The following is a 284369-nucleotide window of genomic DNA, read 5'->3' as shown; positions in this document are numbered from 1 at the left end:
TTTCCCGCATTTGGGGAAATCGCAGGGGTCAGCACAGCCGGAGTGCAATGGCCGAGCCTCGCCCTGGGAGAACCACCTTCATGATCATGGTGTCTCCCCTGCCAGGTAAGTATGAGTTGGAAGCGTCACTCTAGCAGCCCCCGGTCAGGGGAACATCTCTTCCTGGTTATGGAGGGGCTTTCTGGGTGCTTGCTGGCTGGTCAACTAGCCTCAATCAGAGCTTTTCCACGCTCGTCGCCGCCGCCACTTTTGAACAGGAAACTGTCTGTACCTGGGGAGGAGGCCTCTGAAATGTCTTCATGGACGCCAGGGCTATCAGGCAGTCTTCCCAGGCGACACTGCAGCAGCAGCACATAAATTTGCATAGAGGAGGGGCGGAAATGAAGTGTTCAGACACACACACACACACACACACACACACACAATGCAGATTTCCTTCTGAGAAACGAGGCCTGCTGCGAAGGGATATGGAAGCATGCAGCATCGAAGAGATACATGGGATGGATCCAGGACAACAAGTGGGGAACAGCAGTGATGAATTATTGTAGAAGGCCGCAGAAACACCTGAGAAAAGAAACAGCAGGGAAATAAAGAAACACGGCAAAGTATGTTTTTGTTGCTGCTTGTTTTTCTTCTTTCTTCAAATCTATCTTTCAACCAGGAAAAATCAGGGGAAAGCGCGAACGCAGTCCCCCACTACCACAAATTATGCAGTCGAGTTTCCCGCATTTGGGGAAATCGCAGGGGTCAGCACAGCCGGAGTGCAATGGCCGAGCCTCGCCCTGGGAGAACCACCTTCATGATCATGGTGTCTCCCCTGCCAGGTAAGTATGAGTTGGAAGCGTCACTCTAGCAGCCCCCGGTCAGGGGAACATCTCTTCCTGGTTATGGAGGGGCTTTCTGGGTGCTTGCTGGCTGGTCAACTAGCCTCAATCAGAGCTTTTCCACGCTCGTCGCCGCCGCCACTTTTGAACAGGAAACTGTCTGTACCTGGGGAGGAGGCCTCTGAAATGTCTTCATGGACGCCAGGGCTATCAGGCAGTCTTCCCAGGCGACACTGCAGCAGCAGCACATAAATTTGCATAGAGGAGGGGCGGAAATGAAGTGTTCACACACACACACACACACACACACACACACACAATGCAGATTTCCTTCTGAGAAACGAGGCCTGCTGCGAAGGGATATGGAAGCATGCAGCATCGAAGAGATACATGGGATGGATCCAGGACAACAAGTGGGGAACAGCAGTGATGAATTATTGTAGAAGGCCGCAGAAACACCTGAGAAAAGAAACAGCAGGGAAATAAAGAAACACGGCAAAGTATGTTTTTGTTGCTGCTTGTTTTTCTTCTTTCTTCAAATCTATCTTTCAACCAGGAAAAATCAGGGGAAAGCGCGAACGCAGTCCCCCACTACCACAAATTATGCAGTCGAGTTTCCCGCATTTGGGGAAATCGCAGGGGTCAGCACAGCCGGAGTGCAATGGCCGAGCCTCGCCCTGGGAGAACCACCTTCATGATCATGGTGTCTCCCCTGCCAGGTAAGTATGAGTTGGAAGCGTCACTCTAGCAGCCCCCGGTCAGGGGAACATCTCTTCCTGGTTATGGAGGGGCTTTCTGGGTGCTTGCTGGCTGGTCAACTAGCCTCAATCAGAGCTTTTCCACGCTCGTCGCCGCCGCCACTTTTGAACAGGAAACTGTCTGTACCTGGGGAGGAGGCCTCTGAAATGTCTTCATGGACGCCAGGGCTATCAGGCAGTCTTCCCAGGCGACACTGCAGCAGCAGCACATAAATTTGCATAGAGGAGGGGCGGAAATGAAGTGTTCAGACACACACACACACACACACACACACACACAATGCAGATTTCCTTCTGAGAAACGAGGCCTGCTGCGAAGGGATATGGAAGCATGCAGCATCGAAGAGATACATGGGATGGATCCAGGACAACAAGTGGGGAACAGCAGTGATGAATTATTGTAGAAGGCCGCAGAAACACCTGAGAAAAGAAACAGCAGGGAAATAAAGAAACACGGCAAAGTATGTTTTTGTTGCTGCTTGTTTTTCTTCTTTCTTCAAATCTATCTTTCAACCAGGAAAAATCAGGGGAAAGCGCGAACGCAGTCCCCCACTACCACAAATTATGCAGTCGAGTTTCCCGCATTTGGGGAAATCGCAGGGGTCAGCACAGCCGGAGTGCAATGGCCGAGCCTCGCCCTGGGAGAACCACCTTCATGATCATGGTGTCTCCCCTGCCAGGTAAGTATGAGTTGGAAGCGTCACTCTAGCAGCCCCCGGTCAGGGGAACATCTCTTCCTGGTTATGGAGGGGCTTTCTGGGTGCTTGCTGGCTGGTCAACTAGCCTCAATCAGAGCTTTTCCACGCTCGTCGCCGCCGCCACTTTTGAACAGGAAACTGTCTGTACCTGGGGAGGAGGCCTCTGAAATGTCTTCATGGACGCCAGGGCTATCAGGCAGTCTTCCCAGGCGACACTGCAGCAGCAGCAGCACATAAATTTGCATAGAGGAGGGGCGGAAATGAAGTGTTCAGACACACACACACACACACACACACACACACAATGCAGATTTCCTTCTGAGAAACGAGGCCTGCTGCGAAGGGATATGGAAGCATGCAGCATCGAAGAGATACATGGGATGGATCCAGGACAACAAGTGGGGAACAGCAGTGATGAATTATTGTAGAAGGCCGCAGAAACACCTGAGAAAAGAAACAGCAGGGAAATAAAGAAACACGGCAAAGTATGTTTTTGTTGCTGCTTGTTTTTCTTCTTTCTTCAAATCTATCTTTCAACCAGGAAAAATCAGGGGAAAGCGCGAACGCAGTCCCCCACTACCACAAATTATGCAGTCGAGTTTCCCGCATTTGGGGAAATCGCAGGGGTCAGCACAGCCGGAGTGCAATGGCCGAGCCTCGCCCTGGGAGAACCACCTTCATGATCATGGTGTCTCCCCTGCCAGGTAAGTATGAGTTGGAAGCGTCACTCTAGCAGCCCCCGGTCAGGGGAACATCTCTTCCTGGTTATGGAGGGGCTTTCTGGGTGCTTGCTGGCTGGTCAACTAGCCTCAATCAGAGCTTTTCCACGCTCGTCGCCGCCGCCACTTTTGAACAGGAAACTGTCTGTACCTGGGGAGGAGGCCTCTGAAATGTCTTCATGGACGCCAGGGCTATCAGGCAGTCTTCCCAGGCGACACTGCAGCAGCAGCACATAAATTTGCATAGAGGAGGGGCGGAAATGAAGTGTTCACACACACACACACACACACACACACACACACAATGCAGATTTCCTTCTGAGAAACGAGGCCTGCTGCGAAGGGATATGGAAGCATGCAGCATCGAAGAGATACATGGGATGGATCCAGGACAACAAGTGGGGAACAGCAGTGATGAATTATTGTAGAAGGCCGCAGAAACACCTGAGAAAAGAAACAGCAGGGAAATAAAGAAACACGGCAAAGTATGTTTTTGTTGCTGCTTGTTTTTCTTCTTTCTTCAAATCTATCTTTCAACCAGGAAAAATCAGGGGAAAGCGCGAACGCAGTCCCCCACTACCACAAATTATGCAGTCGAGTTTCCCGCATTTGGGGAAATCGCAGGGGTCAGCACAGCCGGAGTGCAATGGCCGAGCCTCGCCCTGGGAGAACCACCTTCATGATCATGGTGTCTCCCCTGCCAGGTAAGTATGAGTTGGAAGCGTCACTCTAGCAGCCCCCGGTCAGGGGAACATCTCTTCCTGGTTATGGAGGGGCTTTCTGGGTGCTTGCTGGCTGGTCAACTAGCCTCAATCAGAGCTTTTCCACGCTCGTCGCCGCCGCCACTTTTGAACAGGAAACTGTCTGTACCTGGGGAGGAGGCCTCTGAAATGTCTTCATGGACGCCAGGGCTATCAGGCAGTCTTCCCAGGCGACACTGCAGCAGCAGCAGCACATAAATTTGCATAGAGGAGGGGCGGAAATGAAGTGTTCAGACACACACACACACACACACACACACACACAATGCAGATTTCCTTCTGAGAAACGAGGCCTGCTGCGAAGGGATATGGAAGCATGCAGCATCGAAGAGATACATGGGATGGATCCAGGACAACAAGTGGGGAACAGCAGTGATGAATTATTGTAGAAGGCCGCAGAAACACCTGAGAAAAGAAACAGCAGGGAAATAAAGAAACACGGCAAAGTATGTTTTTGTTGCTGCTTGTTTTTCTTCTTTCTTCAAATCTATCTTTCAACCAGGAAAAATCAGGGGAAAGCGCGAACGCAGTCCCCCACTACCACAAATTATGCAGTCGAGTTTCCCGCATTTGGGGAAATCGCAGGGGTCAGCACAGCCGGAGTGCAATGGCCGAGCCTCGCCCTGGGAGAACCACCTTCATGATCATGGTGTCTCCCCTGCCAGGTAAGTATGAGTTGGAAGCGTCACTCTAGCAGCCCCCGGTCAGGGGAACATCTCTTCCTGGTTATGGAGGGGCTTTCTGGGTGCTTGCTGGCTGGTCAACTAGCCTCAATCAGAGCTTTTCCACGCTCGTCGCCGCCGCCACTTTTGAACAGGAAACTGTCTGTACCTGGGGAGGAGGCCTCTGAAATGTCTTCATGGACGCCAGGGCTATCAGGCAGTCTTCCCAGGCGACACTGCAGCAGCAGCAGCACATAAATTTGCATAGAGGAGGGGCGGAAATGAAGTGTTCAGACACACACACACACACACACACACACACACAATGCAGATTTCCTTCTGAGAAACGAGGCCTGCTGCGAAGGGATATGGAAGCATGCAGCATCGAAGAGATACATGGGATGGATCCAGGACAACAAGTGGGGAACAGCAGTGATGAATTATTGTAGAAGGCCGCAGAAACACCTGAGAAAAGAAACAGCAGGGAAATAAAGAAACACGGCAAAGTATGTTTTTGTTGCTGCTTGTTTTTCTTCTTTCTTCAAATCTATCTTTCAACCAGGAAAAATCAGGGGAAAGCGCGAACGCAGTCCCCCACTACCACAAATTATGCAGTCGAGTTTCCCGCATTTGGGGAAATCGCAGGGGTCAGCACAGCCGGAGTGCAATGGCCGAGCCTCGCCCTGGGAGAACCACCTTCATGATCATGGTGTCTCCCCTGCCAGGTAAGTATGAGTTGGAAGCGTCACTCTAGCAGCCCCCGGTCAGGGGAACATCTCTTCCTGGTTATGGAGGGGCTTTCTGGGTGCTTGCTGGCTGGTCAACTAGCCTCAATCAGAGCTTTTCCACGCTCGTCGCCGCCGCCACTTTTGAACAGGAAACTGTCTGTACCTGGGGAGGAGGCCTCTGAAATGTCTTCATGGACGCCAGGGCTATCAGGCAGTCTTCCCAGGCGACACTGCAGCAGCAGCAGCACATAAATTTGCATAGAGGAGGGGCGGAAATGAAGTGTTCAGACACACACACACACACACACACACACACACACAATGCAGATTTCCTTCTGAGAAACGAGGCCTGCTGCGAAGGGATATGGAAGCATGCAGCATCGAAGAGATACATGGGATGGATCCAGGACAACAAGTGGGGAACAGCAGTGATGAATTATTGTAGAAGGCCGCAGAAACACCTGAGAAAAGAAACAGCAGGGAAATAAAGAAACACGGCAAAGTATGTTTTTGTTGCTGCTTGTTTTTCTTCTTTCTTCAAATCTATCTTTCAACCAGGAAAAATCAGGGGAAAGCGCGAACGCAGTCCCCCACTACCACAAATTATGCAGTCGAGTTTCCCGCATTTGGGGAAATCGCAGGGGTCAGCACAGCCGGAGTGCAATGGCCGAGCCTCGCCCTGGGAGAACCACCTTCATTTTTTTTTTTTTTTTTTTTTGAAAAGCCTATGGCGTGTGAACACACCCAAAAAACTCCACCCGGTGCAGAAAAAATGTGCACACACATAAAGAGTGTTCACAAAAACGTGCAGACGGGTGCAACGTCAAGTGGTCCTCCTGTGAAGAGGGACCCATAACCCTGATCCCCCGGGGCGTTAAGCTCCAGACGGGGACTGAGGTACTGTGGTCCGAGCAACCGAAGCCGACACGGACCCAACTTCCTCGGAGGGACTGCCGAAACAGAACCCTCCCAGTACTAGGTGGGGCTCCCCCGAAGGGAGACCCCATGAGAGCAGGCGAACTAAGCCAGAAGGCCATGTCCACCCACTCCCAAGACGTTCAGGGCTGGCCCGAGGACCCGCACCCTACTAATCACACAGTGACAAAACGTGCACAACAAAAAAAGACAAAAAAGTGACAAACACAGGCTTAAATAAAATAAAGTGGGGGAAGGGATAGTGGAGAGGAGAGTGAAAGAAGTGGCCATTGTGGTGAAACAATGACCAGGCCCTCCGGCCAGGAATAAAAAATTCCTCCGGTCCTAGCCAAAAGGCCCGGCCCAGGAGGCAGGTGCTAAAAAAAGCGTGTATCTGGTGCAGTGACCGTGGTATCCTTCAATCAATGTGTCCCTCACACACAGTGATCTTCAGATACCCCTGGACTGCCACTCCAGGGGCACATGCACCATAGGCTTTTCGTTCCATATCCGACCCCCCGACTGGCCAGTGCAGCCCTCCACCCCCGTCAGCTAGAGAGCCCTTCAAGGTTTTCTTGGGGAGAACTGCCGCTCCAGTTAGCAGCCTCCACCAATACTAGCCCCTCCAGACCCTCCGTCAACCCAGCGGATTTGCATGGTTCTACCCCGTCTTACCACAGGGCATTACCAGCTCCTCCAACCGGATCGCTGACAGGGATAGCACTTACACCAGCCAGCCAGAAGGCCAGACTAGAACTCGGCAAAAAGACCAAGACCAAGCGCAGTACCCATCCCCACCAGGAGCACCCTTCCAGATGGCTCAGACTCAACCATGGGCCGGCCCCCAGTATTCTGTCGGGCAGCACAGCGTAGTCCCTGCTGAAACCATCCTTCCAGGTGCAATGACGTCATTGGATTGCATCCACCCTCCCCATGTAGGAGGTGCTTCAGCGCTCCGCTGACAACTGATGAGGACAGATACCACACCCAGTCCTAGCCAAAAGGCCGAGAAGCGGCAGGGAAGACAACCACGATCAGCACAGCCTAGAGTGTGCAATAGCTGTGCCTCGCCCTGGGAGAACCGCCTTCATGATCATGGTGTCTCCCCTGCCAGGTAAGTATGAGTTGGAAGCGTCACTCTAGCAGCCCCCGGTCAGGGGAACATCTCTTCCTGGTTATGGAGGGGCTTTCTGGGTGCTTGCTGGCTGGTCAACTAGCCTCAATCAGAGCTTTTCCACGCTCGTCGCCGCCGCCACTTTTGAACAGGAAACTGTCTGTACCTGGGGAGGAGGCCTCTGAAATGTCTTCATGGACGCCAGGGCTATCAGGCAGTCTTCCCAGGCGACACTGCAGCAGCAGCACATAAATTTGCATAGAGGAGGGGCGGAAATGAAGTGTTCAGACACACACACACACACACACACACACACAATGCAGATTTCCTTCTGAGAAACGAGGCCTGCTGCGAAGGGATATGGAAGCATGCAGCATCGAAGAGATACATGGGATGGATCCAGGACAACAAGTGGGGAACAGCAGTGATGAATTATTGTAGAAGGCCGCAGAAACACCTGAGAAAAGAAACAGCAGGGAAATAAAGAAACACGGCAAAGTATGTTTTTGTTGCTGCTTGTTTTTCTTCTTTCTTCAAATCTATCTTTCAACCAGGAAAAATCAGGGGAAAGCGCGAACGCAGTCCCCCACTACCACAAATTATGCAGTCGAGTTTCCCGCATTTGGGGAAATCGCAGGGGTCAGCACAGCCGGAGTGCAATGGCCGAGCCTCGCCCTGGGAGAACCACCTTCATGATCATGGTGTCTCCCCTGCCAGGTAAGTATGAGTTGGAAGCGTCACTCTAGCAGCCCCCGGTCAGGGGAACATCTCTTCCTGGTTATGGAGGGGCTTTCTGGGTGCTTGCTGGCTGGTCAACTAGCCTCAATCAGAGCTTTTCCACGCTCGTCGCCGCCGCCACTTTTGAACAGGAAACTGTCTGTACCTGGGGAGGAGGCCTCTGAAATGTCTTCATGGACGCCAGGGCTATCAGGCAGTCTTCCCAGGCGACACTGCAGCAGCAGCAGCACATAAATTTGCATAGAGGAGGGGCGGAAATGAAGTGTTCAGACACACACACACACACACACACACACACAATGCAGATTTCCTTCTGAGAAACGAGGCCTGCTGCGAAGGGATATGGAAGCATGCAGCATCGAAGAGATACATGGGATGGATCCAGGACAACAAGTGGGGAACAGCAGTGATGAATTATTGTAGAAGGCCGCAGAAACACCTGAGAAAAGAAACAGCAGGGAAATAAAGAAACACGGCAAAGTATGTTTTTGTTGCTGCTTGTTTTTCTTCTTTCTTCAAATCTATCTTTCAACCAGGAAAAATCAGGGGAAAGCGCGAACGCAGTCCCCCACTACCACAAATTATGCAGTCGAGTTTCCCGCATTTGGGGAAATCGCAGGGGTCAGCACAGCCGGAGTGCAATGGCCGAGCCTCGCCCTGGGAGAACCACCTTCATGATCATGGTGTCTCCCCTGCCAGGTAAGTATGAGTTGGAAGCGTCACTCTAGCAGCCCCCGGTCAGGGGAACATCTCTTCCTGGTTATGGAGGGGCTTTCTGGGTGCTTGCTGGCTGGTCAACTAGCCTCAATCAGAGCTTTTCCACGCTCGTCGCCGCCGCCACTTTTGAACAGGAAACTGTCTGTACCTGGGGAGGAGGCCTCTGAAATGTCTTCATGGACGCCAGGGCTATCAGGCAGTCTTCCCAGGCGACACTGCAGCAGCAGCACATAAATTTGCATAGAGGAGGGGCGGAAATGAAGTGTTCAGACACACACACACACACACACACACACACAATGCAGATTTCCTTCTGAGAAACGAGGCCTGCTGCGAAGGGATATGGAAGCATGCAGCATCGAAGAGATACATGGGATGGATCCAGGACAACAAGTGGGGAACAGCAGTGATGAATTATTGTAGAAGGCCGCAGAAACACCTGAGAAAAGAAACAGCAGGGAAATAAAGAAACACGGCAAAGTATGTTTTTGTTGCTGCTTGTTTTTCTTCTTTCTTCAAATCTATCTTTCAACCAGGAAAAATCAGGGGAAAGCGCGAACGCAGTCCCCCACTACCACAAATTATGCAGTCGAGTTTCCCGCATTTGGGGAAATCGCAGGGGTCAGCACAGCCGGAGTGCAATGGCCGAGCCTCGCCCTGGGAGAACCACCTTCATGATCATGGTGTCTCCCCTGCCAGGTAAGTATGAGTTGGAAGCGTCACTCTAGCAGCCCCCGGTCAGGGGAACATCTCTTCCTGGTTATGGAGGGGCTTTCTGGGTGCTTGCTGGCTGGTCAACTAGCCTCAATCAGAGCTTTTCCACGCTCGTCGCCGCCGCCACTTTTGAACAGGAAACTGTCTGTACCTGGGGAGGAGGCCTCTGAAATGTCTTCATGGACGCCAGGGCTATCAGGCAGTCTTCCCAGGCGACACTGCAGCAGCAGCACATAAATTTGCATAGAGGAGGGGCGGAAATGAAGTGTTCAGACACACACACACACACACACACACACACAATGCAGATTTCCTTCTGAGAAACGAGGCCTGCTGCGAAGGGATATGGAAGCATGCAGCATCGAAGAGATACATGGGATGGATCCAGGACAACAAGTGGGGAACAGCAGTGATGAATTATTGTAGAAGGCCGCAGAAACACCTGAGAAAAGAAACAGCAGGGAAATAAAGAAACACGGCAAAGTATGTTTTTGTTGCTGCTTGTTTTTCTTCTTTCTTCAAATCTATCTTTCAACCAGGAAAAATCAGGGGAAAGCGCGAACGCAGTCCCCCACTACCACAAATTATGCAGTCGAGTTTCCCGCATTTGGGGAAATCGCAGGGGTCAGCACAGCCGGAGTGCAATGGCCGAGCCTCGCCCTGGGAGAACCACCTTCATGATCATGGTGTCTCCCCTGCCAGGTAAGTATGAGTTGGAAGCGTCACTCTAGCAGCCCCCGGTCAGGGGAACATCTCTTCCTGGTTATGGAGGGGCTTTCTGGGTGCTTGCTGGCTGGTCAACTAGCCTCAATCAGAGCTTTTCCACGCTCGTCGCCGCCGCCACTTTTGAACAGGAAACTGTCTGTACCTGGGGAGGAGGCCTCTGAAATGTCTTCATGGACGCCAGGGCTATCAGGCAGTCTTCCCAGGCGACACTGCAGCAGCAGCACATAAATTTGCATAGAGGAGGGGCGGAAATGAAGTGTTCACACACACACACACACACACACACACACACACAATGCAGATTTCCTTCTGAGAAACGAGGCCTGCTGCGAAGGGATATGGAAGCATGCAGCATCGAAGAGATACATGGGATGGATCCAGGACAACAAGTGGGGAACAGCAGTGATGAATTATTGTAGAAGGCCGCAGAAACACCTGAGAAAAGAAACAGCAGGGAAATAAAGAAACACGGCAAAGTATGTTTTTGTTGCTGCTTGTTTTTCTTCTTTCTTCAAATCTATCTTTCAACCAGGAAAAATCAGGGGAAAGCGCGAACGCAGTCCCCCACTACCACAAATTATGCAGTCGAGTTTCCCGCATTTGGGGAAATCGCAGGGGTCAGCACAGCCGGAGTGCAATGGCCGAGCCTCGCCCTGGGAGAACCACCTTCATGATCATGGTGTCTCCCCTGCCAGGTAAGTATGAGTTGGAAGCGTCACTCTAGCAGCCCCCGGTCAGGGGAACATCTCTTCCTGGTTATGGAGGGGCTTTCTGGGTGCTTGCTGGCTGGTCAACTAGCCTCAATCAGAGCTTTTCCACGCTCGTCGCCGCCGCCACTTTTGAACAGGAAACTGTCTGTACCTGGGGAGGAGGCCTCTGAAATGTCTTCATGGACGCCAGGGCTATCAGGCAGTCTTCCCAGGCGACACTGCAGCAGCAGCAGCACATAAATTTGCATAGAGGAGGGGCGGAAATGAAGTGTTCAGACACACACACACACACACACACACACACACAATGCAGATTTCCTTCTGAGAAACGAGGCCTGCTGCGAAGGGATATGGAAGCATGCAGCATCGAAGAGATACATGGGATGGATCCAGGACAACAAGTGGGGAACAGCAGTGATGAATTATTGTAGAAGGCCGCAGAAACACCTGAGAAAAGAAACAGCAGGGAAATAAAGAAACACGGCAAAGTATGTTTTTGTTGCTGCTTGTTTTTCTTCTTTCTTCAAATCTATCTTTCAACCAGGAAAAATCAGGGGAAAGCGCGAACGCAGTCCCCCACTACCACAAATTATGCAGTCGAGTTTCCCGCATTTGGGGAAATCGCAGGGGTCAGCACAGCCGGAGTGCAATGGCCGAGCCTCGCCCTGGGAGAACCACCTTCATGATCATGGTGTCTCCCCTGCCAGGTAAGTATGAGTTGGAAGCGTCACTCTAGCAGCCCCCGGTCAGGGGAACATCTCTTCCTGGTTATGGAGGGGCTTTCTGGGTGCTTGCTGGCTGGTCAACTAGCCTCAATCAGAGCTTTTCCACGCTCGTCGCCGCCGCCACTTTTGAACAGGAAACTGTCTGTACCTGGGGAGGAGGCCTCTGAAATGTCTTCATGGACGCCAGGGCTATCAGGCAGTCTTCCCAGGCGACACTGCAGCAGCAGCAGCACATAAATTTGCATAGAGGAGGGGCGGAAATGAAGTGTTCAGACACACACACACACACACACACACACACAATGCAGATTTCCTTCTGAGAAACAAGGCCTGCTGCGAAGGGATATGGAAGCATGCAGCATCGAAGAGATACATGGGATGGATCCAGGACAACAAGTGGGGAACAGCAGTGATGAATTATTGTAGAAGGCCGCAGAAACACCTGAGAAAAGAAACAGCAGGGAAATAAAGAAACACGGCAAAGTATGTTTTTGTTGCTGCTTGTTTTTCTTCTTTCTTCAAATCTATCTTTCAACCAGGAAAAATCAGGGGAAAGCGCGAACGCAGTCCCCCACTACCACAAATTATGCAGTCGAGTTTCCCGCATTTGGGGAAATCGCAGGGGTCAGCACAGCCGGAGTGCAATGGCCGAGCCTCGCCCTGGGAGAACCACCTTCATGATCATGGTGTCTCCCCTGCCAGGTAAGTATGAGTTGGAAGCGTCACTCTAGCAGCCCCCGGTCAGGGGAACATCTCTTCCTGGTTATGGAGGGGCTTTCTGGGTGCTTGCTGGCTGGTCAACTAGCCTCAATCAGAGCTTTTCCACGCTCGTCGCCGCCGCCACTTTTGAACAGGAAACTGTCTGTACCTGGGGAGGAGGCCTCTGAAATGTCTTCATGGACGCCAGGGCTATCAGGCAGTCTTCCCAGGCGACACTGCAGCAGCAGCACATAAATTTGCATAGAGGAGGGGCGGAAATGAAGTGTTCAGACACACACACACACACACACACACACACAATGCAGATTTCCTTCTGAGAAACGAGGCCTGCTGCGAAGGGATATGGAAGCATGCAGCATCGAAGAGATACATGGGATGGATCCAGGACAACAAGTGGGGAACAGCAGTGATGAATTATTGTAGAAGGCCGCAGAAACACCTGAGAAAAGAAACAGCAGGGAAATAAAGAAACACGGCAAAGTATGTTTTTGTTGCTGCTTGTTTTTCTTCTTTCTTCAAATCTATCTTTCAACCAGGAAAAATCAGGGGAAAGCGCGAACGCAGTCCCCCACTACCACAAATTATGCAGTCGAGTTTCCCGCATTTGGGGAAATCGCAGGGGTCAGCACAGCCGGAGTGCAATGGCCGAGCCTCGCCCTGGGAGAACCACCTTCATGATCATGGTGTCTCCCCTGCCAGGTAAGTATGAGTTGGAAGCGTCACTCTAGCAGCCCCCGGTCAGGGGAACATCTCTTCCTGGTTATGGAGGGGCTTTCTGGGTGCTTGCTGGCTGGTCAACTAGCCTCAATCAGAGCTTTTCCACGCTCGTCGCCGCCGCCACTTTTGAACAGGAAACTGTCTGTACCTGGGGAGGAGGCCTCTGAAATGTCTTCATGGACGCCAGGGCTATCAGGCAGTCTTCCCAGGCGACACTGCAGCAGCAGCAGCACATAAATTTGCATAGAGGAGGGGCGGAAATGAAGTGTTCAGACACACACACACACACACACACACACACAATGCAGATTTCCTTCTGAGAAACGAGGCCTGCTGCGAAGGGATATGGAAGCATGCAGCATCGAAGAGATACATGGGATGGATCCAGGACAACAAGTGGGGAACAGCAGTGATGAATTATTGTAGAAGGCCGCAGAAACACCTGAGAAAAGAAACAGCAGGGAAATAAAGAAACACGGCAAAGTATGTTTTTGTTGCTGCTTGTTTTTCTTCTTTCTTCAAATCTATCTTTCAACCAGGAAAAATCAGGGGAAAGCGCGAACGCAGTCCCCCACTACCACAAATTATGCAGTCGAGTTTCCCGCATTTGGGGAAATCGCAGGGGTCAGCACAGCCGGAGTGCAATGGCCGAGCCTCGCCCTGGGAGAACCACCTTCATGATCATGGTGTCTCCCCTGCCAGGTAAGTATGAGTTGGAAGCGTCACTCTAGCAGCCCCCGGTCAGGGGAACATCTCTTCCTGGTTATGGAGGGGCTTTCTGGGTGCTTGCTGGCTGGTCAACTAGCCTCAATCAGAGCTTTTCCACGCTCGTCGCCGCCGCCACTTTTGAACAGGAAACTGTCTGTACCTGGGGAGGAGGCCTCTGAAATGTCTTCATGGACGCCAGGGCTATCAGGCAGTCTTCCCAGGCGACACTGCAGCAGCAGCACATAAATTTGCATAGAGGAGGGGCGGAAATGAAGTGTTCAGACACACACACAATGCAGATTTCCTTCTGAGAAACGAGGCCTGCTGCGAAGGTATATGGAAGCATGCAGCATCGAACGAAGAGATACATGGGATGGATCCAGGACAACAAGTGGGGAACAGCAGTGCTGAATTATTGTAGAAGGCCGCAGAAACACCTGAGAAAAGAAAGAGCAGGGAAATAAAGAAACACGGCAAAGTATGTTTTTGTTGCTGCTTGTTTTTCTTCTTTCTTCAAATCTATCTTTTAACCAGGAATAATCAGGGGAAAGCGCGAACGCAGTCCCCCACTACCACAAATTATGCAGTCGAGTTTCCCGCATTTGGGGAAATCGCAGGGGTCAGCACAGCCGGAGTGCAATGGCCGAGCCTCGCCCTGGGAGAACCACCTTCATGATCATGGTGTCTCCCCTGCCAGGTAAGTATGAGTTGGAAGCGTCACTCTAGCAGCCCCCGGTCAGGGGAACATCTCTTCCTGGTTATGGAGGGGCTTTCTGGGTGCTTGCTGGCTGGTCAACTAGCCTCAATCAGAGCTATTCCACGCTCATTCATGGTCGTCGTCGCCGCCGCCACTTTTGAACAGGAAACTGTCTGTACCTGGGGAGGAGGCCTCTGAAATGTCTTCATGGACGCCAGGGCTATCAGGCAGTCTTCCCAGGCGACACTGCAGCAGCAGCAGCACATAAATTTGCATAGAGGAGGGGCGGAAATGAAGTGTTCAGACACACACACACACACAATGCAGATTTCCTTCTGAGAAACGAGGCCTGCTGCGAAGGTATATGGAAGCATGCAGCATCGAACGAAGAGATACATGGGATGGATCCAGGACAACAAGTGGGGAACAGCAGTGCTGAATTATTGTAGAAGGCCGCAGAAACACCTGAGAAAAGAAACAGCAGGGAAATAAAGAAACACGGCAAAGTATGTTTTTGTTGCTGCTTCTTTTCTTCTTCTTCAAATCTATCTTTTAACCAGGAATAATCAGGGGAAAGCGCGAACGCAGTCCCCCACTACCACAAATTATGCAGTCGAGTTTCCCGCATTTGGGGAAATCGCAGGGGTCAGCACAGCCGGAGTGCAATGGCCGAGCCTCGCCCTGGGAGAACCACCTTCATGATCATGGTGTCTCCCCTGCCAGGTAAGTATGAGTTGGAAGCGTCACTCTAGCAGCCCCCGGTCAGGGGAACATCTCTTCCTGGTTATGGAGGGGCTTTCTGGGTGCTTGCTGGCTGGTCAACTAGCCTCAATCAGAGCTTTTCCACGCTCATTCATGGTCGCCGCCGCCGCCACTTTTGAACAGGAAACTGTCTGTACCTGGGGAGGAGGCCTCTGAAATGTCTTCATGGACGCCAGGGCTATCAGGCAGTCTTCCCAGGCGACACTGCAGCAGCAGCAGCACCTAAATTTGCATAGAGGAGGGGCGGAAATGAAGTGTTCAGACACACACACACACAATGCAGATTTCCTTCTGAGAAACGAGGCCTGCTGCGAAGGGATATGGAAGCATGCAGCATCGAAGAGATACATGGGATGGATCCAGGACAACAAGTGGGGAACAGCAGTGCTGAATTATTGTAGAAGGCCGCAGAAACACCTGAGAAAAGAAACAGCAGGGAAATAAAGAAACACGGCAAAGTATGTTTTTGTTGCTGCTTGTTTTCTTCTTCTTCAAATCTATCTTTTATCCAGGAATAATCAGGGGAAAGCGCGAACGCAGTCCCCCACTACCACAAATTATGCAGTCGAGTTTCCCGCATTTGGGGAAATCGCAGGGGTCAGCACAGCCGGAGTGCAATGGCCGAGCCTCGCCCTGGGAGAACCACCTTCATGATCATGGTGTCTCCCCTGCCAGGTAAGTATGAGTTGGAAGCGTCACTCTAGCAGCCCCCGGTCAGGGGAACATCTCTTCCTGGTTATGGAGGGGCTTTCTGGGTGCTTGCTGGCTGGTCAACTAGCCTCAATCAGAGCTTTTCCACGCTCATTCATGGTCGCCGCCGCCGCCACTTTTGAACAGGAAACTGTCTGTACCTGGGGAGGAGGCCTCTGAAATGTCTTCATGGACGCCAGGGCTATCAGGCAGTCTTCCCAGGCGACACTGCAGCAGCAGCAGCACATAAATTTGCATAGAGGAGGGGCGGAAATGAAGTGTTCAGACACACACACACACACAATGCAGATTTCCTTCTGAGAAACGAGGCCTGCTGCGAAGGGATATGGAAGCATGCAGCATCGAAGAGATACATGGGATGGATCCAGGACAACAAGTGGGGAACAGCAGTGCTGAATTATTGTAGAAGGCCGCAGAAACACCTGAGAAAAGAAACAGCAGGGAAATAAAGAAACACGGCAAAGTATGTTTTTGTTGCTGCTTGTTTTCTTCTTCTTCAAATCTATCTTTTAACCAGGAATAATCAGGGGAAAGCGCGAACGCAGTCCCCCACTACCACAAATTATGCAGTCGAGTTTCCCGCATTTGGGGAAATCGCAGGGGTCAGCACAGCCGGAGTGCAATGGCCGAGCCTCGCCCTGGGAGAACCACCTTCATGATCATGGTGTCTCCCCTGCCAGGTAAGTATGAGTTGGAAGCGTCACTCTAGCAGCCCCCGGTCAGGGGAACATCTCTTCCTGGTTATGGAGGGGCTTTCTGGGTGCTTGCTGGCTGGTCAACTAGCCTCAATCAGAGCTTTTCCACGCTCATTCATGGTCGCCGCCGCCACTTTTGAACAGGAAACTGTCTGTACCTGGGGAGGAGGCCTCTGAAATGTCTTCATGGACGCCAGGGCTATCAGGCAGTCTTCCCAGGCGACACTGCAGCAGCAGCAGCACCTAAATTTGCATAGAGGAGGGGCGGAAATGAAGTGTTCAGACACACACACACACAATGCAGATTTCCTCCTTCTGAGAAACGAGGCCTGCTGCGAAGGGATATGGAAGCATGCAGCATCGAAGAGATACATGGGATGGATCCAGGACAACAAGTGGGGAACAGCAGTGCTGAATTATTGTAGAAGGCCGCAGAAACACGTGAGAAAAGAAACAGCAGGGAAATAAAGAAACATGGCAACGTATGTTTTTGTTGCTGCTTGTTTTTCTTCTTTCTTCAAATCTATCTTTTAACCAGGAATAATCAGGGGAAAGCGCGAACGCAGTCCCCCACTACCACAAATTATGCAGTCGAGTTTCCCGCATTTGGGGAAATCGCAGGGGTCAGCACAGCCGGAGTGCAATGGCCGAGCCTCGCCCTGGGAGAACCACCTTTTTTTTTTTTTTTTTTTTTTTTGAAAAGCCTATGGCGTGTGAACACACCCAAAAAACTCCACCCGGTGCAGAAAAAATGTGCACACACATAAAGAGTGTTCACAAAAACGTGCAGACGGGTGCAACGTCAAGTGGTCCTCCTGTGAAGAGGGACCCATAACCCTGATCCCCCGGGGCGTTAGGCTCCAGACGGGGACTGAGGTACTGTGGTCCGAGCAACCGAAGCCGACACGGACCCAACTTCCTCGGAGGGACTGCCGAAACAGAACCCTCCCAGTACTAGGTGGGGCTCCCCCGAAGGGAGACCCCATGAGAGCAGGCGAACTAAGCCAGAAGGCCATGTCCACCCACTCCCAAGACGTTCAGGGCTGGCCCGAGGACCCGCACCCTACTAATCACACAGTGACAAAACGTGCACAACAAAAAAAGACAAAAAAGTGACAAACACAGGCTTAAATAAAATAAAGTGGGGGAAGGGATTGTGGAGAGGAGAGTGAAAGAAGTGGCCATTGTGGTGAAACAATGACCAGGCCCTCCGGCCAGGAATAAAAAATTCCTCCGGTCCTAGCCAAAAGGCCCGGCCCAGGAGGCAGGTGCTAAAAAAAGCGTGTATCTGGTGCAGTGACCGTGGTATCCTTCAATCAATGTGTCCCTCACACACAGTGATCTTCAGATACCCCTGGACTGCCACTCCAGGGGCACATGCACCATAGGCTTTTCGTTCCATATCCGACCCCCCGACTGGCCAGTGCAGCCCTCCACCCCCGTCAGCTAGAGAGCCCTTCAAGGTTTTCTTGGGGAGAACTGCCGCTCCAGTTAGCAGCCTCCACCAATACTAGCCCCTCCAGACCCTCCGTCAACCCAGCGGATTTGCATGGCTCTGCCCTGTCCTACCACAGGGCATTACCAGCTCCTCCAACCGGATCGCCGACAGAGATAGCACTTACACCAGCCAGCCAGAAGGCCAGACTAGAACTCGGCAAAAAGACCAAGACCAAGCACAGCACCCATCCTCACCAGGAGCACCCTTCCAGATGGCTCAGACTCAACCATGGGCCGGCCCCCAGTATTCTGTCGGGCAGCACGGCGTAGTCCCTGCTGAAACCATCCTTCCAGGTGCAATGACGTCATTGGATTGCATCCACCCTCCCCATGTAGGAGGTGCTTCAGCGCTCCGCTGACAACTGATAAGGACAGATACCACACCCAGTCCCAGCCAAAAGGCCGAGAAGCGGCAGGGAAGACAACCACGATCAGCACGGCCTAGAGTGTGCAATGGCCGAGCCTCGCCCTGGGAGAACCACCTTTTTTTTTTTTTTTTTTTTTTTTTTTTGAAAAGCCTATGGCGTGTGAACACACCCAAAAAACTCCACCCGGTGCAGAAAAAATGTGCACACACATAAAGAGTGTTCACAAAAACGTGCAGACGGGTGCAACGTCAAGTGGTCCTCCTGTGAAGAGGGACCCATAACCCTGATCCCCCGGGGCGTTAGGCTCCAGACGGGGACTGAGGTACTGTGGTCCGAGCAACCGAAGCCGACACGGACCCAACTTCCTCGGAGGGACTGCCGAAACAGAACCCTCCCAGTACTAGGTGGGGCTCCCCCGAAGGGAGACCCCATGAGAGCAGGCGAACTAAGCCAGAAGGCCATGTCCACCCACTCCCAAGACGTTCAGGGCTGGCCCGAGGACCCGCACCCTACTAATCACACAGTGAGACAAAACGTGCACAACAAAAAAAGACAAAAAAGTGACAAACACAGGCTTAAATAAAATAAAGTGGGGGAAGGGATAGTGGAGAGGAGAGTGAAAGAAGTGGCCATTGTGGTGAAACAATGACCAGGCCCTCCGGCCAGGAATAAAAAATTCCTCCGGTCCTAGCCAAAAGGCCCGGCCCAGGAGGCAGGTGCTAAAAAAAGCGTGTATCTGGTGCAGTGACCGTGGTATCCTTCAATCAATGTGTCCCTCACACACAGTGATCTTCAGATACCCCTGGACTACCACTCCAGGGGCACATGCACCATAGGCTTTTCGTTCCATATCCGACCCCCCGACTGGCCAGTGCAGCCCTCCACCCCTGTCAGCTAGAGAGCCCTTCAAGGTTTTCTTGGGGAGAACTGCCGCTCCAGTTAGCAGCCTCCACCAATACTAGCCCCTCCAGACCCTCCGTCAACCCAGCGGATTTGCATGGCTCTGCCCTGTCCTACCACAGGGCATTACCAGCTCCTCCAACCGGATCGCCGACAGAGATAGCACTTACACCAGCCAGCCAGAAGGCCAGACTAGAACTCGGCAAAAAGACCAAGACCAAGCACAGCACCCATCCTCACCAGGAGCACCCTTCCAGATGGCTCAGACTCAACCATGGGCCGGCCCCCAGTATTCTGTCGGGCAGCACGGCGTAGTCCCTGCTGAAACCATCCTTCCAGGTGCAATGACATCATTGGATTGCATCCACCCTCCCCATGTAGGAGGTGCTTCAGCGCTCCGCTGACAACTGATAAGGACAGATACCACACCCAGTCCCAGCCAAAAGGCCGAGAAGCGGCAGGGAAGACAACCACGATCAGCACGGCCTAGAGTGTGCAATAGCCGTGCCTCGCCCTGGGAGAACCACCTTCATGATCATGGTGTCTCCCCTGCCAGGTAAGTATGAGTTGGAAGCGTCACTCTAGCAGCCCCCGGCCAGGGGAACATCTCTTCCTGATTATGGAGGGGCTTTCTGGGTGCTTGCTGGCTGGTCAACTAGCCTCAATCAGAGCTTTTCCACGCTCATTCATGGTCGCCGCCGCCGCCACTTTTGAACAGGAAACTGTCTGTACCTGGGGAGGAGGCCTCTGAAATGTCTTCATGGACGCCAGGGCTATCAGGCAGTCTTCCCAGGCGACACTGCAGCAGCAGCAGCACATAAATTTGCATAGAGGAGGGGCGGAAATGAAGTGTTCAGACACACACACACACAATGCAGATTTCCTTCTGAGAAACGAGGCCTGCTGCGAAGGGATATGGAAGCATGCAGCATCGAAGAGATACATGGGATGGATCCAGGACAACAAGTGGGGAACAGCAGTGCTGAATTATTGTAGAAGGCCGCAGAAACACCTGAGAAAAGAAACAGCAGGGAAATAAAGAAACATGGCAACGTATGTTTTTGTTGCTGCTTGTTTTTCTTCTTTCTTCAAATCTATCTTTTAACCAGGAATAATCAGGGGAAAGCGCGAACGCAGTCCCCCACTACCACAAATTATGCAGTCGAGTTTCCCGCATTTGGGGAAATCGCAGGGGTCAGCACAGCCGGAGTGCAATGGCCGAGCCTCGCCCTGGGAGAACCACCTTCATGATCATGGTGTCTCCCCTGCCAGGTAAGTATGAGTTGGAAGCGTCACTCTAGCAGCCCCCGGTCAGGGGAACATCTCTTCCTGGTTATGGAGGGGCTTTCTGGGTGCTTGCTGGCTGGTCAACTAGCCTCAATCAGAGCTTTTCCACGCTCATTCATGGTCGCCGCCGCCGCCACTTTTGAACAGGAAACTGTCTGTACCTGGGGAGGAGGCCTCTGAAATGTCTTCATGGACGCCAGGGCTATCAGGCAGTCTTCCCAGGCGACACTGCAGCAGCAGCAGCACCTAAATTTGCATAGAGGAGGGGCGGAAATGAAGTGTTCAGACACACACACACACAATGCAGATTTCCTTCTGAGAAACGAGGCCTGCTGCGAAGGGATATGGAAGCATGCAGCATCGAAGAGATACATGGGATGGATCCAGGACAACAAGTGGGGAACAGCAGTGCTGAATTATTGTAGAAGGCCGCAGAAACACCTGAGAAAAGAAACAGCAGGGAAATAAAGAAACACGGCAACGTATGTTTTTGTTGCTGCTTGTTTTTCTTCTTTCTTCAAATCTATCTTTTAACCAGGAATAATCAGGGGAAAGCGCGAACGCAGTCCCCCACTACCACAAATTATGCAGTCGAGTTTCCCGCATTTGGGGAAATCGCAGGGGTCAGCACAGCCGGAGTGCAATGGCCGAGCCTCGCCCTGGGAGAACCACCTTCATGATCATGGTGTCTCCCCTGCCAGGTAAGTATGAGTTGGAAGCGTCACTCTAGCAGCCCCCGGTCAGGGGAACATCTCTTCCTGGTTATGGAGGGGCTTTCTGGGTGCTTGCTGGCTGGTCAACTAGCCTCAATCAGAGCTATTCCACGCTCATTCATGGTCGCCGCCGCCGCCACTTTTGAACAGGAAACTGTCTGTACCTGGGGAGGAGGCCTCTGAAATGTCTTCATGGACGCCAGGGCTATCAGGCAGTCTTCCCAGGCGACACTGCAGCAGCAGCAGCACCTAAATTTGCATAGAGGAGGGGCGGAAATGAAGTGTTCAGACACACACACACACAATGCAGATTTCCTTCTGAGAAACGAGGCCTGCTGCGAAGGGATATGGAAGCATGCAGCATCGAAGAGATACATGGGATGGATCCAGGACAACAAGTGGGGAACAGCAGTGCTGAATTATTGTAGAAGGCCGCAGAAACACCTGAGAAAAGAAACAGCAGGGAAATAAAGAAACATGGCAACGTATGTTTTTGTTGCTGCTTGTTTTTCTTCTTTCTTCAAATCTATCTTTTAACCAGGAATAATCAGGGGAAAGCGCGAACGCAGTCCCCCACTACCACAAATTATGCAGTCGAGTTTCCCGCATTTGGGGAAATCGCAGGGGTCAGCACAGCCGGAGTGCAATGGCCGAGCCTCGCCCTGGGAGAACCACCTTCATGATCATGGTGTCTCCCCTGCCAGGTAAGTATGAGTTGGAAGCGTCACTCTAGCAGCCCCCGGCCAGGGGAACATCTCTTCCTGATTATGGAGGGGCTTTCTGGGTGCTTGCTGGCTGGTCAACTAGCCTCAATCAGAGCTTTTCCACGCTCATTCATGGTCGCCGCCGCCACTTTTGAACAGGAAACTGTCTGTACCTGGGGAGGAGGCCTCTGAAATGTCTTCATGGACGCCAGGGCTATCAGGCAGTCTTCCCAGGCGACACTGCAGCAGCAGCAGCACCTAAATTTGCATAGAGGAGGGGCGGAAATGAAGTGTTCAGACACACACACACACACAATGCAGATTTCCTTCTGAGAAACGAGGCCTGCTGCGAAGGGATATGGAAGCATGCAGCATCGAAGAGATACATGGGATGGATCCAGGACAACAAGTGGGGAACAGCAGTGCTGAATTATTGTAGAAGGCCGCAGAAACACCTGAGAAAAGAAACAGCAGGGAAATAAAGAAACACGGCAAAGTATGTTTTTGTTGCTGCTTGTTTTTCTTCTTTCTTCAAATCTATCTTTTAACCAGGAATAATCAGGGGAAAGCGCGAACGCAGTCCCCCACTACCACAAATTATGCAGTCGAGTTTCCCGCATTTGGGGAAATCGCAGGGGTCAGCACAGCCGGAGTGCAATGGCCGAGCCTCGCCCTGGGAGAACCACCTTCATGATCATGGTGTCTCCCCTGCCAGGTAAGTATGAGTTGGAAGCGTCACTCTAGCAGCCCCCGGTCAGGGGAACATCTCTTCCTGATTATGGAGGGGCTTTCTGGGTGCTTGCTGGCTGGTCAACTAGCCTCAATCAGAGCTTTTCCACGCTCATTCATGGTCGCCGCCGCCGCCACTTTTGAACAGGAAACTGTCTGTACCTGGGGAGGAGGCCTCTGAAATGTCTTCATGGACGCCAGGGCTATCAGGCAGTCTTCCCAGGCGACACTGCAGCAGCAGCAGCACCTAAATTTGCATAGAGGAGGGGCGGAAATGAAGTGTTCAGACACACACACACACAATGCAGATTTCCTTCTGAGAAACGAGGCCTGCTGCGAAGGGATATGGAAGCATGCAGCATCGAAGAGATACATGGGATGGATCCAGGACAACAAGTGGGGAACAGCAGTGCTGAATTATTGTAGAAGGCCGCAGAAACACCTGAGAAAAGAAACAGCAGGGAAATAAAGAAACATGGCAAAGTATGTTTTTGTTGCTGCTTGTTTTTCTTCTTTCTTCAAATCTATCTTTTAACCAGGAATAATCAGGGGAAAGCGCGAACGCAGTCCCCCACTACCACAAATTATGCAGTCGAGTTTCCCGCATTTGGGGAAATCGCAGGGGTCAGCACAGCCGGAGTGCAATGGCCGAGCCTCGCCCTGGGAGAACCACCTTCATGATCATGGTGTCTCCCCTGCCAGGTAAGTATGAGTTGGAAGCGTCACTCTAGCAGCCCCCGGCCAGGGGAACATCTCTTCCTGATTATGGAGGGGCTTTCTGGGTGCTTGCTGGCTGGTCAACTAGCCTCAATCAGAGCTTTTCCACGCTCATTCATGGTCGCCGCCGCCGCCACTTTTGAACAGGAAACTGTCTGTACCTGGGGAGGAGGCCTCTGAAATGTCTTCATGGACGCCAGGGCTATCAGGCAGTCTTCCCAGGCGACACTGCAGCAGCAGCAGCACCTAAATTTGCATAGAGGAGGGGCGGAAATGAAGTGTTCAGACACACACACACACACAATGCAGATTTCCTTCTGAGAAACGAGGCCTGCTGCGAAGGGATATGGAAGCATGCAGCATCGAAGAGATACATGGGATGGATCCAGGACAACAAGTGGGGAACAGCAGTGCTGAATTATTGTAGAAGGCCGCAGAAACACCTGAGAAAAGAAACAGCAGGGAAATAAAGAAACACGGCAAAGTATGTTTTTGTTGCTGCTTGTTTTTCTTCTTTCTTCAAATCTATCTTTTAACCAGGAATAATCAGGGGAAAGCGCGAACGCAGTCCCCCACTACCACAAATTATGCAGTCGAGTTTCCCGCATTTGGGGAAATCGCAGGGGTCAGCACAGCCGGAGTGCAATGGCCGAGCCTCGCCCTGGGAGAACCACCTTCATGATCATGGTGTCTCCCCTGCCAGGTAAGTATGAGTTGGAAGCGTCACTCTAGCAGCCCCCGGTCAGGGGAACATCTCTTCCTGATTATGGAGGGGCTTTCTGGGTGCTTGCTGGCTGGTCAACTAGCCTCAATCAGAGCTTTTCCACGCTCATTCATGGTCGCCGCCGCCGCCACTTTTGAACAGGAAACTGTCTGTACCTGGGGAGGAGGCCTCTGAAATGTCTTCATGGACGCCAGGGCTATCAGGCAGTCTTCCCAGGCGACACTGCAGCAGCAGCAGCACCTAAATTTGCATAGAGGAGGGGCGGAAATGAAGTGTTCAGACACACACACACACAATGCAGATTTCCTTCTGAGAAACGAGGCCTGCTGCGAAGGGATATGGAAGCATGCAGCATCGAAGAGATACATGGGATGGATCCAGGACAACAAGTGGGGAACAGCAGTGCTGAATTATTGTAGAAGGCCGCAGAAACACCTGAGAAAAGAAACAGCAGGGAAATAAAGAAACACGGCAAAGTATGTTTTTGTTGCTGCTTGTTTTTCTTCTTTCTTCAAATCTATCTTTTAACCAGGAATAATCAGGGGAAAGCGCGAACGCAGTCCCCCACTACCACAAATTATGCAGTCGAGTTTCCCGCATTTGGGGAAATCGCAGGGGTCAGCACAGCCGGAGTGCAATGGCCGAGCCTCGCCCTGGGAGAACCACCTTCATGATCATGGTGTCTCCCCTGCCAGGTAAGTATGAGTTGGAAGCGTCACTCTAGCAGCCCCCGGTCAGGGGAACATCTCTTCCTGGTTATGGAGGGGCTTTCTGGGTGCTTGCTGGCTGGTCAACTAGCCTCAATCAGAGCTTTTCCACGCTCATTCATGGTCGCCGCCGCCGCCACTTTTGAACAGGAAACTGTCTGTACCTGGGGAGGAGGCCTCTGAAATGTCTTCATGGACGCCAGGGCTATCAGGCAGTCTTCCCAGGCGACACTGCAGCAGCAGCAGCACCTAAATTTGCATAGAGGAGGGGCGGAAATGAAGTGTTCAGACACACACACACACAATGCAGATTTCCTTCTGAGAAACGAGGCCTGCTGCGAAGGGATATGGAAGCATGCAGCATCGAAGAGATACATGGGATGGATCCAGGACAACAAGTGGGGAACAGCAGTGCTGAATTATTGTAGAAGGCCGCAGAAACACCTGAGAAAAGAAACAGCAGGGAAATAAAGAAACATGGCAACGTATGTTTTTGTTGCTGCTTGTTTTTCTTCTTTCTTCAAATCTATCTTTTAACCAGGAATAATCAGGGGAAAGCGCGAACGCAGTCCCCCACTACCACAAATTATGCAGTCGAGTTTCCCGCATTTGGGGAAATCGCAGGGGTCAGCACAGCCGGAGTGCAATGGCCGAGCCTCGCCCTGGGAGAACCACCTTTTTTGAAAAGCCTATGGCGTGTGAACACACCCAAAAAAACTCCACCCGGTGCAGAAAAAATGTGCACACACATAAAGAGTGTTCACAAAAACGTGCAGACGGGTGCAACGTCAAGTGGTCCTCCTGTGAAGAGGGACCCATAACCCTGATCCCCCGGGGCGTTAGGCTCCAGACGGGGACTGAGGTACTGTGGTCCGAGCAACCGAAGCCGACACGGACCCAACTTCCTCGGAGGGACTGCCGAAACAGAACCCTCCCAGTACTAGGTGGGGCTCCCCCGAAGGGAGACCCCATGAGAGCAGGCGAACTAAGCCAGAAGGCCATGTCCACCCACTCCCAAGACGTTCAGGGCTGGCCCGAGGACCCGCACCCTACTAATCACACAGTGACAAAACGTGCACAACAAAAAAAGACAAAAAAAGTGACAAACACAGGCTTAAATAAAATAAAGTGGGGGAAGGGATAGTGGAGAGGAGAGTGAAAGAAGTGGCCATTGTGGTGAAACAATGACCAGGCCCTCCGGCCAGGAATAAAAAATTCCTCCGGTCCTAGCCAAAAGGCCCGGCCCAGGAGGCAGGTGCTAAAAAAAAGCGTGTATCTGGTGCAGTGACCGTGGTATCCTTCAATCAATGTGACCCTCACACACAGTGATCTTCAGATACCCCTGGACTGCCACTCCAGGGGCACATGCACCATAGGCTTTTCGTTCCATATCCGACCCCCCGACTGGCCAGTGCAGCCCTCCACCCCCGTCAGCTAGAGAGCCCTTCAAGGTTTTCTTGGGGAGAACTGCCGCTCCAGTTAGCAGCCTCCACCAATACTAGCCCCTCCAGACCCTCCGTCAACCCAGCGGATTTGCATGGTTCTACCCCGTCTTACCACAGGGCATTACCAGCTCCTCCAACCGGATCGCTGACAGGGATAGCACTTACACCAGCCAGCCAGAAGGCCAGACTAGAACTCGGCAAAAAGACCAAGACCAAGCGCAGCACCCATCCTCACCAGGAGCACCCTTTCAGATGGCTCAGACTCAACCATGGGCCGGCCCCCAGTATTCTGTCGGGCAGCACAGCGTAGTCCCTGCTGAAACCATCCTTCCAGGTGCAATGACGTCATTGGATTGCATCCACCCTCCCCATGTAGGAGGTGCTTCAGCGCTCCGCTGACAACTGATGAGGACAGATACCACACCCAGTCCTAGCCAAAAGGCCGAGAAGCGGCAGGGAAGACAACCACGATCAGCACAGCCTAGAGTGTGCAATAGCTGTGCCTCGCCCTGGGAGAACCGCCTTCATGATCATGGTGTCTCCCCTGCCAGGTAAGTATGAGTTGGAAGCGTCACTCTAGCAGCCCCCGGCCAGGGGAACATCTCTTCCTGATTATGGAGGGGCTTTCTGGGTGCTTGCTGGCTGGTCAACTAGCCTCAATCAGAGCTTTTCCACGCTCATTCATGGTCGCCGCCGCCGCCACTTTTGAACAGGAAACTGTCTGTACCTGGGGAGGAGGCCTCTGAAATGTCTTCATGGACGCCAGGGCTATCAGGCAGTCTTCCCAGGCGACACTGCAGCAGCAGCAGCACCTAAATTTGCATAGAGGAGGGGCGGAAATGAAGTGTTCAGACACACACACACACAATGCAGATTTCCTTCTGAGAAACGAGGCCTGCTGCGAAGGGATATGGAAGCATGCAGCATCGAAGAGATACATGGGATGGATCCAGGACAACAAGTGGGGAACAGCAGTGCTGAATTATTGTAGAAGGCCGCAGAAACACCTGAGAAAAGAAACAGCAGGGAAATAAAGAAACATGGCAACGTATGTTTTTGTTGCTGCTTGTTTTTCTTCTTTCTTCAAATCTATCTTTTAACCAGGAATAATCAGGGGAAAGCGCGAACGCAGTCCCCCACTACCACAAATTATGCAGTCGAGTTTCCCGCATTTGGGGAAATCGCAGGGGTCAGCACAGCCGGAGTGCAATGGCCGAGCCTCGCCCTGGGAGAACCACCTTCATGATCATGGTGTCTCCCCTGCCAGGTAAGTATGAGTTGGAAGCGTCACTCTAGCAGCCCCCGGCCAGGGGAACATCTCTTCCTGATTATGGAGGGGCTTTCTGGGTGCTTGCTGGCTGGTCAACTAGCCTCAATCAGAGCTTTTCCACGCTCATTCATGGTCGCCGCCGCCGCCACTTTTGAACAGGAAACTGTCTGTACCTGGGGAGGAGGCCTCTGAAATGTCTTCATGGACGCCAGGGCTATCAGGCAGTCTTCCCAGGCGACACTGCAGCAGCAGCAGCACCTAAATTTGCATAGAGGAGGGGCGGAAATGAAGTGTTCAGACACAATGCAGATTTCCTTCTGAGAAACGAGGCCTGCTGCGAAGGGATATGGAAGCATGCAGCATCGAAGAGATACATGGGATGGATCCAGGACAACAAGTGGGGAACAGCAGTGCTGAATTATTGTAGAAGGCCGCAGAAACACCTGAGAAAAGAAACAGCAGGGAAATAAAGAAACATGGCAACGTATGTTTTTGTTGCTGCTTGTTTTTCTTCTTTCTTCAAATCTATCTTTTAACCAGGAATAATCAGGGGAAAGCGCGAACGCAGTCCCCCACTACCACAAATTATGCAGTCGAGTTTCCCGCATTTGGGGAAATCGCAGGGGTCAGCACAGCCGGAGTGCAATGGCCGAGCCTCGCCCTGGGAGAACCACCTTCATTTTTTTTTTTTTTTTTTTTTTTTTTTTTTTTTTTTTTTTTTTTGAAAAGCCTATGGCGTGTGAACACACCCAAAAAAAAAACTCCACCCGGTGCAGAAAAAATGTGCACACACATAAAGAGTGTTCACAAAAACGTGCAGACGGGTGCAACGTCAAGTGGTCCTCCTGTGAAGAGGGACCCATAACCCTGATCCCCCGGGGCGTTAGGCTCCAGACGGGGACTGAGGTACTGTGGTCCGAGCAACCGAAGCCGACACGGACCCAACTTCCTCGGAGGGACTGCCGAAACAGAACCCTCCCAGTACTAGGTGGGGCTCCCCCGAAGGGAGACCCCATGAGAGCAGGCGAACTAAGCCAGAAGGCCATGTCCACCCACTCCCAAGACGTTCAGGGCTGGCCCGAGGACCCGCACCCTACTAATCACACAGTGAGACAAAACGTGCACAACAAAAAAAGACAAAAAAGTGACAAACACAGGCTTAAATAAAATAAAGTGGGGGAAGGGATAGTGGAGAGGAGAGTGAAAGAAGTGGCCATTGTGGTGAAACAATGACCAGGCCCTCCGGCCAGGAATAAAAAATTCCTCCGGTCCTAGCCAAAAGGCCCGGCCCAGGAGGCAGGTGCTAAAAAAAGCGTGTATCTGGTGCAGTGACCGTGGTATCCTTCAATCAATGTGTCCCTCACACACAGTGATCTTCAGATACCCCTGGACTGCCACTCCAGGGGCACATGCACCATAGGCTTTTCGTTCCATATCCGACCCCCCGACTGGCCAGTGCAGCCCTCCACCCCCGTCAGCTAGAGAGCCCTTCAAGGTTTTCTTGGGGAGAACTGCCGCTCCAGTTAGCAGCCTCCACCAATACTAGCCCCTCCAGACCCTCCGTCAACCCAGCGGATTTGCATGGCTCTACCCCGTCTTACCACAGGGCATTACCAGCTCCTCCAACCGGATCGCCGACAGGGATAGCACTTACACCAGCCAGCCAGAAGGCCAGACTAGAACTCGGCAAAAAGACCAAGACCAAGCGCAGTACCCATCCTCACCAGGAGCACCCTTCCAGATGGCTCAGACTCAACCATGGGCCGGCCCCCAGTATTCTGTCGGGCAGCACAGCGTAGTCCCTGCTGAAACCATCCTTCCAGGTGCAATGACGTCATTGGATTGCATCCACCCTCCCCATGTAGGAGGTGCTTCAGCGCTCCGCTGACAACTGATGAGGACAGATACCACACCCAGTCCTAGCCAAAAGGCCGAGAAGCGGCAGGGAAGACAACCACGATCAGCACAGCCTAGAGTGTGCAATGGCCGAGCCTCGCCCTGGGAGAACCACCTTCATGATCATGGTGTCTCCCCTGCCAGGTAAGTATGAGTTGGAAGCGTCACTCTAGCAGCCCCCGGCCAGGGGAACATCTCTTCCTGATTATGGAGGGGCTTTCTGGGTGCTTGCTGGCTGGTCAACTAGCCTCAATCAGAGCTTTTCCACGCTCATTCATGGTCGCCGCCGCCGCCACTTTTGAACAGGAAACTGTCTGTACCTGGGGAGGAGGCCTCTGAAATGTCTTCATGGACGCCAGGGCTATCAGGCAGTCTTCCCAGGCGACACTGCAGCAGCAGCAGCACCTAAATTTGCATAGAGGAGGGGCGGAAATGAAGTGTTCAGACACACACACACACACACAATGCAGATTTCCTTCTGAGAAACGAGGCCTGCTGCGAAGGGATATGGAAGCATGCAGCATCGAAGAGATACATGGGATGGATCCAGGACAACAAGTGGGGAACAGCAGTGCTGAATTATTGTAGAAGGCCGCAGAAACACCTGAGAAAAGAAACAGCAGGGAAATAAAGAAACATGGCAACGTATGTTTTTGTTGCTGCTTGTTTTTCTTCTTTCTTCAAATCTATCTTTTAACCAGGAATAATCAGGGGAAAGCGCGAACGCAGTCCCCCACTACCACAAATTATGCAGTCGAGTTTCCCGCATTTGGGGAAATCGCAGGGGTCAGCACAGCCGGAGTGCAATGGCCGAGCCTCGCCCTGGGAGAACCACCTTCATGATCATGGTGTCTCCCCTGCCAGGTAAGTATGAGTTGGAAGCGTCACTCTAGCAGCCCCCGGTCAGGGGAACATCTCTTCCTGGTTATGGAGGGGCTTTCTGGGTGCTTGCTGGCTGGTCAACTAGCCTCAATCAGAGCTTTTCCACGCTCATTCATGGTCGCCGCCGCCGCCACTTTTGAACAGGAAACTGTCTGTACCTGGGGAGGAGGCCTCTGAAATGTCTTCATGGACGCCAGGGCTATCAGGCAGTCTTCCCAGGCGACACTGCAGCAGCAGCAGCACCTAAATTTGCATAGAGGAGGGGCGGAAATGAAGTGTTCAGACACACACACACACAATGCAGATTTCCTTCTGAGAAACGAGGCCTGCTGCGAAGGGATATGGAAGCATGCAGCATCGAAGAGATACATGGGATGGATCCAGGACAACAAGTGGGGAACAGCAGTGCTGAATTATTGTAGAAGGCCGCAGAAACACCTGAGAAAAGAAACAGCAGGGAAATAAAGAAACATGGCAACGTATGTTTTTGTTGCTGCTTGTTTTTCTTCTTTCTTCAAATCTATCTTTTAACCAGGAATAATCAGGGGAAAGCGCGAACGCAGTCCCCCACTACCACAAATTATGCAGTCGAGTTTCCCGCATTTGGGGAAATCGCAGGGGTCAGCACAGCCGGAGTGCAATGGCCGAGCCTCGCCCTGGGAGAACCACCTTCATGATCATGGTGTCTCCCCTGCCAGGTAAGTATGAGTTGGAAGCGTCACTCTAGCAGCCCCCGGCCAGGGGAACATCTCTTCCTGATTATGGAGGGGCTTTCTGGGTGCTTGCTGGCTGGTCAACTAGCCTCAATCAGAGCTTTTCCACGCTCATTCATGGTCGCCGCCGCCGCCACTTTTGAACAGGAAACTGTCTGTACCTGGGGAGGAGGCCTCTGAAATGTCTTCATGGACGCCAGGGCTATCAGGCAGTCTTCCCAGGCGACACTGCAGCAGCAGCAGCACCTAAATTTGCATAGAGGAGGGGCGGAAATGAAGTGTTCAGACACACACACACACAATGCAGATTTCCTTCTGAGAAACGAGGCCTGCTGCGAAGGGATATGGAAGCATGCAGCATCGAAGAGATACATGGGATGGATCCAGGACAACAAGTGGGGAACAGCAGTGCTGAATTATTGTAGAAGGCCGCAGAAACACCTGAGAAAAGAAACAGCAGGGAAATAAAGAAACATGGCAACGTATGTTTTTGTTGCTGCTTGTTTTTCTTCTTTCTTCAAATCTATCTTTTAACCAGGAATAATCAGGGGAAAGCGCGAACGCAGTCCCCCACTACCACAAATTATGCAGTCGAGTTTCCCGCATTTGGGGAAATCGCAGGGGTCAGCACAGCCGGAGTGCAATGGCCGAGCCTCGCCCTGGGAGAACCACCTTCATGATCATGGTGTCTCCCCTGCCAGGTAAGTATGAGTTGGAAGCGTCACTCTAGCAGCCCCCGGCCAGGGGAACATCTCTTCCTGATTATGGAGGGGCTTTCTGGGTGCTTGCTGGCTGGTCAACTAGCCTCAATCAGAGCTTTTCCACGCTCATTCATGGTCGCCGCCGCCGCCACTTTTGAACAGGAAACTGTCTGTACCTGGGGAGGAGGCCTCTGAAATGTCTTCATGGACGCCAGGGCTATCAGGCAGTCTTCCCAGGCGACACTGCAGCAGCAGCAGCACCTAAATTTGCATAGAGGAGGGGCGGAAATGAAGTGTTCAGACACACACACACACAATGCAGATTTCCTTCTGAGAAACGAGGCCTGCTGCGAAGGGATATGGAAGCATGCAGCATCGAAGAGATACATGGGATGGATCCAGGACAACAAGTGGGGAACAGCAGTGCTGAATTATTGTAGAAGGCCGCAGAAACACCTGAGAAAAGAAACAGCAGGGAAATAAAGAAACATGGCAACGTATGTTTTTGTTGCTGCTTGTTTTTCTTCTTTCTTCAAATCTATCTTTTAACCAGGAATAATCAGGGGAAAGCGCGAACGCAGTCCCCCACTACCACAAATTATGCAGTCGAGTTTCCCGCATTTGGGGAAATCGCAGGGGTCAGCACAGCCGGAGTGCAATGGCCGAGCCTCGCCCTGGGAGAACCGCCTTTTTTTTTTTTTTTTTTTTTTTGAAAAGCCTATGGCGTGTGAACACACCCAAAAAAACTCCACCCGGTGCAGAAAAAATGTGCACACACATAAAGAGTGTTCACAAAAACGTGCAGACGGGTGCAACGTCAAGTGGTCCTCCTGTGAAGAGGGACCCATAACCCTGATCCCCCGGGGCGTTAGGCTCCAGACGGGGACTGAGGTACTGTGGTCCGAGCAACCGAAGCCGACACGGACCCAACTTCCTCGGAGGGACTGCCGAAACAGAACCCTCCCAGTACTAGGTGGGGCTCCCCCGAAGGGAGACCCCATGAGAGCAGGCGAACTAAGCCAGAAGGCCATGTCCACCCACTCCCAAGACGTTCAGGGCTGGCCCGAGGACCCGCACCCTACTAATCACACAGTGAGACAAAACGTGCACAACAAAAAAAGACAAAAAAGTGACAAACACAGGCTTAAATAAAATAAAGTGGGGGAAGGGATAGTGGAGAGGAGAGTGAAAGAAGTGGCCATTGTGGTGAAACAATGACCAGGCCCTCCGGCCAGGAATAAAAAATTCCTCCGGTCCTAGCCAAAAGGCCCGGCCCAGGAGGCAGGTGCTAAAAAAAGCGTGTATCTGGTGCAGTGACCGTGGTATCCTTCAATCAATGTGTCCCTCACACACAGTGATCTTCAGATACCCCTGGACTGCCACTCCAGGGGCACATGCACCATAGGCTTTTCGTTCCATATCCGACCCCCCGACTGGCCAGTGCAGCCCTCCACCCCCGTCAGCTAGAGAGCCCTTCAAGGTTTTCTTGGGGAGAACTGCCGCTCCAGTTAGCAGCCTCCACCAATACTAGCCCCTCCAGACCCTCCGTCAACCCAGCGGATTTGCATGGCTCTGCCCTGTCCTACCACAGGGCATTACCAGCTCCTCCAACCGGATCGCCGACAGAGATAGCACTTACACCAGCCAGCCAGAAGGCCAGACTAGAACTCGGCAAAAAGACCAAGACCAAGCACAGCACCCATCCTCACCAGGAACACCCTTCCAGATGGCTCAGACTCAACCATGGGCCGGCCCCCAGTATTCTGTCGGGCAGCACGGCGTAGTCCCTGCTGAAACCATCCTTCCAGGTGCAATGACGTCATTGGATTGCATCCACCCTCCCCATGTAGGAGGTGCTTCAGCGCTCCGCTGACAACTGATAAGGACAGATACCACACCCAGTCCCAGCCAAAAGGCCGAGAAGCGGCAGGGAAGACAACCACGATCAGCACGGCCTAGAGTGTGCAATAGCTGTGCCTCGCCCTGGGAGAACCACCTTCATGATCATGGTGTCTCCCCTGCCAGGTAAGTATGAGTTGGAAGCGTCACTCTAGCAGCCCCCGGCCAGGGGAACATCTCTTCCTGATTATGGAGGGGCTTTCTGGGTGCTTGCTGGCTGGTCAACTAGCCTCAATCAGAGCTTTTCCACGCTCATTCATGGTCGCCGCCGCCGCCACTTTTGAACAGGAAACTGTCTGTACCTGGGGAGGAGGCCTCTGAAATGTCTTCATGGACGCCAGGGCTATCAGGCAGTCTTCCCAGGCGACACTGCAGCAGCAGCAGCACCTAAATTTGCATAGAGGAGGGGCGGAAATGAAGTGTTCAGACACACACACACACAATGCAGATTTCCTTCTGAGAAACGAGGCCTGCTGCGAAGGGATATGGAAGCATGCAGCATCGAAGAGATACATGGGATGGATCCAGGACAACAAGTGGGGAACAGCAGTGCTGAATTATTGTAGAAGGCCGCAGAAACACCTGAGAAAAGAAACAGCAGGGAAATAAAGAAACATGGCAACGTATGTTTTTGTTGCTGCTTGTTTTTCTTCTTTCTTCAAATCTATCTTTTAACCAGGAATAATCAGGGGAAAGCGCGAACGCAGTCCCCCACTACCACAAATTATGCAGTCGAGTTTCCCGCATTTGGGGAAATCGCAGGGGTCAGCACAGCCGGAGTGCAATGGCCGAGCCTCGCCCTGGGAGAACCACCTTTTTTTGAAAAGCCTATGGCGTGTGAACACACCCAAAAAACTCCACCCGGTGCAGAAAAAATGTGCACACACATAAAGAGTGTTCACAAAAACGTGCAGACGGGTGCAACGTCAAGTGGTCCTCCTGTGAAGAGGGACCCATAACCCTGATCCCCCGGGGCGTTAGGCTCCAGACGGGGACTGAGGTACTGTGGTCCGAGCAACCGAAGCCGACACGGACCCAACTTCCTCGGAGGGACTGCCGAAACAGAACCCTCCCAGTACTAGGTGGGGCTCCCCCGAAGGGAGACCCCATGAGAGCAGGCGAACTAAGCCAGAAGGCCATGTCCACCCACTCCCAAGACGTTCAGGGCTGGCCCGAGGACCCGCACCCTACTAATCACACAGTGACAAAACGTGCACAACAAAAAAAGACAAAAAAGTGACAAACACAGGCTTAAATAAAATAAAGTGGGGGAAGGGATAGTGGAGAGGAGAGTGAAAGAAGTGGCCATTGTGGTGAAACAATGACCAGGCCCTCCGGCCAGGAATAAAAAATTCCTCCGGTCCTAGCCAAAAGGCCCGGCCCAGGAGGCAGGTGCTAAAAAAAGCGTGTATCTGGTGCAGTGACCGTGGTATCCTTCAATCAATGTGTCCCTCACACACAGTGATCTTCAGATACCCCTGGACTGCCACTCCAGGGGCACATGCACCATAGGCTTTTCGTTCCATATCCGACCCCCCGACTGGCCAGTGCAGCCCTCCACCCCCGTCAGCTAGAGAGCCCTTCAAGGTTTTCTTGGGGAGAACTGCCGCTCCAGTTAGCAGCCTCCACCAATACTAGCCCCTCCAGACCCTCCGTCAACCCAGCGGATTTGCATGGTTCTACCCCGTCTTACCACAGGGCATTACCAGCTCCTCCAACCGGATCGCTGACAGGGATAGCACTTACACCAGCCAGCCAGAAGGCCAGACTAGAACTCGGCAAAAAGACCAAGACCAAGCGCAGTACCCATCCCCACCAGGAGCACCCTTCCAGATGGCTCAGACTCAACCATGGGCCGGCCCCCAGTATTCTGTCGAGCAGCACAGCGTAGTCCCTGCTGAAACCATCCTTCCAGGTGCAATGACGTCATTGGATTGCATCCACCCTCCCCATGTAGGAGGTGCTTCAGCGCTCCGCTGACAACTGATGAGGACAGATACCACACCCAGTCCTAGCCAAAAGGCCGAGAAGCGGCAGGGAAGACAACCACGATCAGCACAGCCTAGAGTGTGCAATAGCTGTGCCTCGCCCTGGGAGAACCACCTTCATGATCATGGTGTCTCCCCTGCCAGGTAAGTATGAGTTGGAAGCGTCACTCTAGCAGCCCCCGGCCAGGGGAACATCTCTTCCTGATTATGGAGGGGCTTTCTGGGTGCTTGCTGGCTGGTCAACTAGCCTCAATCAGAGCTTTTCCACGCTCATTCATGGTCGCCGCCGCCGCCACTTTTGAACAGGAAACTGTCTGTACCTGGGGAGGAGGCCTCTGAAATGTCTTCATGGACGCCAGGGCTATCAGGCAGTCTTCCCAGGCGACACTGCAGCAGCAGCAGCACCTAAATTTGCATAGAGGAGGGGCGGAAATGAAGTGTTCAGACACACACACACACAATGCAGATTTCCTTCTGAGAAACGAGGCCTGCTGCGAAGGGATATGGAAGCATGCAGCATCGAAGAGATACATGGGATGGATCCAGGACAACAAGTGGGGAACAGCAGTGCTGAATTATTGTAGAAGGCCGCAGAAACACCTGAGAAAAGAAACAGCAGGGAAATAAAGAAACATGGCAACGTATGTTTTTGTTGCTGCTTGTTTTTCTTCTTTCTTCAAATCTATCTTTTAACCAGGAATAATCAGGGGAAAGCGCGAACGCAGTCCCCCACTACCACAAATTATGCAGTCGAGTTTCCCGCATTTGGGGAAATCGCAGGGGTCAGCACAGCCGGAGTGCAATGGCCGAGCCTCGCCCTGGGAGAACCACTTTTTTGAAAAGCCTATGGCGTGTGAACACACCCAAAAAACTCCACCCGGTGCAGAAAAAATGTGCACACACATAAAGAGTGTTCACAAAAACGTGCAGACGGGTGCAACGTCAAGTGGTCCTCCTGTGAAGAGGGACCCATAACCCTGATCCCCCGGGGCGTTAGGCTCCAGACGGGGACTGAGGTACTGTGGTCCGAGCAACCGAAGCCGACACGGACCCAACTTCCTCGGAGGGACTGCCGAAACAGAACCCTCCCAGTACTAGGTGGGGCTCCCCCGAAGGGAGACCCCATGAGAGCAGGCGAACTAAGCCAGAAGGCCATGTCCACCCACTCCCAAGACGTTCAGGGCTGGCCCGAGGACCCGCACCCTACTAATCACACAGTGAGACAAAACGTGCACAACAAAAAAAGACAAAAAAGTGACAAACACAGGCTTAAATAAAATAAAGTGGGGGAAGGGATAGTGGAGAGGAGAGTGAAAGAAGTGGCCATTGTGGTGAAACAATGACCAGGCCCTCCGGCCAGGAATAAAAAATTCCTCCGGTCCTAGCCAAAAGGCCCAGCCCAGGAGGCAGGTGCTAAAAAAAAGCGTGTATCTGGTGCAGTGACCGTGGTATCCTTCAATCAATGTGTCCCTCACACACAGTGATCTTCAGATACCCCTGGACTGCCACTCCAGGGGCACATGCACCATAGGCTTTTCGTTCCATATCCGACCCCCCGACTGGCCAGTGCAGCCCTCCACCCCCGTCAGCTAGAGAGCCCTTCAAGGTTTTCTTGGGGAGAACTGCCGCTCCAGTTAGCAGCCTCCACCAATACTAGCCCCTCCAGACCCTCCGTCAACCCAGCAGATTTGCATGGCTCTGCCCTGTCCTACCACAGGGCATTACCAGCTCCTCCAACCGGATCGCCGACAGAGATAGCACTTACACCAGCCAGCCAGAAGGCCAGACTAGAACTCGGCAAAAAGACCAAGACCAAGCACAGCACCCATCCTCACCAGGAGCACCCTTCCAGATGGCTCAGACTCAACCATGGGCCGGCCCCCAGTATTCTGTCGGGCAGCACGGCGTAGTCCCTGCTGAAACCATCCTTCCAGGTGCAATGACGTCATTGGATTGCATCCACCCTCCCCATGTAGGAGGTGCTTCAGCGCTCCGCTGACAACTGATAAGGACAGATACCACACCCAGTCCCAGCCAAAAGGCCGAGAAGCGGCAGGGAAGACAACCACGATCAGCACGGCCTAGAGTGTGCAATAGCCGTGCCTCGCCCTGGGAGAACCACCTTCATGATCATGGTGTCTCCCCTGCCAGGTAAGTATGAGTTGGAAGCGTCACTCTAGCAGCCCCCGGCCAGGGGAACATCTCTTCCTGATTATGGAGGGGCTTTCTGGGTGCTTGCTGGCTGGTCAACTAGCCTCAATCAGAGCTTTTCCACGCTCATTCATGGTCGCCGCCGCCGCCACTTTTGAACAGGAAACTGTCTGTACCTGGGGAGGAGGCCTCTGAAATGTCTTCATGGACGCCAGGGCTATCAGGCAGTCTTCCCAGGCGACACTGCAGCAGCAGCAGCACCTAAATTTGCATAGAGGAGGGGCGGAAATGAAGTGTTCAGACACACACACACACAATGCAGATTTCCTTCTGAGAAACGAGGCCTGCTGCGAAGGGATATGGAAGCATGCAGCATCGAAGAGATACATGGGATGGATCCAGGACAACAAGTGGGGAACAGCAGTGCTGAATTATTGTAGAAGGCCGCAGAAACACCTGAGAAAAGAAACAGCAGGGAAATAAAGAAACATGGCAACGTATGTTTTTGTTGCTGCTTGTTTTTTTTCTTTCTTCAAATCTATCTTTTAACCAGGAATAATCAGGGGAAAGCGCGAACGCAGTCCCCCACTACCACAAATTATGCAGTCGAGTTTCCCGCATTTGGGGAAATCGCAGGGGTCAGCACAGCCGGAGTGCAATGGCCGAGCCTCGCCCTGGGAGAACCACCTTCATGATCATGGTGTCTCCCCTGCCAGGTAAGTATGAGTTGGAAGCGTCACTCTAGCAGCCCCCGGCCAGGGGAACATCTCTTCCTGATTATGGAGGGGCTTTCTGGGTGCTTGCTGGCTGGTCAACTAGCCTCAATCAGAGCTTTTCCACGCTCATTCATGGTCGCCGCCGCCGCCACTTTTGAACAGGAAACTGTCTGTACCTGGGGAGGAGGCCTCTGAAATGTCTTCATGGACGCCAGGGCTATCAGGCAGTCTTCCCAGGCGACACTGCAGCAGCAGCAGCACCTAAATTTGCATAGAGGAGGGGCGGAAATGAAGTGTTCAGACACAATGCAGATTTCCTTCTGAGAAACGAGGCCTGCTGCGAAGGGATATGGAAGCATGCAGCATCGAAGAGATACATGGGATGGATCCAGGACAACAAGTGGGGAACAGCAGTGCTGAATTATTGTAGAAGGCCGCAGAAACACCTGAGAAAAGAAACAGCAGGGAAATAAAGAAACATGGCAACGTATGTTTTTGTTGCTGCTTGTTTTTCTTCTTTCTTCAAATCTATCTTTTAACCAGGAATAATCAGGGGAAAGCGCGAACGCAGTCCCCCACTACCACAAATTATGCAGTCGAGTTTCCCGCATTTGGGGAAATCGCAGGGGTCAGCACAGCCGGAGTGCAATGGCCGAGCCTCGCCCTGGGAGAACCACCTTCATGATCATGGTGTCTCCCCTGCCAGGTAAGTATGAGTTGGAAGCGTCACTCTAGCAGCCCCCGGCCAGGGGAACATCTCTTCCTGATTATGGAGGGGCTTTCTGGGTGCTTGCTGGCTGGTCAACTAGCCTCAATCAGAGCTTTTCCACGCTCATTCATGGTCGCCGCCGCCGCCACTTTTGAACAGGAAACTGTCTGTACCTGGGGAGGAGGCCTCTGAAATGTCTTCATGGACGCCAGGGCTATCAGGCAGTCTTCCCAGGCGACACTGCAGCAGCAGCAGCACCTAAATTTGCATAGAGGAGGGGCGGAAATGAAGTGTTCAGACACACACACACACAATGCAGATTTCCTTCTGAGAAACGAGGCCTGCTGCGAAGGGATATGGAAGCATGCAGCATCGAAGAGATACATGGGATGGATCCAGGACAACAAGTGGGGAACAGCAGTGCTGAATTATTGTAGAAGGCCGCAGAAACACCTGAGAAAAGAAACAGCAGGGAAATAAAGAAACATGGCAACGTATGTTTTTGTTGCTGCTTGTTTTTCTTCTTTCTTCAAATCTATCTTTTAACCAGGAATAATCAGGGGAAAGCGCGAACGCAGTCCCCCACTACCACAAATTATGCAGTCGAGTTTCCCGCATTTGGGGAAATCGCAGGGGTCAGCACAGCCGGAGTGCAATGGCCGAGCCTCGCCCTGGGAGAACCACTTTTTTGAAAAGCCTATGGCGTGTGAACACACCCAAAAAACTCCACCCGGTGCAGAAAAAATGTGCACACACATAAAGAGTGTTCACAAAAACGTGCAGACGGGTGCAACGTCAAGTGGTCCTCCTGTGAAGAGGGACCCATAACCCTGATCCCCCGGGGCGTTAGGCTCCAGACGGGGACTGAGGTACTGTGGTCCGAGCAACCGAAGCCGACACGGACCCAACTTCCTCGGAGGGACTGCCGAAACAGAACCCTCCCAGTACTAGGTGGGGCTCCCCCGAAGGGAGACCCCATGAGAGCAGGCGAACTAAGCCAGAAGGCCATGTCCACCCACTCCCAAGACGTTCAGGGCTGGCCCGAGGACCCGCACCCTACTAATCACACAGTGAGACAAAACGTGCACAACAAAAAAAGACAAAAAAGTGACAAACACAGGCTTAAATAAAATAAAGTGGGGGAAGGGATAGTGGAGAGGAGAGTGAAAGAAGTGGCCATTGTGGTGAAACAATGACCAGGCCCTCCGGCCAGGAATAAAAAATTCCTCCGGTCCTAGCCAAAAGGCCCAGCCCAGGAGGCAGGTGCTAAAAAAAAGCGTGTATCTGGTGCAGTGACCGTGGTATCCTTCAATCAATGTGTCCCTCACACACAGTGATCTTCAGATACCCCTGGACTGCCACTCCAGGGGCACATGCACCATAGGCTTTTCGTTCCATATCCGACCCCCCGACTGGCCAGTGCAGCCCTCCACCCCCGTCAGCTAGAGAGCCCTTCAAGGTTTTCTTGGGGAGAACTGCCGCTCCAGTTAGCAGCCTCCACCAATACTAGCCCCTCCAGACCCTCCGTCAACCCAGCAGATTTGCATGGCTCTGCCCTGTCCTACCACAGGGCATTACCAGCTCCTCCAACCGGATCGCCGACAGAGATAGCACTTACACCAGCCAGCCAGAAGGCCAGACTAGAACTCGGCAAAAAGACCAAGACCAAGCACAGCACCCATCCTCACCAGGAGCACCCTTCCAGATGGCTCAGACTCAACCATGGGCCGGCCCCCAGTATTCTGTCGGGCAGCACGGCGTAGTCCCTGCTGAAACCATCCTTCCAGGTGCAATGACATCATTGGATTGCATCCACCCTCCCCATGTAGGAGGTGCTTCAGCGCTCCGCTGACAACTGATAAGGACAGATACCACACCCAGTCCCAGCCAAAAGGCCGAGAAGCGGCAGGGAAGACAACCACGATCAGCACGGCCTAGAGTGTGCAATAGCCGTGCCTCGCCCTGGGAGAACCACCTTCATGATCATGGTGTCTCCCCTGCCAGGTAAGTATGAGTTGGAAGCGTCACTCTAGCAGCCCCCGGCCAGGGGAACATCTCTTCCTGATTATGGAGGGGCTTTCTGGGTGCTTGCTGGCTGGTCAACTAGCCTCAATCAGAGCTTTTCCACGCTCATTCATGGTCGCCGCCGCCGCCACTTTTGAACAGGAAACTGTCTGTACCTGGGGAGGAGGCCTCTGAAATGTCTTCATGGACGCCAGGGCTATCAGGCAGTCTTCCCAGGCGACACTGCAGCAGCAGCAGCACCTAAATTTGCATAGAGGAGGGGCGGAAATGAAGTGTTCAGACACACACACACACAATGCAGATTTCCTTCTGAGAAACGAGGCCTGCTGCGAAGGGATATGGAAGCATGCAGCATCGAAGAGATACATGGGATGGATCCAGGACAACAAGTGGGGAACAGCAGTGCTGAATTATTGTAGAAGGCCGCAGAAACACCTGAGAAAAGAAACAGCAGGGAAATAAAGAAACATGGCAACGTATGTTTTTGTTGCTGCTTGTTTTTTTTCTTTCTTCAAATCTATCTTTTAACCAGGAATAATCAGGGGAAAGCGCGAACGCAGTCCCCCACTACCACAAATTATGCAGTCGAGTTTCCCGCATTTGGGGAAATCGCAGGGGTCAGCACAGCCGGAGTGCAATGGCCGAGCCTCGCCCTGGGAGAACCACCTTCATGATCATGGTGTCTCCCCTGCCAGGTAAGTATGAGTTGGAAGCGTCACTCTAGCAGCCCCCGGCCAGGGGAACATCTCTTCCTGATTATGGAGGGGCTTTCTGGGTGCTTGCTGGCTGGTCAACTAGCCTCAATCAGAGCTTTTCCACGCTCATTCATGGTCGCCGCCGCCGCCACTTTTGAACAGGAAACTGTCTGTACCTGGGGAGGAGGCCTCTGAAATGTCTTCATGGACGCCAGGGCTATCAGGCAGTCTTCCCAGGCGACACTGCAGCAGCAGCAGCACCTAAATTTGCATAGAGGAGGGGCGGAAATGAAGTGTTCAGACACAATGCAGATTTCCTTCTGAGAAACGAGGCCTGCTGCGAAGGGATATGGAAGCATGCAGCATCGAAGAGATACATGGGATGGATCCAGGACAACAAGTGGGGAACAGCAGTGCTGAATTATTGTAGAAGGCCGCAGAAACACCTGAGAAAAGAAACAGCAGGGAAATAAAGAAACATGGCAACGTATGTTTTTGTTGCTGCTTGTTTTTCTTCTTTCTTCAAATCTATCTTTTAACCAGGAATAATCAGGGGAAAGCGCGAACGCAGTCCCCCACTACCACAAATTATGCAGTCGAGTTTCCCGCATTTGGGGAAATCGCAGGGGTCAGCACAGCCGGAGTGCAATGGCCGAGCCTCGCCCTGGGAGAACCACCTTCATGATCATGGTGTCTCCCCTGCCAGGTAAGTATGAGTTGGAAGCGTCACTCTAGCAGCCCCCGGCCAGGGGAACATCTCTTCCTGATTATGGAGGGGCTTTCTGGGTGCTTGCTGGCTGGTCAACTAGCCTCAATCAGAGCTTTTCCACGCTCATTCATGGTCGCCGCCGCCGCCACTTTTGAACAGGAAACTGTCTGTACCTGGGGAGGAGGCCTCTGAAATGTCTTCATGGACGCCAGGGCTATCAGGCAGTCTTCCCAGGCGACACTGCAGCAGCAGCAGCACCTAAATTTGCATAGAGGAGGGGCGGAAATGAAGTGTTCAGACACACACACACACAATGCAGATTTCCTTCTGAGAAACGAGGCCTGCTGCGAAGGGATATGGAAGCATGCAGCATCGAAGAGATACATGGGATGGATCCAGGACAACAAGTGGGGAACAGCAGTGCTGAATTATTGTAGAAGGCCGCAGAAACACCTGAGAAAAGAAACAGCAGGGAAATAAAGAAACATGGCAACGTATGTTTTTGTTGCTGCTTGTTTTTCTTCTTTCTTCAAATCTATCTTTTAACCAGGAATAATCAGGGGAAAGCGCGAACGCAGTCCCCCACTACCACAAATTATGCAGTCGAGTTTCCCGCATTTGGGGAAATCGCAGGGGTCAGCACAGCCGGAGTGCAATGGCCGAGCCTCGCCCTGGGAGAACCACCTTCATGATCATGGTGTCTCCCCTGCCAGGTAAGTATGAGTTGGAAGCGTCACTCTAGCAGCCCCCGGCCAGGGGAACATCTCTTCCTGATTATGGAGGGGCTTTCTGGGTGCTTGCTGGCTGGTCAACTAGCCTCAATCAGAGCTTTTCCACGCTCATTCATGGTCGCCGCCGCCGCCACTTTTGAACAGGAAACTGTCTGTACCTGGGGAGGAGGCCTCTGAAATGTCTTCATGGACGCCAGGGCTATCAGGCAGTCTTCCCAGGCGACACTGCAGCAGCAGCAGCAGCACCTAAATTTGCATAGAGGAGGGGCGGAAATGAAGTGTTCAGACACACACACAATGCAGATTTCCTTCTGAGAAACGAGGCCTGCTGCGAAGGGATATGGAAGCATGCAGCATCGAAGAGATACATGGGATGGATCCAGGACAACAAGTGGGGAACAGCAGTGCTGAATTATTGTAGAAGGCCGCAGAAACACCTGAGAAAAGAAACAGCAGGGAAATAAAGAAACATGGCAACGTATGTTTTTGTTGCTGCTTGTTTTTCTTCTTTCTTCAAATCTATCTTTTAACCAGGAATAATCAGGGGAAAGCGCGAACGCAGTCCCCCACTACCACAAATTATGCAGTCGAGTTTCCCGCATTTGGGGAAATCGCAGGGGTCAGCACAGCCGGAGTGCAATGGCCGAGCCTCGCCCTGGGAGAACCACCTTCATGATCATGGTGTCTCCCCTGCCAGGTAAGTATGAGTTGGAAGCGTCACTCTAGCAGCCCCCGGCCAGGGGAACATCTCTTCCTGGTTATGGAGGGGCTTTCTGGGTGCTTGCTGGCTGGTCAACTAGCCTCAATCAGAGCTTTTCCACGCTCATTCATGGTCGCCGCCGCCGCCACTTTTGAACAGGAAACTGTCTGTACCTGGGGAGGAGGCCTCTGAAATGTCTTCATGGACGCCAGGGCTATCAGGCAGTCTTCCCAGGCGACACTGCAGCAGCAGCAGCACCTAAATTTGCATAGAGGAGGGGCGGAAATGAAGTGTTCAGACACACACACACACAATGCAGATTTCCTTCTGAGAAACGAGGCCTGCTGCGAAGGGATATGGAAGCATGCAGCATCGAAGAGATACATGGGATGGATCCAGGACAACAAGTGGGGAACAGCAGTGCTGAATTATTGTAGAAGGCCGCAGAAACACCTGAGAAAAGAAACAGCAGGGAAATAAAGAAACATGGCAACGTATGTTTTTGTTGCTGCTTGTTTTTCTTCTTTCTTCAAATCTATCTTTTAACCAGGAATAATCAGGGGAAAGCGCAAACGCAGTCCCCCACTACCACAAATTATGCAGTCGAGTTTCCCGCATTTGGGGAAATCGCAGGGGTCAGCACAGCCGGAGTGCAATGGCCGAGCCTCGCCCTGGGAGAACCACTTTTTTGAAAAGCCTATGGCGTGTGAACACACCCAAAAAACTCCACCCGGTGCAGAAAAAATGTGCACACACATAAAGAGTGTTCACAAAAACGTGCAGACGGGTGCAACGTCAAGTGGTCCTCCTGTGAAGAGGGACCCATAACCCTGATCCCCCGGGGCGTTAGGCTCCAGACGGGGACTGAGGTACTGTGGTCCGAGCAACCGAAGCCGACACGGACCCAACTTCCTCGGAGGGACTGCCGAAACAGAACCCTCCCAGTACTAGGTGGGGCTCCCCCGAAGGGAGACCCCATGAGAGCAGGCGAACTAAGCCAGAAGGCCATGTCCACCCACTCCCAAGACGTTCAGGGCTGGCCCGAGGACCCGCACCCTACTAATCACACAGTGAGACAAAACGTGCACAACAAAAAAAGACAAAAAAGTGACAAACACAGGCTTAAATAAAATAAAGTGGGGGAAGGGATAGTGGAGAGGAGAGTGAAAGAAGTGGCCATTGTGGTGAAACAATGACCAGGCCCTCCGGCCAGGAATAAAAAATTCCTCCGGTCCTAGCCAAAAGGCCCAGCCCAGGAGGCAGGTGCTAAAAAAAAGCGTGTATCTGGTGCAGTGACCGTGGTATCCTTCAATCAATGTGTCCCTCACACACAGTGATCTTCAGATACCCCTGGACTGCCACTCCAGGGGCACATGCACCATAGGCTTTTCGTTCCATATCCGACCCCCCGACTGGCCAGTGCAGCCCTCCACCCCCGTCAGCTAGAGAGCCCTTCAAGGTTTTCTTGGGGAGAACTGCCGCTCCAGTTAGCAGCCTCCACCAATACTAGCCCCTCCAGACCCTCCGTCAACCCAGCAGATTTGCATGGCTCTGCCCTGTCCTACCACAGGGCATTACCAGCTCCTCCAACCGGATCGCCGACAGAGATAGCACTTACACCAGCCAGCCAGAAGGCCAGACTAGAACTCGGCAAAAAGACCAAGACCAAGCACAGCACCCATCCTCACCAGGAGCACCCTTCCAGATGGCTCAGACTCAACCATGGGCCGGCCCCCAGTATTCTGTCGGGCAGCACGGCGTAGTCCCTGCTGAAACCATCCTTCCAGGTGCAATGACATCATTGGATTGCATCCACCCTCCCCATGTAGGAGGTGCTTCAGCGCTCCGCTGACAACTGATAAGGACAGATACCACACCCAGTCCCAGCCAAAAGGCCGAGAAGCGGCAGGGAAGACAACCACGATCAGCACGGCCTAGAGTGTGCAATAGCCGTGCCTCGCCCTGGGAGAACCACCTTCATGATCATGGTGTCTCCCCTGCCAGGTAAGTATGAGTTGGAAGCGTCACTCTAGCAGCCCCCGGCCAGGGGAACATCTCTTCCTGATTATGGAGGGGCTTTCTGGGTGCTTGCTGGCTGGTCAACTAGCCTCAATCAGAGCTTTTCCACGCTCATTCATGGTCGCCGCCGCCGCCACTTTTGAACAGGAAACTGTCTGTACCTGGGGAGGAGGCCTCTGAAATGTCTTCATGGACGCCAGGGCTATCAGGCAGTCTTCCCAGGCGACACTGCAGCAGCAGCAGCACCTAAATTTGCATAGAGGAGGGGCGGAAATGAAGTGTTCAGACACACACACACACAATGCAGATTTCCTTCTGAGAAACGAGGCCTGCTGCGAAGGGATATGGAAGCATGCAGCATCGAAGAGATACATGGGATGGATCCAGGACAACAAGTGGGGAACAGCAGTGCTGAATTATTGTAGAAGGCCGCAGAAACACCTGAGAAAAGAAACAGCAGGGAAATAAAGAAACATGGCAACGTATGTTTTTGTTGCTGCTTGTTTTTCTTCTTTCTTCAAATCTATCTTTTAACCAGGAATAATCAGGGGAAAGCGCGAACGCAGTCCCCCACTACCACAAATTATGCAGTCGAGTTTCCCGCATTTGGGGAAATCGCAGGGGTCAGCACAGCCGGAGTGCAATGGCCGAGCCTCGCCCTGGGAGAACCACCTTCATTTTTTTTTTTTTTGAAAAGCCTATGGCGTGTGAACACACCCAAAAAACTCCACCCGGTGCAGAAAAAATGTGCACACACATAAAGAGTGTTCACAAAAACGTGCAGACGGGTGCAACGTCAAGTGGTCCTCCTGTGAAGAGGGACCCATAACCCTGATCCCCCGGGGCGTTAGGCTCCAGACGGGGACTGAGGTACTGTGGTCCGAGCAACCGAAGCCGACACGGACCCAACTTCCTCGGAGGGACTGCCGAAACAGAACCCTCCCAGTACTAGGTGGGGCTCCCCCGAAGGGAGACCCCATGAGAGCAGGCGAACTAAGCCAGAAGGCCATGTCCACCCACTCCCAAGACGTTCAGGGCTGGCCCGAGGACCCGCACCCTACTAATCACACAGTGACAAAACGTGCACAACAAAAAAAGACAAAAAAGTGACAAACACAGGCTTAAATAAAAAATAAAGTGGGGGAAGGGATAGTGGAGAGGAGAGTGAAAGAAGTGGCCATTGTGGTGAAACAATGACCAGGCCCTCCGGCCAGGAATAAAAAATTCCTCCGGTCCTAGCCAAAAGGCCCGGCCCAGGAGGCAGGTGCTAAAAAAAAGCGTGTATCTGGTGCAGTGACCGTGGTATCCTTCAATCAATGTGTCCCTCACACACAGTGATCTTCAGATACCCCTGGACTGCCACTCCAGGGGCACATGCACCATAGGCTTTTCGTTCCATATCCGACCCCCCGACTGGCCAGTGCAGCCCTCCACCCCCGTCAGCTAGAGAGCCCTTCAAGGTTTTCTTGGGGAGAACTGCCGCTCCAGTTAGCAGCCTCCACCAATACTAGCCCCTCCAGACCCTCCGTCAACCCAGCGGATTTGCATGGTTCTACCCCGTCTTACCACAGGGCATTACCAGCTCCTCCAACCGGATCGCCGACAGGGATAGCACTTACACCAGCCAGCCAGAAGGCCAGACTAGAACTCGGCAAAAAGACCAAGCGCAGTACCCATCCTCACCAGGAGCACCCTTCCAGATGGCTCAGACTCAACCATGGGCCGGCCCCCAGTATTCTGTCGGGCAGCACAGCGTAGTCCCTGCTGAAACCATCCTTCCAGGTGCAATGACATCATTGGATTGCATCCACCCTCCCCATGTAGGAGGTGCTTCAGCGCTCCGCTGACAACTGATAAGGACAGATACCACACCCAGTCCCAGCCAAAAGGCCGAGAAGCGGCAGGGAAGACAACCACGATCAGCACGGCCTAGAGTGTGCAATAGCCGTGCCTCGCCCTGGGAGAACCACCTTCATTTTTTTTTTTTTTTTTTTTTGAAAAGCCTATGGCGTGTGAACACACCCAAAAAAACTCCACCCGGTGCAGAAAAAATGTGCACACACATAAAGAGTGTTCACAAAAACGTGCAGACGGGTGCAACGTCAAGTGGTCCTCCTGTGAAGAGGGACCCATAACCCTGATCCCCCGGGGCGTTAGGCTCCAGACGGGGACTGAGGTACTGTGGTCCGAGCAACCGAAGCCGACACGGACCCAACTTCCTCGGAGGGACTGCCGAAACAGAACCCTCCCAGTACTAGGTGGGGCTCCCCCGAAGGGAGACCCCATGAGAGCAGGCGAACTAAGCCAGAAGGCCATGTCCACCCACTCCCAAGACGTTCAGGGCTGGCCCGAGGACCCGCACCCTACTAATCACACAGTGACAAAACGTGCACAACAAAAAAAGACAAAAAAGTGACAAACACAGGCTTAAATAAAATAAAGTGGGGGAAGGGATAGTGGAGAGGAGAGTGAAAGAAGTGGCCATTGTGGTGAAACAATGACCAGGCCCTCCGGCCAGGAATAAAAAATTCCTCCGGTCCTAGCCAAAAGGCCCGGCCCAGGAGGCAGGTGCTAAAAAAAGCGTGTATCTGGTGCAGTGACCGTGGTATCCTTCAATCAATGTGTCCCTCACACACAGTGATCTTCAGATACCCCTGGACTGCCACTCCAGGGGCACATGCACCATAGGCTTTTCGTTCCATATCCGACCCCCCGACTGGCCAGTGCAGCCCTCCACCCCCGTCAGCTAGAGAGCCCTTCAAGGTTTTCTTGGGGAGAACTGCCGCTCCAGTTCGCAGCCTCCACCAATACTAGCCCCTCCAGACCCTCCGTCAACCCAGCGGATTTGCATGGTTCTACCCCGTCTTACCACAGGGCATTACCAGCTCCTCCAACCGGATCGCCGACAGGGATAGCACTTACACCAGCCAGCCAGACGGCCAGACTAGAACTCGGCAAAAAGACCAAGACCAAGCGCAGTACCCATCCTCACCAGGAGCACCCTTCCAGATGGCTCAGACTCAACCATGGGCCGGCCCCCAGTATTCTGTCGGGCAGCACAGCGTAGTCCCTGCTGAAACCATCCTTCCAGGTGCAATGACGTCATTGGATTGCATCCACCCTCCCCATGTAGGAGGTGCTTCAGCGCTCCGCTGACAACTGATGAGGACAGATACCACACCCAGTCCTAGCCAAAAGGCCGAGAAGCGGCAGGGAAGACAACCACGATCAGCACAGCCTAGAGTGTGCAATAGCTGTGCCTCGCCCTGGGAGAACCACCTTTTTTTTTTTTTTTTTTTTTTTTTTAAAAGCCTATGGCGTGTGAACACACCCAAAAAACTCCACCCGGTGCAGAAAAAATGTGCACACACATAAAGAGTGTTCACAAAAACGTGCAGACGGGTGCAACGTCAAGTGGTCCTCCTGTGAAGAGGGACCCATAACCCTGATCCCCCGGGGCGTTAGGCTCCAGACGGGGACTGAGGTACTGTGGTCCGAGCAACCGAAGCCGACACGGACCCAACTTCCTCGGAGGGACTGCCGAAACAGAACCCTCCCAGTACTAGGTGGGGCTCCCCCGAAGGGAGACCCCATGAGAGCAGGCGAACTAAGCCAGAAGGCCATGTCCACCCACTCCCAAGACGTTCAGGGCTGGCCCGAGGACCCGCACCCTACTAATCACACAGTGACAAAACGTGCACAACAAAAAAAGACAAAAAAGTGACAAACACAGGCTTAAATAAAATAAAGTGGGGGAAGGGATAGTGGAGAGGAGAGTGAAAGAAGTGGCCATTGTGGTGAAACAATGACCAGGCCCTCCGGCCAGGAATAAAAAAATTCCTCCGGTCCTAGCCAACAGCGGCAGGGAAGACAACCACGATCAGCACAGCCTAGAGTGTGCAATAGCCGTGCCTCGCCCTGGGAGAACCACCTTCATGATCATGGTGTCTCCCCTGCCAGGTAAGTATGAGTTGGAAGCGTCACTCTAGCAGCCCCCGGCCAGGGGAACATCTCTTCCTGGTTATGGAGGGGCTTTCTGGGTGCTTGCTGGCTGGTCAACTAGCCTCAATCAGAGCTTTTCCACGCTCATTCATGGTCGCCGCCGCCGCCACTTTTGAACAGGAAACTGTCTGTACCTGGGGAGGAGGCCTCTGAAATGTCTTCATGGACGCCAGGGCTATCAGGCAGTCTTCCCAGGCGACACTGCAGCAGCAGCAGCACCTAAATTTGCATAGAGGAGGGGCGGAAATGAAGTGTTCAGACACACACACACACAATGCAGATTTCCTTCTGAGAAACGAGGCCTGCTGCGAAGGGATATGGAAGCATGCAGCATCGAAGAGATACATGGGATGGATCCAGGACAACAAGTGGGGAACAGCAGTGCTGAATTATTGTAGAAGGCCGCAGAAACACCTGAGAAAAGAAACAGCAGGGAAATAAAGAAACATGGCAACGTATGTTTTTGTTGCTGCTTGTTTTTCTTCTTTCTTCAAATCTATCTTTTAACCAGGAATAATCAGGGGAAAGCGCGAACGCAGTCCCCCACTACCACAAATTATGCAGTCGAGTTTCCCGCATTTGGGGAAATCGCAGGGGTCAGCACAGCCGGAGTGCAATGGCCGAGCCTCGCCCTGGGAGAACCTTTTTTTTTTATTTTTATTTTTTAAAAGCTTTATTTAAAACTTCACATATATACATAGTCACATTTCAAGAAATTTTTTTTTTACAAAGATTTGTACAATGCCATTTTACATACTTTTCCATATCGTTTTGCAAATCCAATTATAAACTGGCAAACCAACATTTCCATTTTGTATGTTTCCAGTTAAACTCTGCCTTTCCTTCTCCCATTTGTTTTTGATCCAGAAAAAAAAAAAATTCACATTTGGAAATTACAATTGTGCATGCCTTGCTAACCGGTATGACTTCTTTTTTAAAAACTAAAAGGTTACGGACGTCCCATAAAACTTCTTTTAATATGCAAAAGAAAATCCATGCCACCCTTGCTTTGTATTTATTCTTAATTTTCAGTGCCGTGATAAACAAAAAATAATCTAGACATGTCACCCCCGCTACTTCTGCCAGAAAAGGCTTAAAGTTATCCCTGACTTTGGACGCAAAATCACAATACCAGAACAAATGTTTAACCGTTTCTCTCCCCCCACAATCAGATCGAGGGCATTGCTCTGTTGCAGTAAGGTGTCTGGATTCCAAGAAATTTCTGGTTGGCTAACATTCGTGTAAGCCCATCCATACAATGTCCCACTGTCTTTTTGTGACCCCTTTTACCTGTGCCTTTTTACACACTAAACTGCTCTGGCTAGAGTTTAATCCCGATATAGGTGACACCAGTTCATCCCTTTTTAGCCAGTTCTTGATAAATTGTTTGTTCCCCATCTTCTCTCCTAGTTCATCCAAATGATTCACTTCTTTAAATTTCTTCAGAATTGAGTAAAATGGAGGGACCACTAGTGCATATGGTTTTGTTAGATCTTTTTGAACTAGTCCCCATTTAATGAACCACCAACCTGCTAAATACCTTATCATAATTGCTGTCCGATCACCCTCTTTCAACATTCTGATAATAAGGCACCAGTAGTGCAAGTGTATAAATTTCCTTATATTCGGGAAATCAAACCCACCATTAGCTTGTGTCAGCATTATTTTAGATCGGGATAATCGCTCCATGTTAGAGCCCCAAAAAAACAAGAAAATTTGTCTTGTAATCCTTTGTATCCACAAATCTGAAGGTGGAAACACTAGTGAGGTATACAGTAACAGGGGTAGTATAATTGCTTTCACAACTAAAGTTTTCCCAGACAGTGTAAGTTCTCTTAATTTCCATAGGTTCAGTTTCCTATTTATATTTGCAGACAAGTCCTTTAAACTCGTCTCACCTTTCAAATCCCTATCAAAGGTTAAGCCTAAAACCTTTGTGTAACGGCTACCCACTGGTGTGAGGGGTATCGGCCGTTGGAGACGTCCTTTTCCCTGGCAAGCTGCGATATGCAGGTACCGCCGGTATATCCCATCGAACGCCCTTCCAAGAAACGAGACGTGCTACGTTTGGAGGGTCAAGCAGACTGACTTTATTTGGCATATTTCACCTGCTTATATCTGGTTACAACTGTTACAAGAACAATGACAGTTTCCGCCCTCCCCTTTTCCCAGTAGGGGGCTTCAACACAGACCCCCTGAAACAATGACATCTCCTTGAATTAATCACTTGGCCAGTTTCTAGACGCTTCGGCACCTCACCCCACTTAACATTTCCTGGCCAGGCACATAGAATTCAATTAACCTTTAAAACAATTATCACTCACACATACTCCCCATCAGCATACACCTCACAGGGGGCTGTTTACCTGCACACAAAAGAAGAGTTCATTATCTATGCGAAGGGAACATTAGCATTCAACAATGAAAAGAAACTTGTCCAATTAACCCTTTGAGCTCAGAATACACTGTGGTACATCCACTTGTGACAAGCCATGCAGTTCCTTGTAGTCCTCCCTGCATGAAGATTATAACTGTCTCGGCAGCATGCATGTGTCCGTTACACTTTGTTTCCTTCACAAAAGGGATACCTTCCGTCTGGACTTCAACCTCCCTCCCCAGGCTACATAGACTGCTTTTACTCCAATTAACTGCCATTCCTGATGTTGAACAAAAGATTTTTACATGTAAATTGGCTCTATTCAGCTCTTGTTGTGTCTGTCCCAAGAAGACAAGGTCATCCATATAGGCCATGGCTTTAACCCTTTGTCCACCACCCCCTGGAATAAACATTCCTCTAAAGAGTTTGTCTTTCTGAACATTTTTCAATAACGGTTCAATAACACTTATAAACACCAAAGGGGACAGAGGACAGCCCTGTCTTACTCCCGATTTAATTATAAAGCTTTCACTTATTTTTCCATTAATGAGAATCTTACTTGTTATTCCCCTATAAAGACCTTTCATGACTGACAGGAGGTGTTCAGGGATACCCATCTTATGCATAACTTCAAAAAGAAAAGTGTGCGATACCGTATCAAACGCCTTCATCAGATCTATGCTTTCAATTACAATTGGCTGGTTATTTATTTGGGCGTAATAAATCAGGTCACGTAAGAGAATAAGGTTATCTGAGATCCTCCTGCCTGGTACAGCACATGTCTGATCAGGTCCTACCATGTCTTTCACTACCCCTCTAATGCGATTTGCAATTATTTTAGCAATCACCTTGTAATCTATGTTAAGCAGTGTTATTGGTCGCCAGTTTTTAAGATCTCTCTTGTCACCTTTTTTATATATTAGAGTGATGAAACCCTGCCTCATTGTATCCGAGATATTCCCAGTTAAAAAAATATAACGTACTAACTCCAGGATGTGATCTGCAATAAAACTCCAGGCTATCTTATAAAATTCAACAGGAAGACCATCTCCCCCTGGGGTTTTCCCCACCGCCATACTTCCCACAACTGCAAAGATTTCCTCTACTGTAACTGGACTAGACAAAAGTTCTATCCCTTCATGTGATACGTTTGACTCAAGAATAGAGCAGTACTCTGTAATTTCTTCAGTACTTCCACCCCTATGACCACAAAAAAGTTCTTTATAAAAATTTACAACTGCTGATACCATGGCTTCGCCCTTGACTTCCCCTTGTTCTGATGCTACTGATGTGAGTAAATCTTTTGTTTTAAAATTTTTCCTAAAAAAATATCTAGTACATTTTTCCCCTTCTTCCAAGTTCTGTATTTTTGCTTTGAAAATTATACTTTTGCCTCTCTCTGTAATCAATTGTTTTTTCTCTTTCCTCACTTGTGTCAGTTCTTCCTCCATATCATGGCCCATGCCCCTCAATCTAAGTAAAGTTTGAACCCTCAGATTAATGTTTTTCTCCTTCTCTCGTCTTTCTCTCGCCATTATAAAACTTTGAGTCTGAAAGAAATTTTTAATTTGTTTTTTACACCAGTCCCACCAGTTTAAAATATTAGAGAAGTCGCTTTTCCGTAGCACCCATTTAGAAAATCTAAACTCTAATTTTCTTATTACATTAGCGTCCTCTAGCATTTTAGAATTAAGTTTCCACAACCCTTTACCGTGGACAGCATCAGGATCTATTTGAAATTCCGCCCTTACTGCGTTATGATCAGAAAATATGTTTTCAACTACAGAGAAATCAACGAGTTTCAAATTCTTACTATACAAAACGTAATCAATCCTAGATTTACACCTTCCGCTATCTGCATAAAAAGTATACCTATTTTCCCCATCTTTCTCTGCTTCCCAAGCATCACGGTAGTGCAGATCTTCAATTATCTGTGTAAGTAGAGCGGAAGACTTATCCAACCTACTTTCACTTTGCCCTATTCGGTCCTGCAGATCTCTAATTGTATTAAAGTCCCCTGCAATAATTGTGTGCATTTTCCCAGGTATGTGCATCAATATTTCCTCTAAGAACTCAACTCTCTCCTTATTATCGGCAGGAGCATAAATGTTAAAAAGGCGTATTTTTGTACCCAAGAACTCTAGCATAACTTGTAAACATCTACCAGGAACAATAGTTGCATAAGATACCATTTTTACAGCTCTATTTTTTATCAGTACCCCCACTCCCTCATTCCTAGAAGCATAAGCAGGTGACCATACCGCCTCCCCACATGGCCACTCCTGCTCACTGGGATATCTCTTAATGGTACATTCTTGCAGACAAATTATATCAACTCTAAAACTTTATAGCTCATGCATTACTGCCGCTCTTCTAGTAGAGGAGCCAATGCTCCTAACATTAATAGAAGTAACCGTTAAACTCATTACAAGTATTAAAAAGAAAAGATATGATCGATTAATGCTACCATCCATCATTACATATCACCTCCATCCTCACTACCCCTCATGTGTATAACATTTTCAAAAGCAGTTACTTGATCAAACGCTACATAATCATTAACAGGCGACCCCGTGGCATCAGGGTCCCCGAAAGCTGACATAGGAGAGAGACCCCCCACAATGTCAGACAGGCCAGAAGGAGACTCAGGTTCCGTCCTAAGACGTTTGGATGCAGAACCTTCATCGTCTTCTAGTTGGTTCTTAGAACAAGAGTTCTGTGCACAAGGCAAGGAAGTGTTTGTTTCAGTCTCTTCTGCCTCCACTCTTTCCTCCCAACTCTGGCCATTGTTCTCTCCCTCTATCTCCATATGATTGACAGTGTCCACTGTAAAAATTACCTCTGAGTTCATTTCCTCTAAAGCTGAGTCTGCACTGGGATGTTCTAGTTGTATGTCCACTTGCTGGCTGGCTGGGAGGTTTCCTGGCTGCCCCTCACCAGTGCCAGACTGATTGTCTGTGCTCTGTAGAATACCAGATTCAGTCTCCCTGCTTTTCCTCCTGGCACTCATATTGAGTCTCTGTGGTTTTGGATCAGTGTACTCTCTTGCCAAAATCTCCTGGTCAGGTCCTCCAGTTACAAGCTTCTTCTGTATAGTGTCCGCACTCCTCCCAGGGGATTCCTCCTCTTGGTCTGCATTTACATCTTCAGAAGTTGCAGATTTCGGGATCTCCTCCACCCCAGCTTCCGGTAAAGTGGTTTCCATCTTCTCTTCATCTGACCGTACATTCAGTCCTCTCAACACCCCAGCGTACGAACGGGTAGCACTGGGGTTTTGTGGACATTTTCTGACCAGATGACCAGCCAATCCACAAAGATCACACACCTTACTTTTTGGGCAGCTTGCAACTGTGTGTCCGGGATTCCCACAGTTGCGGCAACAGGCTCCCTTTTCACAAGCATCTTTGGTATGTCCAAAGGTATGACAGGTACGGCAGTACGTTGGTTGGGTGGGGTAGAACAGGTATCCTCTATCACCTCCAATTGAAAACACAGGTGGAGGGTGACGAACGCCTCCAATAGCATCCGGATCTACTTTCAGACGAACACGGTAACGGATCTTACTATTCCAAACTCCAAATTTCCTATGTGTCAGCCGCTCCTCACCGTTGATGTGGGAGCAGTACCGAGATAGGAAAAACTTCAGCATTTTTGTATCCATAAAAGGGTTGTAGAGATGTACTGTCAGTGGGATCTCTCGAAGTTGGAAAAGTGGCTCCACCGTGATCCAGCAGAGTACAGGTAAGTGTTTCTTCTTCTTGCATTCCTCATAAACGTTCAAGCAGGTAGATTCCCATTGGAAAGAAACATCGTAGGTACCATTCTTGGCAAAATCTTGCACAGCGTAGATTTGATGTACATCCAGTTCCAAGGCTTTAATCAGGACTTCTTCCACCAGTATATCCGCATCCACATCCTTGATGTGAGCTGGTTCCACATGGAAACGAAGGGTTCTCTCCAATCCTTTCGCAGCCATCTTGGGTTCCTTATGTTGGTCCTGGCCCTGGGAGAACCACCTTCATGATCATGGTGTCTCCCCTGCCTGGGAGAACCACCTTCATGAACATGGTGTCTCCCCTGCCAGGTAAGTATGAGTTGGAAGCGTCACTCTAGCAGCCCCCGGTCAGGGGAACATCTCTTCCTGATTATGGAGGGGCTTTCTGGGTGCTTGCTGGCTGGTCAACTAGCCTCAATCAGAGCTTTTCCACGCTCGTCGCCGCCGCCACTTTTGAACAGGAAACTGTCTGTACCTGGGGAGGAGGCCTCTGAAATGTCTTCATGGACGCCAGGGCTATCAGGCAGTCTTCCCAGGCGACACTGCAGCAGCAGCAGCACATAAATTTGCATAGAGGAGGGGCGGAAATGAAGTGTTCAGACACACACACACACACACACACACACACAATGCAGATTTCCTTCTGAGAAACAAGGCCTGCTGCGAAGGGATATGGAAGCATGCAGCATCGAAGAGATACATGGGATGGATCCAGGACAACAAGTGGGGAACAGCAGTGCTGAATTATTGTAGAAGGCCGCAGAAACACCTGAGAAAAGAAACAGCAGGGAAATAAAGAAACACGGCAAAGTATGTTTTCGTTGCTGCTTGTTTTTCTTCTTTCTTCAAATCTATCTTTTAACCAAGAATAATCAGGGGAAAGCGCGAACGCAGTCCCCCACTACCACAAATTATGCAGTCGAGTTTCCCGCATTTGGGGAAATCGCAGGGGTCAGCACAGCCGGAGTGCAATGGCCGAGCCTCGCCCTGGGAGAACCACCTTCATTTTTTTTTTTGAAAAGCCTATGGCGTGTGAACACAAAAAACTCCACCCGGTGCAGAAAAAAATGTGCACACAGATAAAGAGCGTTCACAAAAACGTGCAGACGGGTGCAACGTCAAGTGGTCCTCTTGTGAAGAAGGGACCCAAAACCCTGATCCCCCGGAGCGTTAGGCTCCAGACAGGGACTGAGGTCCGAGTAACCGAAGCCGACACGGACCCAACTTCCAACTTCCTCGGAGGGACTGCCGAAACAGAACCCTCCCAGTACTAGGTGGGGCTCCCCCGAAGGGAGACACCATGAGAGCAGGCGAACTAAGCCAGAAGGCCATGTCCACCCACTCCCAAGACGTTCAGGGTTGGCCCGAGGACCGACACCCTACTTGTCACACAGTGAGACAAAACATGCACAAACAAAAAAATACAAAAAAGTGACAAACATAGGCAATAAATAAAATAAAGTGGGGGAAAGGGAGAGAGGAGAGGAGAGGAGAGGAGATTGTGGCATACAATGACCAGGCCCTCTGGCCAGGAATAAAAAATTCCTCCGGTCCTAGCCAAAAGGCCTGGCCCAGGAGGCAGGTGACCGTGGTATCTTTAAATCAAAGTGACCCCCACTCACAGTGATTCTCAGAAACACCTGGACTTTTTTTTTTTTTAAAAGCTTTATTTAACTTCACATATATACATAGTCACATTTCAAGAAAAAATTATTTACAAAGATTTGTACAATGCCATTTTACATACTTTTCCATATCGTTTTGCAAATCAAATTATAAACTGGCAAACCAACATTTCCATTTTGTATGTTTCCAGTTAAGCTCTGACTTTTCTTCTCCCATTTGTTTTTGATCCAAAAAAAAAAACAAATTCACATTTGGAAATTACAATTGTGCATGCCTTGCTAACCGGTATGACTTCTTTTTTAAAAACTAAAAGGTTACGGACGTCCCATAAAACTTCTTTTAGTATGCAAAAGAAAATCCATGCCATCCTTGCTTTGTACTTATTCTTAATTTTCAGTGCCGTGTTAAACAAAAAATAATCTAGACATGTCACCCCAGCTATTTCTGCCAGAAATGGCTTAAAGTTATCCCTGACTTTGGACGCAAAATCACAATACCAGAACAAATGTTTAACCGTTTCTCTCCCCCCACAATCAGATCGAGGGCATTGCTCTGTTGCAGTAAGGTGTCTGGATTCCAAGAAATTTCTGGTTGGCAAACATTCATGTAAGCCCATCTATACAATGTCCCACTGTCTTTTTGTGACCCCTTTTACCTGTGCCTTTTTCCACACTAAACTGCTTTGACTAGAGTTTAATCCCGATATAGGTGACACCAGATCATCCCTTCTTAGCCAGTTCTTGATAAATTCTTTGTTCCCCATCTTTTCTCCTAGTTCATCTAACTGATTTACTAATTAAAATTTCTTGAGAATTGAGTAAAATGGAGGGACCACTAGTGCATATGGTTTGGTTAGATCTTTTTGAACTAGTCCCCATTTAATGAACCACCAACCTGCTAAATATCTTAATATCATAATTGCTGTCCGATCACCCTCTTTCAACATTCTGATAATAAGGCACCAGTAGTGCAAATGTATAAAATTCCTTATATTCGGGAAATCAAACCCACCATTAGATTGTGTCAGCATTATTTTAGATCGGGATAAGCGCTCCATTTTAGAGCCCCAAAAAAATTAGTCTTGTAATTCTTTGTATCCACAAATCTGAAGGTGGAAACACTAGTGAGGTATACAGTAACAGGGGTAGTATAATTGCTTTTACAACTAAGGTTTTCCCAGACAGTGTAAGTTCTCTTAATTTCCATAGGTTCAGTTTCCTATTTATGTTAGCAGACAAGTCCTTTAACCACTTCCCGACCTCCTCATGTACATTTACGTCGGCAGAATGGCACGGACAGGCACATCAACGTACCTGTACGTGCCTGCCTAGACGTGGGTGGGGGGTCCGATCGGGACCCCCCCCCCGGTACATGCGGAGGTCAGGTCCGCTCGGGGAGCGATCCGGGACGACGGCGCGGCTATTTGTTTATAGCCGCTCCGTCGCGATCGCTCCCCGGAGCTGAAGAACGGGGAGAGCCGTATGTAAACACGGCTTCCCCGTGCTTCACTGTGGCGGCGCATCGATCGAGTGATCCCTTTTATAGGGAAGACTCGATCGATGGTGTCAGTCCTACAGCCACACCCCCCTACACTAGTAAACACATACACAGTGATCCCTAAATGTTACAGCGCCCCCTGTGTTTAACTCCCAAACTGCAACTGTCATTTTCACAATAAAGAATGCAATTTAAATGCATTTTTTGCTGTGAAAATGACAATGGTCCCAAAAATGTGTCAAAAATGTCCGAAGTGTCCGCTATAATGTCGCAGTCACGAAAAAAATCACTGATCTCCGCCATTACTAGTAAAAAAAATAAAAATGCAAAAAAACTATCCCCTATTTTGTAAACGCTATAAATTTTGCGCAAACCAACCGATAAACGATTATTGCGATTTTTTTACCAAAAATAGGTAGAAGAATACGTATCGGCCTAAACTGAGGGAAAAAAAAAATGTATATATGTTTTTGGGGGATATTTATTACAGCAAAAAGTAAAAAATATTGCATTTTTTTTAAATTGTCGCTCTATTTTTGTTTATAGCGCAAAAAATAAAAACCGCAGAGGTGATCAAATACCACCAAAAGAAAGCTCTATTTGTGGGGGAAAAAGGACGCCGTTTTTGTTTGGGAGCCACGTCGCACGACCGCGCAATTGTCTGTTAAAGCGACGCAGTCCCGAACTGTAAAAACCCCTTGGGTCTTTAGCCAGCATATTGGTCCGGGGCTTAAGTGGTTAAACTCGTCTCACCTTTCAAATCCCTGTCAAAGGTTAAGCCTAAAACCTTTGTTTCCTTCAAAAAAGGGATACCTTCTGTCTGGACTTCAACCTCCCTCCCCAGGCTACATAGACTGCTTTTACTCCAATTAACTGCCATTCCTGATGTTGAAAAAAGGATTTTGACATGTAAATTGGCTCTATTCAGCTCTTGTTGTGTCTGTCCCAAGAAGACAAGGTCATCCATATAGGCCATGGCTTTACTCCTTTGTCCACCACCCCCTAGAATAAACATTCCTCTAAAGAGTTTGTCTTTTTGAACATTTTTCAATAGCGGTTCAATAACACTTATAAACACCAAAGGGGACAGAGCACAGCCCTGTCTTACTCCCGATTTAATTATGAAGCTTTTACTTTTTTTACCATTAATGAGAATCTGACTTGTTATTCCACTATAAAGACCTTTCATCACTGACGGGAGGTTTGCAGGGATACCCATCTTATGCATAACTTCAAAAAGAAAAGTGTGCGATACTGTATCAAACGCCTTCATCAGATCTATACTTTCAATTACAATTGGCTGGTTATTTATTTGGGCGTAATAAATCAGGTCACGTAAGAGAATAAGGTTATCTGAGATCCTCCTGCCTGGTACAGCACAAGTCTGTTCAGGCCCTACCATGTCTTTCACTACCCCTCTAATGCGATTTGCAATTATTTTAGCAATCACCTTGTAATCTATGTTAAGCAGTGTTATTGGTCACCAGTTTTTAAGATCTCTTGTCACCTTTTTTATATATTAGAGTGATGAAACGCTGCCTCATTGTATCCGAGATATTCCCAGTTAAAAAAATATAACGTACTATTTCCAGGATGTGTTCTGCAATAAAACTCCAGGCTATCTTATAAAATTCAACAGGAAGACCATCTCCCCCTGGAGTTTTCCCCACCGCCATACTTCCCACAACTGCAAAGATTTCCTCTACTGTAACTGGACTAGACAAAAGTTCTATCCCTTCATGTGATACGTTTGACTCAAGAATAGAGCAGTACTCTGTAATTTCTTCAGTACTTCCACCCCTATGACCACAAAAAAGTTCCTTATAAAAATTTACAACTGTTGATACCATGGCTTCTCCCTTGAATTCCCCTTGTTCTGATGCGAGTAAATCTTTTGTTTTAAAAGTTTTCCTAAAAAAAATATCTAGTACATTTTTCCCCTTCTTCCAAGTTCTGTATTTTTGCTTTGAAAATTATACTTTTGCCTTTCTCTGTAATTAATTGTTATTTCTCTATCCTCACTCAGTTCTTCCTCCATATCATGGCCCATGCCCCTCAATCTAAGTAAAGTTTGAAGCCTCAGATTTATGTTTTTCTCCTTCTCTCACCATTATAAAACTTTGAGTCTGAAAGAATTTTTTAATTTGTTTTTTTACACCAGTTTAAAATATTAGAGTAGTCGCTTTTCCGTAGCACCCATTTAGAAAATCTAGACTCCAATTTTCTTATTACATTAGCGTCCTCTAGCATTTTGCAATTAAGTTTCCACAAACCTTTACCGTGGACAGCATCTGGATCTATTTGAAATTCCGCCCTTAATGCGTTATGATCAGAAAATATGTTTTCAACTAGAGAGAAATCAACGAGTTTCAAATTCTTACTATACAAAACGTAATCAATCCTAGATTTACGCCTTCCGCTATCTGCATAAAAAGTAAACCTTTTTTCCCCATCTTTCTCTGCTTCCCAAGCATCATGGTAGTGCAGATCTTCAATTATCTGTGTAAGTAGAGCGGAAGACTTACCCAACTTACTTTCACTTTGCCCTATTCGGTCCTGCAGATCTCTAATTGTATTAAAGTTCCCTGCAATAATTGTGTGCATTTTCCCAGGTAGGTGCATTGATATTTCCTCTAAGAACTCCACTCTCTCCTTATTATCGGCAGGAGCATAAATGTTAAAAACCCCTGGACTGCCACTCCAGGGGCACATGCACCATAGGCTTTTCGACCGGCCAGTGCAGCCCTCCATCTCTGCCAGCTAGAGAGCCCTTCAAGGTTTTCTTAGGGAGAACTGCCGCTCCAGTTAGCAGCCTCCACCAATACTAGCCCCTCCAGACCCTCTGTCAACCCAGCGGATTTGCATGGCCTTACCCCGTCAACTCTCAGGGCAGTACCAGCTCCTCCAACCGGATCGCTGACAGAGATAGCACTTACACCAGCCAGAAGGCCAGACCAGAACTCGGCAAAATAACCAAGACCAAGTGCAGCCATCCATCCTCACCAGGAGCACCCTTCCAGATGGCTCAGATTCGACCATTGGCCGGCCCCCAGTATCTGTCGGGCAGTTCGGCGTAGTCCCTGCTGAAACCACCCTTCCAGGTGCAATGACGTCATTGGATTGCATTCACCCTCCCAACGGAGGTGCTTCAGCGCTCCTCTGACAACTGATAAGAACAGATACTACACTTGATTCTAGCCAAAAGGCAGAGAAGCTGCAGGGAAGACATCACGATCAGCACAGCCAGAGTGCAATGGCCGAGCCTCGCCCTGGGAGAACCACCTTCATTTTTTAAAAGCTTTATTGATTCAATAAAAAAATATATATACACAGGTTCAACTGTTCAACTTTTCGAAACATTCAACAAGAAAACATCAATGCATTTGTAAATGAAACAGACTGTACACATCATGCAGTAGAATTCAAATTTTCAGGAATCATTTAAAAAAATTGTAACCCATTTTTCCTGACACCACAACTAACTACTGTTTGTATTTTTCATCCAGTAGAACGTTTAAACGCATTGCATGAAAACTCAAAGCTATACATTAATTTACGGTTACCTCATTGGAATTAAAGATGATTTTGTTCCTAAGTCTCCACAGTGTTTCTTTAAGGCAGTTTATTATCTTCCATAAAACAACAAATTTAGCCTGTGGTATATTCCATCATGCTCCGTACCTACCCATGTGATACCTACCCACGTGGGTAGGTACGGGAGCATGATGGGACTGTGATGCCTATATAAATCAGATGCAAGCCACGCACCCGTCATTGCAGCGAGAAGAGGCGACGTGTCAACATCGGGAGAAGGCAGAAGAAGAAGACGTCACAGCACAGAAGAAGAAGAAGACATCACAGCACGGAAGAAGAAGACTTTCAGCGCTGAAGGAGAAGGCACCGGACAGCGGGAGGAAGAACCGGGGTGCGCCGAGTCAACAGCGGAGAGCGGCGAACATAGAAGAAGACCCCCGGATAGCGGAGAAGACCCCCCCCGGATAGCGGAAGAAGCCCCCCCCCTGAGAAGCACACCACCCCCTGCGAAGACGTCAGAGGAAACCCGCCGGGGGGTGGGCGCTTTTATAAAAGCGACCCCCCCGGCGGTGGAAGAGAACCAGACGGCGGCGAAGAAGAGCGGCCCCCACCCGAAGACGTCAAAGAAGAAGCCCCCCCTGGTGAAAAGAGCTAAAGAAGACAGGGGGTGCCTCCGGAGCAGATTAATAAATTATTTTAAAAACCCTTTTGTCGTGTTTATTAACTTTAACATTTTTCCTCCAGGTGAATGGGTAGGGGTATGATGTACCCCATATCCATTCACTTAGGGTGGGGGGCCGGTATCTGGGGGCCCCCTTATTAAAGGGGGCTCCCAGATTCCGATAAGCCTCCCGCCCGCATACCCCGACAACCAACGGCCAGGGTTGTCGGGAAGGGGCCCTGTCCTCATCAACATGGGGACAGGGTGCTCTGGGGTGGGGGGGCCCCGCAGTGCGCCCCCCCTGCCCCAGGGCACCCAAACCCCCCATGTTGAGGGCATGCAGCCTGGTACGGCTCAGGAGGGGGGGGGGGCGCTCGTTTGTCCCCACTCCTTTCCTGGCCGGCCGGGTAGCGTGCTTTGGATACGGGTCTGGTATGGATTGTAGGGGGACCCCCTACGCCGTTTTTTCAGTGTAGGGGGGTCTCCTTACAACCCATACCAGACCTAAGCGCACGGTATGCTCCTGAGGGGGAACCCATGCCGGACTTTTATTTAAAATCCGGCGGGGACGTCCCCCCTCAGGATTCATAACAAACGCCGCACACGTGTAGAATTGGAGGGAATCCAAGTCGGATCTCCCGTCGCTTCTATGACGGCTGTGTCTCCATCGCGGCAAGCCAGCTCGGCGCTGGCTCCCGCGATGGGGCTCGTAGGTGGTCAATCTCGCCGAGAAAGGGAGCGAGATTGAAACAATATCCCGGTCACCTACTGTACCAAATACAATCCCTTATTAGATTGGTAATATGATGTATTCTACGCCCAGGGATACCGCACACCTGGTTACTGTGGATAATTTTATCTATCACCCCTTTCAACCTGCTTGCCAGGATTTTGGCGAAGATTTTGTAATCTAGGTTGAGAAGTGTGATAGGCCTCCAGTTCTTTAATTGGCTTTTATCGCCCTCTTTTGGCAGAAGTGTAATGACACCTTTCCTCCAAGAATGTGGCAGCTGTTTATGCAGAAAACATTTGTTGAATACATTTAGCAAGTCACTTTTCAAAATATCCCAGAACTGCAAGTAAAATTCAATAGGTAACCCATCCAGTCCAGGTATTTTACTTTTCTGAAAACTTGTTATGGTTTTTAAAAGTTCTTCTTCAGTTAAACACATATTTAGGGACTCTGCATCCTCTCTGTTTAGAACCATAGTTATGTCTTTGAGCGTGTCATTCAGGAAATCACTGTCAATGTGTTTGGTGTCATATAGGGATAGGTAAAAATTACAAACTTTTCCCATTATGCCACTCCTGGATTTTTCCCCTTCCATTTCTGTTATGATTTCCTTTGAAATGTGAATTTTCCTGAAGAAATACTTGGTACATTTTTTATTCTCTTCTACATGCTTTATGCGACTTTTAAAAATGACTGCCTTTGCTTTTTCCTCCAGGCATTTTTTAATACTCTCCATTGTTGTAGAAATGTTATCAGCTACATCACATCCTATTTCTTTGAGTTTATAGCTGGGTATTTAGGTTGTTAAAAAAAAACTTTTTTCTTTAGCCTTGCAAACCCCTAATTTAATGAAGAAACGTTTACTTCTCTCTTTTACTATATCCCACCATGTCAGATTATCACTAGCATGCAACTTTTCTGTCTGCCACTCTTTAAACAGTTTACTGAAATCCTTATACACTATATCATCTTGGAGCAAGGAGGTGTTTAATTTCCAAAAGCCTTTACCCACTTTTTGCTCAGCTGGGCTTGAGACCTTGAAAGTCACTACCTTGTGGTCTGAAATAACATTTTCTTTATGAACATAAGATAATGGCATTAAACATTTAGCTGCAAATATGAAGTAAATTCTTGAGCCAGCATCTCTACCTTGCCATGTAACCCTCTCAGTTAAGGGTGTATTATTATTGAGGGACATGAAAACATCTCTAAACTTGAAATCAGATAACATCCCTTTTAAAAGATTAGCTGATCTATCAGACGTTTTAGAACCTGGACCATATCTATCTGTACCATTTAAAGTACAATTAAAATCACCTGCTACAAGCGTTGGTTTAAACTTTGCCATAAAAAGGTTCAAATGTTAAAACAGTTCAATACGCTCCTTTTTGTCTGCAGATGCATATACATTGAGAAGGTCCCACTTAATACCATCAATAGAAACAGAAACAAACAAAACTCTTCCTGGCACAAGTTCTTGTATATGATGGATTTTTGCTGGCCCTTTAAAAAGAATAGAAGCTCCCGCACTTCTATTCTCATTGGAGCCTGACCACACAGAAGGGCCACGAGTCCAGTCTTTGGCAAAATTGTCATAATTTTGCATGTGTGGTATAGTACATTCTTGCAGGAAAAAGACAATCACATTAAAAGTCGCCAGCAGGTTAAACACAGTTATGCGTCTTAGCTGACTTTTTACTGAACGCACAATAAAATTTAAACCTGCTAAAACAGCCATGGTGACATACAGTAGAGATTCCTAAAACAGACTTACTCAGAAATCCATATTACCTCCTTAAGGATCCATTCCTATCACTTTAGACAACTGGAAGACTAAATCAGTGTTCAAGAAATCCTGCTTAGGAGATGCCAGGCCGATTGAAGTGATAGGAATCTCATCAGCTAGCAAGTGATTTCCTGCAGACATTGCATCCGCTGTGATGGGGCTGGACTCCATTTCCTCTGAATCCTTGCTGGTAGATGATTTCACAATTTCTGCCTATGACTTCTTATCAAGTTGTGTATCCATACGTTCTCCGGCTGGTGATCCCGTGCATAGTTTCTTGGCTTTTTTTCCAGCTTTTCCTGTGTCTTCATCCCCTCCAGGGGACTTCTCTTGCTTTCCTTCTCTGGATCTTCCTTGTTATCTTGTCATGTATTTTAAACGTTGATCCTTTCCCTTTGCTGCTTCCTGTTTAACATCCTCCTTTTTCTCCAAGACAGAGTTTTCCTTCTCTGTCACAGAAACCTGGTGTGATGCTGAAGTTTCTGCTGTGACAGTTTCTTCTGCTCCAGAAATGACATACATTAAGCCAGCTGTAGTACCTGCTGAGTGAACAGCAGGTGGCGCTGAAGCAGCAGCTGGATTTTCCCACTCAAACAAGTTTACCTCAGATGAATTCTCCTCAGATGAATTCTCCTCAGCTGAGTTCACCTCAGATGTTTTTACCTCATGTGATTTCACCTCAGAATTAGCTGCAGCAGCCTGGTTTGTTTCCTCTGTCTTGTTTCTATGAGGACAGTTTGAATAAATATGTCCAAGACGAAGACAAAAATTACATCTTTTAACTCCAGGGCATGTTAGAGTTAGAGTCACAATTCCTGCATCTATGCCTTTCTTTGCATACGTCAGCGGTGTGGCCATACATATGACATATGCGACAGAAACTGGCCATTCCATCAAAAAACAAATCGCCATTATGCTTTCCAATGCAGGGGGAAGAGTGTCTTTTTTAAATGAAACAAGATATTTCCTTTTTCCAGTCCACAATCCAAACCGATAAGGTAATTTTTCTACATAAAATTACTAAACACAGTCCAATAAGTTATGGTTGCCATGCTTCTGCAATTTCCTCACAAATTCCAGGCAGGTTTTCTTATTAATAAAAGGTGAAATCATAGACTCCTCTTACATGGTAATCCTGTAGTGCCAGAATCTTATCCGGTGTTAACTGGAACAGACCAAACAGCAAATCCTTGACAATATATGGCAGTCCTCTGTCTTCTCTTTTCTCAGCTTCAAAATTCCAGTCTATAGGAAAAAAAATTGGAAAAAAATTCAGTGCTGAAAAATATGTAAGAGTAAATAATGGTTGCAAGCCAGCACTCAAGGTAAATTCATATAAAATCCCTCAAGAAAAATAACAATAAAAGCAGTGCAGCGCAACCTAAAATGTAAATATAAACACTAATAAATAATGTCCATGAGAAGAAACAGTCCACAAGTGATTGTGAAAAGGCACAATGAAAATTATGGCATGCAATGTGGATCAAACGTGTCCAGAAATCCCTCCACCGCACACAGAGTGGCCTCTCACCTCACTGATTCGACCTATAATAGGTCACATGGCATGTAACTCATTCCCAGTATAACTACTTAGAACATCCAATCGATCAGCATACCAAAAGGTGTCGATCAAGGTCCTGAGCTTTGTCTCCAACATGCATATGAAACATAAATAAAGACAATCTAGTGCTCTCTGTATAAGGAGTGTTTAATTGTAAGTGTAGCACCCCCTTACTTTCAGTAAGGGGCGCTACGCTAAAAGTTAGTGGGAGAATGAGAGAGGTAAGTTGCTTTCATTCCTAATTGTGTTAAATTTGGCTGTCGCCAAATCTGGATTGATCTGTGTGCTAGACTGCGTTCCAGGGATGTGGTACCATCCCTGGCAGACAGGTGGCACAAGAGAGGTCCAGGCGGAGCCGCTTCTTCCCAGCAGCCAATGAGAGGAGTTGAGCCTCGCTGTGCATGCTGGGAGGGAGTATTTCTGTGGCAGAGGCCGTTGTTCTTGGTTCTTTGCGGGTTCCTGGTTCCAGGTGCGGCACCCACCTTCAGGGTGTGCGCACATCGCGGGCCCCACCGCTATGGCCTACCTGGCCTGGGGTCGCGCGCAATGCAGAGTTCCAGACTCTGGGCCCTCCTGGCCTGGAGCAACTGCAGCCACAAAGGGGCCCCAGTGACTGACTGGGTCCCCCTTCTACTGAGGAGATCCCAGGCTGTATGCCGTTCGGTGTGGGATCGGCTTTAGGAGAACCCGGAGGCAGGTTGTCCAAAAGGGCTTCAACGAACCATCGGGGATCTGGTGACCGGGACATTGACAGGTACACTTCAACTGTCAACCGGTGACCCTAGCACAAATTCACTGGGAGGATAAGCTCAACTATTTAGCTCATCCAAGTTGTAGGCCTGTGGCAGAGGCCCCATCAGAGCCAGGCCTGTGGCAGAGGCCTGCTCCTCCCAGCATCCTTAACCTCCCTGGCGGTATGATTCTTTCAGAAAAAAGGTGCTGAAAGCGGTACCATTATTTGCAAGAAAATTCGGCGTTTTATATTGTAGGCCTGTAATTTTTAGAAATAACTCACTTAAATCTGACCAAACAAGATTCTAATAGGCATCCCGGGTATGACATTTTTTTTAAAAACAAAATTATAAATTATAATATAATAAATAATTATAACAAATAATAATATAATTATAATAAAAATTATTTAATAATGTAATCAAATCAAAATCACTGAAATTTGCTCAGTTGCAGAATTGTTGCTGTCATTTTTTTTTTTTTTATGACGAATTTCCCCACAAATCGCTATCGCACAATTCTGCAAGTGATTATAATTTATTATCGCTGTTTTTTAGCTGCTCTAAAACTATTTTTGACATAAAGGGACACTTTTGGTTGCTATGGACAATCTACAGTTTGCAGGCAGAAAGAAAAAAGTTTTTATTATATAAAAGTACATGTAGGACACTGGGCAGACCACTAGGGACAAGGGGGGTGTGTGTTTTTTACATACAGTACTGTAATCTATAAGATTACAGTATACTGTATGTAATGTGTTTGTTTACGTTTTTGAATTTGGCACCGTTTTCTGCTCCCGTGCGTCGTAACGTCGCAGGGAACGGAGACACTCCCTGTGGATCCAGCGAGGCAAGCCCGAGTCTGACTCGGGGTTACCGCTCGCAGCATGAAAATCTAACCCCGAGTCAGACTCGGGAATACCGCCAGGCAGGTTAAAGTGACACTTCGGCTGCCAGGCCGGAGGCACTTTACCCACTCTGGCTAGAGTGGCGACGAGCTGTACTACTATTACTGAAAGCAGGATTGCTTTCTCTTTCATCCAAGCCTGATACCGCAAAGTTCTTTACTTCATCAACCTTTCCTGTCCTACCTCATGTTGGTCGTGTTGGGCCGTGAAATAAAGCATTCAGAAAACCTATTTCGGTGATTGGACATTCGTTTACTGCTCTACTCACAACCATCATCCCTAGACAACAATTAGGAGGTAACTTAATACGCCGATCCCAAATCAACCAGCGGCTCCTGAGGGGGTAGAGCTACACGTGGGGGCTCGTCCGGGATTTCGGCTGTTACCTCTGGCAACAAGAAGTGTGAGTACAAGATTTACTAAAGAGCGAAAAGAGTGTTGTGTTTTTAACTGTCCGGTAGCGAGGGAGTTAACCTCGAGAAGCTAAGCTTGGGCGTACGTGCAGCACAGCACGTGCCTGAAACGTGCCTGGACAAGTTCTTAAAGTGGGAGGAGTCACCCACCCCTGCATGAGACGTATAACAGAGTCTTCGCGCCATTTCAGCAGAACACCGCCCACCTGCAAGAGAAGGAGAACCACGTGGCGATGTTTGCCTTTTTGCAACTGGGTGTTGCCGTTCCACGGTTGAGGCCTCCAACTTCCTCACTGGGGGTCCTCAGCATATTTGCTCCGCCTGGGGTGCCTGTGACTGATACGGGCATCCGCTTGTCCACAGAGGGACAATTCGTGTTACTGTCCAGCGGAGGAACAGAGATGCAGGGCCTGTCCTGCCCTCGATGCAAGGAGCTGTCTATTAAGATCCAGCCTTTCGCCCGATGCCAGAGAGAGGGACATCCATGTCCACCTTGACTCTACCCTCGGCTGCCTCGCCACCACGCTCATTGGAGGTAAGCCCTGTGGACCACCCGGACCAAGAAGGTGACCCGTCCAGCGTGACCAGCTCAACGGACGTGACAAACACACAGGCCGAGACCACCTCGGAGACGATTGCTACTTCCACAGTGATCTCCGTGTGGTGTGCCTCTGTAGGAGCAAGACCTGCTCCAGCCGCCTGCAGCCGCGGTTGAGGCCTACGTTCCAGCCACTCCTGGCCGAATTGGCCAAAGGACCTCCCTGCATCCAAACCCTGCGGTTTCCTGCCGGTGGAGGAGTTAAACTCCTTGGATTTCGATTCGCTGTCGGATGATGGTGACCTCCATGATTCCATGTTTGAGCCTATGTTCCTGGAATCGCAGGGCTTTCGGAGGATCCCGTGCCGTCTACGGTACTCGGAGGAAGAAGCGCTCCGGCCGGAACACATCCCGTGGGTCCCAGCAACCGTCCGTGAACGTCCCGCAGCTAACCTGGGGAGTCGGTGTGTCAAATGTTGTCCCTGTTACACTCACTACCCCTGTGCCCCTTGTTGCTCCCATATTGAAAAAGGCACCGGACGCATTAGTGCTGCCGGGACGAGGAGACCCACGAAATCTGCCCAGTTTGGCCAGGCTGCAGCGCCTGGTAATCCAGAGGGTTGCTGCCAATCACGGGTATGAGTACCCATACGTACCACCTTCCCAGTTAAAGCAGATTGACCAGGAATGGGAAGCTTGGTGCCAGGAGGCTTAAAAGCACCCTGCATCTTAGTGGGCGCAGACCTAAGGCTCTCCTATTTAAATGTTAAATTCGAAGGCTGTCACTGTGACTGGAGCTGGGGCCGGCATATCTACAAAGACCGGGTCATGCTGAAGGCTCCTGGGAGAGAGGATCAGGTGTTTTCGGTCACCACGACCACAGCAAATGGTGACATTGTAATTTTGCCGGATCCTCGCTTTTACAAGTAGGTCAGATGTCAAGTTTGCCTGACCTACTTACCTTTCAGAAGTTTTGGACAAGGGTTTGCCCCATTAACGTTGTGTTTTTCTCCCTGTTTCCCCTTTCCCCCTGACCTCTCCGGATCCACATCAAGGCTTATGTGAAGAACTTCGGGGGGGTTGGGTTCAGTCAGTTAGAGGGGTTCCTTGCCAGCTTCTTCTCCACAGCAATACCGGAAGATTCAGTGAGAAAAGAAACGTTTTATCTTTTTACTTCCTTTTTGCTGCTATTTCTTTGCAATTGAACTTGAACTGCCGCAGTACCAGCGCACTGACCGCTAGGGGCAGTGTTCTGCAACATTCTATTGCAGGACAAAAATGTATATATGGTTTTATATTTTTTTCAACAGAGTAAAAGTCAAACTATGCTCAGCACCTAAACTCCCTGGGAGGAAAGGGAGATTTTGTGTTCTGACGGGAGCATGCAGTCGCACTTCTGACCTTGGAGAATTGTACAGGGAGTGCAGAATTATTAGGCAAATTAGTATTTTGACCACATCATCCTCTTTATGCATGTTGTCTTACTCCAAGCTGTATAGGCTCGAAAGCCTACTACCAATTAAGCATATTAGGTGATGTGCATCTCTGTAATGAGAAGGGGTGTGGTCTAATGACATCAACACCCTATATCAGGTGTGCATAATTATTAGGCAACTTCCTTTCCTTTGGCAAAAGGGGTCAAAAGAAGGACTTGACAGGCTCAGAAAAGTCAAAAATAGTGAGATATCTTGCAGAGAGATGCAGCACTCTTAAAATTGCAAAGCTTCTGAAGCGTGATCATCGAACAATCAAGCATTTCATTCAAAAAAGTCAACAGGGTCGCAAGAAGCATGTGGAAAAACCAAGGCGCAAAATAACAGCCCATGAACTGAGAAAAGTCAAGCGTGCAGCTGCCAAGATGCCACACCACCAGTTTGGCCGTATTTCAGAGCTGCAACATCACTGGAGTGCCCAAAAGCACAAGGTGTGCAATACTCAGAGACATGGCCAAGGTAAGAAATTCTGAAAGACGACCACCACTGAACAAGACACACAAGCTGAAACGTCAAGACTGGGCCAAGAAATATCCCAAGAATGATTTTTCTAAGGTTTTATGGACTGATGAAATGAGAGTGAGTCTTGATGGGCCAGATGGATGGGCCCGTGGCTGGATTGGTAAAGGGCAGAGAGCTCCAGTCCGACTCAGACGCCAGCAAGGTGGAGGTGGAGTACTGGTTTGGGCTGGTATCATCAAAGATGAGCTTGTGGGGCCTTTTCGGGTTGAGGATGGAGTCAAGCTCAACTCCCAGTCCTACTGCCAGTTTCTGGAAGACACCTTCTTCAAGCAGTGGTACAGGAAGAAGTCTGCATCCTTCAAGAAAAACATGATTTTCATGCAGGACAATGCTCCATCACACGCGTCCAAGTACTCCACAGCGTGGCTGGCAAGAAAGGGTATAAAATAAGAAAATCTAATGACATGGCCTCCTTGTTCACCTGATCTGAACCCCATTGAGAACCTGTGGTCCATCATCAAATGTGAGATTTACAAGGAGGGAAAACAGTACACCTCTCTGAACAGTGTCTGGGAGGCTGTGGTTGCTGCTGCACGCAATGTTGATGGTGAACAGATCAAAACACTGACAGAATCCATGGATGGCAGGCTTTTGAGTGTCCTTGCAAAGAAAGGTGGCTATATTGGTCACTGATTTGTTTTTGTTTTGTTTTTGAATGTCAGAAATGTATATTTGTGAATGTTGAGATGTTATATTGGTTTCACTGGTAAAAATAAATAATTGAAATGGGTATATATGTTTTTTTGTTAAGTTGCCTAATAATTATGCACAGTAATAGTCACCTGCACACACAGATATCCCCCTAAAATAGCTAAAACTAAAAACTACTTCCAAAAATATTCAGCTTTGATATTAATGAGTTTTTTGGGTTCATTGAGAACATGGTTGTTGTTCAATAATAAAATTAATCCTCAAAAATACAACTTGCCTAATAATTCTGCACTCCCTGTATATAGAAACGTTCTTAAAATATTAGGATGTATATTTTTGTATGCTCTCTTTTATATTTTTATGCATGTTCTGGACCCACCTACTATCAACACTGCGGAGAATGGGCAGCATAGATAGATAGGGCTGTGTATGTCATATGTTATTTAAATTGCCAATATTGTAATTTAATGTTTACAGTTGTGCTTTCTCCTCTTTTTCCTGCTTTTCTATACTGTTTAGCATGTATCAGGCTGGCATTCAGGCTTGAATTCCTTTGGACACTGGGGACAGTGTCGTTTCAAGTGGGGGGGAGTATGTAGCGCCCCCTTACTTTCAGTAAGGGGCGCTACGCTAAAGTTAGTGGGAGAATGAGAAAGGTAAGTTGCTCTCATTCCTAATTGTGTTAAATTTGGCTGTCGCCAAATCTGGATTGATCTGTGTGCTAGACTGCGTTCCAGGGATGCAATACCATCCCTGGCTGGCAGGTGGCACCAGAGAGGTCCAGGGGGAGCCACGTCTTCCCAGCAGCCAATGAGAGGAGTTAAGCCTTGCTGTGCATGCTGGGAGGGAGTATTTGTGCCGGAGGCCGATGTTCTTGGTTCTTCGCGGGTTCCTGGTGCGGCATCCACCTTTAGGGTGTGCGCACATTGCGGGCCCCATCGCTATGGCCTACCTGGCCTGGGGTCGCGCGCAACACAAAGTTCCAGACTCTGGGCCCTCCTGGCCTGGAGCAACTGAAGCCACAAAGGGGCCCCAGTGACTGACTGGGTCCCCCTTCTACTGAGGAGAGCCCAGGCTGTATGACGTTCGGTGGGGGATCGGCTTGAGGAGAACCCGGAGGCAGGTTGTCCAAAAGGGCTTGAACGAACCATCGGGACCTGGTGACCAGGACATTGACAGGTACACTTCAACTGTCAACCGGTGACCCTAGCACAAATTCACTGGGAGGATAAGCTCAACTATTTAGCTCATCCAAGTTCTAGGCCTGTGGCAGAGGCCCCATCAGAGCCAGGCCTGTGGCAGAAGCCTGCTCCTCCCAGCATCCTTAAAGTGACACTTCAGCTGCCAGGCTCGTGGCATGGGTCTGTCCAGAGGCACTTCACCCACTCTGGCTAGAGTGGCGACCAGCTGTACTACTATTACTGAAAGCAGGATTGCTTTCGCTTTCATCCAAGCCTGATACCGCAAAGTTCTTTACTTCATCAACCTTTCCTGTCCTACCTCATGTTGATGTTGGTCGTGTTGGGCCGTGAAATAAAGCATTCAGAAAACCTATTTCGGTGATTGGACATTCGTTTACTGCTCGACGCACAACCATCATCCCTAGACAACGATTAGAGGTAACTTAATACGCCAATCCCAAATCAACCAGCGGCTCCTGAGGGGGTAGCACTACATAAGATAAAACAAAACAATTGCAACAGCGATGGCTGACTCCCCACAGCTTCCCTCCACGCCACAGGAATGGCAGACTGTGGCTTCCCAATTTGTCCAGCGGTGTGACTTTCCGAACTGCGGTGGAGCAATAGATGGGAAACACGTCCGCATAGTGCCGCCACCCCGTTTGGGGTCCTACTATTTTAACTATAAAGGTTTTCATAGTATCGCGTTGATGGCGGTGGTGTCGGCACACTACGAATTTTTGTATGTGGACGTGGGGAAGAACAGACGGCTGTCTGATGGGGGAGTGTTCGCGCGGACTGAATAATACAAACTGGTGGTCTGGAACTGCCACCGGATGAAGACAATGTGGAAGGACTTCCGTTCGTTTTTTTAGCAGACAAAGCTTTTGGGCTTGGACCTCACCTCATGCGGTCTTTTCCCCAGAGGACCCTCACCTCAGAGAGGAGGGTGTTCAATTATCGGCTGGCCAGAGCCCGGAGGGTAGTCGAGAATGCCTTTGGGATACTCGCCAGCCGGTTCCGCCTGTTCCTGACAGAGATACACCTGGCGGAATATAAATTGAACACTGTTGTTTTTGCCTGCTGCATTTTGCACAATTTTCTACGCAGGCACTCCCAGGCGTACCTAACCAACATCGGTGCTGAGGCAGGACTACCCTCAGATACCCTTCCTGGTCTGGACACTGGTCGCGCTGGCTTGGCCACCCAATCTGCTTGTGAGGTACGCGACAAATATGTTGAGTACTTCATGGGTCGGGGGGCCATTGCTATGCCTGATCATATTTCTTTCTAATTTGGCCCCCAAAAGAAAGAAATATTCACAGAAATAATAAATAATTTGACCACTGGACTTTATACAGTTGTTTGTCATTATTGCTTTTTCTCTTTTTATCTGTCTTCCTGGTTCTCCAACTAACTAGTGCACTTTTAGTGCCAAATTTAGTTATCATGTTTTAGTAAATAACCACAATTGCACATTATTCACTCATCTACAAACTGGGTATTGAGCATAGAAAGAATAAAAGCCACTCATTTTTCAGATTTAGATGTAAAAAAAAATATTTGCAGCTTGTTCATTACTCACCAAATTTGGGTTTTTTTGATGAAAACATGCCTTTTTTTTTAATTTTTCACAATTTAGTAAGATTTTTTTTCCATATATATATATATATATATATATATATATATATATATATATATATATATATATTTTTGGAAAATATATCTTTATTTTTTTACTATATATTTTTAACTCAAATATATATATTTTGACTTTTTTTTTAATCAAATATATATATTTGTTATTTTTTTTTTCCAAATCAATTTTTTTTCTTTTTCTTTTTTTGATTATCTTTTTTTCTCTTTTTATTTTTCTTTGGTTGTTGATTTTCCAAATACTATTTTGGCATATTGTTTTTAAATTCGTAAAAAAGGTTTGGGGGGGGGGGCGGGGGTTCAGTCTTTGACACGGCCCATCATGTCGATTATATTTTTAAAATTCTGTTCAATGACTAACATCATTTGCCTCATATTGTCCATCTCTGTGCTGCACTCCATAATCTGCTGTATTATGATTTGTGCACTTGCACGTGAAAAGTGCGGAACACCATCTTCATCCCCTAAAAAAATATATTATATTTTGCAGGCCTATCTACATCTGTTTTGCCCTATAAAGCTGGGGTGACAGCTGCTCATTTCCACCCAACTTCTACAACTTCTCCTTCTTCGACAACTCCTCCTTCTTCAACAACTGCACCCTCATCTTCAACAACTCCTCCTTCAACAACTTCACCCTCATCTTCGCCAACTCCTCCTTCATCTTCCATAATTCCTCCATCTTCCATAAATCCAACTTCTTCTTCCTCAACTTCCCCTTCATCTTCCATAACTCCTCCTTCCAAAATGGCTTCTTCCTCCTCTCTTCCTTCCACCACTCCTTCCACATCCTCCACATGCCGAGATGCTCTTTTTTTGGCATGTCTGGCCCTCCCTGCCTCCTCAAAATGCTGTCGTCTTCTTTCCCCTAAATAACACAAAACAAAAGGTATACTCATCAGCACACAGATATTGGAGAGCAGAAATCGCACACATTGCTTAGAAGAGGCTTAACATTTTTATTGTTTTTTGTCTTCTTCCACCATGCCAAAAATCAATTTTTAGATGACTTATAGCCCAAGCTCTGATCCTGCCCCTTTTTAGCGAAGTGACACATGGATGTCCCTCCTAAAAAGTCTTCCTCGGAGCCCCTAAAAAAGCTTTTTTTTTTTTTTGGGGGGAGACACAGGTGCTCTTGATTCCAGATGTAAAAAGCAGCTGCTTATTATCACTGTTGAGAATGAATCCTGTTTGCCTTTAAAAGTTTATAATATTTTAGGACTAAAAAATCATCTTTTCAACAATGTTTACAAACGTTGTTTTTTGCCAGATAGCCATGTACAGGTGTGTTATTTCTGGAGCAACATCGGATTTGTGAGAAACGATGTGATGGTACGATGTTTACTATTACGATCGTTGAAAAAGATAGCTATTTTCCCAAAAAACATACAATTTCAACATGTGTTCAAAAGTCCAACCAGGCCAAGGAGGCAGATGTAGAAATATACATGACAAATTAATAAAGACAATTGACCCCAAAAAATAAAAAAGGACTTACTTTTCACGATCATCTTTAACTGATGTGGCTCCCGCAGTTTCAGGTCCGACCAACGTTTCCGGAGCTGTTCTTTTGATCTGGCGACACCAAACATCTCCTTAATTCTCCTCGCCACCTTGTCCATATTTTTCGCCTTTGTTTGTTATACTGTGGTGATTAGGCATCAAACATTAAAAACAAATACAATGTGTCATTTACAAAGGACACAAACTCCTTGGGGGGGGGGGGGGTTGATTTGGTGTGCCAACATGGTAAACAATAAAAAAAAAAAATAATAATAATATGTTGACATAACTTGACAAAAAAAAAATATATATACCAAGTACCAAAAAAAAAAAAAAAAAAATGGTGACATAACTTGAAACACAAAAAAAATAAAAAAATTAGAGAAGATCAACATTAACTAAAAATAACAAATATATACATGTGGAGGACCAAAAAAAAGATGCAACATCTGGCTAGCAAACATTTAAAACATATTACATCACAAGCAACAAATGTCACATTTCAGTATGGGACAACTCAGTCTAAATAGCATCAGCAAGAGAACAGGTTTATTCTAGCAAGAGAACGAAGAAAAAAACGAGGCAATAAACGACACACTAGATCTTTAAAAAAACGAATGTGCCATGTCCCAAACAAACGCGAGTTTTACGATACTCCTGGACTGCCACTCCAGGGGCACATGCACCATAGGCTTTTCCTTCCATATCCGACCCCCCGACCGGCCAGTGCAGCCCTCCACCCCTGCCAGATAGAGAGCCCTTCAAGGTTTTCTTGGGGAGAACTGCCGCTCCAGTTAGCAGCCTCCGCCAATACTAGCCCCTCCAAACCCTCCGTCAACCCGGCGGATTTGCATGGCCTTACTCCGTAGGGCAGTACCAGCTCCTCCTACCGGATCCCTGACAGAGATGGCACTTACACCAGCCAGCCAGAAGGCCAGACTAGAACTCGGCAAAAAGACCAAGACCAAGTGCAGCCACGTCCTCACCAGGAGCACCATTCAAGAGGGTATTGAATGGCACTGGGCTTTCAAATAATAAAAGAGGGTCTTGAATGTAACCCATGGCTAGCTAATGGAGGGTCCTCAGGGACAGGGTGATTGATTCCCAGGTTTTTTTTCCCGTTACCAGTCTGGCTGCTGTGTTCTGGACGACTTGTAGACGTGAAATTTGGTAGTTGAATCGGAATTGATGATTGTTCCAACTACTACTGCTGTGTCCTCTTCCCAGGATAAAGGGGATGAGTCTACGCAGCAGGTGGAGAAGGTAGCGAGATCTGCTGACTACTGATCCTATTTGTGCGTCCATAGTCATGTCTGAGTCAAAGATGACTCCGAGGCTTTTGACTTTAGTGCTTGGGGTGATGATTTGCCCAAGGATGGTGGGTGGTGTGCATGTTGTCCTAGAGTTTTTCTTTTGATTTGCATAGAGAAAGAGAAGTTCTGTTTTGGATCCATTAAGTTTGAGGGAGCTCTCCGTCATCCCATTATCAATCAATAAGAGGCAATTTTCTAGTGCGTGGTATTGGTCCTTTTTGTCGGTGATGCAAAAGTCAAGTTGAGTGTCATCAGCGTAGGAGTGATAGAGCAGGTCCATTTTGCTGATGATTTTGAGGCGTGGGCGGAGGTAGATATTGAAGAGCACGGGCGATAGGGGTGATCCTTGAGGGATTCCGCATGTAATTGCACGTGCTTCCAAAGTGAAAGCTCCTAGTTTCACTGTCTGGGATTTATTGTCTAGGAAGGATGCGAACCAGGGTAGATCAGAGTCCTGGCTGCCGATAGGAGTGACTCAGTGGGGGCTCCAGGCAATCGAGCGAGTGAGGTCTGGTGGTGTTGCTGGGCAGAATGGTCTCAGGGCGGCCCGGAGAAGTGTTGAGGCCGTGGCTGGGTGGACCAAGATGGCCGCAACTGCCGGAGCCGCGGTCTGTCCTAGCCCGGCAGGTGCAGCTTCGGGCGGTGCGCTGGCAGGCTGGGGGGACCTCCGAGGTGGAGACCACAAGGCAGGCCCGCTGGAAAAAAGTAAGCAAGTGGGATGGCAGGAGTTAGGCCGCAGCCGCGGTCTATCCTGCAGGCAGCTGCCGTAGCCAATAGACGTCCAGATGGCGGCTTTGGGTGGCAAGCTGCAGGCTGGGGGGGGCCCTGGGTCTATTGAGCTAGCAATAGCTAGCCAGGCAGTCCCGTTGTAGCACGGATTGCAGGAGCTCTGCACTCAGACGTCTGTTCAGATGGTAACGTCTTGTCAGCCAGGCAAAACAATGAAACATGCTCTTCTGTGCTCAGGAAAGAGTGAGTTCTCACATTATAGCAAATGTATCAGATAAAGGAGGAAAAAAAAACAAATACAACAGTTGTGAGCAGAAGCAGTCAAAAGGCACAAGTCCTGGTTTTTAACTCTTAAGTTCAAAATTCCACTTAAGTTCAGAAAATCCACATGCAAGCCACCATCAGCAATTATGCTTGCAAACCAAGGTTTTACTGTATAGGCTCCAGTAAAATGGTTGCTGAGCCCATTTCCTGATGACGCGCGCTCTAGCGTGAAATGCATTGAAAGTGAGGCTCTACACGCATAGACTTGAGTCCGGAACTCCCGTTCTACAGCTGAAACAAAACGCATGCTGAGCACCACAGAGCAATTCAACGGTGACGGATCGGCTTCTGCTTTTTCTCACAGCTGCATTTTTTAAATATCTGCTGTTTCTTGATCATACATCACGGGACACAGAACCTTAATTACTTAATGGGTTATGTAGTCACCACAGGAGATTGGACACTGGTTAACTCAATTGAAATTGAGTTCCTCCCCTATATAACCCCTCCCAAATGTAGAGTGCCTCAGTTTTTTTGCCAGTGTTTAAGGTGGTTGGTCACGTTCAACATGTGCTAAGAAGAAAAATGTTCATTTGATGGTCTGGCTGCGGGGACCTAGGAGCTATAATCGGATCCATACCTCGGGCCGATATCAAAAGCCTAAAATGGTTGGTACCCGGGCCTTGTGTAAAGAATTAACAAGGTTTGCCTGTAATGTCTCTCTGCGGAAGTCTGGGCTCTGGGATCCAGACTTTGGTGCACTAATACAACTGTGGCATGAAAAGTTTCTGGCAGAGTCTTCTACATGTCTAGGTATGAAGTTTCTCTAATGGAACCCTTGATAAACCTGAAGGTTGGCACAAACTGCCCCGCCGATATGGGTGAAAGCTGGAACTACTTTTAGTAGCTTTTCCTGCGGCCTGGATAATGTAAGAAGAGGATAATTTATTTTGTATTATCTTCTGTGAGTGGGCCCTGGCCTGGATTTGATGCGGTTCCAAACCTGCCAGTTTCTCGAGAGGGAAAGCCTGTCTCACCCTACTGTTAAGGGGAGACCAATAGGGTGGCCAGTACCTCTTGGGTATAATTAGGTAGAGAGCGAAAGAGGTGAAGGGATGAGTTTTTTTGGTTGAGCTCTCCCTAAGCTTCCGGAGCTCTTGGTCCTTCCTGGTGGGGAAGGGGGCCGTGACTGTCCGGGCCGTGGACCAGGGTCCATTCAAAAGCCTGTGGAGATAGTGCCCCTGGAGTGGCAGTCCAGGGGTGCCATACATTGCACTGAGTGTGTGAGGGACACTCAACGTGTGGCACCTTTTTGGTCACTAATCTCCACACACACTTTTTCACACCTGCCTCTAGGGCCGGGCCTTTTGGCTAGGACCAGAGGAATTTTTGTTTCCTGGCCGGAGGGCCGGCCAACGTATTGCATGTTGGTCACTTTCTACTCACCTCTCCCACCTTCCTTCTCCCCCACTTTCTATTTATTTACCCCGTTTGTCAAGTTTTGTCTTCTTTTTGTTTGGTGCACAGCACTTTTAGTGTGATTAGTAGGGTGCTGGTCCTCGGGCCTGCTCTGAAAGTCTTGGGAGTGGGTGGACATGGCCTTCTGGCTTAGTTCGCCTGCTCTCATGGGGTCTCCCTTTGGGGGAGCCTCACTGAGGAGGGTTCTGTTTCGGCAGTCCCTCTGAGGATGTTGGGTCCTTGTGGCTTCGGCTGCTTGGACCAAGATGGGTCCATATGGCTTCGGCTGTATGGGCCACAGTTACTCTTTTCCCTGTCAGGAGCCTAACGCCCTGGGGGATCAGAGCTGGGTCCTTTTCGGAGGACCATTTGACGATGCACCCGTCACAGTTTTTTGTTGCACCTCTTTATGTGTGTGCACATTTTTCCTGCACCGGGTGGAGTTTTTGGGTTGTGTTTTGCACGCCACAGGCTTTAAAAAAATAAAAAAAAGTATGTGTCCCTGGAGTGGCAGTCCAGGGGTGCTGGACAATTACTGTGAGTGAGGGTCACATTGATTTAAGGCACCGCGGTCACTGCACCAGAGCACGCTTTTTTGTTTTAGCACTTGCCTCCTGGGTTGGGCCTTTTGGCTGGGACCGGAGGATTTTTTTATTCCTGGCTGGAGAGCCTGGTCATTGTATCGCACAATGGCCACTTTCACTCTCCTCTTCACTATCCCGTTCTCCCCTTTATTTAATTTGTTCCTTTGTGTGTCACGTTTTTGTATTTTTATGTTTTGTACATGTTTTGCACAGTGTGGTGAGTAGGGTGCTGGTCCTCAGGCCTGCCCTGAAAGTCTTGGGAGGGGGTGGACATGGCCTTCTGGCTTAGTTTGCCCTCTCTCATGGGGTCTCCCTTTGGGGGAGCCTCACCGAGTACTTGGGTGGATCTGTTTCGGCAGACCCTTCAGAGAAAGGGGTCTGTCTGGCTTTGGCTGGATGGACCATAGTGTAAAGTACCCTTTTCACTGTCAGGAGCAAAATGCCCCAGGGGATTCAGTGTACCCGCTGCACTTTTTTGTTGTAACCTCTATGTTGTGCACATTTTTTTGGCACCGGGTGAAGTTTTTTGAGTGCGTTTCACATGCCATGGGCTTTCGATAGAGTGAGCTAATTTATGTGTATTTTAAGACTATAACACAACATTTTTGCATTTTTTTGTGGATAGTACCTTTGCTTACAGTAAGGACTAGGTCCCAGAGAAGAGGTGTAAGGACTGGTAATGAGGCATCAGAAGATCCCCGCTTATGACTAAGAAAACTGAGCTTGTCTGCAGTTTACCATCCCCCTCTGTCAGCCTGACAGCAGCCTCACAGGATGAGCCCGTCTGGTTTTGCAGCTTCTCCTATGGCAGCTCCTGTATACGTCACTGAGGACACTTTAAAAGTTGGTTTGGATGGCTTAGGAAGGAAGGATTGCTACTATTATCGCAACCTCCTTGAAAGATAGCATAAAACGGGGTAGATCCCCTTCATCTGCTCTGGCGCTCTCATCAGATGAGCCTTCTGAGAGTGAAAAATACCTCTCTGGAGATGAGGATCAGTTGTAGTCTGAGGACTTAGAGTATTCCTGCTACCTCTCAGTTGCTAAAGATGCAGGTGCAATAATATGCAGAGATGGTGCGTGCCACAGATTACCTCCTGTGGAAGCTTCTATGTCCTCTGTTTGTTCTTTTGGGACCTCGGAAGTCCCCGCAGGCTGCATGCTGTTTTCCAGTTCATCCCTTGCTGTATGAACTGATGTATGATGACTGGGTTCACCCGGATAAACTGTTTCTCCTCCTAAACAGTTTCACCTCCTGGTGATAAATAAATCTTTTGCCTTTTACTAAAGATTTTTGTGGGGGGGAACAACTGGGCCTCCTTACCTGGCAGGGGAGACACCATGATCATGAAGGTGGTTCTCCCAGGGCGAGGCACGGCTATTGCACACTCTAGGACGTGCTGATCGTGGTTGTCTTCCCTGCCGCTTCTCGGCCTTTTGGCTAGGATTGGGTGTGGTATCTGTCCTCATCAGTTGTCAGCGGAGCGCTGAAGCACCTCCATTGGGAGGGTGGATGCAATCCAATGACGTCATTGCACCTGGAAGGATGGTTTCAGCAGGGACTATGCTGTGCTGCCCGACAGAATACTGGGAGCCGGCCCATGGTTGAGTCTGAGCCATCTGGAAGGGTGCTCCTGGTGGGGATGGGTGCTGCGCTTGGTATAGGTCTTTTTGCCGAGTTCTAGTCTGGCCTTCTGGCTGGCTGGTGTAAGTGCTATCTCTGTCAGCGATCCGGTTGGAGGAGCTGGTAATGCCCTGTGGTACGACGGGGTAGAGCCATGCAAATCCGCTGGGTTGACGGAGGGTCTGGAGGGGCTAGTATTGGTGGAGGCTGTTATCTGAGTGGCAGTTCTCCCCAAGAAAACCTTGAAGGGCTCTCTAGCTGGCAGGGGTGGAGGGCTGCACTGGCCGGTCGGGGGGGTCGGATATGGAACGAAAAGCCTATGGTGCATGTGCCCCTTGAGTGGCAGTCCAGGGGTATCTGAAGATCACTGTGTGTGAGGGACACATTGATTTAAGATACCACGGTCACTGCACCAGATACACGCTTTTTTTTTAGCACCTGCCTCCTGGGCCGGGCCTTTTGGCTAGGACCGGAGGAATTTTTTATTCCTGGCCGGAGGGCCTGGTCATTGTTTCACCACAATGGCCACTTCTTTCACTCTCCTCTCCACTATCCCTTCCCCCACTTTATTTTATTTAAGCCTGTGTTTGTCACTTTTTTGTCTTTTTTTGTTGTGCACGTTTTGTCACTGTGTGATTAGTAGGGTGCGGGTCCTCGGGCCAGCCCTGAACGTCTTGGGAGTGGGTGGACATGGCCTTCTGGCTAAGTTCGCCTGCTCTCATGGGGTCTCCCTTCGGGGGAGCCCCACCTAGTACTGGGAGGGTTCTGTTTCGGCAGTCCCTCCGAGGAAGTTGGGTCCGTGTCGGCTTCGGTTGCTCGGACCACAGTACCTCAGTCCCCGTCTGGAGCCTAACGCCCCGGGGGATCAGGGTTTGGGTCCCTCTTCACAGGAGGACTACTTGACGTTCCAACCGTCTGCACGTTTTTGTGAACACTCTTTATGTGTGTGCACTTTTTTTCTGCACCGGGTGGAGTTTTTTGGGTGTGTTCACACGCCATAGGCTTTTCAAAAAAAAAAAAAAAAAAGTGTCACACATAGAGGGAGAGGAAATGAAGGTACAAGCAGATGGATTTTAATAAAACAAAATACAAAAAAACTCACATTTCAGTATTAAAAGCTTGCACATATCCCACGAGTAGCGAACTCGTATTGCCGTCCGTCGGATGCTAGAGTGTGTCCAGCGCTCCAATCCCAATTTGCTCCAATTGTCGCTCTTCTTTTGTTTATAGCGCAAAAAATAAAAACCGTAGAGGTGATCAAATACCACCAAAAGAAAGCTCTATTTGTGGGAAAAAAAGGGTGTCAATTTTGTTTGGGAGCCACGTCGCACGACCGCGCAATTGTCATTCAAAGTGTGACAGCGCTGAAAATTATACATTTTACCACATATACAGTTTAATCTAATGTCACGTTCTTTTGAACAATACATAATTAATTAATTATACATATTACCAGAATTATAACATTGGTGATATAAATATAAGCTAGTTAAACAACTAAACAAATGATAGGTAATTGATAGGGATTGGTTTGGGTATTGACTGATCTGAGGCGTGGGTGCAGGATGTTAATTTTCCACTACTACTCTATTAGTTTACAGCATTTACTTTATAAAATATCCTTTTCGTGATTGAGAGTGTGAAGTTGAAATTTTTTTGTTATAAAATCGTCACTCTCAATTTCTTTGAAAATATTTTTTGGCACGCTGTTTAAAAGTTTGCCTACCCCTGATCTAATGTATTAGATCTATTGTCCATTACTACTTCAGCATTCACAACACCAACATAACTCTTGGGCACCATCTATTGGAAAAGATAAGAAATCTCTTCAGTGCCATCTAATGGTCTAAGCAGCATATAATGTAAATTAATCAAAACCCATTTGCGCCACCTATTGGTCTACTTCTTTCCCTTTCCGTAAACAAAATATAAGCTCTTCCCTGCCATCTATTGGTCTAATATAATACTTAATTCTCAACCAAAAAATAAATAAAAATGTCTTCAGTGCTATCTATTGGACATATCGTGCTTTTGTGTTAAAACCAATGCAACGCATTGTGCATTTTATATGCATTTTGCATGTTTTCCTTCCTCATTAACCTGGGAAAATGGACAGGTGGCTTCAAGTGGCTTGAAAAACAATGCGTTTTTAATATGCTACCATTGACTACATGGAAAGTGCTTTTTAAAAAAAATCATTTACAGCAAGCAGGATTTTCCAAAAATGCAGTGCACTGCTTAAAAATACAGCGCATAGATTTTAAAGGGGACGTTTTCATACGCTTTTGATGCGTTGAGAAAAAAAGTGCACTTTAGCAAGCTACAAAACATACAGGTGTTACTGAATCCCTAGTGGTAAATTCATGGTGTCCATTTATTTATGCACTAGAATGCTGGTTAGAATTTGCACAATAGAGTTTAATGTAAGCACAGAATTAGATCTATGGTCCATTACTACTTCAGCATTTACAACACCAACATAACACTTTGGCTTCATCTATTGGTGTAGCATTACTTTGCATTAGGAAAAGATAAGAAATCTCTTCAGTGCCATCTATTGGTCTAAGCAGCACATATACTAAAAATATAACGTCAGCTTTTGGAAATTCATTGAAACTCATCGGCGCCACCTATTGGTACAATATAATACTTCACTCCCAACCAGAAGAAAAACGCCATCTATTGGACATTTACAATACACATTTCTGAACCCCACTAGAACTCTTGGGCGCCATCTATTGAACCTTTCTGAAGCATAAAAAGAGTATTCACAGCGCCATCTGTTGGTTTACCACTGCCTTTCTTTTTTCCAAAGCAACTGAGCACAATCTATTCTTGATAAAGGCATTCATCAGTATGTGGACTATTAAATACTTTCTTCAGCTCTGTGTATACAAAAGAGCATGGGGGAGCTCATGTCCATAATGGGGGTGGTAGTAACAAAGCCCCAAATGATACACAATGGCTCAAAAGTGATATGGTCCAGAAATATTTAGACAGAATAAAGGTGGATAAAGCACCTGGGCCTGATGGCCTCCACCCACGGATCCTAAAAGAATTGAGCTCTGTCATTTCAAAGCCACTGTATATAATTTTTAGGGACTCATTAATGACAGGAATAGTACCACTGGATTGGCGCAGGATGTAGTGCCCATATTTAAAAAGGGAACAAAGTCTTTCCCAAGTAACTATAGACCTGTTATTTTAACTTCTATAGCTGGGAAGATACTGGAGAGATTAATAAAAAAAAACACATGGATGAGTTCTTGCTGGAAAAAACTATTTAAAGCGGATGTGCCACTAAAAAACTATATTAAAAGCAAGCAGCTACAAATACTGCAGCTGCTGACTTTTAATATAAGGACACTTACCTGTCCTGGAGTCCAGCGGTGATCGCAGCAGATGACGAGCCGATCGCTCGTCACCCTGCTGCTCCCCCCTCCATCCACGGTGAGGGAACCAGGAAGTGAAGCGCTCCGGCTTCACTGCCCGGTTCCCTACGGCGCATGCGCGAGTCGCGCTGCGCCCGCCGATTGGCTCCCGCTGTGTGCTGGGAGCCGAGTGTTCCCAGCATACAACGGGGGGGGGGCGACGGGAAGCGGAGGAAAAACCTGTCCTTTGCCCGTATCGTAGGGCCGGAAGTGGGTGCAGATACCTGTCTGTAGACAGGTATCTGCACCCCTCTCCCCCCTGAAAGGTGTCAAATGTGACACCGGAGGGGGGGAGGGTTCCGATCAGCGGGACTCCACTTTAGAGTGGAGATCCGCTTTAAGCAACAGACAGCATGGATTCATGAAAGACAGAAGTTGTCAGACAAACCCGATTTATTTTTATGAAGAGGTAAGTATAACCTTGGACAGAGGCGTGGCAGTGGACGTGGTATACCTGGATTTCGCAAAAGCGTTTGATACAGTTCCGCACACACGGCTCATGTGTAAGGTAAAGTCTACAGGATTGGAAATATCAGTTTGTAAATGGATAGAAAACTGGCTAAAAGACAGAATTCAGAGATTAGTGGTTAATGATTCATACTCTGAATGGTCTAAGGTTATCAGTGGTGTACCCAAAGGACCCTTACTTTTCAATATCTTTATAAATGATATTGGATCTGAGATCAAAAGTAAAATTTCTGTCTTTGCAGATGACACCAAGCTATGCAGTGGAATATCGTCTTTACAGGATGTCGCCAATTTACAAGCTGACCTCAATGTCTAATTGGGCGACTATGTGGCAGATGAGGTTTAATGTTGATAAATGGAAAGTTATGCACTTGGGGGCTAAGAATATGCATGCATTATACCCTGATAGACCGCCTGGCTGTCCTAGGTGTCATTCCCCTGAGGGCACTTTCTTTCATATGTTCTGGACCTGCCCGTTGTTGGTGACGTATTGGGGGAGGTGTTTGAGTGTATCAATATGCATTTCATGTTATCTATCTCAGTATTGCCTGAGTTGGCCCTGCTTGGGATTCATGACGATGACCAGCGCCCTCGGTATACAAAGTTGCTTGTCTCTATGCTGCTTTTTTATGCCAAAAAAGAAATTCTTATGAAGTGGTCCTCTCCCTCGCCTCCCACGGTTGAGGCATGGGACTCCTCTGTGAATGCAATGTTGCCAAAGTATAAGCTGACTTATATTAAAGCGGGGGTTCACCCAAAAAAAAAAAAATTTAACATTAGATTGAGGCTAATTGTGGGAAGCACAATCGGGTGTTTTTTTTTAAATCAATGTAGTACATAACTTTTTAGAGAGAGATGTTCTCTGCAGGCGCCGTATAGAGCCGCACCGACGTTCGGCTTCTTTCGGCAACTTGTGACGCGCTGTATGCGACGGTCGGAAGCCTGTCGATCAAATAGAAACGCCCAGTCCCGAAGATCATACCCGGATCATACCCGGAAGCCGCGGAGAACATCTATCTCTAAAAAGGTATGTACTGCATTGATTTAAAAAAAAAAACACCCGATTTTGCTTCCCACAATTGCCTTAATCTAATGTTAAAAAATTTTTTTTCGGGTGAACCCCCGCTTTAATATGGGCTGCCCCCAGATATTTGACAGAGTTTGGCTCCCCTGGACACAATAATTTTAATTTATATTTTACTGGATGTGAGTTGCTTTCTTACTGTTTATTTTTCCTGACTGATGTGAGGGTTGGGTGGGACTGGTATTATGACTTGTGAATGGATTGTGGTGCGCACTGTCTCTTTGTTACTTTTATGTGCCTGTTTATATATTGCTTCTGACTGAGCTATATACATATGTTACTTGTATTTTGATGTCTTCTAAATAAAGACCAACCTCTTTGTTAAAAAAAAGAATATGCATGCATCATACATACTAGGAGTAGAAGAAGTGGGGGGATCTGTAGTGGAGAAGGATCTGGGGGTTTTGGTAGATCATAAGCTCAATAATGGCATGCAATGCCAAGCTGCGGTTTCCAAAGCGAGCAAAGTCCTTTCTTGTATTAAGAGAGGTATGGACTCCAGAGAGAGAGATATCATTTTACCCCTGTACAAATCATTAGTAAGACCTCATCTGGAATATGCAGTTCAGTTTTGGGCTCCAGTCCTCAAGAAGGATATTGGGGAACTGGAGAAAGTGCAGAGAAGGGCAACCAAACTGATAAGAGGCATGGAGGAGCTCAGCTATGAGGAACGATTAGAAGAACTGAATTTATTCACTCTTGAGAAGAGGAGATATAATCAACATGTACAAATATATAAGGGGTCCATATAGTGAACTTGGTGTTGAGTTATTCACTTTACTGTAAACACTGAGGACAAGGGGGCACTCTACGTCTAGAGGAAAAGAGATTTCACCTCCAAAACGGAAAGGTTTCTTCACAGTAAGAGCTGTGAAAATGTGGAATAGACTCCCTGCAGAGGTGGTTCTGGCCAGCTCAGTAAAGTGCTTTAAGAAAGGCCTGGATTATTTCCTAAATATACATAATATAACTGGGTACTAACATTTATAGGTAAAGTTGATCTGGGAAATATCCGATTGCCTCATGGGGGATAAGGAAGGAATTGTTTCCCCCTGCTGAAGCAAATTGGATCATGCTTTGCTGGGTTTTTAGCCTTCCTCTGGATCAACTGTGGGTATAAAATTGGGTATATATGCAATTGTACGATATTATTATTTTATTTCTTATGGTTGAACTTGATGGGCTTGTGTCTTCTTTCAACCTAACTATGTAACTATCTATAGTGTGGTCTCCAAAGTGCTGGTCGTTTTGATGGGGTGTGCGTGTCTGATGGGACCACAAATGTGTGTGGGCGGTTTTAATGGCTCTAATGGGGACACAAATATGGCGGGGAGGGGGCTGGATGGCCGTGCTAGTACCTCTGATGGGGACACAAATTTGTGTGTGTGTGTGTGTGTGTGTGTGTGTGGGGTGGGGGGGGGGGTGTGTGATTTTGATGGCTTTGTTAAGCACTATTGTTAAGCAATATCTATATTTTAAAAGACAACAATTATCAGGGCTGTAAAAATATCCCAAATAAAATGTAACTACTGCGTTCACTATTTTTATAGATTATTTTTTTGATTTACCATTTCTTTAGTTTTTTTACTCCTGTGCAATAACGTCGTTTTTTTTAACTATTTGCTTGCCATTTTCTATTTTATACATTTTGGATTTGGTTGGTGACAGCGGATGTCACTTCGCTATACACCGTTATACCCCATAATCTTGGCTTGCATGCGGTTTCTCACTATTTGAACAAAGATAGTGGCCTTGATTTTTTCTGTTGAAAAGCCTGTGGCGTGCAAAACACAACCCAAAAACTCCACCCGGTGCAGGGAAAAATGTGCACACACATAAAGAGTGACATCACAAAAAACTGTGACGGGTGCATACGTCAGTGGTCCTCCGAAGAGGACCCGTCTCTGATCCCCCGGGGCGTTAGGCTCCTGACAGGGAAAAGAGTTACTGTGGTCCATACAGCCGAAGCCAAATGGACCCATCTTGGTCCAAGCAGCCGAAGCCACAAGGACCCAACATCCTCGGAGGGACTGCCGAAACAGAACCCTCCTCGGTGAGGCTCCCCCGAAGGGAGACCCCATGAGAGCCGGTGAACCTAACCAGAAGGCCGAGTCCACCAACTCCCAAGACTTTCAGAGACCGGCCCGAGGACCAGCACCCTACTCGCCACACAAAGTGCCAAGCACCAAACAAAAAGAGTGACAAACAAAACAAACCTTGATACCATACAAATTGCCTTCATAATGGAACTTTTAGAGTTCGCAGCCATACACAACTATTTTTGGCATGACGGTAAATTTTACCAACAGAGTCGCGGAGTGGCTATGGGAGCGAAATATGCTCCCAGCCTCGCAAACTTATTTATGGCCCTATGGGAGGAGGATGTCGTCCGTGTTCAGTCTAGGCCCCAGATTTTGCTGTGGGCCAGATACATCGACCACATCCTCCTCCTATGGGAAGGTCCTGAAAATGACCTGTCCCAATTCATCGACTCATTAAACATCAATGGACGTGGGATTTTTTTGACATACGAGGCCAGTCAGATGCAGATTAGCTTCTTGGATCTACTCATTTCTGTCGAGGAGGGTTGTTTTGTAACTACCGCACATTTCAAGGCAACAGACAGGAATTTGTATATTTCCAAAGACAGCTGTCATTATTCTTCCTGGTTAGACTCCATTCCAAAGAGTCAATACCTTTGATTAAAAAGGAACTGCACTAAACAGTCCTCCTTTGTTAAGCAGGTCAGTATCCTAACAGAACGATTTGCTTCTAAGGGGTACTGCTGTGAAGCCCTGTCTAATACATTAGACCAAGTGGCGAACTTGGACAGAGTTGCATTACTGGAGGATAAACCTCGGAATGACTGTCAGGTTCAAATGTTCATTTGTCACTGATTTTTCATGCCAATATGCAGGTGTTAAATGCATTTTTTCAAAATACTGGCATATTCTAAAAAGTGACAGTGTCCTGAATGGACTACTACCTGAAAGACCTCAGGTGGTGTTCAGGGGACTTCCCTCTTTGAGAGATAAACTGGCCCCCAACATACAAAATCCTCCTAGGATCCCTTCAATGTTTTCATCAGGCCTAACAGGGTTCTTTAAGTGTGGTAGGTGCCAGAGCTGTGGCTTGAATGGGCGAACTACTAAGAGGACTACGGAGTTCAGTTCCAGCTGTACTCAGAAAAGGTTCAGCATTAAGCCTTTTATCACCTGTTCCACAGTGGGTGTTATTTATTTGTTAATGTGCCCGTGTGGTCTCCAATATGTGGGCAGGACTAAACGCCCCCTCCACATAAGACTAAACGAGCACATTGTGAATATACGGAGTGGCTTCACAGAGCACTCTGTGTCCAAGCATTATTTGCTTTGCTTTGATACACGCTTTTTTTAGCACCTGCCTCCTGGGCCGGGCCTTTTGGCTAGGACCGGAGGATTTTTTTATTCCTGGCCGGAGGGTCTGGTCATTATTTCACCACAATGGCCACTTCTTTCACTCTCCTCTCCACTATCCCTTCCCCCACTTTATTTTATTTAAGCCTGTGTTTGTCACTTTTTTGTCTTTTTTTGTTGTGCACGTTTTGTCACTGTGCGATTAGTAGGGTGCGGGTCCTCGGGCCAGCCCTGAACGTCTTGGGAGTGGGTGGGCATGGCCTTCTGGCTTAGTTCGCCTGCTCTCATGGGGTCTCCCTTCGGGGGAGCCCCACCTAGTACTGGGAGGGTTCTGTTTTGGCAGTCCCTCCGAGGAAGTTGGGTCCGTGTCGGCTTCGGTTGCTCGGACCACAGTACCTCAGTCCCCGTCTGGAGCGTAACGCCCCGGGGGATCAGGGTTTGGGTCCCTCTTCACAGGAGGACCACTTGACGTTGCACCCGTCTGCACGTTTTTGTGAACACTCTTTATGTGTGTGCACATTTTTTCTGCACCGGGTGGAGTTTTTTGGGTGTGTTCACACGCCATAGGCTTTTCAAAAAAAATAAATAAAAAAAAAATTATTTGCTTTGTCATAATAAGGACCCAAGAAACACGGTTTTCTTGGGTATCGATAAATTCATTGCGCATTGGAGGGGGAGTGACCTGGTGAGAAATATCTCCAGGTCAGAAATGGCCTGGATTCACAAAATTAAAATGTTATACCCCACATGGGCTGAACATTGAAGTAGATGTGAACTGCTTCATAGACAATTCATAATCTTTTCACCTGCTATATATGCCCTAGATTATTTGTTATGATTACCGGTTTCTAAGTATATATGTCATCAGATTCTGTATTTTCAGAACATAGCTGCATTTTTGGGTGTAGTGGCATTGATATTTTTTTACCATCTATTAATGCACTTCATTTGAATGAATATTGTTTTTAATGTTTTTTATTAGTAGTGACTGGAGATGGATCTGTCCAGCTGCACGTTTGAGCCTTTGGACACACATATTCCCCGGTTATTATTTTTGTATAGCCATAATTGGTCGTTTTATATATATACCATCTTTGCTTCCCAGCAGGGACGGTTTATTAGTATTATTTTTTATTTTTTCCCCTTATTGGTTAATAAAAAATTATTTTTCCCTTTTTCTGTTTTGGCTATGTGCGCTATAATAAAGCGCAATATAGTAATAGTAATGGATGGCCACGGGTGCGACATCTTTTTGTAAAGATCTCGGTGTAAGATTAGATGTTCCGCTCCATCGGGTGACATTGTACTGGCAGTCACCGGCGGTTTTCCATCAACCAAGATGGAGGACGTGCGTCTGGCGCCAGGTCCATCTCGGAGTTCAGCCACGCCTTCCTTTTTTCTTTTTTGTATTTAATGCGGTGATGTGAAGCGAAACGTTGGGAGACGGCGCTTTGACGTCACCGCGTTGCACATGTGAGGACCCCGGATATCCTGGGCACACGCTTCATACACAGACCGGCCGGCTGTGTTTTTATATGCCTATTGTTATTGGACTAATGTAAGTGCAATATTTCGCTTTTTGAATTAATTTTTTATGCAGTATTATGCTATGAGTCCCTTTTGATCTCTCTTCACATACGCTGGAGTATTAATTTGGGCTGCCAATTGAGAGAACCACCAGTGGATGGATGAGTGAGTCTGTTTCCCCAGTGGAGAGTGGATATCGTTGTTGCTGTTTTTTATTTGCTCTGTGGTAAGAGTCAGTTTTACCCGTTGGTGGAGGTCTCCTGTCTGTCAGTCATCACGACGCTGTGGATATATTCAACACTTTCTTTATCACTACATTTGGGACTGTGTCTATATACCTATTCAGTTCATTTGATTGGGTTTATTTCCCTCTTTTTCACTAATTATTTTGTGGACCACTTTTTGAGGCTTGATCTGTTATGATTATTTTGGTTCATGTTTTTTAGATTCGCACATAATTATTCACTTGGTATTATTCATATGCAATTTTCAATCACTTAGCGCGACTCCTTTTTTGTTTTATGTTGGTTTGATGTTATATAACATTTGAGACGCAGCTGTTGCACATTTACTTTGGTATGCGCAATATTTTTTCTGTTTTTTGTCATTTTATACATTACATGAAGAGTGCAGAGAACACATTGTTTTTTACGGCAGGGAATGTGTTTGGTTTAAATGACATGTATCTTTATATTGTATGTGTAATGCAAGTTATTAGCACTATATAAATCCTCATTATTATGCACTAGAATGCATCTCATTTCCTCTGAAAAAGAAAGAAAAAAAGGTAATATAACATAATCACATCATATGTTTACTGCTTAAAAATACAGCACATAGATATGAACAATTGCATATGATTTAAAGGGGACGATGTGCTTTTGACGCAATGAGAAGGTGTATTTTCGCAAGCACAAACATACAGGTGTGAATGGATCCCCAGTGGTAAATTCATGGTGTCCATTTATTTATGCACTAGAATGCTGGTTAGAATTGGCACAATTGAGTCTACTGTAAGCACAGAATTACATCTATTGTCCATTACTACTTTAGCAATCGCAACACCAACATAACTCTTGGGCACCATCTATTGGCGTAGCATTACTCTGCATTAGGGAAAGATAAGAAATCTCTTCAGTGCCATCTACTGGCCCAAGTAGCACATATACAAAAAATTCAAATTCAGCTTTAAGAAATTCATCAAAACTCATTGGCGCCACCTATTGGTATACTTCTTTCCCTTTCTGTAAACAAAAATAGAACTTATTCAGCGCCATCTATTGGTATAATATAATTATTCACTCTCAACAAGAAAAAAAAAGTCTTCAGCGCCATCTATTGGTCATTTACAATACACATTTTTGAACCCCCTAGAACTCTTTGGCGCCATCTATTGAACTTTTACTAACACACCTTTCTAAAGCCTAAAAAAGAATCTACAGCGCCATCTGTTGGTTTTATACCACATTTCTTTTTTTACAGAGCAACTACTGAGTGCCATCTATTGTATTGATAAAAGCTTTCCTCAGTATGCGAACCATCGATAGCGGGGTCTCCAAAGTGCTGAGCGTTCTGATGGGGAGGGTGTGTGTGTAGTGGGGTCTCCCAAGTGCTGGTTTTTCTGATGGGCACTTGTGTGTTTGTCTGATGGGAACACAAATGTGCGTGGGCGTTTTGATGGCTCTGATGGGGACACAAATATGGCAGAGTGGGGTCTCCAAAGTGCTGGTCGTTTTGATGGGGCGTGCGTGTCTGATGGGACCACAAATGTGTGTGGGGGTGTTAATGGCTCTGATGGGGACACAAATATGGCGGGGAGGGGGCTGGATGGCCGTGCTGGTACCTCCGATGGGGACACAAATTTGTGTGTGTGGGGGTGGGGGGGAGCGGGGTGATTTTGATGGCTTTGTTAAGCACATATCTATTTTTTTAAATACAACAATTATCAGGGCTGTAAAAATATCCCAAATAAAATTTAACTACTGCGTTCACTATTTTTATAGATTATTTTTTTGATTTACCATTTCTTTTTTTTTTTTTTTTTTTTTACTCCTGTGCAATAACGTCGTTTTTTTTAACTATTTGCGTGCCATTTTCTAATGTGTGTCCATTTTATACATTACATGAAGAGTGCAGAGAAGTCATTGTTTTTTTACGGCAGGGACTATGTTTGGTTTAAATGACATGTATCTTTTTATTGTATGTGTGATGCAAATTATTAGCACTATATAAATCCTCATTATTATGCACTAGAATGCATCTCATTTCCTCTGTAAAAGAAAGAAAAAAAAGCTAATATAACATAATCACATCATATGTTTACTGCTTAAAAATACAGCACATAGATATGAACAATTGCATATGATGTAATGGGGACCATGTGCTTTTGACGCAATGAGAAGGTGTATTTTCGCAAGCACAAACATACAGGTGTGAATGGATCCCTAGTGGTAAATTCATGGTGTCCATTTATTTATGCACTAGAATGCTGGTTAGAATTGGCACAATTGAGTCTAATGTAAGCACAGAATTAGATCTATTGTTCATTACTACTTTAGCAATCGCAACACCAACATAACTCTTGGGCACCATCTATTGGCGTAGCTTTACTCTGCATTAGGGAAAGATAAGAAATCTCTTCAGTGCCATCTACTGGCCCAAGTAGCACATATACAAAAAATTCAAATTCAGCTTTAAGAAATTCATCAAAACTCATTGGCGCCACCTATTGGTATACTTCTTTCCCTTTCTGTAAATAAAAATAGAACTTATTCAGCGCCATCTATTGGTCCAATATAATTATTCACTATCAACCAGAAAAAAAGTCTTCAGCGCCATCTATTGGTCATTTACAATACACATTTTTGAACCCCCTAGAACTCTTTGGCGCCATCTATTGAACTTTTACTAATACACCTTTCTAAAGCGCCATCTGTTGGTTTAATACCACATTTCTTTTTTACAGAGCAACTACTGAGCGCCATCTATTGTATTGATAAAAGCTTTCCTCAGTATGCGAACCATCTATAGCGGGGTCTCTCAAGTGCTGGTTATTCTGATGGGAACACAAATGTGCGTGGGCGTTTTGATGGCTCTGATGGGGACACAAATATGGCAGAGTGGGGTCTCCAAAGTGCTGGTCGTTTTGATGAGGTGTGCGTGTCTGATTTTTTTTTTTTTTTTTGAAAAGCCTATGGCGTGTGAACACACCCAAAAAACTCCACCCAGTGCAGAAAAAATGTGCACACACAAAGAGTGTTCACAAAAACGTGCAGACGGGTGCAACGTCAAGTGGTCCTCCTGTGAAGAGGGACCCAAACCCTGATCCCCCGGGGCGTTAGGCTCCAGACGGGGACTGAGGTACTGTGGTCCGAGCAACCGAAGCCGACACGGACCCAACTTCCTCGGAGGGACTGCCGAAACAGAACCCTCCCAGTACTAGGTGGGGCTCCCCCGAAGGGAGACCCCATGAGAGCAGGCGAACTAAGCCAGAAGGCCATGTCCACACACTCCCAAGACGTTCAGGGCTGGCCCGAGGACCCGCACCCTACTAATCACACAGTGACAAAACGTGCACAACAAAAAAAGACAAAAACGTGACAAACACAGGCTTAAATAAAATAAAGTGGGGGAAGGGATAGTGGAGAGGAGAGTGAAAGAAGTGGCCATTGTGGTGAAACAATGACCAGGCCCTCCGGCCAGGAATAAAAAATTCCTCCGGTCCTAGCCAAAAGGCCCGGCCCAGGAGGCAGGTGCTAAAAAAAAAGCGTGTATCTGGTGCAGTGACCGTGGTATCTTAAATCAATGTGTCCCTCACACACAGTGATCTTCAGATACCCCTGGACTGCCACTCCAGGGGCACATGCACCATAGGCTTTTCGTTCCATATCCGACCCCCCGACCGGCCAGTGCAGCCCTCCACCCCTGCCAGCTAGAGAGCCCTTCAAGGTTTTCTTGGGGAGAACTGCCGCTCAGGTAACAGCCTCCACCAATACTAGCCCCTCCAGACCCTCCGTCAACCCAGCGGATTTGCATGGCTCTACCCCGTCTTATCCCAGGGCATTACCAGCTCCTCCAACCGGATCGCTGACAGAGATAGCACTTACACCAGCCAGCCAGGAGGCCAGACTAGAACTCGGCAAAAAGACCAAGACCAAGCACAGCACCCATCCTCACCAGGAGCACCCTTCCAGATGGCTCAGACTCAACCATGGGCCGGCCCCCAGTATTCTGTCAGGCAGCACAGCGTAGTCCCTGCTGAAACCATCCTTCCAGGGTGTGCGTGTCTGATGGGACCACAAATGTGTGTGGGGGTTTTAATGGCTCTGATGGGGACACAAATATGGCGGGGAGGGGGCTGGATGGCCGTGCTGGTACCTCTGATGGGGACACAAATTTGGTGTGTGTGTGTGTGTGTGTGTGTGTGTGTGTGTGTGTGTGTGTGGGGGGGGGGGGGGGGGATTTTGATGGCTTTGTTACGCACATATCTATTTTTTTAAATACAACAAATATCAGGGCTGTAAAAATATCCCAAATGAAATTTAAACTACTGCTTTCACTATTTTTATAGATTATTTTTTTGATTTACCATTTCTTTTGTTTTTTTACTCCTGTGCAATAACGTCGTTTTTTTTAAACTATTTGCTTGCCATTTTCTAATGTGTGTCCATTTTATACATTACATGAAGAGTGCAGAGAAGACATTGTTTTTTACGGCAGGGAATGTGTTTGGTTTAAATGACATGTATCTTTATATTGTATGTGTGATGCAAATTATTAGCACTATATAAATCCTCATTATTATGCACTAGAATGCATCTAATTTCCTCTAAAAAATAAAGAAAAAACGGTAATATAACATAATTACATCATGTGATTATTCATAGCTATGAATAAGCACTGTATGAGAGTGTGAAACGCGTTAGACCTTTTTCCTGATTTTTTGCTGTGACATCCATGTTGTGACCAGTTTTTATTAAAAGGAACACATTTTTATTTTTGGAGTGCGGCCGTCCCGGTTCTTTCTTATACATTTTTGCATACTATTGCAGTGCCTACAACCAAGTGTTTGGACTCCAATTTGCTGTTCTCTGGGACCTCTGAGCGGTAAACTTTCTTTTATAATCACATCATATGTTTACTGCTTAAAAATACAGCACATAGATATGAACAATTGCATATGATTTAAAGGGGACGATGTGCTTTTGACGCAATGAGGTGTATTTTCACAAGCACAAACATACAGGTGTGAATGGATCCCTAGTGGTAAATTCATGGTGTCCCATTTATTTATGCAATAGAATGCTGGTTAGAATTGGCACAATTGAGTCTAATGTAGGCAAAGAATTAGATCTATTGTCCATTACTACTTTAGCAATCGCAACACCAACATAACTCTTGGGCACCATCTATTGGCGTAGCATTACTCTGCATTAGGGAAAGATAAGAAATCTCTGCAGTGCCATCTACTGGCCCAAGTAGCATATATACAAAAAAATCGAATTCAGCTTTAAGAAATTCAAACTCGTTGGCGCCACCTATTGGTATAGGTATTTTTTTAAATGACAAAATTTCCATTTTTTTTTTTTTTTGCATTTAAGTCTAAATATGAGATCTGAGGTCGTTTTGACACCAGATCTCATATTTAAGAGGAGATCTGAGGTCGTTTTGACACCAGATCTCATATTTAAGAGGACCTGTCATGCTTTTTTCTATTACAAGGGATGTTTACATTCCTTGTAATAGGAATAAAAGTGATACATTTTAATTTTATTTTTTATTTTCAGTGTAAAAAATTATATTTTTTTTAAAACGCCCCGTCGAGCTCGTGCGCAGAAGCGAACGCATACGCGAGTAGCGCCTGCATATGAAAACGGTGTTTAAACCACACAAGTGAGGTATCGCCGCGATCGTTAGAGCGACAGCAATAATTCTAGCTCTAGACCTACTCTGTAGCTCTAAAAATGCAACCTATAGAATTTTTTAAACGTCGCCTATCGAGATTTTTAAGGGTAAAATTTTGACGCCATGCCACGAGCGGGCGCAATTTTTAAGCGTGACATGTTGGGGATCATTTTACTCGGCGTACCATTATCTTTCACAATATATAAAAAAATTGGGCCAAATTTATTGTTGTCTTATTTTTTAATTAAAAAAAGTGAATTTTCTCCAAAAAAAAGTGCGCTTGTAAGACCGCTACGCAAATACGGTGTGACAAAGTATTGCAATGACCGCCATTTTATTCTCTAGGGTGTTGGAAAAAATATATAATGTTTGGGGGTTTTAAGTAATTTTCTAGCAAAAAAAAAATGTTTTAGTCTTGTAAACGCCGAATCTGAAAAACAGGCTTGGGGCTTAAGTGGTTAAACAAATTTATTCCCAAAAAATTGCATTTAAAAAGACTGCTGCGCAAATACAGTGCAACATTAAATATTGCAACAACCCTCTCTAGGGTCTCATCTAAAAATTATATATATATATATATATATATATATATATATATATATATATATATATATATATATATATATATATATATATATATATATATATATATATCTATATATGTGTGTGTGTGTGTGTGTGTGTGTGTGTGTGTGTGTGTGTGTGTGTTTGGGGGTTCTAAGTAATTTTCTAGCAAAACAAAAAAAAAAAAGATTTTAACTTGAAAAGAGCTGTCAGAAAAACGTTTGGGGTTTAAGTGGTTAAATATTTTTAATTTACATACAAAAGTCAATTCCTTTGATGTACAAGTCAATATGATACAATGTTTAGACTTAACATTCCACTGATAAAGAATGTTTTCAAAACTTGGCAGGCTGCCCAGACTTTGACTTTTGGCTGAGAGGAAATTCTTTGCATACCAAAGTGCAGAGAGAGAATTATTTTCATGTCAAAGATCATAAAAACCTGTGTCAAGATCGCAATCGCGATAACGATTCTTGACGATTAATCGTGCAGCTCTAGGCCACGTATGCAGATATTGGCCCTCCTGCTGCGATTCTTAAAATCGTCTGACACAGTAAGGCTTCTATTTTCTGGTCCTGGGCACTGTACCTGTCTTGCAGCATAGAAATGGCTGGCAAGGCCTCATCCAACCTCTGTTCCACAGATTCCATTCTAGCCCCTAGGTGATTAGTGTCTACTTTGAGCTGTGCTATGTCAGCTTTAAAGGCCCTCTCAACTCTGGCAGTGAATCTTTCCAGATCCTCTCACGTGGGAAGGGACCAGATATCGCGCCATATATCCCCATCTCTCAAGAAGTCCGCCATGTCAGGGCTCCGGTTTTGGGAGGTAGAGGATCCCGGGGAAGGTGGGGGAGTAGAGTCACTTACCAGTTCAGGAGAGGGGATCTGGGAGTCAGCGATACATTGCTGCTGGGCTGCAGCTTTTTGTGCGGTCTTGGATGCTTTAGTTCTCTTCTGCATCATTTTGGAAGCCTTGTGTCCCGGTCCGCCGGCCCCGCTAAAGAAAGCCTCCAGCTGTTCCTGTCTGGTCCCCTCCGTCCTAGACTGCTGGGAGAGTGCCCGCCGTCCCTGGGACATGGTTTCTGTCACTGTGGGGGCGAATCGACCCTCCGTGCTAATTAATAAGCGGCGGTGGACGAGGAGCTGAGGCAATGCATGTCCTCACTCCTCCATAGCCAAGCCACGCCCCCCAATATTAATTTAGAACGAAACGAACCGCATTTGCCTATCGGTGAGAGGAATAATGCCCCATCATTGGCATCAGTGGGAGGAATAGAGTGGCAGGAACTACACCCTACTGTTGCTGACTGTGGGAGGAATATTGCCCCAAGATCTGGATAAAAGCAAGAAAGAGCCGCATGTGGTTTCCAGGGCCTCAGTGTGGAGACCAGTGGTTCTTAACCTCAGTCCTCAAGTACCTCCAATGAATGGGCCATGTTTTCAGGTTTTCCTTTACTTTGCACAGCTGCTTTAAATCAATATAAATAACATGGTATTGATAAGAGCTATTTTATCTAAGGGAAGTTGGGGGTACGTGAGGACTGAGGTTGAGAACCACTGCTTTAGGACTATAAATACAAAATCTCGTATAACCTCCCACCACAAATTAAAATAATAGTCTGGCCACCATTCCCATCACCAAGCAGAAACGTTTGTGTGAGTTTTTCTTCCCACTGGTACCCAAACAATTGCAGCGTCAGTAAAATAATTTCTATAATTTTGTTTTTAAGAATTAGGTTTATTTTCACCACTAAAAACTGATTAGTACTTTTAGGAAAAACGGTGGCTCCTGTTTTAGTGTAATGGCAAAGCAGTATTTACAATGCTTTGTCTCAGCTTGAAACACCAACCTACGTTGTAAAATCTTTCCTTACCGATTTCCAGGCTGCAATGTGGAGGCGAGATGAAATATGTGTCTTTCCCTTCTTTGTAATCGGAGATGAGCAGTTCAGTCTGTGGTTTCACAATACATTCTTGGCCTCTTTTGTTCACCAAATATTTGTACAATTACAGGGAAGTGTAGTTTTTGAGTCTCAGTAAAAATGGTATAATGAGGTCAACAAATACTAAGAGCCCCTTCACACGATTGTGATGTGTTGGCACTTTAAACAGACACTATCACATTGCACATTTAGGACAGTGACAGTGCATTAAACAACAGGTTTTTCCTGACAAGATTCTCAGTCGTGTGTACGAGGCCTATCCCAAACAAAGACAAGGGACAGGCTGAATTTCCACTCCTTCACAACCATTGCAGAAGCCAATCTATTGTTCAAATTTAATTTACAACGGATGATAAGATCTGCTGGCAGAGTACAGATAGGGTTAATAATGATAAACAATACCTCCAAAGCCCCTTCTTTAACATAACATAACAGAGGAGAACTTTCATTTTGGAGTTTTCAGAAAAGCGCAAGCAAAATGTAAGCAGCAATTTATTACATTTTTTTTTTTTTTTTTGTGCTGTGTGAATGAGAACATGTAACAAATATAAAGAAGATGTTATCCCAATTTGTGGAAATACACTTTTCCCTGACGAGATTGTTGGCAAGAAACTCTTGCCGCCCGAGTGTACTGACTTTCATTTCAAAAGAACCCCGGTTCTCTTGAAAGGAAAGAACGCGGTGACGTCATTGTGTACGACAAGCATGCACTCGTCACATTCGATGCCGTTTCCGCCATCTTGCTTCACCCTACCTATGCCGTGGAAGCTACCGCGCATGCGTCCAAGTCATTTCGAGCATGTACGGGTTTCCACGGCGACAGGCAAGTATACACACTATCGGGTTTCTCGTCTGGAAACAGGCAAACGAGGATCTCAACGAGAAAAAAAAGAGAGCAGGTTCTCTTTTTTTCTCGTCGAGATTCTTGCCCGATTTCCAGACGAGAAACCTGAACGTCTTGGACACACAAATGGCTTTCTCGGGAAGAATCCGTTTTCTTGCTGTTTTTTGCCGAGGAAAACGGTCATGTGTATGAGGCCATAGACTTTGAAGTTGTTGTGGATTGGAGTTTGTCCAAAGGCCTGCTCCAAAGAAACCTCTAACTTTTTTTTTTAATTATTCTAGATATGTTGAGTGAATGAGAACATGTAACAAACATATATTAGAGTTTTCTGAAATATGACTGCAAAAAAGAAAACACACTTTAACCACTTCAGCCCCGGACCATTTTGCTGGTCAATGACCAGGCCACTTTTTGCGATTCGGCACTGCGTTGCTTTACCTGACTATTGCGCGGTCGTGCAACATGGCTCCCAAACAAAATTGGCGTCCTTTTTTCCCACAAATAGAGCTTTCTTTCGCTGGTATTTGATCACCTATGCAGGTTTTTATTTTTGCGCTATAAACAAAAATAGAGCGACAATTTAGAAAAAAAAAATATATTTTTTACTTTTTGCTATAATAAATATCCCCAAAAAACAGTTTAGGCCGATACGTATTCTTCTACATATTAACGTAAAAAAAAAAAAAAAGGGCAGGGGTTGACAAATTTGCTTGGAATCTAGGAGCCAGGTAAAAGTTAGGAGCCAGAAAACGCGGCCCGTCGAGCTTGCGCGCAGAAGCGAACACATACGTGAGCAGCGCCCACATATGTAAACGGTGTTCAAACCACACATGTGAGGTATCGCCGCGATTGGTAGAGCGAGAGCAATAATTCTAGCCCTAGACCTCCTTTGTAACTCAAAACATGCAACCTGTAGATTTTTTTTAAACGTCGCCTATGAAGATTTTAAAGGGTAAAAGTTTGTCGGCATTCCATGAGCGGACGCAATTTTGAAGCGTGACATGTTGGGTATGAATTTACTCGGCGTAACATTATCTTTCATAATATAAAAAAAAAAAATGGGGATAACTTTACTGTTGTCTTATTTTTTAATTAAAAAAAGTGTAATTTTTTCACCAAAAAAGTGCGCTTGTAAGACCGCTGCGCAAATACGGCGTGACAGAAAGTATTGCAACGATCGCCATTTTATTCTCTAGGGTGTTAGGATAAAAAATATATATAATGTTTGGGGGTTCTAATTAGAGGGAAGAAGATGGCAGTGAAAATAGTGAAAAACAACATTAGAATTGCTGTTTAACTTGTAATGCTTAACTTGTAATACCAACGGCCACCACCAGATGGCGCCAGCTCACATCTGGTGGTAATAGCTTGTAATACCAACGGCTCACCACCAGATGGCCCCAGCTCACCAAATTTTTTTTTTTTTTTATCCCCCTTCCAAGCCAAGTCGCCAGGACGCTATTTCTAGTCGCCATGGCGACCTGGCGCCCGGGATTTGTCGAGCCCTGGCTTAGGGGATAGATTTATGGCATTTTTATTAATATTTTTTTTTTTTTACTAGTAATGGCGGCGATTTTTATCGGTACTGCGACCTTATGGCGGACACTTCAGACACTTTTGACACAATTTTGGGACCATTGCCATTTTTATAGCGATCAGTGCTATAAAAATGCATTGATTACTGTAAAATTGTCAGGAAAGGGGTTAACACTAGGGGGCGATCAAGGGGTTAATTATGTTCCCTATAGTGTGATTTAACTGAAGGGGGCTGGGACTGACTAGGTGAAATTACAGATTTCCAGTGGCTGCAATGCAAAATTTGCGTCCTTTTTTTATTTTTATTTTTTTTTATTTACACAAATAGTGCTTTCTTTTGATGGTATTTAATCACTAGTTTATTTTGTGTGCTATAAATAAAAAAATAAAAAATAAAAAGAAATTTTGTGAAAAATTTGTTTCTGTCATAAAATTTAGCAAATCAGCCATTTTTCTTCATAAATTTGGGCCACAATTTATACTGCTACATATCTTTGGTAAAAATAACCCATATTAGTGTGTATTTTTTGGTCTTTGTGAAAGTTATAGAGTTTACAAACTATGGTGCCAATCCCTGAAAATGTATCAATCTGATCACACCTGAAGTACTGACGGCCTATCTCATTTCTTGAGATACTAACAAGTCAGAAAAGTACAAATACCCCCCAAATCACTCCTTTTTAGAAAGTAGACATTCCAAGGTATTAAAGTGGTTGTATACCCGTTGTCATTTTTTTTTTTTAAACCTGAAAAGCAAAAGCCATAATCAGCTGGTATGCACCGCATACTAGCCGATTATAAAATACTTACCTTGGAACAAGGTGAGAGGAACTTACCTGGTCCACGCCGAGGGAGATGTCATCTTTCCTCGGCGTGTCTTCCGGGGATCGCCGCTCCAGCGCTGATTGGCTGGAGCGGCGATGTCGTCACTCCCACGCATGCGCGCGGGAGACTTCTCTCCGGCAAGGTCCGGCGGCTGAGGGCCCTTTAGCTGAGGATCCCCGCTGCGCATGCACTGCTGCAGTCAGTGGCGCATTGCGGGGGGGAATATCTCCTAAACCTATAAGGTTTAGGAGATTTATTTTTTTTTTTTTGAAAAGCCTATGGCGTGTGAACACACCCAAAAAACTCCACCCGGTGCAGAAAAAATGTGCACACACATAAAGAGTGTTCACAAAAACGTGCAGACGGGTGCAACGTCAAGTGGTCCTCCTGTGAAGAGGGACCCAAACCCTGATCCCCCGGGGCGTTAGGCTCCAGACAGGGACTGAGGTACTGTGGTCCGAGCAACCGAAGCCGACAACACGGACCCAACTTCCTCGGAGGGACTGCCGAAACAGAACCCTCCCAGTACTAGGTGGGGCTCCCCCGAAGGGAGACCCCATGAGAGCAGGCGAACTAAGCCAGAAGGCCATGTCCACCCACTCCCAAGACGTTCAGGGCTGGCCCGAGGACCCGCACCCTACTAATCACACAGTGACAAAACGTGCACAACAAAAAAAGACAAAAAAGTGACAAACACAGGCTTAAATAAAATAAAGTGGGGGAAGGGATAGTGGAGAGGAGAGTGAAAGAAGTGGCCATTGTGGTGAAACAATGACCAGGCCCTCCGGCCAGGAATAAAAAATTCCTCCGGTCCTAGCCAAAAGGCCCGGCCCAGGAGGCAGGTGCTAAAAAAAGCGTGTATCTGGTGCAGTGACCGTGGTATCTTAAATCAATGTGTCCCTCACACACAGTGATCTTCAGATACCCCTGGACTGCCACTCCAGGGGCACATGCACCATAGGCTTTTCGTTCCATATCCGACCCCCCGACCGGCCAGTGCAGCCCTCCACCCCGGCCAGCCAACCCGGCGGATTTGCATGGTTCTACCCCGTCATATCCCAGGGCATTACCAGCTCCTCCTACCGGATCGCTGACAGAGATAGCACTTACACCAGCCAGCCAGAAGGCCAGACTAGAACTCGGCAAAAAGACCAAGACCAAAGCGCAGTACCCATCCTCACCAGGAGCAAGGCTGGGAGTTTACTTAGGAAATGACCGGACTGGTGGTGATGTGGATGACTGCATGGGTAAGGTTTAGGAGATATTCTTTATACCTACAGGTAAGCCTTATTAAAGTGGTAGTACAGAGAGTTTACTATCACTTTAAGTAAGTAGCATGGTGAGTTTTTTTTAAGTTGTACTTTTTTCCCACAATTCTTTGCAAAATTAGGATTGTTTTGTTTTTTTACAAAATTGTCATATTAACTGGTTATTTCTCTCACAGAGCATATGCATACAACAAATTACACCCCAAAATACATTCTGCTACTCCTCGTGAGTGAGACTTTTACACAGCCTGGCCACATACAAAGACCAAACATTGAAGTAGCACCTTCAGGGGTTCAACAAGCATAATTTGCACATCTCATTTCTCAACCACCTATTACACTTTTAAAGGCCCTGGAGCACCAGGACAATGGAATTGCCCACAAAATGACCCCATTTTGGAAAGCAAACACCCCAACGAATAATCTATGAGGCATAATGAGTCTTTTGAATGGTTATTTTTTTTCCAGAAGTTTTTGGAAAATTTGGAAAAATATGAAAACGCATATATTTCCAACACATAGCAAATACAGTACATAGCAAAAATGACACCCTCCTGAATATGGGGATATCACATGTGTAAGACTTTTACACAGCTTGGCCACATACAGAGGCCCAACATGCAAGTAGCACCATCAGGCGTTCTAGGAGCATACATTACATATATAATTTCCTGGCAACCTATCATTTTTGAAGGCCCTTCATATTTCTAACACATAGTATGTACATACCAAGAATTACAATCCAAAATAAATTATATTGCAGAAAGGGTAAAACAAAAAAGTATTACCTGTGCTTTTAGTAGTGTCCAAAGAGGAGAGCACTGGTCCAGGCAGCAGTCAGGGATGTGCTTAGCGACAGCAATAGTAATTATCCAGGCAGCAGGCAGGAATATTGTCTATGGTCAGCACAAGGATATTGTCAGCACAGCCAAAGCATTTGTCCACAGAAATTGTCCAGGCAGAGACAGCCAGCACAGCCATAATATTGGTCCTGGTATACTGTTACCTGCAGACACTTTTTATTGTATTGCTCTCCAGCCCTTCATAAAAATACTGCCTCTTGCTACAGCTAATTATTTGCATAGTCCAGGTAGCATCCTGTCAGCATCAGCAGCGAAGACCGCCAGACACGTAGCTACACAAGGGATCTGAGACAAAACAAAAGTATTTATCATTAAAGTGATATTTATTTACAGTGAACACACACCAATAAACACAGCAACCAGTGAAAACATAAACTACTCCAGCAGCGCGGGCCGGCAGTTACCGGCCCGCGCTGCATTCTGGGATTTGTAGGCAGAGGCAGGGCGCGCAGCATGTCAGGGGACGTTTTTTTTCCCCAGAGTGGAGGATGTCGGCAGCGGCCGCCGCCGATTGGCTGCTACAGGCCCGCTCTGCCTTCTGGGGATTGTAGGCAGAGGCGGGGCAGCACGTCGGGGCCAGGGACATTGGAACTTTCTTGTGCTGGGACTGGGAGATGGAACGGAGCCTGGAGCGCTCCGCTGGTGGCAGTGAATGACATTGGGCTGTACTGGTGGGCACTGACTTGGTAATGCACTGATGACATGGTAATGCACTGATTGGCACTGATGAGGAGATGCACTGGTGGGCACTGATGAGGAGATGCACTGGTGGGCACTGATGAGGAGATGCGCTGGTGAGATGCACTGATGAGGTGATGCACTGGTGAGATGATGCACTGGTGGGCACTGATGAGGTGATGTACTGGTGGGCACTGATGAGGTGATGCACTGGTGGGCACTGATGATGGGATGCACTGGTGGGCACTGATGGGATGCACTGGTGCATTGGTGGGCACTGATGAGGTGGCCCTGATGGACACTGATAGGCTGCACTGGTGGGCACTGATGTGGCACTGACAGGCTGCACTCCACCCTAAACAATTATCTTCTCTCCACCCTTGGTTTTTGGAGATGAGGGGAAAAAAATAATAAAAAAAAAAATATCGGCCGCAAAAATCGGCAACACATATCGGCCGCCCCAATTTCCAAATATCGGCATCTGCCAGAGAAAAACCCATATCGGTCTACCTCTAATGCACAGATATACACTGCGTAAAATGTGCAGTAACGCACTGATATATACTGCATAAATTGTGCAACAACGCACTGATATATATACTGCGCTAAACGTATAGTAGCGCACTAACATATACTGTGTTAGACGTGCAGTAATGCACTCAAAGATAATGCGTTAAATGTGCAGTAATGCACGGATATATACTGCATTAAATGTGCAGTAACGCAGATATATACTGTAGGAAACCTGTTATGACAAATTAAACTGACGCTAAAGTAAAAATAAATGGTCACACCACACTCACACTGAACTATCACTAGATTCACACTAAACTGATATTCTACACTGACAATAGAATCACACTATAGCACACTAACTCGCTAGTAGAACTGAACGGAGTCCTGTTCTATCTCTCTCCACAGCAATATTACAATGCTAATGGCCGCAACGGGGAAAATATTATTATAGTGTGGGACTAAGAGCAATGAGCCATGATTGGATAAAGTCATCATTACTTTCTCCAATCATGGCTCTGACAGTGCTCTGCGCCCCGATTTGGCAAGGCTTTCATTGCTTTAGCCAATCAGGGCTTCCAATGCACTGTGCAGAGGCGAAGTGCATTGTGGTCCTTCGGCAGGCCGAACACCCCGATAATTCGACAAGTGTGGGTAGCAGACATGTACTACGCTTTGTGCTTTTTTTAGTGCGACAAAATGCAATACAAAAACACACTGATAAAAATGCCCGACACTCCACAACCAAAATGATTGTGGAGTTACATTTGGGCGTTTATCATGTGTAGTTCAGCCATTCAATGGAAATTGCAAAAATGTGGCTTAGGTGTGTTTTTGGAGCTCAGTAGTAGGGATGAGCTCTGGGGGGTTTTGAAAACTCCACGTGCAGAGCATGCCAGGAAGTCTCCAACGCGCTGCGCTAATCACATGCAGTAAGACATTGTCCCGATGCGCGGCTGCAGAGATCGGGAAATGTCTCACTGCATGTGATTAGCACAGCGCAGTGCTGAACACGCCGGAGCTCATCCCTACTCAGTAGTAAAGTGTTTACAAAAGCCCCCGTGTGCATGAGGCCTAAAAGGTATCGGACTGGAAAAAGGTTGATAAACATGTGTCTGCTATATGTACCCAGGTGTAGGTGCATAAAGCAGGTCATAGAATGCATAGTGTACACCAGTGTATATAGTGTACACAGATCAGGTCATACAATGTATATATAGTGAACACAGGTGGCTATATATCAGGTAATACTATATATATATATATATATATACACACACACACACATTTGTACACTACATATATAGTGTACAAAGGTGTAAATATCCAGTCATACAATGTATATATAGTGTATACAGGTGTTAATATCTGTTCATACAATGTGTATATATATATATATATATATATATATATATATATATATACACACACACACACATATACACACACAGTCATGCAATGTATATATAGTGTATACAGGTGTATATATCCAGTCATACAATGTGTGTGTATATATATATATATAAAAAATATATACGGCCATGCAATGTATAGTGTATATATATATATCCGGTCATACAATGTATATATAGTGTACACGGGTATGTGAGGCCTAAAAGTTCCCTGACTGAAAACAACACGTGCCTTCCACATGTACCCAGGTGTAAACATAAATGAGATTGTACAATATGTATATAGTGTACACAGGTATATATATGGTCATATAATGTATATATAGTGTACACTGGTGTATATATCAGGTCATATGTGTAAGTGTATATAGTGTACACGGGTGTATATATCTGGTCATACAATATATATATATAGTGTATATATCTGTATATATCTGGTCATACAATGTATATAAAGTGTATACAGGTGTGTGAGGCCTAAATGTTCCCTGACTGAAAACAAAGTTAAGAAACACGTGTCTACCACATGGACCCAGGTTTAAACATAAATGAGATCGTACAATGTGTACACAGGTGTATATATATCCGGTCATATAATGTGTGTACAGCCCCCCTCCATCCTGTACACACTACACAGACTAAACACGGAGTAGATGACATACTCAGCTCTCCCTCCTGAGGGAACAATCCTCTGTGCGCCTCTCCTCCTCACTGTCCCGCCCTCCAGCCGCCCCCCACGGGAGGAATGAGATCTCCGGAGAGTTCGGCTCAGACTGAGGAAACTCTCTGCTCCCCGGTGACGTCACCCCGCTCTACGTCCTGGCTGCTGCTGGGGTCCGTGTAGTGTAGAGTGGTCGGCGAATGGCATTGTAGTAAGTGTGAGCGGACTTTAGACGGAGCTCAATGCTGTACACCGAGCAGACATGACCCCGGGTGTCACCTTCACCGCACTGTGTGTGCTGGGAGCCCTACTACACGTCCGAGCCGGTAAGCGCAACACTAACACTGTGCTCTGCTACCCAACAACTAACAGTGTGCACCCCCGCCCTCTCCAACAACTAACAGTGTGCACAACTCTGCTACTATACTTTTTTCCAACAACAACCAACAGTGAATCTGCTTCCTAACAACTAATAGCCTTTGCATCCTGTACCACCATAGTGTAGATTTACCTGTGTGTACAATCCAGACCTCAGTGTAACAGGACACTGGTGTCTGACTCATTTACTCTTTACTCAGATGTCTCCTCCATACGATCAGGTGTGTACATTGTATCTGTTTATATACTGAGTGATTACCGAGGATATTTTTTTTCTATTGAAAAGCCTGTGAAGTGCCATAATACAACCCAAAAAACTCCACCCGGTGCAGAAAAAATGCGCACACACATAAAGAGTGATACACAAAAAAAGTGCGACGGGTGCTAACGTCAAGTGGTCCTCTGTGAGAAGGACCCAACCCTGATCCCCCGGGGTGTTAGGTAATACAGTGGTCCGAGCAGCCAAAGCCGACACGGACCCAACTTCCTCGGAGGGTCTGCGGAAACAGAACCCTCCCAGGTGGGGCTCCACCGAAGGGAGACCCATGAGAGCAGGCGAACTAAGCCAGAAGGCCATGTCCACCCACTCCCAAGACGTTCAGGGCTGGCCCGAGGCCCGGCATTCTACTAATCACACACAAGGTGTACAAATGTGCACCAAACCAAAAAAAAAAACATAAAGTGACAAACACAGGGGTAAAATAAAAAAAAAAGTGGGGGAGAAGGAAGGTGGGAGAGTGAGTGGAAAGTGACCATCGTGCAATAAGTGATTACCGAGAATATGGTGCTTCTGATCTCTTTTGTAGCATTATCCTCATCAGCAGAGCTTTTTTTCTCAGAAAATAGGTGCAGGAACTCAACCACGAACCCCGTTCAGATTTCACAAACAGGAGGGTCTTAAAGGTGCATTAAATACCAGGATTGCATTACATAGAGAGTGCAGAGTTCAGGGGGTTACATACAGAGTGCAGAGCTGTCAATTGTAAACACAGAAACCAGACTTCTGTGTTTACAAGTGATTGTGGTGAGCAGGCACCAAAGGGTCTGAACCAGAGGTGGTGGAACTGAGTTCCCCCAAGTTCCCCCTGGAAAAAAAGCCCTGCTCATCAGTAATAATAATGAGAAGAGCAGTGATGGGGGATTATCAGTGACATGGGTTGCAGTATGGGGGATGAGATGTGTTCTGGATGAGCCTCCTCTGCTTTGTACACATCAGGGAGCATTTACTAAAGGCCAATGGACTGTTTACTTTGCATGGTCAGATGCTCTATTAGTAAATAGAGCATCACACCTGTTGCCCAGTTGAATGCTATTTTGACAGTATAATAACTTGAAATTATGACATGTAATTGAAATACTGCTTTCAGGGTAATGCGGCGTCATGCATGATGTGATGTTTCGGGGTACCTTACTCTGCACAACACATTGGGCATCATACCACAGGATGAATGTAATTTATTTGTATGCTTCGATCTGTATTGTTATGTAGTATATTTATGCGCTGTGTCGCAGTACAGAGTGGAATGTACCCTGTTGAAATATTTGTGTTTTGTATAGTTTCTTTGCAAAATAAAGTATACGTTTTTAACCAAAAATGAGTAAATGAGGCGAAGCTTCACTTTGCATAGAATACCCACTGACATGCAAGAAAAAAAACAGCATTTTTGCTTGCACATGATTGGATGTTGGAAATCAGCATGAAGCCTAAGGCACACAATTAAAAAATTAGATGAAATGATCCATATTCGAATTGTCCGATTTTCTTTTTAAAAACCTGAAAGAGCAAGTCTGTGTGCGAAATCAAAAACAAACAGTAACCAATAGGGGACTAGACATTGGGGCTGATTTACTAAAACTGGAGCGTGCAACATTTGGTATAGCTGTGCATGGTAGCCAATCAGCTTCTTACTTAATATTGTTCAATAAAGCTTTGTCAATAAAAAAAAAAAAAAAAACTGGAAGCTGATTGTTTTCTATTTTTTTTTTTTTGATTGTTTTCTCTGCAGAGCTGCACCAGATTTCACTCTCCAGTTTTAGTAAATCAACCCATAGACTGAAGTTGTATTCAGTTATATGAGTATTTTCATACCATATAATGGGATTAGTATGCCAAAAAAAAAAATCAATTGTTCCTCCGATTTTCTAATTGCATGTAATAGGCTTAACTTCCCCCAATATACTAAGCAGTATACTATACAGTAAAACCTTGGATTGCGAGCATAATTTGTTCTGGAAACGTGCTTGTAATCCAAAGCATTTGTATATCAAAGTGAATTTCCTCAGTAGAAATAATGGAAACTCAGGTCATTCATTCCATTTTTTTTCCTTTAAAAATGATTATAGTAATACAAAATAAAGTATAAAGTGTACTGTAAAAATAAAACAAACCTACACTTCAGGAGCTACAGGGTATAAAACTTCGAAGCAACTTCATGGAATGCCTGGGTAGTTGGATAGAAGTTGGATAGAAGTCATCTTAACTACTTGCTTACTGGGCACTTAACCTCCTGCCCAGACCAATTTTCAGCTTTCAGCACTCTCGCTCTTTGAATTTCGCGGTCATCCAACACTGTACCCACAAATAGAGCTTTCTTTTGGTGGTATTTGATCACCTCTGCGGTTTTTATTTTTTGTTAAAAAAAAATTAAAAAGACAGAATAAAAAAAAAAAATCAAAACTGTTTTATATTTTGCTATAAAATTTTGCAAACGGTTAATTTTTCTCCTTCATTGATATACGCTGATGAGGCTGCACTGATGGTCACGATGGGCTGCACTGATGGGCACTGAGGCGGCATTGGTGGGCACTGAGGTGACACAGGTGGCACTGATGGGTGGCAATGATGGGCACTGATTAGCACTGGTAGGTGAGACTGATAGGTGGCACTGACTGGCACCACTAGTAGGCATTGATAGGTGGCAGTGATGGGCACTGATGGCACGTTATTTTACTGGTGGGCACTGGCAGGCGGTATTGGTGGGCACTAATAAGGCTAATGTGCCTCTTCCACTTAGACAAGAGCCGGTGATCGGCTTTTTTTCCGGTCCGATATGATCCAGATATAAAAAAAATTCTGCCGGTGATTACCTAGACCTTATTTTTATCAGCCTAGGTTTTAATACACCTAGCTATACACTTTGGTGTGTACAAGTAAGTTCAGTCAGTGTATGTCAAGTTCTGGCTGGATATATTGTCACTAGTTAATGCGATATTTGCCTTAGGTATTTGTATATTCATTTATTGTTAGCTTATAGCGCTACTATTTTTTCTTTACACATTTTCTTGCATGGTTTCACATGTATATTGTGTTGCAGCTTAGTTTTTCATCAGTATTGTTTCAAAGTTTTCATTAGCGCAGTATTAACCCCCTTTTTTATACAGTTAGTTTTGCATTCCTGTGACGCAGTCCGCTGTCTGCTGACAGCACAGAGCCGGTCCAGGCTCAGGCAAGATCGCGACACTGGAGTCAGGATCTGCCCACATGACTGGATTGGCACCAGGCTCAGTCTCTCAACAAGCTTCTGAAAGCCTGAGCTGGCTGCTCCCTCCCCCTGCACAGCCCAGCGCTCCAGTGAGCAAGGAGGGAGCAGAGCAGACAGTGGCGACTGACAGTCACCAGCTCTCTGTTTGGGGAGCTGTGAGAACCGAGATCTGCAGTGTTTGATCGCTCAGTTCTCAGTGTTGGAGCTGATGCAGCATCCATCTAGGTAAGCATGAATCTGTAAAAACACCAAACCCCATAATTTTCTTTTAAAACTCTGGCTTCTTGGCTGCTGCTCTGCCTTGCTGAAGAATACAGAGCTCTGTTGCTGTCGGCTTCCTGCAGGGCTAAAGGGAAGAACTTATCCATGACTAAGCAGTATTGCCTGTCCCCTCTCTGTTCTCAGTGTTGCCTGTTATTTCCACCCCAAGTTGCTGCAGCAATGACAGGGGAGTTCTCGGCTTCTCTATCACCACCCATGCAGTCATCCACATCACCACCAGTCCGGTCATTTCCTCAGTAAACTCCCAGCCTTGCTCCTGGTGAGGATGGGTACTGCGCTTTGGTCTTGGTCTTTTTGCCGAGTTCTAGTCTGGCCTTCTGGCTGGCTGGTGTAAGTGCTATCTCTGTCAGCAATCCGGTAGGAGGAGCTGGTAATGCCCTGGGATATGACGGGGTAGAACCATGCAAATCCGCCGGGTTGGCTGGCAGGGGTGGAAGGCTGCACTGGCCGGTCGGGGGGTCGGATGAATGAATGAATGAAAAACTTATAAAGCGCGGCGCATGCGAACTGAATCGCTTCTGGGCGCTAGTTGTTCGTGTCTCATGACATCAAAAGAGCAGAGTTTTGAATTGTCTTCTGAAAGTCAGGTGGTTTTCCTCCAACCGAATGCTGGTTGGTAAAGCGTTCCATAGTCTAGGACCCTGAAAAGCAAACCTTCTTTCTCCTTTGGACTTGTATTTGGTTTTTGGTACCCTGACCAGATTTTGGTCGGTGGATCGCAGAACGCGATTCGAATTGTGAGGTTCTATCTTGTCGCAAAGATATTGCGGAGCCTTCCCATGGATGCACTTATGTGTCAGGCAGAGTGCTTTAAATGCAATTCTGTCTTTTACTGGCAGCCAGTGAAGGGTTCTCAACGAAGGTGAGATTGATTCCCATTTTTTTTCCCCAGTCACCAGTATGGCGGCCGTATTCTGAACGACTTGCAGACGGGAGATTTGGTACTTTGGGAGTCCGAGGTACAGGGCGTTAGCATAGTCCAGTCTGGAATTCACGATTGTTCCCACCACGACTGCTACGTCTTCTTTGGGGATAAATGGAATAAGTCTGCGTAGTAGGCGCAACAGATGGTGCGCTCCGCTGACTACTGACCCTATTTGTGCGTCCATTGTCATGAAGGTGTCGAAGATGACCCCGAGACTTTTGACTTTGGAGCTAGGGGTGATGATTTGGCCCAGAATGGGCGGGGGTGTCCAGGTTGTTGCCAGTTGACTCTTTCGGCTGGCGTGAAACATAAGGAGTTCTGTTTTTGAACTGTTGAGTTTAAGATAACTCTTAGTCATCCAGTTTTCTATCAAAGAGAGACATTTCTCTAAACTGAGATGATGATCCTTTTTGTTGCAGATGCGAAAATACAGTTGCGTATCGTCTGCATAAGAGTGATAGAGTAGTTCTTGGCTACTGATAATATCAAAGAGAGGGCGAAGATAGATGTTGAAAAGCACCGGTGACAGGGGGGATCCTTGGGGGACTCCACATGACACTGTGCGCTTTTCCGACGTGAAACAACCCAATTTAAAGCGGTTGTAAACCGCATATACAATTTTTTTTTTTTTTTTACCTGCAAGGCAAAATGCATAATCAGCTAGTATGCGCCGCATAATAGCTGATTATGAAATACTTACCTCAAAACGAGGTGAACAACACTTACCTGGTTCACGCCGAGCGAGATGTCATCTTGCTCCGGCGTGTCTTCCGGGTATCGCCGCTCCAGCGCTGTGATTGGCTGGAGCGGCGCCGCTCCAGCGCTGTGATTGGCTGGAGCGGCGATGACGTCACTCCCGCGCGTGCGCGCGGGAGATTTAAAATCGGCAAGGTCCGGCGGCTGCCGGATCTTCCGCCGTGGATCCCTCCTGCGCATGCGCCGCCCGCATTGCGAGGGGAATATCTCCTAAACCGTACAGGTTTAGGAGATATTCTTTTTACCTACAGGTAAGCCTTGTTATAGGCTTACCTGTAGGTAAAAGTGAAAAATTAAGGTTTACAACCGCTTTAACTGTTTGTGATCGGTTTTCAAGAAAGGAAGAAAACCATGGTAAATCACCTTCTGCGACTTCTGCTACCTTGGCTAGTCGCATCAGTAACAGTTTGTGGTCTACCGTGTCAAAGGCTGCGCTTAGGTCCAGCAGAACCAGGAGACAAGATTCTCCTTCGTCTGCGGCCTCGAGGGCATCGTCCCATATTTTGAGTAAGGCCGTTTCTGTCCCGTGTCCGGAACGAAAAGCCTATGGTGCATGTGCCCCTGGAGTGGCAGTCCAGGGGTATCTGAAGATCACTGTGTGTGAGGGACACATTGATTTAAGATACCACGGTCACTGCACCAGATACACGCTTTTTTTAGCACCTGCCTCCTGGGCCGGGCCTTTTGGCTAGGACCGGAGGAATTTTTTATTCCTGGCCGGAGGGCCTGGTCATTGTTTCACCACAATGGCCACTTCTTTCACTCTCCTCTCCACTATCCCTTCCCCCACTTTATTTTATTTAAGCCTGTGTTTGTCACTTTTTTATCTTTTTTTGTTGTGCACGTTTTGTCACTGTGTGATTAGTAGGGTGCGGGTCCTCGGGCCAGCCCTGAACGTCTTGGGAGTGGGTGGACATGGCCTTCTGGCTTAGTTTGCCTGCTCTCATGGGGTCTCCCTTCGGGGGAGCCCCACCTAGTACTGGGAGGGTTCTGTTTCGGCAGTCCCTCCGAGGAAGTTGGGTCCGTGTCGGCTTCGGGTGCTCGGACCACAGTACCTCAGTCCCCGTCTGGAGCCTAACGCCCCAGGGGATCAGGGTTTGGGTCCCTCTTCACAGGAGGACCACTTGACGTTGCACCCGTCTGCACGTTTTTGTGAACACTCTTTATGTGTGTGCACATTTTTTCTGCACCGGGTGGAGTTTTTTGGGTGTGTTCACACGCCATAGGCTTTTCAAAAAAAAAAAAAAAACTCCCAGCCTTTAATTCTACCAAGCAGCCGTAAAATTGACTTTGCAGTATTCATCAGCAATAAACATATGCAAAAACATTGGGAAACATTCTTTTTTTTTTTTTACTTTTTCCTGACTGTTGCTAAGGGGTGCCTTGTAATCTGCCTCTTCCTCTCCCTGGCATCATTTGCGTGTCATCATTTCCCAGGAGTCAGTGGGCAGCGCCGAGGGCTTTGTTGCTATAACAGGGCGGGCACTTCCGACGCCCGTTGTGATGGCAACTGGAGAAGTTTACAACGAATCGATACGGTCATACTGCGCATGCGCGAGAATGGGCGATGCATGCTGGTCACTCAGCTGCACCATATCCCAGAACATTATGCTTGTGGGCTTCACATGTCCACAAGCAATATGGGAATGGCAAGGAAGCAATGATATAAGTAATATTTTTTTTTTTATATATATTAAACCGGACATCGGTTTATTTTAAAAAGACGTGAGTGTTATATGTTAAAGGGTCACTAAAGGAAAAAAATTTTTTTGCTGAAATGACTGTTTACAGGGCATAGAGACATAATAGTTAACTGATTCCTTTTAAAAATGATTAAAAATTGATAAAAAAACAATCATATAATGTGCCTGCAGTGTAGTTTCGTTTTTGCTGTTGTTTGCTGGTTCTCTGATGTACAGAGAGCCACTAGAGGGCAGTCAGCCAATAGAGATCAGTGATACTTTGTCTAAAACTCCTCAGCACCAATCCAGTTTCGTTTTACACACAATAATCACATTAGTGACCACCGTGAGAAATCTCCCAGCACTGTGGTTATCAGGAAACAGGCAACCAGGAAGTGTCCAAAACAGAGAGGATTTACAGCAACATGAAAGCAAAAACGAACAATGAGGACATGAAACCAGGACTGCAGCAAGGTAAAGGAAGCTATTTAGCTAAAAAAAAAAATTCCTTTAGTGACCCTTTAATGTTTTGAACTTATCAAATGTTTAAAAAAAAAAAAATTAACATGTCATTGGAACGGTGCTTTAACTTTAAAACATCAGCATTCAATATAAGCTTACTTATCCTTCATGTGCTGCCTGTCTGCTGGCTATCTCTTTCCACAACTTCCTGGATTTCTTGCATGTTTTGCAGCTTCTTCTGTGCTGTTTATGTTCAGTTTACAAGTACTAAACATCCTATGGTACCTTGCTGCCTGCAAGCAGCGATTCCTGTGCTGCCCCCTTGAAATTCCTCCTCTCGGCACCTCTGTAGTTCAGAAGGCAGGCTCTGTGAAATGTTTGACACAGTGGTGCCTACTCGCATGGCATAGTAAATACATGTCACAGGATTCCGGGAAGTAAGGTGCATTTTACAACTGGATGGGGGCAGTGAAAACACGTGGTAGAGTTACATTTTTATTGCCCCCAACCCCCTAAAGTGGTTGTAAATATACCCAGTTAAGTGACTGGCCTCAGGTGATACACAGATATGAAACAAATCCTTCTATATAAGTTGTACCTGTTTATCTACAGTATTCTCTTTCCTACACTCTGCTAAATTATAAAGCTTATGTGAGACTTCAGAAAAGAAGGGGGTGGAGAGCTGAAGTTTTACTCTGCGGATAAGGAGAGCTCTGAGAGCTGATTGGAGGGAAGGGACACACCCACCCTCACGCAGCATTTTTAATGGTCTAGAGAAAACAACGTTTTTTTCGACCTGATTCTTGTCAAGCCTGCCTTGCCTACACACGTTTGTGAAAAAAAGAATGCTTGAGCAAAGCGCGGTGACGTACAACACGTACGACGGCACTATAAAGGGGAAGTACCATTCGGATGGCGCCACCCTTGGGGCTGCTTTTGCTGATTTCGTGTTAGTAAAAGTTTGGTGAGAGACGATTCGCTCTTTTCAGTCTTCGTGCTTTTCAGTCTGTTACAGCGTGACGAATGTGCTATCTCTCTAGTTTTACCAGAACGAGCGCTTCCGTCTCATAACTTGCTTCTGAGCATGCGTGTTTTTTCACGCCGTTCAAGCCTACACACGACCGTTTTTCACAACGTGAAAAACGACAACGTGAAAAAATAGAGCATGTTCTAAATTTTTAATGGCTGTTTTTCACGTCATGAAAAATGCTCTGGAGCCCACACACAATTGTTTTAATGACATTTAAAAAAAATGTAATTTTTCACGTCATGAAAAATGGTTGTGTGTACGTGGCATGAGGCTGCCAGTGCTCCATCCCCTGTCATCATTTTTCTGTTGGTGTCAGGAAAACTTGTCAGAGGGGATTCATGCTGATAGCAGAGAAACAAAGCAGCAGACAGAAATTACAGCTAATGCTTTAAATTGAGACCAGTACACACTCTTAAGCTTCATGTACACGGGATGTTGTTCAACCTCTCCTGAATGAATTGACTTGACAGCTAGAAAACAGTGTCTAAGCCGCGTTTACATGCCACGTTTGCGTCTAGGAGCATTTTAAAAAAAATGTCTGAAAACTAAACGCGAGTTACCGCGTTTGGCGCTTGAAATGCCTCTAAACACAGTTTCTGAATGCATTTTTTTAGGGTTCCAGAAAAAGCCTCTAAACTCAACTGCCTAGAAACAATTATAAATGATCCTGTGTACATGTACTGATAAGATAACATAGAGAAGAGTTCAGGAACAGTTGAAAAAAATGCCTAGCTGCTCTTAAACGCCCGTTTACCAGCAGCAGTGTATATGAGGCCTTATGTACTTTGATATGCTTTGTTTATATTTCATGTCTGAGGTTTACAACCACTTTTAAGCTGAAAAGTCAGACTGACAGGGTTTTATACTTGTTGCAATGCTTTGCTTCACCTTGCAGCAAAAAATTGACATCGCCAAGTTAATGGGGCAACACTGTGGCGGGGGCCTTTAAAGTTAAAAGAGGCCACAGCTGTTTGTTAAACACCCTAAAAAGTAATTCACTGTAGATTGTAGGGATCAACTGATTTATCGACGGCCGATAGTCACTTTTTTTTTTTTTTTTTAAGTATCGGGCACAAATGTACCCGATATTGCTTCAAGGGGTTTTACCGGGGTGATGCCTGCATACCTCCATGTTTCCCAAACCCCCCCCCCCCCCCCCCCTCTCAGCCGATGCTTCGTTCGGGTCTCGAGATCACTTCCGGATTACTGCTATCTTAAAGGCGGCAGTTTTAAAAAAAAAATATAAAGTATTCAAAAACTCTTGATTTTGACGTTTTGAATACTTTCAAGTGCACCCCAATCCCTCCATAAAGAGTACCTGTCACTGCCTAATACTGTCGCAAGGGATGTTTAAATTCCTTGTGACGGCAATAACTGATGGGGGGGGGGGGGGTGTAAAAATATATTTTCTCTTTTCGTCCATGGATGGACACGGCTCCTTTAAATCTTGACATTTGGGTTATGTTCCTGTTCATAGGAGAGGACTAGGCAGAACATGTTGGTTATCTAAAAACATGTAACTTTAAGAGAGTTGAACAGCCCCGCCCAGGGGCTGGTCCCTCCGGTCATAACCCCTCACCCTGCAGCATGCAGCCTCAGTTTTTTTCTGCCTAGCAGAGAAGGATGTGACTCCCTTTGGGCCCAGAGTCCTAATTCTTCTTTCTTTTATTTTTGTGATTCTTCTATCAACTGCTGGCTGGATGACAGGCTGGATATTATAGATCCTTGTAGTCTCCCAGTCCGGCCATTGAGCGTGAGCAGTCCTTAGCTATGCGTTGGGTCAGCCACGACATACCCCATGGCTCCAGGGGTGGCCGGTGGGCTTATGCCCCCTGTCCACTCACTCACAGTGGACTGGGCCGACAGCTACTCCGTACCATCGGTTGTGGGTCTGTCAGGGACGCGCCAGCAAGTCCTTGCAAGGACAGGTAAGTACGGTTCCTCCTGCCTCGACAGGATGGAACAGCTGGGCATTCCCGGGATTAAGCGGTTCTCCTGTCCTGTCCCTGTTGAAGTTTTTGCAGATGAAACCAGTCGGGTTCACTGGTCCTATCCATCTCCTTATTGCGCATTTTGTATGACAATTTTCCACTTTTATCCTTAGGATTTTTTTGGTTGATGTGGATTTGAATGTGGTAGTTTTTGGATTTCAGTGTTCATTTTTTGAAATGTTATCATAACATTTTAAGCATTTTTACACTATGAGGAGTTTTTTTTTCTTCTTTTTCCCCGTTTGGAGCTTATTTGCTTTAAGCATAGCTGAATACATTCATCGGAATTTTCAGAGTCAGAGTTTTGTATCTGGCCGCAGTCCTATCCAGACGCAGTTTGAGGTGAACCACGTCTAACGCAAGCAGTAAATTGGACTGTGACAGTGACCAGATAGGGCAATCGGCCCAATACGCATTGGTGACCCACCGCCGTAGGGTGTGATCGTGGGTCCACGCAATCCGGTAAGGGTATTTAATCTTTTCTGAGTTCCTGGGATCGCATCTTTGAGGGGAACCTTCCATGCTGACCTCATGAGGAATGTTTTACTATCACTTTTTACAGTGTATGGACACTTATTAGTAGTTTGAAGTGGACTGATCGTCTTGGGTTAACCCTTGAACTTCACAGGACTACTTATTACTTTATTGTATATGAACACTCAGTTACAGTTTACTTTATTTAGAGGGGAGTCCTTGTTTTGGACACTCTCCCTATCATTTCACAGTGTGTGTCATAGGTATTGTGATATAGCAATTTTAAGGGTGTCATTCCCCCTTTTTTTTTGACACAGCATTTTGCACTCACCTTTGGGGCGGGTTCTGTACTGGCGCTGCACTTTATCCACTTATTTAATTACAATATATCCTTTTGTTGTGTTGGCTGCCCACTTTTTTAGGATTAGCGCAATATATTTACTTTTTATGTTCTCCTGTCCTCCCTTTCCCCTCCTGGGCCCGCTGCGACCGGGGTGTACCTGTGGGGGGGCTCCGGGTCCCTGTGGGGGGACTGTGGAGCGCCGGGGTCTGATTTTTGTGAGGGGGGTCTGTCTCCTAGGAAAGTCCCTGCATGGCCTTCTCGTCCACATCGCGGGGGTCAGGCGCCATTTTTACCACGCCAACACCATTTTTTGTGTGCCTGCCTGTCTCAATTAAAAATACAATTTTGCCGTGGCCGCGCTGTGACGCAGGTCGGCATTGCGGGCAACCATTTTCTTGTGGTCCGCACCCTTTTATCTGAGGCATCTGTTGGCCATTTTGGAGTGTGTTTTGGCCTCTAGCTTTCTGAACGGCGCACAGCTCATTCTCCTCAGTCTTTTTCCTCACAGAGTTTTTCTCACACACACGCTGTGTATACAAGGAAGGAGGGCAGCAATGCTGATCGGTCTCCCTCTGGGTGGTGAGTCCCCTGAGTAACCCCCCCCCCCCGGTCGGTGCAGCAAGGAGGGTGGACTTCTTAAGTGTTTTTCACTTTGTCCCTGAGGGCTGACAGTGGGTGATAATGGAGTCAGTATCTGGCCTTTCTTCAGCAAACGGTGCCCCTGCAACTGCTGTTCCCATGGATATGCTGTCAGCAGTCCTGGAATCATTTGTTGCCAGGAAAGAAGCGGCGTGCGGGCTTAAGGGAGGTAAAAATCACCCCCCGCCATCTTCTGGGGAATGCTCAGCTTCGGGCCTGGCTGCGGCTCAGGACCCCCGTTCTGGTATGTCAGAGGATGCGGACCAGGACCTCCCTGGGGGGAGGACCCCTCGTCCGGGTCAGTGCAAGACAGGGCACTTGTGAGTGCTCTTATTGTTGCTGTGAGGGACTCTCTTAAGCTGGAAGATGATTTTGTACATTCGCCCTGACAAAGAGATCAGCTCAGTCTATCATTTTAATGATGGGTTTATTTTAACTGTGAGATACGGCATAGCAACAAAAAAATCCAAAAAACACATTTTAAAACAAAAGTTATAAAGGAGTGAAATAGGTATTTGATCCCTTATCAATCAGCAAGATTCCTAGTTCCCAGGTGTCTTCAATACAGGTAACAAGCTCAGATTAGGAGCACTCTCTTAAAGGATCACTAAAGGAAAATATTTTTTTAGCTAAATAGCTTCCTTTACCTTACTGCAGTACTGGTTTCATGTCCTCTTTGTTCGTTTTTGCTTTGAAGTAGCTGTAATTCTGCTCTGATCTCCACACTTCCTGCTTGTCTGGCTCCTTATGAAAAATCTCATGGCAGCTTTTCACTGTGGTCCAAGCTGTGTGTCTAAAACTCCTCAGAACCAATCAGATTCATTTTAAAAACAAAACACTGCCCTGGATTTGTTTGTTTTTGTTCTGTGTCTCTCTCTACTTCACAGAAACCTAAAACCAGTTTAAAAACGAAAGTGAAACTAGAGGCACATTATCTGATTGATTTTTAATCATTTTTAAAAGGAATCCGTTAACTTTTATGTCTCTATACCCTGTAAACAGTAATTTCAGCAAAAAAATGTTTTTCTTTTAGTGACCCTTTAAGGCTGGGTTCACACTATACGACAGCAATACGAATTTCATCCTACTTTGCTCTGCGACATCGGTCCTACATCCATCTGACTTTCATGAACAGGATACTACTTTGATCCGACTTTGTGGTAGTCTGACTTGTTCTTTGACCAATCAAAACAATCCCAGAATGAGATCAATTCCCTTTACTGCTGCTGTAATCGCATGTCGGATGTCAATAGTCGGATTATAAGGACAAGGCTCCTACTTTGGTCCGACTTCAATGATATTCAATGGGCTGAAGTAGGACCAAAGTAGTACAGGGAGCATTTTCGAAGTCGGACCAACTTATGTCACTGTGAACCCGGCCTTCGGCCGGGTTCACAGTGGTCCAACAAACACTCCGACATTGGGAGCTCATGTCGCATGACATGTGAAAATCAATGCTTTTCTATCAGAGCCGTCTTAACTGGTCCGACACAAGTCGGTCCGACTTTGAAAATGCTCCCTGTACTACTTTGGTCCGACTTTGATCCTACTTCAGCCCATTGAATATCATTGACGTCAGATGAAAGTAGGATCCTTGTTCTTACTATCTGACTTTTGACATCCGACATCTTGATCACAGCAGCAGTAAAAGGAATTTATCTCACACTGGGATTGTTTTGATTGGTCAAAGAACAAGTCAGACTATCACAAAGTCAGATCAAAGTAGTATCCTGTTCATTCAAGTCGGATGGATGTAGGACCGATGTCGCAGAGCAAAGTAGGATAAAAGTCGTACTACTGTCGTGTAGTATAGTGTGAACCCAGCCTAAAGCAGAGGTCCACCCGTTTAAAAAAAAAAAAAGCCAGCAGCTACAAATACTGCAGCTTCTGGCTTTTAAAAAATGGAAACTTACCTGTCCAGCGCGCCCGCGATGTCAGCAGAGGAGGCTGAGCAATCGCTCGGTCCTCGGCTGCTTCCGCCGCCATCCTCGGTGAGGGAATCGGGAAGTGAAGCCTTGCGGCTTCACTGTGCGATTCCCTACTGCGCATGCGCAAGGATCGTGAAGCGCCATCACGGGTCAAGACACGGGGGGGGGGGGGGGGTTTGACGTGACAAGGCTGGACTCCCGCTGGAGTCAGAACCCGGAAGCTGTGCAAATGCCTGTCTCAGACAGGTATCTGCACCCCCCCTCCCCCCGAAAGGTGCCAAATGTGACACCAGAGGCGGGGAGGGATCTGAAAAGCGGAGGTTCACATTTTGTGTGAACCTCCGCTTTAAGCAGAGTGCTCCTAATCGCAGCTTGTTACCTCCTATAAAAGACACCAGTCCACAGAAGAAATCAATCAGATTTAGGGGTGCAACGCATCACAGTTGATCCGTGATCCGAACGGGTCACCCCCTTCGGATCAGAACACACTGTGATCCGCGGATTGCCACGGCTCCGGAGCTAGGCCGAAGCTGCGGCCTTTCCTAATGTTACGGCGGCGGCTCCGGAGCTAGGCCAAAGCCGCAGCCTTTCCTAATGCTATGGCCGCGGCTTCTGCCTACCTCCGGAGCCGCGGCCATCTTGGTACACCCGGCGGCGGCCCTCCTCTGTTTACACCCACAGAGGAGGACCCCGCACTCGTGGGACACGCCGCTCGTCTGTCGGTACTAGCTAAGGGGGGGGTCACTGTCCTGAGAAGGGGGGGGTCACTGTCCTGAGAAGGGGGGGGGGTCACTGTCCTGAGAAGGGGGGGGTCACTGTCCTGAGAAGGGGGGGGTCACTGTCCTGAGGAGGGGGGGTGTCTGTACTAAGAGGAGGGGGGGTGTCTGTACTAAGAGGAGGGGGGGGTGTCTGTACTAAGAGGAGGGGGGGGGGTATCTGCACCGAGGGGGTACGATAGTTGGTGGGGGGGAGGAGATGTGGATATTACAGTGGGGAAGATTTTTTTTTTTTGCCGATCCGAAAAATGATCCGATCCGTGACTCCTGATCCGAACCGTGAGTTTTTTGATCCGTTGCACCCCTAATCAGATTCCAATCTCTCCACCATGGCCAAGACCAAAGAGCTGTCCAAGGATGTCAGGGACAAGATTGTAGACCTACTCAAGGATGGAATGGGCTACAAGACCATTACCAAGCAGATTGGTGAGAGGATGATCACAGTTGGTGTGATTGTTCCCAAATGGAAGAAACACAAAATAACTGTAAATCTCCCTTGGTCTGGGCCTCCATGTGAGATCTCACCTATGTACACACACTGTTGGTGGTAGATACTAGAGATCTATTTGGTATTGAAAGTTTGTCTGAGAAATTTGCAGCTTGGATCTATGGAGGTTTGATCAGAGTACTCAAAGTATATATGGCCAGTGGCTAGTGCAACCCAGCATACAACGCATGTTTGAGACATTACTTGGAGATGGACTGTCGTATGTAATTACTGGTTATAAAGTCAGCTATGTGACCTAAAATATCACTGCTCGCTATTCCATATTTGTTTGAAAAGTTTCTGAAACGTGTATATATATATTTTTTTCACGAACAGTAACATTGAATTGCACAATACAGGGGCACTTTAAATCATTCTAATTCTACAGTATACAATGGTGCAGTATTCCTATATATTCATTATTCTTAGATTGTAAGTTCTAAAGAGCAGGGCCCTCTAATTCCTACTGTATTGAATTCTATTGCAACTGTACTGTCTGCCCTAATGTTGTAAAGTGCCAACTGTTGGTGCTATATAAATTCTGTATGATAATTATTGGAAACGAGTGTGCTCAGACGTGACATGTCTATTGCATTGGTAAATATATGATTATCTGCAGACACTGGGGCTGGGGCTACTGAAGTTCCTCCATCATGTTGGGATAGTTATTATGTGCGGAGGAGTGTTCGGGATTAGAAAGCAGATGTCATTTACTACTTTAAATACCAACAGCTGAGACCCATTCACCCCCTTAAAATATACAGAAGTGCAGGTCTGCAATCCTTCATTTGCACTCAGCAACCTTAACCACTTAAGCCCCGGACCAATATGCTGCTAAATGCCCAAAGGCGTTTTTACAATTCGGCACTGTGTCGCTTTAACAGACAATTGCGCGGTCGTGCGACGTGGCACCCAAACAAAATTGACGTCGTTTTTTCCCCACAAATAGAGATTTCTTTTGGTGGTATTTGATCACCTCTGCGGTTTTTATTTTTTGCGATATAAACAAAAATAGAGCGACAATTTTGAGAAAAATTCAATATTTTTTACTTTTTGCTGTAATCCCCCAAAAATATATCTAAAACATTTTTTTCCTCAGTTTAGGCCGATACGTATTCTTCTACCTATTTTTGGTAAAAAAAATCGCAATAAGCGTTTATCGATTGCTTTGCGCAAAATTTATAGCGTTTACAAAATAGGGGATAGTTTTATTATTTATTTATTTTTTACTACTAATGGCGGCGATCATCGATTTTTTTTCGTGACTGCGGCATTATGGCGGACACTTCGGACAATTTTGACACATTTTTGGGACCATTGTCATTTTCACAGCAAATTTTTTTTTTTTATTTTTTTTTGAAAAGCCTATGGTGTGTGAACACACCCAAAAACTCCACCCGGTGCAGAAAAAATGTGCACACACATAAAGAGTGTTCACAAAAACGTGCAGACGGGTGCAACGTCAAGTGGTCCTCCTGTGAAGAGGGACCCAAACCCTGATCCCCCGGGGCGTTAGGCTCCAGACGGGGACTGAGGTACTGTGGTCCGAGCAACCGAAGCCAACACGGACCCAACTTCCTTGGAGGGACTGCCGAAACAGAACCCTCCCAGTACTAGGTGGGGCTCCCCCGAAGGGAGACCCCATGAGAGCAGGCGAACTAAGCCAGCAGGCCATGTCCACCCACTCCCAAGACGTTCAGGGCTGGCTCGAGGACCCGCACCCTACTAATCACACAGTGAAACAAAACGTGCACAACAAAAAAAAGACAAAAATGTGACAAACATAGGCTTAAATTAAATAAAGTAGGGGAAAGGGATAGTGAAGAGGCCAGGAATTAAAAATTCCTCCGGTCCTAGCCAAAAGGCCCGGCCCAGGAGGCAGGTGCTAAAAAAAGCGTGTATCTGGTGCAGTGACCGTGGTATCTTAAATCAATGTGTCCCTCACACACAGTGATCTTCAGATACCCCTGGATTTAAATTGCATTGTTTATTGTGAAAATGACAGTTGCAGTTTGGGAGTTAACCACAGGGGGCGCTGTAGGAGTTAGGGTTCACCTAGTGTGTGTTTACAACTGTAGGGGGTGTGGCTGTAGGACTGACGTCATCGATCGAGTCTCCCTATAAAAGGGATCACTTGATCGATGCAGCCGCAACACAGTGAAGCACGGGGAAGCCGTGTTTACATACGGCTCTCCCCGTTCTTCAGCTCCGGGGAGCGATCGCGATGGAGCGGCTATAAACGAATAGCCGCGCCGTCGTCCCGGATCGCTCCCCGCGGGAATCCGACCACCGCATGTAGCGGGGGGGGGTCCCGATTGGACCCGCGGGAAAGGCATAGACGTACATGTACGCCCATTTGCCTGTACGTGCCATTCTGTGGACGTACATATACATGCGGCGGTCGGCAAGTGGTTAAAGGGTCACTAAAGGAATTATTATTTTTTTTTTTTTTTTTTTTTAGCTAAATAGCTTCCTTTACCTTACTGCAGTCCTGGTTCCATGTCCTCATTGTTAGTTTTTGCTCTAATCCTTCTCTGTTCTGAACACTTCTTGGTTGTCTGTTTCCTGATGAAAAAGGTCATGGGAGCGTTCTCTCTGTGGTCACTAATCAAGGAGGTGTGATTACTGTGTGTCTAAAACCCCTCAACACCAATCCGTTTTGTTTTCCAAACACTCACTGCCCTGTATTGGCTCTGTGCAGCAGAGAAGCAGGAAACATGCAAAAACAAAACTGAAACTTTAGGTACATTATATGATTGATTTCTCACTGCTGTAAGGGACTCTCTTAAGCTGTATAGTGCAGCTGTGTTTCCGCCGAGGGCTCGGTCTTTTTTTTTGGATCTCACAAATCAGACCGCTCTGTGTAGGTTCTCTACTTCTTGCCCTTCTTTGATAATTTCTAAGATGCGGAATGAGAAAAGCCGCTGAGGTAGTCCCTCACCGCCTGGTGGTTCAGTGCCCTTTTGAGGAGAGCCCTTTCAGGGGATCCTCCGGGTGTCATGTATAGCTGACCACTCTCCCTATTACGGGAGTCCCCGCTTGTATGGATCTGGCTGTTAGAAGATCCGAGGTACTGGCCCTTGTCATGTTTACCATGCTGGGGTCCGTCTTGCGGCCTATTGTGGCTACTACTCTGGAGTCTCAGTCAATTTCTGAGTGAGCATTTTGCACCAGACAGTGGAGGAGCACCGTATCTGTACCAAAAATATTAGGCTAGCGGACCTGTTGGTCCAGGGCCTCATATAGGTCTGTGATGCTTCTTTGAATGCTGCGCCCTTGTTATCCAGGGCTTCTGTTTCAGAGATGGTACGCGGTGGTGTAGCGGTTAATTCCATTACTTGTCAGCAACAGTCATTGGTCCGACTTCCGGACACTGACACCAATCTAGCTGGAGCTTACTGTGTCTGCGTGGGTTTCCTCCGGGTACTCCGGTTTCCTCCCACCCTCCAAAGACATGTGTGCATACACTTCCATATTATACATACAAACTTTGTGTATGTATTATTACGGGGGCCGACAAGGGCTCAGCTGGGGGACAAAATTGTCCCTGGGTGCGTAAACGCCCTATGCAGTCGTCTTCCCTCCCTGCTCTAGGTGGGGGGGGGGGGGCGGCTTACAGGTTCACAATTCAGTGAATCTCCCTGCTCTCTGACTGATGGGTCTGCGAGGTGGGCTCTTCAGAGTCCTAGATGGGGTTTACGCCTATCCATAGAACAGAGTTCTTTTCTCGTTTATTCCTCGCCCGGCTTGTCGGTCTGCCTGAGAACAGCGTGGGACTTGTAAGTCCCGCAGGGACGCAGACATGCATGTCCCGTTTTGCATATGTCACAGAATTTTCTGTGCTCCGTGATGGGGGACAGTCCTGCATGGTGCAGTGGTAAGCCACCTGCACTTCGGTGCACAAGGTCATAGGATCGAATCCATTAGACCCACCATGGGGCTGCTACCTTGTGGCCCTCCCTCTTGATCTGGCGTTAGCACTGAGGAGGAGCTCGCAATTATCCTAACTTTGTTGGGACAGTGAGGTTTTGCCTCGTGGGCTTCTTGAACGACCTTCTTCTGAGGGCAGCTTCTGTCTCAGACCTAATGGAGCTGTTTATAGCCATTCAGACCCCCCGAAGTCTTGGGTGGGTGCTAAACATTTGGAGCCGGTCCTGAGTCCGACTCAAAGGGAGTGAAGGTCCTTCTTCCCCTGGAGAAATTGCAGACTCTTCAGTCTGCAGTGAGGGTATTAGCATCACGCTATCGGTCTTCTCTCCGGGTGCATGCTGGTCCGGGACCTGTGGGTAGCCTTCTTCGAGGCGGTACTGTATGCCCAGTTCCACACTTGGGCCTTCCAGGAAATACTGTCCAGGTGGTAAGAAATTTCTTGTCTCTGTAATCGCCAGATTCAGGTGCGCCACCTAGTCTGAGTCTTCTGAGTTGGGACGGAGATCCCCGGATCTTCGGCCCGGGAAGTTGTTCCTTCCTTCCAGTGGTCGTTGTTTACGACGGACGCAGGCCTCACGGATTGTGGGGACCCCTGGGGGGGTCCAGTCGGCCCAGAGTCGCTGGATTTGCATGGACCTACGGCCACAACTTCCTGAATGTGCCTGCTCTCTTCTGATCTTGGTGGCTACCCAGGGTTGGGCCTGGTTAGTACCTAGGTGGGAGGCCACCTGGGTGCTGTGGACCCTGTCTACCAATCTTTGTCCCACTATTTGGTTGATCAGGCGTTAATTCTCCTTGTGTTCGAGGCGGTTGCAAGGTACTAGCCAACAACGCCACGGCCGTGGCTTCGGTCTACCATGGGTATGCCAGCAGGCGGACTACTGGAGTCACCTGATGCTGGACCTGGGTGACTGTTTTTCTGTGCCCGGGGGTGTTTCGGCTCCCTTGCAGGAAGTGAGTCTCACAGGGCAGGCGAGATTATGGCTCAGCGGTAGACTGCCTGTCCTGCAGGCAGTTGCCTCTGGGTTCAAGCCCAGGAAGATCTGTGTCGTTACGTGGCCCGGGCTCACCTTGGGTTTTTTTCCACTCGTGGATCTCCTGGCCGCTCGTCTCCACCGCAAGGGTGTCGAAGTAGTGACCAGGTCTAGTGCTCTGGTACTGACGCGTAAGTTGCGCTGGTGACCCTGTGGGGGTCTGTATCGGCGGCCTTATACCGTTCCTCCATTTGTGTTTCTACCTCAGGTGCTCCATAGAGTGGAGGCTGAGGGGATCCCGATGTTCCTAATCACTCCAGATTGACATTGGCGTCCTTGGTACGCCGTTTTCGGGCGCTTCATAACGGAAGTACCCTGGCTGTCGCCAGGGCGAGAGGTCCTTCTGTCTCGAGGTTCCATACTTCCTTCTGTTGTACAGTCACTAACTTAGTCAATATGGCTATTGGTAGCCAGACTTGAGTCTGACAAGGTCATCTCAACCATGTTGAGGGCATGGTAGTCTTCTTCCAGGAGAATCTACAGTCACACCTGGCAGACCTACATCTCTTGGTGCAAAGAGATGAAGTGACGTCCACGGACGTATTCGATGGCCAGGGTCCTGCTGTTTTTTACAGCTTGGTGTGGATCTCAAATTACTTTTAACCACTTCCCGACCTCCTCATGTACATATACGTCAGCAGAATGGCACGGACAGGCACATGTACGTACCTGTACGTCCTCTGCTAGACGTGGGTGGGGGGTCCGATCGGGACCCCCCCCGTACATGCGGAGGTCGGGTCCGCTCGAGGAGCGATCCGGGACGACGGCTGCGGCTATTTGTTTATAGCCGCTCCGTCGCGATCGCTCCCCGGAGCTGCAGAACGGGGAGAGCCGTGTGTAAACACGGCTTCCCCGTGCTTCACTGTGTCGGCGCATCGATCGCGTCATTCCCTTTATAGGGAAGACACGATCGATGACGTCATTCCTACAGCCACACCCCCCTACACTAGTAAACACACACTAAGTAAACCCTAACTCCTACAGCGCCCCCTGCGGTTAACTCCCAAACTGCAACTGTCATTTTCACAATAAACAATGCAATTTAAATGCTTACCTGGCAGGGGAGACACCATGATCATGAAGGTGGTTCTCCCTGGGCGAGGCTCGGCTATTGCACACTCTAGGCCGTGCTGATCGTGGTTGTCTTCCCTGCCGCTTCTCGGCCTTTTGGCTGGGTCTGGGTGTGGTATCTGTCCTTATCAGTTGTCAGCGGAGCGCTGAAGCACCTCCTACATGGGGAGGGTGGATGCAATCCAATGACGTCATTGCACCTGGAAGGATGGTTTCAGCAGGGACTACGCTGTGCTGCCCGACAGAATACTGGGGGCCGGCCCATGGTTGAGTCTGAGCCATCTGGAAGGGTGCTTCTGGTGAGGATGGGTACTGCCCTTGGTCTTGGTCTTTTTGCCGAGTTCTAGTCTGGCCTTCTGGCTGGCTGGTGTAAGTGGTATCTCTGTCAGCGATCCGGTTGGAGGAGCTGGTAATGCCCTGGGATAAGACGGGGTAGAGCCATGCAAATCCGCTGGGTTGACGGAGGGTCTGGAGGGGCTAGTATTGGTGGAGGCTGTTACCTGAGCGGCAGTTCTCCCCAAGAAAACCTTGAAGGGCTCTCTAGCTGGCAGGGGTGGAGGGCTGCACTGGCCGGTTGGGGGGTCGGATATGGAACGAAAAGCCTATGGTGCATGTGCCCCTGGAGTGGCAGTCCAGGGGTATCTGAAGATCACTGTGTGTGAGGGACACATTGATTTAAGATACCACGGTCACTGCACCAGATACACGCTTTTTTTAGCACCTGCCTCCTGGGCCGGGCCTTTTGGCTAGGACCGGAGGAATTTTTTATTCCTGGCCGGAGGGCCTGGTCATTGTTTCACCACAATGGCCACTTCTTTCACTCTCCTCTCCACTATCCCTTCCCCCACTTTATTTTATTTAAGCCTGTGTTTGTCACTTTTTTGTCTTTTTTTGTTGTGCACGTTTTGTCACTGTGTGATTAGTAGGGTGCGGGTCCTCGGGCCAGCCCTGAACGTCTTGGGAGTGGGTGGACATGGCCTTCTGGCTTAGTTCGCCTGCTCTCATGGGGTCTCCCTTCGGGGGAGCCCCACCTAGTACTGGGAGGGTTCTGTTTCGGCAGTCCCTCCGAGGAAGTTGGGTCCGTGTTGGCTTCGGTTGCTCGGACCACAGTACCTCAGTCCCCGTCTGGAGCCTAACGCCCCGGGGGATCAGGGTTTGGGTCCCTCTTCACAGGAGGACCACTTGACGTTGCACCCGTCTGCACGTTTTTGTGAACACTCTTTATGTGTGTGCACATTTTTCCCTGTTCGTCTTTCAGGACAGGTACTGTAGAGAGACACAGGCTCCTCCCCTCACAGGAAACACCGCCTTCCAATTAAGAATTTAAGCCTCATCCTCCCTCAGCTCCTCAGTTTATGGTGTTTCCTCCGGAGGGGAGACACCGCTGGGGGCCAAGGGCCAGACAGCTGGGGAAGCTGAGGCCAGTTTTCCTGAGAGGGGGGACCTGTTCTCCCTGGGCTCAGGGCTATTTTTTAATGCATGGCGTCCTGGTTGACTGGGGAAGTCACTTACCCAGGACATCGCCGTGTAGCGTCCCGCGGACATTCCTGGGGTGGATTCAACCGCGGAGGCCTATTTACTAAACGCACAGGGGTGGCGCTGCAGGCGGGGTGCACGCTCCCTGTGAGATTTCACAGTCGGCCAGGAGCTGGGCCGGACCGGATGACGAGTGACGTCAGTTCCGGGGGGGGCGGGCACTTCCGCCGGATACGCGTCACTGGTCCCGGACGCTGCAGTGTGAAAAGGCCTGACGCTGGGCTGGTGCGGCCTCTCTCTTCTCAGCCGTAGGGTCGGCGTTTTGGCAGGCAGTCGCGACCACATTCCTCAGCGAGATGTCGGAAGCAGAGGCTTCCCGTGCACCTCCGGATGACGACAGCACCAGCCACTCTAAGGTAAGGAGAACCCTGGGGTGGTGTTCCCTTATCATTTTGTACAGCTTCACTGGTGATTTTTTTGTTTTTCTCTCTCCTGGTGGTCGGGGAGTTTGTTAGTGTAGTGTGTCTGGAACCCTGGTGGTGGTTGGTCCTAGAACACTCCTGGTGGTTACCTGTGTTATGCGCTGGTCTCTCTTTTAATCTAGCCTCCACTTTCTTCTGTGTTTTTCAGAAATCCACAGAAAAATCAGCCCACAGCAGGAAGAAATGCCCTTCCTGCAGATCTTCACTTAGTGAGAGTTGGAACAAAGCACTTTGCAGGAGATGTATTGAGGGGCTGGTTAAAGAAAGGGAGGCAGAGCAGGCATCTGAATTAGCAGCTTCTATGAAAGAGCTTTCTGGCACCTTTCAATCGTTTAAAGATATTTTTGCTAATTTTCAATTGCCCCAAAGCAGCCCTTCTGTAGCGCAACAGGTAATTCCACCGAATCCTGAGGTTCTTCCCTCTGGGAGTAGAGAGAAACCTGCGGATATCAGAGAGGATGCTGAGGAGGAGCAAGACAGTGCCGCTTCTAGCTCCCAAGAGGAGTCAGATAGTGAGAAGACAGAGGCAGGGTCCTCAAAGGTCTCTCGCTACAAGCTTTCCCTTGAAGAGGTGGAAGAGTTATTGGAAACTATCCACGCTACTTTAGGGATAGTTGAGGAGAAAAAGACACTGTCACTCCATGACCAGATGTACAGTGGTTTAGGAGAACAAAAGAAAAGGGTTTTTCCAGTCCATGAAGTACTGGTCAATGCCATCAAAAAAGAATGACAGGATCCAGAGAGGAAACCTTTCTTCTCAAACTCTTTGAAGAGGAGGTTTCCTTTTTCTGAAGAGGAGGCTTCAGTGTGGAACAAATCCCCCAAACTAGATGCCGCCTTTTCGCAGGTATCCCGACATACGGACTTGGCGTTTGAGGACATGGGGGTCCTTTCAGACCCCATGGACAGGCGGATGGATTCGCTATTAAAAAAGTCCTGGGATGCTTCCCAGGGGAACCGTAAGCCAGCTATGGCAGCAACAGTGGTGGCCCGTAATTTAGAGCATTGGCTCTTACAAATTAAGGCACATATTGAGGCCGGAACGCCAAAAGAGACTATACTTTCCTCTTTTCCAACTTTACTGAGTGGCGTACGATATGTAGCGGACGCCTCAGCAGAGTCAATCCGCATGTCTGCCAGATCTGCAGCTCTATCTAATTCTGCAAGAAGAGCTCTCTGGCTCAAGACATGGCAGGGGGATAGCGCCTCAAAGGTTAAATTGTGCGGGATCCCCCTTACAGGAGACTTATTATTTGGGCCAGGCTTGGAGGCTGTCTTAGATCGTACAGCCGACAAGAAGAAGGCTTTCCCCTTAAAGAAAAAATTTGGGGGACAGACAAAGAAAAAATTCTGGACCCAAAAGAAGGTGGAAGTCCCCAAACCTGAGGGAAAGAAAAAGTTTTGGGGACCAAAAGGGAAAGGCCGTGCCGGGGCACTTTTTCGTGCTCCTGAACAGCCCCAAAAACCTCAATGACGGAGTCAAGGTGGGAGGAAGGTTGGGGGCCTTTCTCCCACAATGGGAGACGATCACCAGCAACCAATTTGTGCTGGGGATCATAAGGAGAGGGTACAGACTAGAGTTCTCAAGTCCCCCCCCATCCAGACTCTTAGTCACCAATTTGCCCCAATGCAAAGAGAAATCTGTGGCTCTGATCTCCTCTCTTCAGGAGTTGGAGAATCAGGAGGTGGTAGTTCGGGTTCCATCGGAGGAGATAGGAAAGGGCTTCTACTCCCACATATTTGTGGTCCGCAAGCCTTCAGGGAAATTCAGGCTTATACTGAATTTAAAACCTCTAAACACCTCGGTCACGTACAAACGGTTTCGGATGGATTCCATCTATTCCGTGAGGACACTCCTCCTTCCGAACTGCTTCATGGCATCCATAGATTTAAAGGATGCCTACCTACACATCCCAATAGCGGAATGCCATCAGAGATTTCTCAGACTGGCCGTGAGGTCCAGAGAGGGGATGTTTCACCTGCAATTCAAAGCACTCCCCTTCGGGCTCTCCTCTTCCCCCCGCATATTCACCAAAGTGATGGTGGAGGTACTAGCCTTTCTACGTCTCAAGGGCATCCTGGTGGTAGCTTATCTGGACGATCTGCTATTTTTTGCAGACTCCCCGACACGGTTGTCCCAGGACCTCCAGGTTGCAAAGGGGATTCTGGAAAACCTAGGTTGGTTACTCAATCTGGAAAAATCCAGCCTGACACCCTCCCAAAGAGTCACTTTTCTGGGATATGTACTGGACTCAACCAGACAGATGACTTTTCTCCCAATAGAAAAAGTTCAGAAGGTGGACAACGTAATATCTCTTCTTCAGAGCAGTGGCCAGCTTCCGATAAGGAAAGTCATGTCAGCTCTGGGGTTATTAACCTCTTGTCTTCCTGCAGTGCAGTGGGCGGGTCTGCATTTCCGACCTCTACAACTGTTCATACTGAACATTTGGGACCACAAACAGGAATCCTTGGATTCCCTGATATCCATACCGGTTCACATCAAGAGGTCCCTTTGGTGGTGGAGGAAGGGGGCGAACCTTTTACAGGGCCTGGATTGGATCTCCCCGATCTCCAGAACAGTGACAACAGATGCCAGTGGCTCCGGTTGGGGAGCACACCTGGACTCCCTTCTGACACAGGGTCGCTGGGCAAAAGAGGACTCGCAAAAATCTTCGAATTGGAGAGAACTAAAAGCGATAGAGTTAGCCCTCAAAGCCTTTCAGAAGGAGCTGCAGGGACAGCATGTTCGAATCAGGACAGACAACTCCTCGGCAGTAGCTTATGTCAACAAGCAGGGGGGCACCAGGAGCAAGTCCTTATGGGATCTGACAAAATCTATTCTCATATGGGCGGAGGCCAATGTCTTGTCCCTCTCAGCCATACATCTGAAGGGAGAATTAAATCAAGTCGCAGACTTCCTCAGCAGGAAGAAACTGAGGGAGGGCGATTGGGTTCTGAATCAGGAAGTTTTCAGAGCGATCACTCAAAGATGGGGTCTTCCGGAGGTGGATTTATTCGCCTCAAGAGAAAATGCCAAAACTCGGCTCTTTTTTTCCCTAAACAGATGGGATGGAGCTCTGGCGGTGGACGCTCTGGCCCAAACCTGGAAGTTCTCCAGGTGTTATGCTTTCCCCCCTCCGGTTCTAATACCAGCAGTCCTGAGGAAACTGCAGGGGGAGAACACAACACTCATTCTCATCGCACCTCATTGGCCCAGGAGACCATGGTTCTCTATCCTAAAAAATCTATCGATAGAATCTCCTTGGATTCTACCAATTCGGGAGGATCTCCTTTTGCAGGGTCCAATCTGCTGCCCGCAGGTAGAGAGATGGAACCTGGCAGCCTGGCTTCTGAGGAAGAGCTGCTGAGGGGCAAAGGGTTTTCAGAACGCTTGGTTGAAACACTCCTAAGCTGTAGAAAGAAGGAGACGCAAGCCATTTACCAAAAAGTGTGGAAACGGTTTAACATCTGGTGTGCAGAAAGCTCATTCAGTGTCAAAAGCGCTGTGGCTGTTTTAGAATTTCTTCAAGCTGGAGCTGATAAAGGGTTGGCAACTAGCACGCTGAAGGGTCAGGTGTCAGCGCTAAGTGTATTTTTTGAAAAACAACTAGCATTTGACCCTTGGGTCTCTAGATTTTTTAAGGCTTTGAGTAGACGGAGACCTGTTAAAACCTCCAACTTCCCAGTTTGGGATCTCTCATTGGTTCTTCAAGCCTTTACAGTAGAACCATTTGAGCCTTTAGACAAATGTAGTTTAAAAGTGATCACTCTCAAAACAGTATTTTTAGTAGCGATCACTACTGCCAGGAGAGTGAGCGAACTCGAGGCCCTATCTATTAGGGTCCCCTTTTTTCAAGTTTTTCCGGATCGCATCATTTTTAAGACAGATCCGGCTTTTCTACCAAAGGTAGCTTCTAAGTTTCACAGAAGTCAAGAAATAACATTGCCTTCTTTTTGTTCAAATCCTGTGAGGGAACAGGAACACAAGTTTCACAACCTAGACGTTAGGAGGTGTGTCCTACAATACTTGGATTACACAAGTCAGTTCAGGAAAGCTGATTCACTATTTGTTTTGTTTTCTGGGTCCAAGAAAGGGTCTAGGGCTTCTAGACGCACGATAGCCAGGTGGTTAAGGGCAGCCATCGTTCTAGCCTATTCTTCTAGGGGAGTAGAGCCTCCACAGGGTATCAAGGCTCATTCCACCAGGGCAGTAGCAACTTCCCAAGCAGAGTGTGCTGGTGCTTCCCCGGAGCAGATCTGCAAGGCTGCAACATGGTCTAGTTTCTCAACGTTTGTAAAACATTACAGACTGGACCTACTTTCAACCAAAGACCAGGCTTTTGGACGCAAAGTACTGCAAGCAGTTGTCCCACCCTAGGGTAAGGTGCTCGCTTATCCTCTCTACAGTACCTGTCCTGAAAGACGAACAGGGAAAAACGGGGTTACTTACCGGTAACATCCCTTTTCCTGGAGTCTTTCAGGACAGCACTGGTACCCACCCTCTTTGTTGTAGGGGATATTATGGAAACTCATCAGACGAGGCCGTCAGGTAAGATGTAATTTTATACTTTTATGACGTGTTCTTGTGTCTCCCCAGCTGGCCGGAGGTACTCTGGAAAAAACTGAGGAGCTGAGGGAGGATGAGGCTTAAATTCTTAATTGGAAGGCGGTGTTTCCTGTGAGGGGAGGAGCCTGTGTCTCTCTACAGTACCTGTCCTGAAAGACTCCAGGAAAAGGGATGTTACCGGTAAGTAACCCCGTTTTTTCTGCACCGGGTGGAGTTTTTTGGGTGTGTTCACACGCCATAGGCTTTTAAAAAAAAAAAAAAAAATGGTGCATGTGCCCCTGGAGTGGCAGTCCAGGGGTATCTGAGAATCACTGTGTGTGAGGAACACTTTTATTTAAGGATACCACGGTCACTGCACCAGATACACGCTTTTTTTAGCACCTGCCTCCCGGGCCGGGCCTTTTGGCTAGGACCGGAGGAATTTTTTATTCCTGGCCGGAGGGCCTGGTCATTGTACACCACAATGACCACTTCTTCACTCTGCTCTCCACTATCCCTTCCCCCACTTTATTTTATTTATTGCCTATGTTTGTCACCTTTTTGTCTTTTTTTGTTGTGCACGTTATTTGTTCACTGTGAGATTAGTACGGTGCAGGTCCTCGGGCCAGCCCTGAGCGTCTTGGGTGTGGGTGGACATGGCCTTCTGGCTTAGTTCGCCTGCTCTCATGGGGTCTCCTTTCGGGGGAGCCCCACCTAATACTGGGAGGGTTCTGTTTTGGCAGACCCTCCAAGGAAGTTGGGTCCGTGTCGGCTTCGGCTGCTCAGACCACAGTACCTCAGTCCCCATCTGGAGCCTAACGGGTTTGGGTCCTTTTTCACAGGAGGACCACTTGACGTTGCACCCGTCTGCACTTTTTTGTCGCACCTCTTTGTGTGTGCACATTTTTAATGCACCAGGTGGAGTTTTTTGGGTGTGTTTTGCACGACATAGGCTTTTCAATAGAAAAAAAAATGTTCAACACAACGCGCGGTGAAAATTGATAATAGGTACATGAACTTGCTCTCAGTAGATATTCAGTGTATGTTCCTCCGGGATTGGTTCAGCTTTTCACCATTGATCATCCAGCTCTGGCTCCCCGATATCCCGCACCTTAATCTTGATAAAGTGGGTATTGGCCTTCATTCAGGAGTGACTAGGCAGAATGTGTTAACAACATCAGAGCTGAACAACCCCGCCCAGGGGCCGGTCCTACTGGCCATATCCCCTCAGCCTGCACTCAGCAGCTCAGTTTTTTTCTGCCTAGCTAAGGAGAAGACATGGCTACCTTCGGGCCCATAGGCCAGGAGGTTTATTTCAAATTTATTTTCTCTTATCGTCCATGGACGGACACAGCTCCTTAAATCTTGACAAGTGGGTTATGTTCCCTGTTTACAGGAGAGGACTAGGCAGAAACATGTTAAATAGTTAAATACATGTTACATTAACAGAGTTGAACAGCCCCGCCCAGGGGGCGGTCCCTCCAGACATAACCCTGCTCACTGCAGCTTGCAGCCTCAGTTTCGTTCTGCCTAGCAAGGAGAAGGACGTATGGCTCCCTTTGGGCCCAGCGCCCTGAGGAGAAATTTTATTTTATTTTACTTTTTCTTGAAAAATCTTCTTTCAACTGTCGGCTGTGAGACAGGCTGGATAATATAGATCCTTGTAGTCTACTCAGTCCGACCAGCAAGCGTGGGCACACCTTTGCAAAGAGGCTTGGTCTGCCACGCCATACCCCATGACTCCTGGGGGGGGCGGTGAGCTTTGCTCCGAGGTCCACATATGACTGGGCATGTGGTGTTGTCTCACTCACAGTGGACCGGGCTGACAGCTACCTCCATTTCGGTTGTAGATCTGTCAGGAATGTGTCAGCGAGTCCTCGCTTGGACGGGCAAGTACAGTCCCTCCTGCTTCGGTGGGTTGGTACGGCTGGGCATTCCTGGGGTTCGGGGGTCCCTTCTCCTCCCTTCCCTGCTCCTTTCCCTTGCTGCATTGCTAACATTGCCGCTGTCAGGGGGGGAGGGGGCCTTCCTGAGGGGACTGTGTTATCTGGCCTGTGTTTTTTCTTTTTTGTATTGGGCTTTCCTGTGAGGGATTTTTCACTGTTAAAGCGGGGGTTCACCCTTAGAGGGCACTTTTCCCCCTTAGATTCCTGCTCGTTTTTACTAGGGGAATCGGCTATTTATTTTAAAATATGTGCAGTACTTACCCGTTTACGAGATGCATCCTCTCCGTCGCTTCCGGGTATGGGCTTCGGGAATGGGCGTTCCTTCTTGATTGACAGGCTTCCGAGAGGCTTCCGACGGTCGCATCCATCGCGTCACGATTTTCCGAAAGAAGCCGAACGTCGGTGCGCAGGCGCAGTATAGAGCCGCACCGACGTTCGGCTTCTTTCGGCTACGAGTGACGCGATGGATGCGACCGTCGGAAGCCTCTCGGAAGGCGGTCAATCAAGAAGGAACGCCCGCTCCCGAAGACCCATACCCGGAAGCGACGGAAGAAGATGCAGCTCGAAAACGGGTAAGTACTGCACATATTTTAAAATAAATAGCCGATTCCCCTAGACCGAACGAGCAGGAAGCTAAGGGGAGACAATTTTTTTTTTTTTACAAATGGGTGAACTCCCGCTTTAAAAAGCCCTGTGATGAACACAGATGTTTATGATTATACTTCAGCAGACACTGACTGATTGGTGACACCTGTAACGGTTTTGCTTTTTATGCTGTATCTGTGTCTTATCCTTAAATAAAAAAGCCCTAGGAGGCTTTTCCTGTTTAAACACAGGTCCCTGCAGAAGTTACCTCACGGTTCTTTTCCTCTCACAGGCAGCGCTGGGCAGTCTCCTCCTGAGGGAGTCCCCTGGTTACCCCTGGTCAGTGCAGCAAGTAGGTGAGAGGCCCTGAATAGGGCTCTAGGAGCTTTTCTCTATTTGTATGGACAGGTGTGCATATTATAATACACACTATGTAAATATTGGAGTCAGTATCTGGGTCCTTCCCCACATGCTGGTGGTGGTGGCAGCAGGTGTTGGCACCTGGGATTCCCACAGAGTTTTTGTTAGTCCTGGACACGTTTGTGCCAGTGTGGGGGTGGACTGTGGGTGGGCGGTAAAAGAGTGCCCCCTTCCCCCGTTATCCCCTGGGGAATGCTCTGTTATGAAGCCATGGACCAGGTAACTAGTTAAAAAAAAAAAAAGCAGAATAAGGCATTTATGGGTGTGCTTTTTACTGCTGCAAGGGACTCTCGGTGCAGCTGGGTTTCCGCCGAGGGCTCGGTCTTTTTTGGATCACACAAATCAGACCGCTGTGTAGGTTTTTTCCTTCTGTGCCCTTCTTTGATAATTTCTGAGATGCGGAATGAGAAAAGCAGCTGAGGGCATTTGTAGTCCCTCACCGCCGGGCGGGAACCCCCGCTTGTACGGATCTGACTGATAGAAGATCCGAAGTACTGACCCGTTCCATGTTTACCATGCTGGGGTCTGGCTTGCGGCCTATTGTGGCCACTACACTGGGGTCTCAGTCGGCACTGGCGCCATTTTTTGGGAGGCTTTTCAATTACATTGAAAACTCCCATTGGCGCCCATTTTGTCGTAGTTGGAGTATCTAGTGTTGATCCAGACTCCTCGGTGGCAAAGGTCATTCTTCCCCCTGGAGAAATTGCAGACTCTTCAGTCTGCGGTGAAGGTATTGGCATCACGCAATCGGTCTTCTCTCCCGGTGCCTGCTGGTTCGGGGCCTGTGGGTAGCCTCCTTCAAGGCGGTACTGTATGCCCAGTTCCACACCCTGGTTTTCCAGGGGAAATACTGTCCAGGTGGTAAAAATCTCTCGTCTCTGAAATCATTAGATTCCTGTGCGCCACCTAGTCAGAGTCTCTCTAAATTGGTGACAGAGATCCCCAACTCTTCGGTCCGGGAAGTTGTTTCTTCCTTCCAGTGGTCGGTGTATACGACGGATGCTAGCTCACGGGTTGTGAACCTGGGGGGTTCACAAAACTGGACTTGCGTGGACCTACGGCCACACCTCCCTGAATGTGTCTGGTCTCTGTAGCTACCCAGGGTCGGGCCTGGCTAGTGCCTGGTGGGAGACCGCCTGGGAATACCAGGTGCTGTCTACTGTTCATTGTCCTACTATTTTAGGCGATCAGGCTATGCTTCTCCTTGTGGTCGACTGATCTGGTTTCAGCCGGACAACGCCACGGCTTCGGTCTACCATCAGGTATGCCGGCAGGCAGACTACTGGAGTCGACCAGATGCTGGTTTTATACCTATTTATGGTTTCCTATCAGTGCCTCGAAAGTCCCAACCAACACCCTCTTGACCTATGAGTATTTGTGCTAATCGGCCTCAAGCAGCCTTTAGTTAGTATTCAATTGGTCTCACTCTCTACAAAATAAATGGGATTACATTTTTTTTTTTTTTTTTTTAGTTTTATGCAACTTATGGCATCAACGAGTAACTGGGTTATTTCTGATTTGTTTGCACTCTGGACTGTGACATCTTTTAGACTGTCATTTTGCAACGCCATTATTTTGTACTGGTAAAATTTAAAAGAGAAACTTTTTTTAAGAAGAGCTTTAGGGATTGGTTTTGCACTAAAAATCTGATGGTTAAGAATATTTAAATGGTTTACATTAGTAATGAAGGCTAAGCATTTTTACCTTAATGCATTCACAGCATTGAGATAAAACAATGTCCAAGCACCCCCCCCCCCCCCCACAACTCATCCCATCTCCCCAGCCTCAAACACTTGCCTGCCTCCCTTGTCACCACCACTGGGTCTGGGACGATCTACACCATTCCTGAAATTATGAGTTGTAGACAATGAGGGTGGTGCTGTTATAGTCTCCTGCGTCTAAATAATACTGGATGCACACTGCTATACTCTCACTAGCAAGCTCTGCAATAAAAAAAATAGGTATATTTAGTTCACACATATTGCAATACATGTTTAAGCTGGCCAACTGCATCAAAGTAATCGATCTTTAGCCAGTCCTACTCTGCTCTGCCACCGCAAATGCTACTATACCAGGACTATCTGCGCCATTTCCCGAATTTCTGGGTTGTAGACAATGAGGGTAGAGATGCGGTCATTTTTCTGAAAGGAGGGAGGAGCAGGGGTGAGGCCACATGGAAAAAGGTGTTATGGTCAGATGAGACAAACATGTAATTATTTGGGCTCAACACCAAACGATATGTCTGGCAGCAGGGACTGGAACACTTGTAAGAATAGAAGGAAAATGGATGGGGCAAAATACCATAAAATTCTTGAGGAAAATCTGCTGCCCTCTGCCAGAAAGTTGACAATGGGAAGAAGGTTTACATTCCAACATGACGATGACCCACAGCAAAAATGACCACACAGTGGTTGAAGGAGAAAAAGGTGAATGTCTTTGCATGGCCTAGTTAGAGCCCAGACTCAAACCCAATTGAAAATCTGTGCAGTTGCTTGAAGACTGCAGTCCACAAATCTGTTTTTCCAACTTAGTGATTTTGTTTTTGAATACTTTTTTTTTATTTTTTTTTCTGGCATGTTGGTGTTTATCTTTCAATTGGATGTTATAAGGCACACTAGTAAATACAGCTGGATAAAACAAAAACTGTGTGTGTGTGTGTGTGTGTGTGTGTGTTTATGTATATATGTGTGTATGTATGTATGTATGTGTATATATATATATATATATATATATATATATATATATATATATATATATATATATATATAAATTTTTTTACCTCCAAAGTACAGCGCAACAAGTAAATACTAGTAATATGATCTTACTGTGCCAAATCACCAAAATACAATATTCCCCCAAATCTCCCGTGTGTGCAACAAACAACATCAACAATACATAAAATATGAATAAGCACTAAATGAATAAATAAATAATCGATATGAAACTCAGATTCTCAAAAACACAGTCCCCAATTGTCTTTATAAATGATGTGTTCTTATTGTGAGAACACATGCATCCATTTGCAAACATGCATGCTGTGCATATTCCAAAAAAAAATGTGTGTTCCACCACTACCTCTCAATAAAGCCTCTTACCTCTGTCTGACCTCCACAATGTAAGGTCAAACAGTACTTCCCCATGGTGTAGAAATAAAACAAACTTGACGTTTTTAATAACGGACAGAATGCACAGATCTTGATTCGTTCCTAGAGTTTTTTCCTAATGAGCTCTGGAACTCATCTGTGATTACAATGCTCCTGCAGCTTTTGTTTAATTTCTACTGAATCTTGAGCATGTGCCTCTGGTGTTCTTTGTATTTTGATTGACTGTCCATTTTCTCCTTCTTCATAGCTTCTTTTTATGGTGAAAGTTATGTTGAATTGAAGAAGGTGGAATCGTTCTCGAAGATATCTCTTCAGTTGCGGTTCCGAACCAGCAAGGCAGATGGGCTACTGTTTCTGGCAGCTGGGAAGAATGATTATTTTTTGGTTGGATTACATGTAGGTCGTGTACAGGTAAGTTTTATATAAACATCACAGATTTGATATTGCACCTTCCTTTCCACAATCTGTAGATTAGTGTTTCTGTGCACAATGCCCCATGCTTATGGTATATACTGTAAACCTACATTGCTTATTCACAATGCGCATGGCTGCTGTCATATCCGGCCAGCTCTGGTCCTTAACCACTTAACGCAGCTGCTGCCACAACCGAGGTATCTATCTCTTCTGTGGGCGGGCGTGTAAACGATAACGGCGGTCTCCGCGGCGGATTCGCCGCGAGATCGCCGTTATCGGTGGCGGGAGAGGGCCCCCCACCTCCCGCCGCTCTTCCGCGCCCTCCGCCGCTTACCGGAGCGACGGAGGAGATCGGATGCTGCTGGCTCTTCAGTGAGGACTCGAGTGAGGGCAAGATGGCCCCCACCCGTCCTCATAGCTTTGCTGGGCGGAAGTGACGTCAAAACGTCAGTCCCACCCAGCGTCTTTTATTTTGTTGTCATTTTTTTAAATGACAAATTTTCCTTTTTTTTTTTCTTGCATTTAAGTCTAAATATGAGATATGACCCCATATCTCATATTTAAGAGGACCTGTCATGCTTTTTTCTATTACAAGGGATGTTTACATTCCTTGTAATAGGAATAAAAGTGATATATATATATATATATATATATATATATATATATATATATATATATATATATATATATATATATATATATATATATATATATATATATATATATATATATATATATATATATATATATATATATATATATATATATATATATATATATATATATATATATATATATATATATATATATATATATATATATATATATATATAATTTTATTTATTATTTCAGTGTAAAAAATTATAAAATCAAGAATAATAAATAAGAAAACAAAAAAAAATTGTTTTAAAGCGCCCCGTCCCGACGAGCTCGCGCGCAGAAGCGAACGCATACGCGAGTAGCGCCCGCATATGAAAACTGTGTTCAAACCACACAAGTAAGGTATCGCCGCGATCGTTAGAGCGAGAGCAATAATTCTAGCTCTAGACCTACTCCTGTAGCTCAAAAAATGCAACCTATAGAATTTTTTAAACGTTGCCTATCGAGATTTGTATGGGTAAAAGTTTGACGCCACGAGCGGGCGCAATTTTTAAGCGTGACATGTTGGGTATCATTTTACTCGGCGGAACATTATCTTTCACAATATATAAAAAAATTGGGCCAAATTTATTGTGGTCTTATTTTTTAATTAAAAAAAGTGATTTTTTTCCAAAAAAAGTGCGCTTGTAAGACCGCTGCGCAAATACGGTGTGACAAAAAGTATTGCAATGACCACCATTTTATTCTCTAGGGTGTTAAAAAAAAAAAATATATATAATTTTTGGGGGCTTTAAGTAATTTTCTAGCAAAAAAAACAGTTTTAGTCTTGTAAACGCCGAATCTGAAAAACACCTTCTGTCCTTAAGTGGTTAAAGATCAGAAACCGATCAGAGTGGCTCCCAATCATGTAATCACAATGTCGGCCATGACAGCCATGACCTAGAGGTCTATTTATGAAGCAGTTTCACAAACATCCAGGTGCATGTGTTTTGATTCTCCACAAGTAAATGTTTTAAAAAAAAATGTGATTCTTTATTATTCCTTCTATCCACTCACACAGCTTACGCAGTCAGTTTTATTCACAGCATGTATTTTATTTCTTGTTACATTATTGATATTCACTGTCAGGCTCATTGACATGATAAAGAGAAGAGAAAATTAAGCCACTTAAAGTAAACTTTTTGCAAGGTTAAATGTTGATATTGCAAAAAAAATAAAAAATGCAAATAAAGCCAGATTATATCTAATATTTAGGGACAATAATCGAACATTTTGATGACAAAAAATTGTAAACTTGGTTATAATATCTCGTACAGCTTGGTGAACTGATATTTTACCATATTTTAAAGGGAACTTGTGGGCAAGCTATGAACATTGAAAAAAAGTGGTGGTTGTCACCGGCGCAAACGAATAGATTATGAATTGTATTATATTGGCCTGCTGCAGTACTGTGTAGACCTTCAAAGAGGTTTAGGTAAAAGAGCAGAAAAGTGTTGTTACTGCGCTGGTCTAAATATATGATGTCTCAAAATAATTAACCCCTTAAACTCAAAAGAGTAAAAAATACTCATATGTGATAATATAGTGCTGACTCCAGTACAGTGATGTACGTGATAGGTCACTATGAAAATAACAATAACCAGCTCTCGTGAACGTGTACACTTGCGTAATGCTGTGTGCCTCTACTGTGCCATGAAACTTAAAATGAATAAATAAATGACGATACCAAAAGATGTAAATGAAAAATCAATATCCAGCTCTCTAGAGCATGTACATTGTACGCAGTGCTATAAACAACTACTTTGCCTGCAAACAGATATAGATATAAATATAAAATATAAATAGATATGTAAATAAATAAATATATAAATATAAAGTGCAAAATCATAACATATGTGCAAAAAGTGTGTTTCAAAGTTCATGTGCATTCATATTGTAACACATCCCAAATGGCGTGGGTGAACACAACTTCACAGTTATAGTCCAAACAGGAGGTAATATGGTGATAAACCCTTGTCATATATCTCATGCATACAGGGTGCTGCTATTTCTTCCACCCGACAGAAATGAGTGCTACCACCACCACCTGCTGAAATGCAAACTCACCAGACCCCAGCTGGTAATAGGCCAAAAAACGTATTCCGTTATAGTCGATGGATATGTCCTCACAAGGTGTTCCTCAATGCCTCAAAAAAAAACAAGGGGCTCATCATGGTGTAGTACGTATAAAAGGTTTTGTTTATTTAAAAAATATAAAAACAAACTACTCACAAGGGAGGTGCTTTAAGACCAGCACCTGGTGTCTTTGGCAGTATCAGTCTTTAGACAGCCGCTCACCAGCTTGTCGTTCGGGTGCGTACCTGACTCCTGCTACACTTGTGGTCCCACAGGTCAAAATGCACCCTCTTGCGCTGTCCACCTAGCTTCTACGCATTTCGCAGATTTGCGTCTTCAGGAAAGCTGGTGGATGTTATTAGTGTTACTGTATTTATACCCTGTGCCTAATTGCATGCACTAGCGAAACCGAAAGTGGTTTCGCCGCCATCTTGGCTGTACCGGAAGTTCCCCGGCCGCCATCTTAGCTACTGTATGCTGGCCAGTAGTGCCTACAATCTTATGTTCATTACAAGGGACAAAGTGGGTATGTCTACTGGTGCGATTGCTGAGCGCCATCGCACCACAGTCCCCCAACCTTGCTGATGCAACACCGCCACCAATGTCACTAATTGCATGTAATAGCGAAACCGGAAGTGCTTTCACCGCCATCTTGGCTGTACCGGAAGTTCCCCGGCCGCCATCTTAGCTGCTGTATGCTGGCCAGTAGTACCTACGATCTTGTGCTCATTTCATGGGGCAAAGTGGGTATTTCTACTGGTGCGACTGCTACGCGCCATCGCGTCACAGTCCCCCCCCCCCTCGCTAACGCAACACCGCCGCCAATGTCACCCGTTTTCTTTGCCTCCCTTACTTCCAGTCTAAACCGGAAGTACGAAGGAACCGGATGTACTCGCGCCGCCATTTTGGTGTCTGGCATATGCTATGTGTGGTGTGGGATGTTTGGTTTCCTTGCTAATTTCACAGGAAGTGCCCAGTCGGCCATATTAGACCCTGTAGATAGCCCTCACTTGCTGTGTACGTCTGTGCCTGACGCTGCCATAGGCACCTTACAAATACACATCAACAATTCCTATATATTTCATTTCTTTAATGCCCTAAACTGTCAAACTACCTTAATGATGTAGTTTAAACTAAAATGCAGGGATTAATTAATTAAAAACATTGGGTCTATATTAGATAGACCATTTAGTATTTAGTGTTCCAATTTTTGCAATAAAGACACTATCATTAAAAATAAAATTACAAATTGAATTAAATTAATTCTATGGGTACATTAATATTCCGGAAGCGTATGAGTGATGTAGATTTGGAAGCCAGGTGTAACAGAAATGAGTGTAGATACATACTCAGATTAATTTGTATATATACCTATACTAGTAATCCTCCAAAAAACAATTAACATCTAGTTCTACATTCATCCCTTTTGGTTTGAGTGTATCCATTTTAAAAATCCATTCTGTTTCATTACGTGAGACTTCCCTGCGCATATTTAAATTTCTCCAGTTTTGTTCTATTTCATCAATGGCGTAAATTTTTAATTTACTAGGATCTTTATTGTGTTTTTGCCTAAAATGCAACGAAACACTGTGGTGAATGAACCCCTTTTTTATATTTCTAATATGCTCGCCCATGCGTATTGACAGTTTCCTAGTGGTTCTACCCACATACTGCAATCCACACTCGCACTCCAGCACGTAGGTGACATGTGTGCTGCTGCACGTGATGAGTTTCTCTATTTTGAATTATTTTTTGTTTGTGTGGGATTGGAAATGGCTGACCTTCCTAGGCCCTTTTGTGATGCGGCATGGTTTGCACTTCCCACATCTGTAAAAACCCTTCTGGTCAAAGAAGTAATTTTCTTGGGTGGATCCGGTACGTTTTTTACTAAGGATATGTCCTCACAAGGTGTTCCTCAATGCCTCAAAAAAACCAACGGGCTCATCATGGTGAAGTACGTATAAAAGGTTTTGTTTATTTAAAAAATATAAAAACAAACTACTCACAAGGGAGGTGCTTTATGACATCTTGATTGTGTGGGAGGGGAGCTATGAGCAATTGAAAGGCTTCATTGAGCATATCAATCACAATGACTATGGAATCAAATTTACCATCAACATCCAACCTGAAGTCATACAGTTTTTGGACTTGGAAATATTCAAAAATGAGAAAGAACTCCACACGAGAACACACTTCAAGGAAACGGACCGCAACGGGTACATCCCGTATGGCAGCTGCCACCATCCCCAGTGGAAACGTGCTGTACCAAAGGGGCAGTTTATCCGAATTAAACGTAATTGTAACTCTACAGAAGATTACCAGCTGCAGACCAACATCCTCATCGACAGATTTGTTGAGAAAGGATATGAGAGAAATAGGTTGGAGCAAGCAAGATCAGAAGTAGACTCCATGAACCGTATCGATATGCTGAAGGATAAGGAATGCAAACCGCCAGAGAAAAATGATGTCACCTTTGTGACGGGTTTCAGTGCGGACTACCTAGCGGTTGAAAAGATTATCACCAAATACTGGGCCATCATCAAGGGAGATGCAGATTTCAATAGAATTCTACCTGCCAAGCCGAAATTCATATATAGGAGAGCTAGAAGAATCAGGGACACCTTAGTAAAAAACGTACCGGATCCACCCAAGAAAATTACCACTTTCTTTGACCAGAAAGATTTTTACAGATGCGGGAAGTGCAAACCATACCGCATCACAAAAGGGCCTAGGAAGGTCAGCCATTTCCAATCCCACACAAACAAAAAATAATTTAAAATAGAGAAACTCATCACGTGCAGCAGCACGCATGTCGCCTACATGCTGGAGTGCGAGTGTGGATTGCAGTTTGTGGGTAGAACCACTAGGAAACTGTCAATACGCATGGGCGAGCATATTAGAAATATAAAAAAGGAGTTCATTCACCACAGTGTTTCGTTGCATTTTAGGCAAAAACACAATAAAGATCCTAGTAAATTAAAAATTTACGCCATTGATGAAATAGAACAAAACTGGAGAAATTTAAATATATACGCAGGGAAGTCTCACGTAATGAAACAGAATGGATTTTTAAAATGGATACACTCAAACCAAAAGGGATGAATGTAGAACTAGATGTTAATTGTTTTTTGGAAGATTATTAGTATAGGTATATATACAAATTAATCTGAGTATGTATCTACACTCATTTCTGTTACACCTGGCTTCCAAATCTACATCACTCATACGCTTCCGGAATATTAATGTACCCATAGAATTTAATTCAATTTTTAATTTAATGATTTAATTTATTTATTTATTTTTAATGATAGTGTCTTTATTGCAAAAATTGGAACACTAAAGACTAAATGGTCTATCTAATATAGACCCAATGTTTTTAATTATTAATCCCTGCATTTTAGTTTAAACTACATCATTAAGGTAGTTTGACAGTTTAGGGCATTAAAGAAATGAAATATATAGGAATTGTTGATGTGTATTTGTAAGGTGCCTATGGCAGCGTCAGGCACAGACGTACACAGCAAGTGAGGGCTATCTACAGGGTCTAATATGGCCGACTGGGCACTTCCTGTGAAATTAGCAAGGAAACCAAACATCCCACACCACACATAGCATATGCCAGACACCAAAATGGCGGCGCGAGTACATCCGGTTCCTCCATACTTCCGGTTTAGACTGGAAGTAAGGAAGGTAAAGAAAACGGGTGACATTGGCGGTGGTGTTGCGTTAGCGGGGGGGGGGACTGTGACGCGATGGCGCGTAGCAGTCGCACCAGTAGAAATACCCACTTTGCCCCATGAAATGAGCACAAGATCGTAGGTACTACTGGCCAGCATACAGCAGCTAAGATGGCGGCCGGGGAACTTCCGGTACAGCCAAGATGGTGGCGAAACCACTTCCGGTTTCGCGATTACATGCAATTAGTGACATTGGCGGCAGTGTTGCGTCAGCAAGGGAGGGGGACTATGGCGCACAGCCATCGCACCAGTGGACATACCCACTTTGTCCCTTGTAATGAACATAAGATTGTAGGCACTACTGGCCAGCATACAGTAGCTAAGATGGCGGCCAGGGGAACTTCCGGTACAGCCAAGATGGTGGCGAAACCACTTTCGGTTTCGCTAGTGCATGCAATTAGGCACAGGGTATAAATACGGTAACACTAATAACATCCACCAGCTTTCCTGAAGACGCAAATCTGCTAAACGCGTAGAAGCTAGGTGGACAGTGCAAGAGGGAGTGCATTTTGACCTGTGGGACCACAAGTGTAGCAGGAGTCAGTTACGCACCCGAACGACAAGCTGGTGAGTGGCTGTCTAAAGACTGATACTACCAAAGACACCAGGTGCTGGTCTTAAAGCACCTCCCTTGTGAGTAGTTTGTTTTTATATTTTTTAAATAAACAAAACCTTTTATACGTACTACACCATGATGAGCCCCTTGTTTTTTTTTGAGGCATTGAGGAACACCTTGTGAGGACATATCCATCGACTATAACGGAATACGTTTTTTGGCCTATTACCAGCTGGGGTCTGGTGAGTTTGCATTTCAGCAGGTGGTGGTGGTAGCACTCATTTCTGTCGGGTGGAAGAAATAGCAGCACCCTGTATGCATGAGACATAGCACCAGGATTTATCACCATATTACCTCCTGTTTGGACTATAACTGTGAAGTTGTGTTCACCCACGCCATTTGGGATGTGTTACAATATGAATGCACATGAACTTTGAAACACACTTTTTGCACATATGTTATGATTTTGCACTTTATATATATTTATATATTTATTTATTTACATATCTATTTATATTTTATATTTATATCTGTTTGCAGGCAAAGTAGTTATTTATAGCACTGCGTACAATGTACATGCTCTAGAGCGCTGGTTATTGATTTTTCATTTACATCTTTTGGTATCGTCATTTATTTATTCATTTTAAGTTTCATGGCACAGTAGAGGCACACAGCATTACACAATTACATGCATTACAAGCATTACACGTTCACGAGAGCTGGTTATTGTTATTTTCATAGTGACCTATCACGTACATCACTGTACTGGAGTCAGCACTATATTATCACATATGAGTATTTTTACTCTTTTGAGTTTAAGGGTTAATTATTTTGAGACATCATATATTTAGACCAGCGCAGTAACAACACTTTTCTGCTCTAAGCTATGAACATTGAAGTATTTACACACTTAAGCAGTAAATTACCTTTTAAGGCTGGGTTCACACCTATACGAATTGGATGTGGGTTTCCCCGCATCCAATTACAGGAGATTGTGACCGACTCTCTATGGAGCCGGTTCACATATCTCTGTTGTGGCCGTGCGTTTTTTGGCTCCGTTTCAGGGCCAAATTCGGGCAAAAAGTCATCCCTGAAACGGAGAACAGGGACGCATCGGACTGGACCCCTGCTGCGAGCCACCTCTTCAGTGATGAAATATCTTTATGTCCCCTCCCCTGCGTTGACATCTTCTACCCAGCTTCTTCTGTGTTCGGCAAATTCAGCCATTAAGATTTGCCAGCTGGGATGATGCAGCTCCTATGCATGTGCACAGGAGTTCATTCATCCCTACCCCTCACAGATTTCAGGATTGTACACTTAATTCTGAATGTACAGCTGTGTGTGCACATTAAAGGACCACTAAAGGCAAACACTTAAAAAAAAAAAAATAACAAACATGTTATACTTACCTCCACTGTGCAGCTCGTTTTGCACAGTGTGTCCCCTAACCCTGTCTTCTGGGGTCCCTCGGCGTCTGTCTCGGCTCCTCCTCGCAAAAGCTTTCTACCTTCATGCATGCGAGCGAGCGAGCATGGTGGAAAGCTTTTGCGAGCGCGCTCCCGTGATACAGCGGCGGGCATAGCCGCCAACTGTATAACTCGGCCCCGCCCCCCGGTGCCCCGCGTCATCCGCTGTGATTGACAGCAGCGCCAGCCAATGGCTGCGCTGCTATCAATCCATCCAGCCTAGCCAATCAACAGTCAGGCTGGGAACCGAAGAGGATCACGTGGACGCGCGTGGGACTTTCGAGGGGTCAGGTAAGTAAAACGGGGGTTCGGGGGGGGGGGGGTGGTTGGGCATTAAGATGTTTTTTCACCTTAATGCATAGTATGCATTAAGGTGAAAAAACATTTACCTTTACAACCCCTTTAAGGAAGATTACGGACAATAAGGTAAGAAGTCTTTATTTCAGAAGAGACATTAGGGTTGGTTTACTAAAACTGGACAGTGCAAAACCTGGTGCAACTGTGCATGGTAGCCCATCAGCTTCCAACTTAAGCTTGTTTAATTTAGCTTTTTTTTTAAAAAAAAAATGGAAGCTGATTGGTTTCTGTGCAGAGCTGCACCTGATTTTGCTCTCTACAGTTTTAGTAAATCAACCCCATTGTATGTTTCTTCTGCAATAAAAAAAATCCTTTTGTTTTGTAGTTTGTGGTGTTTTTTGTTTTTTTTTTATGTAAAAAAAAAAAACTTTCCCTGACCTTTGCGGCTGCTGGCGCTGTGGAGCAATTTATCCTCAAAGTTCAATGCAGAAGCTGTTCAAGTTGTCTCAGCATCTCATCAGACCTAGCTTCCCAATCAGAGGTCTTGCTCTGTATACACATAACAGATTGGAAAGCTGTCAGTTCCCTACTGAGCGAGGAGCAGGGTGAGCCGAGCTGGCTTAGAGAAGGACTTTAATGCTTCTGATGTCAATTTTGAGAATTTTCTCCACTATGCCTGCAGCTGCAGAGGCCAGTGATGGTTTGTTTTAATACCCATCTACGCTTTTTAAGACTATGTAACAATGACATTTCTTTATCGTACATCACGGGACACAGAGCTGCATATTCATTACTATGTGGGTTATAGAGTCTACCTTCAGGTGATGGACACTGGTGTAATCAATTAAACAGGAAGTTCCCTCCCTATATAACCCCTCCCCTACTGGGAGTTCCTCAGTTTTTTCATCAGTGTCTAAGGTGTTGGTCACGAGTTAACATGTGCTCTTAGGAGCTCCACTGGAGGGATCCATGCTGGATGTAAAAAGCCTCCATAAATCCGGATCCGTCCAAGGTGCTTCATAGCCAAAGTGGACGGTACCCGGGCCTCGGTACGAAGAACGAGGTTTAGCCTATAATGCCTCTCTGCGGAGGGCTGGATCCTGGGTTCCAGAACTTTGTGCCTTCTAAGGACCAAATGTTTTTTCTGCTGCCAGGGTGCTATATAGGTCCAGGGGTGTGGTGTTCCTGCCATGGACCCCGGTCCCTGAAGGTCTAGGACTATACCCACGGTGAAGGGGGAAGATTGGGCCTCTTGCTTGGCAATACCCTGCAGCGTGGAAAGGTAAGAGAGGGACCTACGGGACTTGGTTCGACAGTAGGTCTTCTGTAGGGGACTATGGGTCTCGCCTATATTATGTTTTTATGCCTGGGCAATGTAAACCACAATGTCTTTTGAGACGGGATGGCTCAGGGCACCAATATACCTCCCCTAGCCGGCATGTAGCCTGGGCCACTATGTCTGTTCAGACAGGATGGCTGTAGTACCCATATATCTCCCCTTGAAGGGGCTGGTACATAAAAAAAAAAAAAAAAAAAAAATGCCCTTAATCCTATGCAAAGCATTGTCTTCCATGAGTAGCTGCAAGTCTTATCTGTTTTTCCACTACTATGGGCAGTAAAAGACATGCCTGATGTTTTCGCTTACCATGCTTTCCAAAGACGGAAGCTTAAGTGTTAGCTGGTCTATTGTGCGTCCCACTTCCTCAGCTTCAGGCTCTACCATGTCGCACGTGCTCACCGGCTCAGTGCAGTCGCAGAGAGGGCTCTTCAAAAAGGCCCAGACGTCAGAGCTCTGTAAAGCTAGGGGGACACAAACGCAAGCACCTTGTGTGAGTTGGATACAGATTCTTCTAAGACGCCTACTCCGCATCTAGCTGTGCAGATTAGCAGGCATTGTTGCTGCCAGACTATGTTCAGCTGTTGATGCACCTGGGTTAAGCTCCTCTGCTTTTAGCTTAGGACTTTGGTCTCCCCATTGAATAAGGTCAGGGGTAGGAATATAAAAAGGAATCGCCACCTGAACCTGGTGGCCCCTTATTCTCCCCTGTAGAGACAGCTCACAGATTGAGCCATCAGACCTGTCAGGCAATCAATGCAGCCTCCCCCAACATTGCAGCCACTCTGCATGTGTTTTGTTTTTTGCATCACATTTGTTGTCCTACAAGAGGTTAACTGCTATGTTCGCAGCATCCTCACAAGAAGCAAAAAAAAAAAAAGCAGGGTGTGTCCCTTTTCCTGCTTTAATCCTTAAACAAAGGGATTAGAAGAGCTGGGGATGAAGGTTCACTGTCAGAGGACAGGAGACAGGAGCTGCAGCCTAACGAGGAGAAGCTATCAATAGCCCTACAGGTTCTGATTGCACCTGCAGTCTTTTCAGAGATTCATGCTGCATATAATTTCCCTCTGCCTACTCGGCCAAAGCCTCTATCTTCTCCTTAGAGTGTAAAGAGAGGTTTTCCTATAGGTGGCTAGTAAGACCTCCATATGGTCCTCAGCCTGGTGTCGGCTTCAGGCTAACCAAATGCACATCTGAGGGATGCACAGTTGCTGGTACACATTGCTAACGTCTCTTAATTGAGGAAACGCACATCTACAGAGGATAACTTCCTTTTTACCAGTCCGCATGTGGCATAAGATACATGAGTTTGGAATGCATGTGGGATAAAAACAAGTAACAAAGCATGTTTTATTGTGGATCGCATAAGGATACATGTTTCTGTCTGTATGGTGTTGCATGTTTGTTAGAGTTGCATAGAAATGCTTGAGTGCATAAAGATGCTAGTTACCTGATCACTCAAGTCCTGGATTACCCAAGGATATTGGGTCACACAGAGAGACTTGTTTCCACAGAAAGGCCTAAAATCGCATAAAGACGTTTGTATGTATAAAAATGCTGGATCACACACACATGGTTACCTGATCACCCAAATCCTTGATTACCCAAGGATGTTTGGTCACACAGAAGTGGTTTGTTTCCACAGAAATGCCTAAAATCGCATAAAGTTGCTTGGATGCAAAAAAGATGCTGCATCACACATGGTTACCTGATCATCTGCGTCCTGGATTACCCAAGGATATTTGGTCACACAGAGAGGCTTGTTTCCACAGAAGTGCCTAAGTTCGCATAAAGATGCTTGTATGCATAAAAATGCTGGAATCACACATGATTACCTGATCACCCAAGTCCTTGATTCCCCAAGAATATTTGGTCACACAAAGAGGCTTGTTTCCACAGAAATGCCTAGAATCGCATAAAGAGGCTTGAAGGCATAAAAATGCTGAATCACACATGATTACCCGATCACCCAAGTCCTTGATTACTCGAGGATATTTTGGTCGCACAGAGAGGCTTGTTTCTACAAGAATGCCTAAAGATCGCTTAAAGATGCTTGAATGCAAAAATAAGCTGGATCACACATGGTTGTCGGATCAACAGCGTCCTGGATTACCCAAGGATACTTGATCACATAGAGAGGCTTGTTTCACAGAAATGCCTAAAGTCGCATTAAGATGCTTGAGTGCATAAGGATGCTGGATCGCACAGGGGTGCTTGGTCACACAAGAGTCCTTGGTCACACAAGGGTTCTTGTCCGCACAGTAGTGCTTAAAATGCATAAGATGTTGATCGCATGGAAGATGCTGAATCGCATAAGGATGCATGATTACTTTAAAGTTGTACATGGCGGCCTAATTAAGCAATACAGGATTCCTTGTGTTTGCATAGAAATACGTGTCTGCATGGGTTCATGTTGCACATTGTTGCATAACACGTTTATATTGCATGCTTGCTTGCAAGATGCTTGTTCCAGAGCACACATGCTATATGCATGTTTTTCTTAAAACATATTTATATGAATTCATGCTTCCAGGAACACACGCTGCCATGTACACACACTTCTATTGAGGCATATGGCTTTAACACTTGCCACATACACACATGGGGAGCCAGTTGCATATGTGTTTATTTACTTGGGTCTGCAGAGGTTGTCTGCGTTTCGCAGGGGAACAGCACTATCTCCAGTTGGTGGTCTTGCCCTTTTGGGTTAGCCTCCGTGCCTGGGTTGTCAGGGTGCTAGGGCCCGCCTCTAGCAGGTCTGTAGGCCCAGGGTATAGCAGTAATGGCATACCGAAGCAAACTCCTGCTGTTGGGTCAGTCAGTAGCATGGCTGGACCTAAGGGTGTCCAGCATGGTCAAGTATCTGGAACTCTAAAGATACATTCTTTCATTTGACAAGAAGCTGGGTATGTTTGGCACAGTCCAAAAAGGAGAGGTTTTTTTTTGGCCTCAGACAAGACCATCGCTATAAGAAAACTGGTCTATGTGGTCACGGCAAGGAACAGTTCCTTACTTTTGGCCTTTTGATTAAGGCACTAGGGAAGATGCTGGCTTCATTCAAGACAGTTCCCTATACTAACTTTTATTCAGGGCTGTTATAAACAGTATTTTGTCGGCCTAGAAAGAGTGGATCTTGACCTAGCATTATCCAAAGAACCCGGTCCCAGAGATATGCTGGAATTCCTCTTGGTGATTCTTAACTAAAAGGGTTTGCCAGGTCAGGAAGAGACCATGGCCCAGGGGAAGTAGTCAAGCTCCAAGGGAGCCTTATCTGTCAGCTAGAGCTACCGATGGAGCATCTGGCTTAGGGGCCTGAACGTTCAGGTGGCAGGTTGGTTCTGTCAGAGTACAATCGGACTATGCCATACTAGTGATTTACTTAATTTACCAAGGAGGAGCTTGTGCCTTGCCTATTGGCATTCGTCATTTCATGAAATGCAGAATTGGCAGGCGATTCGCTGGAGCCGTCAACAAGTGTCTCCGGGAGAATGACCTCTACACCCCGACTGTTTTCCTGACCAAATGTCACAGAAATAGTACCCTGTACATAAGATGTATTGGCGTCCAGGCTCAACAAGAGATTGAACAGCTTGGGGTCAAGGATAAAGGATCCACCCGCATGTGGGGCAGATGTGTTTTTAATCCGAGGGGGGGGACCAGTTGTCACTGGTTGTGTCTCTCCCCCCAGTGCCGCGACTTTTGTGGCTTCTATGCAACATTTAGAGGAGAACGGAAGCTGGCCTGATTACTCCGGCATAACCCTGACGACCTCTCGGTGCAGGAACAGTAAGGGGGTAGTAGAGGACCCACAGTCCCTTACATCTTGTCCAGGCCTACTTTGCAGGGGGTATTACATTCTGCCTTGCAACAGGTGAATTAATGGTCTGGCTATTATAGACCACATTCTCGAGGATCGGGGCTTTCAGAATCAGCGGCAATTCCCTTGATTCATACAAGAGAGCTGGCCTCCAGGACCAGATAGCCTACGGTCTGGAAGGCCCATGTTCCTGGTGTGAAACCAGATGGTGGCATCCGTGGAAGTTTGTCAAAGGTAAAATTCCTGCCTTCCTACATTTGGAAAGGAGACGGAGCTAGCCTTAAGTTATATCAAGGATCCGATCTCGGCCTTGCTTCCAAAGGTCGATTACTTCACACTCTTTGGTCCGGGCTGTTATGCACGTCACCCCTTGTATAAGTCCACCAGTTAGGTCGCCCTTGTGCTCGGAGGATTGGCTCTAGTTTTGTCGGCTTACAGGGTCAGCTCCTTGGGCCGATGCACCATATTTCCCTTCATCCTTTAACAAGGGAATTGGTGTTCTTGGTTGTGGTAGCCTCCAAGAGTTTCAGTATTGGCAACTTTCTTGGTATAGAGCCATACTCAATTATTCTTACAAGTAGAGTGATTTTCATCCTCACCCAACCTTATTTACTAGAAGGATCTAGTATTCATTTGAATCTAGATATTCTTACCTTCCCTTTTTTCAAAACCTTGTTTCACGGAAGGAAAGGTTATTGCTTTTCTCTCAATTGAGATGAGAGCAGTTAAATACCTATCTGAAGGTTTCAGATATAGAAAGCTGACGTTTTTATTGGGCTGCCAGAAGACCCTAGATGGGCAGGCAGTGTTCAGGTCAGCTAGTAAAATGGTTACACTCTCTCTCTCGTTGGAGTAAGAAGGGTCTAGGCCTATCTGAAGCGGCTGCTCGGATACGGAAAACTGATGTTGTTGCGCTACCAGGAGGCCCCAGGAAAGGGCAGGCAGCGTCTAAAATCAACTGTTTTTAAGGTTGATTCATCAGGTTATTATTCAGGCTTGTGGTTAGAGTAGGATTCCCCCTGTTTTTTTGTGGGGGTGCTCCCTACCAGGATGGTAAGCGCTTTATGCGCAATGCATTTCCAAGCCTTTATGACGCAGATTTTCAAGGCCGCAGCTTGGTCATCTGTGCTTACGTTCACTAACTCCTATCAGGTGAACATAAGACGGCAAGAGGATGCAGCTTTTTGGCGCAGTATGCTGCAGGCAGCATTATAGGTCCTCACGTCTGATGGCGGTCTGCGTTGTTGGTGTCTCCCTCCCCTCAGTAAGCATTGCTTTGGGACATCCCACATAGTAATGAATATGCAGCTCTGTGTCCCGTGATGTACGATAAAGAAAATAGGATTTTTATAACAGCTTACCTGTAAAATCCTTTTCTTGGAGTACATCACGGGACACAGAGCTCCCACCCCTCTTGTTTGGGGATATTGGGGGACACTTATTGCTTTGCTACAAAAACTGAGGAACTCCCAGTAGGGGAGGGGTTATATAGGGAGGGAACTTCCTGTTTAATTGATTACACCAGTGTCCATCACCTGAAGGTAGACTTTATAACCCACATAGTAATGAATATGCAGCTCTGTGTCCCGTGATGTACTCCAAGAAAAGGATTTTACAGGTAAGCTGTTATAAAAATCCTATTTTTCATAGCCTGGCTGCAGTCGTAATTTATCAAAAATTATGCAGTGATATATTTTGACGTTCTATACTTGACCGTAAGATGAGATGCCTTTTTTATGCAGTACCTGCTTTTCTATTTATTGCTATTCTCAAAATGTTGTAATAATCACAGCTTTGTGATCCATCCATTTGAACAGTGATTAGTTACTGTACATCATGAATTAATCATATGAAAGCATAATGTCTGATCGTAGATATGAGATAACAATACCCTTTATGTTTTGCAGGTTAAAATGAATTTTGGAAAGGGTGAACTGGTGTTCTCCTTTGACCAAGGCCCACATTTTAATGATTTGGAGTGGCACTTAATCAAAATAAGGCAGGAAGACGGGAATATTACCCTTACAGTGGATACGCATGTCAAATCTGATATTGTTTTTGGATCCAATACATTTAACATGCAGCATGGCCTCTATGTTGGTGGATTTGGCAGCCTTAAAGTCCCTTATGCAAAAGATATGCATGCTTATTTCAGAGGATGTCTGGATGATGTTCTATTCAATGAATATGATCTACTGTCAAACCTTAGGCCATATGCTGGTTTGAAAAATGTTCATGAGGTATCTCTAGGATGCAGTGATGAGTTCTTTATAAGTGAAGAGGATCCTATCAGTTTATTTAGTTCCAAATCATACTTGACTTTCCCACGCTGGAATATGGAGGATGATGCTGTCTGGGAATGTTTTCTTCAGCCTTCAGTTGGAAGAGGTTTGTTAATGTATCAATCGGGGAAAGGCGAAGATTTTATTTCTTTAGAAATAATAGACTGGGTTGTAAGAGCCAGCATTGGAAAGGGCAACAATATAGCACATCTTGATTTCCCAAGTTCAATCACAGAGAATAAATGGCATTACATCAAACTCAAAATCACATCAAGACATTTTCATCTTACAGTAGGGGAGAAGACTGAGAAAGCTTTGCTCCCATCACGTGTTAAAACTCATGGTCCCATGTATGTGGGTGGTGTCAGTGATGTTTCACGTGAGCATGTAAAACATTTGGGTCTGATGTCACTTTCTGGGAAGCATTCAAAAGGAGGATCATTTAAAGGCTGTATAAAAAACATAAAGGTGAATTCAGTTATGCTTGGATATAGAAATGTTCTATCCACTAAAGATGTTTCACCCGGTTGCCAAACTGAAGCTGCACTGAGCACTGTTTCAACACTGGAAGTAAAAACTGTTCTTTTGACATTAGCTCCTACTACTTCTCATGTCCCTACAGTGGTAACCAAGAAAAATGAAAATGTCTTCCTCACCCTGAATAATTTGATGGTACAGGAAGGTAGTAAAGGCACTCTGCAGTCTAAACACATAAAATTGAATTTAAATTTTAAGGAGCTTGGTATTCGTCAGTCTCAAATTTTATTTAAGGTTATTGAGTACCCACTACATGGCCAGTTAAAGTTTGATGTCCCTTCACAAGAAAAGGGTATGTTTACCATGCTAGACCTGTGGCATGGAAGAATTACCTATACTCATGATGGCACAGAAGGATCAAGCGATCAGTTTAGCTTTTCTGTTACTACGAATAGCAAGAATGAGATGCCATCCTATCTTCGTGGGGAAACATTGTATGTCCTCAATATAACTGTGACACCCTCTAACGATGCCCCAGAGCTTTCTTTGCCAGAAGGAAATTTGTTCACCTTACTGGAAAACTCCAAGAAATGCCTTTCTGGAAATCTGATAAATATTTCCGATGTGGACTCTGAGCCACAGAACCTACATCTGGTAATCCTTGGTAACTTGAATGTAGATGCTGGATTTTTAGAAAATGTTAAAGATCCTGAAAAAGCCATTTCCACGTTTTCTTATTCTGATTTGCTTGAAGGCCACATATATTATGTCCACCGTGGAGTTAGGAACTCACGACTTGTATTAAGAGTTAGCGATGGTGATAAAGTGAGTAATACAGTTGTGCTGAGAATTTTGGCCATACCCCTAGAATTTACAGTGGCAAATAACACTGGCATTGAAGTGATTCAAGGGGGAAATGTTTTATTTCAACCAAGTAACTTGGCAGTGGAAACCAATGCAGTAAACCAGGACATAGAAATTAAGTTTGATGTTACAGAAATGCCAAAGTTTGGTCAAATCCAGAGACGAAGTTCTGCAAATGAATGGAAGCCAGCAGTCTCCTTTACTCAGCGTTCCCTGGAACGAGATAGAATACGATACCTTAATACATACAAAGAGATCCAAGAAACTGATGTAATTGAAAAGTTTAAATTTAAAATCACCGTAGCCAATAAGTCTAGTGAAGAATTGATATTTCCAATTAAAGTACAGTGGCTTAAATATTCATTGCTTAAAAATATTCCTTTAAAGATTGAGAACACAGAGAAGACTGTTTTTGGTGTTGACAACCTACGTGCCACAGTGGAGGGAATTCGTATAGAAGATAAACATATTTTTTTTAAATTAGAATCTGTGCCCACTAAAGGAAATATTCTAAGTAAAAATAAGGTTTTAAGTACAAATAGTGTGTTCAGTCAGATTGATATTATAGAGGGAAGTATTGAATACAAATTAAATGACCAACCTCGTGAAGATGCTCAAGATTCCTTCAAGTTCCTTATATTCACAAAATATGCACAATCAAAGTTATATAATTTTAGAATACTTATTACTGCAGACTTGAATAGCATCATTCTCACAAACAAAGGATTGTCATTAGGAGAGGGTGAGACAAAACTTATAACAAAAGATGAGCTGTTTGCACAAACATTAAATAATAAAACATTTTCCTTCAAGGTTTTGAGGAGTCCATTCAATGGTAAACTCAAATTGATTAATTTTTCCACTTCTCTAACGAGCAATGATAACATCACTGCCTTTTCCACACAAGATATCTTGGGTGAACGCCTCATGTATGTCCATGACGATTCAGAAGCCTTGTCAGATGGCTTTGTTGTTCTTGCTTCTTCTGAATCAGATACACCAGACCTGGGTGTTATTCCAGTTCAGACTGAATTTACTTTTAACATATACATAGAGTTGAAGAATGATGAGAAGCCTATCCGTGTGGTTGATAAACTTTTTCATGTAGTCCGAAATGGTCAGAGGTTACTAACACTGGAAGACTTGTGCTACCATGATCCTGATACCGATTTTGACGATGCACAGTTATTATATACAAGGCGTGGTATTCCAAATGGAGATCTTGTTTCATCTGATGATACTTCTAAAAAGCTTTACCAGTTCACCCAGGATGACTTGAAGAATAAACGCGTCCTTTTCATTCACCAGGGCGGGGCCTATGGCCGTTTTGTCTTATTTGTAACTGATGGAAAACATTACACATCCTCACTGCTAGAAATTACAGCGTCTGAGCCCTTCATTAAAATAATAAACAATACTGGTTTGTTGGTCCAGAAAGGAAAGAATAAAGTAATAACAACAGCCAACTTTAGCATTGCAACAAACATGTATGTAAATGGTGAGAGTGATATTCATTATAGCATAAGTCTACCACCAAAACACGGAAAGATTATTAGAGAAAAACAGGCTTCAAAATCGTTCACACATGAAGACTTGAAAAATGGACATGTGGCTTATAAGCACAATGACGGCAATCATCTATCTGACGCGTTTACTGTCACTGTGAAAATTGATACATTGTCTGTAGAAGTTCAAATTAAAGTTCGAGTCTATTTGGAAAGTCATCAGAAACTTCCAACTGTACAAAACCTCAAGTCCCTTATGGTCGAAGAAGGAAGGCCGGTTAAAATAGACAAAGACAAGTTGCAAGTAAGTACATTTTGTGGATGGTTATTGTAAAGTAGCCTAAGGTCAATTTACTCCCACCTCTTTCTCCCATTTGGTAAATGCTCATAAAAATAAGTAACAGTAAAATGCTTCCCTGCGAGCATCTCTACAGTTATAGCTTTGGCAAGGGGTCTAGATCTGTGTGTGGGAGTGATACCGATTTGCATTTTTGGCAGAGGCAGCCAGTCAGTGCTTCTCTCACACAGATCCCACCCCTCACCACTCTAACCATTAGATATTCAGGGAGTATTGGAACGCTGGAGAACAGAGGGAAGTGGTACCACTTGTAGATACTGCATTGCTTTTATGAATAGATAGTATTAATGAAGAACAAAACCTAAGTTTTTCCCAAAGCCGTTACTTTCAAGGCATGCCTCTGGTCATAACTGTCATAGTTGCCAGTTCACATATATGTCTGCCCTCAACTGGAACCTCAAGCCCTCAAATGCTCAGTGTCATAGCTGGTCTTGTGTGCAGTACATGGCAAGTGCACATCTAAATAGAGGCCAAGATGGCATTGGGGTTAAAGGGACACTAAAGGAACATTTTTTTTTTTTTTAGCTAAATAGCTTCCTTTACCTTACTGCAATCCTGGTTTCATGTCCTCATTGTTCGTTTTTGCTTTGAAGTTGCTGTAATCCTTCTCTGATCTCCACACTTCCTGCTTGTCTGTTTCCTTATGAAAAAACTAATGGGAGCTTCTCTCTGTGGTCCCTGATCAAGAAGGTGTGATTACTGTGTGTCTAAAAACCCTCAGAACCAATCAGATTCATTTAAAACAAACACTGCCCTGTGTTTGTTTTTTTGTTCTGTGTGTCTCTGTACTTCACAGAAACATGAAACTAGATTAAAAACGAAAGTGAAACTGCAGGCACATTATATGATTGATTTTTATCTATTTTTAAAAGTTATCAGTTAACTATTATAGGGCAGATCCTCAAAGAAATTACGCCGGCGTATCTGTTGATACGCCGCGTAATTTCAAATTTTGCGCGTCGTACCTTTGTTTTGGTATCCACCAAACAAGATACGACGGCATCTGTGTTAGGCTGCATTCACACCTGAGCGTAGGGCGTTCGGTCGTTTTTTCGGGCGTTTTTTTTCGCGCGTATTCATGCTTATTTGCGCGTTTGCATACAGCGTCGTGCGACGTTTTTGTACTTCGGCGTTTCTTATTTTAGCCAATAGGAAAAATTATCATCCTTTCATCACTTGTTGCTATGTTGGTAGATTTTTTTAAATCTTCTGCATGGGCGACAAGTTCTATTGATTAAAGCGACGAAACGTCCATAGCAAACGCCCCTTGTCGCGCGATACGCTCAATACGCGCGTTTCCCATTACTTTCTATGGGAAAAAAAAAAACGCTCAAACGCCGCTGTCGCGCGATTCGCGCGACAAAAAAAGGTCCGGGACTTGTTTGAGCTTCGCGCGACAGGCGTTTGGGCGTTCAGGCGTTCATGTGTGAACAGTCACCATAGGGAATAATGTTAATTCTCCCCTCTGGCGTTTGTGAGCAGTGCGCTTCAGGCGTAAAAACGCCTAGGTGTGAATGGGGCCTTAGATCCGACAGGCGTACGCCTTAGTACGCTGTCGGATCTAAGATGCATTTTTCCGGCGGCCGCTGGGTGGCGTTAACGTTGTAATCCGCGTCGAGTATGCAAATTGGCTATTTCCGACGATCCACGAACGTACGAGCGGCCGTCGCATTCTTTTACGTCGTTTCCGTTCAGCTTTTTCCGGCGTATAGTTAAAGCTGCTATCTGGTGGCGTACTCAATGTTAAGTATGGCCGTCGTTCCCGCGTCTAATTTTGAAAATTTTACGTCGTTTGCGTAAGTCGTCCGTGAATGGGGCTGGACGCCATTTACGTTCACGTCAAAACCAATGATGTCCTTGCGACGTCATTTAGCGCAATTCACGTCTGGAAATTTTAGGGACGGCGCATGCGCAGTTCATTCGGCGCGGGGACGCGCTTCATTTAAATTAAACACGCCCCTACCTGCCGCATTTGAATTCCGCGCCCTTACGCCGCAAGAAATACACTACGCCAGGGCTTGGAAGGGGGGCAAAAATTTTTTTTTGTGAGCTGGTGCTATCTGGTGGTGAGCCGTTGGTATTACAAGTTAAGCATTACAAGTTAAACAGCAATTCTAATGTACTTTTTCACTATTTTCACTGCCATCTTCTTCCCTCTAATTAGAACCCCCAAACATTATATATATTTTTTTATCCTAACACCCTAGAGAATAAAATGGCGATCGTTGCAATACTTTCTGTCATGCCGTATTTAAGCAGCGGTCTTACAAGCGCACTTTTTTGGGAAAAAATTACACTTTTTTTAATTAAAAAAATAAGACAACAGTAAAGTTATCCCCATTTTTTTTATATTATGAAAGATAATGTTACGCCGAGTAAATTCATACCCAACATGTCACGCTTCAAAATTGCGTCCGCTCGTGGAATGCTGACAAACTTTTACCCTTTAAAATCTTCATAGGCGACGTTTAAAAAAATCTACAGGTTGCATGTTTTGAGTTACAGAGGAGGTCTAGGGCTAGAATTATTGCTCTCGCTCTACCAATTGCAGTGATACCTCACATGTGTGGTTTGAACACCGTTTACATATGCGGGCGCTGCTCACGTATGTGTTCGCTTCTGCGCGCAAGCTCGCCGGGACGGGGCGCGTTTTCTGGCTCCTAACTTTTTTAGCTGGCTCCTAGATTCCAAGCAAATTTGTCAACCCCTGCACTACACCGCCGTAACTTCCGGCACAAATTCGTTGTGGATTTTAAACAAAGCCAAGTAAGTTGCGGCGGCGTAGCGTATCTTAGATACGCTGCGCCGGTGCAGATCTTTGTGGATCTGCCCCACAGTCTCTATACCCTGTAAACAGTCATTTCAGCCAAAAAATTGTTTTCCTTTACTGATCCTTTAATTTACTAAAGGCAAATCCACTTTGCACTACAAGTGCACTTGCTGTAGATCTGAGGGGAAGATCTGAAATGAGGGGAAGCCCTGCTGATTATATCATCCAATCATGTGCAAGCCAAAATTCTGTTTTTAATTTCCTTGCATGTCCCCCTCAGATCTACAGCGACTGCACTTGCAGTACACTTTTAAGTGCACTTGTAGTGAAAAGTGGACTTGCCTTTGGGAAATAACCCCCATCGTCTTGAACTGTAAAAGGATGAAAGGGTTTTGTTCTGCTTGATGTGAAGTAAATAAAGCTCTTTTATTATATGGATTTCTTTTAAGAATCTTCATAAAATGTAATGTGTGAGACAGTTGCATATTGTATGGACATGTTGCAGGGTATTACCCCTAACTATCATTGGTGATGTATAAAGAAACCTAAAATAGTCAAAGTATCGGGCTGTTGCACTTGCTTTATGGTTTTTAAGGAGCAAGGTGGAGAGCTGGAAAACAAGTTGTAAGTTGATTTTATGTTTTAATTAAGAACATAATATATTAGTTTTATGACCCCCTCTTTGACTATCATCCCCTCCCTCCAGTCTATAGCTCTCCCTTATCTCACTTGCTTATAGTTTTATTACCATTGCCATACACATTGATTCCCTTTTCCCTTTTTGGGACTTACTAAACTGCATATTGGGATGATTGGATTATTGGCTGCAATACTGAGAACTCTCACTAGATGTCAGTGCACTGTATACACATATATATGGTAATGACTCTGTTGTTTCTAAAAAATATATTATTCTTTCCTGCTGTGCTTGATACAATGTTGCAAGAAGCAGTTGCTAATGTTGAACTGTTAACTTGCTGTTTTTTTGTTTTTTTTTTTGTTATGCAGCTGTACAACAGGATCATAGTAAATTATATTTGACCTGTATATGGGTTGAATTATTATTTCTCATGGGGTTTATGGGAGTGATATCATGTTAACTCCTGACAATGAACATATTTAACCCATTACTGATAATATACATATCATATTTTTTTTTTTTACATGGGGATTATGGGTGGAATATTGTTTATAAATATGAATATATTAAACCCATTTCTATGAATATGCATATAATTATTTTTCTACATGGGGATTATGGGTGAAATAGTGTTTATAAATATACATATGAATATAATAAATACATTTCTGATAATATGCATATAATTTTTCTACATGGGGATTGAGGGTGGAATATTGTTTATATAGGAATAAATTAAACCCATCTCTAACATGAATATGCATATCATTTTTCTGCATGGGGATTATGGGTGAAATATTGTTTATAAATATACATAGGAATATAGGAGGATTTGCTCAGCATAGAAAGAAATATTGAGCCTGTGCAGATTTGCCCTCACAGCTGCAAAATTCCTAGCTCAATTTGGGACTTGAACAGAGGGTGGTGGTGGTAGAGAGCAGCAGGATCAACCAGGTTTTTTTCAGAATACAGAAAATAAATCTCATAGTGACTTGAGTATGAACAGCATGTAATACACCATTTATTGATAGGTTTCTATCATGTGGGTTTAGTGACACATAATATTTATATATTAATATTACAAAATCTATATTTACCAAGCATAAAGCCAGTAATTTGTCTAAAACACATGGTTCTTTTTGTGGTTGCCAGTAACTACTTTTAGCACCTTCATCTATTGTGTTGTGTTTTTTTTTCTGTCAAAACTGATTTTCTACCAGTTCTTGTCAATGCAAAAGCATTGATACCTCTTCTGAGGTAAAATCAGAATCATGCGCATGCAGATCAGATGAACTTTATTCCAAATTCTCCTGTCAATTAATTCTGAATAATCTCAGAAGCTTCTTAAACTGATCTCAGATGCAAGAGGTATGTATCAGGCGCTCAGCTATGAGGAAACATTAGAGGAACTAAATGTATTCTCTCTTGAGAAGAGGAGATTAAGGGGGTATGATGAACATGTACAAATACATAAGTGGTCTATATAGTGAACTTGGTGTTGAGTTCTTCACTTTTAGGTCATCAGAGGACAAGGATATTCTCTTTACACCTAGAGGAAAAGATGTCATCTGCAAATACGGAAAGGTTTCTTCACCGTAAGCTGTGAAAATGTGGAATAGACTCCCTCCAGAGGTGGTTCTGGCCAGCTCAGTAGATTGCTTTAACCAGCCTAGTGGTATTCCCGAGTGTGGCTAGGGGTGGAATTTCAGTGCCATTATCGGTAACCCCGATTGCATCGCTGGATCCTGGAAGAGGTTACTTGCCTTATCTCGCAATGTATTTCCGCAGTGTACAGCGGCCGGATCTTTCGCCCCGATGCACTGTGTTCCCCCGATTCCCTTTCCTCTGAGCGTCGCGGGAGGGCGGAAGCGGCGGCAAATTGAAATGTATAAAAGTACAAACACACTGATACAATGTCATCCTATTGGATTACAATACAAAATTAAATATATTGACCTTGGATTGCCCCCCAGTGCTTTCTCCAGTGCCCTTGTCTGCAGTTTTACTGTACTTGGTGTCTGTAAACTGCACAGCGACCATGGCATCCAAAAAAGCACGCCCCCACCTCAAAAGTGGTATATGACCTGCTGGAAGACAGCGACAGTGATGCAGAATTGCTTGCAGAGTAGAATGATAGCAACTCGTGGGGAAGTTCGTCATCAGCCACAGAAAGCGATTTTAGCGACGATCCTGCGACTGTGCCCAGCGATGTGCGGACTTGGTGCTCGATTGACTGCGGTACGGAGCACGTAGCGCCCCCAAGATTTCCGTTTTACAGGAGCGCCTGCTATCAAAGTGGATGTTGAGGATGACATCCCCTTGGCATACATCCAACTCTTTTTGACCAATGAGGTCATTGAAAAAATTGTTTTGGAGACAAATCGATACCAGGAGGAACAAGCTGCTACCCATCAGAGGTTTTCCAGGAGAAGAAAGTGGGAACCAGTGACCCGAGAGGACATCTGGAAATTTCTGGGCATAATTATTCTTCAGGGAGTGGTGGGGAAACCCCTGCAGAAGTGGTATTGGACCACCAACAAGTTACTAGCCACTCCTTTTTTTTTGGCACAGTTATGTCGGAATACAAATTTTCACTCATAATTAAATATTTGCACTTTGCAAATAATGAAGACTTTGAGAGTTCTCATCCAGCTCCAAAACTGAAAAAAAAATTGTGAGGTTTATCAAATAATCGTAAAGAATTTCCAGCAGACCTATGTTCCAGACAGAGACATAAGTATTGACGAAAGTCTAATGGCCTACAAAGGAAGACTCAGCTGGATACAGTTTATCGCGTCAAAGCAAGCACAATTTGGCATAAAATCATTCATGCTGTGTAAATCCAGCACTGGGTACATTTTGAATTCGGTCCTATACACCGGGAAAGGGACCAAATTCAGTGAACGATTCAGCAGTTATGGAATGGCAACCGCTTTAGTTCTTTCTTTGATTGCACCATTGCTGAGTCGGGGCTACTGTGTCATCACAGACCATTTTTATACTTCTCCAGAGTTCCTTTTACTGAACAAGACTGATGCATATGGGACCGTTGGGGCTAACCGGCATGGGATGCCGCCAACCTTTGGCAATAAAAAGCTCAAGGCAGGAAAAATGCCTGGCAGAATCGAAAAATGATGGCACTGAGATGGCGGGACAAAAAAGGTGTGTGCCTAATGAGTACCATTCACAACACCTCTACTGTAATGGTACACACCAAAGGTGGAAAAGACATAACCAAGCCCCAAGTCGTGTTGGATTTCAACAATACCATGGGAGGTGTGGACAGAGCTGACCAGGCCATGACCTTTTTATCCTGCGATGAGGAAGCAACAAAAAAATATTACAAAAAAATCTTCAGGCATCTTCTGGAACAGTGCCTGTGGAATGCATTAATTCTCTTGAAAAAAAAGTCACAGGCCTATGGTTCATGCGGACGTTGTTTGGAAGGTTGCCGAAGGTACAGTGGGGATCGAAAGTTTGGGCACCCCAGGTAAAAATTTGTATTAATGTGCAGAACGAAGCCAAGGAAAGATGGAAAAATCTCCAAAAGGCATCAAATTACAGATTAGACATTCTTATATGTCAGTTAGATTTTATTTCCATCATTTGCACTTTCAAAATTACAGAAAACAAAAAAATGGCGTCTGCAAAAGTTTGGGTACCCTGCAGAATTTATAGCATGCACTGCCCCCTTTGCAAAGCTGAGACCTGCCAGTGTCATGGATTGTTCTCAATCATCGTTTGGGAAGACCAGGTGATGTCAATTTCAAAGGTTTTAAATGCCCAGACTCATCTGAAGCACTAAATGCCAACGACTGTAAACGGATCTGAAAGTCCTGCTGCTGGCACTGTGAACCTGGAATGCCTGACTGGTCGTCACTTTATGGACCACATTCCACCAACGCAAAATAAGTATGCACCCACAAGGATGTGTGTGGTTTGCTGCTCCAAGCGTGACGACACTGGCAGGAAAAAAAAAAAGTTTCTATTATGACGTTGGACTTTGTGCTCATGTTTTAAAATTTTCCATACCCGAGACGTTTACTGAAGCAATATGACTACTAATATTGCACCCTTGTTTGACCAAAGAAATTTCAGTGTTTTTGATTTATATTATTTACTAAAATGTATTGAATAAAAAGCATTACTATTAAATGTATTATTTGCTATAATATTTATGATTTTGTGTTTCAAACTTTATCATACCCGAGATGTCTACTAGACTCTGGTTTGGACAGATTTAAGTGAGTTATTCTTAAGAATTACAGGCCTACTTTGTAAAACGCCAAATTTCCATGCAAAATAATGGTACCGCTTTCAGCACCTAACATCTGAAATAATCATACCGCCAGGGTGGTTAAAGGTCTGGATTCTTTAATATATACCGTATATACTCGAATATAAGCCAAGTTTTTCAGCACCTTTTTTGTGCTGAAAATGCCCCCCTCTGCTTATACTCACGTCTCTCACGGCGCTGTACTGAATCAAATGTGGGTATAGGATTGTGTATATCGGATTGTATGTTTTCTTTTGTTTTTATGGTTGAACTAGATGAACTTGTGTCTTTCATTTATTTTTTTTCAACTAAAGGAAAATCCACTTTGCACTACAAGTGCACTTGGAAGTGCAGTCCCCCTCATTTCAGGGGCTAAATTCGCAACTGAAACTGACCAAAAGACGCACCGTTTTTCTGAAAAATGCACTGGACCTGCTGTGGAGATATGTGGACCAGTTCCATAGAGAGCCAGTCAGTCTCCTGCTATTGCGAACTGGATGTGGGGATCCCAAATCCAATTCACAATGGTGTGAACCCAGCCTAAAGTAACTGCACTTCCAAGTGCACTTGTAGTGCAAAGTATTTTAGAAAGCAGGTCATATTTGCAGAAGTCCAAACCCCCTTGCCACAGGCCATAAATAACACTCAAGAATGCTTCAATGATTGCAAGTCTTTATCAGCATCTAAATTAAGAACTTTGGTTGGAATACTGTATATTCAGACATTATGTAGCTCTGATATTTTATATTTTCTCTAATTTAGGTTGTCCATGAGGATAACGCCCCTGGTGAAATGGTTTTCACTGTGGTCACGCTGCCGAGATATGGATATATACGCAGACTTGAGTCCCTGATACACCGTTTTCCCGATGACCTGGCTGTGATGGTGTTTACACAGGAAGATATTAACAATGGTGATATTCAGTATGTGCAAACTGAGGCTGGCCAATTGCAAGACAACTTTACTTTAGATGTGACCAACGGTGTTCGGGAGATCATGGGCATAACCGTGTCTGTAGACATAATCCCAATTCAGATTCCACTGGAGGTTCAAAATATTACTGTCAAGGAAGGGGCATCCAAAGCCTTGACACAGGAATACCTGCATATACCTAGCAAACATTTCCATAATTACAATTATGAGTTTGTTCTGGTTGACCCCCCTGCTCATGGCCGAATTGAAAACACTAGATTTCCTGGAATAGAGTTATCTACTTTTACCAAAAAACAGGTAATTTCCAAATTGAAACTCTAAGGTCATGTTTTTGGTGTAATTAAGGAAAAAACAAACCAAAAAAAACTGTGTTGGGGAAAAATAATATAGAGGCTCCAGGCTTGACGAAGTCTGGGCATTAGGTCGCAATTGCGACTAGAATTGGCGACCTGACGCCTGTGGAAGGAAGCATAGGCCTGCAGAAGGCCGCAAAGACACGGCCTCAATTACCGGCCGGACGCGATCACGGGGAGGTGGGGGCTCACGGAGACACAGGATACCCCATTCTGTGTCTCCGTGCGCCCCACCTCCACGCGATCGCGTCAGGCCGCGGCCTTCTGCAGGCCTATGCTTTCTTCTGTGATCTGGCGCCATCTTGTGGTGGTCGTTGGCATGACAAGACTAATGGAGCTTCCCATGTGTTTTCACTGCCATCTCCTTCCCTCTAATTAGAACGCCCAAACAATATATAAATATTTTTTATCCTAACACCCTAGAAAATAAAATGGCGGTAGTTGCAATACTTTCTGTCGCACAGTATTTGCGCAGCGGTCTTACAAGAATCCTTCACTCGCGCGCCCCCTGGGGCGCGCTCCGGAATCATCTGTGAGCGCCGGGTCTAGAAGACCCGCGCATCACAGATCGCAGTAAATTGCCGCTGATAGCGGCCATTTACCATGTGATCGCTCCGTCAAATGACGGAGCGATCACTTGTAAACAAACCGGGGTCATGTCATGACGCCGGTTTTTCCCTCTCCTCTCTGTACCGATCGGTACAGTGTGAGAGGAGAGGGGGGAGAGCGGAAGCAGCAGCAGCTGCTGTGGGCTAGATCTGTGACAAATGCAGTCACAGATCCAGCCATCCCTCCCTGCGCAATACTCTGCAATAACACCAATACTCTGAAATAACACCAATACTCTGCAATACCCCCCATACTCTGCAATACCCCCAATACTCTGCAATACCTGCTAATATGACAGAAACGAGAATTTTTTTTTTATTTTTACAGAATTTTCAGTGTTTTTTCTTTAATAGCGCAAAAAATAAAAAACCCAGAGGTGATCAAATACCACCAAAAGAAAGCTCTATTTGTGGGAAAAAAAGGACAAAAATTTCAGATGGACACAATGTTGTATGACTGAGTTATTGTCATTCAAATTGTGAGAGCACCGAAAGCTGAAAATTTGGTCTGGTTAGGAAGGGGGTTTAAGTGCCCAGTGGTCAAGAGGTTAAGGGCCGTACACACAGGCCAAATGTCAGGTGGCATTGGCTGGTTCAATAGACTGGTAAACATCCGGCCTGTGTGTACAGCAGGTGATCCAACAGAAGCCTGTCGAAAGGGCATGAGAACATTCTGGCAAGGAGGCCGTCCTCGTGTCAGAACACTAACTCGGTGGGGGAGGTCACTTACTAACATCGAATTGTTAGTACAGGATCTCCTTCCGGGGTTCTTCTGTCTTTTTTTTTTTTTTTCCTTCAGCTCACTGGGTTGTATGAAAAAAAAAGTTAGTGTGTAACAGGCTTTAGGTACAGCAGGAGCTATAATATTTGTAGGAAAAACGAAACTGTTCTACAGCTGTCTGGAGGAAACTTGCCTGCAAACAAAGCCATCGTTGTCACCGCTGGAGGCCGCATCCATCTTTGCCCATCTTCCTTCCGGGTCCGCCCACTTCGGCTGTTTGACTGGCCGAAGCCACGTGACATCACTCCCATGAGCCACCGGTCCAGTGTTGCCAACCGTCCGTATTTTTACGGACAGTTCGTAAAAACTGGCACTTTTTTCCCCCGTTTGTAAATGTCCGTGGTTGCGGGAATGTGCCAGTAAAAATAGACGAGATTAGTTTGGCTTGGAACTGCGCATGGAGATTGGAGGCAGGGGGTGATGGTGGCTGCGGTGGCACCGCAGAGGGGGGGTGGAGGCAGGGGGAGATTGTGGCACCGCAGAGGGGGGTGAAGGCAGGGGGCCTTGGGGAGATTGGAGGCAGAGGGAGATTGTGGCACCGCAGAGGGGGGAGTGAAGGCAGGGGGTGTCGGTGGCAGAGGGATAATTTGTCATTATTATATCGAAAATAAAAAAAATGTTTTTTTTTTTACCTTAAATCACATTGCTATTTGCCTAGTGTACTTGTTTGTAGCTTAAATACTGAAATTTGCACCTAAAAATGTAATTTAGTAACTTTTATGAAATGCCAATAAAAACGGGGGTGCGCCAGTAAATTTCGGGTGTCATGCCAACAAATTTCAATCTGGTAGGTTGGCAACATTGCACCGGTCACAGCACAGGGCTCTGAAGAAACGGCACTGGTCGCTGTTCATTCAGAGTGCATGCGTCAAAAGACGTCATCGGCGGCGTATACAGTTAATATCTTCTAAATGGTGCAAGTTTAGGATATATTTTCAGTACCTACAGGTAACCATTATTATAGGCTTACCTATAGGTGCAAACAATACAGGGGGGTTTACTTCCTCCTCAAATTATTTTGAAGGAATATATAACTGGACTATGGTTTACTTCTCACAAATGTAATTACTATACACAAGTAATTTCTCTTTTTTGTTTTTTTTAAGGTGGAGCAGGAACTGATCTTTTATGCCCATGATGGTAGTGAAACATTGCAGGATAATTTTACAATACTTTTGAACAATACAGAAGTTTCCAAACAAAGTCTCCCGCGGTCCATATTTGTGTCTGTTATACCCATAAATGATGAATACCCAGTGATAACATCCAGCAACATATTTCTAGTAAGTATGTAAAACAGAGAAGAGACTGCACCCTAATACTATGCATTGCATTGTCCCACAGTAACGTTTTCAATTTTGTATAATATTCTTAAAATTTTTGTGAAACGAATAACAAATCGTACATCAAAATATAATCTTATAAATCATAGACATCAAACCCCAGTAAGAGTAAAATTATATTACTAAAATTTAGGGCTAAAATTTAGGGCTGTGCAAATTAACTTTTAATTAATCGATTAATCTTTAATTTTTTTGATCGATCAAAATATTTTTGATCGATTTTAAAATTCTTTTGATTGGTACTCACCTCTCCGCCGGCTTCTGGGCCTTCAGGGAGCTCTGTTGGAGATCCGGTGAAGTCACAGACACCGGCGGGGCTTGCCGTGTCCATCTGAAGGGCTCCTTTGCTGTGCCTTCATATCTGCATGCCGGCAGGACCTTACTATCTGCCACACGCAAGGGCTGTTACACTTCACTCCATAACTTCCCTCTATCAACCTGGGATTCTACAGCAATCCACTGGGAGTTGTGAGAATTCCCTTCATGGGACATCTACATGCCGACGGGCTGATGTTAACCTCTCCTCATCTGGATTCAGCAGTGGTATCTTTGTACACATTTTTATACCAGTATCATACTTGGGTACATGTTTTTATGACTGCTTTTGCTACCGTTTGGTATTTCTCGCACCATTTTTACAGTTTATGTAGCTACATCAATTTTATCTCCAGTGCAATATTTATTTGGTTACCTACTTGAAGACTATAAAAGTTTTAATGCTATTCCCATCGAGCGCTGCCTTTGTGTGTTTTTTGTATCCTGCTATCCATTTTTCCAGTGGTTGGTAGCTGCACTGGGAATCAGCCTGCAAGGAGATCAGCTAAAACTAGTTGGATCTGTATGTGCGTTATAATTAATCGAAATTAGTCGATTAATCGATTAAAAAAAAAACAATTGATCGAACAAACATTTTGATCAGTAACAGCCCTACTAAAATTTAAAATGTCCAATAAGTAAATTTGTATATATGTAATTCGGCATTCCATGCCTAATGTTTTTTCCATCGGAGAAACTCAGATGAGAGCTTTTTGTTGGGAATCCTGACCCTGTGTATGCTCCATCTGACTTTTTTCCCACAGGAAAACTGCAGAGAAGAAAAAAAAGAAAGCAGGATCTCTTTTTTTCTTTTTTTCCCCGTGCATGCTTAGAAGCATTAAACTTCATTTTTCTCGGCTCGTCGTAGTGTTGTACGTCACTGCGTTTTTGACAGTTGGAAATTTTGTGTGACCGTGTGTACGCAAGACAAGCTAGATGCGGAATCCCGTCGGGAAAGCCATCGTTTTTTTTTTCCTGACAGGTCGTGTGTACGGGGCACATGGCATTATAAAGAGTTCCAAAAACGTCATGGCAAAGTATGAAATGCCTAAAAATTAATACATTTCAGTATATATGCACAACTAAATAAATCTTTATATACTCCTTGCTCAAATATTTTACTGAGAAAGAACAGGTACAAGAAATACTGTATATAAAAAGAAAATTTGTAACAGGATAAGTTTGACAAAAAAAGCACAATAGCGCATCAAATCAGGGGCACAGCCCCGGTGGTGCAAGTAGGTAGCAACGAAGCCAAACAGTATACAATATAACAGCCACATTTTTATTATTATTATTATTCAGGATTTATATAGCGCCAACAGTCAATCACTGATACCCAACAAAGTTGTACAGCTACAAGCTCTAAGGGTGCCGGACCTGATTATTTTTTGTATGTGTCCAGCGTTATTGGGTCCATGAGTTATGATAGCATGAAAGAGTGACAAATATAAGGTTGGGTAGTATGAGAAAGAGGGAGTACACATACGCCATCTAGTGGCAGAGAACCTAATTGCAGAGCCCTTTGCAAAGAAATATGATGTATAAAGATATATTTTAAAATATTACAAAAAATAAAGCGACCATCTAGATTAGCAAAACTGACCATCACTAGTCTTACTGGGGTTTTGATGTTTGAAAGAGGCTAGCTTAGAGGAAGCCAGATATAGGGTAGACCCCATCACTTAAATTGGCCTTTCAGAAAAAATTGTAGCTGCTAACTTTTAATAAACAAAAAAATCACCTGTCCCACGATCCAGCAATGCGGCCACCCGAACCCTTGGTTCTCTCCATATAAACGTAAAAATGTATTAATAGAAAATTGGAAAAACTCACGTTTAGAAAGTGGATCGACATCACCCCAGATGTCTCTTTAGATAAAACGCGTGGGGTCGAGCCCTGCTGATGTCATTACATTACCCACAAACCTAAATTTTAAGCGCTTGATCCACTTTCTAAATGTTTCCAATTTTATTTTAATACATTTTTACGTTTATACGAATCCACACTATGTGGAGTATTTTCTTTTTTGGTCATGCCATTTTGAATAGGATTTGGTCTGACAAGTTGGCTGCTTCTCGTGACATATCTTGACCAATTGGATTATCTTACAACTTGATCTGAAACCCAGACGTGGAGGTCCCATATTTTGGTGGTTGCACCATAAGCCTTGTTGACTCATTGAGCAATATGCCCATTTGAGTCCTCTCACTCTGGTAAGCCTCCTCAGTAAAAGGTGGTGGGTCTATTGTCTGTGTCTTCCCTTCAACATTGATGTCATGTGGAATCCCACTTCTATTTACACAATTTGTTTTTGCCGTCCAGTCACAGACTGTTATGTTTTAAAAACAAAGTTTATATGATGGCACATGGACTTTAGTTTGGGTGTGAATTGTGTCCCATTAGAAGTTGATTGCCGCCATTAGTAGTATATAAAACAATAATCCAGTATACATCCCATAGTTTGTAGATGCTATAACGTTCACACCAACAATATACACTTCTTGGGATTTTTGTTTTATCAAATGTGTGTAGCAGAATACATTTTGGCCAAAATATAACTAAAAAATATTGTTTTTTTTTTTTTTACAAAATTGACCATCTTTTTTTATTTGGATCGCAAAAAATAACCCAGTGCTGTTAAAATACCACCATAAGAAAGCTCTATTTGGGGGGGGGGGGGAGGGATAATCAATTTTTGTTTGTGCTGTCATGCAACGTTATACCCAATCACCAGTTAAAGTTGCGCAGTGCAGAATAGCAAAAATAGCCTTGTCATGAAGTGGGTAGAATCTTCTGGAGCTGGATTGGTTAAGCTATGAGAAGAAAGAAAATGTTAGATTTCTGCATGCGACAGACAAACGCATACTAAACCCTTCAAACCTATTAAAATTGTGCCATTCAATGGGCTTTATCAAGGCAATCCTTGAAACATACCTTCATTTTTATTTAGATAATTTAATGACTCCTTCAAAGGCAATCCTCTGGTAATATGAAGGATACAGTAGGTTATAAAGCTATGTGCCATTAATCCATGAAGACTGGCCTTGCATTAAGGCATGTGTTTTGTGTGTGTTTTTAGGTCTGGGTTGGCTCTGTGACTGAAGTGACTTCTAATGATTTGTTGGCTGAAGATAAGGACACCTCCCCTGCTGATCTGGTGTTTTTCATCACTCCCCCCAGCAATGGTCACCTGTCACTGAAATCCCATCCAGATCGGAGCATTCTCAATTTCACCCAGCAGCACATAAATAATGGACAGCTGGTGTTTGTACACAATGGTGAGCAAATGAAGATTTAAAATGTTTTCTAATTTATGATGGATTTACAGGGACATGGGTGTCCTACAGTGTGAAATATTGGTTAGACAAGCATAGTAGCATTTGGGTAGTGCCACTCTTTATAGAAAATATGCCTATATTTACGTTTGTTCTCCATGGTCTCGCTATATGTAGGAACATAACCACCCTCTCTTGCTCACTTTTGAGATGGACTAGGCACTATAGCATAGAGCAGTGAAACTAACCTGCGTTGCTTATTCCAAACAAAAGAGCCCAAAAAGCAGCGGTCCATGAGCTTACAGAGGTGGCAACTATTTCATGAAAAATAGATTGTAGGGTCATTAACGAGTTAACGTGTGTAAATTATTTTTAGAGAATAAAGATGTAATTTACTGGAAATTAAGAAAGATATGTGACAGTCCCTTTTACAGTGAAGAAATAGTCATGGGGGTGGATTTACTACAGGGAAATAGACTGTGCTGTTGCTCCAGAGCTTAGTAAATGAGGTGAAGCTTCACTTTTTAAAAGAGAACCTAATCGTATGCAAAAAAAAAGAATTAAAACGCGTGTTTGCTTTTTACATGATTGGATATCAGTGGAGTTTCCCCTCATTTACTAAGCTCTGGAGAAACTGCACTTGCAAAGTGCCCAGTCTTTTAGCCTTTAGTAAATCAACCCCATGTTCTACTAAATACCGTTTTGGAAGTAAAACAGGCAGTGTTGTACCCTTGCTGATGTTCTCTTTGATGGTCTTGTTTCAGGACCAATGTCTGGGGGATTCAACTTCCAGGTTACAGATGGTTTGAATTTTGCACCTAGACAAATTTTTAGTATCACTGCAAGAACCCTGGTTATAAATCTGGAAGTAAATAAAGGTCTTGCTGTATTTCCAGGTAAGTACTGCAACTGCATTTTATCATAGTTGGTAAGGTTGAATAAAGACATCAGTCCATCTGGTTCAACCTGGATGGACTGATATCCTCTTCTCCTTTTCTTTTTTTTTTTTTTTAAAACAGATGCACTGTTATAGAAATTTGGTTTCAGATGTTTTGGTTGTCTAAAGATAATCATGGGTGGCACTTAGGCTCCATGCACACTGAAGCTGATAAACTATAGTTTATTGGCATTTTGGCTTTTTTTTTTTTTTTAAAAAGGCCATAAACTGCACTCTATGTTAGCCTATGTGTCTATGCACACATGGAAGTTTTTTAGTGTTAATGAGCAGCAGGGCCAGACTAGCCTACCGGGATCCCGGGACATCTCCCGGTAGGCTGCCTGCCCTGAGGCTGCTTTGGGCTAAGCTGTGGCTGCTGCGCAGTGCTCCGCTCCCTCCTCCTCCACTACACGTCACACAGAGTCAGCGGGCATCTCCTCTCCTGCTGTGTGGCTGCGAGTGTGAAAACTTTGGCCGCGCTGCTGTTTGAAAAGTCCCCCTCCTCCTCCTAGACCAGATCGTGTCTGCTGTAGGTGGGGGGGGGGGGGGCAAAAGCTAGTAATGTGGCTTCAGTTATGAGCAGAGTGCCTATTACATTCTCTTTCACAACACTGCTCGAACCCCGCACTGACAGCTACCCCCCCCCCCGCTCCTCGCACGGATGTCGGACAGGAGAGAGAGGGAAAAAAAAGATACAGATAGCAGGCTCTTCTCCTCTCACCCCCCCTCGTGTGTGTCCCTGCGGCCCCTCCCCTCCCACATTCCAATCCTCGGCAGCTCCTCCATGCAAAGAGAAACTCCAGCAGCAGCAGGTAGATAGTGGAGGAAAGGACAGCTTGTATTATGGATGCTGCCTGCAACCCCCCACAGAGGATCCACAGCTCTCCAGGTCAGCTAAATCCTTGCTTCCTAATGAGACTTCTCAGTGATTGAAAAGAAAGCAGCACACAGGTGGGTCAGTCATTGATGGGGCTGAACAGAGTGTGTTGTCGCCTCCAGAGTCCCTCAACCAACACAGCAGCCCACTACTTACCTGGCAGGAGAGACACCATGATCATGAAGGTGGTTCTCCCAGGGCGAGGCACGGCTATTGCACACTCTAGGCCGTGCTGATCGTGGTTGTCTTCCCTGCCGCTTCTCGGCCTTTTGGCTGGGACTGGGTGTGGTATCTGTCCTTATCAGTTGTCAGCGGAGCGCTGAAGCACCTCCTACATGGGGAGGGTGGATGCAATCCAATGACGTCATTGGACCTGGAAGGATGGTTTCAGCAGGGACTACGCTGTGCTGCCCGACAGAATACTGGGGGCCGGCCCATGGTTGAGTCTGAGCCATCTGGAAGGGTGCTCCTGGTGAGGATGGGTACTGCGCTTGGTCTTGGTCTTTTTGCCGAGTTCTAGTCTGGCCTTCTGGCTGGCTGGTGTAAGTGCTATCTCTGTCAGCGATCCGGTAGGAGGAGCTGGTAATGCCCTGTGGTATGACGGGGTAGAGCCATGCAAATCCGCTGGGTTGACGGAGGGTCTGGAGGGGCTAGTATTGGTGGAGGCTGTTACCTGAGCGGCAGTTCTCCCCAAGAAAACCTTGAAGGGCTCTCTAGCTGACAGGGGTGGAGGGCTGCACTGGCCGGTCGGGGGGTCGGATATGGAACGAAAAGCCTATGGTGCATGTGCCCCTGGAGTGGCAGTCCAGGGGTATCTGAAGATCACTGTGTGTGAGGGACACATTGATTGAAGGATACCACGGTCACTGCACCAGATACACGCTTTTTTTAGCACCTGCCTCCTGGGCCGGGCCTTTTGGCTAGGACCGGAGGAATTTTTTATTCCTGGCCGGAGGGCCTGGTCATTGTTTCACCACAATGGCCACTTCTTTCACTCTCCTCTCCACTATCCCTTCCCCCACTTTATTTTATTTAAGCCTGTGTTTGTCACTTTTTTGTCTTTTTTTGTTGTGCACGTTTTGTCACTGTGTGATTAGTAGGGTGCGGGTCCTCGGGCCAGCCCTGAACGTCTTGGGAGTGGGTGGACATGGCCTTCTGGCTTAGTTCGCCTGCTCTCATGGGGTCTCCCTTCGGGGGAGCCCCACCTAGTACTGGGAGGGTTCTGTTTCGGCAGTCCCTCCGAGGAAGTTGGGTCCGTGTCGGCTTCGGTTGCTCGGACCACAGTACCTCAGTCCCCGTCTGGAGCCTAACGCCCCGGGGGATCAGGGTTTGGGTCCCTCTTCACAGGAGGACCACTTGACGTTGCACCCGTCTGCACGTTTTTGTGAACACTCTTTATGTGTGTGCACATTTTTTCTGCACCGGGTGGAGTTTTTTGGGTGTGTTCACACGCCATAGGCTTTTAAAAAAAAAAGAAAAAGCAGCCCACTAGGGTTTCCATAGTGTGGTGTACTACAAGCCCCAGCATGCTCTACCAACCTATGTATATGTATAGCACAGGCTAGTAGGCCGTGTTTGCTGACCAATCCAGGGCCCAAGCCTTCATCTATAGTAAGGGAAATACTTCCTCTCATCTCGCCAGCCTCCGAGCACACTTATGTAAGGGAGAGCTCTGTGGACTGTGATTTAAAGGGTGACTCTGATGTATGTGGGGGCTTTGGTGATCAGAAACCCCTTACATCAGGATACCAAGAGTACCTCTTTGGACCAGCTCACTCCAGACGCAGTTCCGTTCAGTTTCGTGTGCTTTTTTTTATGCACAAAATACATGCATTTCAATGGCTCTATTTGGCTCTAGTTCACACCATGCAGTCAGTTTTCGGTCAGTTTCTGCACCGGAACCTGCATGGTGTGAACTAGAGCCATTGAAAGACTTGGAAAACACTGTGCATGCATTTTTAGCGCAGTAAAAATGCGCGCAAAACTGTACGATAGTGCGTCTGGTGTGAACTGGCTTTTACATCGGTTTCCCTTTATATTGCAGTCCTCAGAGCCCTTTCACATGGGTAGACTCTGCCAAGCAAATCCACCTGCTCAGTGGGGGAACTCTCGGCTGATCCCTGCTGAGCAGACGGATGACAGGTCCGTGTCTGCTCCACTTGTGCATAGTGGACACGGTCACAGACTGTTATTCTCTATGGACCGGTCTGACTGTCATCCAATCTGCTAGACGGATGGGGAATCTTTTTGTCATTGGAGTGGATGCAGGCAGGTGTAAATGGACATGTCTTTTTACAACCGCCTCCCCATACAAAACAATGGGTAGTCCACTCAGTTCAAATGTGTAAAAGGGGTCCTGCTGCAGGACCATAATCAAGGGCCCCGTGATGGAGAAAAGGACCCCAGGAGCATTAGAAAGGGTCCCAGGGGTCCTTCATGGTTTCTTGGGGGCCCTGAAAGTTTCTAGTTACACCTCTGGGCACAGGCACTGACTGCAGTGAGGCTGCGATTATGGACACGGTGAGACTGCATTATGGGCACGGTGATACTGCATTATGGGCACGGTGATACTGCATTATGGGCACGGTGAGACTGCATTATGGGCACGGTGAGACTGCATTATGGGCACGGTGAGGCTGCAATGATGGGCACGGTGAGGCTGCAATGATGGGCACGGTGAGGTTGCAATGATGGGCGCGGTGAGGCTGCATTGATGGGCGCGGTCAGGCTGCAATGATGGGCGCGGTCAGGCTGCAATGATGGGCGCGGTCAGGCTGCAATGATGGGCACGGTCAGGCTGCAATGATGGGCACGGTCAGGCTGCAATGATGGGCACGGTCAGGCTGCAATGATGGGCACTGAGGTTGCAATGATGGGCACGGTCAGGCTGCAATGATGGGCATGGTCAGGCTGCAATGATGGGCACTGAGGTTGCAATGATGGGTACAGTGAGGCTACAATGATGGGCACGGTCAGGCTGCAATGATGGGCACGGTCAGGCTGCAATGATGGGCACGGTCAGGCTGCAATGATGGGCACGGTCAGGCTGCAATGATGGGCACGGTCAGGCTGCAATGATGGGCACGGTCAGGCTGCAATGATGGGCACGGTCAGGCTGCAATGATGGGCACGGTCAGGCTGCAATGATGGGTACAGTGAGGCTACAATGATTGGCACGGTCAGGCTGCAATGATGGGCACGGTCAGGCTGCAATGATGGGCACTGAGGTTGCAATGATGGGTAAAGTGAGGCTACAATGATTGGCACGGTCAGGCTGCAATGATGGGTACAGTGAGGCTGCATTTGATGGTCACTGTTGAGGCTGATTGATCTCTTGTACCATATCTGCAGTCTCTGACCATCTCCTGTATCATGTCTACATATCTTACCGTCTTTATTATCATGTCCTCAGGCTCTAACCATCTCCTGTACCATTCCCACAACCTCTGACATCTTCTGTACCATGCCCTCTGCCTCTGACATCTCCTTTACCATGCCCGCAGCCTCTGCCATTTTGACATCTCCTCCTGTACCATGCCCTCTGCCTCTGACATCTCCTGTACCATGCCCTCTGCCTCTGACATCTCCTGTACCATGCCCTCTGCCTCTGACATCTCCTGTACCATGCCCTCTGCCTCTGAGGCCTCGTACACATGACCAGATCTATCCGCTGGGATTGATCCGCGGATCAGTTCCAGCGGACAAACCTGGTCGTCTGTACGGTCTAGCAGATATTTATCCGCGGAGATTCGTCCGGCCGATCGATTTCAAGCGGATAGAAATTTCTTAGCATGCTAAGAAATCTATCCGCTTGAATCATGTCCAGCGGATTGATCCGGTCGTCTGTACAGACTCACCGGATCAATCCGTCCGCTCCCCTCCCTCGCATGCGTCGTAATGATTTGACGCATGCGTGGAAGTACTTACCTTTCAGCGTCACGCATGTCGCCGCGTCATCGCGGATGTATTCCGCGCGGATTTTGATCCCATGGTGTGTACAAGCCATCGGATCAAAATCCGGAGGAGGAGATCCCCTCGTCTGTACGAGGCCTGACATCTCCTGTATCATGCCCACAGCCTATGACATCTCCTGTATCATGCCTGCAGCCTCCAACATCTCCTGTATCATGCCCACAGCCTCTGACATCTTCTGTATCATGTCTGCAACCCCTGACATCTCCTGTATCATGCCTGCAGCCTCTGACATCTCCTGTATCATGCCCGCAGCCTCTGACATCTTCTGTATCATGTCTGCAACCTCTGACATCTCCTGTATCATGCCCGCAGCCTCTGACATCTCCTGTATCATGCCCGCAGCCTCTGACATCTCCTTTATCATGCCCACAGCCTCTGACATCTTCTGTATTATGTCTGCAACCTCTGACCAACTCTTGTTTTATATCATGTCTGTATTCTGGAGAGGAGTCAACGTTGGGAGCACTGCTGGGATGGGGGTCATGGGAGATGTCAGACGTGTGTGGACTGTGGAGAGACAATAGGAAAACCAGAGCCATCAACCAGGAGCCGACTGACTGATCCCTGCAAGGTGCTCCTGAGAGGTGGTCAATGACAGCGCCGCCAGGCCAGTCTGGGGGGGGAGGGGGGTCATTGATGTAAGGGGGAGTTGATGTAAGGTGTCCCCCTTAATAATTGCTCCACTTTTAACTGTAATTTGCTGTTATATATCCCTAGCCCTATGTGCTTTCAGATCTGTCTTATCTATATATAATACACTCTTCAAATGTGCTTTAAAATGCATGATTTCCCCTTTTATGAACAAGAAAATAATGACGTTATTCTGTTGGGCTTGTATAAAAATTCTATGGGGCTGGTATGACCTTTTTTTTCAGGGCTGGTTTTTACTCCCAGTCCGGCCCTGATGAGCAGTTGAGTTTATGGGCTTTTTTCTGAACGCCAGAAATTTGCGTTCAAAGTGCCTTTTTTTACGGCTGGCAAAAACGCTACTAAACGCTCAAACGCAGCTCGCCATTGTTTTTTAGCGTTTTTTATCAATTCAAAAAAAAAAAAAAAAAGCTACACTGAAAAACGCTAATAAACGCTATTGCAAAAACGCTAAAAAACTTTGAAAGGCTCCCTGCAAACCTACTGGTGTTTTTTATAGCTTTTTTTTTTTTTTAGCTTCCAGTGTGCATGGAGCCTTAAAGGTCTGCAAAGACTCCAACCATAGAACACTTTCTCCTACTCAAATAACATGCTTAGATCCTCCAAATTGACATGCTGATATCTATTGATATTAAAAACCATGTACTGTTGGAATTTTCTTTGGCCCTGTCCAGCCCCCTCCCACCCTACATCCTTGGAAATTCGTTGGCCGAACAGCAAACTTTATTTAAGTGGATGCATCTCTTGTTTAGGTGGTCTGACAGCTACTATTGATAGCTGTCACAGAATGCAATTGCCCAGCAGAAGGGATTCATCCATCCATGCTGTAAGTGTCGCTGTAGGAATCTGTTAGATTTTCAAACCGCATGTTGCCAGCATTGGTAAGCTGTTCGCTAAAAGATTTTTGCATTACCAACTGTAACACAAATTACCTGTATTTATATTGCAGTACTAGGCCCAGGCCTAGGGCAGAACTTTGCAGGGGGGCAGCACAAAAAGAGTCCATGCCGGCTTGCACTACACTGTTAGGCAAATTAGTCTAGCGCCCCCATAAAGCGGCCACTCTGCTTCCGCCCGGCATTCCGCAACTGTGTGTGTGTGGTTGCTTCTAATTTTGACTGTCCTATCATCCTGGACCACAAACCTTCCTCACTGTGCTATTTTTCTGTTGCACCATTGGCATGGGTATATTTTCTTAGTCCTCTCAATAAAATTATCAGAAATGTGTGCTTAAAATAGAACTATAATCAACACTTTTTTCATTTTGGATAGAGTAAGGGAGGGTTATAGCCCCTGTCAATTTATTTTTTACCATCCCTGTCCAATTGTGGAGATTTCCCTTCATGTCCTGCCCCATAGCCAAACAGGAAGTGAGAGAAAAACTATACAAATTAAGGGAATCCTGGGCTTAATTTCCCTTAATGTCAGAACTAGTGTCCCCCCCCCCCCCCCCTGAAAATTTCAGGGCGGGTCTTAAAAAAAAACGGGTATGGCCTTGACAGGAAAGGGTGGGTCATATTTAAATTAGGAGGTGCAGAAGTTTAGTCAGGCCTAGGGCAGCATAAAACCTAAATGCACTATTTTTTTCATTGTCCAGGAACACGAAGGGTCCTTTCTTCAGGGGTGTTAAAAGCTGTAACCAATGACCAGAGTGACATAAATAATAGGACAATAACATTCCAAGTGTCAAGCCCTCCAAAACACGGTCGAATCATAAAATTGGAACAGGAAAATGCAACAACAGAAGTGTCAACCTTTACCCAGTCAATGGTAAGTAACAGTTTATATGCCATTTCTACTAAAGACATTATTGTGGGGGCAAAAAATATGAAGCTGATCTGAAAACACATCAGGGCGTGGTGGTGATTTTTGAGAAAGAAGGAAAAAATAAAGCAGCAGCAGAAATTCATCAATTTCTAATGGCATACAGATTCCTTGGTTTGGCCTGTTCTTTGGTGTAATCTGATTTGTTGGTATGGGACAACACCACCGTTTTTAATCACTGTAGGGCTACAACTAACGATTTTTTCTATAATCGATTAGTTGGCCGATTTAATTAATTAATCAATTAATCGGTTAATAGCCTAAAAAAAAAAAAAAGGTAATTTTGCTGCGATTTTTGCATTATTACATTTTTTTTTTGCCCAATTTGTTGTTGGGCAGATTAAAAAAACACAAATTGTGGCAAAAACGGATTACATGCTTTTCTGCAGCTTCTCCGTTGAAGTATATTGAACCAAAAAAACAAAATGGTATTGTTTTGCATTTAAAAAAGTCCTTGCCCTTTCCAAGTACACAGCAGCTGAAAAAATCATGGATGTGAATGTGTTCCATAGGAAACCATGTAAATGAACTGTAGTGTGTTTCTGCAAAAAGCACCAAAAAACACAGGTGTGACCCAGGCCTGTGATGTTTAGTAACATAATGAGGTTAAAAAAACTAAAATTTGTACAAAAAGAGCAAATCGCTACTGTAAGGGGTTCATTTTTTACTGTGGGACAGTGAAAGTAATATTTACAGTAGCGATTTGCTATTTTTGTACTATAAAGGGCTATTTTTTTTTCAACCCCATTATGTTACTGGCCGATTAATCGATTATGAAAATAATCGATTAATTTCATAATCGATTAGTTGTTTCGGCCCTAAATCACTGTTCCTTATTGATTGAATATAAAAAAAGGGCAATAATGAAAAGTTAGTTCTTCTGAGATCAGCACATCCAATTTCTGCTGTATTTTAACTGTCATGGACGAACTGTCAACTATCATGGGATGTACTCCTAGTTCAATCTGTCTTTCTTGCTTTGTTTACCCTAGAATTTTAAAAACGCTCTAGTATTTTTGACAGGCTTTTTGCCTTGAATGAACCCTTAACATTTTTAGGTTGAGAGAATCTCTGCAGAAAAATTCCTGTATCTACAGATTAAAGTATGTTGTATGATCAGCGGGGTTGTAAATCGAATATCCAGTAAATAATTATTGGTGAGTTTTGAGTAGAGTTTTTTTTTTTTTTTTTTTTTTTTTTGTGGCACTTCTTAGGTTAAACTATCTAGTCTCTTTCTTTTTTTTTTTTTGGGGGGGGGGGGGGGGGTTCCCCTTATACAAGGACCCATTAACAGTTTGATGTTCTTGTGTTGCTCATTAATATGTTTTGTGTTGAGGCATCCCTTTGATTTTAAATTGCCTGCCAACACAGAAGGAATAGACAGTAAAAATTCATGCAGCATTGTGTTACTGTGCAGTGTGGTGCAAAGAGATGCATTGAACATATACAGCCCAGTGTGCACAATTTTAAAGCGGTAGGAAACTCTGCTTTATGACTTGTAACCACAAGTAAGCCTAAAATAAGGCTTGTAGGTACAGTGAAAATCTCCTAAAAGTGTACAGTTTAGGAGATATTCCCATTTGTAGTGACCAGTCACATCACCGACACCTGCACACTGTGCTCCGATTGATTTTAGGGATGACTGCCTCCCATGCGCATGCACAGAAGTGACGTCAGTGCGGCCCAGCCATTTAAACAGCTGGAGAGAGCAAGCACGGAAGGAAGACTTGTGAAAAAGGAAGTGACAACAGTGGTAACATCACACTGCTGGAGGGCTTTATTTTAAATAAGTCTGTCATAATGGGCTAATATGCATGCTAGTCTTTTATGACTTAAACTGCCTGTTTTTTTGGCCTTTAGCACTGGCCTTTAGTACTGCTTTAATCGGTTAAGACCCGGACCATTATGCAGGTTAAGGATAGAGGTCGACCAATATGGGTTTTTCTCTGCCCGATGCCGATATTTAGAAATCGGGGCAGGCGATGGCCGATATATGATGCCGATTTTTGCGGCCGATATTTTGGGACGATTTTTGGATTGGGATGCATTGTGGAGGAGAATGGATGGTGCTGGGCGTGGATGGGAGATGCGTTGTGGAGGGGGAAAGATGGTGCTGGCTGTGCGTGGGGGATGCATTGTGGAGGGGGGTGGATGAATGGTGCTGGGCGTGGGTGGGGGATGCGTTGTGGAGGGGGATAGATGGATGGTGCTGGCAGTGGATGTGTTGTGGAGGGGGATAGATGGATAGTGCTGGCCGTGGGTGGGGATGCATTGTGGAAGGGAAGAGATGGATGGTGCTGGCTGTGGATGGAGGGAGGTGGGTGGATGGATGGAGCTGGCCGTGGGTGGGGGATGCATTGTGGAGGGGGATGGATGGATGGAGCTGGCCGTGGGTGGGGGATGCATTGTGGAGGGGGAGAGATGGATGGTGCTGGCTGTGGATGGAGGGAGGGGGGTGGATGGATGCAGGTGGGTGGGGGATGTATTGTGAAGGGGGGGGATGGATGGATGGAGCTGGCCGTGGGTGGGGGATGTATTGTGAAGGGGGGGATGGATGGATGGAGCTGGCCGTGGGTGGGGGATGCATTGTGGAGGGGGGTGGATGGATGGAGCTGGCCGTGGGTGATGTATTGTGGAGGGGGGTGGATAGATGGAGCTGGCCGTGGGTGATGCATTGTGGAGGGGGGTGGATGGATGGAGCTGGCCGTGGGTGGGGGATGCATTGTGGAGGGGGGTGGATGGATGGAGCTGGCCGTGGGTGATGCGTTGTGGAGGGGGATGGATGGATGGATGGAGCTGGCCGTGGGTGGGGGATGCGTTGTGGAGGGGAAGAGATGGATGGTGCTGGCTGTGGATGGAGGGAGGGTGGTGGATGGAGCTGGCCGTGGGTGAGAGAAGCTTTGTAGAGGGGGGTGGATGGATGGAGCTGGCCGTGGGTGGGGGGTGGATATATATATACATTGTGACGGTATCGGTATGATATCCCCGTCAAGCATTCCCTCCTCTCCATACAAGAACATCACAGGATCCCCCACACATGAGTCAAGACTGGATGCTGGAACCAAGACACTTTATTGACACAAAAACTCAGCTTATATGTGGTTACAGCCTGTTAGGAACGCCCCCCTCACACAGTGGGGTTTCCCATACAGATTATAGGAGACAAGTCGGAGCCGACCATGCAGACACATTTCTTTAGATAAAGACATCACTGGAGTTAATTACTACGCTGAAGCAATCAGAATAATTAACATACTACTTCTCTAATCATTTAGCCTGATGATACAATACACATCTTTTAAGGGTAAACACAGATCTTCTTTACACAACACAATAGATCAATTAACCTTTAGAATAGTGAGGGGACATTAGCACGTCAATAACCTGTCAGAGGAATGAATCACACATGAAATTCCTTTCTACATCTACCCATGGCTAGCAGGGAGCAGTACACTGAGACATATAGGCAAATGTATCACAATGGCCCCCCTTTTGCTCCCTGCTCCGGCAAATCCGGTTGGACCTTTCCTGGTCCAGTAGGGTTGACGGGTTCAGAGCTTTTAGTCCGAGGTTAACTCCGTTTGGCATGACTGACCTCCCTTGGCAACTGCTTCAGACTCAGGTATGTCACCGGGTCGTCAGATCACACGCCGGTCAGTCCCCAAGTCTTTGTGCGATCTGCAAAGTCACCAGAAGTCAGTGTGAAGACAGCGAATGGGTCTGTGCGCCGCCGTCTAGGTGTCCCGCTATGGGAGGGGCAGGTTATGGCTCTGAAGTGACAATCACAGGAGATTCATAAAAAGAAAAAGTTATATTTGTTGAAATGCTGTAGCACTGGTGCTCAGAGTCCGGGGGGGGGAAGAGGGGACTCAGAGCCCCATAAGGTCAGCCACCCCCTGCTCCCTCCGCAGCCGCCGGTTCTCCTCTTTGAGCTTCTCCAGCTCCATCTCCAGTTCATGGAGCCTGGGGGGGTCAGCCCGCTGTGACCTCAGGTGGTTGTTCTCCTCCTCCATGCGGCTTATCCACTCCTCCAGCTCTATGTACTCACGGATCAGATCCTGCTTGCTCATGTCCTGCAGGCTTTCCACGTGGTCCTTCATCATCAGGAACTGGGTGGTGGTGTAAGGGGCCACCGGTGGGCCCTTGGCGAACATCTCGGCCCGCATCTGGGGCGCCCGCTGCGATTCCATCTCCTCCAGTCGCTTCTTCTCCTCCCAGGTCCGCTGGTTATATGACTTCCAGGACCTCTTCTTCTTGGAGGGTAGCTGGCGGTGCCTCTTTCTGCCCAGCTCCCTCCAAGGCCCCTCCGGCTCATGGCTGTCGCCCATGACCAGCTGACAATGGTGTTCCCTGTTGTCCGTAATAACAGATTGTACCATGAGGGCTTCGTAAGGGGTGCCCAATGGTTCTTCCTGACCCAGCTCCTGGGCATCCCAAGCCGAGTCTACACAATGGGCTGCTGCTGGTGAGCGGTACCCAGGTTGAGACCAATTTGACCTGGTGTTGTCATTCATGGGGCAATTCTGCTTGAAGTGACCCAACTGTTTGCACCGGAAGCAGCGTTGTTCGTTGTCCTCCTGGCGTGGGTAGCGAGGGCTATATGTCATCGGTCTGTTAGGCGGTTGGTATCTAGCGGCTGGTGGGTGTGAGGGCGCCGTTGGTTGTGGGGGTTGTACCCGTGGTGTGACCTGGTTTGTCTTGCGAGTATCCGCATATTCATCCGCCAACTTCGCGGCCTCTGGTAGAGTCATGGGCCTGCGATCTCTCACCCAATCCTTGACGTCCGTCTGGATGTGATTGTAAAATTGCTCCAGGAGCATTAGTTGCAAAATGTCCTCTGCGGTGGTGGCCTGGCTGCTGTTAACCCAGTTAGAGGCCGACAGGGACAACTGGCATGCCCATTCTGCGTAAGAGTCTTTCGTGGTTTTGCGTGAGTCCCTGAACTTCTGTCGGTGGGACTCTGGAGTTACCGCATAACGAGCCAGGAGCACTTCTTTAACCCTGGCGTAGCTATGGATATCCTGATCTGGCACGGTCCGGAAAGCATCAGAAGCTTTGCCTGACAGTTTGCCTGACAATATTGCAACCCACTCTCTTCTAGCTATTCGGTGCAGGTTACATTGTCGCTCAAAATCCGCCAGGTAGTTATCAATTTCACAGTCCTTTTCATCAAAAGCTTTAAAAGCGCTAAACGGAATCTTCCTTGCGTCTGCTGTGCTGTACTCACTGTTCGGAGAAGGTGCGGCTGCTTGTTGGACTGCTGCCAGTTTTAACTGTAGTTCTGCGTCCCTTATTTGTTTATCCTTCTGTAGTTCTGCGTCTCTTATTTGTTTATCCTTCTGTAGTTCTGCGTTTACTAACAGGTCCATCACTTTCAGCACCACATCCGGCGTTGGGTTCGGGCCGAACCACGCTAGATTCTCTCTCATTAGCTTGTTGGCTGGCGATTCCTCCTCCTGAATCACTGGTGTATCCATCTCTTGTACTGCTGGCGTTGCTGCAATCCCGTCCTCCTGGTCTATCTCCTTTGATTCCGCTATGATGACCCGCTTGGTTTTGTTGCTAGAAATCCTTCCAGTAGTTCTTCCAGTGTCTGCTTGGAATCCGGGTGTGAAGGAGAGTAGAAGGGAAGATCCCGCTGCTGCCAACCAATTTGTGACGGTATCGGTATGATATCCCCGTCAAGCATTCCCTCCTCTCCATACAAGAACATCACAGGATCCCCCACACATGAGTCAAGACTGGATGCTGGAACCAAGACACTTTATTGACACAAAAACTCAGCTTATATGTGGTTACAGCCTGTTAGGAACGCCCCCCTCACACAGTGGGGTTTCCCATACAGATTATAGGAGACAAGTCGGAGCCGACCATGCAGACACATTTCTTTAGATAAAGACATCACTGGAGTTAATTACTACGCTGAAGCAATCAGAATAATTAACATACTACTTCTCTAATCATTTAGCCTGATGATACAATACACATCTTTTAAGGGTAAACACAGATCTTCTTTACACAACACAATAGATCAATTAACCTTTAGAATAGTGAGGGGACATTAGCACGTCAATAACCTGTCAGAGGAATGAATCACACATGAAATTCCTTTCTACATCTACCCATGGCTAGCAGGGAGCAGTACACTGAGACATATAGGCAAATGTATCACATACATATATATATAAAATGTGTGTGTGTGTGTGTGTGTATACAGAAGTATGTATATGAGTTTGTATACAGGAGAGGGGTGTGCTCTGACATGTACTGGTACACACTGTTCTCTCCAGCACTGGCCATTGGATGACACTGGTGAGCTACTGTACATTACCCCAGTATCAGGCTGCCAGTCTCCAGCAGCACGAGAAATGAATCCTTCAGCAACGCTACTGGTAGCCTGCGCGCCGGCCCCGCCCTCCCACCTCGGCGGGCTGTAGCAGAAAGCAAACATGTCACAAGCCCGAGCAGCTTCAGTAGTTGTCTGCGTGAAGAGATCACAAAAGCTTCCTGCATGCTGGGACGGTGGCGGGATTACTGAACATGGGCTCTAGGCTACGGCTGGAGCCGTAGCCTAGAGCCCATGTTCAGTAATCCCGCCACCGTCCCAGCATGCAGGAAGCATAAAAAGTGTGATCTCTTTGCGCAGACAACTACTGCAGTTGCTCAGGCTTGTGACATGTTTGCTTTCTGCTACAGCCCGCCGAGGAAGGCGGGCGGGGCCGGCGCGCAGGCTACCAGCAGCGTTGCTGAAGGATTCATTTCTCGTGCTGCTGTAGGTGGAGCGGGGTTTAGTGTGGCAGCCGAAAATCGCCCGATTTTTTTACAATAATCGGCCGATGCCGATTTCTTAAAAACGGCTAAATATCGGCCGACCGATATATCGGTCGACCTCTAGTTAAGGACCTTGCCCCTTTTTGCGATTCGGCACTGTGTCGCTCTAACTGACAATTGCACACGTGCGACGTGACTCCCAAACAAAATTAGCGTCCTTTTTTTTCCCCACAAATAGAGCTTTCTTTTGGTGGTATTTGATCACCTCTGCGGTTTTTATTTTTTGCGCTATAAACAAAAATAGAGCGTCAATTTTGAAAAAAAAAAACTTTTTTTTGCTATAAAAAATATACCCAAAAATGATAGAAAAAAACATTTTTCTCTTCCGTTCATAGACTGACACAGCATCCTTGACAGTAGGGTTATGCACCTTCCTTCCAGGAGAGACTTAGGCAGAAATTTACAGCACTTAAAGCGTTAAAACCTTTCCCAAGTGCCGCACCTCCCAGGGGGCGTGGCTCCCCAGGTATAACCCACACCCTGCTCTAGCAGCCCCAATTTTTTTCTGCCTAACGACAGGAGATTTTATTATTAATTGTTGCACGTTGTTGTGTGGTATTCCACATTTCACAATCACTATTGTGTGGTTGAGCGCCCTCTACCTTCCATTTTCATTATCACAATTCAGTATTGTTCTTTGAGGAGCAGCTTATTTAGTTTAATTTAGTACTTATTTATATTTGGCGCGGAATTTTCTATTCTACATAACGACAGGAGAGGCAGTCACTCTCTGGAGTCCTGTACTCTGGAGTTTTTTTCTTGCGATTTTTCTCGCTTTTATTTTTTTGTTCCTGCATTATTGAATCCTGTGATTCTTCTATCAACAGCTGACTGGGTGACAGGTTGGGTCCTCGACTCTTGTAGTCCCCCCATGTTCGGCCATCGAGCGTGTGCCGGCCCTCAGCTCAGATTTGGGACGTCCACGACAGGCCCCGTTGCTCCAGGGGTGGCCGGGGGAACTTCGGTTCTAGGGCACACATATGACCGGTCTTTTATGGCTTTGTCACAGTGTGTCTGGCCGACAGCCATGCCGTTTAGCGGACGTTGGATCTGTCTGGGATACCTCCAGCCGGTGGTCGCAGGATGGGTAAGTAGTGGCCCCTTGCTCAGGTAAGTGGTCTGGCTGGAATTGTTCCCCTGGGAGGTCGACTGAGGGCTTGCCTGCGTTCCTCTCTCCCTTATTTTTCCTCTCCCTCCTTTCCCATTGGGGCGGCTGTGTAGGGGGGGTTTTCTGGGGTCTCATGTATACCCGGACCCTTGTGTGTTGTCACTGCAGGGGGCTGTGGTGTTCACTACAGGGCTTTTTCTGTGTGCTGGGATGTGTTTTTTGTGCTGGTGTCTTACTGTGTCACTGTCTTTTTAAATGCTGCGTCACGGCGGCCATTTTGCCGGAGCCGCGCTCTATATGGCTCGGCGGCCATTTTTGTGTGGTCCTAGGCTGTTTTTTGATTATTCGGCGGCCATCTTGCTTTTTTCCGTTCGGCCTCTTGTGACGGCTCTGGCGCTGCAAAAAAGACCGCGAATGTGTCTGAGGAGAGACAGACGCAGCGCTGCAGGCTAATCAGCACACCTTGTCCTTCACAGACCGCGCTGCACCGGGAGGGTTGGTGAGTCCCAGGGGCCCCCATACTCTGTACTAGCAGCCAGGTGGTGACCAGTGTTTTTTTTTTCCTGCTTTGCAGTGAGGGTGACACAGCGCTGGCATTATGCAACCAGGTACTTCTTTCCCAGCAATGCCTGAGTTAACCCTTGACGCCCCTGCCACATCTGTTGAGGCAATGTCGGCTGTCCTGGAGTCCTTTCTTACCAGGTTTGAAGCAGCTAGTGCCCGGATGGGGGGTAAAAAGCGCCCCCTCCCTGAGCCTGCTTCTGGGGATATCTCTGACGCAGAATCTGACAATGCTATTGCTGCTTTTGGTTCTATAATGTCAGTGGATGCGGGCTTAACCCACATGGACAGTGAGGATGACTCTGCTGCAGAGTCAGCTGCTGACAAGGAATTTGTTGGAGCTCTTATTTCTGCGGTGCGTGAGACTCTAAATATTGAGGATGTGGCGGAGACACCAGCCGTGTCAGTCCCTTTTGGGTTCCGCAAACCGCCACGCACCTGCTAAAGTGTTTCCTTGTGTTCCTTATCTGGACAATATGTTGTACAAGGAATGGGATACACCGCAGAAAGTTTTTACAGTTCCAAAAAACTTTGCAACCCGTTACCCCCTTGAGGAGGACTTTTTGAAAAAGTGGGTCTCTCCTCCATCAGTGGACCCTCCCGTGTCCAGACTGAGCAAGGCTACCACGTTGCCTGTGGAAGGGGCTCCTGCATTTAAGGACCCTGCTGATAGGAGAGTGGAGGCTGTGGCCCGCTCCCTATTCACGGTGGTGGGTTCAGCGGTGAGGCCGGCTCTGGCCGGGACCCTGGTGGCGCAGACCCTGACTGAAAGGGCGAAGCTCCTACTGCAGGAGCTGGAAGAACGAGATGCTTCCGAGTCCTCCCTCTAGGGATCTGGCTGAACAATTTTGGTTCAGGGTCTAAAATTTCTCTGCGAGGCGGCCATGGATACGATACCTTTGCTTTCCAGGGCATCCGTCTATGCGGTGGTTTTGCGCCGCCTTGTGTGGCTGAAATGCTGGTCGGCTGACAAGTCCTCTAAGAAGGCTTTGGTGGATTTGCCCTTTAAGGGTGACCGGCTTTTTGGGGCTTCCCTGGATGATATCATTAAGCATGCCACGGGTGGTAAAAGCACGCTGCTCCCACAGTCTGGGAAGGGTAAGGAGCCTCGCCGCAAGCGAGGCCCTACTTTTACTACCCCTAAGCGTTTTTTTTTTGTGCGCCCAGCACGGCGGGAAAAGGTCCGCAAGGTGCAAATGCCCCCGCTGCGGGGCGAAAGCGCACCTGGTTCAACAAACCCAACAAGCCTGCGGACAAGCCTTTCGGGTGGGGGGACGACATCGCGGATCGGTGGAAGTCCCATTGGGTTTGCGAAGTGGTTTCCTCGGGGTACACGATAGACTTTCTCTCTTGTCCCCCAAACAGATTTTTTCCTTCCAACCTCCAGCTTCCTCCTCGCAGGCCTTGTCAGGAGCTGTCCAGGATCTTCTGGACAGGAGGTGATTGTGCCGGTTCCCTCGCAGGAACGGTTTCCGGGGTTTTACTCCAATCTTTTCGTAGTCCCCAAGAAGGAAGGGGTTCGCCCTATCCTGGACCTCAAGGCCCTCAATTGCTTTGTCAAGGTGAAAAAACTCCACTCCATCAGGGGGACTTTCTGGCGTCCTTGGATATCATGGACGCGTACCTACATGTTCCCATTTCAACAAGACACCAAAGGTTTCTGCACTTTGCGATCGGAGAGGATCACTTTCAATTTGTGGCCCTCCCGTTCGGTCTGGCTTCGGCACCTCGGGTTTTCACCAAGGTGCTCGCCCAGATACTGACCCTGCTGAGGCAGCGAGGGATTGCTATCGTGAGATATCTGGATGACCTTCTCCTGAGAGCTTCCTCAGGCTCAGAGTTAGAGGAGGATGTGTCTATCACATGTCAGACTCTCCAAGAGTTCGGCTGGCTTCTGAATCTCCAGAAGTCAGTGTTGGTTCCATCCCAGAGACTGGGATACCTGGGACTAGTCCTGGATTCTGTGGAGGCGAGAGTGTTCCTCCCATCGGAGAAACTGAAGACCCTGCAATCTGCAGTGAGACAGTTGTCGACCCAGAAGTGGTCATCTCTTCGCTTCTGCATGAGGGTTCTGGGTCTGATGGTGGCCTCCTTCGAGGCGGTTCCGTATGCCCAATTCCACACCAGGGAACTACAGAAAGAGATTCTGTCACGTTGGGACAAGCTCCCGTCTTCTCTGGATTACCAGATTCGGTTGAGCCATCTGGCCAAGTCTTCCCTGGTGTGGTGGCTGACGTCTCCGGTGCTTCGGACCGGGAAGACGTTTCTGCCGTGCCGCTGGACAGTGGTCACGACGGATGCCAGCCTCTCCGGCTGCGGGGGGGGGGGGCGTTTGGGGCACTCAACACCACTCCATTAAAGAAATAGAGAAATCTTTTGTTTTTTCAGACCTAAACATTTTTGGGATCCAGAGATCTTCCCCTGACCTTTCAGGATCGAGTCTGAAAGAGTGACTCCTCCCAAGGCGCCGAACTGCTCCAGTGGATAACGGCGGGCCGACCATTACCAGGCGCCTAAGTTAGGCAGGGTTTTCCATCCCCCTGCCGCATCCTCTTCTCCCCCGGACTTAGGATCGGCATCCCCGGGCACCCTCCACAGGCATTGGCAGCCTCAAAAGGTAAGCCCCTTCACAGGGCTGTCCTCCCTTAACATCCCTAATCTGTTTGCAGCCGTCCTTTTCAGGACAAGCCGCAGCGGCGCCACACGTGGAACGCCCGGCGGCTGCAGTCGTTGGGAAAGACCGCGGCTTCAGCCGCGGCCTACTAAGCAACCAGCACCTAACTGCACCAAACTCTCACAAACCCCCATATTTTATCCAACAAGGCCCGGACACCCCCTCCACTCACTAGCCATCCTTGGATTAGCCCCCGGCCACAAGTGTACCCCCCCAGCCGCAAGCTTACCCCCCCAGCTCCAAGTTTACCCCCCCAGCCCCACACACATCCACAGTGGGTGGCTAGCTTGGTACACCCCTGTAGGACTGGGATACCCCCTTCCTCTCACCCCCCGACCCCATAACCACCAGTCAGGTCCGACCCTGGTCCTTTCTAGTCCCTTTAGTACTTGATCCAGGGCCACGGCCGATCGACCTCTGGGGGTCAGGAAGGAATTTTTTTCCCTGCCACGGCACATTGGCATAGCACGGACAGGGTTTTTTTGCCTTCCTCTGGATCAAACAGGGAGTAACGGTTCACTGAAACCGTCACTCCCAGCACTACTGAAACCCCCCCCCCCCCAGTCTTTTCCCCCCCTCATAGGTATCTGCCCTCCAGTACGGCAGCAACTATGACTAAATCGAATTATTCGGCAGCAACTATTTGGGGACTAAAGTCATTGGCCTCAAAATTGCCAGCCGCCACCAAAAAAGCCCTAAGGATGGAACAGCTGTTTAGAAGCGATCGACAATTAAACAGTACACCGCCCTATCCAAACCAAAGCACATATCATGTGCTCTGGTCAATACAAGATCGGCAGTAAGACACTGAGTAGAAATTCATGATCTCATCCTACAATGCGACTTAGATTGTCTCTTTATTACAGAAAGCTGGCTCACAGCTGACTGTAACACCATTCTGGATGCCAGAGAACTATCGCATAATAACAGAAAACAGAGTGGGGCAAAGAGGAGGAGGCCTGGCAGTGATCTACAAGAGTTGCCTCTCGATCACTAAACCAGTCAGGCGTAACACACTTCCTTTTATGGAAACTCTCTCCCTACAGCTTCAAACAAATCCCCAGGAGACCGTCCATATCCTACTCTGCTACAGACCACCGGGTCCAAAATCGCAGCTCCTTACATTATTGACTGAGTTCCTTTCCACTTATACACTAAACAGCAAACATTTCTTGCTGCTTGGGGATCTTAACCTTTGGGCCAACTCCTCACAGGATCCCATGGCCGTCGCTTGCATTGACCACCTGGAAGGACTAGGTCTGCAGCAGCTATTATGTTGGCCCACGCATGCTTCTGGTCACACGCTCGATCTTATTTTCAGGCAAGATCTGGAAGTAAAAATTCTGGAAAATGAACCGTTGCCATGGACAGACCACCATGTAATCAAATTCATGATTACCAAAAATGCCCCTTTAACAAAAACACCAAAACCAGTGACAATGCACTGGACGAGATCTCAGAAGAAGCTCCATTTGGAGCTCTTCAAAACAACACTAGGGAACAAAGTAAAAGATATTAATACACATCAGTCAGCCACGCAAAACCTGCATCCGGAAACACAACTCCAGCTGGTTTAACGACCAGCTGGCGTTGTTTAAGCAAGAACGCAGAAGAGCGGAAGCAGCCTGGAAAAGAAGCACTACAGATAAAAACCACACCATCTACAAGGAAAAAAACAAAAAAATACCACAAAGAAATTTTCAAGGCCAGAAAAAATCTTTTTTCCAAGATCATCACCAGTGCCCTAAACCGCCCTCGAGAACTTTTCAAGCTGGTCACCCAGACCATGAATCCAGTTTGTCTCGAAGCCCCCAATTCTGATACCCAAGAATTTTGCAATGAATTATTATAAATTTCTGCCTAAGTCTCTCCTGGAAGGAAGGTGCATAACCCTACTGTCAAGGATGCTGTGTCCGTCTATGAACTCAGAGAAATGGATTTTACGGTGAGTACAAAAATCCTATTTTTTCCTCAGTTTAGGCCGATACGTATTCTTCTTCATATTTTTGGTAAAAAAAATCGCAATAAGCGTTTATCGATTGGTTTGCGCAAAATCTATAGCGTTTTCAAAATAGGGGATAGTTTTATGACATTTTTATTAATATTTTTTTTTACTACTAATGGTGGCGATCAGCAATTTTTTTTTTTCTGGACTGCGACGACATGGCGGACACATCGGACACTTTTGACACATTTTTGGGACCATTGTAATTTTCACAGCGAAAAGTGCTATAAAAATGCACTGATTACTGTGAAAATGACACTGGCAGTGAAGGGGTTAACCACTAGGGGGCGCTGTAGGGGTTTAGTGTGACCTAATGTGTTTTTTTTATTTTAGGGGGGCGAGGCTGGACGTGTGTTGTCAGTGATCGTCGTTCCCTATATCAGGGAACAGACGATCACTGACACTGCCACAGAGAAAAACGGGGAAGGTTTGTTTACACTCACCTCTCCCCGTTCTTCAGCTCCTGTGACCCGATCGCGTGACACACACGGCGATTTAGGTCTGCGGGTTATGCGGTCACAGAGCTTCGCGCTCGCGACCCATGGCTGGGCTCTTAAATGTGCCCAGCCTTTCCATTCTGTCGACGTATATAGTAGTGCGGCAGTCCTTAAAGGAGTTGTAAAGGAAAAACATTTTTTTGCTGAAATTTACTGTTTACAGGGTATAGAGACATAATAGTTAACTGATTCCTTTAAAAATTATTAAAAATAGATAAAAATCAATCATATAATGTACCTACAGTTTCAGTTTTGTTTTTGCATGTTTCCTGCTTCTCTGCTGCACAGAGCCAATACAGGGTAGTGATGGTTTGGAAAACGAAATTGATTGGTGTTGAGGGGTTTTAGACACACAGTAATCACACCTCCTTGATTAGTGACCACAGAGAGAACGCTCCCATGACTTTTTTCATCAGGAAACAGACAGCCAGGAAGTGTTCAGAACAGAGAAGGATTAGAGCAAAAACGAAAACAATGAGGACATGAATCCAGCACTGCAGGAAGGTAAAGGAAGCTATTTAACTAAACAAAAAAATTCCTTTAGTGACCCTTTAAGTGGTTAAAGGAGAAGTACAGCCAAAGCTTGTTAGGCTGTACTTCTCCTGTGACCCATTTTCAGTGCACAGGGGGCTGGCTGATGTCACAGAAGCCGGTCCAGACTAAGTCAGCAGCTCTCTGCTGAGGGAGCTCTGAGAACCAAGCGATCGGTGGTGTTTTGTCACTCAGTTCTCAGTTTTATAGCTGGCAGGGGACAGAAGCAGTTAAGTTATTTATAGTATTTAATCATTCGGTCCTACTTTTGCACCTAATTCTTACAAGTTTATAAGGCCCCTTTTACACTGACGAGTTTTTCAGGCGGTACAGCGCTAAAAATAGCGCCTAAATACCGCCTGAAAAACTCCTGCCCAGCCTTCTCAATTGCGGGCGGTATTAACCCTTTATCGGCCGCTAGCAGGGGTTAATACCGCACCGCTAGCGGGCAAATCCCCCGGCAATTCAGACGGTATAGCGCTGCTATTTTTAGCGGCGCTATACCGCCACTGTGCCTCCCGCCCCAGTGTGAAAGGGGCCTTAGACTGCTAACTGACTGATCTACGGACACAGAGATGGCCTTTGATCGGGTGGACTGGCAATTCTTAATGATCCGCTATGGCTCACATAGGCCTGGGCAGTTACATAATGATGTGGATCTCGGCACCGTACTCTCACCCTACAGCCCTAGTGAAGATCAATTAAACCTGATCTAATTTTTTTTCCTCTGTCCAATGGGACCTGACAGGGATGTTCTGCTTTACAGAGTCCGAGTCCTCCCTACCAGCATTACTTAACTTGTTTTCACAGTATGGGGAACTTTCAAATTTTTCAATCGACTTGAGGCCTTGAATATAACATTCACTCAGTATAGAATGGCGCATTTACAGAAATCTTAAGCCCCCTGCTGACAAAATCTGATTAGATCTTTGAAAATGGCAGGGCCCAACTCTCGCCTGGTTCGGTTGATGTAACGCCTACAAAATTACATAGGTGCTTTAGAATTTTAACCTAATCCAAGCATTACCTATCCATATATAATCGTTTGTGCACCATGTTAATCAAGTTTATATTGTAGCCTGGATGAGACTTACTCTCCTCACCATCCCTAAAATAAACAGCAGCATTGGCCTTCCTTACCTCGCGCTTAATTATATGGCCTCATATTTGTCTAGGGTTGTGATGTGGTGCACCTCGCCACAATATAAATTATGGGCCCATATTGAACAGCATTCCTCCCCAAGTGGCCATATTGACACTGCCTTGGGTACCACTCAAACATTACCATCCTCTTAACCTCTTCCCACCCATACTATAGCCAAAAGACCGCTACATTGTGTGGTTCCTGTTCTGGGAGGGCGTACATGGACCTTCTCCCCGCATGCCCCCTGGGGCATGCATCTGGCATGCTCTGTGGACACAGCTGATCGTGAAAAAGGGCCAATCACAGTGCCCCTTTACCATGTGATGTCCAATTACAGTTGGTCACATGTAAACAGACTTGCTGGTTATCAGCATTCCTTTCCTCAAGCTGTGTGAGTGTCTGTATGAGGAAAGGAGAGCCATTAACTGGAAAGACAGACAGTACATTGTTTATACTGATTATCGGTGCAGCTCTATCGGAAGAAAAATAACTTATTTGCTACATTTTATAATGCAAACTAAGAAAAAATATATATTTTTTCTTTTACGTTTTTTTTTCTTTTTTTGTTAGTTTAGCAAAAAAAAAAAACAGTGGTGATTAAAAACCACCAAAAGAAAGCTCTATTGGTAAAAATAGAGTACAGTATGGGTAAAGTGTTGCATGACCGCAAAATTGTCATTGAAAGTGCGACAGTGCTGAAAATTGGCCTGGGTAGGAAGGGGTTGAAAGTGTCCGGTATTGAAGTGGTTAAAGGTCACCCTACCATTGAAGCTGGCTATAGCAGGTATTCACCAAACTCTCCTCCAAAAGGGACTATCTCCTTATCTCTCTCCATTAAAGGGTCACTAAAGGGAAAAAAAAAATGTTGCTGAAATGACTGTTTACAGGGTATAGAGACATATAGGTTAACTGATTCCTTTTAAAAATAGATTAAATTAAATCATATAATGTGCCTCTAGTTTCACTTTCGATTTTAAACTGGTTTCATGTTTATGTGAAGTAAAGAGACCCACAGAACAGAAACAAACAAATCCAGGGCAGTGTTTTGTTTTTAAAATTAATCTGATTGGTTCTGAGGAGTTTTAGACACACAGTAATGACAGCTTAGACCAGTGGTCATCAACCCTGTCCTCAGGGCCCACTAACAGGCCAGGTTTTATGTATTACCTTGGGGGAGATGCAGACTAGAATACTGCAATCACTGAGCAGCAAATTATATCACCTGTGATGTATTTCAGTTATCTTGCAAACCTGGCCTGTTAGTGGGTCCTGAGGACAGGGTTGATGACCACTGGCTTAGACCACCGTGAAAAGCTCCCAGTACCATGGTTATAAGGAGCCAGACAAGCAGGAAGTGTGGAGATCACAGCAGAATTACAGCTACTTCAAAGCAAAAACGAACAATAAGGACATGAAACCAGTACTGCAGTAAGGTAAAGGAAGCTATTTAGCTAAAAAAAAAAATTCCTTTAGTGATCCTTTAAGTCTATTATAGTCACATACTGTACACATACAATCCTGCGTTTTACGCATTTGATTACTGTCATTTGACAAAGTATTGCTTTCACAATGATTTTCTTTGACAATTTTTTAATTTACCTTTGTTTCATTTCACCTTTTATTTTGAAAATATGTTTTTTTGTCTTGTACAGGTCGATAAGGCAGTGATTTTCTATGAACATACAAATACAGAAACTCTGGTTTGGAGTACACAGGATTCCTTCTCCTTCACAGTCTCTTCACCTCCGGCTGCGTTCGAAAACCAGAAGTTCCTCATAACTATATCATATGAGATTGATGATCTGGACAGACCAACCCGTCTCATTGCAAATACTGGTAACTTTTTATGTTTCATATTTTTCAAAGGTATTCTCCAACCATATAGAAAATATTTCACCACCTTCATTGTGTCTAAAATCAGGTCTCCTTCTGTAAATGTTTATTTTTCCTAATTTCAATTTTATTCAATTAAGGCTGTCACAGAAGGAGTACAGAGGTAAAAAAAAATGCAGCTCAAAACAAGAACTCCTCCTCTTCTTTTTTTTTTTTTTTTTTTCTCTCTCTCTCTCTCTCTCTCTGCTCAAAGGCCATTGGCCATCTTCTCAATTTTGCAAGGCACTTGGTTACCTGTTTATTGCCTGTGCGATTATATGACCTCTTGTAGGTTCTTTAAATCAGAGTTCCAGCCTGGGGGGGGGGGAGATAAATACTGTAGCTGCTGACTTTTAATGTAAGGACACTTGCATCTCCAGGGAGCTCACAATGTTGACACCCCAAGCCGAATTGCAGGCGCCGGAATTTCTAGTAAAGGAAACTGGCAGTAAAGACTTCAGGCTTCACTGCCAGTTTCCTACTGCGCATTTGAGAGTCCCAATGGCGCTTTTTGAATGGTCTTGTCTTCTGGGACACACACAGGTCCCATAAGGCAGCGGGGGGAAGGAGGAGGGTACTATGCAATCGTGGAATTTATATGCTTCGCCACAGCGACATAGAACGGATGTCCAGAAGAAAAAGAGCAGAAAAGTTACCAAAAAAAGCCCCAAAAAAATACATATCCAAAAATGAGGGGGGGTGGGGTGTACTATTTAAGACAGAGTTGTCTTTTGTTTGAAACTCCGCTTTAAAGTAATTCAAAAGGCTGAAGGTAAAAAAAAACTTCAGTATGAAGCTCTCTCTCTAGCCCCTTCGCCCAAATACTTACCTGAGCCTGATCTCAATCCAGGGATGTGCACAAGAGCAGCTGCTCTCCAGTCTCTCTCCCTTCTCATTGGCTCAGACACAATGGCTCCCGCTGCTGCCAATCACAGTCAGTGAAGAGATTGGGGCAGGGCCGAGCCCCACTTTGTGTGTCTTATGGACACAGAGTGGGGCTCAGGAGCGAGCATGCAAAACTTCACCTATAGCAAGCAGCTTGCTATGGGAGCACCAAGCAGGGAGCAGGAGCCAGAAGTGCTGGCAGGGACCCGAGGAGGATCGGGGCTGCTTTGTGCAAAACCATTGCACAGAGCAGGTAAGTACAACATGTTGGGTGGGGTTTTTTTTTTTTTTTTACCTTTTTTAGTATCACTTTAAGCTGTCCACCTTCTAATTTATATTTCATTATTTTGTATAGGTGCTTCTGTTTTGGAAGGAGAAAAATTTCAAATAGACAAAACAAAGCTGGATGCCTCCAACCTTCTAGCCAGGCTGCCAGAAACTCAACGAGCTGCGTATGAAGTCTGGTTCCAGGTAACCATGTTACCCAAACATGGCGTGATCATAGTCGGAGACAGGAATATTACGAAAGACAAGCCCAACTTTTCCCAGTACATCGTCAATAAATTTGGGATTACCTATGCGCACAATGGAGCAGAGTCCCCTACAGATAACTTCACTTTTGCCACATGGCTCAATTTAAAAAGTAAATCTGCTGTTAAGCCAGATTTTGATGTTCTAGAGGAGATGTTTAATATCACTGTAATACCTGTTAATGACCAACCACCAGAGCTTAAAACAAAACGGCCCAATCTGAGAGTTTTGCAAGGAAAAATGGCTGCATTTAGCCCAGAGAACCTGAATGTTGAAGATCTCGATAATCCACCAAAAGATATAACATACACTGTTATAAGCGCACCTAATAATGGCTTCTTAGCCAAATTGGACAACCTAAATGAATCCATTCAGCATTTTACACAAGCTGATATTAATAATGGCGACCTGTGGTTTGTACAAGATGGAAGCCCAAGCTCAGGCGTGTTCTATTTCAGTGTGACAGATGGCAAACACAAACCATTATATAAACTTTTTAACTTAGATGTTACCCCTGTTTCTATAACTTTAGTTAACAAAACACGTCTTGTCCTTGTGCAAGGACAGACCTATGCCACAATTACAACAAAAAATCTAGCAGCTACCACAGATGGACAAAGCCCAGTGATTCATTATGAGATCTTGCACACACCCATGTTTGGCAGGATTTTAGTCCATGACACACCTGTGACTAACTTTGATCAGAGAGAAATAGAGTCTGGCAAAGTAGTATATCACATGAACAACTTTACTGCATCTCAAGACAGTTTAGAATTCATGGTCTTTACTTCAGAAAGTAATCTGACAGGACAGGTTCTGAACATCACTGTGGAGCCTCTAGTAAATGTCGCTATTGGAATAAAAATGCCAACGGGCTTAAAGTACACCCTAAAAACTGGGGACCTGAATGCAACCAAGCTAGCAAATCTGACCAGCAGTGACCCAGAATATTATGTTGTTTATGCACCAGCTTATGGTAAACTTGTAAGAAGAAAGACATCTAAAAAAGACGAGTATGTAGAGATTGAAAAGTTCACACATAGTGACATTGAAGCCAGACAAATACTGTTGGATGTTGACGCCAATGTGACAGATCAGGAAATGATCAATGATTCATTTTCTTTTATGTTAAAAGCCAATAATGTGCCTCCTGCTCTGGGATACTTTGCCTATTCTTTGGTTCCATATGATCCAGTACTTGTGGACTCTTCTCCAACTGCAGAATCTTTTTTATTTACCACAGCCGCTCTATTGTACACCAGCCTGAGCCATGAGAAAAAGACAACCAGCCACTGGCTGAACAGAAATGTTACAGAAGCTCCCATAAGGAGATTTGGCAATCAAAATCGATGGGGAAATCAAAGACATGACGAGCCAACTCTTCCTTTGGAAATAGCAACCACAAGCTCTTCTGGTCACAAAACCACAATTAAACAAACTACTGATGATCCTAAAGCAGAGCCTAGCCAAACTGATCCCCTTTCAATCATAATCCCTTTGGTAGTTGTTGCTGTCCTGCTGCTGGTCATCATTTTTATTGTTTGGTTTCTTCTCAAGAAACGAAGAGAAAAAAAGGCTCCCCCACATGTCAGAAGTCACTCCTATAGCATGGTTCCTCAGGTTCCTTCACCATACATGGAGAGAAGTACCACTGTGCCAACTGTGACTGTAACCCCCCTACAAAATCCCAATGATAACTGCTCTGTAAGCCCATTGTTGCCACCCAGGCATGGCCATTTACTTGCAAATTCTGCTCCGTCATTTGGTGCCAACACTGATCAGAAGACCTGGTTGCAGATGGATCCAGAAATGATACAACATTGCCGAAAAACAAATCCCACCCTTAGAAATAATCAGTATTGGGTGTAACAAACTGTACTCATATAAACTTTTATATACTAATATATATTTTATAAATATGTATATTTTTAGTATTTACCAAAACAGCCATTATATTCACAAGGTGCATACGTTACTGTAGTTTTTAAGAGGCAGTCATCCATTCTAGGAGCCAATAGATTATTGTAGGCCAATCAGCATTATGCGTTTGACTTAAATAGAGAAGACAGCTGTGCCTTTTTTTTTAGATGTCGGCTGTCAGGCCTCTAAAAATGTTCCCGGTTTGATCTGGGTTTCTTTAATATCATTTTTTTAACCTTCAAGTACAAGTACTGATATTTTCAGTCAAGAACTTGCTAATACCAAGTACCTTTTTACCCTTTACAGTGTGATTTGAGCCCATACAAAATTAATGAGCTCAAATCCCACTGCAAAGAATTGATTCAAACAGGAATATGGTGCGTTATCCAGCACCACTCTTGTGTGAACACAGGCTGAAGGAAGCCTGGGTTCCCACAAGAGCGATGGGGGAAACCGCATGTGATTCGGACAGGAATTGCACTGCATTCCTAATTGCATACGATTCTTTACAGTGTGATTTGAGCCCATTCATCATTGATTTTGTATGGGCTCAGTTCGCACCGAGAAGGTATTGGTCTCGGGAATCGGAGCATCTGCACGAGTACTCGTGCAAATACTCGGTATCTGTGCAATCCTACTTTTATCATATGTATTTGTCTTTTATGTGTTGAAAAACAAGATGTCTGCATACTGGTGTGTGTGTGTGATTTTTTGCACCCATCCACACTCGTGCGATTTGACAGTTCCAAATTGCATGACAAGTCACACCGCATCGGCAATGGAACCATTCAAATTGCAGCAACTCATGTTGCAGGGAATTTGAAAATACTTTTTGCCAGTTTTAATGCGACTTGCCTAGACTTCTGAAATTGGCAGTGCAAGTCTCACTGATGTGCAGCTTTGTAATCGTGCGATCGCGATTTCAAAGCCTCACCAGTGTGAACGGGGGCTCAGATTAGCAGTCATTTTTTATGCTACCTCTTTGTTGGTACTGGACTACTAATCGCTGATGTTAAATATTTGTGCCATGTCCATGACGCTTTTACTGCCACTAGTGACAGGTTTGTGTTGGTTTCACATAAAGATTTTTAAAGTGTTTTGGTTTGCTTTGATAGCTGGATCATTGTACTACTGACATGTATTTATTTATTTATGGTCCTAATGTGACTGCAGGACTTTCTATGGCCCATAAGGCCTTAATCACCATGTGCCTTTTACATCTTGAATAGCAATTGGACAGCACTACTGCACAAATAAAATATTTTGTGCTGTATGTAAACTATGGGTTTGGTAATATTGTGAGTTTGAAGAATAACATCAAAGCATGTATTACTGTAATTTATTTTATTTTGTTGAAAGATCATCTGGTAATTAATACGGTGTTAGGGGTCTTAAAGTGAGTGTAAAGGCAGGTTTTTTATCTTGATGCATTCTATGCATTAGGATAAAAAAAACTCCTGTGTGCAGCGGCCCCTATAATACCCAAGGTCCCTTTCTTTCCAGCAATGTGCATGAGTGCCTCCCTCCTGAATGGATGAGGCACAGCAGCGGTGCCATTGACTCCCGCTGTTGTTAGTCAGCCAATCAAGAGAAAGAGGGGGCGGGGCTGAACCTCAGCTCCGTGTCTGAATGAACAGGGAGCTACTGCTCGGCTCGACTTCCCCCATAGCAAGCTGCTTGCTGTGGGGGCACTCAACAGGAGGGAGGAGCCAGGCACTCTGAAGAGGAGGATCTGGGTTGCTGTGTGCAAAACCACTGAAACTGAGCAGGTATTACATGTTTGTTATTTTTATAGAAAAAAAAAAGACTTTAGTATCACTTTAATTGTATATTTCTACTTTTGTAGCCATATTGAGGTAACATATATGTACATTCACATAGTATAACTTAAAAAAAATTGGCTGCTTAGCTTTTGATTTGCCCTTACATTTTACTTGGGAACTGCATAATCCAGGGGAATACAAGGGGGTTTGGGGAATAAATGTGTGCCACATTTAACCACGTCTGCACTGTGCTGGCAGATCTCCATTTTATACGTTTTAAACTAGATTTGAGAACTGTATGTTCTAAAAAGAGTTTTGGACAAAGTGTGTTGGTTACAGACAACGTTTCTGGTAAAGATGATATCATTTGTGTATTCATTCTCTATGTCCTGAGCTAGCTGCTTCAATGCTTGGTAAACATCTGTTTCAGAAGACTTGACATTTTTTAGCACTGTCACTTTAACCACTTCAGCCCCGGAGGATTTGGCTGCCCAATGACTGGGCCATTTTTTGCAATTCGGCACTGCGTCGCTTTAACTGACAATTGCACGTGCGAAGTGGCTCACAAACAAAATTTACGTCTCCCCCCCCCCCCCCCCCCCCACATATAGAGCTTTCTTTTGGTGGTATTTTTTGCGCTATAAACAAAAAGAGCGTAAATTTTGAAAAAAAAAAGCAATATTTTTTTTACTTTTTGCTATAATAAATATCCCCAAAAAAGATATATAAAAAAAAAAAAAAAATTCTTAGTTTAGGCCGATATGTATTCTACATATTTTTGGTAAAAAAAATCGCAATAAGCGTATATTGATTGTTTTTTGCAAAAGTTTTAGCGTCTACAAAATAGGGTATCGTTTTATGGCATTTTTATTAATACATTTTTTATTAGTAATGGCGGTGATCTGCGATTTTTATCATGACTGCGACATTATGGTGGACACATCGGACACTTTTGATGCTTTTTTGGAACCGGTTTAATTTATACAGCGATCAGTGCTATAAAAATGCACTGATTACTGTGTAAATGACACTGGCAGGGAAGGGGTTAAGTGTGTCCTAGGGAGTGAATCTAACTGTGTGGGGCCTGGGCTACCAGTGACACGACACTGATCTCTGCTCCCGATGACAGTGAGCAGTAGATCAGTGTCCTGTCACAAGGCAGAACAGGAAAATGCTTTTTTACACAGGCATCTCCCCGTTCTGCAGCTCCGTGATACAATCGTGGGACGTCGGGTCGCGCGGGCACATGCACGAAGCTTGCGGCAGGGGCGCGCACCTGCACAGCGCCAAATTCAAAGCAACATACCTGTACGTTGCTTTGCGCAGCTGTGCCATTCTACCGACGTATATGTACTGGCGGCAGTCGGCAAGTGGTTAATATTGATTCTGCATCTCTGCAGTTTGATTTGCACTTGTCATTGGTTTCCATTTGTCTGATGCAGCATGACCGTGGTCTCTATTCGTCGTCTGCAGCATGACCGTGGTCTCCATTTGTCGGATGCAGCATGTCCGTGGTCTCTACAGAAATCTTGCAGCATGTTTTTGGGGAAGTAGTGGTTTAGCATAGATTTGGGAAAAATAAGAACTGATATGTGGATCTCCATTAAAGAAATTGAACCTCACTTATTGTCCCAATGACAGCCATTTCAGCAAACAAAAATTTAAGAATTTCTCCAACACCAAAAAAAAAAAACTACCATCTGTGTCCTGGTTGCAGATTTTCCATTACTTCCTGTTGGGTAAAACCTTTTCTCAATAGGCAGTAATTTAGTGGAAGTCTCTCTAACCGCTATCTGAATGAGGTACAAGTAATATTGGTGAATTGGAATGTGCTATGGGTTATTGTGAGGTTTCCAATAAACGTGGTCCTGAGTTTTTGCAGAAAATAAAATCTTGGAAGGTTGAGATGTTCGCCTGCAGGTACCTTGAATTGCCACTAACAATGAGGAAAGTGACCATAGCGCTCCTTCACACCGCTGGTTATCTGCATTCTCTGGATTCCAGCGGTACATTTTTGCAGGTGGAATGATCAGGTCATGTAAATAGCAGTGGCCAGTCAGTCTATATAAACTGATTACAGGCTGACAGTGGTCGCTGATGTTGACATATAGCCGCATGCGTTTTCCTGCAGACATCCGAGCCTGGACGCATCGGACTGCATGGCGTGTGGCTACATGCGAACAGCAGTGGCCACTGTCAGCCTGTAATTCATTTTATATAGGCTGACTGGGCACTGCTATTTACATAAACTGGTCATTCTACCTGTAGGAATCTATAGAACGCAGATAACTGGCCATGCGAAGAAGGCTTCAGAGATTTCTGCACTGGGGCACTCGGTGAGCCAGGTTATTTTGTCATTCCCCTTATACCTACTCCTGTTTTTATTTTTTATTTTTTTAAGTGTATTTTGTGCGTGTACTCGAGAGAGGAGCCGGTCTGCAGGAGTTGGGAGTAGGCAGGCCTCCCCCAGAGGCAATCTGCCACCTTTCTCCATGCCCCGGGTGGCCATGGTGGGTGTGTGAGGGGGTTCTCCCACACAGCCCGCCCTACCTGCTCCGCTTTGAAGGCAGAGGGACTCCCTATAAGGGAGTGAGAGGATCTAGCCCGCTCAACCAGCCCCGTTAGTCCTTCGCCTCTTTTTTTAGAGACCGTGTGGTCAAAGTGCGTGCATGTTAAACCAATTTCGAGTGCGTGTAAGTGTAGTGGTTTTTGTGGGAGGGGGGTGGGCGTACTAAGCGCAGGCTAACCTCGCATAGCACACCCACCGGGAGCCGGGCTGAGACCACCAAACTCAATTCACATGTAGCTGAGACCGGGATCCGAACCCCTAGCTGCAGAGGTGAATGGCTTGTCAGCGCAGTGCCAATCGCGTTGAGCCACCGCAGCTCCCCTACTCCTGTTTTATGGCATTTGTAATTGTGTAACTTTTATTAGCACTGCGGCAAAGACCAATCTGTATTCTGTTCCTTTGAATTATTCATCTTTTGTAGGCATTTGTTTTGAATACTTCTTTCAATGCAAACTGTAACAAGGCAGCCTTAAAACAGTTTCAGCCTGAAGTCATTTAATCAAGATAATGTTAATTTTTATAGTGTTCTATAAAAAAAATAGAAGGGGAAAAAAAACTTCTGTTGTGTTTTTTGTCATTTTTTCCAGCAAGCCAGCAGATGGAGCTCATATCTTATTTTACAGGATAACCTGCCCGTCTTTATGAAATATAGTAGAGCGATGCCTGTGGATTAAAACTTGTGATTGTGAGTCATTGGAATAGTATGCCGCAATGGCTGAGCTCAACTGGAACTCTATTTTCATTTGTCTATTACCTGACAAAACAATTATAGTAGAATTTCCGTTGTAGCACTTGTTGTACTTGACTAAGACTATAATGTTTAAAACTGTAGTGTTTATAGCAAAAAAAAAACATGGGAAATCATAAATGAAAGCTTTGGTTGTAAAAGAAAAAAGGTGAACTAACTCGCAACACCCTCCTCATCCCTGTCTTTGGAAGATTAATTTTCACTGCCCATGCTGGTTAATTAAGTGGTCCGGGCATTTGAAAACTGCCCTTTTTATGCACCCTTCTTTCTTTCGGGGTGCCATCTCAGAACAAAGAGGGCTCTGAGAGATTGTCATTGGTCAGCAGTCGCTTGCAGGCACTGACCATTGCTCACTCCCCATTGCTAGCATTGTGATGCTACACAGCCTACATGCTGGGGTTGATTTATTAAAACTGGAGTGCAAAATACTGGTGCAGCTGTGCAGGCTAACAAATCGGCTTATAACTTCAGCTTGTTCAATTAAGCTTCGACAAAAAAACAACAACCTGTAAGCCAAATGGTTTCTATGCAGAGCTGCACCATATTTTGCACTCTCCAGTTTTAGTAAATCAACCCCTCTGTGTACTGTAATTTTCAAATGCACAGACTGCTACACTGGCTGCCATAAGTGGCAGAGGATGATCATTGAAAAATGTAAGTGCAACAAAGACTGGGGGTGTGGAAAGGGTGCTATGGGTTAGTTCACATTTTTCATTTTTTTTTTTTTTTGTGTAAAGCTGAACTAACCCTTTTAAGAATGTCAAAACAAAACAAATATGCTGTACATCTTTGCAATAATGCACATTTTTCTTTGTTTTACCCTTTTAAAAAACCCTACAAGTACAAAAAAGTAAATCCTAAAGTGAATATGTTGTGCTGTCCCCCTTTAAGAAATATCACATGTTATACTAAAAAACATATTGCGCTATCAATATAAAGTGCATAAATTCATAACAATCAAGTAAACTTTCATTTATGTCAAACACTGTAAATAAGAATGTGTTAAAAGTATTCATAAATAGTCTAGTAAAGTCCATATATATTTATCTTCTCGTCCATGGACGGACACAGCTCCTTAAATCTTGACAAGTGGGTTGGAGAAGGACGTATGGCTCCCTTTGGGTCCAGCGCTCTGAGGAAAATTGTTATTTCATTAAATTTTTCTTGAAATAATCTTCTATCAACTATCGACTGAGAGACAGGCTGGATATATAGATCCTTGTAGTCTACTCAGTCCGGCCAGCGAGCGTGAGCACACCTTTGCAAAGAGGCTAGGTCTGTCACTACATATACCTTGACTCCTGGGGTGGCCGGTGAGCTTTGCTCCGAGGTCCACACATGACTGGGCTGTGGTGTTGTCTCACTCACAGTGGACCGGGCCGACAGCTACCTCCATTGCGGTTGAAGGGCCTGTCAGGAATGCATCAGTGAGTCCTCGCTTGGACAGGTAAGTACAGTCCCTCCTGCTTCGCTGGGTTGGTACGGCTGGGCATACCTGGGGTTCAGGGGTCCTCCTATCCTCCCTTCCCTGCTCCTTTTCCCTCTGCTGCATTACATTACTGAGGGGGGGCACCTTACTGAGGGGACTGTGGTGTGTTTCTTTTTACTGCTGTGGTCTTTTTAAAAGAGGAGTTTGGACACTGTTTAGCCTCTTTGGACTTTCACTGTTCAAAATGCAGCGCTGTTGCCATTTTTTGGGTAATTTAAGTTACTATTGAAAATTCCATTGTCGAACATTTTTTTGTAGCCGCGCTATGGTGCCGGTTACTATTGCAGTCGGCCATCTTGTGCTGGTCCCTACGGCGCACAGCACAGGTCTCCTCGCGGTTTTTCCTCCTCTCACACACGCTGTGTACTGAGGGCAGGCAGCGGTGCTGTGCAGTCTTTTCCTGTGATGGTGAGTCCTCTGGGACCCCCCGTTCAGCGCAGCAAGAGGGTGGGTTTTCAGTCTGAGTTTTCAGAGTGAGAAACTTATATAGCGCACCACATGCGAACTGAATCGCCTCTGGGCGCTGTATCCATTTCGCGAGTGAAACCATTTTGACCTCAGAAGAGGTGGGTTTTAATCCTTCTCCTGAAGGCCAAGTGGTCCAGCTCCAATCGAGTTGTGGTTGGAAGAGCATTCCACAGTCGAGGTCCCTGGACTGCAAACCTTCGATCTCCTTTGGACTTGTATCTGGCTTTGGGTATCTGGACAAGGTTTTGATTGGTGGATCGCAGAATACGATTGGGGTTGTGGGCTTTTATTTTTTCGCATAGATATTGGGGGGTGTTTCCATAAATGCACTTATGCATTAGGCAGAGTGCCTTGAAAGTGATTCTGTCTTTTACTGGCAGCCAATGAAGGGATCTCAGCAAAGGTGAGATTGATTCCCATGGTTTTTTGCCGGTCACTAATCGGGCGGCCGTATTTTGAACGACTTGCAGCCGAGCGATTTGGTATTTGGGGAGTCCGAGATAGAGGGCATTTGCATAGTCCAGTCTGGAATTGATAATTGTTCCTACCACGACTGCAACGTCTTCTTTCGGAATAAAGGGCGTGAGTCTACGTAGTAGGCGCAGCAGATGGTGCGATCCGCTGACTACTGACCCTATCTGTGCATCCATTGTCATGTTGGTGTCAAAAATGACTCAGAGACTTTTGACTTTGGTGCTAGGGGCGATAGTTTTTCCAGAATGGGCGGGGGTGTCCATGTTGTTGCAGGATGATTTTTTCCGGTTGGCGTGAACCGTTGAGTTTAAGATAACTTGTCATCCAGTTTTCTATTAAGGAAAGGCAATTCTCTAGTCTAAGATAATGGTCCTTTTTGTTGCATATGCGAAAATACAATTGTGTATCATCTGCATAAGAGTGGTAACGTAAATTCTGGTTACTGATGATTTCGAAAAAAGGGCGGAGATAAATATTGAACAGAACCGGCTATAAAGGGGATCCCGGAGGGACTCCACATGATACCGTCTTTTTCAGAAGTGAAAGGCCCCAGTTTCACTATTTGTGATCGGTTTTCCGAGAAGGAGAAGAACCAAGCTAAATCACATTCCGCGACTATGGCTACTTCAGCTAGCCGAGTCATTAGTAATCTATAGTCTACAGTGTCGAAAGCGGCGCTTAGGTCCAGCAGTACCAGGAGACAAGATTCTCCTTCGTCTGCTGCCTCGAGAGTGTCACCCCATATTTTGAGCAGCGCTGTTTCTGTCCCGTGACCAGGACGGAAACCCGATTGAAACGGATCGAGTAATTTATAAGTGTCTAAGTGATGTTGTACAACTTCTTTCTCCATTATTTTGGAGAAGACATTTAGGCCTGTTATGGGTCGACGGTTGTTTGGATCTTTGGGGTCGAGGGTGTTTTTTTTTTTTTTAGAATTGGTTTTATTATACCTTGCTTCAGCAAGGAGAGCACCGTACCCTCCTTGAATTATTTGGTTTAGAAGCTGCGAGATAGCTGGTGCCAATATATCGGCACATTCTTTCAGCAGTTTGGTGGGGATGATATCATTGGGCGCTGTGCTATTTCACAGGGTACTGATGATATTTTTGGTGGCCTCGATGGAAATGGGTTTTAGAGAGAAATTAGTAGTTTGTGGTGGTTTTATGTGGGTGTTTGGTTTGGGTTTTGGGGAGGGATTGATGAGGGGTCTATTTTGCTGAATGCTTACACAGATTTTTTCAATTTTATTAATGAAATAATCCGATAATTTGTTGCAAAATTCTTGTGAGTTGGAATTGGGGTCCTCTAAACAAGCTGGGTTCATGGTCTGAGTGACCAGCTTGAAGAGTTCGCGGGGGCGGTTTTGGGCATTTGTGATGATGTTGGAGATATGATTTTTTTTTGGCCATAAAGATTTCTTTGTGGTATTTCTTGGTAATTCTCTTATAAGCGGTGTGGTTTACCTCAGAAGAGCTTCTTTTCCAAGCAGCTTCGGCTCTTCTACGCTCTTGCTTTATCAACGACAGCTGGTCATTAAACCAGCCGGCGTTGTTTTTCCGGATGCAAGTTTTGCGTTTTGGTGCTACTAAGTCGGCTGACTGTAGTAGAGCCTTGTTGATGGCGTAGAGCGTTTCTGTGACTGTTTGCTGTTGTTGGATTGTTTTTATTTTGTTCCCTAGTGTTTTGAAGAGTTCCGAGTGGAGCTTCTTCTGAGATGTAGTCCAGTGTGTTGTCACTGGTTTTATCGTATTTTTTGAGGGGGTGTTTTTGGTAGTTGTGAATTTATGTGCATGGTGATCTGTCCATGGTCGCGGCTCATTTTCCAAGACGTCCATTTCCACATCTTGTTTGAAAATGAGATCGAGCGTATGACCTGAGGTATGAGTGGGCCCAAGTATTAGTTGCTGCAGACCTAATCCTTCCAGATGGTCGATGCAGGCGTCAGTGACGGGGTCCAATGAGGAGTTTGCCCACAGGTTGAATTCCCCGAGCATCAAGAAATGTTTTATTAGGGTAAAGGCGGAGATAAACTCTGTCAATAACGAGAGGAAGTGCGTTTTTGGACCTGGTGGTCTATAGCAGAGTAGGATATGGACAGTGTCTTGGGGATTTGTTTGCAGTTGCAGAGTTAGGGTTTCTATGAATGGAAGCGAGTTTTGAAGGACTGGTTTGGTGATCGAGAGGTGAATCTTGTGGATCACCGCCAGGCCTCCCCCTCTTTGTCCCACTCTGTTTTGCATTTGAATGCGATAATTTGCTGGCACCAGTTCTCCTAGAATGGTGTTACAGTCGGCTGTAAGCCAGCTTTCTGGGATAAAGAGGCAGTCTAAGTCGTATTGTAGGATGAAATCATGGATTTCTTGTTGTTTTACTGCCGATCTTGTGTTGACCAAAACGCAAGATATGCGCTTAGGCTGGGGTGAATGGGTATAATGTTTGACTGTCGATTGTCGATCGATTCTTAACAGTTGCATACTCCTAGGAGCTTTTATGGTGACCGCTGATAATATTGAGGCAGATGGTTTTAGATCCCGGATGGTTTCTGCGGTGTATTTCAGGTTAGCCATAGTCGCAGAACGCGGGGAAAAGTAATATTGATCGGGGGTATTTAAAATGATTTAATGGGAGGAAGATTTCCAAGTGGGCCTCCACTCGCTAAACCTTCCCTCCCCATTGATCAAGAGGAAGGCAAAAAAAAAATGGCCGTGCCGTACCAACCTCCAGCGGCCAGGGAAAAAAATTCCTTCCTGATCCCCCAAGGGCGATCGAGCAAAGCCTGGATCAAGTAGTGAAAGTTGCCGGCGTCCCTAGATTTAATAGCTGAGAGAGCTAGGTGGAGGGGGGGCTTGGGGTATACACAACCCAACAATGGGGCTGAGGAGGATGAATGGGGGTGATTTGAATGGGTGACACTATGTTTGGGTGTACCAAAATGGCCGCCGACTGGGAACTAGGCCCGAGCCGGTGGCTAAGGTTCTAGGGGGGGGCGAGGAGAGGTGGTGAAGATCTTCACCACCTGGGGCACTGGGGGAATGGTGGAGGTCTTTGTGGGGGATTAGTGGGTTAGCTGAAGTTTAGGGGCGGGTTTGAATGGTATATGTACGGCGCGCGGCTAGGCCCGGCTGAAGCCAGGGACTTTCCTAGCCGCGGCTGCCGCGAACCTAGTTGCCGGAGTTGTCCGGGCTGGGGGGTTGCGGTTGGCGAGAACGGAAGCGGGGAGAGGTGTGGAGGTGCTCCGGGCGGGCTGGGGGTGTGGGGGAGTCCCGGTCAGCAGGCCGTTCCTCCGTCCTTGTTGGGCCGCAGCCGCGGCTTATCCTGAAAAGGACGGCCGTGGACTGTCCCAAAGGCGGTGGATGGAGGTGGGGAGAAACAGCCTTACCTGTGAGGCTGCTGGGCATGGAGGCCTGCTGGAGGATGCGGCGGCAGGGGGAGCAGGGAAACCAACGATACTCGTCCACAGGTGTTTGTATGGAGATTGTGTGGAGGTGCTGCAGCAGAGAGCTGGGAGGACCCTGCCTGGCTGCTCTAGTCCCTGGGGAGAGCCGACTCGTTTGAGAGCATCCTGCTCTCACTAGCCCTGGGGTGAGCAGACTAAGGTGAGTGCGTCTAGCCTGAATAGGGTCCTGGGAGCTTTTTTTTTTTTACCACGTCAGACTCCACCATAGCAAGAGACTTGCTCATGATTTCATTTAATCATAAATATTGTCTTTACTTCAGTTTCGGATCATTTGTGGTTATTTACTATTTTATATATTTATCTTTTACTTCATTCATTTTTTTTCCCTTTCCCTTTTTTCCCCCCTTGCCTCTCCCCCCTCCCCCCCCCCCCCACCTCCCCTGGTTTGTTCCTGCCTCTCTATTCCTCTAATATTTTCTCCAAATATTCCTCCGATGATTTAAAGTCTTTCCACTGTCTCCTTTTTCTGTTATGTTTGTTAAGTTGGCCCGCATCACAACTGCAAAGATATTCCATTCTGTTATAGTTTTCCACTCTTTCGAACCATTCTTTTATGTCTGGTTTATTTTTATTTAGCCAATTTTTTGGTATTCGTCCTTTTGCTGCATTTATTAATGGTGGGATTAATGTTTTCCTATATCTTATATTTGAATCTTTGGGTTCATGGAACACACAGGCTTGTATGCAGTTGACTATCTTTTCTCCAGTTATTACTTCCACAAATTCCCAAATTAACTGCCAATATTCCTTTATCTTTGAACAATCCCACCATATGTGTGTAATTGTTCCAATTTGTCCACATTCTCTCCAGCACAGTGGGGATTTATCTTTATTAAATTTATTGATCATTTCGGGTGTCCTATGCCATCTTGAGATACATTTATAGTTAATTTCAATTGTATTCATATCAGTTGCAGTGTTATGTACGGATGCTATTATTCTTTCAACTTGTTGATCCTTAAATTTCTTGCTTATTTCTGTTTCCCATTTCACTATAAAATAAGGTTTTCCTTGTAGCTCTAATTCTGTCAGGATTTGTTATACTCTTGATATCACGTGCTTTACTGGGGTTTGCGTAGAACACAGTTTTTCTAGTGGAGTTAATTTCTTTTCATCTCTTAATGGTGTGGGTATTGAATTTATGAGATGTTTTAGTTGTAGATATCCCACCTGTTTTTCTCTTTTATCTCCGAGAGTGTTTTTATCTTTCCCTGTTCTGTAATGTCCTTGATTTGTGCAGCCCCCATTTTATTTCCCAACCGTGTCTCTTTCCCCGGTATAAAAAAATATTTTCTATTCAAATCCATTTTTTTTCATTCTCTTTGTGTTTATTTCCCCATTCTACCATTCGTGCGATCGTGGCCTTATAATATCTCTTTATATCCGGTGCTGCTAATCCTCCTTGTTTTTTTCCTCTTGTTAGTGTTCCAAAATTTACTCTTGGTTTTTTGTTTTCCCATATATATTTTATCAACATTGTTTTAATAGTCTTGAAAAAACTCTGAGGGATATCTATGGGTAACATCTGGAATTTGTATGTTATTTTTGGGAGGGTAACCATCTTAAAAGCATTTATCCTTCCCAACCATGAAAGTGCAAAGTGCTCTTGTTGTATTCTTTTTTAAATCTGTTTTTATCTTGTTTAACAGAGGGATAAAATTGGCAAGATACAGACCGTCTACTGTAGATGTCAATTTAACCCCCAGATAAGTTAACTCTACTCGCATCCACGTGTATGAATATTGTTTTTGCAAAGCAAGTTCTTCTTTTTTCTCTACTCCTATATTCAGAATTTCTGTTTTTATGGGATTTATTTTAAAGTTTGAAAGTTCACCGTCCTTTATTTCTTTGGCTATGTTCGGCAAGGTCTCCCTTGGGTTAGTTATATACATTAAAATATCATCGGCATATGCCGCTATCTTGTGTTCTTCTTCGCCTATTCTCGCCCCCTCTATTTTAGAGTTATTTCGCAGAGTTGCCAAAAAAGGTTCCAGCGTTAATATATATATAGAAGTGGCGAGTGCGGGCACCCTTGTCTGGTCCCATTATACATTTCAAAGGGAGATGACAATTTACCATTAACCTTAACCATTGCCGTTGGTCTACTGTACAGATTTTGTACCCAGTGTCTAATTTTAGGTCCCATCCCTAGATGTTGGAGCGTTTCCATCATAAATCCCCAGTCTACCCTGTCAAATGCTTTCTTGGCATCTATTGACAGGAGTAGAACTGGGGATTTTACGCTCTTGTTTTTCTGCAATAGTAATATATTTTTTTGACTGTTATCTCTGCCTTCTCGTCCGGGTATAAACCCGGTCTGGTCTGGGTCTACCCAATCGGGCATTAGATCCTTTAATCGGGTGGCTAGAATTTTTGCGTATAGTTTTGTGTCCGTATTTAATAATGCTATAGGCCTATAACTAGAACATAATGTCTTGTCTTTCCCAAGTTTTGGTATTCTAGTGATGTGGGCCAATAAAGATTCGTGTCGCATTTCCACTTCTCCGATTTGGTTAAAGTAGTCACATAGTCTCGGGATCAGTTGGTTCTGAAATTTTTTATAATATTTGATAGTGAACCCATCTGGTCCGGGGGTTTTCCCAGTGGGTGTTTCTTTTAATGCTCTTATAATTTCTTCCTGTGTAATCCCTGCTTCCAAGGCTATCAGACGTCGTTCTTGTATTTTTGTCAGTTTCGCATTCTTTAAGTATTCTTTTTTTTTTTTTCTTTAACTTCTCTTTCCCCTTATGTGTATCTTCCTTTCTAATTGCATATAATGCACTATATTATGTTTGAAATGCTGTTGCAATATCAGCTGTTTTATTCACCATTTCACCTCCTACATTCCTTATCTTCTCTATATAGTTTAGTGACTTATTGCACTTTAGCATTTTTGCAAGGTGTTTTCCAGGCTTGTTGCCTCCTTTATATCTGTACTTTCTGATTCTATTGAACTCCTTTCTTGTTTCCTGCTCCATTAGATCTTTCAATGATTCTCTTTTTAGTATTAAGGCTCGTTGGGTTTCCTTTTCAACGTTTCTCTTATGTATTTGTTCCAAATCATATATTTCTTTTAAGATTTTTCGCATATTAGTTTCTCTTTCTTTCTTTTTTCTGGCTCCAATGGCTATCAATTGGCCCCTTATAACGGCCTTGTGCGCTTCCCAGATAATTGCTTTACTCAGTTCTGGTGTGTCATTAGTCAGGAAATACTGGTCAATTTCTGTTTCTATTATCTTCTCTACTTCTTGATCTTCAATTATGTCTTTGTTTATTCTCCAAGCTCCTCTCCCCATCATTTCCCTTTTTACTTTTAGCTTCATTGTCACTGGGGCATGATCTGATATTGTGGCTATTTCTATTGTTGTTCCCATTACTACCTCCAATGCCCTATGTTCGATCAGTATGTAGTCCAATCTGGAGTACATTCCACGTATCGTTGAATGGTATGTAAAGTCTTTTATACTAGGATGCTGAATCCTCCAGACGTCTACTAATTGATGTTCAAATAATTTTCCTTTTACTCTTAATACTTTTTTGTTTCTTTATCTACAGCCCCAGAAGTAGAGTCTAATTTGCTGTCCATAGTAAAGTTTAAATCTCCAGCCAATATTAAGTAGCCTTTTTTCAATTCACCTAGTTCCTTTTAAAATCTTTCGCAAATATTTTTTAGGATGCTTATTGGGACAGTATACATTTGCCAAGGTGTATTTTATACCAGACATGGTTCCTCTTAGGAACAGAAATCTGCCTTCAGGGTCGACCTTCCTGTCTTCTATCTTGAAGCCAACGTTATTCCCAAAGCCAATTGCAACCCCTTTTGCCCATTTTGTGGGTGAATCTCCGTAATACCATATAGGGATCTTCTTAGAATATAATTTGATATTGCCCTCTAATGCCAGATGGGTTTCTTGTAAAAATAGTATTCCAGCGTCCTTTCTTTCTAATTCCAGTAACACCATATGTCGCTTCTGTGGAGAGTTTAGCCCTCTAACATTGTATGTTATAAATTTTATTGAATCCATTTTTATTTTTTCTTTTCATATTTTCTTCCATTTGTACAGGGATGAAGAGACCCCAGGCCCCGTTTTGCACCGGGTGTCTCTCCCGCCCCATAACTCCGGGGACAGCGGATCAACCGAAAATTCTCTGGGTTTTTTTTCCCATTTCCCTTGCGCTCTTTAGATGGTCTAGACCAGTGGTTCTCAACCTTCTATTGCCGTGACCCCTTGATAAAGTTTTTGTGGGAACCCAAACAGTAAAATTATTTTCATAGCGTGGGTTTAAAGCACCCAAGGCAAGACAAGTAATTTGCACCTCTAACCCACGGACATTTAGCGCTCCCTGAGTCCCTTCCACTTCGTACAATATTAAAACCCCTTACAGTACATTTTAGGGTGTACCACTTTTTCTCTTGGTTCTCCTTTCTCTCCCTTTCATCTCTCTCTATCCTAATTCCTTGTTTTTTTCCCCCCATCCCTCTCTCTAACTGTATTTCTTGCTCTCTCTTTTCTTCCCTTTATCTCCCTTTTTCTTTGTTTCTCCCCTTTTATCATCTCCCTTCCTGGGAGAACAGTGCATGCTTCACTAACAGCCCAGGATTTGATGACCCCTGGCAAATCATAATTTGACCCTCAAGGGGGTCCCGACCCCAGGTTGAGAACCACTGGTCTAGACACATGGTCTTTCGGCAGGTTCCTATGACCTTTCCTGGCCTACCTGCTAATTGCGCCAAGGTGGCGTACTGTCTGGCGCTAATGCCTACCTCCTTTTGGGTGTAAGGAGATGGCTCAGGAGCTCCCCGAAAGTCCAGGTCTCCAACTCCTCTTATCCATTTCTATTCAATTCTCCCCACCTCATGCCCCCGTTGCTCCTCTTAAAAAAATAAAAAAAAATAAAGAACCTATTTTACTTTCCCCCCATTATGTCTTCCTCCTCGAGACCGGGCCCTGGGAGCTTTTGAAATGGAGTCAGTCTCTTCCCCAATCATGCCTGAAGTGGCAGCTGGTGCTCCTGCACCTGGGATTCCCACAGACACTTTGTCAGTCGTGACCTGGATCCAGCTGCAGCGAAGGCCACCCTCACCACTCTGGTGAATACAAAGCTGGGTCTTAGACTCTGCGCCCTGGGGAATCTTGGGCTCACGCTTCCTTTCTGATTGCAGCAGTTGGCTATAGGGTTCACTACCCTGTGGTGCATCCCTGACCCCAACGGGGTGCACTTGTCACTTGGCCACAGGTGACCTGACAACCTGGCTGCGGTTCAGGTCCCCCGGTTCTGTTTTATATGGAGACGTGGACGGTGGTGTGGTGGTTCACTCCCTCACCTGGCAGCAAGAGAGTCACGGGTTTAAATCTGGACTCCAACACAAACTGCCTGGAGATTGCATGCTCTCTCCTTATGTCTGCATGGGTTTTCTCCGGTTAATTCGGTTTCCTCCCACACTCCTATGACGTGTGTTGAGCACTTGTCAGTGCGCTGTATGGAACTCCCTTATGCTGTCTGTGCAGCGGAGGTTTCCTCTGAGGGCTCTGTCTTTTTTTTGCAAATCAGACCGCTCTATGAAAGCTTTTTTTTCTTTTTTCTTTGACTAGTTCATTTATAAGGAATGAGAAATGCCGCAGAAGTCTTTTTAGTGCCTAAGCGCCTGGGGTTTCCATCTTTTGAGGAGAGTTTAAAAAAAAAATTCTCCTGCCTTTAGGGACCTTATTGATAGGAGGTTCGAGGCGCTGACCCGCTCCATGTTTACCATGCTGGGGTATGCATTGCGACCTGTTGTGGCCGCAACCTTGGTGTCTCTGACACTCTCTGAATGGGGCAATGTTTTGCACAAGACTGTGGCGGAGCACCAGCTCCCTCCCTAATTATTAGACTGGCCGACCAGTTGGTCCAGGGCCTTCTATATGTCTGTGATGCCACACGGGGCATCCTTGATGTCCAGAGCCTCTGTTTCGGCAGTGGTTTTGCATTGCCTGATTTGGCTGAATTGCTGACTTAGCATCCTAAAATGCCCTGGCTGATTTACCCTTCAGGGGTGGGAGGTTTTTTGGTACCTCGTTGGATGACATTATCAAGGATGTCACTGGGGGTGAGAGCACTCTCCTCCAGTCCACCAGGGAAAAGGAGCCGTGCCGTGGGGCGGGTCCTTCAGTCCCCGCTCAGAAGCGGTATTTTTGCGTCAGTCAGGGCCCCGTGGGTTGACCCTCCCGGGCCGACTAAAGGCCCAACTGGGGGACAGAAATGTCCCTGGGTGCGTAAGCCGAACACTCTGGCACCCTATCCCGCCAATGTATGTAGCCTCCCCCTGCCCGTATCTTGTGTGGGGGCACAGCTTTGCAGGTTCACAGCTCTGTGAACCTCCCTGCTCGCCGACCAGTGGGTCTGCGGGGTGGTCTCTTCGGAGTATTATATAGGGTTCCTTCCTATCCACCAAACAGATTTTTTCCCTCGAGTCTTGCGGCTCGTTGGTCTACCCTGAGGCAGTGTGGCGCTTCCTAAGCTGCGGGGTAATTTTTACCTGTCCTGCAGGACTAGAGGTTTTAGAGATTCTATCCGAATCTATTCTCGGTCCCAAAGATGGACGGGGTCCGTCCGATTTTGGGCCTTAAGGGCCTAAAATGCCTTTGTGAATGATGGGTAGTTCCGCACGGAATCCATTAGTTCGGTGGTAGCTGCACTCCATCGGGGGGACTTTCTGGTGTCCTTGGACTCAAGGACACATACATGCATGTCCCATTTTTCACAAGTCACAGAGATTCTGTGCTTTGCGATTGGGGAGGTCCACTGTCAGTTTGTGGCCCTTCCTTTTGATCTAGCGTCAGCACCAAGAGTTTTCACCAGGGTGCTCGCACTTATCCTAGCTTTGCTGGGACAGCGAGGCTTTGCCATCAGGGGCTGCTTAGACGCCCTTTTTCTGAGAGCAGCTTCTGGCTCAGAATTAGTGGAGGGATGTGTCTATAGCCATTGTGGACCCTCCAAAAATTCGGGTGGGTGTTAAACATTTTGAAGTCGGTCCTGGTTCCGACTCAGCATTTGGAGTACCTAGGGTTGATCCGGACTCCTCAGTGGCAAAGTTTTTTCTTCCTCTGGAGAATTTGCAGACTCTTCAGTCTGCAGTGCTTCATGCAATCGGTAATTTCTCCGTTTTGCATGCCAGTCTTGGGTCTGTTGGTAGCCTCCTTCGAGGCGGTACCGTATCCCCAGTTCTACACTCGTGTTTTCTAGTGGGAGATACTGTCCAAGTGGTACAAATCTCTTGTCTCTGGATCATCGGTTCTGGTGAGCCACCTACTCAGTCTCTCTGAATTGGTGGCTGGGATCCCCGACTCTTTGGTCCGGGAAGTCGTTTCTTCCCGTTCAGTGGACAGTGATTACGACGGTCGCCAGCCTCATGGGTTGAGGGGGAGCCTGGCGGGTCCAGTCGGCCCAGGGTCACTGGACTCTAGTGGACTCTTCTGTCTACCAATCAATGTCCTAGTACTTTGGGCGATCAGGCTATGCCTCTCCTCGCGGTCAAGGTGCTTGAAGGGTCACCCGATCGGGATTCAGCCGGACAATGCCACGGCCGTGGCTTCGGTCTACCATCAGGTATACTGGCAGGTGGACTACCGGAGTCGCCAGATGCTGGACCAGGGTGACTGGTCTCTGTACTTGGAGGTGTTTCAACTCCCTTGCAGGAGGTGAGAATCACAGGGCATGGATCTCCTGGCTGCTAGTCTCGACCACAAGGTGTCGGAGTTCGTGACGAGGTCTAGTGATCCCTGTATGGAAGCGTCAGACGCGTTGGTGGCCCTATGGGGTCTGTATCAGCTCTATGTCTTTCCTCCATTGTAGTTGCTTCTTTCGGCTGCTCCACAGAGTGGAGGCCAAGGGGATCATGATGATTCTAATCGCTCCAGATTGGCCTCTGCGTCTTTGGTACACCGATCTCGGGCGCCTGGTGGCGGATGTGCCCTGGTGGTTGCCAGGGCGTGAGGACCTTCTTGTCTCAAGGTCCCATACTTCCTCCTGTGGTACAGTTGCTGGCTTGCACAACATGGCTGTTGGAAGCCAGACTTTAAGAGACCGGGGTCTGTCCATCTCGGTCATCTCACCCATGCTGAAAGCAAGGTAGTCTCCTTCCAGGAGGATTTACTATTGCACCTAGAAGGCCTACGTCTTTGTGCGAAGAGATGGGGTGACGTTCAAGGACGTACTCGGTGGCCAGGGTCCTGCTGTTATTACAGCTAGGAATGGATCAAAAAATTGCCTTAAGCACTGTTTGGGGGCAGATTTCAGCCTTGGCTGTGTTTCTTGTCAGTGGCCTTTTGCGGCCTATTCCCTGGTGGGTACCTTTTTGTGCTAGGGGTTTGTCATATACTTCCCCCTCTTGATTCACCTCTTCCCCCATGAGTTTGGACTCTGGTTCTCTCGGTTCTTCAGGAACATTCCTTTTTGGAAACATCAGAGAGATTCTTCTCTTGACACTATCTCAGAAGGTGGCATTTTTAATGGCCATTACTCCTGTCGGAAGGGTTTCTGAGTTGGCGGTCTTGCCTTGCAAGTCGCCATGCTTGATCCTCCATTAGGATTACGTGGTGGTGCTTCCGAATGTGGTTTCGGCGTTTCGCCTGAATGAGGACTTTGTTTTTCCATCCTTTTGTCCTCGGCCGGCGCATCCTCAGGAGGTTGCGTTTCCTACTTTAGGCGTTGTATGTGCTTTGCGGATGTACCTGCCTGCTACGGCTCTGTTTTGGAGATCTGACACTCCTTTTGTGTCGGTGTCTGGTCCACAAAAGGACCTGGCGGTCTCGTCGACCACCATTTCTTGGTGGGTCAGGCAGGCTGTCATACAGACCTATGCTCTTAGGGGCTGGGCGCCCCGTTTCCGATCACGGCACTTTCGACCAAGGCAATTGGTGCTTCTTGGGTTTTCCAACATTATGCGTCTGTCTCACAGGTGTGCGGGGCGGCGACTTGGTCGTCCGTTCACACTTTTTCCAGATTTTACATGGTTGCTGTAAATGCATCTTCTGATGCTTCTTTCGGCCGCTAGGTTTTGCAGGCGGCTGTTTACTGTTGCACCTTCTCTGTTGAGGAGCTCTGCTTGTTTTGGGGTGAAGTTAAAATTTGGTTTTACTGATACTGTTCCCACCCCTCTCTGACGTCCATGGACGGACACAGCACCCACCCCTCCTTTTTAGGTTTGTATTGCTTGTTACGAACTGAGGCTGCAGGGAGGAGGGTCATGTCTGGAGGAACCACCCCCTGGGTGGGGCTGTTCAACTCTGTTAAAGTAACATGTATTTAATTATCTAACATGTTTCTGCCTAGTCATCTCCTGTAAACAGGAAACATAACCCACTTGTCAAGATTTAAGGAGATGTGTCCGTCCATGAACGTCAGAGAAAATTATTTTACGGTGAGTACAAAAAATCCTATTTTTTACTGAATGGACGTGTGTAGACACTGTGTGTATTACTGTAATTGGCCGTGGCTAATCAAATGGGTTGTGATTAGCCCTGTCACCAGGGCTGTGGAGTCGGTAGATAAATGTTCCTACTCCGACTCCTCAGTTTTATGTACTTCCGACTCCGACTCCTCTGTATTAATATGCGAATGTATTTTATACATTCCTTGAGGGAAAGAAACGCAACCTACCACAGGACTACTGGCTGGGAAGCCAACAGTCTACTGTATTGCACAGTTTAAGCAAAAGACAAACACAATGAAAACAAAGTTTTATTTTTTTATTTTTATTAATCAATCAAGTGGCTGGATAGTAGCAGCAGGCATAAACATCAGGAACAGGATCTTTACCAGTTCAAAAATACAAACCACATTATTTGGTTGTTTTAGAACAAAAACAAAGCTTATCTATAATGAACCAAAAACTAAATCTGTAAAACCTAGAAATGGTTTATATTAATCCTGAAATGTAGTTATAGGCTTGGCAAATGCAAATCAATTCAATGTAGAGTTCTAAGGAAGAGAATTGCCTCTGCCAGATCCTCTTTCATAGAGGCTCTTAAAGCGGTTCTCCACCCTAAAGTGGAGTCCCGCTGATCGGAACCCTCCCCCCCTCCGGTGTCACATTTGACACCTTTCAGGGGGGAGGGGGGTGCAGATACCTGTCTAAAGACAGGTATCTGCACCCACTTCCGGCCCGGCATTCTCGGGCAAAAGACGGGCATTACGTCACATCCCGTCGCCCCCCCGTTGTGTGCTGGGAACACTCGGCTCCCAGCACACAGCGGGAGCCAATCGGCGGGCACAGCGCGACTCGCGCATGCGCCGTAGGGAACCGGGCAGTGAAGCCGCAGCGCTTCACTTCCTGGTTCCCTCAGCGTGGATGGCGGGGGGAGCAGCAGAGAGACGAGCGATCGTTCGTCCTCTGCTGCGATCGGCGCTGGACTCCAGGACAGGTAAGTGTCCTAATATTAAAAGTCAGCAGCTGCAGTATTTGTAGCTGCTGGCTTTTAATATTGTTTTCCCATGGCACATCCGCTTTAAGTCAGACTTTATTATTTTTAGGGCTGAAAATAATCTTTCGACACTGACTTGGGTGGGTGGCATTGCAGTAACTATTCTGGCCACATCACTAACGATCTCTGGATAAACAAGGATGGCTTCTTCAACAGTAAGTTTTGATGATCGATCATACTTTTCAACTTCTTTTAGTGCTTTATAAAACTCCTGTTGGAATTTTTTTATTTGGACACTTACTGGTTCTCTAACATGCGTTCCCTGTAAAAGCAGAACACAACACTATGGAAAGTATAAGTATTGCAGCTCCTAATTGTGCGTTGCGTGCCATATAGTGAAGCACATGAAAAGCATGCTTCTTCACGGTCACTTAACGTGTTCGTTTTGCGGTTACGTGAGGCACTGCATGCATTGGTCTTTATTCTTACAGTACAGAAGTCATTAATTATAACTTTTTGTGAATTAGGACATTTAAACTTGCTTTTTTTTTTTATTCCAATCTAAATTTAGTAGGAGTCGGTGCATTGTTTGCCGACTCCGACTCCAGGTACCCAAAATTTCCCTCGACTCCGACTCCGACTCCACAGCCCTGCCTGTCACTGAACAATCTCAGCTAGCAACACAATTGTATACATGAAAGTAAGCCATACATTGTTTACAACTGTCATGTGATCTGCTGTGATTGGTCACAGTGATCACATGGCATCGGCAGTGGGCCGGTACACTGGCTCTCCTGAGAACAGTCTGCGCTTTGATACGATCTGTCACTTGCTGTGTCTACTGTACAGCCTGTTCTCGGGAGGACATCATCCTAGAACAATAGGGTTCCCATCTGACCGTTATTTTACAATGGGTTGGGCGGGAAGGTGTTAGGGCCCTTTTACATGGACGTATGCGGGCTCCGCTTTGCTCAGCGGGGGATCGCTCTGTCGATCCCTGCTGAGCGGATGATCCCCCATAGAGGAGCGCCACTCTCCTCTATGGGGGATCGGATGAAGACGGACCGTAGAGTCTGCCTTCATTCGATCCGATTGGAGCGGGTTGGATGTAAGCGGACATGTCACCGCTGACATCCGTGGCTCCATAGAGGTGCACGGAGCGTCTGTTCAGGTCCGCCTAAAAAACTGACAGGCAGACCTAAACGGTCCGTCCGTGTGAAAGGAGCCTTAAGCACATATTGACCGCCCGCTGTACATTTACTAAGGGCAGGCGCCGAAGGCAGGCTTGATCACATATATGTTCCCGAGTCAGCCTGTTCCAGGTTAGGCGTGCTTAGCGCGATGCTCCTGTGACCACCGGACACAGCGGATCACAATTACTGGGTACCGGGTATCATGTGATTGGTGTTATGCAATTGCTATGACCAATGCAAACAAAGTGTCATGAATGGATTTCCATTCATGAACAGCTTGCTTACAGTTGTGATGTGATTGACCCACAGCAGTCACATGATACCTGGCTACCTGTACCATGTGGGTAGCTGTAACCAATCACAGCTCACAACCATCAGCAAGCTGTTCATGAATGTTAACCCATTCATGACAGCTAAAACTATTATAACAGCAAACAAACATTCCCTGATCACCCACCTCCAGAGTAGTTCAGTATCACCATTGTGACACTAAACTACTCTGATCAAAAAGAAAGAATACCTCCAAAAATTAAGGTTTTGTGGGCAATGAATAAATTCCAAAATATATATAAAATATAAATTTAATATAGACAAATTATACAAAAAAAATTCAATCACAAAGATACATACAGACATACACCACAAAGTGGTAAGATTAAAAACAAGTACATAGAATGACTGTATATGTAGAGATGATGAACAATATCTGCATTTGGACCTCAAGGACCTAGAGTAGAGGTTCCTGGAGGTGTCGGACAGCTGAACCAACGCGTTTCGAATTTTATGGATATACACTATTATCTTCCTCAGGGAAAACAGCGTCTCTGAAATTGCAGAATAAATCAAAAAAATGCATATGCTCAATGTAAACGTTTAGGACCATGATGAATAATCACATCCTAAATGAAAAACACATCCAAAAAATATATGTATATAAACAATCTTTAAACAAGAAGAACTTGCATGCATCTGTCCCAACATGAACCAATCCCCTCATATGTAGAACCCGCACGGATCCCCCCAAAAAGGGAGATGTCCACAGCAAAGGAAACCACCAAACAAAAATTCAGCTTGGACTGCCAGAAAAAACAAAATGTCCCAAAATCTCTTCCGAGCAAAGAACCGAAGTAGCATGGGACAAATAACCTAACAGTAAAAGGGAGAAAAATGGCAACTAGTCCATAAAAACAAACCCCCATTAGTAGGAAAATCCCCTGGACCATACGCAGACTTACTGAACTACTGAAGGAGTCCCACAAAAAGTTGGAAAATCCCAGGATGAAAAGTGCTGGAGTGGCAGAACCATCCCTGATGAGAACCTTCCGCTGCAATGTCCAGAGGGAACTGGCAGCCCTGGATTCCCGGCATCGTCCTAAATACCCATAGGAACCGCCCACCGATGACACACAATGGGCGGAGCCAATGTGTCACCGGGGGCGGAGTAATATTAAACAAGAAGGGGGTTGGTTAGCAAAACGGCCGCGTCACTAGATGTCGGCCGGAAATAAAAAGCTAACCAGCTCAAAGGCCGCATCACTGTGTCACCGCGTATCCGCGTCTCTTCTGGGGGTGGGAAGCTAAACAGCTCTAACGACGCATCACTAAACGTCGGCCGGTGATCGGCCAGCTCCATCGCCGGCAAAAAATAACGGAAGTGCAAACAAACCCCTCCCGGGACGTCGAGCGAGCCCACCCGCCAATGATGTACGCTGGACAAACCCAACACGCCCACAAAAGGCAAGCCGGCAAAGTGGAAGTGGACAGATAAAATAACCGGAAAATGATACCCGGAAATACCACAGACGGAGCTAAACAAGACAACGGACGCACAGTAACCCTGCAAAAGATATAAACAAAAAAATACCCCAAGGCATGACAAAAAACAGCCACATCGGGAGTAGTAAGAGGATTAGAAACCCAGAAGTCCAAGCATAACCTGCCCAAAAAGATAGCAGGGTGCTAGACTCCAGGTTAGACTAGGGCAGTGTTTCTCAATTCCAGTCCTCAGGCCCCCCCAACAGGTCAGGTTTTCAGGATTTCCCTCAGATGAAAAGGCTGTGGTGATTACTAAGGCAGTGAAACTGATCAAATCACATGTGCAAAATAATGGAAATCCTGAAAACCTGACCTGTTGGGGGGGCCTGAGGACTGGAATTGAGAAACACTGGACTAGGGTCAGCTAAAAAAAGTCAATGCATAGATTATAAGGGGTAAATCACACAAACGGAGGAAAACCCGCATAGACAAAAATTTTGTAAAGAAAAACTGCCACCCTAGACAGGACAAAACACCACCTGCCAAGAGATTATATTTATATGGCTGTCCGGGGAACCGGAAAAGCCATCAAAATATGCCCTACCTGATTACAAGGAGGGCCTCTGTGCCAGGCATGCTGTGACGGCAGGAGGACCCTAATGCAGGTTAAAAAAAGAGGGGGGAGAGAACCACGACCCAGATTGGATCCAGTGCATGAACATGCAAGCAAAATAGACACAACATAATACATATTCCAAAACAGAAACATATACCATTTTAAATCTAATCAATAAACAAAAGCATAATCAAAAATGAGAAAATATATACAAATAAATAACCCCCCCACGTTTCCCTTAGAAATGTCCTGTACATAGATATGACGCAAAGGGCGCAAGACCCAGAGTAAAAAGGGGGTATAGGACACGGGCATCCTCCGCAAGATGGAAACGCCACCAGAAGGTGGAAAACGTAGGTAACATTAGATGACAATTAGTCGGTTTTACCAGAGTTAAAGCCATCTAAGAATGGTCTAAAACTCTCTGCTTCGTTCAAACCTGGAATAGTGGTGGCATCCAGATGTTTGATCCATCTCATTTCACGTTGTAATAACGTCTTATTCCAGTCACCGCCCCGTTTAGGGATGTGTACCCTGTCTAAGACGGTGAAATTAACTGATGGCATTCTTTAACCGTGACATTTCGCCACATGCCTCCCCAAAGGTAAGTATAAATTACAAATCTTCATACTAGCCAAGTGTTTGCTCACACGTTGACCCAGTTCTTGCCGCGTCTTGCCAACATAGAACGCTCCACACTGACATTGTAACAGGTAGATCACGCCCTGTGTTTTACAATTTGCAAAGTGTTTCAGATGGAAACGCTCACCGTTAGGTAAGATAAAGAACGTTCTTTTACCTATTACTTTGCAAAAAGAGCAAGACCCACATGGGTAAGTACCCCAAATTTTGCATGGGTCTTTCCTCTGATCACCTCTATATTCACTCTGGGTGAGTGAGCATCTCACCCAGAGATCCAGCCCTCCTGTACGTGATCTGAGGACGTTCAGTAACCAATCCGGACATGGATGGCTCTTTCGTTAGGATGGCCCAGTGTTGAGACAGGATTTTCCGTATTCTATCGTGTTCATTGGAAAAACTTAGAATAATTTGCATAGAATCATTCTGTCTGACCTTCTTTTTGAAGATCAGATCATGTCTAGAGGATTTGTTATAACCTCTTATCAATAGTCTGGAAGTTAATTTGTCCGCTTCCAGTTGGAAAAATGCGTTTTAAATTGGCTGTATGGAATAGATCTTATAAGGGGGCTCTGGATGAAAACTGTCTGCGTGAAGAATCGTATTACTGGCAGTTTCCTTCCTAAAAAATCTACTGCCGATTCTCCCAGACTTATCTTTGGTGATACAAATATCCAAAAAATGTATTTTGTGATAGTCCTAACACATGGTGAAAAAAAGGTTGAATTCATTGTTGTTCATTACTTTTAAGCATTCCTTGAGGGTTTCTTCTGGGCCATTCCATATGAAAAGCACGTCGTCGATGCAGCTTTGCCACAACATGACGTGCTGTGTATAGGTCATCAAGTCATCACTAGACAGAAAGGCCTTTTCCCACTCCCCCAGGTACAGGTTTGCATGTGCCCCTTCACTCCAGGGGCACATGCATCATAGGCTTTTCGTTCCAAATCCAACCCCCCGACCTCTGCCAGCTAGAGAGCCCTTAAAGGTTTTCTTAGGGAGAACTGCCGCTCAGGTAGCAGCCTCCACCAATAGGGAGACCCTCCGTCAACCCGGCGGATTTGCATGGTCCTACCCCGTCTTATCCCAGGGCATTACCAGCTCCTCCAACTGGATCGCTGACAGAGATAGCACTTACACCAGCCAGCCAGAAGGCCAGACTAGAACTCGGCAAAAAGACCAGACCAAGTGCAGCCACCCATCCTCACCAGGAGCACCCTTCCAGATGGCTCAGACGCAACCATAGGCCGGCCCCCAGTATCTATCGGGCAGCTCGGCGTAGTCCCTGCTGAAACCATCCTTCCAGGTGCAATGACGTCATTGGATTGCATCCACCCTCCCAACGGAGGTGCTTCAGCGCTCCTCTGACAACTGATAAGAACAGATACTACACTTGATCTTAGCCAAAAGGCCGAGAAGCCTTTTGGGTGTGAACCAACTATATATTTTGGTGAGGTTGATGGTGTATACACCCTGGCACATGCTGTATATTCCATAACCTTTACTTTACTTCAGGTTACTGCACTATTCAAAAACGGAACACAACTTTCTGAATTACGTTTCATTGTTGATTAATCCAGAGATTTTTTTTATTGTCTGTTTCTCGAATAGAGCCTTTTGTGTGTGGAGTGAAATGTAATTATTAAAGGAATGTTGCCCCTGCATGCTGTAGTAATGGGGAAAAAACGCTTCGTTTTGCTCACTCCCAGCAACCGTTGACCTCAAAGTTCCTATTTGATGCGCAATTCTTCCATTTCAAATCCAACTACGGCATTAATAAGTTAACCAATACCATCTGCTGCATATGTATTGTGCTGTGCTTTGTAGGCTACATGAAAGAACCAAAAATATTCTGAGGGGTTGGAATTAACTGATGCTTAGAAAAGGGTGAATTCTGCTCTTGCTAATCTCCTTCTGAAACTGCTAGTTCTCTAGTTATACTGATATAATGTCATTTAATACCTGACTGCATTGGCTACACGCTTATTACAGATTACAAAGGCCTAGATTAGCAAGACAACCAGGCAACTGGCATTTTCAGCACAAAGCAATGTCAGTGTCTACATTTTACAGTACAGGTTTCTTATCATGCTTTTGCTGCCATCGATTCCTTTTGTGCACCTCAGATAGCAAAAACTAGTATTTGCATTTTTCACATGAAAAGTAAAGCCTTAAAGGAGTTGTAAATCCAGAAGTTTTTTTATCGTAATGCATACATTGCGATAAAAAAACCTGTGTGTAGCAGCCTCCTAGCACCCCTTAATTAACTGAGCCCCATCTCTCTCCAGCGATGTCCACGTGTCTTGCCATCAGAGACCCTCCTCTGGATTGGCTGAGACACAGCAGCGGCGCCATTGGCTCCTGCAGCTGTCAATCAAAGTCAGCCAATCAGGGTAGAGAGGGGACAGGGCAGGGCTTTGTGTTTTGAATGCACACAGAGAGCTGTGACTCAGCTCAGGTGCCCCCATAGAAAGCTGCTTGCTGTAGGGGCCCTCGACAGGAGGGAAGGGCCAGGAACAGCGAAGAGGGACCCAAAAAGAGGAGGATCTGGGCTGCTCTGTAGCAAGAGGAAAAAAGTGGCACCTTCTGAGCGTAGTAAATTAAGTATTTATTAAAAGTATTAAAAGGTCATAGGAAATACTCACAAAGGAGCTAAAAGGTAGGGCTTATCTTTATCTGTATGGTAGTTCAACCGCTCTTATTATGGATATTGCTGATGCTACTCGTGCCTCGATGTTGACAGACAGGGACACCGTAGCTCCTTGCCTCTGTCGGCAGCGGTGGGGGAACCAGACGCTCTCAGAGAGTGGAGAAGGAGGACGGAGTTCCCGAGCGCACAGCCATGGATGACGTCACTTCCGGGTAAGAAGTCAGCGGGGAGGTGCACGCGCTCGAAGCATACGTGCTTCTTCATCAGGCTCTATAGGGGCCATCTTTCACCAGGGAAAATTTTACTAACAGGACGCTGACCTATTGGCTCACCTGGTTACCATGGAAACTAATGCGATCCTCAACAATATAGCTAACTAGACATCATTATACTGACAAAATTGGAGCAAAATTAAAAGACCATAGTCATAAATTAAAATATGGGTGTACAGTATATAACTGCAAAGAGGACATAATAAAACTAACAGCATTCTCAATTAATTAAATAAATAATTGAAGGAATGGATTAAAAGGGAAAAAGTATAAAGATGGTAATAGAAATATAGTAAGATTAGATTCAGTGGCCACTAATTGTTTACATATCTTATATGTGCAAGAATTGTGAAATGCACATATCTATTTGTGCCCACACAAATATACACGTGTGCACACACGTATGTAGATGTGTATGCTGTCGCATACACTGATTGGTAACTGTCCTACTGATAGAAAAAAAAAACACACTATAGGCTTATTGCGTGCATATGTATATAATGAATATACTCGCATACTAAAGTTTACTGGCACACGTGTATGGTGAAAAACGGGGGGAGGGAAGGGAAGAATATAGATATGGTGAATACTCGCATCCATACCCCAGAGGGAACAATAAACACCAAACTTATTATGGAATCAAGATACATAACAGGACTGTATATTTAGATGAAGGGACAATGATCGGGGGAATAGGGGGAACAGTAATGGAAAAAGTAGTACTACTATAGTAAAATATTAATTTCGATAGCCTCTCGCCAGGGGGCTTGAATGAGGGTATCGAGGGTATAAATCCAATAATTTTGCCTTTCACACAACCTCTTGTAACGTTCTGCTTGGGGAAGGTGTTTGGAAATGGCCTCTATTACCGACACGAAGCCCCAAGGAGAACTGCTGATGAAACTCTTTAACCACTTCCCGCCCGGTCAATAAGAGATTGACGTCCGGGAAGTAGTTGTGAAATCCTGACTGGACGTCTATTGACGTCCTGCAGGATTTCATGCCGGTGCACGCAGCGATCGGTGATGCGGGGTGTCAGTCTGACACCCTGCATCTCCGATCTCGGTAAAGAGCCTCCGGTGGAGGCTTTTTACCATGTAATCAGCCGTGTCCAATCATGGCTGATCATGATGTAAACAGGAAGAGCCGTTGACCGGCTCTTCCTCACTCGCGTCTGACAGACGCGAGTAGAGGAGAGACGATCGGCGGCTCTCCTGACAGGGGGGTTCACGCTGATTGTTTATCAGTACAGCCCCCCCCCTCGGATTCCCACACTGGACCACCAGGGAGTGCCCCCCAGTGCTCAATAAAGCACAAATAGATATAAAAAAAACAATAAAAAAAATGTTTTTAATGCAATCATTCCAATCAGTGCCCACAAATGGGCACTGACTGGCAACATGGGCACTGACTGTGCCCAGCAATTTCATCAGTGCCACCCAGTGTCCATCAGTGCCACCTCTTAGTGCCCATCTATGCCCAGTGCCCACCTATCAGTGCCGCCTATGAGTGCCCATCAGTGCCGCCTATGAGTGCCCATCAGTGCCGCATACCAGCGCCGCCTATCAGTGCCACCTCATCGGTGCCCACCAGTGCCGCCATATCAGTGCCCATAATTGAAGAAGAAAACTTACTTATTTACAAAAAAATTACCAGAAAAAAATAAAAACGTATTTTCTTTCAGAAATTTCGGTCTTTTTTTAGTTGTTGCGCAAAAATAAAAATCGCAGAGGTGATCAAGTACCACCAAAAGAAAGCTCTATTTGTGGGAACAAAATGATAACAATTTCATTTGGGTACAGTGTAGCATGACCGCGCAATTGTCATTCAAATTGCGACAGTGCTGAAAGCTGAAAATCGGCTTGGGCGGGAAGGTGCGTAAGTGCCTGGTATGGAAGTGGTTAAAGTGTTTGGCAACACTATATTTCTCACAGCCTTTTTCCACAAAGTTCAGATGTTCCCCGAACCTCTTACGAAGAGTATGAATGGTATGACCTACGTAAAACAGACCGCAAGGGCAAGTTAGACAATACACTACATACTCAGAAAAGCACATGAAAAAATCTGGTATGGTATATTGCTTACCCTTGCACGTAAAGTCTTTTTGTCTGTGAGTGACATGTTTTACAAGTAAGGCATAACGCCTTTTTACACTGGTGCATTCCCTTCACATTAAAAAATGTTAGGGGAGCACTAGCGCGGGGCCCTAATGTTTTGATTTTGCTCGGGGCTATTTGGGCTCTTCTATAACGGACTAGTAGGCGGTCTGAAAGAGTTGATCTGAGATGGGGATCTTCATTTAATATGGGCTAATGTTTGGATAAAATCCTTTCCATTTTCCTAAATTGGCTATGAAATTGGGTGACAAAACGAACTGGTTGCATATTATCGTCTGATCTCATGGTTCTATTGCTCCTGACATCTGTATTGAGATAATGTTGAAATGCCCCCTCCACTAGCTCATCGGGATAACCTTTATCTGAAAATTTGTTTTGTGTTTGCCCATGGGTGGTATAGTCTTGTAATCGAGTACAGTTATGTCTTGGGCGGCAAAACTGACTCTTGGGGATATTATTCACCCAACGTGGATGATGACAGCTCCCATAGTGTAGGTAGGAGTTGCCTGAAGTGGGCTTAGAATAATTTTGAGCGCGTATGATGTTGTCATCATGAAACCGCTCCAAGTCCAAAAAAGCAAGTGTATTTTCGTCTGTAACCGCAGTAAAGGAAAGCCCATACTGTTAGAATTACATCGCTGCAGGAATCCTGGGATTAACCTGGTGGGTTAGATGAATTATTATTTTCATCCACTCTCTGAGAGCGTCTGGTTCCCCCACCGCTGCCGACAGAGGCAAGGAGCTACGGTGTCCCTGTCTGTCAACATCGAGGCACGAGTAGCATCAGCAGTATCCGGGATAAGAGCGGATGAACTACCATACACATAAACCCTACCTTTTAGCTCCTCTGTGAGTGTATTTCCTATGACCTTTTAATAAATACTTAATTTACTATGCTCAGAAGGTGCTGCTTTTTTCCTCTTGCTACATTTCAGATTCACCTTCATCTGCAAATCAAATTATAAACTGACAAACCAACAATTCCATTTAGTATGTTTCCAGTTAAGCTCTGCCTTTTCTTCTCCCATTTGTTTTTTATCCAGAAAAAATGCAAATTCACATTTAGAAATTACAATTTTACATGCCTTGCTAACCGGTATGACTTATTTTTTAAAAACTAAAAGGTTACGGACATCCCATAAAACTTATTTAAGTATGCAAAAGAAAATCCATGCTATTCTTGCTTTGTACTTATTCTTAATTTTCAGTGCTGTGTTAACCAAAAATAAATCTAGACATGTCACCCCAGCTACTTCTGCCAGAAATGGCATAGTTATCCCTGACTTTGGATGCAAATTCACAGTTCCAGAACAAATGTTTTACAGTTTCTCTCCCCCCACAATCGGATTAGGGCATTGCTCTGTTGCAGTAAGGTGTCTGGATTCCAAGAAATTTCTGGTTGGCAAACATTCGTGTAATCCCATCCATACAATGTCCCACTGCCTTTTTGTGACCCCTTTTACCTATGCCCTTTTCCACACTAAACTGCTTCGACTAGAGTTTAATCCCGATATAGGTGACACCAGTTCATCCCTTCTTAGCCAGTTCTTGAGAAATAGTTTGTTCCCCATCTTTTCTTCTAGTACATCCAACTGATTTACTTCTTTAAATTTCTTGAGAATTTAGTAAAATGGAGGTACCACTAGTGCATATGGTTTGGTTAGATCTTTTTGAACTAGTCCCCATTTAATGAACCACTAACCTGCTAATATCTTATCATAATTGCTGTCCGATCACCCTCTTTCAACATTCTGATAATAAGGCCCCAGTAGTGCAAGTGTATAAAATTCCTTATATTCTGGGAAATCAAAACCACCATTAGATTGTGTCAGCATTATTTTATAGCGGGATAAGCGCTCCATTTTAGATCCCCAAAAAAATAAGAAAATTTGTCTTGTGATCCTTTGTATCCATAAATCTGAAGGTGGAAACAATATTGAGGTATGCAGTAACAGGGGTAGTATAATTGCTTTTACAACTAAAGTTTTCCCAGACAATGTCAGTTCTCTTCATTTCCATAGGTTCAGCTTTCTATTTATGTTAGCAGACAAGTGCTTTAAACTCGTCTCACCTTTCAAATCCCTATCAAAGGTTAGGCCTAAAACCTTTGTTTCCTTCACAAAAGGGATACCTTCTGTCTGGACTTCAATCTCTCGCCCCAAGCTACATAAACTGCTTTTACTCCAATTAACTGCCATTCCTGATGTTGAACAAAAGATTTTGACATGTAAATTGGCTCTATTCAGCTCTTGTTGTGTCTGCCCCAAGAAGACAAGGTCATCCATATAGGCCATGGCTTTAACCCTTTGTCCACCACCCCCTGGAATAAACATACCTCTAAACAGTTTGTCCTTTTGAACATTTTTCAATAGCGGTTCGATAACACTTATAAAAACCAAGGGGGAAAGAGGACAGCCCTGTCTTACTCCCAATTTAATTATGAAGCTTTCACTTATTTTCCCTTTTATGAGAATATGACTTGTTATTCCACTATAAAGACCTTTCATCACTGACAGAATGTTTGCAGGGATACCCATCTTATGCATAGCTTCAAAAAGAAAAGTGTGCGATACTGTATCAAATGCCTTCATCAGATCTATACTTAAAATTACAATTGGCTGGTTATTTATTTGGGCGTAATAAATCAGGTCACGTAAGAGAATAAGGTTATCTGAGATCCTCCTGCCTGGTACAGCGCATGTCTGTTCAGGCCCTACCATGTCTTTCACGAAAAGTATGTAAAATGGCATTGTACAAATCTTTGTAAATAGTTTTTTTCTTCAAATGTAATGTAATGTGACTATGTATATAATGTGAAAGTTTAAATTAAAGCTTTTTTAAAAAATAAATAAATACCTTCATCTGCAAGCTTGCAGCCACCTCTGCGTAGGTTTGGCATTAAGATGGACATACCATAAGGGACTTATATTTAAAATTTCCCCAGGATATCCATTTTTTACCTTTTGCATTTATAGTAATAGGTTCTACAACTATATCAGGAGTGTGCTCAATTAACCCCTCGTTGTCTGTATTCTGGGCTGCTCTGTGAAAATCCACTACAACAGCAGGTAAGTATAACATGTTTGGTAAGTCTTGTTTTTTTTTGTTGTTTTTTTTAATAACAATCACTTATTTGTGACTGACCTTTCTGATCCATATATTTTTTCTGAAAGTACAGGATATTTGCAATTAAAATTGTTTACCTGCCCTTTTTTGTTAGAACATGCACAACATAATCTCATTTATATATTTAGCAAAAAATATTAATTCTTCCCCTCCAATGTCTGCTCTGCATTCTCAGACCGCTTCCCCTCCACTGTCCACATTGTGTTCTTTGGCATCTCCCCCTCCACTGTCTGCACTGCATTCTGATCTCTTCCCCTGCACTGTATTCTCTGATCTCTTTCCCTCTACTGTATTCTCTGAATGAATGAATGAAAACTTATATAGCGCAACACATGCAAACTTAATCGCCTCTGGTCGCTTCCCCTCCACTGTCTGCGTTTGTATTCTCTGATCTCTTCCCCCTCCACTGTCTGCACTGTATTCTCTGACCTCTTCCCATCCACTGTCTACACTGTACTCTCTGATCTCTTCCCCTCCACTGTCTGCACTGTACTCTCTGATCTCTTTTCCTCCACTGTCAGCACTGTTTTCTCTGACCTCTTCCCCTGCACTGTATTCTCTGATCTCTTCCCCTCCACTGCCTGCACTGTATTCTGACATCTTCCCCTCCACTGTCTGCACTGTATTCTCTGATCTCTCCCCCTCCACTGTCTGCATGGTATTCTCTGATCTCTTCCCCTCCACTGTCTGCATGGTATTCTCTGATCTCTTCCCCTCCACTGTCTGCACTGTATTCTCTGACACCTTCCCCTCCACTGTCTGCACTGCATGACATGAAAGGACTCTTGAAAAATATCTTAATTTCTCTGCTCTATTTATTTTAAATATTAAACATGACAAAAGCAAAAGTCTAAGTTGGTGACTAGGGCTACTGTGAAAGTTCTGCTACTAAAGTATGACCACTTCACCTCCAGAAGATTTCCTGACCAGGCCATTTTTTGCGTTATGGCCATGCGTTAACTGACAGTTGTGCGATGCTGTACCGAAATAAAATTTTGTCCTCCCCCACAAATAGAGCTTTCTTTTGGTGGTATTTGATCACCAACTGTGTTTTTTGTGGGGGGGTTTTTGCGCTATAAACAAAAAAAGACAGACCACTGTGGAAAAATATTGTTTACTTTCTGCTATAAATCATATCCAATAAAAATAATTAAAAATCAAACTTCATCAATTTAGGCCAATATGTATTCTGCTACATATTTTTGGTAAAATAAAACCCCAATAAGCGTATATAGATTTCCAAACTAGGGGATATATTTATGATTTTTTTTATTTATTGTTATTATTTTTCTAGTAATGGTGGCGTTCTGCGACTTATAGCGAGACTGTGATATTGTGGTTGACAAATCGGACACTGACACTTGTTTTGGACCAGTGACATTATTAGTGATCAGTGCTAAAAATATGCACTGTCACTATACTAATGACACTGGCAGGCAAAGAGTTAACATCAGGGGTGATCAGAGGGTTATATTTGTGCCTAGCAAAAAAGGAAAAGACACATATGGTTAGAGATGAAAGAGCCGCTAACCCTAAAATTGCATGAAAGAGAGAGGTTCCCCAATGGGCCTATAGGCAGCAGATAAAACAATATAAGTACGTATAAATAGTATTTATTCCCGAGAGTTTCGGATAGCAACAATGAGTAAAAAGGTTACATATGAACAGTTGTACAAAGTAAAAGAGTCACATTCCTTGTTTGAAAGAATCACATTCCTTGATACAGTAAAAGTGGATAATAATGCATATTGCAATTTCATGTATGTACAATGTTGAGCTTCAACGCGTTTCGTTTTCATATTGGGTTAGCCATAGTGTTTATAGTTGCCACTAGATCAAGGAGTCAATTGTGTGTGATGCCGTTAGATATCTCGGAAGGGCACAAGATGCCCCCATCCACCCAGTAGTGGAGGGCCTATCCCGGAGAACTTACAAGGAGCCACATTAAGATTGCCCCTAAAGGGCGACGAAGGAGCAGACACCTGAAAAACACCCATAATACCCATAGTTAAAATTATATTAAGGTAGGTAGATGCAGGAGGTAGCTGTTGAAGTGACAGCTAAGCCTATAATTGCGTAGATTAATGGGATAATAGGGTTAGGCAAAAAATAGTTGCCAACGTAATTGATAAGGGTCAGAGCATCCGGAAAGGTCCAAGTGAATAATTATATGAATAAAAATATATATTAATGAGTATTTGGTTATTGTTTATAGGTGTAATGATAGTTATAGTGAATAAACGAAAGTGAATGTGTAAAGTATATGATTGCCGATATAGGGCAATAACAGTGATATGTGGTATTTGGGTGTGATAAGTGCAAAAAGAGAAAAAATTGTTGTGGGAAAAATGGGTAAAATAAAATAAATTGTGATACAGATGTAAACTAAGTTTACAGTTAATAGTTTATAGTTAATTAATTTTTAACACTTAGTTTACATCTGTATCACAATTTATTTTATTTTACCCATTTTTCCCACAACAATTTTTCTCTTTTTGCACTTATCACACCCAAATACCACATATCACTGTTATTGCCCTATATCGGCAATCATATACTTTACACATTCACTTTCGTTTATTCACTATAACTATCATTACACCTATAAACAATAACCAAACAAATACTCATTAATATATATTTTTATTCATATAATTATTCACTTGGACCTTTACGGATGCTCTGACCCTTATCAATTACGTTGGCAACTATTTTTTGCCTAACCCTATTATCCCATTAATCTACGCAATTATAGGCTTAGCTGTCACTTCAACAGCTACCTCCTGCATCTACCTACCTTCATATAATTTTAACTATGGGTATTATGGGTGTTTTTTAGGTGTCTGCTCCTTCGTCGCCCTTCAGGGGCAATCTTAATGTGGCTCCTTGTAAGTTCTCCGGGATAGGCCCTCCACTACTGGGTGGATGGGGGCATCTTGTGCCCTTCTGAGATATCTAACGGCATCACACACAATTGACTCCTTGATCTAGGGGTAACTATAAACACTATGGCTAACCCAATATGATGGCTATTTTAATGTGATGTATGTTGACATGTGTCCTTTCATCCATTTTTTGAACCCTTGTGTTATTATTTCCCAGATACTCTGTCCCCCTGAAGAGACCCTATTGGTCGAAACGCGTCGGGGCTCAACATTGTACATACATGAAATTGCAATATGTATTATTATCCACTTTTACTGTATCAAGAAATGTGATTCTTTCAAACAAGGAATGTGACTCTTTTAATTTGTACAACTGTTCATATGTAACGTTTTTACTCATTGTTGCTATCCGAGACTCTCGGGAATAAATACTATTTATACGTACTTATATTGTTTTATCTGCTGCCTATAGGCCCATTGGGGAACCTCTCTCTTTCATATTTGTGCCTAGCTGGTTATTCAGTGTAGCGGGGGAGGTGCTTTTACTAGTGGAAGGCATGGATTGGTGTTTCTTCTTTACAGGTAACACAGGATCCATGACATATGTACTAACGGAACCACAATCTTCCTTGTTTACATAGGCAGACTACCGTTCTGCCTGTGTACCAAAACTATCAGCTGGTGCCGGTGGACATCGGATCCATGGGACCCACTGTGTTAAGTCACAGCAGCAGGCCGGTGGCGGCGTGCCCGATACCTGGAAGTGCAGGATTGTGTGTGTGTGTGTGTGTATTTATACTTTGTACCCAAGTTGATCAATTGATCAATTTGGTATATTCAGCCTGCCCGTACATGGTTTGAATCTTGGCCAGTTCCTGCTGAATCAGCTGAAATTCTAATCGTCTATGGCCGGCCTAAAGCCATGTGGTCTCTCTGCAGAAGTCTAACCAACACATGCTGAGTCAGATATAGAACTCTCTATTCACTAAGTTTTACTGATTGCAAAGCAGGGGCATATTACACTTTTGCAGAGAGAGCACTGCTTCCACACTGATAGAAAGAGTCTTTCTCTGCAGCATGCGGGCAGGAAACTGTTTTCTAAAGAAAATTAATCATAAATATTTGCACACATTTTTGTTATGATGTAATTTCAAAATTTTGTTTGACAATATGGTACAAGGTTAAAACCTGATGTTTGTTGTTTTTTTTTAGTTTTTTTGCTGTCACCACTCAGGTGATTTCCTTATCCTTCTATGTCAAAGACCATTTCCCCTAAAATAGTATCTGAAGGGATATTTCCTCAGCAGGGATACAGGCAGCAATACGAGTCAGTCCCGTCTCATGCCATCTAAAACAAAAAACTGCTTTGGCTAGAGTTCCATTTCTAGACTGGCATCGGTCTTCATAATACATTGGAAAAGGTCTAATCTCTTCAATAAAACAGCACAGAGGAGGGTGTTCCAGAAGTCTAGACAGGATGTAAGATAAGGTAAGAGCTGTTGATCTATGGAAAAGGCATTGTGATGACAGCACACACAATGCATGTTGACAGCAGCAGTGTAAGAGAGAAAGATGGCAATTATCTGATACAGCATCGCATACATTCATTTCATCCCTGTTTGTTTAGATCCGACGTTTTCTTGGCTTGTATGTGAAACTTTATCAATTGAGAAACCCAAGCAAAAAACAATTTAGCACTTCTAGTCTACAATGATCAAATCAAATACCTGTTGTACATTAGTAGTAGTTAAAGCACATTTCATGCCTCAATAAAACCTGTAGTTGTATTCAGGGCCGCCATCAGGGGGGTACAGGCAGTACACATGTAAGGGGCCCGGAAGTCCCCAGGGGCCCGGATTGCAACCCCCCCGCTTTTTTTTATTTTTTTTTATATATTTTTTCTATTTTATTTTTTATTAAAGGGCCATTTTTTCTTAGGGGCCTGGAGATCCCTAGGGCCCCAGATGACAACCCCCTCTTTTATAAGGCAGCAGTACCCCCCCCCCCCCCGGTTCTCTGCTCCAGGGACCCATGCCTCATGCCTGAAGCTGTGTAAGGGGCCCCATAATTCCTGATGGCGGCCCTGGTTGTATTGGTAATACATCATTATCTGAGGTTATCTGCCAGCCCTCAAGAAGATAGATTGTATATCCCAGTTGTGTGAGCAAATCTGTGTGTAAAGGATAAGTTCACCTTTCTTAAAAAAAAAAAAAATGAATGCATGTTTTTTTTTTTTTTGCAGGTGCATTTTCAAGCTCCTACAGACTGTAAGATGTCTGCTCATGTCTCGTACCAGCAGGCAGTTACAAAATGACAGAAAGACACAATGAACTACCTAGAGAGCTCAACAGTGCCCTGGTATTTCATTGAGAACTACAAACCGTCAGCTGCAAAGGCTGTCGGTACTTTTAATTCATTCACAGATCTCCTTTCAAATTTTGACAGCGGGTGCAGGGAGAAGATCCCCGGGTCACTGTCACAATGAAGAACGATCGGCAAGAGGCTGCGTGAGTGAGAACATGTTACAAGTCCTCCCTCTAAAAATGACAGGTGTTCTAATCCCTCTCCACTCCAAAATAATAGTTTTGCTTTTAGGTATACTTTTATGCTGCTACATTACAGGTTTCTTCCTAATATTGATATTCATTGTATCATTATTATTTCCAATTACCATCAAGCTGCCAGGTTCTTGGTGTGTTGGATAATAAATAGTTATTATTTATTATCAAAATTCTTTAAAACTCTACGTGGGCATATATGGACCCTATATTACAGTGAACTATCATTAGTCAGTAAACTTTCAAGCTAGTATTTTTATAAGTATCATCTCATGTTATTGTAATAATGACGGCAATACCAGACTCTATAGATTCAATCATTTCACTGTAAACGGTCATAGGTCTCTAAACAATGGGCCAGTTTACTGCCCTTCGGACTTTGGGGGGGGTTGAATTTAGGCCAGTTGAGGTAAAAAATGAGATGTAAACAATGCCTCAGGCTTAATGGTCAGTAGAGGGAGGGGGGGTGGGGGGTAAATAAATGACATAGTGCCTATAGTCAGACTGTGGAGGAATAGTGCTCCATCATTGGTATAAGTGGAGGTATGATGCCCCATTGTTGGTGTCAGCAGAGGCGTAGTGCCCCATTGTTTGGTGTCAGCATAGGAGTAGTACCTAGGGTTGCCACCTTTTCTTCAAGTAAAACCCGAACACTTCAGTGGTGCACAGCAATTTTCTTTTATAGTATAAACATATGTATACTATAAATAAGTAAATGAGGCAAAGATAATCAAATCAGTAACACCACATCCCGGTATATAAAGAGAAATAATTTTTGGGAGCGGGTAACAAATCCTGGGATTTTAAAGGTGTTTATAGTAGGAAATAGATCCAAGACAATAAAGTAAATACAAAAGTAATAATTTATTCATACATAGATATTTCATAAAAAAGAATACAGAACATGGATGGTCTCTTTGATAGTAATAGCGACTTAAAGTAGCAGAAGAACCTGTTGGGGGAAGCCCGATATGTTTCGCTCAAAGAGCTTCATCAGGAGCAATACAACAAGCTATAAAATAAAGAAAAAACAAGGTAATACATAAGCATAGGGCATTGAAAATATTGCCAGAAAAAACGACAACTTCGGAAAACAAACCGCTAGCTGTTACAATACATATACACAATGTAATAATAGACTGCATCAAATGGATATTAAAGAGTAAAACATCTGTAATACAAATGGTTCATGAGAATACAGGGGTCACAAAAACTGATAACATTTCATACAGTGGAAGGACCGTGAGCAAACTTACCTATCAAGGTCAAAGATCATCCAATCACATTAAAAACCGCTGTGTGCCAAATAAGTCAAGCTATGAAGAAAATTCCATAGTGTTTTGTACCCACTTCAGCATGCATCCAGGAAACCGCATGGAACCTGTCCAGCCAAATGTGATATTCACAATACTATAGTAAAAAAAGGTAGAGGTAGTGAATGCTAAGGGAATAAACCCCTAAAACATTAGGGGAAACCTCATAAAGAACTGAAGAAAAATATTGAAAAATATGCATATATATATATATATATATATGTAAATACCTTAATTAGGCAATTGGGTCAGATCGAAAAGGGACTGGTAAAATTGCGTTCCAGCACATTAACGGTTAATCAAACCAATGTGCAATAGTCAGCCGGAGAAGACCTCTGGCAGTGCTGATTGCTGGTAAAAGATATGTAGGGAAAGCAAACCATCAATAAAGGTGTAAATAAAACACCCAATGCGACACTATCTAAGATACCATTGAGCAAGAAGCTGTATGGGACAACCAAGATAAACATACCTGTATAGGGAGGTTGGAATCAAGTCCAAGGAGACTATAAGGCAGGAACAGCCTGGGACCCTGACATAGCAGAGCCATGAAGAGGCAAATGAAAATGGCCTTTAAATACCCCCCAACTCTGTGTGATGCAACGCTGCTGGGGGTGGGCTAAAATCTATGGTGCCTCATGAAAGGTGTGCTAGATTGGGGAGAGCAGGGATGGAAAAAACTATACTATACATATATTTTGCAATTAAATAAAATTTACATCAGAGTCCACAGAATCCCCCTTTTACATCTGAACTCAAATAGTTCCCTTACACTGTAAGGGGGGGCTTTGCAGACTCTGATGTAAGGGAGAACTCTGGGGACTCTAACATAAGGGATGCTCTAGGAACCCTGATTTAAGGGGGAACACTTAGAACTCTGATGTATGGAAAGGACTCTGATGTGAGGGGGAACACTGTGGCCTCTGGTGTAAAGGGGAACTCTGATGTAAGGGGGGGGCTATGAGAACCCAGATTTACCTTGGTGTACTCACTCAGAGGCAGGAGAGATTAGGGGGAGACTTTAGTTTTAGGGGTGGATGGTGAGCTCACTCCCCCCTTGGCAGTCAGCACCTCTCATCCAGATGTATCTGAGGCTGCTGGACTTGAAATTTTCCACCCCCACTTTCCTTTTCTGAGGCACAGGGCTGGGAATTGGAGTGTGGGCAGACACAGAGGTGTAGGGGCAGGAGGAATCGGAGCAGATTGGTGCCCTCTTTCCTCTCCCATCTGTAGGGGGGAATTGTTAGTGCTGGCTTTGGCCAGTTTGAGTGAGAGACACTCTCGGCTTAGACACCTGCAGCCAGCAACCCTGCTGGAAAGCCATAGTCCGTTCTCAATAATGTGTCCGGGTTTCAGACAGTCTGAAACCTGGACGCATGATTCCAAACCCAAACTGTCCAGGTGAATCCCGGACAGGTGGCAACCCTAGTAGTACCCCATTGTTGGTGTCAGTAGAGGAGTAGTTCCCCATCATTGGTATCGCTAGGAGTAATGGTGCCCTATGGTTGGTGTCACTGGAAGGAATAGTGCCCCGTCATTGGTGTCAGTAGGAGGAAATGTGCCCCTTTGTTGGTATCATTGGGATCAATTATAGTGCCCCATAATTGGTGTCAGTGGGAGAAATAGTGCCCAGTTGTGGTATCCATGATCGTAATAGTGCCTCATATCATTGAGGGGAATAATGCTCCAAGGGCTAGATAAAGTATTGTTCTGTCCACCAGACTTATTTTCGGATTACCTGTATCTGTGTTGTTAACCACTTCCAGACCGCCGCATGTATATGTACGTCGGCAGAATGGCATGTACGTCCCTGCCTAGACGTGGGCGGGGGTCCGATCGGGACCCCCCCCACTACATGCGGCGGTCGGATTCCCGCGGGGAGCGATCCGGGACGACGGCGCGACTATTCGTTTATAGCCGCCCCATCGTGATCGCTCCCTGGAGCTGAAGAACGGGGAGTGCTTCACTGTGGCGGCTGCATCGATCGAGTGATCCCTTTTATAGGGAGACTCGATCGATGACATCAGTCCTACAGCCACACCCCCCTACAGTTGTAAACACACACTAGGTGAACCCTAACTCCTACAGCGCCCCCTGTGGTTAACTCCCAAACTGCAACTGTCATTTTCACAATAAACCATGCAATTTAAATGCATTTTTTGCTGTGAAAATGACAATGGTCCCAAAAATGTGTCAAAATTGTCCGAAGTGTCCGCCATAATGTCGCAGTCACGAAAAAAATCACTGATCGCCGCCATTAGTAGTAAAAAAAAATAATAATAAAACTATCCCCTATTTTGTAAACGCTATAAATTTTGCGCAAACCAATCGATAGACACTTATTGTGATTTTTTTACCAAAAATAGGTAGAAGAATACGTATCGGCCTAAACTGAGGGACAAAAAAAATGTATATATGTTTTTGGGGGATATTTGTTATAGCAAAAAGTAAAAAATATTGAATTTTTTTCAAAATTGACGCTCTATTTTTGTTTATAGCGCAAAAAATAAAAACCGCTGAGGTGATCAAATACCACCAAAAAAAATCTCTATTTGTGGGGAAAAAAGAACGCCAATTTTGTTTGGGAGCCACGTCGCACGACCGCGCAATTGTCTGTTAAAGCGACGCAGTGCCAAATTGTAAAAACCCCTTGGGTCATTTAGCAGCATATTGGTCCGGTCCTTAAGTGGTTAAAATAAGATATAAGGTTTGTAATTTACATAAGACAATCATATGCAGAGTTCAGGCTCCATCTAGCGTCCTTTTTTTGGTATTGCTTCAGTTCTGTTATTTGATTCACTGTGTGTGTGTGCAGTTAAAGCGGTTGTAAACCCACTTTTTCCACTTTTGCCTACAGGTAAGCCTATAATAAGGCTTGTGACGGTATTGGTATGATATCCCCATCAACGTTCCCTTCTTCCCATAACGAAAATCACCCCAATATTCCACGAGAAGGAATATCCCTGGAGTCGCCCAGAAAGCCACACATGCCAAGCTTACTGCTGGAACAACACAGAGTTTAATGTTATAACACACACAGCTTATATGTCATTTCCAAAACTGTTACAATGACAAATCTCCGCCCCCCTCTTGCACAGTGGGGGGTCTTCAATACAGCTCCTTTGAAATAAAGATATTTCTTTGAACTAATCAGTATCTAGCCGGTTCGGCACCGCATATAGAGAGATAATTACCACAATGAAGCAATCAGCATAATTAACACAAGCCACTTAAACACAGATCTCCTTCACACAACACAATAGATCAATTAACCTTTAGAAATAGTGAGGGGACATTAGCTTCAATAACCGGATGGTAATCACAATGGCAAGCAGGGAGAATTAAACTGAGACATATAGGCAAATGTATCACAATGGCCCCCCTTTTTCTCCCTGCTCCGGAAAACCCGGTTGGACCTTCCCTGGTCCAGTAGGGTTGACGGGTTTAGAGCTTTTAGTCCGAGGTTAACTCCGTTTGGCATGACTGACCTCCCTTGGCAACTGCTTCAGACTCAGGTATGCCACTGGGTCGTCAGATCACACGCCGTTCAGTCCCCAAGTCTTTGTGTGATCTGCAAAGTCACCAGAAGTCAGTGTGAAGACGGCGAATGGGTCTGTGCGCCGCCATCTAGGTGTCCCGCTATGGGAGGGGCAGGTTATGGCTCTGAAGTGACAGTCACAGGAGATTCATAAAAAGAAAAAGTTATATTTGTTGAAATGCTGTAGCACTGGTGCTCAGAGTCCGGGGGGGGGAGGGGACTCAGAGCCCCATAAGGTCAGCCACCCCCTGCTCCCTCCGCAGCCGCCGGTTCTCCTCTTTGAGCTTCTCCAGCTCCATCTCCAGTTCATGGAGCCTGGGGGGGTCAGCCCGCTGTGACCTCAGGTGGTTGTTCTCCTCCTCCATGCGGCTTATGCACTCCTCCAGCTCTATGTACTCACGGATCAGATCCTGCTTGCTCATGTCCTGCAGGCTTTCCACGTGGTCCTTCATCATCAGGAACTGGGTGGTGGTGTAAGGGGCCACCGGTGGGCCCTTGGCGAACATCTCGGCCCGCATCTGGGGCGCCCGCTGCGATTCCATCTCCTCCAGTCGCTTCTTCTCCTCCCAGGTCCGCTGGTTATATGACTTCCAGGACCTCTTCTTCTTGGAGGGTAGCTGGCGGTGCCTCTTTCTGCCCAGCTCCCTCCAAGGCCCCTCCGGCTCATGGCTGTCGCCCATGACCAGCTGACAATGGTGTTCCCTGTTGTCCGTAATAACAGATTGTACCATGAGGGCTTCGTAAGGGGTGCCCAATGGTTCTTCCTGACCCAGCTCCTGGGGATCCCAAGCCGAGTCTACACAATGGGCTGCTGCTGGTGGGCGGTACCCAGGTTGAGACCAATTTGACCTGGTGTTGTCATTCATGGGGCAATTCTGCTTGAAGTGACCCAACTGTTTGCACCGGAAGCAGCGTTGTTCGTTGTCCTCCTGGCGTGGGTAGCGAGGGCTATATGTCATCGGTCTGTTAGGCGGTTGGTATCTAGCGGCTGGTGGGTGTGAGGGCACCGTTGGTTGTGGAGGTTGTACCCGTGGTGTGACCTGGTTTGTCTTGCGAGTATCCGCATATTCATCCGCCAACTTCGCGGCCTCTGGTAGAGTCATGGGCCTGCGATCTCTCACCCAATCCTTGACGAACTAAATCTATTCACTCTTGAGAAGAGGAGAATTAGGGGGGATATGATCAACATGTACAAATATATAAGAGGTCCATACAGTGAACTTGGTGTTGAGTTATTCACTTTACGGTCATCACTGAGGACAAGGGGGCACTCTTTACGTCTAGAGGAAAAGAGATTTCACCTCCAAATACGGAAAGGTTTTTTCACAGTAAGAGCTGTGAAAATGTGGAACAGACTCCCTCCAGAGGTGGTTCTGGCCAGATCAGTAGATTGCTTTAAGAAAGGTCTGGATTCTTTCCTAAATGTACAGAATATAACTGAGTACTAAGATTTGTAGGTAAAGTTGATCCAGGGTAAATCCGATTGCCTCTCGGGGGATCAGGAAGGAATTTTTTCCCCTGCTGTAGCAAATTGGATCATGCTCCGCTGGGGTTTTTTGCCTTCCTCTGGATCAACTGTGGGTATGAAGTTGGGTGTATAGGATTTTACTGTGTTTTTTTATTTTGTTTTTTGTGGTTGAACTGGATGGACTTGTGTCTTTTTTCAACCTGACTAACTATGTAACTATGTAACTATGTAACGTCCGTCTGGATGTGATTGTAAAATTGCTCCAGGAGCATTAGTTGCAAAATGTCCTCTGCGGTGGTGGCCTGGCTGCTGTTAACCCAGTTAGAGGCCGACAGGGACAACTGGCATGCCCATTCCGCGTAAGAGTCTTTCGTGGTTTTGCGTGAGTCCCTGAACTTCTGTCGGTGGGACTCTGGGGTTACTGCATAACGAGCCAGGAGCACTTCTTTAACCCTGGCGTAGCTATGGATATCCTGATCTGGCACGGTCCGGAAAGCATCAGAAGCTTTGCCTGACAGTTTGCCTGACAATATTACAACCCACTCTCTTCTAGCTATTCGGTGCAGGTTACATTGTCGCTCAAAATCCGCCAGGTAGTTATCAATTTCACAGTCCTTTTCATCAAAAGCTTTAAAAGCGCTAAACGGAATCTTCCTTGTGTCTGCTGTGCTGTACTCACTGTTCGGAGAAGGCGCGGCTGCTTGTTGGACTGCTGCCAGTTTTAACTGTAGTTCTGCGTCCCTTATTTGTTTATCCTTCTGTAGCTCTGCGTCTCTTATTTGTTTATCCTCCTGTAGTTCTGCGTCTCTTATTTCTTTAGCCTTCTGTAGTTCTGCGTCCCTTATTTCTTTAGCCTCCTTCGCTAACAGGTCCATCACTCTCAGCACCACATCTGCCGTTGGGTTCGGGCCGAACCACGCTAGCTTCTCTCTCATTAGCTTGTTGGCTGGCGATTCCTCCTCCTGAATCACTGGTGTCTCCATCTCTTGTACTGCTGGCGTTGCTGCAATCCCGTCCTCCTGGTCTACCTCCATTGATTCTGCTATGATGACCCGCTTGGTTTTGTTGCTAGCAATCCTTCCACGAACTTCCAGTAGTTCTTCCAGTGTCTGCTTGGAATCCGGGTGTGAAGGGAAATAGAAGGGAAAAATCCCACTGCTGCCAACCAATTGTGACGGTATTGGTATGATATCCCCGTCAACGTTCCCTTCTTCCCATAACGAAAATCACCCCAATATTCCACGAGAAGGAATATCCCTGGAGTCGCCCAGAAAGCCACACATGCCAAGCTTACTGCTGGAACAACACAGAGTTTAATGTTATAACACACACAGCTTATATGTCATTTCCAAAACTGTTACAATGACCAATCTCCGCCCCCCTCTTACACAGTGGGGGGTCTTCAATACAGCTCCTTTGAAATAAAGATATTTCTTTGAACTAATCAGTATCTAGCCGGTTCGGCACCGCATATAGAGAGATAATTACCACAATGAAGCAATCAGCATAATTAACACAAGTCACTTAAACACAGATCTCCTTCACACAACACAATAGATCAATTAACCTTTAGAAATAGTGAGGGGACATTAGCTTCAATAACCGGATGGTAATCACAATGGCAAGCAGGGAGAATTAAACTGAGACATATAGGCAAATGTATCACAAGGCTTACCTGTAGGTATAAAGAATATCTCCTAAACCTGTACGGCTTAGGAGATATTCCCCTCGCGATGCGCCGCTGACTGCAGCGGCGCATGGGCAGGGGGGATCCTCGGCTGAATGGCCGGCCCCGCCGACCCATGCCGGAAAGGAAACAGTGAAGTCATCACCGCTCCAGCCAATCACAGCGATGGAGCGGCGATACCCGGAAGACACGCCGAGGCTCGGCGTGGACCAGGTAAGTTACCTACCTCGTTCCGAGGTAAGTATTTCATAATGAGCTAATATGCTGTGCATATTAGCTCATTATGGCTTTTCCCTTGCAGGTGTAGAAGAAAAAAAATTATGCGGGTTTACAACCGCTTTAAGAAAGTTGTTAGTAAGCAGGGAATTCTGGGTAGAATCTTCACAGGAAGTGAAAACGCCCACTGCAGGGAGCAGGGCATGTCTTGCTCAATCTATCGCCATCACCCCTTAGAGAATTACTATCTCTTCTTGTATTGTATATAGTTGTTTCTGCTATGTATACTGTATTGTATACAATAGTGTACTTATTGAGGTCTAATTCTGTTATTTTGTAGTTTCACCTAGCTTGTTCTAATAAAACCGAGATAAAAGAAATATGTTTTCTGAAGCTTATGGGACAAGAAGGTTTAACTGTCTGTCCTAGAGACAGAACCAATATAGCAGAGGTCCCCAGGGGCGGACTGACAACTCATGGGGCCCCTGGGCAATAGAAGATTATGGGGCCCCTGGGCTTACAGATGGCCACCACGCCAGGAGGCAGTGCAGAGGCGGGGCAGCTAAAATCTCGGGATTTTTACATCAAAAGCGTGTCGGTTTCGGGCATATCAGGGACAGATGTAAAAAAAAACATAGATTTTTACATACTGTCCCTGGTTTTACTGAGCCTGACAATCCTGATGGGGCCCCCTAGTGGCATGGGGCCCTCGGGCAGTGCCCGAGTGACTCAATGGTCAGTCACCTGCCAGCAGATTCAGCGTGTTACTTGCCACTGTCACCAGATTCAGCATGTCTGGAAGGGGGGGAGAAGGAAGAAGGGAGAGAAGGCAGGGGGAGGAGGGGGAGAGAAGGAAGAGGGGAGGGAAGAAAGGGGGAGAAGGAGAGGGGAGAAGAATGGGGGGGAGGGAGAAGGATGGGGGAGGGAGAAAAGGAAAGCGGGGGGAAAAAAAGAGGAGAGAGGAGGAGGGAGGCAAGAGGAGAGGGGAGGGAGAAGGATGGGGGGGGAGAAAAGGAAAGCGGGGGGAAAAAGAGAGGAGGAGGGAGGCAAGAGGGGAGGGGGGAGAGAAGGAAGGGGGGAGGGGAGGAAAGAGGGGAGAGGAGGAAGGGGAGGGGCAGAAGGAAGGGGGGAGAGAAAGGGGGGAGGTGGGGGAGAGAAGGAAGGGGGGAGGTGGGGGAGAGAAGGAAGGGGAGAGGGAGAAGGAAGGGGAGAGAAGGAAGGAGAGAAGGAAGAGGGGAGAAGGGGGTCTGGTCACAGTGCTCACTTACTTGAATGGTCCCCGGGGGTCTCAGTCAGTGACTTCTCTCATTCTTGTGGTTTTTGGCTCCTTAATCTTCCCGCCCCCTTATTCACTTCACAGACGTAGCGGCACACATGCAGGGAGAGAGGGGCGGGAGAAGGAATGTGGAGGGTACAGGACGGAGCAGCGTGGGGATCCCTTCCAGGACAGCCACACCTCCTGAGCAGCGTGTCACTCACTGCACATTGAGCAGTGAGGATGGAGCGGGCAGCTCAGCAGCCATGAAAGGAGGGGGAGGAGAGAAGAAGCTACGGGTTTCCCGGGTGTGCTACGGATGTTCCGCGAGCGACGGGACGTGTTTCTGAACTGTCTGGCGCTGTGGAGAGCCTTAGTTATCTGGTATCTTCGGCGGTGATGTGGAGCTGTACACTGCCGAAGATACCAGTTAACTTAGGCTCTCCACAGCACCAGAAACACCTTCCTCCGCTCGCAGAACATCCGCAGGACACACAGGAATCCTCCCATAGAGCGGCCGACTACTCTCATTCAGCGCACCTCAAGCGCATCAACTGACACTTCCCCCCGGCTAGTTGTATTTGTCCATCTCTGATGGGGCCCCAGGCGAGTGTGGGGCCCCCGGGCTGTGCCCAGGGGTGCCCGCTCAGTAAGACGGCCCTGGTATGTACATAATGTAAAACATTAGGTAGAGATGACAGAGCTCACCAGCTGGTTGGTAACAGTCCTTCACCTGTGTAGCCTCTCAATACCCCATTATACTCAAAGGACACAAGCTGGATTTTCAGTGTGCTGGGCGGCACACACACAGGAAAAGACAGCAGCACACTGCTTCTCCACTGTGTGATCCGTGTTTCAGTAAGACCATGAAAATAGCAGGCAAGCTTCAGGTGTGAAGTCGGGTAGCCAAACAGAGGCGGTGGTAAAGAAAGATAATATAAACTCTGGTAAAAATAAAAATATAAAAACCATACACAATGGTGCAAAACCAAAATTGTTATACAACTTGACATGTTGCGTGCATATACAATATATAAATGGGTTTGGGTATTATATTAGGGTTACTAGTGTACAATCTTCCCCCTTTAAGCTTTTTCGTAGCACGAGGCAGGGGTATACTTTGTCACCCCTCTTTATTGCCATTGCTATTGAACCCAGTGACGCTCTGTCCATTAGTTGCGCTGGAGCACCGCCCCCATCTATCCATGGCCGCCACCCTCATGCTCTATCCATGCCTCTGGCCCCTTTAACCACTTAAGGACCGGACCAATATGCTGCTACATGACCCAAGGGGTTTTTACAATTCGGCACTGCGTCGCATTAACAGACAATTGCGTGGTTGTGCGACGTGGCTCCCAAACAAAATTGGCGTCCTTTTTCCCCCACAAATAGAGCTTTCTTTTGGTGGTATTTGATCACCTCTGCGGTTTTTATTTTTTGCGCTATAAACAAAAATAGAGCGACAATTTTGAAAAAAATTCAATATTTTTAACTTTTTGCTATAATAAATATCCCCCAAAAACATATATATATAAAAAAAAAATGTTTCCCTCAGTTTAGGCCGATACGTATTCTTCTACCTATTTTTGGTAAAAAAAAACGCAATAAGCGTTTTATCGATTGGTTTGCGCAAAATTTATAGCGTTTACAAAATAGGGGATAGTTTTATTGCATTTTTATTATTTTTTTTTTTTTTACTACTAATGGCGGCGATCAGCGATTTTTTTCTTGACTGCGACATTATGGCGGACACTTCGGACAATTTTGACACATTTTTGGGACCATTGTCATTTTCACAGCAAAAAATGCATTTAAATTGCATTGTTTATTGTGAAAATGACAGTTGCAGTTTGGGAGTTAAACACAGGGGGCGCTGTAGGATTTAGTGTTCACCTAGTGTGTGTTTACAACTGTAGGGGGGTGAGGCTGTAGGACTGACTTCATCGATCGAGTCTCCCTATAAAAGGGATGACTCGATCGATGCAGCGCCACAGTGAAGCACGGGGAAGCCGTGTTTACATACGGGTCTCCCCGTTCTTCAGCTCCGGGGAGCGATCGCGACGGAGCGGCTATAAACGAATAGCCGCGCCGTCGTCCCGGATCGCTCCCCGAGGGAATCCGACCGCCGCATGTAGCGGGGGGGGGGGGGGGGTCCCGATCAGACCCGCGGAAAGGCAGGGACGTACAGGTACGCCAATGTGCCTGTACGTGCCATTCTGCCGACGTATATCTACATGCGGCGGTCGGGAAGCGGTTGAGGACACGAGGCATGGGAATTACAGCGGTGGTTTTTTTTTCTTCAAGCACCTGATTGGAGCCAGAGGCTCTAATAGGCTTCAAAACAGGATGGGCTCCTGGCACAAAGCATTACACCAGGAGCCCACCCAGGTGTTACAACAGCAAATGAATATTCGCTATTGAAACACTGATCCTCAATCTGACCAATCAGAAGCAGGTCTGAGGCTCGTTTTCCGATTGGCCGAAAAGAGAAGTCTCAATTGGCTGCTGCCGAGGAGGAGGGAGGAAACGGAAGATGGCACAATGCCCGTGTGAAGGAGGGAAAGGGCAAGCTATCGCCGACACCGAGCAGGTGAAGCACGGGAGAAGCGCTGCCCACCATAGATGGGGTAAGTGCACCCGACCGACCCAGGGGGGTGGTACTGTTTGCCACCGCCCCCCCCAAAAAAATTACCGCTGGCCGCCACTGATTGAACCCTTGGTGTGCCTTTTTATGGGCTGCTTCAGACGTAACTGGCCTGGTTGGAGGAAATATGAAAGAAAAGGTAGCACTGTATGCTGATGATGTTATTTTTATCTAATCTTCAGTCTTCTGTGCCAGCATTTATGAACTATATGGATGAGCTTGCCAGATTTTTAGGGCTATCTATTAACTGGGAGAAGTGTGTGATTTTGCTGCTAGATCAATTGCTGAAGGATTTACCATCAACCTGGCCACATGTTGAAATTGTCTCCTCTTTCAAATATTTGTGAATAAGCATGACCGCATCTCCTCTGTCATATATAGTGGATAATGTTGCACCTTTGTTGACAAGATTTCAAACCCAAAGTAAGGTCTGGTGTAGACTTACCCTTTCAGTAATGGGCCAAATAAATGTAATTAAAATGATCTGGAAGCCACAGGTTTTATATTTCCACACAATTCCCCAATCTGGATCCCTTTGAAGAACTCTATTAAGATCAATGGACTTCTTCTGAGCCTCACCCATCCCCTGGAATGCTCTACCCCAATCTGTCCAACTATCTCTTACTTTTGTCTACTTTCAGATGATCCCTGAAAACTCATCTCTTCAGAGAAGCCTATCTGCCCCCCACCTAACTATACATGAATTTTCTCCTTCAGCATATCCCCCACAGTTATTACCTCTTGTATCTCTTGACCCTCCATCTTAGATTGTAAGCTCTAACGAGCAGGGCCCTCTGATTCCACTGTATTAAAGTGTATTGTATTTGTACGGTCTACCCTCAAGTTGCAAAGTGCTGTGTAAACTGTCCGTGCTACATAAATCCTGTATAATAATAATAATTTAGATTTGGAGGAATAAGACCCCCGTATTAAATTGGATCTCTTACAATATCCAAGGAGGTTGGGGGTTTAGCTGTTTCAAACACAAGAAATTATTTTCTTGCAACCCATTTGCAGTATTTTGCGCAGTGGCAATCCAAAGTTTTAGTCACTGCCTCATTTTGCTTAGTCCTGTCCTCTGCTTTCTCTAGTATGCCCACCTTTGTGCTTTGGGATATCTGCCCTATTCCTGATAATGCCTGGGATACGATTATTCGGGCTCTCCCTCTTGTGTCTTTTTTTCACCTTCGCACAGATTAAACCAATTCTTTATATTGCATAGGGTGTATAGGACCCAGAATTACTGTTCACTATTAGTTTTATAGCTGACTCGGCTTGTTCTAGATGTGGCAATTCGGGATCACTGATACATCTATTATGGCGTTGCCCAAAACTCCGTAGGTACTAGGCGGAGGTTGTGGGGATCTTAGATTTGAACTTTTCAGTGGAGCCCTAAGGCCTCGTACACACCACAGGACATGTCCGATGAAAACGGTCCGTGGACCGTTTTCATCAGACATGTCCGCTCGGAGATTTCGGTCTGATGGCTGTACACACCATCAAACCGAAATCCCCGCGGACAGAGAACACGGTGACGTAGAAGACACCGACGTTCTCTATCGCGCGAGTTCAATGCTTCCACGCATGCGTCGAATCAATTCGACGCATGCGCGGGATTTCGGTCCGCTGGTTAGACGTACTAACCAGCGGACATGTCCGACGGACAGCTCTCCAGCGGACAAGTTTCTTAGCATGCTAAGAAACTTTTGTCCGCTGGAAATCTGTCCGCTAGCCTGTACACACGATCGGATCTGTCCTCTGAAACTGGTCAGCGGACCAGTTTCAGCGGACATGTCCGGTCGTGTGTACGAGGCCTTGCATGTTTACTGGGTTACCTTGACAGCCCAGTGCTCAATTCACCAATGCGGATTACTGTTATACGTGTGCTTTTTGTGGCTTAGACAAATTTCTCTTTCCTCCTCCGACTATATCTGATTGGATATTTGGTCTCAATAAATGCATTTCTTATGAGAAACATACTTTTTTTTTTTAAATAGGAAATTCATCTAAGAGGTTTGATTCTATTTGGACACTGTGGCTATATCATATGGGTACGGTATTGAGCTATGGATTATAATTGGATATAGACGTATGGATATCATCTGTATGCCAGGAGGATTGTTGATTGATATAATAACAGAAGGAACATTTTTTCTAGCTTTTATGAAATCTAGAAAAAACAAAGGAATTTGTGTCCAACCTAAACGCAGATCCCATACTTATATTTGTTTCACCTCACCTGTGCACTGTGCCTTAATAATAACAAAGCTGCTATAAAATCACATCCGGATGAGTTGATGCTACGTGGGTGTACTCTAGATAGAATATACATAAGTGGATTTGGCCCGAGGAAGGCTCCATCAGTTCTTACAAAGCCAGCACTCTGGACTTTTCCTGCCTGCAGGCTCAAACATCAAACGCAAGAGCTGCAATTAAGAATGAGCCATCACAGCTAATGTTTTGTGTCTGGCTGCTGAAAAAAAAAAATATATACAAAATGTATGGTGTAGAACAGTTTTAAAAAGGAATAACATACTGAGGGTTATTTATATAAGGAACATTAAAAATGTAAAGTTGCTATATCTAGTATTAGGTACATTCGACTGGATGTTCTGTAATGTTGAAAATGTTTTCTAGTTTCTCCAAGTACTTTAGTTCTAATTAGAAAAAAATATTTATATCCAAGCTGGTAGCACCAACGCCTTAATCTAATCACCCTGCGGGTGGTGTTAAAGACACATTGGGGGTTATTTACAAAGGGCAAATCCACTTTGCACTACAAGTGCAAAGTGCACTTGAAAGTGCAGTCGCTGTAAATCTGAGGGGTAGATCTGAAAGTAGGGGAAGCTCTGCTGATTTTATTCAATCATGTGCAAGCTAAAATGCTGTTTTTTTTTTATCCTCCTTGCATGTCCCCCTTGGCTTTACAGTGACTGCACTTGCAGTGCTATTTCAAGTGCACTTTGCACTTTGAGGGCCAGATTCTCAAAGGCGTTACGACGGCGCAACACCATTAGCGCCGTCGTAACACCTCATCTGGCCCCGGGTATCTATGCGACTGATTCTCAGAATCAGTTTCGCATAGGTACCCATTAGATCTGACAAGCGTAAGGCTGTTACGCTGTCAGATCTTAAAAGTAATTTTTTTTCCCGCCGCTAGGTGTCGCATCGTCGCTTTTCCCCGTCGTCTATGCAAATGAGGTAAGTACGGCGATTCCCGAACATACGCGAGGTCGACGCAGCAAATTAACGTCGTTTGCGTAGCGTACCCGACGCGTAAGGTTGCCCCTGCTAATTAGCAGGCGCAACCAATGTTAACTATGGCCGTCGTTCCCGCGTCGAATTGAATAAAAATTACGTCGTTTGCGTAAGACGTCCGTGAATGGCGCTGGACGCCATTTACGTATACATCTAGGCAAATGACGTCGGGGTGACGTCATTTAGCGCAATGCACGTCGGGTAATTTACCCGACGGAGCATGCGCAGTACGCTCAGGGCGGGAGCGCGCCTAATTTAAATGGTGCCCGCCCCATTTGAATTGGGCGGGCTTGCGCCGAGCAATCTAACGCTACACCGCCGCAAGTTTACAGGTAAGTGTTCTGAGAATCAGGATGTAAACCTGTAGACCTGCGGCGGTGTAACGTAGAGCTCATATATTACGCTGCCCAGGAGCAGCGCGAATGTATGAGAATCTGGGCCTTAGTCTGCACTTGTAGTGCAAAGTGGATTTGCCTTTCGTAAATAACCCCCATTGTTTGTAGCAGCCTTGTACAACCACTTGTGCCTTGGATATTTTTATTTATTTATTTATTTTTTGCTTCAATAACATTTCTATTTATAGACTACAAGGTTCAAAGTTACCATATTTCTTACAGAGATAAGTTTATTCATATATGGTATATGGTTCCGAATTCCTACATAAGGTTCACATCCTCTATTGCATTGACTGACCGATTGAATTGCACCACCATAGATAGGTCTGTTCAAGGGTCATGGTCATTTTCTATATAATATTTAAATTTTTGTTTTTTATCAACTGTTAAAGACCATCAGGGCAACGTTTTTTTTCGCTGGACATTGTGTGTTTTTTTATGTTTTATACTGTATATATAGTGTAGTCTTCTTGGACCAATTCAGCCACAGACTATTTGCCAAATGTTGGATCTGAATTTAGAGCGTTGGTTCTTTCCCCGTTTAAACTGTTTGGTGTTCTGAAATTCAAACTGAGAATCAGAATGGGGAAGAGAGGGGATTTAAGTGGTGTTAAACGTGGCATTGTTGTTGGTGCCTGAGTATTTAAAAAAAAAATGCTGATCTACTGGGATTCACACACACACACCCGTCTCTAGGGTTTACAGAGAATGGTCCAAAAAAGAGAAAATATCCAGTGAGTGGCAGTTGTGTGGATGAAAATGCCTAGTTGAGGTAAGAGAAGAATGCGCAGACTGGTTCGAGATGATAAAGGCAACAATAACTCAACCATTCTTTACAACAGGGGTGCCCAACCTTTTGAAGAGCGAGGGCCATTTAAGCGACTTGGTAACCAGTCGTTGGCCACAATGAGCAAAGCCGGTGGATGGCAGCCCGCTCTACTCTATAGAACCCACTCTATATAGTATTGATCGTATTGGAGATAGGCGTTTGTAAACGGACACAAGTCCATTTACATCTGCCACTCCTTAGACGTGAATGGAGGGTACGATGGGTTAGACTGATCAGGTGAAAGGGGCCCAAGGCTGCTTTCACACTGATGCACTGTTAACTCGCACTGCGGGTGCAGCACAGTTCACCTGTGGCTTTCCTGCAGGTTAGCTGCACTTTGCCATAGACTTCTATTATATCCTATAGATGTAATGCACTTTCAGAAAGCACACAAAACTTGCAGGTAATAGAAGTCTATGGCTCAGTGCAAGTAACCCGCAGGTGCACTGCTCTGCACCTGTGGATCAGTTTAAAAGCAGCCCAGTAACCACTGAAGAACAGATATGCCCATATATACACTGTGATTTTAGTAATAAACGTACCTTTATTAACAGTATTTTATTCTATCCCAGAGCAGGAGGTCGCGGGCCACATCAGAGGGCTCCGCGGGCTACTGGTTGGGCACCCCTGCTTTACAACCAAGGTATGCAAAATACTATCTCTGAACGTACAACACATGGAACCTTGAAGTGGATGGGCTACAGCAGCAGAAGGCCACACCGGTGCCACTCCTGTCAGCTAAGAACAGGAAACAATTTGCACAGGCTCACCAGAATTGGACAATAGAAGATTGGAAAAATTTTGCCTGGTCTGATTAGTCTCGATTTCAGCTGTGACACTCAGATGGTAGGGTCACAATTCAGTCTAAGCAATTGAGCATTGTATAAATGTCACAGGCTACCTGAGTATTGTTGCTGACCATGCCCATCCCTTTATGACTACAGTGTACCCATCTTCCGATGCCTACTTCCAGCAGGATCAAACTGGTTTGTTGAACATGTCAATGAGGCCACTGTACTCCAATGGCTTTCACAGTCACCAGGTCTCAACCCAGTAGAGCATCTTTGGGATGTGGTGGAATGGGACTGTGTGATGCAAACATGTCAATATGGACCAAAATCTGAGGAATGTTTTCAACACCTTGTGGAATCTTTGCCACAAAGAATTAAGGGAGTTCTGAAGGCAAAAGGGGGTCCAACCCGGTGCAAGGAAGATGTATTTTAAGTGGCCGGTGTGTGTGTGTGTGTGTGTATATTTATGTGTATGTGTGTATGTGTATATATATATATATATATATATACACACACACTAGTTTCTAGAATATGCCTTGTGAATGTAACCTTTGCAATCACTAAAACAAGACATGAGTCACATTATGTGTAGCCCAAAAGAGTATGAGTTTGACTAAGTGGAGGAAGTTAACTCAGACAGTCTGGAAGAGATGAACGTGAAGAAGTTGTGCATAACTGGTGATTGTACTCTGACACAATCCTTTTTCTTAAAAAAAAAAAAAAAAAAAAAGAAGAACCTAGAAATTATGTCTGAACTCTGATACACAAGCTATATTGTATTCCCAAACTGTCACCATTTATCGCCATGTATACTAAAAGTATAATTTTGGGAGGAGGCTGGGGTTTGAACTTTGATGGTACCATATATCAACTGATTTCCAGTCAAGGTTAGAAAAGTATAGAGAAAGTTTTATTACAAAAAAACAGGGCTTTTTTTCAGGGGGAACTTGGTGGAACTCAGTTCCACCACCTCTGGCTCAGACCCTTTGGGGGGGGGGGGGGGGGGTTGCTCACCACAATCACTTGTAAACACAGAAGTCTGGTTTCTTGGTTTACTCTGTGTGTAACCCTCCTGAACTCTGCACTCTGTATGTAATGCAATCCTGGTATTTAATACCCCTTTAAGACCCTTCTACTGTTTTTGAAATTTGACTGACCACACCCTCTATTTAATGTGATTTGGAGGGTGTGTGAGTGGAAGAGTTTTTTGGGGGTTGTGGTTGAGTTCCAGCACCTATTGTTTGAGAAAAAAAGCCCTGCAAAAAACATATACAAATATTACATATTCATAGAATAAAGTTTTTTTAGTCATAACAACTATAAAGTACCTAAAAAAATCCCATCATAATAGATCGAATATCAACATCAACTAAATTATATTAAAAAGAGCTTGACATGTTTCACGGTTTCTTATATCACCCACCTCTTCAGGAGCATTGCCCATACATACAATTTGTCAGATGATGTATAAAAAGTTGTCATGAGACTATGAATAAAGAGAAACAACATTAGTAACATGGTCACAATGTGAATACAAATCATAAAATATCAAATAAAGTAGGAAAAGCATTTACCCCATGAGACCCCCTAGAAGAAGAGGACCACTCACTAAAGTTTCACCATGGGGAGCGGTAACTGAGATTCCCAGAGAGCTGGGGCGAAATCCCCACCCACCCCGGAGGACATAGGAGATCCTGACACAGTATCCAGATCCGGTATAGACCTGGCCAATAGATATAGATAGCAGTTTGTAAATATATTCACTGGCCAAACAGAAACACATGACCATCATATGTATTACTGGCAAAGGATAATAGTGATAATTACTTAGTATTAGGGTTGTCCCGATACCACTTTTTTAGGACCGAGTACAAGTACCGATACTTTTTTTCAAGTAGTCGCCGATACCGAATACCGATACTTTTTTTAAAATGTGTCCCCAAATGCAGCCATGTCTCCCCCATATGCAGCCATGTCCCCCACATATGCAGCCATGTCCCTCTAGCCATGTCCCTCACATATGCAGCAATGTCCCTCTAGCCATGTCCCTCACATATGCAGCAATGTCCCTCTAGCCATGTCCCTCACATATGCAGCAATGTCCCTCTAGCCATGTCCCTCACATATGCAGCAATGTCCCTCTAGCCATGTCCCTCACATATGCAGCAATGTCCCTCTAGCCATGTACCTCACATATGCAGCCATGTCCCTCTAGCCATGTCCCTCACATATGCAGCCATGTCCCTCTAGCCATGTCCCTCACATATGCAGCCATGTCCCTCTAGCCATGTCCCTCACATATGCAGCCATGTCCCTCACATATGCAGCAATGTCCCTCTAGCCATGTCCCTCACATATGCAGCAATGTCCCTCTAGCCATGTCCCTCACATATGCAGCAATGTCCCTCTAGCCATGTCCCTCACATATGCAGCCATGTCCCTCTAGCCATGTCCCTCACATATGCAGCCATGTCCCTCACATATGCAGCAATGTCCCTCTAGCCATGTCCCTCACATATGCAGCAATGTCCCTCTAGCCATGTCCCTCGATGCGGCGGGGCGATGCGGCGGCAGCGGCGGGGGGGGGAAAGGGGGGGAAAGTATTCTATTTAGGTATCGGGGGTATTTGCGCGAGTACGAGTACTCCCGCAAATACTCGGTATTGGTCCCGATACCGATACTGGTATCGGTATCTGGACAACCCTACTTAGTATACCTTTAGATGGGGACTGTTCACTTAAACGCAGCTGTGGCTGTCAATGGTAATGACAAAACGGGCCTGAAAGCATACAAATGATCTAAAGAAAGGTTGTATAAATATATATGCATTAATGGGCCATGTATACTAGCGTATATCATTTGCTTTCAGTCACATAACTTTTTTTTCTCTCTTACATTTGCCCATTTCTCATGACAAACTTGGAGATCATCAAGAAAATCCCTCCTGGATGAAAAACACTGGCACCCTTCACGGGACTAAGAATACTACAAAGCAGAACACAAAGAATATTGTAAATGCAAAGTGATGTGGTAATGGTCTTTGTTTGAATGTTACATTCAGGCTGGGTTCACACAATTGTAAAGTGGGTGTTGGTTTTCCTCGCATCCAGTTTGCATCACAGGAGAGTGTGACCGGCTCTCAATGCATTGGGTTCACACATCTCCGGGGCGGCCGTGTAGCGCACAGCAAAAGGGCATCTTTGGGTTTCAGGTCAGAATTCAGGCAAAAATTCAGACCTGATTTGTCCCTGAAAAAAAGAGTCATTCACAAAACTTAGTGTAATTAAATGGAAGGATGAATGATTCCAAAGCTCTCATGATTGGCTGGCAACCATTCAAGGGTATTCCCTATATCTCTGTGATAGATAGAGTAAAAAAAGGGGGAGGGGTATGCCCATATATCAATGATATCAAATGATGTACAAGTGAACATGAGAGATGACATCACTAAGGGAGCAAGGGAGGAGGTGGGATCCTTATGGGCAGAGCTACAAAGGGAGGAAACTAAGGGGAAAGTAATACTGGGAGCATGCTATAGGCCCCCTAACCATAGTGAGGAGGTGGAGCGGACCTCCTATCACAATTTGGATTAGGGGCAAGAATAGGCAGTGTCATAATGTGGGATTTTAATTATGCAGATTGGGTGGAAGGAACCGTGCATTCATCTCGCCAGTTCCTAAATGTCTTGCAGGACAATCATAGGTCAGATGGTAAATGAACCAACTAGAAACAAAGCGTAACTAGACCTACTGATTACCAACAATACAGACCTGATCACAGATGTGGAAATACGGGGCAATTTAGGAAAAGTGGTCACAGGTCAATTTGTTTTAGTATAAATCACACAAATAGGAAACATAAGGGGAATACAAAGACACTGAATTTCAAAAGAGCCAACTTCCCTAAACTACGATCCTTGCTAGAAGATAATAATTGGCATAAAATCGTAGAAACAAAAGGAAAAATGGGTATGCTTTAAGATAATATTAAATAAGGGCATTAGCCAGTGCATCCCAATGGGAAATACATTTAAAAGTGCTAATAAAAGTCCTAGGTTGCTTAACTCCAATGTAAAAATGCATATAAAAGCAATGTAGAAAGCACTCCTCGCCACTTGACATGCCAAATTTGGCATGTCTTTTTTTTGGGGGGGGGGGGGGAGTGTTTACCTTACTTTTAGTCAGACTTCCTGTCCCACTTCCTGCTTCTTTTTTTGGGCCGCCTAGGCCCTTCCCTGCCAGCGATCTTCTGGGACACATCAGCTGGCCAATAGAAGAGCGCAGCTCGACTCGTGGTGTAAGCTGTCACAGCCGGTTGCCCACAGTTACGATGACAGCGCCGAGGAGAGGAGCAAGCCTCTGGGTGGCCGCATTGAAGGACCGTGGAGCCGGTAAGTATCGGTGTATTAAAAGTCAGCAGTTATGCTTTTCGTAGCTACTGACTTTTAATAAACTAAAACACGAGTGGAACTCCGCTTTAAGGAACTCAGTCAAGTAATTGCCAGACCATTGTTCCTAATTTTTATGAACAGTTTACTGACTGGAATGGTACCAGCTGATTGGAGAACAGCCAATGTAACACCAATATTTAAAAAAGACACAAGGCCTAAGAAGGTCTTCATGAACCTCAATCTCCTCTGTAGGGTGGAGGTTAATCAGAGGCGGCTCTCTAATTAGGCAAATTAGGCGGTCGCCGAAGGCCTCGCACTCACAGGGGCCTAAGGCCGCCTGATTTGCCTGTGATTAATACTAATGTCGGCGTCATCGGATCTCTCTATTACCCCTCTCTCTTTCTCACCCCCCCTCTCCCCCCTCTTGCATTGGCTGAATATATCTGACGGGTGAGGAGGGTGCCCTGGAAGTGGTGCTGATCACCTGTGTGTTAGATCCGTACATTTTCTGCAGCCATTTTTCTTGCTTGAATTATTTTTCTCATCATGGGTGTGAGTAGGGTCTCATGTCTAAGTTTTGCCTAAGGCCTCACAAAGCCTAGAGCCGCCTCTGAGGTTAATCATCTGCTTCATTTGTTCCTTGAGGAACTGACATACACCAACGGCTGCCATTGCAGGTTGTACTACAGCCTTAGCCATGGCCATACACTGTTGTACCCAAACAAAATTTGCGTCCTTTTTTTCCCACAAATAGAGCTTTCTTTTGATGGTATTTGATTGCCTCGGCGATTTTTAATGTTTGCGATTTAAACGGAAAAAGAGTGAAAATTTTGAGAAAAAATTATATTTTCTACTTTTTGTTATAAGAAAAATCGAACAAACTCAATTTTAGTCATACATTTTGGCCAAAATGTATTCAGCCACATGTCTTTAGTAAAAAAAATGCCAATAAGCGTATATTTATTGGTTTGCGCAAAAGTTATAGCATCTACAAACAAGGGTACATTTTCTGGAATTTACACAGCTTTTATTTTATGACTGCCTATCTCAATTCTTGAGGTGCTAAAATGGCAGGGCAGTACAAACCCCCCCAAATGACCCCATTTTGGAAAGTAGACACCCCAAGGAAACTGCTGAAAGGCATGTTGAGTCCATTGAATATTTTTTTTTTTGTACCAAGTGATTGAATAATGACAAAAAAAATAAAAATACAAAAAGTTGTCACTAAATGATATATTGCTCACACATGCCATAGTTATATGTGGAATTGCACCCCAAAATACATTCTGCTGCTTCTCCTGAGTACGGGGATACCACATGCGTGAGACTTTTTGGGAGCCCAACCACGTACGGGGCCCCGAAAACCAAGCACCGCCTTCAGGATTTCTAAGGGAGCAAATTTTTGATTTCACTTCTCACTACCTAAGACAGTTTTGAAGGCCATAAAATGCCCAAATAGCACAAAATCCCCCCAAATGACCCCATTTTGGAAAGTAGACACCCCAAGGAATCTGCTGAGGGGCATATTGAGCCCACTGAATATTACATTTTTTTGTACCAAGTGATTGAATAATGACAAAAAAAGAAAAAAAAAAAAGAAATTACAAAAAGTTGTAACTAAATGATATATTGCTCACACATGCCATGGTTATATGTGGAATTGCACCCCAAAATACATTCTGCTGCTTCTCCTGAGTATGGGGATACCACATGTGTGGGACTTTTTGGGAGTCTAGCCGCGTACAGGGCCCCGAAAACCAAGCATCGCCTTCAGGATTTCTAAGGGCGCAAATTTTTTATTTCACTCCTCACTACCTATCACAGTTTTGAAGGCCATAAAATGCCCAAATAGCACAAACCCCCCCCAAATGACCCCATTTTGGAAAGTAGACACCCCAGGCTATTTGCTGAGAGGCATGTTGAGTCCATGGAATATTTAATATTTTGCCACAAGTTGCGGGAATATGACAATTTTTTTTTTTTTTGCACAAAGTTGTCACTAAATGATATATTGCTCACACATGCAATGGGCATATGTGGAATTACACCCCAAAATACATTCTGCAGCTTCTCCTGAGTATGGGGATACCACATGTGTGGGACTTTTTGGGAGCCTAGCCGCGTACGGGACCCCGCAAACCAAGCACGGCCTTCAGGATTTCTAAGGGCATACATTTTTGATTTCACTCCTCACTACCGATCACTACCTATCACAGTATTGAAGGCCATAAAATGCCATGATGGTACACAAGTCCCCCAAATGACCCCATTTTGGAAAGTAGACACCCCAAGCTATTTTCTGAGAGGCATGTTGAGTTCATGGAATATTTTATATCTTGCCACCAGTTGCTGGAATATGACCAACTTTTTTTTTTTTTTGCACAAAGTTGTTACTAAATGATATATTGCTCACACATGCCATGGTTATATGTGGAATTGCACCCCAAAATACATTCTGCTGCTTCTCCTGAGTACGGGGATACCACATGTGTGGGACTTTTCGGGAGCCTAGCCGCGTACGGGGCCCCGAAAACCAAGCGCCGCCTTCAGGATTTCTAAGGGCGCAATTTTTTGATTTCACTCCTCGCTGCCTATCATAGTTTCGGAGGCCATGGAATTCCCAGATGGCACACAACCCCCCCAAATGACCCCATTTTGGAAAGTAGACACCCCAAGCTATTTGCTGAGAGGCATGGTGAGTATTTTACAGCGCTCATTTATTTTTGAAAATGAAGAAAGATATATATATTTTTTTTTTCTTTTTTCAATTTTCAAATCTTTGTGACAAAAAGCAAGATCTGCAAAATACTCAACATACCTCTCAGCAAATAGCTTGGGGTGTCTACTTTCCAAAATTGGGTCATTTGGGGGGGTTTTGTGCCATCTGGGCATTCCATGGCCTCCGAAACTGTGATTGGCAGTGAGGAGTGAAATCAAAAATGTATGCCCTTAGAAAGCCTGAAGGCGGTGCTTGGTTTTTGGGGTCCCGTACGCGGCTAGGCTCCCAAAAAGTCTCACACATGTGGTATCCCCGTACTCAGGAGAAGCAGCAGAATGTATTTTGGGGTGTAATTCCACATATGCCCATGGCATGTTTGAGCAATATATCATTTAGTGACAACTTTGTGCAAAAAAAATAAAATAAAATAATAATAATTCTCTTTCCTACAACTTGTGTCAAAATATAAAATATTCCATGGACTCGAGATGCCTCTCAGCAAAAAGCTTGGGGTGTCTACTTTCCAAAATGGTTTCATTTGGGGGGGTTTTGAACTGTCCTGGCATTTTATGAACAACATTTAGAAGCTTATGTCACACATTACCCACTCTTCTAACCACTTGAAGAAAAAGCCCTTTCTGACACTGTTTACATAAAAACATATTATTTTTTTGCAAGAAAGTTAAGTTGAACCCCCAAACATTATATATTATTTTAAAGCAAAGGCCCTACAGATTAAAATGGTGGGTGTTGCATTTTTTTTTACCATGCAGTATTTGCGCAGCGATTTTTCAAATGCATTTTTTTGGGCAAAAATACATATTTTTTTATTTTAATGCACTAAAACACACTATATTGCCCAAATGTTTGATGAAATAAAAAAGATGATCTTAGGCCGAGTACATAGATACCAAACACGACATGCTTTAAAATTGCGCACAAATGCGCAGTGGCGACAAACTACATACATTTTTAAAAGCCTTTAAAAGCCTCTACGGGTTACCACATTAGATTTACAGAGGAGGTCTACTGCTAAAATTACTGCCCTCGATCTGACCTTTGCGGTGATACCTCACATGCATGGTACAATTGCTGTTTACATATGACGCCAGACTGACACTTACGTTTGCCTTTGCGCGAGAGCAGGGGGGGACAGGGGTACTTTTTTTTTATTTTTTTATTATTATTTCATTTGCTTTTTTAATTTTATTTTAAACTGTTTCTTACTTTTTTTTATTATTTTTATAATTTTTATTGTTATCTTAGGGCATGCAAATATCCCCTATGATAGCAATAGTTAGTGACAGGTACTCTTTTTTGAAAAAAATGGGGTCTATTAGACCCTAGATCTCTCCTCTGCCCTTAAAGCATCTGACCACACCAATATCGGTGTGATAAAATGTTTTTCCACTTTCCCAATGGCGCGGTTTATATCCGGGGAGGGGACATTCCCTCCCACTGCTTGTAAAAGCAGTTTAGAGGCTAATTAGCCACTAGGATTGCTTTTACATGAAAGCCATGGCTGAAAAGAATGATACCAAGATGATACCTAAACCCGCAGCCATCATTCTGGTATAACCATTCAAAGTCCAGCAACTTACCATACGTTGATGGTTCTTGTTGGACATGTATTGTAATCTTTTTTTTTTTTCATGCAGCCTGTTGGCTGAACGAAAAAAAGAGATTGATCGGTGGGTATGCCCACCATTAGAATACCTCCCTTCATCCACCCACTTCTAATGATGGGCATACATGCACCATTTATATATGCCGAAGCATGGGGGCATCCTCCCACAAAAAAGTTAAGCCGCTCACACACGTATGTACGCCGCATAAAAAGTTATGGCGCATACACACGGTCGGACTTTTCCACGGGCAAGCTTCCGACGGAATTTCGACCGTATGTATGCGGCATTAGGAGCAAAATCGATCCTCCGCCCCTAATGCCCCCATGCTTCGGCATATATGCTCTTTTTTTAACTGTGGTGGTGAAATCACCTCCCACAGTGTTGGAGTCGCGGCTTTATGTATCGTGGGAGCAAACGCTGTTGCTGTCACGCTAAATAAATCCGTGCTGCAACGGAATGGCGTACCTGCTAAGCAAATGATGGTTAACATTATAACAAAGTAACATTACATTTTAACATTAAGATCTTACCATACCATACCTGCAAAGCAAATACCAAAAAAATAAAAACAGTAAAAAATAAAACATTTTTTTACGCAACCTGTGCCTAAAAAATATACATGCCGAAGCATGGGGGCATCCTCCCGCATAAAAAGTTATGCCGCGTACACATGGTCAAACTTTTCCACGGGCAAGCCTCCGTCGGAATTTCGACCGTATGTACGCGGCATTAGGAGCAAAATCTCTCCTCCGCCCCTAATGCCCCCATGCTTCGGCATATATGCTCTTTTTCTAACTGTGGTGGTGAAATCACCTCCTACAGTGTTGGAGTCACAGCTTTATAAATCGTGGGAGCAAACGCTGTTGCTGTCACGCTAAATAAATCCGCGATGCAACTGAATGGCGTACCTGCTAAGCAAATGATGGTTAACAATAAAACAAACATTACAGTATAACATACCATACCTGCAAAGCAAATACAATAAAACATTGTAAAAATAGAGAGAATAGATATAGAACAATAGTGAGTGGACAGTAGAGAGTGAACATAAGAGAACAATAAAGAGAGGAGAAAAATGCAACCACAACTATTTTTGGATTTTTTATTTTATATTTTTTTTGTGTGAGTTTTTTTATTATTTTTTCCACTTTTTTTCACTTTTATAAAAACTGTAAGAAAACTGTAAACTGAACGTTGCAGATTATGGTGTCTCAAAATGTGATGGCCATCACATATTCCGAGACCCTGTGTTGGTGTGCCTAGGACTGTGTGGTGCTGTACCCTACTCTAAAACTCAACTAGTGTGTGGTAGCGTTTGAAACATACACCAATGCAGAGACCAGGTTGGTCAGGACAGTCGGGACAATAAAAGTGGGTGTCACGCCTAAATCCGAGTTTGCTGCAGACACGACATCTTTTTTGGCGTTTTTTTTGGGTAGGGGTACCAGGAAGGACAAAAGGAAAATGCCTCTCATACAGCCGGCTCACTGCATTTGCGTTGGGAAGGTGGGGCATAGCACCATCTGGAAACAGAAGGGCTTCGACGATCTCTTCCTGGAATTTTAGGAAGGATCCAGTCCGTCCTGAAGCTCTGTATAGCACATGAGCGTTCAGCAAAGCCAATTGAAACAAATAAACTGACACTTTTTTGTACCAGCGTTTGGACCTCCGGGCAATTAGGTACAGCACCAACAACTGGTCATTGAGGTCCACCCTCCCATGTTAAGGTTGTACTCGTGGATACAGAGGGGTTTCTCCACAACACCAGCCGCCGTAGGAATTTGGACTGCCGTGTCTGCGTGAAGCGTGGACAGAACGAAAACATTCCGTGAATCCCTCCACTTCACTGCTAACAAATTATTACACTGTAAGCAGGCTCTCTCCCCCCAACTAAGACGGGATTCTACAAGCCGTTGGGGGAAGCCCCGGCGATTAGGTCGCACGGTGCCACATGCGCCAATTCCATAATCAAAAAGGTGACTAAAAAGTGGCACGCTTGTGTAATAATTGTCCACGTACAAGTGGTACCCCTTTCCGAATAAGGGTGACACCAATTCCCACACTATCGTACCAGCGATCCCTATGTAATCTGGGCAATTCTCCGGCTCTACGTGACTGTCTTTTCCCTCGTAAACCATAAAGCTAGATGTAAAGCGTGTTGCCCTGTCACAGAGCTTATACATCTTGACCCCGTATCTGGCACGCTTGCTGGGAAGGTATTGTTTGAATGACAAGCGGCCAGAAAACGTAATCAGGGACTCATCAACGCAGACAACTTGATGGGGTTTATACAAGGCTGCAAACCGTTCGTTGAAGTGGTTTACGAGGGGCCGAATTTTGTAGAGCCGATCGAATCCAGGGTCTCCCCGAGGACGACAGAGTTCATTGTCACTAAAATGCATGAACCGCAAGATCTGCTTGTATCGTGTCCTGGCCATGGAGGCAGAGAAAATGGGCATATGGTGAACTGGGTGCGTGGACCAATACATCCGCAGCTCACTCTTTTTAGTAATGCCCATGATGAGGGAAAGGCCCAGAAAGATCTTAAATTCGGAAACCGTAATTGGCTTCCAATCTCTGGCAAGGGACAGCTGGGGATTAGCGGCGATGAATTGACCAGCGTACAAATTGCTTTGGTCCACAATAGATCTATAGAGATCTTCGGTGAAAAACAGCGAATAAAAATCCAGTGACGTAAAATCAACTGTATTCACCTGAATTCCGGGTTGGCCAGTGAATGGGGGAAGTACGGGTGCTGCAGAAGAGGTGGGTACCCAATCAGGATTGGCGAATGCAGCAGGATCGGGCACTATGGGGACGGGCCTGTCTTTGTCGTCTTCTTCTTGGTGGCAGCGGGACACTACTCGTGCTTGCCACCTCTCCAGCTTCAACTGCACTTATGGGACTCGCCACGTCACCAAGTGTTACTGCAGTGCTGGATGTATGACCAGGATGTACTAGGCCGCTGGTGCTTGCCAGTTCACCAGAAGGAATAGCGGCGCTAGTACTTCTCTCCTCCATACGAGAGCCCTGCGGTTCTTGCACCTCAGCAACAGCAGAAGATCGGGGTCTGGTACGCCTGACCCTAGCAGGGACCACAACTCCGTCGTCAGAGCTATCTGTCAGGGAGCCACTGATCGTATTCTGAGCAAGAATTTGACAGATGCGTGACCTCCTCATCACTATCTGTCAGGCTCATAAACAAGTAGGCCTCTTCATCACTGTACCATCGATTTGCCATTTTGGGCTCTAAATTTAGGGGTACGGTGGTGAGATTCACAGGCAAAAAAGCACCTGACCTGTTAGCGACTGAGTCAAGCGCTACCAAAAAAACTGTTAGCGATCGCAGAGATCAGGCCTGACTCTGCGGACGCTGCAGTTATGTGTTTTTGTGTTTTGTGTTAGTGATCGATCGATCGATACTGCACTTCGGTGGACTGGGCTGGGCGAAGGGGCTAAACGCAGGTGCTAGCAGGTATCTGGGCTGATCCCGCTAACCATGCGTTTTTGGGAACCCTAAACTGCAGGGGACGCTAGTATAGATCCGATCAGATACTATACCACTAAAGGGAGGCGTATGGTGCGTGCGTGGGTGTTAGCGCTATTGGCACTAATCTGCCGCTGCCTGGGGCGACGCAGACCCTATCTGGCGCTAAAACCAAACTTTGATCACCCGCCGGGCGATCAGGGGGTTAAAACTTTATTGCAAAAAATATGGCGGGTGCCTTGATGCTATAAAAAATGAACTAGCTAAACTGCGTCACCCGTGACACTTATACTGTGATCACTGGTGACAGGGGGTAATGAAGGGGTTAAACCTTTATTGGGGGGGGTTAGGGGGGTCCCTAGACTTTTTAGGGCCTAAGACTAATTACCCTAACAATTATTTTTGTCACTAATGACACTAGTACAGCGATCAAAAAAAATCTGATCGCTGTACTGGGTGACACAGTGACAGGCAGTGAAGGGGTTAATTTGGGGGTGATCGGGGGGTTAAATGTATGCCTATGTGACCTGGTGTTAGTGTAGTGTTGTGCAACTCACGTTTCAGATGCTCTCTCCCTCTCGGTCTGGAACGAAAAGACCGACACGAGGGAGAGAGCAGTACTTCCCCTGCCAATGTTTACAAAACATTGCCAGGGGAAAACAACAAACATTGGTTAGAGTGATCACCAGGTCCAGGCCAGATTTTATTGGCCTGGACCTGGTGATTGATCAGTTCTGCAACGAATATGATCATCGGGAACGGTGGGGGGCGCGTGCGCGTGCCCCCTTGCCGTTCACGCGCCCGACGTTATACTACGTGCTCTCGCCTAGGAGAGCCAACTTGTTGACGTATTTCGGCGGTGCGCGGTCGGGAAGTAGTTAATAGGTACTCAAGCTTTTATCAGTTGGATCCTTAAAGCCCTGAGCATTGCCTATAGGACAGGTCAGGCTTTTGTTTACACAAGAATTAGCTGCATCTATAGCAAGTACCCCCCCATTTCTTAGTGAAACCTTCCTCCATAGGATAAAGGAGGGAGAACTGTTTAGGAGGAGAAACAGTTTATCTGGGTGAACCCAGCCATCATACATCAGTTTATCCAGCAATGGATGAACTGGAAAAGATGTATGCAGCCTGCGGGGACTTCTGAGATCCCAAAGAGGAAACAGAGGCCATAGAAGCTTCCACAGGAGCCAATCTGTAAGTGGCACGTACTACATAATACTGCACCTGCGTCTTTAGCGACTGAGAGGTAGCAGGAATCCTCTCATCCTCTGAGTCCTCAGACTGCACATGATCTTCATCTCCAGAGAGGGATTTTTCACCCTCAGAAGGCTCTTCTGATGAGAGAGCCAGAGCAGATGAAGGGGATCTATCCTGTTTTCTGCTATCATTTAAAGCGGTTGTATACCCACATACTAGCTCATTATGAAATACTTACCTTAAAACGAGGTGTAGAGAACTTACCTGGTCCACGCCGAGCGAGATGTCATCTTGCTCCGGCGTGTCTTCCGGGTATCGCCGCTCCAGCACTGTGATTGGCTGGAGCGGCGATGTCGTCACTCCCGCGCATGCGCATGGGAGATTTCATTCCGGCAAGGTCCGGCGGCTGCCGGGCCCTTTAGCCGAGGATCCCCGCTGCACATGCGCCGCTGCAATCAGCGGCGCATTGCGGGGGAATATCTCCTAAACCATACAGGTTTAGGAGATATTCTTTATACCTACAGGTAAGCCTTATTATAGGTTTACCTCTAGGTAAAAGTAAAAAATGTCCCTATACAACCACTTTAAGGAAGTTGCGATAATAGTAGCAATCCTTTCTTTAGGCCATCCAAAGCAACTTTATTTAAAAACGTCCTCAGTGACGTATACAGGAGCTGCCATAGGAGTAGCTGCAAAAAAAAAAACAGACAGGGGCTCACCCTGTGAGGCTGCTATCAGGCTGACAGAGGGGGAAGGTAAACTGCAGGCAAGCTCAGAATCCTTAGCCATAAGTGGGGATCTTCTGATGCCTCATTACCAGCCATTGCCCCTTTCTCCGGGACATAGTCCTTACTGTAAAGCAAAGGTACTATCCACAAATATAAATGCAATCACTGTTGTGTTATAGTATTACAATACACATATATTAGCTTACTTGCACAACCTGATGCCGAGTAAGAGTCTTAGGTTTGCCTGGTTCAATCCACAGGGATGCTTACAGCCCACAGCTTTGTGTCCATGCCGCTTACAGAAGGCTCTGGCATGCTGGGCTTTTGAACCAGCCTCTTGGAGCCTGCACACAGGTGTCCTGCATTGCGCACAGGCATTAGCAACCACTTTGGGCCCTCCCCCATCCATGTCTCCATACTGACAAAAGATTGTTTCTGGCGCGCGAACGTTCGCTGTCATGGCGGTGCCCAGGAGACAAGGAAGCGTTACTGGGGGGCATCTGTGGACTCCTGTATGCATATCGTGGCAGAGCCTGCAGTGGAAGGAGGTGAGTGGTGTTATTATGACCGACTTAACTGAGTAGGTATCTTGGAGGCTATGTAAGAAAAAACACCAGGTTGCACTTACTCCCTCCCGTGGTGAAAACCAGGAAAGACATCCTACTCCAAGAAGATAATACATAAATAAAAATGATCTCCTTCTTACCTGTTCCACGCCGCAGAAAAGCTACCAAAAGTAGTTTCAGCTTCCACCCATCACGGCGGGCAAGTTGTGCCAACCTTCAGGTTTACAAAGGGTTTTATTAGAGCAAACCTCATACCTGGACCTGTAGAAGACTCTGCCAGAAACTTTTCCTGCCACGGATATATTAGTACACCAAAGTCTGGATCCCAGAGCCCAGACCTCCGCAGAGAGACATTACAGGCAAACCTTGTTTCTTCTTACATGGGGCCCGGGTACCAACCATCTTAGACCTTTGATATCAGCCCGAGGAATAGATCCGGTTATAGCTCATAGGTCTACGCAACCAGACCATCAAAAGAGCATTTTTCTTCTTAGCACATGTTGAACGTGACCAACACCTTAACACTGGCGGAAAAAACTGAGACACTCTCCATTTGGGAGGGGGTTATATAGGGGAGGAACTCAATTCTAATTGAGTTAACCATTGTCCAATCACCTGTGGTGACTACATAACCCATTAAGTAATTAAGGCTCTGTGTACCGTGATGTATGATCAAGAAAGTTTGTCGCCATTCCACGAGCGGGCACAGTTTTCAAGCGTGACATGTTGGGTATCAATTTACTTGGCGTAACATCATCTTTTACAATATAAAAAAAATTGGGCTAACTTTATGGTTGTCTTATTTTTTTATTTAAAAAAAGTGTATTTTTTTCCAAAAAAAAGGGTGCTTGTAAGACTGCTGCACAAATACGGTGTGACAAAAAGTATTGCAATGACCACCATTTTATTCTCTAGGGTGTTAGGAAAAAAAACAATATATAATGTTTGGGGGTTCTAAGTAATTTTCGAGAAAAAAAAATGATTTTAACTTGTGAACACCAAATGTCAGAAAGAGGCTTGGTCCTTAAGTATATTCATAAACGACCTGGAGGATGGGATAAACAGGTCAATCTCTGTATTTGCGGATGATACTAAGCTAAGCTAAGCAGGATGTGGAAACCTTGCAAGAAGATCTGAACAAATGAATGGGGTGGGCAACTACATGGAAAATTAGGTTTAACCACTTCCGGATCACGCGCCGTCGTTTTACGTTGGTACTTTGAAGAGGAATACCGTTGTTATGACAGCAGCTAGCTACCATAACTCTGGTATCCTCTTCTTCAGCGGAGGGAGAGGGACCCCCCTCCTGCAGCTCTCCGGTGCCCTCTGCCACATACCCGAGCCGTCGGCGGAGGCGATCGTGTCTGCTCCCTTGCTTTGCATGGAGTGAATATTGGCATGCATTAAAAAGGAGATTAACTCCAGAGGTAAAACAATAATTCTCCCACTCTACAAGACTCTGGTCTGGCCGCACCTGGAGTATGCTGTCTAGTTCTAGGCACCAGTTCTCAGGAAGGATTTGCTGGAACTGGAGAGAGTCCAGAGAAGGGCAACAAAACTAATCAAGGGACTGGAGGACCTTGGTTATGAGGATAGGTTACGAGCACTGAACTTGTTCTCTCTGGAGAGGAGACGTTTGAGAGGGGATATGATTTCAATATACAAATACCGTACTAGTGACCCCACAATAGGGATACAACTTTTCTGCGCAAGTGAATTTAATAAGACACTAAAACTAGAAGAAAAGCGGTTTAACCTTAAACTGCGTAGAGGGTTCTTTACTGTAGGAGCAGTTAGGATGTGGAATTATTTTTCACAGGCAGTGTTTTCAGCGGGGAGCATTGATCATTTCAAAAAGCAATTAGATATGCACCTGAACGACCACAACATACGGGCAGGGGTGTACCAAGAGCATTTGGCACCCGGGGTGGATCCTATATCTGGCACCCCCCTTCACTGATCATGCCTGTGTGCACTCAGCCCCTTCATCACACCTCTACGCACTCAGTCCCCCTCACATGCCTACGTACTCAGTCCCCCTCACACTTCTATGCACTCAGCCCCCTCACACCTCTACACACTTAGCTCCCCCCCCCCACATACCTGTACACTCAGCTCCCCCACACACACATGTACACACTCAGCTCCCCCCCCCCACACACACACACACCTGTAAACCCTCAGCTGCCCCCCTTACACACACCTGTACACACTCAGCTCCCCCCCCACACACACACGCCTGTATACACTCAGCTGCCCCCCCCCACACACCGCTACCTGAACACACTCAGCTGCTCCCCCCCCAACACACACACACCTACCTGTACACAAACAGCCTTCTACCTTCACTTGTACTCACAGCCCCCACTTGTAAGGTGTTCTTCCTAGTCCCAGGTCCTGTTTCTACATGTCCCTGTGAGACACGAGAGGACCTGCAGTCCAAAATATAGTACTGTCAGTACACACGAGGGGTACACATGCAGGAAGTAGCCAGAGGTGGCAGGAAAGAGCCAGACTGTGAGCTGAATAACACAGAAGCAGCGCTGCTGACAAGCACGAGTACAGAGAGCCAGCCGCAGCTACAGAGCACCCACCCTGACTTGTCCTATCCCTGATATCTGGCCTGACACCTCCCCAATGTGTGGCACCCCCTCATAGTAATGTAATACTGACATAAAATTAAACACATAGGTTGGACTTGTGTCTTTTTTCAACCTCGCCTACTATGTAACTATGTAAAGGTGAAACAGATACACCATGTACCTGATTGGGTAGATCATGTCCAGCACACTTGTTGACAGACTGCATAAAGTTGGCTGAAGCTTCTTGGTACAACCTGAGTAATACTAGCTATAAACAGAAAAATAAAGGGTCAGTCAATCATCGATTTAAAAATTTATTTTGAACGTGACCTTTGCTTAAAATTAAATATTCAACAAGACAAAGAATAGACTTTGGTTGAATTTGGATTCTCTGCAAAGAAAGAGCATTCCTTTTTTTATTGAAAATAGATATATGTTTTCATCATAACAGAACAAATAGTGAGTTTGTCAAATCCCTGCATACATAGAAAAAATTGGAGTACCCCCTGGGTGGGACTTTAAATTGGCAAGTATAGAAGTATATAAAAATGTTTCTTATTTAGAAAATAATGATTGCTAAAACATACAATGACAAAAGACAGATACAAAATGCACGTTGCAGTAGAAAAGGTACATGTGTCTAGTAATTACTCCAATACCTGAAAAAACTTTCTGATGATCAACGTTCGAGAAAACTTTCCGGTACCCGTGTACCCTTATATTCTACTGCAAGACAACATGTATGTTTGAGCAATCATCATTTTTATTGATGATTTTTTATTTATCATTTTCTAAATAAAAATAATTTTTCTATACTTCTTAGTGTTGTTGTCAACTTAAAGTCCCACCCGGGGGTACTCACATTTTGGGTAATTGTAATATCTGGGATGCAAATTTGTATTGGTTAGTCGTATGGCCAACAATAGCCCAGAAGACAGGGCACAAAAAAAATGACCTTCCTTCATTTTCTGTCCCAGAGACACAACAGAAAGTAAAATTAAATCTATCCTATATCAGAGAAATCACCTTGTTGACACGTGTCACTGGAACAGAGCCTGAATTGGAATATTTCTTCTCTGTTCCTGCTTCTGTTGCAAATTTGTATTTCCCATCTGTTGATAATGGTCACCAAAACAAATAGAGTAGAGAGGGTGGATCTCCCCATCGTTGCCACAGACAACAATAAAAACCTGACAGTGATTTTAAAGCTTCATCATTCCATCTACAACTAAGACAATGAGCTTTATATACATTTTTAAGAAAGCAAATGTTGAAGATCTTACAGTGCATCTGGAAAATATTCACAGTGCTTCACTTTTTCCACATTTTGTTACAGCCTTATTTCAAAATGGATTAAATTCATTATTTTCCTTAAAATTCTACAAGCAATACCCCATAATGACAACTTGAAAGAAGCTTGTTTGAAATCTTTGCAAATTTATAAAAAATAAAAAAATTAAAAAAGTCACATGTACATAAGTGTTCACAGCCTTTGCTCAATACTTTATTGAAGCACCAGTGCCACCAATTACAGCCTCAAGTACGATGCTACAAGCTTAGCACACCTATTTTTGGACAGTTTCTCCCATTCTTCTTTGCAGGACATCTCAAGCTCCATTAGGTTGGGTGGGGAGTGTGTGTCAACGCACAGCCATTTTCAGATCTCTCCAGAGATGTTCAATCGGGTTCAAGTCTGGGCCACTCAAGTTCTGACATGCGCTGTTTTTTTTTTTTTTTTTTAATCTCATATTTTTATTTGAATTTTTCCTCTTATAATACACCTTGTGCTTTTAAACATATACAAAAAAATACATAAGAATACACATTAAAAATACTTTTCTAAAATATTTCATTATTTATCGTGTACCCTTTGTGCATTATTACCATCCCTCTTCCCCAAACCCACACCACCTTATATTTACCCGTTTACATTTCTGTCGTCCTCTATACTCTCCTTGGTTTCTCCTTGTCCTTTTTTTTTTTTTCCTTCCCTTCCTATTTCTCTCTCCCCCCCATAGTCCCTACCTCCGGAATCTATCCATTACCAACTGTGGTGGCGCAAGTCTGACATCTCCCATCCACGGTTGCCAAATAAGATCAAATTTACCCAGTTCACCTCTACGACTATATGTTAATCTTTCTCTATAGAGTAAAGAGTTCACATATAGGATCCA

The 284369-nt window shown here is 45.9% G+C and overlaps 1 protein-coding gene, 2 long non-coding RNA genes, 56 other non-coding genes and 10 pseudogenes across 59 annotated transcripts in view; 4 read left to right on the top strand and 65 right to left on the bottom strand.

Annotated features, from left to right (window-relative positions):
• LOC120925493 overlaps positions 1 to 113 on the bottom strand; it is a 164-nt gene extending 51 nt beyond the window's left edge. Inside the window, exon 1 of the small nuclear RNA XR_005746747.1 lies at positions 1 to 113. This exon is cut by the window's left edge and continues 51 nt beyond it. This is a non-coding gene — a small nuclear RNA (U1 spliceosomal RNA).
• A 555-nt stretch (positions 114 to 668) lies between these two features.
• LOC120925492 lies at positions 669 to 832 on the bottom strand. Its single transcript, XR_005746746.1, has one exon. It is a non-coding gene; the product is annotated as a U1 spliceosomal RNA (small nuclear RNA).
• Positions 833 to 1387: 555 nt separating this feature from the next.
• LOC120925491 lies at positions 1388 to 1551 on the bottom strand. The gene has a single exon (XR_005746745.1). It is a non-coding gene; the product is annotated as a U1 spliceosomal RNA (small nuclear RNA).
• Positions 1552 to 2106: 555 nt separating this feature from the next.
• Positions 2107 to 2270, bottom strand: LOC120925490. Its single transcript, XR_005746744.1, has one exon. It is a non-coding gene; the product is annotated as a U1 spliceosomal RNA (small nuclear RNA).
• A 558-nt stretch (positions 2271 to 2828) lies between these two features.
• On the bottom strand, positions 2829 to 2992 carry LOC120925489. Its single transcript, XR_005746743.1, has one exon. It is a non-coding gene; the product is annotated as a U1 spliceosomal RNA (small nuclear RNA).
• Positions 2993 to 3547: 555 nt separating this feature from the next.
• On the bottom strand, positions 3548 to 3711 carry LOC120925488. Its single transcript, XR_005746742.1, has one exon. It is a non-coding gene; the product is annotated as a U1 spliceosomal RNA (small nuclear RNA).
• Positions 3712 to 4269: 558 nt separating this feature from the next.
• LOC120925487 lies at positions 4270 to 4433 on the bottom strand. Its single transcript, XR_005746741.1, has one exon. It is a non-coding gene; the product is annotated as a U1 spliceosomal RNA (small nuclear RNA).
• A 558-nt stretch (positions 4434 to 4991) lies between these two features.
• On the bottom strand, positions 4992 to 5155 carry LOC120925486. Its single transcript, XR_005746740.1, has one exon. It is a non-coding gene; the product is annotated as a U1 spliceosomal RNA (small nuclear RNA).
• A 560-nt stretch (positions 5156 to 5715) lies between these two features.
• Positions 5716 to 5856, bottom strand: LOC120925614 (annotated as a pseudogene).
• A 1172-nt stretch (positions 5857 to 7028) lies between these two features.
• Positions 7029 to 7187, bottom strand: LOC120925681. The gene has a single exon (XR_005746896.1). It is a non-coding gene; the product is annotated as a U1 spliceosomal RNA (small nuclear RNA).
• Positions 7188 to 7740: 553 nt separating this feature from the next.
• Positions 7741 to 7904, bottom strand: LOC120925485. The gene has a single exon (XR_005746739.1). It is a non-coding gene; the product is annotated as a U1 spliceosomal RNA (small nuclear RNA).
• Positions 7905 to 8460: 556 nt separating this feature from the next.
• LOC120925484 lies at positions 8461 to 8624 on the bottom strand. The gene has a single exon (XR_005746738.1). It is a non-coding gene; the product is annotated as a U1 spliceosomal RNA (small nuclear RNA).
• Positions 8625 to 9177: 553 nt separating this feature from the next.
• LOC120925481 lies at positions 9178 to 9341 on the bottom strand. Its single transcript, XR_005746737.1, has one exon. It is a non-coding gene; the product is annotated as a U1 spliceosomal RNA (small nuclear RNA).
• A 553-nt stretch (positions 9342 to 9894) lies between these two features.
• On the bottom strand, positions 9895 to 10058 carry LOC120925480. Its single transcript, XR_005746736.1, has one exon. It is a non-coding gene; the product is annotated as a U1 spliceosomal RNA (small nuclear RNA).
• Positions 10059 to 10613: 555 nt separating this feature from the next.
• Positions 10614 to 10777, bottom strand: LOC120925479. Its single transcript, XR_005746735.1, has one exon. It is a non-coding gene; the product is annotated as a U1 spliceosomal RNA (small nuclear RNA).
• A 558-nt stretch (positions 10778 to 11335) lies between these two features.
• Positions 11336 to 11499, bottom strand: LOC120925478. The gene has a single exon (XR_005746734.1). It is a non-coding gene; the product is annotated as a U1 spliceosomal RNA (small nuclear RNA).
• Positions 11500 to 12055: 556 nt separating this feature from the next.
• Positions 12056 to 12219, bottom strand: LOC120925477. Its single transcript, XR_005746733.1, has one exon. It is a non-coding gene; the product is annotated as a U1 spliceosomal RNA (small nuclear RNA).
• A 553-nt stretch (positions 12220 to 12772) lies between these two features.
• Positions 12773 to 12936, bottom strand: LOC120925476. The gene has a single exon (XR_005746732.1). It is a non-coding gene; the product is annotated as a U1 spliceosomal RNA (small nuclear RNA).
• Positions 12937 to 13492: 556 nt separating this feature from the next.
• Positions 13493 to 13656, bottom strand: LOC120925475. The gene has a single exon (XR_005746731.1). It is a non-coding gene; the product is annotated as a U1 spliceosomal RNA (small nuclear RNA).
• A 539-nt stretch (positions 13657 to 14195) lies between these two features.
• Positions 14196 to 14359, bottom strand: LOC120925474. Its single transcript, XR_005746730.1, has one exon. It is a non-coding gene; the product is annotated as a U1 spliceosomal RNA (small nuclear RNA).
• A 559-nt stretch (positions 14360 to 14918) lies between these two features.
• On the bottom strand, positions 14919 to 15082 carry LOC120925473. Its single transcript, XR_005746729.1, has one exon. It is a non-coding gene; the product is annotated as a U1 spliceosomal RNA (small nuclear RNA).
• Positions 15083 to 15632: 550 nt separating this feature from the next.
• LOC120925472 lies at positions 15633 to 15796 on the bottom strand. Its single transcript, XR_005746728.1, has one exon. It is a non-coding gene; the product is annotated as a U1 spliceosomal RNA (small nuclear RNA).
• Positions 15797 to 16348: 552 nt separating this feature from the next.
• On the bottom strand, positions 16349 to 16512 carry LOC120925471. The gene has a single exon (XR_005746727.1). It is a non-coding gene; the product is annotated as a U1 spliceosomal RNA (small nuclear RNA).
• A 552-nt stretch (positions 16513 to 17064) lies between these two features.
• On the bottom strand, positions 17065 to 17202 carry LOC120925606 (annotated as a pseudogene).
• Positions 17203 to 19689: 2487 nt separating this feature from the next.
• Positions 19690 to 19848, bottom strand: LOC120925669. The gene has a single exon (XR_005746885.1). It is a non-coding gene; the product is annotated as a U1 spliceosomal RNA (small nuclear RNA).
• A 552-nt stretch (positions 19849 to 20400) lies between these two features.
• LOC120925470 lies at positions 20401 to 20564 on the bottom strand. The gene has a single exon (XR_005746726.1). It is a non-coding gene; the product is annotated as a U1 spliceosomal RNA (small nuclear RNA).
• A 552-nt stretch (positions 20565 to 21116) lies between these two features.
• LOC120925469 lies at positions 21117 to 21280 on the bottom strand. Its single transcript, XR_005746725.1, has one exon. It is a non-coding gene; the product is annotated as a U1 spliceosomal RNA (small nuclear RNA).
• Positions 21281 to 21832: 552 nt separating this feature from the next.
• LOC120925468 lies at positions 21833 to 21996 on the bottom strand. Its single transcript, XR_005746724.1, has one exon. It is a non-coding gene; the product is annotated as a U1 spliceosomal RNA (small nuclear RNA).
• A 551-nt stretch (positions 21997 to 22547) lies between these two features.
• LOC120925467 lies at positions 22548 to 22711 on the bottom strand. The gene has a single exon (XR_005746723.1). It is a non-coding gene; the product is annotated as a U1 spliceosomal RNA (small nuclear RNA).
• A 552-nt stretch (positions 22712 to 23263) lies between these two features.
• On the bottom strand, positions 23264 to 23427 carry LOC120925466. The gene has a single exon (XR_005746722.1). It is a non-coding gene; the product is annotated as a U1 spliceosomal RNA (small nuclear RNA).
• A 554-nt stretch (positions 23428 to 23981) lies between these two features.
• On the bottom strand, positions 23982 to 24145 carry LOC120925465. The gene has a single exon (XR_005746721.1). It is a non-coding gene; the product is annotated as a U1 spliceosomal RNA (small nuclear RNA).
• Positions 24146 to 24697: 552 nt separating this feature from the next.
• Positions 24698 to 24861, bottom strand: LOC120925464. Its single transcript, XR_005746720.1, has one exon. It is a non-coding gene; the product is annotated as a U1 spliceosomal RNA (small nuclear RNA).
• A 552-nt stretch (positions 24862 to 25413) lies between these two features.
• Positions 25414 to 25571, bottom strand: LOC120925618. The gene has a single exon (XR_005746854.1). It is a non-coding gene; the product is annotated as a U1 spliceosomal RNA (small nuclear RNA).
• A 1139-nt stretch (positions 25572 to 26710) lies between these two features.
• Positions 26711 to 26869, bottom strand: LOC120925680. The gene has a single exon (XR_005746895.1). It is a non-coding gene; the product is annotated as a U1 spliceosomal RNA (small nuclear RNA).
• Positions 26870 to 27421: 552 nt separating this feature from the next.
• Positions 27422 to 27585, bottom strand: LOC120925463. Its single transcript, XR_005746719.1, has one exon. It is a non-coding gene; the product is annotated as a U1 spliceosomal RNA (small nuclear RNA).
• A 542-nt stretch (positions 27586 to 28127) lies between these two features.
• Positions 28128 to 28268, bottom strand: LOC120925613 (annotated as a pseudogene).
• A 1201-nt stretch (positions 28269 to 29469) lies between these two features.
• LOC120925646 lies at positions 29470 to 29628 on the bottom strand. The gene has a single exon (XR_005746866.1). It is a non-coding gene; the product is annotated as a U1 spliceosomal RNA (small nuclear RNA).
• A 556-nt stretch (positions 29629 to 30184) lies between these two features.
• LOC120925462 lies at positions 30185 to 30348 on the bottom strand. The gene has a single exon (XR_005746718.1). It is a non-coding gene; the product is annotated as a U1 spliceosomal RNA (small nuclear RNA).
• Positions 30349 to 30900: 552 nt separating this feature from the next.
• Positions 30901 to 31064, bottom strand: LOC120925461. The gene has a single exon (XR_005746717.1). It is a non-coding gene; the product is annotated as a U1 spliceosomal RNA (small nuclear RNA).
• A 552-nt stretch (positions 31065 to 31616) lies between these two features.
• Positions 31617 to 31780, bottom strand: LOC120925460. The gene has a single exon (XR_005746716.1). It is a non-coding gene; the product is annotated as a U1 spliceosomal RNA (small nuclear RNA).
• A 552-nt stretch (positions 31781 to 32332) lies between these two features.
• On the bottom strand, positions 32333 to 32470 carry LOC120925605 (annotated as a pseudogene).
• Positions 32471 to 33646: 1176 nt separating this feature from the next.
• On the bottom strand, positions 33647 to 33805 carry LOC120925692. Its single transcript, XR_005746902.1, has one exon. It is a non-coding gene; the product is annotated as a U1 spliceosomal RNA (small nuclear RNA).
• Positions 33806 to 34357: 552 nt separating this feature from the next.
• On the bottom strand, positions 34358 to 34550 carry LOC120925612 (annotated as a pseudogene).
• Positions 34551 to 35652: 1102 nt separating this feature from the next.
• Positions 35653 to 35811, bottom strand: LOC120925647. The gene has a single exon (XR_005746867.1). It is a non-coding gene; the product is annotated as a U1 spliceosomal RNA (small nuclear RNA).
• Positions 35812 to 36363: 552 nt separating this feature from the next.
• On the bottom strand, positions 36364 to 36520 carry LOC120925611. Its single transcript, XR_005746853.1, has one exon. It is a non-coding gene; the product is annotated as a U1 spliceosomal RNA (small nuclear RNA).
• A 1139-nt stretch (positions 36521 to 37659) lies between these two features.
• On the bottom strand, positions 37660 to 37818 carry LOC120925668. Its single transcript, XR_005746883.1, has one exon. It is a non-coding gene; the product is annotated as a U1 spliceosomal RNA (small nuclear RNA).
• A 552-nt stretch (positions 37819 to 38370) lies between these two features.
• Positions 38371 to 38534, bottom strand: LOC120925459. The gene has a single exon (XR_005746715.1). It is a non-coding gene; the product is annotated as a U1 spliceosomal RNA (small nuclear RNA).
• Positions 38535 to 39076: 542 nt separating this feature from the next.
• LOC120925458 lies at positions 39077 to 39240 on the bottom strand. The gene has a single exon (XR_005746714.1). It is a non-coding gene; the product is annotated as a U1 spliceosomal RNA (small nuclear RNA).
• A 552-nt stretch (positions 39241 to 39792) lies between these two features.
• Positions 39793 to 39949, bottom strand: LOC120925609. The gene has a single exon (XR_005746852.1). It is a non-coding gene; the product is annotated as a U1 spliceosomal RNA (small nuclear RNA).
• Positions 39950 to 41088: 1139 nt separating this feature from the next.
• Positions 41089 to 41247, bottom strand: LOC120925667. The gene has a single exon (XR_005746882.1). It is a non-coding gene; the product is annotated as a U1 spliceosomal RNA (small nuclear RNA).
• Positions 41248 to 41799: 552 nt separating this feature from the next.
• Positions 41800 to 41963, bottom strand: LOC120925456. Its single transcript, XR_005746713.1, has one exon. It is a non-coding gene; the product is annotated as a U1 spliceosomal RNA (small nuclear RNA).
• A 542-nt stretch (positions 41964 to 42505) lies between these two features.
• Positions 42506 to 42669, bottom strand: LOC120925455. The gene has a single exon (XR_005746712.1). It is a non-coding gene; the product is annotated as a U1 spliceosomal RNA (small nuclear RNA).
• Positions 42670 to 43221: 552 nt separating this feature from the next.
• Positions 43222 to 43385, bottom strand: LOC120925454. The gene has a single exon (XR_005746711.1). It is a non-coding gene; the product is annotated as a U1 spliceosomal RNA (small nuclear RNA).
• A 551-nt stretch (positions 43386 to 43936) lies between these two features.
• LOC120925453 lies at positions 43937 to 44100 on the bottom strand. The gene has a single exon (XR_005746710.1). It is a non-coding gene; the product is annotated as a U1 spliceosomal RNA (small nuclear RNA).
• A 552-nt stretch (positions 44101 to 44652) lies between these two features.
• LOC120925619 lies at positions 44653 to 44809 on the bottom strand. Its single transcript, XR_005746855.1, has one exon. It is a non-coding gene; the product is annotated as a U1 spliceosomal RNA (small nuclear RNA).
• A 1139-nt stretch (positions 44810 to 45948) lies between these two features.
• LOC120925666 lies at positions 45949 to 46107 on the bottom strand. Its single transcript, XR_005746881.1, has one exon. It is a non-coding gene; the product is annotated as a U1 spliceosomal RNA (small nuclear RNA).
• Positions 46108 to 46659: 552 nt separating this feature from the next.
• On the bottom strand, positions 46660 to 46800 carry LOC120925616 (annotated as a pseudogene).
• A 3122-nt stretch (positions 46801 to 49922) lies between these two features.
• Positions 49923 to 50082, bottom strand: LOC120925685. The gene has a single exon (XR_005746899.1). It is a non-coding gene; the product is annotated as a U1 spliceosomal RNA (small nuclear RNA).
• Positions 50083 to 50634: 552 nt separating this feature from the next.
• Positions 50635 to 50811, bottom strand: LOC120925625 (annotated as a pseudogene).
• A 5618-nt stretch (positions 50812 to 56429) lies between these two features.
• On the bottom strand, positions 56430 to 56585 carry LOC120925740. The gene has a single exon (XR_005746933.1). It is a non-coding gene; the product is annotated as a U1 spliceosomal RNA (small nuclear RNA).
• Positions 56586 to 57141: 556 nt separating this feature from the next.
• LOC120925617 lies at positions 57142 to 57282 on the bottom strand (annotated as a pseudogene).
• Positions 57283 to 62505: 5223 nt separating this feature from the next.
• Positions 62506 to 62609, bottom strand: LOC120925241 (annotated as a pseudogene).
• A 20317-nt stretch (positions 62610 to 82926) lies between these two features.
• Positions 82927 to 83085, top strand: LOC120925714. Its single transcript, XR_005746917.1, has one exon. It is a non-coding gene; the product is annotated as a U1 spliceosomal RNA (small nuclear RNA).
• A 19823-nt stretch (positions 83086 to 102908) lies between these two features.
• Positions 102909 to 110239, bottom strand: LOC120928258. Its single transcript, XR_005747180.1, has 3 exons — positions 110151 to 110239; positions 106811 to 107170; positions 102909 to 102948 (listed from the first exon to the last, which is right to left on the bottom strand). It is a non-coding gene; the product is annotated as an uncharacterized LOC120928258 (long non-coding RNA).
• Positions 110240 to 110399: 160 nt separating this feature from the next.
• Positions 110400 to 209598, top strand: LOC120928253 (chondroitin sulfate proteoglycan 4-like). The gene is made up of 10 exons (XM_040339359.1): positions 110400 to 110475; positions 144626 to 144789; positions 160624 to 164148; positions 172651 to 173118; positions 175670 to 175846; positions 179304 to 179502; positions 180264 to 180395; positions 187534 to 187706; positions 204764 to 204947; positions 206224 to 209598. Exons 1-10 carry the CDS (start codon positions 110412 to 110414, stop codon positions 208266 to 208268), a joined length of 7131 nt encoding a protein of 2376 aa, XP_040195293.1. The 5' UTR covers positions 110400 to 110411; the 3' UTR covers positions 208269 to 209598.
• Positions 131795 to 131953, top strand: LOC120925711. Its single transcript, XR_005746915.1, has one exon. It is a non-coding gene; the product is annotated as a U1 spliceosomal RNA (small nuclear RNA).
• Positions 181462 to 181620, top strand: LOC120925722. The gene has a single exon (XR_005746922.1). It is a non-coding gene; the product is annotated as a U1 spliceosomal RNA (small nuclear RNA).
• Positions 209599 to 235212: 25614 nt separating the features above from the next.
• LOC120925145 lies at positions 235213 to 235316 on the bottom strand (annotated as a pseudogene).
• Positions 235317 to 248345: 13029 nt separating this feature from the next.
• Positions 248346 to 249566, bottom strand: LOC120924800. The gene is made up of 2 exons (XR_005746426.1): positions 249287 to 249566; positions 248346 to 249165 (listed from the first exon to the last, which is right to left on the bottom strand). It is a non-coding gene; the product is annotated as an uncharacterized LOC120924800 (long non-coding RNA).
• Between the last annotated feature and the right edge of the window lie 34803 nt (positions 249567 to 284369).

Source organism: Rana temporaria, chromosome 1 (genome assembly GCF_905171775.1).
Source record: "Rana temporaria chromosome 1, aRanTem1.1, whole genome shotgun sequence".
In the NCBI taxonomy this organism is placed as follows: domain Eukaryota; kingdom Metazoa; phylum Chordata; class Amphibia; order Anura; family Ranidae; genus Rana; species Rana temporaria.
The sequence above is the reverse complement of the archived record's forward strand: the minus strand, read 5'-3'. Positions and strand labels throughout refer to the sequence as shown.

What these genes read in the sequence shown, in the direction of transcription:
- LOC120928253 (XM_040339359.1), top strand. Translation starts at nt 110,412, where the DNA reads ATGACCCCGGGTGTCACCTTCACCGCACTGTGTGTGCTGGGAGCCCTA. An exon ending in CTACTTTTACCAAAAAACAG is followed by an intron (nt 173,119 to 175,669) that starts GTAATTTCCAAA and finishes GTTTTTTTTAAG; the next exon opens with GTGGAGCAGGAACTGATCTT. An exon ending in GCTGGTGTTTGTACACAATG is followed by an intron (nt 179,503 to 180,263) that starts GTGAGCAAATGA and finishes GTCTTGTTTCAG; the next exon opens with GACCAATGTCTGGGGGATTC.